This window comes from Sciurus carolinensis, chromosome 16 (genome assembly GCF_902686445.1).
Source record: "Sciurus carolinensis chromosome 16, mSciCar1.2, whole genome shotgun sequence".
NCBI classification, from domain to species: Eukaryota; Metazoa; Chordata; class Mammalia; order Rodentia; family Sciuridae; genus Sciurus; species Sciurus carolinensis.
This window is the reverse complement of record NC_062228.1, coordinates 5599515-5805872: the sequence shown is the minus strand read 5'-3', so window position 1 is coordinate 5805872 and position 206358 is coordinate 5599515. Positions and strand designations below refer to the sequence as shown.

Genomic DNA, 206358 nt, shown 5'->3' with positions numbered 1-206358 from the left:
CCTGCAGTCACAGGTGAACAAAATGCTAATTTTAGTTTGAGGGTGGAGCAAATAAAGATGTAATTTTGTTCCCCCTCCAAGTTGATGAGCCCCCTTCAGCCACTGTCCTGAAGCTAGGGGACAGGGCCATGTTGCTGGATAAGCTGCTTACCGTGGAAGAGTCAAGAGGCACGGTCAAGTAGCAGGTGCCATTGAACTACCTGCTCAGGTGGGGTGGACCTAGTTACCTGCAGTCAGGTCTGCCTGGGTGTTTACAACACAGTCTCCACTTAAAGGCCTCAGTGTGCTCGCCAACTCACTAGAGACCCCTGTGTGGAGGTGATGGAAAGATTCCTGGAACAATCCACATGGAGTGCTTGACATGTGAGATCTATCTGTCCCCCGCTTCCTTGAGGGAACCAGTTCTCATCTCAGGGTCTATGGATTGAGAGGCACTGACTCTCCCTGACCACCATGACTCTAGGGGGCTCACTCAGTCCCACCCAAGCTAGTCCCTGTCTTCCATCTCCACTCATAGAAACAGGCATCTCATTCACGCCGAGCTGAGAACTGGGTTCAGGGCTGTCCTTGGAACTTGGGGGTCAGGAGGGCCTCTCTCTTTGCGGATGTGAAGCTCGAGCTACTGAGGGAGAGGGCCTGCCTGAAGGTGAGGCTCACCAGAGGGAGACAGAGGCCTCAGGTGGGGAGAAATGAGGCCTGGGTCCAGCTGTAACTGAAGCCCAAGACTTGTAGTTACCTGAGTTGATAACTTCCCCTTTTGTTTAAAACAGTTTGAATTTTCCCTCACTTGCAACCAAAAATGTCTTTTGTCATTCTGCAAATATCAGTGATGAGGCCTGGGAGGTGGTGCAGGGTTAGAGCCCTTTCTTGGCATGAGCAAGGCCCTGAGTTCAATCTCAAGCACCACAGGAAAAATATGGTGGTGAGGAGGACGAGAAGGCAAGTTTGAGAAAAGGGCTAGGAAAGAACTGAATTCCTCTCAGCAAGAGCCAGAGAGGAATGTGATTGATTTATCTGTTTAGCATTGCTGGGAATTGAGCTCAGGGGCACTCCACCACTGAGCTACATCCCAGCCCTTTTTATTTTTTGATACAGGGTCTCCCTAAGTTACCCAGGTTGGCTTCCAACTTCGATCCTCCTGCCTCAGCCTACCAAGTCTCTGGTATTAAAAGCCACCAACAGGCTACTAATAGGCATTTTGAAAAGAATGCTGTAGAAGCTTTGCCCCATTGTTCCATAAACCTCAGCAAAGAATATCAGAATCATGAAATGCTTTTGTAAATGAATCCCAGCAACGACACTGGGTTTTGCATGTAGATTACAACAGGACTAACCTAGAAAAGGTGTTTGGGGTTCCTTTCCTCTTTGCAGAGTCCATGCCAGGGTGCCCAACCCCAGAGACTCAATCTTGATGGACTTCAGTGGCCTGGGAGGGGGCGGGGCGGGGCTCTCCTAGTCCTCTTCCCATTATTGGACAGGGTGGGCATGTGACTAGTGCTGACCAGTGAGAAGTAAGGAGGGTTGCCTGCTAGGATGACCTGGCCACCTGAAGCTCTTTTCAAGTTCCAATACTCTTTGGTGGTGTTGGGGAACATTTTGATGCAAGATCATTCTCAATTCCATCCATCCAGTGACTGTAACTCAGAGCTGTACTCAAAATACTTACCAACCATGGGCACTGACAACAGCCTACTGGCCGCAGACAATTGGCCATATGGTCAATATCAGTCCAGTTTTAATCCCAAGTGTATTCTCTACTGAGGGTGGCATGGGACATATATAAAAAATAGATTTTATATGCACATATGTATATATATTTGGGGGGGGGGGTACTGGGGATTTAACGCTGGGGTGCTCTACCACTGAGCTATATCCCCAGCCCTTTTTTACTTTTGAAACAGGGTCTCACTCAGTGGCTGAGGCTGGTCTCGAACTTGTGATCTTCCTTCCTCAGCTTTCCAAGTCACTGGGATTACAGTCCTGCGCCATCGTACCCGGCTAAATAAGACTATTTACTGCACTCCAGACAGGCAGGCAGGTAGATTCTAAAAGAAGTAGCTAAGTCTAGAATACAAATGTTATGCATTTCCCCACTAAATCTAAATTCTCAACTCGGCAGCACATCAGTCACGTGGGAGGGGGCGGGGCTGATTCAGCGGATCTGGGGTGACGTGGACTGTGGGTTTTAACAGAGCACAGCTGAGAACCTGTGCTTTCAGATGTTGATTCAGAAGCTGACCTCAGTGGCCACACTTTATTCCTGAGCTTCCTGCCTGCAATACGACTATTTAGTCATCTGCAGGAACAAGACCAGCCTATGGAACGGTGCTTCCTCCCTTTTCCTCTACTGCTTAGAAGGGAGTAGGTCTGAAGGAGGAAGGGCAGGGGTGCGCTCCTGGGGCAACACGAAGTCACTGAACACAGGACGCAACCGCACGGCGCCTAGAACATCCAACAACCAGCCGTCCACGAACCCCGAAGTCAGGGGAAAGGGTTAACCACGCTCGCAGGGCGGTGCGGCCGCAAACTGAGCCGATCTGCCGGCAACGGAGGGTAGAGAGTGGTTTCGGGTACCTAGTGTCTCAAACGCACCTACTTGTCCCCGTGGGGCCGCTACCTGGACTACCGAGGCGCCCCCAGACCTTGCGCAACCGCACCGGACAGGAGCGGAGACAGCAATTCCCAGAAACCATCTGGGCCGGAAGCGGAAGCAGGTGGCCGCTTGGTCGCTCTGCATTCTGGGAAGTGTAGTCCGCAGACGGGGCAGAAACCGGAAGCGCCCCGAGAGCGGTGCGTTCTGGGGAAGGTAGTTCGCGCCGTGTGGCTTTAGCGTTTCTGTGTAGGGTTTGGGTCTCCCACTCTCCACTCCCAGTGCCCGAGGAGTAGAGAAGAGCTACGCAGGCGCCCGAGATGGCAGGCATTTCCAGATCGGGTATATCTCTCCAGCTCGAGTAGCCTGTGCCCTCAACCTCCCGCGCCTCCATCTCCTTGTCTGTAAAATGGGCCTATTAGTAATTCCCACTTGGCAGGCTGGCTGCTAGCGACTAGCAAAGGGCCGGCAACCTTTGTTGCCTAAATCCTCTTGTGGAATCCACAGCCCACCAAGCAGGCCCGGGTGCGAGTCCTGACAAAGAGGGAGACTCTGCCTCAGGGGCTGCTTGGGCTGTCAGTCAGGCCTCTGGGCCGGGGCGACCCCGGGCCGGGAAGCAGGTTTACTTCTCGCTCCTGCTGTCTTGGATCTTTTGACTCTTTCATCTTGTGCGGGTGTAACCTATTCCGATTTTTAAAACGACTTCAATGAAGACTCTTTCTGGGAAGCACCGGGGTTAGAAAATCCCAAACCGGCTCCCCTGTTCCTCCAGCTGTAGACCTGAAGGCACACCCCAAACGGAAGGCAGGAGAGCCACATGCGTTTCACACCCAGTCCTGGTGAGGACCCTGTTAGTCGGGTAGGATTTGGTCAGCCCATTTCACAGACAGGAAAACTGAGGCTCCTGAGGTTTGGTGAGCCACTGGCAGAGCTGGAATTGAAACTGGGTCCTGTGTAGTGACTGGACCTGGCCCTTTCCCTCTTGCATGTGATCCTCCCAGAGAGAGCTGGGGTGGGGGGCTGTGGGGGGAGCAGAGGGTCCAGGGTGGAGGACAAGAGTGAGGTTTCCTTCCGTGCTCGGTGCTCACTGAAGCCCAGCCCAGGCGTCTTCCTGCTGCTGCTTCAGGAGGGTGTCCTGGCAGGAAACAAGTTGGTGCACCCAAAGCATGGGTTTGATTTACATGTTCATGGACAGCTGGTTTGGCAGTTTTTTGGGGGATAGGAGCTAACTCAGCCAAGGAGCCTCTCTCGAGCCCGTCTTTACCATCTCCATAATCCCCAGAGACGCACATCATCAAATTATGTATCTTAGACAAAGTAGTTTTTCAATTAAAACAATTTAAAGAAACCGACAGATGCTTTTGCCAATTCAAACAGTAAGTTATGTGGAAGGCAATTTGGCATTTCTACCCAAGTTTATATCACGGTTTGGTATGTGATTTGGCATTAGTTCCCCCTATGGATACGTATACAATGATGATGGCGTCGAGAGCGGACAGAGCTAGAGAGCTACAGGGAGCTGAGATGTACCTTAGTCGCAAGTGCTTGACTCCACTGTGCTCCACGTGCTGTTGGCTGGTAAAGAGGGAGGCTTGATGGATTGCTAGTCTAGAAGAAGGTCCACCGTGCACTGTTCACTTAAAAAGCAAGTTGTAAGTTGATATGATTCATTATGAAAAAAATAACTTAATACCCACACTAGGGAGAGATGTCTGGGCTGGGTGTGGTGGCGCACGCCTGTAATCCCAGCGACTCGGGAGGATGAGGCAGGAGGATTGCAAGCTGAAAGTCAACCCTTAGCAATTTAGCAAGACCCTATCCTAAAAGATAAAAAGGGCTGTGGATGTAGGTTAGTGGTACCATGGTAAAGCGCTTCTGGGTTCAATTCCCAGTATGAGAGGGGGAGAGAGAGAGAGAGAGAGAGAGAGAGAGAGAGAGAGATGATGTTTGGGTAAACAAAATACAAAATTAGAGAGCATGTTATTTAACTAGAATCTGAAAATGGTATTTTATCTTCATTTTTTGATGATTAGTGAAATTGCCCATCTTTTTTCTTTTTCTTTTTCTTTTTTACTGTGTTGAGAATTGAATCCAGGAACACACTACTACTGAACTATATATTCCAACCCTTTTAATTTTATTTTGAGACAGGGTCTTGACAAGTTGCTAAGGCTGACCTCAAACTTGTAATCCTCCTGCCTCAGCCTCCCAAGCTGCTGGGATTCGAGATGTGTGCCATTGTGCCTGACTGACCATTTTCTTTTTCCAACTGGCCAATTGTTTCCTCTTCTATAAATTGTTGTCATATTGTTACTCCTTGGACTTTTGTCACACAGAAATGGGGTAAAATTCTGGCATGGCGTCTTCTCCTAAGAGTTTCTGCTTGGGTCTCTAGTGCTTTTCTCAAGAGGACATTTTGGAAAAGGGATTTCTAGATTTGAGGCTGAGGATGCTTTCAGTCCTGAGGTGATGAACTCTTCTGTGCTCTGAAACATAAGGCTGTTTTTCCTGCCCAAATCGCTCCTCCCAGTTCTTTTCTTCTTTCAATTGCAGGACGTTCTTATGAAGCGTATTGTTTGGTTTGGTGAATACATAGGAGGTGGGAGCTGCTGGGATACTGGGAAGGGAGGAGGGCGGGGGGACTGGGGACTGACAGCCAGGGCTCGGGCAAGGGAGGCGAGGTGCCCGTGAACGGCCAGGGGGACACTGACGGAATTGCAGGGTGCAAGGAGGCACACCATCCTGGGGCCTCCGCCTCAGAGTGCTCTCAGCTGGCCCCGTCCCAGCAGAACCAAAGCACTGCGCTCCCTGTCACACGTATCGCTGCCGTGGTCACGAGGGTTCAAGGCCGTGGATTCGATTGGCTCCCGAGATGCTGCCTGGACCCCTTCTGCAAAGCCGCTTGGCACCTCCGTGAGATCTCCTCCTCTGGAGGCGCTTGAGGAGGAAGGGGTTCAGAGTGGACCTCTGCCAAGATGGGGAGCATCCATTGTGGTCCCTTCTCTCTGATGCTCCATTCATAACTGGTTTTCTCTGGAAATACCGGGCACTCAGCTTCCACCTGCCAACAGCCCTGGGGCCAGTCTCCTGGAGAGGGGGCCCAACCGTGAGCCCAGTCCTCGCGATTCCCTGACGTGACAGCAACTAAGGAGGAAGAAGCTCTTACTTCACACTGTTGACACCTGACCTCTAACACCTCTTTGAATTATACCTCAGCTGCCAGAGGCAAGGACTCCTCAGCTCCATTTTGCAGCTGAGGAAATGGGTCCAGAGAAGGAAAGCCACCTGCCACTGTCCACCCAGCTCACAAGCTGAGCCAGGCTGGAAGCCCCAGCCCCAGGGGCGCGTTGCCTGCCTCCATCGCCGGGCTGCTGGTGTGGGGCTCCCGCTGTTCCCTCCCCTGTGCCTCGGGGCTCCCCAGGGCTGCAGCACCGAGGCCCTTGAAAGTGTAGGGTGTCTTCAGGTGGCGCTGGGGGCAGTTCCCTGAAGCGCGGGGCACCCCAGCTGGAGTCCACTCTCCATGGGGGAAGGGGTGGCGGGTTGGGACATGTCCTCTGAGGTTCTCCCTGGCTGGCCTCTGACCACTTCCTCTTCTCCTGGGCGGAGGCAGCGTGGCTGCACTCGTGTAGCTGCCTCAGCAGAGGCAGAGGAGGCCGGGGCGCGCAAGAGGGCTCGCACGGCTGGGGCCACATCCCCTCGGCTTCCTGCTCCTCCCCAGAGTCTCTCTGAACCCCGAGAGGAGTGGGGGGCAAGGACTCCCGAGTCCTCCCTCAGGCAGGCCAGCAGCACGGGCCCTGAGGCCGATCCTCATTCGGCTGAGCCTGAGCTGCTTCTGCTTCGAGCAGTTTCCATGGAGAATGCAGCTCTGGGCCAGGCAGCCTGGCCCTATAGCCAGCTCCCTCTGGATTCCCTGAGAGGGGAGGCCCCGGCCCTGGTGGAGGACACAGCACCTCAGCAGCCACGCCTGATGGAGGCCAAGCCGAGGCTGGGAGGAGGTTGGGCTTGTTAAGATGTGGGTTCCCGGCCTGTCTCTGCTGCTCTCATTTGGGGGCCCCAGCAGGGTCTTTTCTCTTTTGTGCCTCGGTTTCCTCGTCTGTGCAGTGGAGATGAGTAGTAGCAGTACCTCGGAGGGCTGTAGAAGTAAATGACGTGACGGGTACAGTGTGCTGAGCAAGGCTGGTACACAGGAAGTGCTTAATAATGGCATTAGCCAGAGCCTGTGACTTTGCCTGAGCCTTCGGGATGTGCCCCCCACCAGCCTGACTGAGGAAGCAAGTCCAGGCGCCTCAGCCTGCCCCGGGTGGCCAGCCCAGGCAGCATGCATGAGCCTGTTGATTTGAGGCGTGATAGAATTTAGCCTTTGTTTTTTGAGTACCGGGGATTGAGCTCAGGGGTGCTAACCACTGAGTCACATCCCAGTCCTTTTTTATTTTTTATTTTGAGACAGGGTCTTGCAAAGGTGCATATGGCCTAAGTTGCTGAGGCTGGCCTCAAACTTGAGATCCTCCTGCTTCAGCCTCCTGAGCCACTGGGATCACAGGCGTGTGCCACTGCGGCTGACCACTTTAGCCTTTTTTAAGTGCACAGTTGAGTGACATTGTCCTGTGCTACCATCACCACCATTTGCCTCCAGAACTTCCTCATCTCTCCACACTGGAATTCTACCCCATGGAACGGAAACTCGACATTCCTCCCGACACTCGTTATTCTCCTCTCTGTCCCTAGGCATGTGTCCTCCTTATTCAAGTAGGACCTTACAGTGTTGGTCCCCATGTGGCTGGCTGTGTCCCTTGGCGTGGTGTCCTGGAGGTCCATCCACAGCGCAGTGTGTGGGATTTCCTTTCTGTGACTGCGTAGTATTCTGTGGGAACCCCATGGGTTGTTGATCTTTCCATTTTGTCAGTTGACTCTCAGGTCACTTCTGACTTTGGGCTGCCCTGAATTGTGGGGCACAAATGCCACTCGAGTCCCTGCTTTCAGTCCTTCTGGGCATGTGCCAAGAGCAGGGGAGTTGCTGGTCCTGCCGTGCCTGGTTTCTGAGGACCTGCTGGAAGTCCTGGGGCTTGAGCAAGGCTGCGCGGGACGGCAGTCCCTGGCTGTACCGGGGGCAGGGCCTCGTGCAATCAGGAGGCAGAGCGTGGGCTCAGAGCCAGGGCCGGCCACTCTCAGCGGTGTGATCCTGGGCTGGCTGTTCCCCACTGCTGTGCTGCTGGCGATGGCCTGAGATGCACAGAGTGGAACACCTGAGGCTCTGGCGACAGACGAATCTCTGGACACAAAGCGTTTGCAGTACTTGAGTGGGTGCTTGGCACAGTGACATCCTCTTGGGGTACCGGTGCCTCCCGTGCTCTTGCGGAGGCCCAGCCCTGCAGTCTAGGTCTTGCTGCTTAGGCGGCATCATGCCAGCCTGGCCCCCCAGGGGTTGTCTTATGGAGTTGGCCCTGGTCCCTCCCCAGGACCCAAGATTGCCTCTCGGTCTCTGGAGTCTCTCTTCATCTGGAGGATGTTCCTTTCTCTCCATCCTTAGCTTAAGCTTTTGAAGACAGAAGCCGGGAAGAGACCTGCAGAGCCAGTTCTGGGAGACCCTGAACCCAGGCCCTGCAGGGGGTTGAACTGGGACACTGACCTGGTGGAGCTTAGGCTCAGGGGACCTCCTTCTTCTTCCCTTTGACCTTGACCAACTGTTCTCCACGACCAGGCTGATCTGAGAGCTCTCTGACTTCCTCTGCTCCTCTCACCTCACACCAAGCTGGGCGATTGGTTCTGGCATTCACAAGGCCGTGGGCTTCACTCGACAGTGTCAACATCGAGGGCTGGAAAGGAGCAGCTGCTCAGTGCACCATGCAGAGCTCGCTGAGGGGACCCCGACTCCATCTGACACTTCGGGAGCCACGTCAAAACCAGCCCTGGGTTAGGTGTTTGGAGGGACCCCCAAGGGCACCGTACCTAGTCTGGGGTATTAAATAGAGTGTTATGAAGAGTAAATAGAATAATGTGTAGGACAATCCTGCTGTTTTGTACTCAAAAATAATTTTTTATTTAAAAAGGTAGGGCATTGTTTCAAAAGTAGATATTGAACACCTACGACTGTGTCCCAGGTACTGCAATATCAGAAGTCCATCCTTAGAGTCAGGCTAGCTTTCCAAGTCTGGATTATAAGCAGTGTCCTTAACAACGGTCACCACTGAGGGAATGGCACAAATGGAGGGACACTTTGGAAGAGGATGAACCAGCTGTGTGTCCTTAGGCAAATTGCCTTACCTCTCTGAACCTGCTTCCTAATCTGTCACATGGTTTTGGAACTCCCCTTCCTCTACTGTTGGGGGCGGTGGTCAGATGCAGCCACAGAGATCCTCAGTCTCAGCCAGCTGGGAAGAGCTGCGGGGGACACAGGCAGAGGGAGGGGGTGGGCCCCTCCCCTCCCCCTCCCCCTCCGGGTCCCTCCCCTCCCCCTCCCCCTCCCCCTCCCGCCCTCTAACTTCAGCCCCTGAAGCTGACTCTGCAGAGCCTGAGAACCCCCTCTGTGGACTGGTCCTTCTCAGGAGCTCCTGGCCCAAAGTCCACTTGCAGATCAGGCCTCGCCCAGCTGAGCCAGGTGAGGGTGTGGCCATGCCTCCAGTCCTTCTGCACCCAGGCCGGACTCCAGGTCCAGGCCTCCTCCATGGAGACCAAGAGGGTAACGGCATTTCTGGGAGGAAAGATGGGCATCCCGTTCAAGAGGGGACGCCCACAGAGGGCTTTGGAGGCTGGGGAGGGGCGCCGACGCAGGATGGAGGAGGCTGTCACGGCGTGGGGTTGAGGTTAGGGGCGGGGGTGCACGTCCCCTGGAGGGTCAGGAGGTGGCCCTCTCAGGGGTATCGGGGCTGCTTTGCCGCTTTCACAGAGCACTGTCCTGGGCCAGTCGCCATCCTCAGTAGTTGATGTAGTTCATCTCCTTGAACCCTCAGAACAAACCACAAGATAACTCCTACGATAACCCCACTTCACTGATGAGGGAAACAGCACAGAGAGGTTAAGGGTCCTGCTCAAGGTCACACAGTAGAGGAGGAGGAGGCATGAACTCAAATCTGAGTCATCAGAAACCAGAACCTTGCAGTGATCTACTGTCTCAGGCCAGGGGAGGACCAGCACAGAGCGCTGGGGTGGAAGGAAGGTGAGCGCCAGGCTCCGGGGCCTGCACTTCGCTGATGTCGGTGTTGAATGGCCACAGACTTCCTGTGGAGGGTGTCACAGGCAGGCACGACTTTGTAGGAGCTGGGATCCTGGAGGGATGGGGTTGCCCCACGCAAGAGTTAAGTCCGCGCCTCCAGGGTCCCCGGCTGTGTCCCGCTTCCTCTGCTGTGTGCTCCAGACTGAACTGTCTTGTGAGTCTGGGTCCCGAGCGGCCCGGGCCCCACACACAGCCTCTGGGGAGTGCTCCGAAGTTGAGCCCTTCCCAGTGTTGCCCTGCTGGTAAAGGAGAGGAGGTGCCCAGGGACGCCCTGATGCAGCGCCCAGAGCAGGCACGTCTGCCTGGCCCAGCCCCCGCGGCCTGCGTGGCGGGTGCCAGAGGAGCGTTGTTTTGTTTTGGTTTGGGTTGTTTTAGCAGAGAATGGTTTTGCAGTAGTCATGCGTCGTTGCTTTTGGGCGAGTCAAAGGGAAAGGAGAGCTGGAGGAGGGACCCAATAGAGCTTCCGTCCATCCCCTCTGCTCATCCACCCGCCACCCACCGACCCCCAGGCCCTGTCCAGCCGTGTGGGCCTGGATCCACCCGCCCACTCACCTGCTCACCGTCTGTCCATCCATCCGTCCTTCCGTCCTGCAGTAAACATGGCTGGGCTCCGGTTCTCGTTATGTTAACAACACACACACACACACACACACACACACACAACCCAAACACATAAAACTCCAAAAGTCAGCTTCCAGAAAGAGCCGTTGTCTGACACTTTCCTCGGGTACTTTCTTGTGCCCTTCTGGAGACAGAACCCAGGGCCCTGCGCAGGCCCGGTGAGCACTCCACGCTGAGGTGTACCCCGGGCCCCTGTTACATTCGAAAGCCAATTCACACCCCTGCCACTCACCACCAGTCTCAGTGGAGTGGGAGTGGTGTGACGCCAAGGCCACCATCCGCCCCGGGACCGAAGCCCCTTTCCCACGGCAGCCCCACCCCTTCAGTGGAGGCAGTTCTGCAGCTGGCGGCTCCGCTCTCCTGGACTGTCCTGTGTATGAAATCGCGTCCATGTGGTCTTTCGTGGCTTGCTTTTTTGGCTTAGCCCAAGGTTTTCAGGGTTCCCGTGCAGTGCCCTGTGTCAGGGCTGCATTTCTTTCGTTGCTGACTAATATTCCTCTGTATTTGTATATCCGTTCATCAGGCGATGGACATTGGGTTGGTCCACTTGGCTATTACGCACAATGCTGCTGGTCATGTCCCCCTTTCCCGTGGCCGTCTTTCCATTTCTCTCTGGTACCTGCCTGGGGTGCAGTCGCCGAGTCCTCCAGGAACTGCATTCAAGCCTCTGAGGCACCCTCGGCCTGACCCACAGAAGCCGGCCATTCCCATGGCCACTAGCAGCTGAAGGGGGATTCCTTATATATCATGCTATTTATTTATTTTGGTACTGGGGCTTGAACCCAGAGGTACTTTACCACTGAGCCAATCCCTAGCCCTTTTATTTTATTTTATTTTATTTGTGGTGCTGGGGATTGAACCCAGGGCCTTGTGCATGCGAGGCAAGCACTCTACCAACTGAGCTATATCCCCAGCCCCAATCCCCAGCCCGTTTTATCTTTAATTTTGAGACAGGGTCTCACAAAGTTGCTTAGTTGCTGAGGCTGGTCTTGAACTTGTGATCCTCCTATCTCAGCCTCCCAAGTCACTGGGATTATAGGTGTGGGCCCAGCTTTTTTGTTATTATTTTTTAATGACACTGGAAATTGAAGCCAGGTCTTGCACATACTAGGCAAGTAGTGCTCTGCTACTGAGCTACATTCCAGTGAGTTCTTTTTTTGTGTGTGCCAGGGATTGAACCCAGGGGCACACTGAGCCACATCCCCAGCCCTTTAAAAAAAAAATTTTTTTTTTTTTTTTTTTTTTCAATTTTGAGACAGGGTCCGGTCCACTAAGTTGCTTAGGGCTTCACTAAATTGCTGAGGCTAGCCTTAAAATTGTGATCCTCCTGCTTCAGCCTCCCGGGTTACTGGGAGTACAGGCATGTACCATGCCAGGCCCAGTGAGTTCTTTATATATTCCAAGTATTAATCCTCTGTAGGAGAGCAACTGGGGAATAGTTTCCCCCATTGTGTAGGTTTTCTTTTCACTGTTGATTTCCTTTGCTGTGCAGAGGTTTTTTAGTTTGACTTCATCTTATGATTAACTCTTGACTTTTTTTCCTGAGCTCTTGGAGTCCATATTGAGGCAGCCACTGCCTAAGCCTATGGAGTATTTCTACTATGTTATCTTCTTGTCTGTCTTTTATGATTTAGCTCTTCTAGCAGGTGTGAAGTGATTCCCATGTGCATTTCCTGGATGGCATCTTGCCACGTAATTATTAGCCATTAGTACATCTTCTATGGAGGAATGTCTGTTCAGAGGCTTCACCCATTTTTTTAAAATTTTTATTTTTATTTTATTTATTTATTTATTTTTGGCTTCACCCATTTTAGTTGGGTGTTTTCTATTATCGGGTTGTAAGAGTTCCTTATGTGTTCTAAATTTTTAACCAACACGACTTTCTAATATCTCCTCCCATTCTGTGGGCTCCAGTTCTTCATTGTATCTTTTGTGTGATTAGTATTTTGCGGGTTTTTTTGGTGCTGGGGATTTGAACCCAGGGCCTTGTGCTTGCAAGGCAAGCACTCTACCAACTGAGCTATATCCCCAGCCCTTGTGTGATTATTATTTATTATTTTTTTTGAATACTGGGCATTGAACCCAGCCAAGGCCTCATGCATAGAGATAAGCACTCTACCCCTGAGCCACATCCACAGCCCTTTTTATTTGATTATTAAAGTTCATTTTTCATATTTTAGAAATGTAGAAATCTATAAAGAGGCAAAAAAATAACCACCCTGAGAACATTATGGTTAATATTTAATCATGTTCCCTTTTGTCTTTTCAATACACTCAATTATCTTTTTATTTTCTACACAGATACAAAATTATAGAGATCTGAAATAATTCTTCTCCGCTGAGCCCCAGCCACTGAAACTCCGAGGCACGGCTACTGTGGTGTGACCTTCTTGGCTCCGGAGGTAGCGACTGGATGGACACATCGGCCCGTTTTCCCATAAACTCGTGGCAGGGTACTACCTTCCACTGAGCACCTACTGTAGCAGCTCCTTTCTGGTGTTGGTTCTGCAGAGTAAAAACACCCTGAAGACACAATGTATCTGTCTGCTGTGGGAAGTTCATTCTCATGTTCATGGAAACAAGGACTTGATTAGAGGGGATTAGGGGCTGTGACTGTAGCTCAGTGGGAGAGCTCTTGCCTGGCATGCGTGGGGCACTGGGTTCGATTCTCAGCATCACATATAAATGAATAAAAATAAAGGTCTATTGACAACCAAAAAATTTTTAAATACAAAAGGATCCTAGGAGCCTCATGGTCCCAGGCCTAGGGCTTACCAAAGCAACACCGCGGGTGCACCACAGCAGGTTCTGCAGGGCCCAGGCGGCTTCACCCTCTGCCCCTGCTGCCTCCAGACACCAGGCGGCTCTGCCACCGCCTGCCAGGTCTGTGCCCTCTTATAGCCAGTTTTTGAACACAATGGTGCTGGTGCATCTGATGACAGGCCGGGGTTGAGTGGCCGAGCCCTCGCTGCCAAGGGAGTGTCTGGGAAGCAGGCTTTGGCTTCTGCTCGGTGAGGAGCATTCTCCTCGTAAGCGGGGGAGCCAATACAGAGGCAGTTTCACTGGGCCGCCAAAGAGTGGCAGAAGCCCAGTGAGCAGAACCGCAGTGTAAGTGCATTTCAGGTGAAAGTGACAGTCGTCTGGGGAGGAGAGCAGGGCATGCGTGCAAGTGAAGTGCTGAGGTCCAGGGTGGCCGTCTGGGAGTGAGGGTCCCGCTTTGAGTCACTCTTCCCCTGACCATGCTCATGACCTTAGTCGTGGTTTGAACTTCTTTATGCCTCCGCGTCTTCCAGGGTAAATGGGGACTCATGGGTTGGGCAGACTTGAGGTTTAGAAGGGAACCTGGCCCATTGCATTTTGTACGTAGGTATTTGCTCTTACTGTTTCCCCAGTGTTGCATTATAAGCATTTTGCAACATACAGGAAAGTTGAAAGAGTTGTATGAGTGGCTCGCCACTGGCTGGGATTCCATATGAGCACGTGACTGTTTGCTTTGTTGCATCTTTATCCATCTCGCTATGCATCTTGATTTTTTGAGTGCACCTTAATTTTGCGTGTCATCCTTGCACAGGGGCCATGCTAATCTTCTCTGTATTGTTCCAATTTTAGTATATGTGCTGCCGAAGCGAGCACAAGTGCACCTTAATTTTAATGAATTTCAGAGTAATGGTAAATGCGTGCTCATGTGACTGCCACAGCTGCTGTTATTGTTGTTATTATTATTATTTTAAATTGTTGATGGACCTTTATTTATTTGAACCCAGTGCCTTGCATATGCTAGGCAAGCACTCTACCACTGAGCCACAATCCCAGCCCCTGTTACTATTTTTAAATTTTGTGGTAGTACTAGAGATTGAACCCAAGGGTGTTCTACCACTGAGCTACAGTCCAGCTCTTTTTATTTTTAATTTTGAGACAGTGTCTTACTAAGTTGCTGAGGCTGATTTTGACTTGCAATCCTCCTGCCTCAGCCTCCTGATTCACTGGGATGATAGGTGTGTGCCACTATGCCTGTTGTGATTATTTATTTTTTAAAACAACTCTCAAGTATTAATTTAAAATATATGTACGTCAAATTTGTACTCTTTCCCTTAACATAGGAACAGAGTGCTGCAGGATGAAACCAAATTCTTCAGCTAGGAGGAAGCGTGCAAAGGAGGCCAGGTCTCCCTGACCAAGGGAGGGCTGTCCTGAGGTGTGGCTTTCCAGGCAGGCTGACCACAGGGAACCCCTGCAAGCAGATGTTTTAAAGCACTTGTTGAGTTCAATTGAGAGGAGAGACAGAAGAGGAGGACTCAGAAGATGGAAAGAAGGACATTGCAGACTACAGAACCCAACCTGTCTTCCGCTGCGCTGGATGATTCTGCTTTGCCCCAGCCTTGCAAGCCCCACTCAGCAAAACATAGCCCTGTATCAGTCACCTGTTGCCGCATGACAAACCAGTCCAGAACTCAGGGGCTTGGAATGATAACACTTGCTGATCGTCTCTCCTGGTGCCTGGGGTGGAGAATCTGGGAGTGGGGGCACTGCCAACCTAAGGGCCTCATTCAGCGGCAGTCTTGGGCTCCTGCAACCTCAAAGGCCTCCTCTCTTGAGGTCTGGTGCCTGTACTGGGAGGACTTGAGCCGAGGGGGCTGCAGCCCCGGGGCCTCCTAGGCATCCCTCTGTCCCTGTGTGGTCTCCCGACATAGTGAGTTTAGAGGAGCTGGCTGTCCTAAGTCAGCTCCTAGGGGATGTGTCCCACGCTAGGAAGAAGCCACCACGCATCGTTCCTCTGCACTGTCTATTGAGGCAGTTGGAAAATGTTACCAGAATCTGCAAGGGAAGGGAACCTGGACCCCACCCCCCAGGAGGAAGGTCAGTATCACATCGTGGAAGAGTACGTGGCGTGTGACAGGTGTTGGGCAGGGATGCTTGGAAATATGGTCACCCATAGCTGGCTTCCCAGCAGACCCCTCCCTCAAAGGCAGGTCCGGCGGGTCCATTATTTTTTTATTTTTTATTTTTTTTGCAGTGCTGGGGATGGAACCCAGGGCCTTGTGCTTGCAAGGCAAGCACTCTACCGACTGAGCTATCTCCCCAGGGTCCATTATTTACCATGCCGCCCGGAGGCTCCCGCTCCCCGCCCTTGGTAGTCACAAGCTTCACAAACACCGGCCATCCTGGTCATCTCAGGGGCCGGGTGAGCCTATTTTTCTCCATCTTGTTCACTATTGGATTGAACAGTGACCCTAATATTGAAGTCCACCTGGACTTCAGGGTCCTGCAGGGCCCAAGGGGCCAGCTCTGTTGTCAGAGGACCCAGGGACAGTCATTCCCTCTGAGTCATGAGGCGCCGAATTGTGTTTGCTTGCTTGGATCTTTTATTACTTTCTGTTTTTTCAATTTGAAATCCAGGCTTGACCTTCCCAGGCGTCTCTGGAGCTGCTGTGATTTTGTCAACATGGGCACTGTTTGTAATGGCAACAGCTGTGACCTTCAGCGCCAGGAGGAAACCTGCCTGTCCTGACCGGGCCGGTTCTCCCAACACTCGGGACCAGGGCTGTTATTCACCCAGTGTGGAGGCTGCAGGTCAGGTCAGGGAAGGAGGCACAGCTGCTCCTAGGGTACGGCTCTGCTGCTGCTCCACCAGGCTGACACCCTAGGGAGGTCCTGGCTGTCCCCCGCCCTGCCCACAGGCTGCAAGGGAGCCTGGGTTCTGCACCCGCCGCCTGGGCCCCCTGCACCTGCTGTGTCTGCACCCAGGGGTTCTGCCCCTGTGCTCTGACTCCGCAGGCCCCTTTTCCTCCTGCTCAGGCATGCTCAAATGTCACCTCCTCCAAAGCCTCCGTGACCGTGTGTGCGTCCCTTTGCCCTGCTTCTCCCGTTCTCTTCAGCTGCTTTGTCTGAAATGGTCAGGCCCATCTGAAATGGTCTTGTTTGGGGGTTCCTTGCTTATGGTCTGTCTTCCTCAGTAGAATGGAAGTGCCCCAGAGACTTTTTGGTTTTTAAAATTTGTTTTCTTTGTTCATTTTAGTATCCTAGTTTCTAGATCAGTGCTCTGCACACAGCAAATGTTCTGTTTATGTTTGTCAAGTGACAAATGTCTCAGCTAAGAATGTGGATGCTCTTTCACCAGGAAGGAGCATCAGGATTAGTCTTCCTGCTTTCAGGCCTGGTTCCCTCCTCCCGCCCCCTGCTGTTTCAGAGTGATTTTTTTCAAAGCCTAGAGACTTGTCCATGTCACTCTCTTGCTCTAAGGTCTTCAGTAGCTCCCTATTGCTCCCAAATACCTTAGTAGGATGCTGTACTCCAGTGCCCAGAGTCCCTCCCAGGTGCACATCTTTCACACGGTTGCTGCTTTCTGGAATCCTGCCCTCCTCCCCCTCCCCCACATGGCTGACACACTCCACCTTTTCAGGGGACTCAGTGTGAGGACCCCACCTGCAGGAGGCCTTCCTGACTTCGTCCAGCCTGCACAGCCATTCCTTCTCCCTCCCCTTGGGGTCATCGCTGCACAGCTTTTTTTGGGGGGGCGAATACTGGGGATTGAACTCAGAGCACTCGACCGCTGAGCCACATCACCAGCCCTGTTTTGTGTTTTATTTAGAGCAGGGTCTCCTGAGTTGCTTAGCACCTTGCTAAGTTGCTGGGGCTGGCTTTGAACTCGTGATCCTCCTGCCTCAGCCTCCTGAGCCACTGGGATTACAGGCGTGCGCCATGGCGCCTGGTTACATCTTTTTAAGGACTCTATGGTTTACATTCAGCAGATTCACCCATTTTACTGTACAGTTCTATACGTTTTGACAAATTATGAAGTTGGGTAACTACCACAATGACAACACAAAAGCAAACAAATAAAGCAAACCAACCAACCCACCAGCCTGAACAATGGCGCCCTCCCTCCAACTCTCCTCAAACTCTTTCCCGCCAACCCCGGCCCCAGCCCCTGGAGAGCACTGCTGGGTTTTCTGTCCATACACTTTTGTCTCTTCCTGCGGGCCACCGAGGTGGAATCATGCTCTTTCCAGCCTTCTGATTGTGGCGTCTTTCACTTAGCATCAGGCACCTGAGATTCCTCCTCCAGTGGTACCAGTCATGACTTTTATGGCAAGTGCTGTTTCTTTGTGTGGATGTTTGTCTATCCATTCATGCGCTGGAAGACGTGTGGGTGTCTCCGGTTTTCAGGGATTATGAATGAAGCTACTGTAAACACTGCGGTACAGATTTTGCATGGACACATGTTGTCATTTCCCTTGGGTAAATACAGGTGAGCTGGCCGGGTCCTATGGGAAGTGTATGTTTAACTTTTTAAGAAACTGCCCGGCTGCTTTCCAAAGAGGCCGCACCCTCTCACATCCCCTGTTGCTCTATGTCTTTGCCTGCACTGGGCACCGTCTGTAGCCATTTCAGTGGGTGTGGAGTCTTCTGCTTCCTGCTGGCCTCTTCCACCACTCTGTGGCCTCCTGACCGAATGAATCTTTCTTCCTCTTATCCTCAGAACCTAAGGAGTGACGGACATGTAGTAGGTGCTCAGTAAAGGCTGTGGATGACTGAACTAATCTATTGAATGAGTGATCTGTGGAAAGGGTATTTCAGGTGACTTTGTCTCAGATTCCATGGCTGGAGGCCTTTGATGATTGCTGCTCCATGCCCTGGCGCTCAGCAGTGCCTGGCTCTTCACAGGCATTCAGCAAGTGCTTGTTGAATGAATTAACCCGCTTCGCCCCATCATCCTACATGTGGAACGCCTATAAAAACTAGTATATAATTATACATTAGTAATGTAATTACGGTTAACATAACATTAATTACTATGAGAATATATAAGCTCTGGATTATGATCCCCAATCTATTTTAATGCACCTGTGTCCACTTTGTTGGAATGTTTGCAGAGTTTGAAACACGGGAGTGAGTGGGCTAAAGGGCCCCAGCAGGATCCCAGCCTTAAGAAGCTCAGTGGAAGACCATGGACCCAGAGGCTCATCCATGCAGGCCTCAGCTTAAACAGCGGAGGAGTCTGCCCTGATGCAGAAGCTGGAGGTGAGGCCCAGTGTAACCCTCCTGAGGTCTGGCTAGTTCTGGGTGGTGCTTCCTCTCACAGAGCCTGCCAGCCAACAGCGGGGACTTGCCTTATCCCCAGGGGATGTGCACTTTTCTGAACAATGCCAGGAAAGGAAACCAGGCTCAGAAGCTCTCAGGGGTTTCTGGGGCTGAAGGGGTAAGGTTGGTGAGGTTCCCTGGGCCAGGGCAGTGACCTCAGCCTGGCCACTGCCTTCAGTGGTGGAAAGTGGAATCCAGGACTGGAAGAGTCCCCAGTAAAATAATGACCATGGTAATCAGCTGTTGTTGCTCACTGTCATCCTTACTCTGGGTCACCGGTTATTTTTAAGTCTTTAACTTATAAGGCAAGAGTCTGACAAACAACTTTATTGAGGTAGTCACATCCCAGTGACTTGGGAGGCTGAGGCAGGAGGATCACAAGTTTGAGGCCAGCCTCAGCAACTTAGCAAGGCCCGAAGCAACTTAGCGAGACCCTATCTCAAAAAATAAAACATAAAAAGGGCTGGGAATGTGCCTCAGTGGTGAAGTGCCCCTGGGTTCAAGCCCCTGTCCCCTCACCCTCATGAAGAGAGTGTAATTCATATACCATACAATTAACCCACTCAAAGTGTACACTCCAGTGGTTTTAGTTCAGAGAGGGTCACTGAGCAGGTCAAGGTCACACATCTAAGGAAGAGGCAGACCTGGGACTTGAACCTAAATGCCCTACTCTCCAAGTCCATGGTTCACATGGCTTTTTTTTTTTTTTTCTTGCAGCAATGATATTAAAAATAGCCAGCCCTGTGGCGGGCCTTTTACCTCCGTCATCTCATTCGATCTTTATGCTCACCCTTGGATGGGGGTAGTTGTGATACCCATTTTGGAGAGAAGAAACTGGGGCACAGAGAGGTTAATGGTCCAGTGTACCATGGCCTCTAGCAAATAGAAAAGGGTGATGGGGAAAAAGCGTGTGTGCACCTGAGGACAGGTGAGGGACGCAGAGTAAAAAGTCGAGTTAACGTGGACGGAAGGTATTTTTCTTTCAGGTTATTTTCCCTGCCCTCCCCCTTCTTTTTCTTTTTATGGGAAAAGGAAAAGAAAGTTCCCTCCGCCCTTTGAGGTCACTTCCTGACCCATTCATTAACTTGTGGAGTGGTTCCAGACTCATGACTCCCTGCCGGCACACCTCCTATTAATGCTGGGGACAGGCAAAGGGTCTGGTGCCCAAGGGCTCTGGTCAGACAGACTCCAGTTCAAGTCCTGCCTCCGCCACCCACTGACCTAACACCTGGGGCCCTAGGATGGTCACCTACCTGCCTGAATGTGCAGCATGCGCCCCACACATTATCCCTTGGAAAATAAAAGTCACTTTGAAACCTCCCAGAGCTGGGGTTGACATTTCAATTACTTTTATTTTAAACAACCAAATGGAAGTTTGGGGACGAGATCAGGAGCTCCATACACTCCCATTCCTTGCCCTGGATCCCTTTGGTTGTTCACCTTGGTGTGGGTAAAGAGTGAGGCAAAGAAGAGAAGAATTAAAAGGATGAAGGAAAAAGAGACGTATGCTGCCTTGTACCATTACCTCACGCCCAGTGGGCATTTGACGTCCAAGATCATGGGCGTTAATCAGGATGGAAACAGGGTTCTTGAAACTGAAGCTGTTTCACATGTTGTTTTCTTGCTTGGCTCCCAGGGAGGGGAGAAAATTCCAACCGGAATCGGCATCTGCCAGGATGGCTGTCGGGAGCCTGGGCTCCCTTCAGCCATCTCCAACTTCGGATGGCACTGGGTCACATTTTGTCAGCAAGAGGTTTAACCTGTTCCTCAAATGCACATGCAGATTTTGTATTAGTAAGTTATACACGTGTGACTTAGCTAATACTTTATACACATTGCACAACGTGGAGCAAAGGAGAAGTGGTGTTAAAAGGATTGATTGAAATAAATATAAGTTCAAGTTCTAATTTAAAAAAAAAAAGGCGAATTTCACTCAGATTTGGCCATATTCTTGGGGAACAGGCTCCATGGCCTCAAGTGGTTGATATGTAAAAAGCAGGGACCTGTGGGGACTAACACCGGTTCTCGCCCCAGTCGCAGTGTAACCTGAGTCCACAGAGCAGCAGACAGACCCATGGCTTCAGATGCAGCGTTTACAATGAGGACCGCAGTCCTAGATTCAGAGATGCTGTGACCTGAGCAGCTGAGAAGTGCAATCGGAGTGCGGTGACAGCTCTAGAGGTGACTGCAAAGCTGGCTGCAGCCACCCTGAAGATGTTTCCATCCAAGATGAGTAGGAAGGGTTCGAAACGGAGAAAAGCAATTTTCCCTAAAGAATATTTACATTCTCCTCGTTGGGAAAATGGGACATCAGTCATATCTGGTGTTCAGCAAACTTCTGGGACTGGCACTGTTTTGATCACGTTTGCAGAAAGGGAAACCGAAGCTGCCACGACTTAAGTGCCCTGCCTTGGGGTCGTGCCAGGTGGTCTGACCGCAGCGCGGCTTCTGCAAGGGCCGGCCGAGAATTCTCCAGGTGCCCGCCATACGTGCAGCGGGCGCTCCGTAAGTGCCACGCGCTTGGGGAATTCTCTCCCTCTGGCCAAGCGAGCGGGCAGCCAGGTAGCCCTGGCGCCGCCTCCGTTTCTCCTCTGCGGGCAGAGGCGGGGCTCCAGGCCGGCCGCGGTGCTCGGGAGCGCGGGGAGGCGGGCGGGTCTGGGCCCGCCTCGGGCCGGGGCGGCGCGGGGGGCGGCCCCGCGGAGTCACGTGGCGCGGGCCGTGGCCGAAGCAGAAGTGGGAGCGCAGCGGCGGCGGGTGCGCCGCAGGGAGTGCCGGAGCCGCAGGGGCGGCGCGCGGGACCCCGGAGCCCCGAGCCCCGACCCGCGGCGGGCGGGCGGCTGCGCCCCGGCGGCGCGGCCAGGTGAGCGCTGGGCCGGGCTGGAGCGCACGCGGGACGCCCGGGTACCTGCGCCCCGAGACCTGCGCCCCGGGGGCACCGGCGCGCGGTGGGCAGCGTCCCGCGGGGACCTGGTCCGAGCGCAGGCTGCGCGGGCAGGGGTGGGGCGCGCCGTCGGGGCTGCGGGCCAGCAGTACCCAGGCCCGGGTGGTGACGGCGTGGGTCCGGCCCGGCCGCCAGCCACTTCCTCACCCCGGCCGGCGCCACCTCGCGGGTCCGTGCCGGGCGGCCCGGGTTTGAATGGGGGTCGGGCACGCGGCGCGGCGCCGGGCCAGGGGGTCGCGCGAGCGCCGGTGCCCGGGGTTTCTGCACCGAGGGGTCCTGCGCGGGCGGCGCGCTCCCTCCGGATCGCCTCTGCCGAGCTCGCTGACCCTGGGGACCGCACTTCCCGTATTACACAGGTGGCGGGAGCGACACCGCGGAAGGCGCAGCCCTTCCCAGAGACCTTGGGGTTCTCAGGGAGTTCGCGTCTCCCTCCCGCGCCCGGCGACCGTGCGCAGGAGCGGGTGCAGCCCTTGCGATTCGCGTTTGGGAATCCCACGGAGGTCATTGCCCTCGTCGCGGGAGAATTCCAGGGAAGGATGGGCGGGTGTGCAAGGGCCGCTGATGCCCGGATAGGGGCAGGGGCAGGTCGGGCCTTTTGGAACCCCGCTTTGAATTCACTGGGAGGCTGGTGGAGCGAGGGGGTGACACGGCAAAAGGAAACAGGTGACCCCGGGTACCTTGAAGAACCCCCTCTGAGTCTTGGTTTCTCCCCTAAATGCTGCAGGTCCCCAAGCCTGCTTCCCAGGGCTGGGCTGAGACCTGGAGCCTCTTCCACGGGAAAGGTGCCTGGCAATTTTGACCCCCTGGCCAAAGACTTTTAGGTAGGGTCCTTATTGTCACGTCTGCCAGGAAACCTGGGGTCCACTTTGCCCAGATTGCGAAGTTGTGTGTGCCAGGGCTTCTCTTTACCAGCTTCACTGATGCTTAAATTGTCTAATACTGGGCTGCCTTCCCAGCCAGGCCAGGTGGAGGAGGTAAAGCAGGGCCCCATGAGTAGCCCCTCTGCACCCTCTGGATGGAGTCAGTGGAAAACTGCTGCTGAGAAAACTTTTGGAAACATTTCTTAATTTAGAAAACGGTAAAAACTCAAAAATGGAAAGTGTATCCTCAGGTCACCACTTCAAGGAATATAAAGTGGGGTCATCCCCTCTCCCAGCCTCCAGGGTGACCCCTCTCCTGGGTTTGTAAGCAGACAACCATTAAGGAAATGTAATTTACTATAAGCCAGGGGTTTACAACTCTCTGTCCAGTACTTCTTGAATCTTTTCCAGATCACATTGCTGGTAAGTCTCCCTCATTCCTTCAGTGGCTCCTGAATCCCTTAATGTGCATCTTCCATTCAGGGACCTCTCTCCCCATGCTGTGATGAGCAGTTGAATTGTTTACTGTTTTTTTTTTTCTTTTTCTAGTACAAGTAATACTTCTGTGAACATCTTCCTGTCTCTTTTTGCACACATGAGCTTGCTGGATCACAGCATAAGCATGTTTTATATTTTAAAAGATTCTCACATGTTGCCCTTAAAAAAAAAAAATGCTGAACCAACGTCTCCTTGGCCTGTAGTGGCCCACACACTCAGTTCCTTCTGTGAAAATCTCTCCGCTGCCGCAGTGGCCAGGAGCTCTAGGAGGGGCACGCGCTGCTCAGGGTTCAGCTGTGCCAGATTTTAACAGAATTGTTTCATGGGGTTTGGGATGAAATCCTGCACTGCCCTAAATGTGCAAAGGGCTTTGAAGAGCTTCTGTTTCCTGGGTATCAAGTTTATTTTAAAGCAAAGGACATGAAATGTAAAATTGACCAAACCTCTTATTATTATCTCAGCCATGTTTGTATTTACACTGTAAATCATATCACACAGTTACCCACTGAGGGTGAGAAACAAACAGAACAATAACAACAAATAAAAGGGATTTCAAGGCCATTTCATTTGGCGGTGAGGGGGTGGGTACCTGGGATTGAACTCAGGGGCACTTGACCACTGAGTCACATCCCCAGCTCTATTTTGTATTTTATTTAGAGACAAAATCTCACCAAATTGCTTAGCGCCTTGCTTTTGCTGAGGCTGGCTTTGAACTTGTGATCCTCCTGCCTCAGCCTCCCAAGCCACTTGGATGACAGGTGTGCGCCACTGCACCTGGCTGGCTATTTCATTTTTAAAATAGAAAAGCAGAAGCAAAACGGAGATTGCCATGATGGCTTGTGCTCATCACTGGGGTCAAGGTCTTAGGTGCTAAAACTCTGGAAGCCTGGGCTGAGAACTGGCTGGAGTTTGGAGGTTGACTCTAAAGATCTCTCTCCAGTTGGTGAGAGGCAACATCAGAGTTGGTGTTGATGGCTGAGACGATCCACTGGGCTTTGGGTGAGAAGTAACTGGATTCTGGGGAAGGTTAAGTCCGGGGTTGGAAAGACCTGAGGACGCTGGTGCTTCCTCCCGGTTTTTGTGTAGTTGGCGAGGTTGTGATGGGCTTGTTTCCTGCGTTAGTCCAGCTGGAATTGCCCTGGGGACCTGGCAGTGGGGAACTCCAGAGCTGTGTGGACTTGGACAAGTCCCGTAACCTCTGTTGAAAGGGGCAGGGCTGCCAGTTTAGTTACTATCTGGCCAGATTCTGCCACGGGTCTCTGGGAAGGCGGGTGCTGAGGGCTTGGGGCATGGCCCTCAGACCAGGTTCCCGTTCTGGCCCTGCCCCTGATCTACGTGACCTTGATCAAGTGATTTCCCCTCTCAGGACTTTCATTTTCCCATTGAGACAACAGAGATGAACGTGCGTGGCTCCCAGGGAGGGCCCAGTTCATAGGTGCTTCCCAAGGGCGTGCTGGGCATGGGGCACCCCTTTCTTCCCGTCTGCGTGGTGAGCAGGAGGTCACTTTCGGTCTTGGCCTCCCTCTCAGGCCTGCCCTCGGTCTTTGCTTGGGCGGCTCTTCTGGTTGCAATCCACAGTTTTAAAGATCAGATCCCAGAAGACCTCTCCCTGAAGCTTTCTCTGGACCTTCTGAGCTCCTAGTTCCACCCCAGACCAACTTGGGGGCCCTTCTCACTGCCCTGTGCCCCATGTATGTCCCTGTGGCTGCACTTGTCTGTCTTAGGGTTGTCAGGTGTTTGCCCTGCAGAGAGCGGGTGCAGTTAGTGACTTTATGCCTCTGCCAGCACACCTAGAAGGTGGCTTTGGTCAGGAGGAAGGGCAAAGGGCAAGGCCTGAGCCTCTCCCCACCCCCCTCATTTGCATCCTGTTGGCATGGAGTCCACACTTGGTTAATGTATGTACTGACTGGCGGGGTAACGTGAAGGAGGCCCGCTACGCGCTGCCAGTGGTACACTCGCTCTGGCTTCTCTTCCAGCCACTGCCCCAGGTGACAAGTGAGAGGACCCAGATTTTGAGCAGTTTAGCTGGAGGCTGAGCGTGCTGGAAGGCCAGACAGCCTGGTGGACCACTGCCTCTCATTTCCTGGTCTTTGGACTGGCAAAGTTCTTTCTAGTGCTACTTTGTAACCTTGGAGGTTACAGAGTAACAACTCTGGGGCCTAAAGGGATTTGGAGAAAAGGGAGGAGGTGCGCAAGGACACACAGAACAATTGATGGTGATAGTCAAAATAGCTAAATATAAGGAATGTCACTGTTTTAAGGGCCTGAGACTAGTGTCTTGTTTAATCCTTATAAGAAATTTTCAAGGTAGATAATGCTACTTTTTTTTTTTTTTTTTTTTTTTTAAATAGGAGTGGGAATGAGGTCCAGAGGGTTTAGAGGACTTCTTGTGGTGGTAGCCAGCCAGCAAGGTGGGTCCTGGTAGTCCAGCTCGAGATCCTGTGGAGCCCCTTCACTCTTAGCTGCCATCTCAGGGGGCAGTCACTGTGCCTTTGGACATTTGGGGCAGCACAGCAGGGAGGTGCAGAGTGAGGGCTCAGGGAACCACTGCAGGATTCGAGGAGAGGAGTGAGGTGATTTGATTCATTTTCTAAAATCATCCTCTGACTAGGGAACCGAGAACTGACGACCCCAGGGCCAGGGCCGCAGCAGGCAGACCAGGGAGCAAAGGTTAGCATGACCCTTGTCCAGGGCCCTAGGAGGAGCCAGGGAAGGTGTGACGGGTTGGAGTCTGGATTTGCTGATGGATTGCACATGGGTGTGAGAAAGCCCAGATGAGGATTCCTCCAGGATTTGAGGCCCGAACACCTTTTTGCCAAATACTGACCTCCCGTGGAGTTAGCAGCGATCGAGGACAGGCTGGGCGACCGGCCGGTGGCTCTGCAGGCACTTTATCATGGCTTCCCCTTTGGGCTCCCATTTTAGAAGGCGTGGAGAGGTCAAGTGTTCTCACGCACTTGGCAGGAACTACACCAGGATTTGAACTTGAAGCCGCTAGGTTCTGACATTTTCTGGCCTTTTTGCCTCATCTCCACCCAGAAGAATGAGTTGCTCAGGTTTCCACAGACACGTTTTGAAATTTGTTTTGTTTTGTTTTTATGTTCCTAATTGTGCTTGGGAGATAAAGGGGTGGTTAGAGATTCCCTGGCAGGATAGAAAAGGATGCTGGTGCGGGGTGGGGGTGGGGTGCACCCGTGACTGCTTTGGCTATTCAAATAATTCTACAGGGAGAGAAGGGATCACCACCACCCGGCTGTGGTGATTTGGTTATTCAAAGCCCACTTGACGGTTGGGTCATTGCGGTTGGCTGCTCCTCCCATACGTGGGCTTCATTTAAACCTCTGTATCCTGCCTGGACTGAATGGCTGGTGACTCTCCATCTCCAGAACCTTTTCTTAATGCTCATCTGTCTTCCGTGACCTGTTAACGGAGCCGCTCCTCAGTTATTAAAAACCTCTCACTCCTTTATTCTGCTCTTCCAGCCTCTTTATTTCTCCTGACTTCTTCCACCGGAGAGGCTGACAATGTCCACCATGTTCGATGTGGATGCTCTTCCGGAATATGAGAAGAGCCAGATCAAGAGAGCCCTGGAGCTGGGGACAGTGATGACTGTGTTCAGTTTCCGCAAGTCCACTCCTGAGCGGAGGACCGTCCAGGTGATCATGGAGACGCGGCAGGTGGCCTGGAGCAAGACTGCTGACAAAATCGAGGGCTTCTGTGAGTACCAGCCGCTGCAGGCAGTGTGGCCAGCTTGCCTGGCCCGTCACCTCTTCATCTTCCTGCCTTTGGCCACCACGATTGTTGCCACGAATGTTGGTTTAACCTCTTTAATAGAAACAAGGGCAGGGGTGTAGGTCAGGGGTGGAGCTCTTGCCTAGCATGTGGGGGCCTGGGTTCCATCCTGTCCCCACAGGAACAAAACATGGGAAGCCCAGTGTCGCCACTTCACGTGGGTCTTGAGGAGGGGGCGTTCTAGAGCAGGTGGGGGAGAGGAGCCAGGAAGGTCCTGTGCCACAGTTCCAGCAGTCCCAGCTGCCAGCTTGGAAATGACACTTAGGCAGTGTTGGGGTTGGTGTGGCTGCGGAGCCGAGCTCGCTGAGACTTGTAGCTTGGGGCCATTGCCCACTGTGCTTTGCTGCAGCCCAAGACCTTGGCTTCTGTGTCCAAGTGCGGAGAGTACGTCATTGACTATTCTGCCGCTTTCCAATAAAGTTCTGGTCCTGGTGGAGGTTCCTTCCCTTCCCCAGCCCTGGTAGATTGGGCGATTGGCTCCGTTTCTGAAGTTCCTAAGACTGTTTCTAACAAGTAAGAGTAAGGGCACTTAAGCCATTTGCAGTTGCAGAGTCTTGCTTCAAGATTTTGTTTTTATTAACTACTTTTTAAATGGTGAATTAAGCTGTACTCTTGGGAGTTGGGGAGTCAACTCATGAATGTTTTTTCTCCCCCAGGGCAAGCTCATTAGTTTCTTTTGTCTTCCAGAGATATCCTGTGCTTGTGTAATGGGAGATTTTTTTTTTTTTTTTTTTTTTTTAAACACAAATGGGAACTACAATGTAATACTTCTGCACCTTGATTTCTTTTTTTACTTGCTAATTATCTTGGGGTGGGTCCTTATCAGGACATATTGGTCTGCCTCCTTCTTTCCTGGCCACACAGCATTCCAGAGCACAGACACAGTGTAACAGCTCAGCCCACAGATGGATGGTTTGTGCTGTTTTAGCCGTTTATTGCTAGCTGCAGTAGCTATCCCTGCATTCTTCAAAGAAAAGAAAAGCGTTTTTACTGAGATAATTGGCATACCTCACATACAGTTTACCCATTTAAAATGGACAGTGCAGAACTCTTAGAATATTCCAAATATATGCAAGGACCTTAGCAGTCAGCTTTAGTACATTTTCATTTCCCCAAGAAGAGATCTCCTTGTCCAAATTGTTATGCTGCATATGTGTACAAATATGCAACAACACACCCCTCATTATGTACAATGATAATGCACCAATAAAAAACAGAACAAAAAAGGAGACCCCATACCCGCTAACCATGCCCCCAAGCCCCAGCCCTAACTTACTTTCCCTATCCTGGACATTTCATACAAATGGAATTCTATCATGGCCTTTGGTGACTGACTTAGCATGATGTTTTCAAGATTTAGCCACTTTGTAGCATGGACCAGAGTGTTATTCCTTTTTACAGCTAAATAATATTCCATCATAGGGATATTCTACACTTTGTCTATCCATTCATCTGTTGATGGACATTTGGATTATTTTTACCTTTTGGCTAATGGGAATAGTGCTGCTGTGAACATTTGTGTATGAGTGTTTGTGTAGGTGTATGTTTTTAGTTCTTTGGGATTTATCTAGGAGCGAAAACGCTGGGCCACATACTAACTTGGTTTGATCATTTTAGGAACTGTAAGATTCTTTTCCCGAGTGGCTGTACCATTTATGTTGCCACCAGCCTTGTGGTATCCTTGCATTGTTTTTTTATGTGCACATATGACTGTCCATGGGGCCAGCTTTCTAGGAGACTAATTTGAGAGTTCAAGGGTACAGTGTATTTTAATTTTAAAGGGCAGCTTGGCAATACCCCACAAAACGGGTTGCACTTTATACTTCAGCCATAGGTTCAGAGAGAAGCCGGGCTCTCACCCACACGCCAAGGGCTTCTGCACTTAGCTATCCCCGGGTAGATTCTGATAGCTTGGTGTAGTTCTTCATTTGATTCGTGCTATCGTGAGCGAGGCTGAAGAGCTTTCTGAAAGGATTCTTCTGGTGTCGGAGGCCGCAGGTCTTAGGTGGCAGCTGGAAGCCCTGCTTTGAACAGGCCGTTATGTTTAGGCCTTATGTTCTCCCCGCTGTGTCCCTGGCCTTGCCCCACCTCCCAGGTGGCCCAGAAACTTGCAGCTGGGGGGAGAGTGGAGGTGTGCTCCTGTCTCCTGGTGGCCTACAGGCCCCAAGCCTGGCTGGCCAGCAGAAACACCAGGCCGGGGTATTACAGGTTCAGGTTACCGGAACCTTCTCCAGAAGCGTATCCTAGCGTGCATGAGGCAGGCGTTGGCTTGGGATCCGCCTCTGTAGCTCTCCCCTTCCTCGCTTCCTTCTCTCGAGCCTCCTGGCTGCTTTTCTTCTTCCTTCTCCCTGGAGGGGCTGAGAGCATCGTTCGCTGCTTCCGCCAGGACTGGGCTGCTGGGGAGCAGAGTTCCACTCACCCAGATGTTTGAGAGCAAGCCCTGCCCGCCCTGCCCCGCAGCGTCACTAGCCTGGTTTCCCCCGGCCACTCTGGAGACCTTCCCTCCCCTTTCCTCCTCCTCCCTCCATCTTTGCCCCTTCCTCTCTCCTTTATCTTCCGCTTTTCTCTTCCCTTTCCTCCCTGTTCACCTCCCTTCTCCTCCCTCCTCCTTTCCCCTCTCCATTGCCACTCCTTCCTCCCAACCCTCCCACCCCCATTTGAGTGCCAGCTCTGCCACGCACCATTCCGGGCACTGGAGAGCCAGCGGTAGGTCAGAGCTTCCTGTCCTCCTGGAACCTGTGTCATCTATTTGGCTAAGCGGACAGGGCTGACTTTGAGTGGTATTTGATGCTCATTCGTGACCTCCTCTCCCTGAGCTGCCATTTCCTTATCTGCAAATGGGAGCGCCGTCTGTGTACCCCACAGGGTTAGGGGTGGGAATAAGCAAGCGAGGCGCGGGGTCCCAGTGCGCGGGAGCTGCCGCTGCTCCAGTGTTGGCTGCTGCCGCTGCTGGGGAGCAGAATTCCACTTACCCAGGTACTTGAGGCCTGGCTTGGGTGTCTGGATGATTTTGGTGGCAGCAGGGACCGTCACTGGGTTTTCAGGAGCGGCGTGATGAGGTCGGATGGTGCCTGTGAACACGCTGTAGAGTCGGCGGTGCTGTGGAGTGGCAGAAGCTGCCGGTCGGGATGAGGAGCTTAGCCCGTGCTCCCCCAGCCCCTGGAGAGAGCAGCCCCCAGGCCCCGGGAGGGCTTTCCAGTTTCCTGTTGTAAAGGGTGACGTCTCAGCTCCAGCATTCCTTCAGGGGTTTCTAGTTGAATAAGAATTTGCCAGGTGGTGGCTGGAAGGGGCAGGCAAACAGGGGCACAGGATGTGTGGTTTTGGGGGGTCCTTGGTAAGAGGTGTATGACTTTTAGACAGGTGTCAGGACCCCATCGCAGGCCTGGGTGACACCCACACCTGACTCATGCACCAAGTGACGTCTAAGGAAGTGAAGGGCTCACAGCCGTGGTGATTTTACCCGCCCCTCGCCCAGCGGGACATCTGGGGGAGTCTGGTGGTGTTCTGTGGTCACACTGGGCACCATGCTACCGGTGTCTATTGCACAGAGCCCAGGGATGCTGCCTGGTAACGCACAGTAATGACCTGGGATCACATACGGGTGGTGCTAAGGTGGGAAGCTGCTCAAAGTCACGTGCCTGCCTTGTATAGAGCTTTGGAATGTCGCTGGGTGAGAGGACTTTCTTGGAACCCCGCCTGATAGATGTCTTTGTTCAGCTCCATTGGCCATCCCCTTGGCCTGCACAGGAGGGAGGATGGAGTTCAACCTGCAAGAGGGGTGACCGATGCCAAGACCAGCCATAGCAAGACCGCATGATCGGTGGCACAGCTGGGCTGTGCACTGGATACGAAGCCAGCAGAGAGGGTTCTTACCTTTCTGGGGTGAGGACCCAGTGGGGAAAGGAGAGGCCTCTTCTGGAGCAGCTGCCCACATGGTGAGTTGAGGTAGAGACTGTCCAGGTGTCTGGTGGAGGTAGCATCTTGAAGAGGGACCAGTGGGTGCCATGTAATGCAAATGTGTCTGAGACCTGGACCAGGCCCAGCTGGGCCATTCTTCACTTTTCTGTGGCCTGGGCTAAGGTCATTTGGTGGTGTTCAGCTGGTATGTTGCCTGGTCTGGAAAGTTCCAGACTCTTCGCTCTCACCGGGGGTGCCTGGGTGTAGAAGGCTAGAAGGGCTCAGTGGGACTGTGGACCTACCGCATGGTGGGGTCGGGCAGAAGCTGCAGGGCATCTTATGACAGCCTCACAAGTCCCAGAAAATCACTTGCACGCGCTCAGGTCGCTAAGTTGGCTCAGGTTTGAGTCGGGGGGTGCTCCCCCCATAGAGGGAGTGGTGTGTCATCTAGGGTGGGCAGCACGTGATCACAGAACAGGCGGATTCTGCACCCGGAGTTTGTGGTCCACGTTTCTGCTGTGCCACCCACTGGAGGTATGGCTGGGAACACGTTTGCCACTTGGTCTTGTTTCGTGCCCGTCAAATGAGATAGCAGTCGTTTCTGTCCCATTGGATGGAATTAAACGGCTTTCATCTTCTGTGCTTTTCTACACGTGGGAAACATTGCATCGCCGCCACTTGATACAACGAGGGCCCAAAGTTAAAAGCCCCGGCGGGGAGTCCAAGGCCTGGCCTCAGAACTAGACCTTGAGGAGCTGCTTTCTTCTCACCTTTGGTTCCTTTTCCTTTCCAAACGTGCGCGTCAGTCAGCTTCCTGTCACTGCAACAAACACCTGAGGCCATCGACTTACAGAGAGGAAAGGTCTGCTTTGGCTCACGGTTTGGAGGTGTTGGTCCAGGTCAGTTGGCTCTGTGGCTTTGGGCCTGTGGTGGCACCTCATGGCGGGAGCGTGTGGTGGCGGATAAGGGCTTCCCTCACGGCCAGGGAGTGAAAGTCCTTGAGGGACAGACGCCACCCAGTGGCCTGAAGACTCCCCTCCAGCCCTGCCTCTCCATGCTCCCGCCCGCCTCCAGAGCCGCGTGGGCTGGCAATCAAGCCTTTGGCACATGGACCTTTGGGGACCCTGCAGACCCAGCTTGCTGCCCGAGGGGGTGGTGCCGCATCCCGCTGGCCCTCTGCATTGAGAGTTAAGGAGGGCTTTCCTTGCTCTTGAGCCGGTGCCTCGGAGGCGGAGCGAGCTGGTGGGACCGCTGGGGTGCGCAGTGTGGCAGCTCTTCCCTCCAGGGCCCCAGAGGGTCTGTCTCCCGGGGAAGGGGCTGGCTCAGGCCCTTTCTGGGTCGGGCCGTGGCTGTCATCTTTTTTATACATTTTTTTATATTTTTAGCTGTAGATGACATAATACTTTTATTTATGTGGTGCTGAGGGTCGAACCCAGGGCCTCACAGGTGCCAGGCAAGGGCACCACTGAGCCCCAGCCCAGTCCTTGGCTGTCATCTTGATCTCATGCATTTGGGAGGTCTGGAATGTGCTTTGGGAGCCTGCACGGTGTCCCCTGTTAGGGGGTCTTTATAGGACTGGCCAAGGCCGTGAGCCACCTCTGCGGGCTGGGACCCATCCATCTCGACGGAACAGGCTTCTCTCTTCAGGTGGCCACTTGGCTTAGGCATGTTTTCTCGGTCTGCTGCCCACGGATGAGGGGTCCAACAGAGGAGCGTGCCCTGGTGTCAGGTTTGTGCTCGCCTGGCCCGTGACAGTGACGGTAACGACGCTGATGACCTGAGGGTGCCGGAGTCGGGGCCAGGCCTGTGCTGTCTGCCGTCTCCGTGGCGATCCTGCCAAGCAGGGCTCATCCCCGCCTTACTCACGTGGGGACCGAGTTTCAGAGAGACTAGGTGACATGCCAAGGCCAGGAAAGGCAGAACTCCAACTGGAACTGGTTCTGCCTGCTGTCGGAAGCTGGGTCCCCTCCTGCTTGCTGTGATCAGGGATGCGAGACGCCACCTGGAGCCAGCACGGGGCCTGTTGGCACTTGGGTGCAGCAGGAGGGAAATGCGTCAGTGCCCGTGAGCCGGGACCCTGGGACGCTCGGCCAGACTCTGGAGCCGCTGAGGAAGGAGACCGGGTCCTCCTCCTCGTGGGCTGGCCCAGCGGGGAGTGAGAGGGTGCAGCCGGAGGAGACCTTGAACTAAGCGTGGGAAAGGGCTCGCGGGGCCAGGGGCGGGTACAGTGAGGCGGTCGCGTATCTTGGCTCATGCTGAAATCCATCCTTGGATTCCTGTTTATTAAAAAAAATATATAGTAGAATAGAAATTTCGTGAAACAATGAAAGAGTAGTTTTCTTACTGGGATCTTTTTTGTCTGTCTTTTTATTGGTGCATTATAATCCTACATAACAGCAGGGTTTGTTGTCACGTATGCCTGCAGACGCGTGGTTCAACAGTGTCACCTGCTCCCTAGTACTTCCCCCCTCCCTCCCCTGGTCCCTTTCCCCTACTGATCTCCCTTCTATTCTCCGGAGAGTCCCCACCATTCCCTGCCCCGCTTTCCCTCTCTGGCGTCCACACGTGAGAGAAAATGTACGACCCTCGACCGTCTGAGTTTGGCTTACTTTGCTGGACATAGTGCTTTCAGGTTCGCGTCTGCTTTCCCACAAGTGACCCAATTCCCTTCTTTATGGTTGGACGAGCCGCCAAGGTGTGGCCGTGCCCCGTCTTCTTTATCCGCTCATCTGGCCGGTCCCGGGCTTGGCTGTTGTGAATCGTGCTGCTGGAAACATGGCCTGCGTGAGCTGCTGAGGTCTGCGGACTTCAGCTCTTGAGCGCAGAGACCCAGAAGTGGCGCAGCCCTTTCATCTCCCGGCATTCTTGTCTGAGGGCGGTCCCTGCGCTGCCTCCATGAAGCACTGTCCCTAAGCCCGAGGCCCGTGGACTCTTACTTATCAGCACAGGTGTGCAGTGGCCGGTGGTATACAGGAGCACAGGCTCCAGAGCCCGAAGGCCTGAGTTCAAATCCTGGCCCTGGTGCTTACTAGGGGTGCAGCCGTGGCCTCTCGGGTCACCTCTTTGGGTCTCGTTGTAGAAGAAGGAAAATAAGGGAATGGTTTTCATCGGGTCCCGTGAGGACTTGGTGAAAGGCAGCCGTGAGGCGCCTCCGAGGGGCCTGGCCCAGGGGACGTGCTCAAGGGCCACCTGCTCTCGCTGCCATCGGTGTCGCTGTGGACGCAGAGATGAGATGGATGTGGGGACTAATGTGGACGCGAGGCCTTCCCCTCCTCTTCCAGGGCCAGCGCTGCTCCCCACTGGGGCGCATCCACATGGGAGCTGCTGGGGCGAAAGGCGGAGCTGACGGTTCCAGTCCTGGTGTGAGACGCGGTCCCGCGTTAGGCTGGGTGGTGGGATCACGGGCACCGAGTGGCTCTGGTTCAGCAAGTACTGCAGGAGGATCTGTGGGTGCCACCTGGCAGCTGTCGCTGGGGATAAGGTGGTGAACAGGACAGTAGAGATCCCTAGGGAGCTTACAGTCTCAAGAAACAGAAAAGCCAAAATAATGATTCGGTCACTTCGAATTGTGATGGATGTTAGGAGTGAAAGAGACAGCGTTGTGACAGAGTAGCAGCGAGGACAGGCTCAGGTAGCCTGTTGCTGGAGGTGGCACTTGAGGTAGGAGTTGAAGGCGAGAAGGCGGGAGCCATGGGAAGCTCTGGGGGCCGGCTTTCCAGCAGAGGACACAGCAATAAAGCTTCTGTATTAAGTGAGGCTGACAACAGTAACAAATTACTACAACAACTTCAACAACTTCTTCTTCTTCTTTTTTTTTTTTTTAAACAGGACTGAGGATGAAACCCAGAGGTACTTTACCACTGAGCTACATTCTCAGCCCTTTTTATTTTTATTCTGAGTCAGGGTCTCACTAAGTTGCTGAGGCTGGCCTCAAACTTGCAATCCTCCTATTTCAGCCTCCTGAGTCTCTGGGATTACAGGCGTGCGCCATCATACCCAGCTACAAATTACTTCTTGATGCAGGTTACTCCTGCTCAAGTCACGGTCCTGTGGAACTGGGGGTGGGACTGTGCAGTCTGCCGGCACCCCCAGCCCCTAAGGTGTCAGAGGCCACTGCAGGATCCTTGTGTGGTCAGCACATGGGGGAGGAGAAGGAGTGGAAGGTGGGTCAGTAGCTTTGTGCAGCTGAGGCCTGGAACCCAGGTGCCTTTCCTCCCTCCTCCTGGTGACTAGGACTTGGCATGTGACTAGCTGCAGAGGGTGCTGGGACAGGTGCTCTAGCCAAGGGCCCGAACGGGCAGTGGGTCTGGTGGGCGTCCTTCTGGACTCTTCCATGGCCCTAACAAGTGGGAAGATGGTGAGAATTGTGTCTGTGGGAATCCAGGAAGGCACGCAGCCTTGCTGCAGAGGGCGGGCAGGTGGCGGCCCTGGGCGCTGGGGACTTTCTCTCTGTGACAGACTGGTGGTGATGTTCCTCTGCAGGCAGCCTCACCTGCCTTCTTGGTCCTCCCCACACCACAACTGGACCGCCCAGCACAGCCCTCTGTCCCACCTTGGCGTTCTCTGTGCCCCATGAGCCGGGGCTTTGGTTCCGGGGGCTCGGGGGACTCCACGACAGGTGTCCAGTGGGTGTGGGCACGCGTCGGTGCTTCCCGAGACCAGCGTGCTCTGGCCTGGGCAGCTCTGGCCGGATGTGCAGGTGGGTCAGATGAGGTTTCCTCTGGTCCCAGGGCTGTGGGCAGGGTCCTGTTACATTGTGTCCCCCTGACGTCTGTGTGTCAGAGTCCTAACCCCTGGGCCTCAGAATGTGACCTTATTTGGGAGGAGGGTCTTTGCAAAGCTAAGGTGACATCATCCTGAGCTGGGGCCACCCCAATCCAGTGTGCCTGGGGTCCTCGTGGGAAGAGCAGAGACCACAGGGAGAGACGGCCACGTGGCCTCGGGGACAACCTAGTTCCATGCTGGGAGCATTGAGGCGCTGGCCATTCCCAAGCCCCCAGAGGGTTGGAGCCCCGTTCTTTCTCAGAGCAGACCAGACTTGCTCCATCTTGTGCTTCTGGCCCTCAGAGCCGAGAGTCAAGAACCTGTCATTTCGGTGCCCCGTGTGTGGCACTTCCAAGGTGGCCCTCGCAAACCAGCACAGCCTGCTAAAGGATGGGCAGGAGGAGAGACGGGGTTGGGCCTGTTGACTGAGTGGACATCACTGGCGAGTTGGAGTTGTCATCAGGGACTTCAGGGCCCTGCGTTACTCCCGGTGTCACGCCCGTGCTGGCCTAAGGAGCAGGGAGGTAGATGTGGGATGGTGAAGCCGGTCTGCCTGAGTTTCAGTCCTGACTCTATCACTTACTAGCTGTGTGATCTTAGGCAAGAAACGTAACCTCTCTGTGCCTCCTTTCCCTCTCTGTGGAATAAGCGGGATGACTGCACTCATTAGCAGGGCCATGAGTCTCCGCGTCTTAGAGGGCACTCTGAAGCCTTCGGTGATCATGGCTCTTGCTGCTTTCTCGTTTCTTGGAAACATGCCCCTTGCATTTTCTCATGACCGCAGTTCAGCTTGCTGGCTCCTGCGGTATGGGATGTCATGTGGGTCGTTTTTCAGACGTTAAGCGCCGTCTCTGGATTTCGGAGCTAGGTGGCCCAGCCCAGCACTCGGGCTGTCTGCAGGGAGAGGAGGGGAGGGGAGAAGGTGGCCTGAGAACACATCCCACTCTGAGAAGCCAGGCTGGGCTCCGGAGCAGCTGGAGCAGCTGTCCGTCGAGGCGGGCCTGGGGGCTCCTGCATTGTTGGTCCTCGGGGGTGGGGTGATCTGTTAAGAGGCGCCCCTCGGGGATCCTTTTGGAAAGAACACTTTCCCCACCTCCATCCCAGCCTGGCTCGGGAACAGGGATGACTGTGGAGCAGGCCAGCAGAGCGTCAGGCCTGGATTGGTTTTGGAAGAGATTTAGGCGCTGTGCAGTTTGGGGTTGAAACTGGAGATCCAGGGGTCAACTCTTCCTGCTTCTGGGCTGGATGAGGACCAGGACCAGGCCTGAGCGGTCCTCACCATGGCTGTGATGTCCGAGGCAGGGACCTGTGTGCCAGCGGGAGGTGCTGCCAGCCTGAGCCCTCGCCTGCCTGCGGCAGGTGCTCCTCAGGTGCTTGTCAACAGACCAATCAGGAAAGTGACCTGGGCACTCCCTGAGCCCCCACCCCATATCTGGGGTGAAGAGAGGGCTTCTCTGAGACCACCTCCTCTTGAACCATGGTTCTAGTCCCAGCCTGGCACTTACTCTGTGATCCCAGGTCGCCTGCTGGCCTGCCTCTTGGAGGCTGAGATTCCTCACTTGTAAGGCGGGAAAGTGGCAGATCCTACCCCATTAGATCAGTGGGAGGGTTAAGTTAGTTAATGTGCAGCTTGGCGGGCGGATGGCCGTGCCGCCCACTCACACTCTGAGGGTCTGGCTAGGCCGCAGGTGCCTGGAACACAAGGGGGCCCAGGTACAGCCTCCACGTGTGGAGGACCCTCTGCGAGGCTGTGGCCGCGGCCAGGGGTCCTCTGGAGTAGGTCCCTTGGTCTGAGGTTGTGTGAGGCAGGCAACCTGGCTCCTCACCTGCAGGGAGAGTGGGTGAAGTTCCCTGAGCAGCAGCCCTGTGCTGTTTAGGTCTCCGTCTCAGCACCGTGAGCTGCTGCTTTCATCTTGCACAGGCTGTGCTGGTGGCCACGGGTGGGCGTGAGTTGTGGGGGGCAGAGTGTCGTGTGAGGATTGTGTTCTGAGAAAAAAATGGGAACTTACTAATTTGTAGAATGGAAACCAGCAAAATTACAGTAGCAGGAAGAGACCCTGCAGAGCTGGGGAGCGGACCTCGGCTGCAGCCTCGCCGGGGTCCCCTGGGTCCCTCCCCTGTGTCCTGCTTGGGCTGGAGTCTACTCGCCAGGCCAGCCGTCCCCTCCCCAGCATGCCCAGCCACCCTGGTCTGTCCCTGACTTCTGCCTGTGGAAGGACCTCTGCAGGGCCTGGCTACAGAAGGCTGGGGTCCCTGGGATGGCAGGAGGGCTCAGGCCAGGGGGCCAAGGCAGATGACGTGCCAGCTTCCTGTTTAGGGCAGTTCTGACCTGGGCTCTCTGACTTAGCTTTGTTTCTTTCAATTAAAACAACTCTTATTCCCCCCTGATTATAGAAGCAATAGGAATTCATTAGAAATAAACCACACTGGGGTGAGGGAAAAACCCCTTCGCCCTCCCCCTGAGATGAGTGTTGACATGTGACACCGCCCCCCCTTTTTTTTTCTGCAAGAGGTGGATATATTTTCAGAGTGCAGTCTTGTGCCATTGCACACTTTAGTAACCTGCCCTTTTCATTTTGTTCTCTCTTGTGATCATCTTATTATAATGAACTAATTTAAATGTTGAGGTTGGTCTAGAGAATAATAAGATGGACACCCCAGGCTCAAGAGGGAGGGCTTTAGGGTCTGACTCCCTGCATTCAAATCCCAGCCCTGCCACTTACCAGATTTATGACCATGGACACATTGTACCCGTCTGTACAATGGGTTGTACAATGGTGTCTCCCTCTCTGGGTTTGGGGAGGTAACTATGTCTGGCATGTTGGTTGACATGGTGTTTTGCCACGTGACTGAAGGTTTACAATGAGAGTGACCTGCTATTGCTGTGAGTACTAGTAGTGGTACTAGTTCTGTACTCTCTGGTAGGTAGAATAAAGGCCTCCACTGCTGCCCACTGTTCTGAAGATGTCCATGTTTTAATCTCCAGAACCTGTGAATATCTTGCCCTATTTAGTAAAAAGTTCTCTGCGTATGTGATGATGTTCCAGACCTTGAGATGGGAGATCATCCTGGATTACGTTGGTGGGTCTGATGCAGTCACAGGGTCTTCATAAGAAGGAGGTGTGAGGGTCAGAGTCAGATGGGAAGATGGGACCCTGCTGACTTTATTTTTTTTATTTATTTATTTTTTTTCAATAAGAAATGATTTAATATAAAATGTACAAATTTCTCAGTATGAGGACTTCCACAGAACAGGAAGACAGGAACAACTAAAATGATTTTCTTAAAAAAACAACATTCCTCTTGCATTGTCCCTGATACTCAACACTCAAAAACAAATCTGTACAAAACTAAAAACAAAGAAAAGGACCAGAGAGGACATTATGTTGCAATGTCTTAGGACCTACTCTAAACTTCTGTCCTCACCAAAACCCTGCCCTAACAGTGCTGAGGGTTTCCAGGTCCATTGGAGATGAGTGGCCTCCCATCATCACCCTTGTTTTGCCAAGGGTAGCCCCAGGTCACTCACTGTCAAACTTGACAGAATTGACCTGGACAGAGATAGAGCCTCCCCGGTAGCTGCCCCGTTTCTTCTTGGTTTTCTCATGCCGGAAGGATTTGCCTTTGGTGAACTTCAGAACCTGATTGGCTCGCTCCCCACAGTCTCCAGCTGCTCCTCGCTTGGCATCAAAGGAGTTGTCTGCCACTCGTGAATCCACTTCAATTTCCTCCTCTCTGACCCTTCGGAATGGGGAAGATGCCCTTTTTTCTCCTTTCTTCCTTTTTGGAAATGTGTTAGGAGTTTGAAGCTTAATCTTCTTTGTTTGAGGAGTCGCTCCCTCATTCTGCTTCCGTTTCTTTCCTGAACCTTGCTTGGAAACTGCCACTGCACCCTTTTTCTTCTCTTCCTCCTCTTCTTCCTCACTGTCCTTGCCTGCTTTCCGTTCTGGGCAGTCAATGCCGAGGTGCCATTGGCCTTGAGGGCATGTGGTTTTGGAGTGCCCTTGCTCTTGGGTTTTTTTCCCTCCTCCTCCTCACGGGAATCATCAGAGGAGGAGCTGCTGCTACCCTCGGCCTTTACCTTCCTTACAGAGGCTGTTTTAGAAGGGGCTACGGCCCCTGCTGCTTTCTGGGACTTCTTCTTAACTGGGGATTTGGATGTCTTCTCCTCTTCCTCCTCACTGCTAGAACTGTCTGAATCAGAGCTGCTGTCCCCACCACTCTGAGGAGCCTGTTTGGCAAGGAGAGATGGTGCTGTTTTGGCAGTCACCTTGGACTTAGGGGTGGCCACAGTCTTCTTTTTCTTGTCCTCCTCACTGGAACTGCTTTCCTCCTCACTGGAGCTACTATCAGCCTTTCTAGTCAGAGGCTTCTGGCCACCGCATGCAGGTTGCTTAGTATTTATGGCTGACTTAGCCACAGGTGGCTTGGGAGTGGCAGCTGGCTTACTTATGGAATTCTTGGTGCAACTAGCTTGCTTGGCAGGAGCTTCATCCTCAGAGCTGTCAGAGCTGTCTGAAGAGCTCTCTTCTGCCTTCTTTGCTGGGTCTGGTTTTGTGGTAGCTTTGGAGATGACTGCCTTAGCTAGGGGTTTCTTCTCTTCTTCAGAACTTGAATCAGACTCATCGCTACTGTCTTCACTGCTTTCCACAGGCTGTACCATCTCCACAGCTTTCTTGGGAGGTTGGGTTCCCAGGGATTTCTTCAGTGGTGGAGCAGAAGGTGGAGGGACTGAACTGTAGGGACCTGGTTTTTTCTTCATGGGTTTTTTCTGCTCCTCTTCCTCCTCACTGGAGGAGTCTTCACTGCTAGAGCTCTTTTGTGTAGGGGTGACAGCTGCTTTCACTGGGACTTTTGCTACAACTTGCTTTTTAAGTACAGTCTTCTTGGTGATGGCTGCTGCCTTCTCCTCTTCTGAGTCATCACTGCTACTGCTGGCTGCTTTGCCATTGGTTACTTTAGGTGCTGCTCGAGCTGGTACACCTGGTTTGGCTGGGGCTTTTGCCTGAGCTTTCACTGCCATAGGTGTTGTCTTTGGCTTCTGGTTCTTCGGTGCCTCATCCTCTGAGCTTGAGTCAGAATCAGACTCAGAGCTGTTGGCCTTCTTAGGAGGAGCTCTGGCTGCCTTGGCTTGGGGTTTAACTCCCTTCTGGGAAGCCTTTTTCTTTTTATTCTCCTCTTCTTCCTCCTCCTCATCACTGGATTCTTTACTGCTGCTGCTCTCTGAAGCTTTGGCCACAGTCTTTCCAGGATGCTGAGGCAGACTGGCCCTCCTGCCAGGTACAGCAGCCCTCTTAGCTGGAGGCCCTTGAACTTTCTTCTCTTCCTCCTCACTCCTGTCCTCACTACTGTCACTGGATGAGCTCTTCTTCTTAGCCTTCTTAGTCACTGGTCCATTTGTCTGTAACTTCCGCTTTGGGGCCTTGGTTGACCTGTTCAGCCAGAAGCTATAGATGTCCAAGAGGGAAGAGGCATTGGCATCCTGCTGCGTCTGTAGAAAAGAGAGAGAGCGCCTGTAGCTTTGGCGAACTTATTTGCCACCTCCGAGAGTTGGTTATCACGCAAAAAGCCGAGCACTAAGGGATACAGATCGCTAGGAATCACGCGGCGCATGCCGGAGTCCGCCATTCTCCCGGCAATCCCTGCTGACTTTAAACATGGAGGAAGGGGCTGGGAGCCAAGGAATGTAGGTGGCTTCTAGAGGCTGGAAAAGTCAGGGGAACTAGTTCTCCTCAGAACCTCTGGAAGGACCAGCCCTGCTGACACCTTGATGTTAGCCCAGTGAGAACACTGTTGGATTTCTGATCTCTGGAACTGTAAGATAATAAGTTTGAGCTGTCTTCTGCTACCATGTTTTTGGTAATTTGTTATAGCAGCAACAGGAAACTAATACATTCTCCTGGTCACCTTGGACAAGTCATAATATTGGCTTTGGACCATTTTTGTTTGTAAGAAATAAAATATAAATACAGTTAAGTTCTTGAGTGTACACTAGCTCCCTAGAGTATTAGTAATTCTCATGACTTAGTAATTATCATTCTCATGCTTTCCCCTGCATTTTGAAAATTTTATCTACAATTTTTTTTTTTTTTTGCAGTACTGGGTATTGAACCCAGGGCCTTGTGCTTGCCTTGCAAGCACTCTACCAACTGAGCTATATCCCCAGCTCTATCTGTAATTAACGTGTCGTGTTTTGTCTGTGTTCACATAATGGACACTGTGTGGTATGTGCCCCTCCAACCACTTGCATTTGGGCTTGCCATGGTCTGCGTGGGTTGTCCACATTGACGTCAGTACCTTCATTTTAATTGCTGTGAACAGTTCTACTTGACAAGAATGTGTGCTAGGTCTGTCCTTTCAATGCTGGACATTTAGCTTGTTTTCAAATGTGAAAATCTCCATTCCAACAAATCTATGTCTTCCATATTGTTTTGACTGACTAGTTTTCCAGTTTATTTTTTAAAGCAATGTCCTGTTTTTGGGGTATTATGTAGTTTCATATTTTCCGATTAATCCTGGCAATGTTTTCATAGCTAAGTTTGGGCATGTCCTTGGCATGCATGTTCGATAGGATGCATTTCTACGGCACTTTGAGGAGGATAGGGAGGCTCTGTGGTGGGCTTGGCACAAAGAGCTCCTGTTGCCCAGGAAGGCCACACTGACTCGCTGGTCCCCCTCTACCCTTGCCAGTGTCGGGCCGCAGTTTTTGCAGACATGAAATGCATTGCTCATACCAGGTCTTGCGGGTGTGGTCCCTACTTCCTTCCCTCCTGTCGGGTGTTAGTTCTGGCCCAGGCTGGGAAACCTCAGGAGCGATCAGGCTCTTCTTGGCTGGAGGTTTGTGCACCCACCCCAGCATCCCCAGGACTGTGTTGGGTGGAGGAGGGTGGCCCAGCCGTTGCTGTGGCCTGGGCTGCTGATCTTCCTCTTCATCCTGGGATCAACCCCAGGGCTGCTGTTTTCCCAGCTTTCTCCACGAGAATTCTGATGGGGACAGAAGTGCAGTGACGGTCCAAGGTTGGCAACTGGGGTTTCATTCTGGTTGGTCTGGCTGCTGGGATGTGGACTGCCTGTTGTTTTCCTTTCTCAAGAGAAAGGCTTGGGGGACCTTCCCGTTTGGAGTTGGTTCCAAAAATGTATGGCCATGCAGATTTGCCAACGGAGTTCAGCCTGGAATGGAAAAGATGAGAAGCTACTTTCTGGAGGCCATGTCTTGTCTCTGTCCTTCTAGCTTCTGGAACCAGCTGCCCCCAGTAGGTACTCAAGAGCTGTTGCTGTTGAATGTATAACTACCACCTCGAGTTATTTTATCTTTTTTTTTGAGAAGGAACCTAAGATTTCATCATTTTCATTTTTGAAATAATAGCTTCATTGATTCATGATTCATAATTATGATACCATGTGATTCACCTATTAAAGTATACAACTCAGGAGTTTTATATGTTCACAGAGTTGTGCAGACATTATTATAGTTGTTTTTAGAATGTTTCCGTTGTTCCTTGCAAAATCCTGTTCCCATTCTTTTTTTTTTTTTTTTTTTGTTACTGGGAATCGAACCCAAGAGTCTCTGAGCCACATCTCCAGTCCACCCTTTTAAAAATTTTTTGTTTTGAGAAAGGATCTTACTAAGTTGCTCAGGGCCTCGCTAAATTGTAAAATCTGGCCTTGAACTTGGAATCTTCCTGCCTCCCGAACCACTGGGATCACAGGCATGTGCCCCCACACTCAGCTCCTGTGCCTAATATTGTCATCTCCACTTCTTTCCTACTCCTGACAATGACAACTCTCCTCTCCACATTTGCTTGTTCTGGACATTTCCTACGAAGGAATCACATACGTGTGACCTCTAGCATCTGCCTTCTTTTTTAGTTTTTTTAAATTTAAATTAAAAAAAGTTTTTGTTCTCAGTTGTACATGACAGTAGAATGTCTTTATACATTTTGATAACGCATACATAAGTAGAGTGTAGTCTCCCATTTTTCTGATTATACGTATTGCAGGATCCCATCGATCATGCAGTCGTATGTACATGAGGTCACAATGTCTGTTTCACTCTAGCATCTACCTTCTTTTGAAGTTCATCGACACAGTGGCTTGGACTGGGACTTCATTCCTTTCTGTGACTGAGTGATAGTTCACTCTGTGTAGAGACCACGTGGTATTTATCTCTTCATCAGTTGATGGCCATTGACATTGTTTCCGCTTTCTGGTCACTGTGAGTGATGCTGCTGCAAACATTTGTGTACAGGGTTAATGTGAATATATATTTTCGTTTCTCTTGGCTATGCACCCAAGAGTGGAATGTCCAGGTCATTTGTAATTCTGTTTAATCATTGAAGGAACCACAAAGACCATTTTCCAGTCCTGCATTTAATGCCCCACCAGCCACACATGAGGATTCCAACTGCTCCACATCCTTCCAACTCTTGTCATTATCTGTCATAACCATCCCAGTGGGGTGATGTGTGTCCCTTCTGGAGCTACCACCGCAGCCCTGGAAGACCCATTTTGCAGGAGGTAACCCGTCTTGGTTTGTTCAGTGGATGTTCAGGTGGCGGGTGAGGTAAGGCCGGCTTCCATCATTTCATGGTTTGCTGCCTCATCCCAGAATGTCCCCTTTAGTGACCCTTTCTTCAGAGTCCTGGAGCTGCCACTTCATGTCCTCGCTGCCCACTTGAGCACTTCTGCCTCCTGTTTGACCCCAGCTGTGCTCTGAAGGAGCTGGGAAAATGGCATCGGGAGCACCGTGGGCACTGGGACAGGCGGGTGTGTTTGAGGAATTGGGGGCACCTTGAAGGCGTGGGACTTACTGCACTGACGGAGCACCTGCCACTTCCGTTGGCCGTGACCAGCACGTGTGTAGCAAGGTGCTTGTGTGTGTGTGCGTGCGTGTGGATATTTGTGTATTGTGTGTGGTCACCACAGCCAACCTGTGAGTTTTTCCCTTTTACTAACAAAGTGAGCTTGAGTGGCTTGACAAGGTCACCAGGCCCTTGGCAGGTGCTGTACCAGACAGTCTGCCTCCAAATTATTGTGTGCTCAGAATCGTTAGGAGCTTGAAAAGACAGGCTGCAGACTGAGAATGTTTGCAAAACACATGGCTGATAAGGGATCTGTATCCAAAATAGACAAAGAGCCCCTAGCGTTCAACAGTGAGAAACCACCCAATTAAAGTGTGGGAAAAAGATCCCAGAGGCGCCTCGCTCTCCCTACCCACTCCCGCCACCTCTCCATCCTGTGGAAGCCGCAGCCGGCAGCTTCTGGGCCAGCCGTGTCCGGGGAAGTGTGGCGTGTGCCACGAGTGTCACTCGTGTGTAGTTTAAGAGAAATGGCTGGAACTAATTTTGATAGTGCATTTTATTTAATTCAATGTCTCCAAAGTTAGTTTTTAAACATATATACTATATAATTAAAGAGACATTTAATGTTCTCGGTTTTGGTCTGAACCTTCAAAATCCAGTTTGTATTTTGCAGCTACATCACATCTCAATTCAGACCGATGCACTTTGGAGTGCTCCTGGGCCCCGTGCGGCCAGCGGCTGCCACTGTGGACACAGCTCTGTTCTCCTTTCGCACCACCCCGCCTTCCGTGTGTGGCAGTGCTGAGGTGATGGCGCCATCACTGCCTGGTGAGGGCCCGCGGTTTCCATTTCCCAGGAGGCACATTCCCGCACACCTGCTGACTGTTCGTCTGCCTGGATGTCCGCCCTGGACTTGGGTTGCTGGGTCTGGGCAGCCAGTTGAGCTGTGCTTCTGAGAATTACTGGTGGTCATGGAGGGGCCTTCTCTTGGGCGTTGCCTGGGTTCTCTAGCGTGTATCTGGGGAGCTTCTGTGCCCATGAGGCTCAGCAGTCGCCGCCTCGCAAGGCACGTGGCTCAGGTTCACACCCGGGTGGGCGGATGCTGTTAATTCCACGTACGTGGGAGAAGAGAGCGCTGGCAGGGAGATGGGAGGCCCTGGGTGGAGACCTGGAAGAAATGGGAGCATGGGCTCTGTGGCAGGGAAGGCGCAGTGGACGGGGCGGAGTCGTGTTCTGGAATGGGAGGGGGCCGAGCAGGGCGCTGGGGCGAGGCCAGGCGTGTGTGGGCCTTGGGGCCACGTTGTGGCACCGGGGCTCCTCCTGTAGGGCAGGTGGGAGCCTTGGGAGTCTGCAGCTGAGGACCGTGCGGTCCTTGCAGTTACTGGGTCTCGGCCTCGCCACTCCTTGCCACCCAGGCTGCCTGGTTCGCATTTCAAGTCCGGATTTCCATTTGGAGTGCCGTCACATGCTGTCACAGGGCCTGCAGCAGAGTCTGTCGTGCCGAACATGGTGATCGACGTGGTGATGCAGTGTCTGGACACAGTCCTCCCCTCACACCTGCAAGAGGGAGGAGGCTCGGGCCCAGGCACGCAGGCTGTCCTGGGGAACCCTTGGCCGGCCACAGGCTGGGTGGTGCGGTCCGTGGGAGGAGGGCTGAGGTCCAGGCTCTAAAGGAAGAGCCACGTCCTGGCGAAAGGGCCACTCTCAGCTTCATATGAGGCAGGACACTCATCCAGCCCCCACCTGTTATCAGCCCTGTTGCCACCACCACCTGCACTGCCAGCGCTGGCGTTTGTAGAGCTCTTACTCTGCACTTGGCCCTGTTCTGAGAGCTCTCTGTATATTGTTACTTGCTTGATCCCACCATTCCAAGGTCATTATCATCCCCATTTTATAGATGAGGAAAGGGAGGCACGGAGAGGCACAGTCACCTGCCCTGGGTTGCCTGGCTAGGAAGTGGCCAGGCTGGATCTGAGGGCAGGTGTGCTGTGCTGGCCAGGTCATGCTCTGCTGCCTCTTCCACTGTGCCATCACACAGGGCACCCGGGTGGACGCTGCCCTTCCGTTCCATCACTTTACAGAGCTCTTTTGTGGGTGTGATTCTGGCCCTGTTCCTGAATCCTGGACAGGTGGAAAAAGAGAAGGTCCACACTGAGCAGCTGGGCTTGCTCTGGGAACCCGAAGGGAATGGACCAGCTGAGGCTGTATGTTCCAAAGGTGCGTCTCCTCTTTAGCTCAAGGCTGCCAACCCCAGGGTTGGTTGGTAGTGCAATGAGCAGCCCTCACTGGGCAGTGCTGTGCCCAGGGGGGTGCATGCCCACCTGGGGAGGGGTAGGTGCTGCCCAGGATTTTGACTCTTTCAAGGGCTGTTAGGATTGTGGCTTCCTGGGCGACTTCCCTCAATTCAAGATGTTGACCAGGGAAACATTCAGACAAGCGCGTTTGACCCATAGGCTCTGGGTTGCAGCCACTGCCTTAGAGTCCTCGAGGGGCAAAGGTCTTGGTCTCAACTCTTCCAGGAGTGGGAGGCTGAGACCCAGAGTGTCTGGACACCTCCTGCTGCCAGGCCGCTGAGCTCCTTTCCTGTGGCTCCCCTGACCACCCACTGCCATTAGCAGATAGGTGAGAGATCCTGGTATTTGTCCAGGTACAGCCAAAAGGTCTGTTCCTTGCGTCCCGGTCTCTCTGGAGTGCCCTGTCTAGGGTGTCCCTCCAGAGCTGGTGTGCGAGACGCGCAGGCAGCCTGTGTGTCCCTCCTAGGGCTGCTTTGTCTCTGTGGCAGGGAGGCTCATCCTCACTGGGGCTGTGACAGGGTAGCTGCCAGCCTGGTGAAACTTTACCAACTGCACTCCTCCTTGCTTTCAAAGAGTTAAGGTTGAATTTGTGTACCATAAAATTCTCCCTTTTCAGGTACGAATGTTCTCAAAGCTCTGCAGCCACTGCCGTAACTCCAAGGCACATTCATAGCCTCCAGGACCCTGTCCTGAAGCAGCTCCTCCTCGCATCTTCCCACCCCCAGCCCTGGCAACCTCTAGTCTACTTTCTGCTGTGGATTAACCTGTTCCAGACATTTCTTAGGGAGGGCAGCACATGCCGTGGCCTCTTGTGTCTGGTGTCTTCAGCATTGTGCTTTCGGGTTGCTCTGGGGGGTGGTGTGTGTGAGCACCTGGTTCCTTTTTAAAACTGAATGGCATTCCATCTTGTGTTTAGACCATTTTCGACGTGGCCATTCCTTAGTTGATGGACAAGGAACATCTTTCGGCTCAATGACTGGCACTGAGTCAATGTCCACCTGTATGTAGGCTTTTGTGTTTTCACTTTTCTGGATGTGGGCATGCTGGGTCACGTGGTCTCCTTTGGTTTAACCTCTTGAGGGGCCACCAGACTGGTTTGCAAAGGGGCTACATCATTTTGCATTCCAAGGCTCTTCCCACTATTTTGAGGTCAAACTCTGATGCTTCAAGGTCAGAATGTCCAGGATACCCTCATGGAGAAGTGGGAGGGATGAGAGTGTATTGTAGAGGTCCCTGTGGTCCCAAGACTACAGCACAGAGTCCCAGCTCTGCCACATACCATGGGTGACGTGGAGCAAACTTCTTAACCTCCACAAGCTTCTGCTTCCCCCTTGCAAAACAGGGTTCCTCAGGGTGCCACGAGGCTCCGTGAGATCAAGGGAGAAAGAGCCCTGCAGGCTTCGTGGCACATGGGCACTGCCTGGTGAAGATCAGGACCTGGGGGGTTGGTGACCGACTCCGGGCATTTTAGTCCATGCTTGGTTGGTTCCCGCAAAGTCTGTCTAAGGTGAACACTCACATGGGCGGGGCAGGGAGCTGGTGTGTTTGCTTGAGTGGCTGCGGGTCGCCAGTGCTGAGCTGGCCTGGGCTCCCTCCTGCACGACAGGGTGCTTGCTGCAAATGCCAGTGGCTGAGAGTGGGGCCAGCACGCAGCTGTGGTGCAGGTGGGCTGGAAGCCCAGGGCGGGGTTGCTGCAGGTGTGCCCGTGCTGGGCATGGAGTCGGCACATCCACACCCCAGACCCCTCCACCCCCGCCCTCAGGCTAGGCAGCTCTGCGTGTTCTGTGCTGGCTTGGAGTTCCCTGGAGGGGTGGTCGACCTGATAACACACCCTCTTTGGGCCATGTCCCCTCCCCTGTCTCACCTCCCCAGGCACCTTCCAGTGACGCCTGAGGTACCCTCCCAAATAAGCTGTAGCATGTTATCTGTCTGTTCCGGCGAGAGGGGAGCGCGGCCGAGGACAGGTCTACTTCCACCCTGCGTCGGGAAGCACGTGGGCCATACTTGGCCACACTGGGACTCGCTGTTTCAACATACCTTGGGGTGTGTGTGTGTGTGTGTGCGCGCGCGTGTACGTTTTTCTCTCAGCATCTCCACTCATGGTGGGTGAGTCAGCGGTTGTGAATTTGTCTATTCACCAAAAGTGAGCTGTGAGCACCCAGCTGGTACTCGCTTCCATGGCCATCCCTGCGCACGGTCCCCCCGCGTGGTGCAGTGAGGAATCCGTGTGCCCAGCCGAGGTCACACACGGCCCTCTGTCCTCTTGTTGGGGCCCCAGGCTGCACACAGGCGTCCTCTGCACTCTCTGCTGCCGTGTTTCTGGGCTTCCGGGTTTCTGTGCGCTTTGGCGTGGCTGCTGTTTCAAACAGCCCCGGGCCATGTGCTCCTCTGCTGGACTCTCTGATCCCTCCCGTCATTTGTGCTTTTATTCAGTAACTGTCCTCCATCTTCTGAGGACAAGGAGCTGACTGCAGGAGACGTGGTCTTCAGTGTCGCGGGCCCTGCCGTTCAGCGGTGACGAGTAGACCAGCCCTGGTCAGAGGCTGAGGTGACTGTTCACAGTGCATGTGAAGGTAGTTTCTGCTGCTTGACGAGGGGTGACCGGGGAAAGCTCTGCATCTGATGGTGGCCCAGGAAACAGCAGCCAGACTGGCTAATGGGGATCGTTCTGGTCCCAGCGGCTGTGCTTTGTGGCCCATAGCCACGTCTGACCTGCGACTGCAGAAGGGTGTGAGTGCACATTTCCTGGAAAGACCCTGATCTCCCTCTGCTGTGGGAGGTCATGTGGCATCACGTTTGGACAAGCCTGGTCTTGACCCCTGACTCTCCCACTGTGGGACTTCAGCCTCTGCACCAGTAAAATGGGCACAAGGTGCACCGACCTTGGGCTGCAGTGAGACTGGGGGCTGGTACGTCCAACCTTTGGCTGGCATTACCACTAAGAAGGGGTGACTTTTCTCCTCTGGGGTCTAGGGCTCCCCAAGGGTGAGGCCATCACCAGTGGCCATCACTGGAGAGGAAATTTTGCCCCCAGGCCTGGAGACCAGCTTCTGGCTGTTGTTTGACTTTTCTTTAGCTGTATAACAAACACCGTCAGCACCTAGGACCTTAAAACAGCCAGCACTCTGTGGGGCAGGGCTTGGGGTGGGGGCTCCATCTCACCTGGTATTGCCCAGAGTCCCTCACCCAGATGTGACTGGCCAGAGCAGAGGCCATGGCCGTCTTCAGGATCAAGCCTGAGACTGGCAGAGCGTTACTCCACTGTACTGTGTCGGTCGAAGTTAGTCACAAAGCCAGCCTGACTCCACCTGTTGATGGGAAGAGCAGCTGTCTGTAAACCACCAGAGATGGAGACCATGGTGGCCAGGGCATCTCGGATGTGTTGAGCTGTCATGGAAGGCAGCTCTGGTGCCCTTCATGAGGACAGTGGTGGGAGGTGGTGGCAGGGAAACCAGGCTGGCTGTTGATGGGGGCTCTGCTCTCCACATGGCCTCTCGTCCTGCCGTGGGCGAGCCCAGTTTCCTGACCCAAGAGTCTCTGAGACATTCTCAGAGGTGGCAGGCAGAAGCCTCAGAGGGTACCAAGGTCTGGGCTCAGGAACACAGCGATATCGCTTCTGTCTCTTCCTACTGGGAAGAGTCATGAGGCCCAGGCGGGGAACTAGACCTGTCTTCGTGGTGAAAGGAACTGTGGGATATCATGGCTTTGTGGTTCAGTGGCCCACAGTGTCCCCCTCATGTGCTGTCCTCTTGAGGGTGCTCGCTGTCTGCTCCCCTGGCACAGGGACCAGGGGCAGCTTTAGATGCCCTTTAGTGATCATGTTCGGTGTGGCTGCAGCTTCGGAAAACACAGTTGATAGCAGAAGTTCTCCCACTGCATCTGGCCTTCAAGGAGACCCCGGATGTGCAGGCTGACCTCAGAGTGCGGAGCTGCTCTTTGCTTCAGTGTTTGCTGAGTGGTGGACTGTATGGGCTGGCATCCCGAGCCCTTGGAGAACGAGTGAGCACCCATGGAGCCCGAAGGAGAAGTCCAGTCCTGGGAGGGAAGGCGCAAGACAGACCTGCTTGCCATCCCCTCTCTTCCTTCCTGTCACGTGGCCCAGCACAGACACTTCCTCCCTGTGGGCGCATGGCCCCCATCTGTGAAGTGAGGTTGCAACACCTACTTCGCCTGGTTGTCATGAGCACCTGGGGAGCTGGGTACTCAACTCTTAGCGCCCGAGGGCCACTTCTGTCCTCTGTGCCTCGCTGTCCTCGTAGACGAGGCCCTTTCTACCTGAGAGTCACAGCTCCGTTCATCCTCGCTTTCTGCCCCTCTTTCTGGAATATGGCCCATTGGCCTTTGATTCCGTCACGCCTTTCTCTTTTGGAGGTTTGTCATGCCAGAAGTTACGTTTATGTGGACATTGAATGTCCTTCTCCCTTAGGCCGTGAGCATCAGAGGGGCTGTGTTTGTTCCTCCCGGTGCTCCAGTGCTTTGCGTGATGGCCACAGGCCAGTTGGGGGAATGCTGCTTTCCCTGCCTGGGCGCCGGGGACGCCCATCTGCTGCAATAAAGCGAAGCTCTGGAGGCCTGAGCTTTGGGGACTGTCCCGCAAGGGCCGGCTTTCTCGAGACCTTGGTGGCCTGGACAGCGGCCAGGCCAGAGCCAACCAGCTGGGAACACCCTTCATCAGATGTGGCAGCCTGGTTGGCGCTGTGGGCAGAGGAAAATGGTTGGAATGACTCGCATGAGATGCGCCTTGTCGTGAATTTCCATGGAAACCGAGGGCTGCCTGACCCCCTCGCTCTGGCATGAGGGAGTCGTGGCTGGGAGGGAGCAGCATGGGAGCTGGTGTTTAGGTGGATCACGAATGGGAAGATTTGCTTCCTCTTCTGTAAATTAGTGGGGAGACACTGGGCTTTTTTGTTTCGTTTTGGTTCTGGTGGAGGGATCTTTGGATCACACACACCAGTTCAGCTCTTCAGTGAGAACTCGGGTGTTCTTTCCTGTTGCTGGGTGGCCCTCTGTTGTGCAAATACACCCTCTGCCCTGATGTTGGGCACACCAGCTCTCCCTCTCTAAAACGAGGGCAGACTTTGCTCACTTTATGGGATTGTTTTGAGGATTAAGTGAGTTAGCGTGGAGTGATTGCGAGAGGGCTGAGACTGAGGTGACGATGGCTTTTATTCATTGCTTGTAACCCCCTCCACCCCAATTTTAGTGGTGGATATTGGAACTGCTTCCAGTCTAGGGCTTTTTTGAACAGTGCAGATGAATTAAGCAATAAAAATGCAAATCTGTAGCTGGGCGGCTTCGGATCTGTCTTAGGAGAAGCTGCTGCCTCTTCCCAGATGGGTGACTTTTGTTTTGGGGTGGGTTTTGGGACTCTGATCTGCCCAGTGGGACCCTACTTGTCACCTTGTGCCCTGCCCTGAGCCTGGCATGAGCCTGGCGGAGGCTCGTCCACCAGCTTGCCTCCCTGGAGCCTCAGGAAGTGGCCTCTACAGCAGCGAGTGGTGAGCGCTTGGCCAAGCGAGCAGATCACTGGAGCGCAAAGCCCCAAAATAGATCTTTCTCTGCTAAGCTGCCGAGCCAGTGGGGGCAGTGGCGAATGCTTTGCATAATTTCCTACCCAAAAGGAAAGGTTTTACTGCAAACAACTTTTTGGGACCAAAAAAAAAAAAAAAAAAAAAATCTCAAAAAAAATCCAAGATTCCCCCCGCCCCCTGCCAAATAGCACAAAATGAGGCTCAAGTTCAAATCCAAATCCACCACTTAGAAGCTGTGGGGTTTGGGACAAGTTCCTTTCTGAGCCTTAGTATTTTCTGTGTTAACCAGTGACATCAACCTAGACTGTCAGGTGTGTGTGTGGAGCAGCTGGTACCACGTTTGTAGTAGTGGAGATGCTGTGGATGGGGACGTCTCCCCCTCGGTCTCTTTTTTCCTTTTTTCCTCTTTGCTTGTTCCAGCACGCGGGCTCAGTTCCGGTTAACTCAGAGACGTGGCAGGCAGGGAGGGGATGGAGGTTAAGCTTCCAAAGCCTCCCCTGCAGGTCACTGGTCTGGCAGGGAGCACTTGGGCACTCACTCTAGGCATGAAGAGTGGCCCCCAGAGGGAGCAAGGCCGAACCCCTGGGTCCTGTGGGTGTGTACCTGGCAAAGGGGCCTTTGAAGATGGGATTAAGCAGAGGAGTTGAGAGGGCGATGATTCCGATTGCTTCAGAGGATCCTTGTCGGAGGCAGGAGTAGATGACGTGGCAGGAAGACAGAGCGGGAGGTGGAAGAGGGTCATGAGTCAAGGAGGGGAGGTCGCTGCTGGAAAGGGGTTCTGGTGCTTCCAGAGGAGCCAGTCCTGCTGGGCTTCGATTGAGCCCAGCGACGCTGGTTTTGACCTGGAACTGAAAGAGTAAATTTGTGTCGCTTGAAGCCATGGCGTTGGTGGGAATTTGCTGCCGCACACCCAGGGTGCTGAGCTTGCTAGGTGTGTGCGCCATGGCTTCATGGGACAGCCACCCCTCTGAGGGTGGCCTTGGTTCACTTCGCACTTCTGTCTTCCTGCCTCAAAGGGTCTGACTTTGGGGGCTGGGATGTGCTGGCCGCCTGGGGCTGACCCCGCAGACCCAGCTCTGTGGTTGGGCGGCTGGTAACGGCTACAGAGAGGCCTCCTGTGCGGACTGATGCCACCCGCTTGCGGCAGAGTAGCTTCCTGTCGCCAGACCCCGAGGTGCTGCCCTGATCTCACACAGGCCCAGCTGGGGCCAGGGCGGGCCAGGGGCTCTTTGAGGTGTGAGGCTCCCTAGACAGTGTGGTGGTGACTGAGGATTTAAAGCTCTGGTTTTCTTTTGATTTGGCAGCAAATGGTCCCTAGGGATGTGAGTTGGAGGCCAGGTGCAGTGAGGCAGGCCCGTAATCCCAGTGACAGGAGGCTGAGGCAGGAGGATCACAAACTCAAAACCAGACTTGGACTTGGCAAGGGACTCCAGGTTGGTCCAGGGCTCTTTGCTGGGGCCTTGTTGGCGGTGTCCTGGATCCTCTTTCTGTGTTTCTCGTGTGAGGCAATAGGACACAGTGGGGGATTGGGCCTCCAAATACCCAACAGTTGCTCTAATGAAGGAGCAACACTGAGGCTGAGAAGACGTCCCCCTGGTCACCACTGGTGACCTTTGCCCCGTCCCTGCCGCGGCATCTCCTCTGGTTGGATGGTAGTTCCCTGTGTAGACAGAACGATGGCCCCAAGATACCCTAAGCTTATGCCGGGAACCTGTGCCTAACATGACTTCCTGTGGTAAGAGGGACTCTGCAGACACCATTGAAGTAGAGACCACGAGCCGGGAGATCATCCTGGATAGTCCAGGTGGGCTCAGCGTGATCCCAGGGTTCAATCCAAGAGGAAGATGGAAGGTCAAACTCAGAGATTTACAGATGCTGACTTTGAAGATGGAGGAAGAGGCCCTGAGCCAGGAAGTGCTGGTGACCTGCGGAGGCTGCAAAGACACTGCATATACTCTCCCTGGAGCCTCCAGAGAGGATCGTGGCCCTATTGACACCTTGGTTTTAGTTAATGACACTTCCTGGGGTCAAATCCAAACACCTCTCACCATCGCGACCTTGAAGTCCAGTTGCTCCGTCTTGGGATTCTGACCTGCGGAACTGTGAGATAATAAATCTGTGTTGCTTTAAGCCACTACGTTTGGCTGTTCGTTACCGCAGCCTTAGGAAACGTATGCACTCTCCCACAGGCGTCTCCTGAGCTGCCGGCTCTGCTGGACCACTCTGTAAGTGTCTGTGGAGTCCTGACTACTTGCCAGACACTGCTGGGAACAGAGGTTACTGGGCTGACCAAAGTGAGACCCTCAGGAGCTCAGGGCTTAAGGGAGAAAGAGACAAGAAGATGACAACGCTCAGACCGTCCCCTGGGGTGCTGTGGGATCGAAGAGCCGGGAGCTGGGAAGCAGGGAGGGCTTTTCAGGTGTCTTGAGAGAAACTTTGGACTTGAAGTAGGAACTCCGTGAATGTCCAGTCGCCACATGACGACTCCTTCACACCCAGCCTCCAAAGTGGAACTTGTCACCAAAACCCGAGGATCTTCCTCTGTAAAACCCATTCCTCCCACTGTCCCCATCCTGGTGAGAGGCGGGCCACCACACGCCAGCGCCCACACCACTCCCCGCAGACCTCCTTCCTCTCGCCTGGGTCGCCTACATCAGACCCTCCTCTGGCCGCTGCAGAGGGCTGGCCCTGTTGGAGGTACTTTCCCGCCTGCCACTGGTGGGGCTCTGAGATTCCGGGTTCAGAGGCGGGGCGTGGAGAAAAACATCCGGGATACTGTGTCCTTGTAGAGGGACAGCAGGCTGCAGCCAGGGGTCGTGTCAAGGGGACCTAGGCTGGGGCTGGGGCTCTGCAGAGGTTGCTTGCCCAGTGTGAATGCAGCCCTGGGTTCCTGGGTGGGAGGGGAGAGACAAACTTCCTGGGGTCAAACTCCAGTGCCACTTAAAAATGCTACCTTGAGATCCAGCTGCTCGCTCGTGTGCCTGTCTCCTCATTGATAAGGTGGAAGCAGTGATAGTACCTGTCTCATAGGGATTTAGAATCCCACATGCTAAAAAAGCGCTCGGAACGATGCATGTCCAGTGACGTTGGTGCTTGTGAGGGAACCTTCCATGCAGTGTTTAGGACTGAACATCATGGTCGCCGGGGTTGTTTATTGAGTGGTCCTATTAGTCTCTGCCCTGGTGCTTGGAAAGTCCTCCTAATGCTTCTTGATGAGTCTACCCGTTTTACAGATGGGGAAACAGAGTCTCAAAAGGTAGCAGAACTTGCTGAGGCCATTCTGTCAGAATGGCTCTGCTGTGGCTTTCTGGGACCACTCTCAAGCAGCCAGAGACAATTCTGAGCAACTCTGGTGTGTTTTTCAAAAGTTGTTCTTCCTGTTTCTGTTTGGAAGTCTCGGTTCTGGTAGAGGTCACAGACCCAGCCTCCTGCTTCCTCTGGACAGCCAGAGAGCTGGTGAGGGCACTGGGCCCCAACCTGTCTCCGGATTCCGCCTCCCAGGTGCTCCGAGGGGTTTCCTTGTGCCACATGGGTTCTCTGTGACCATGCTCCTGGTGGAGCCTCAGGTTACATCTCCCTGTTGACCTTGGGCCAGATGAGGCTCGCTGGCCTCTTTCATGGTTCACCCTCAGTGAGAAGGCCCACTTCAGTTGTGAAGGATCGCTGGCTCTTTTGTACAGCTACAATGGAGGTTTTAGACTCAACTGCAACACTTCGTATTTATTCCTTTAAAGTCTTGCCTCCTGTTTCAGATGAGGGACCAGAGACTCCGGTACCTGTGGGAGGTCAGGCAGGTGACCTAAATTAGAGAAGTGGGCCTAGGGGATGCATGACCCCAAACATGGGCTGCAGAGACATGGAGGCTGCACAGGGCAGTTGGAGAGCGGGCGGGTTGGCCTCACCCGGCAGCTCCAGGTCCACACCTCTGTGGGGGGAGTTGCAGGTCGTTATTGTGAAACCTCATTTTTAAAAAATGAGTGTTGACTCATCTAAACAAACCAACAACCAGCCAACGGCTCGCCCTTGGCCCGGCAGGCCCGTCTGCAGCCCCGCCGTCCTGGGCCTGCAGCTCTGTGGTCTGCTTCACCCAGCTCCTCAGCTCGCAGCTGCGGTGCCGCAGCGCCCCTGCCTTTGCTTTGATCAGCCCTGGGGTTGAGGTGTTGATCATTGGGGGTCGGCCTAGGATCCTGGGGAGACTTCACGACCTTTAGCAAGTTATGAAACTCCTCTGAGACTCAGGACCATCTTTCAGAGCGCCTGGCGCCCAGACGATTTCAGTCAACGTGATGCCTTTCCCCTTTGTGTGAGCAAGGGAACTTCAGAAAAATAGGAAAAGGAAGTGACCAAGGCCCGAGCCCAGGGGCTCATCCCCGGAGACCTCCTTCCAGGGCCACCCTGCACGTCACCCAGGCATCCTGCCACCTAGCCTACCATTTGAGTCCTTGTCTGTTGGATCATGTTGACCTTGTGCAACCCTGCTGTGGTCTGGAGATGCTCCGAGACAGTGTGGGGACCGGGAACAGAGCGCTACGAGAGGACCTGTTGGTCACAGTCCTGGCAGGTCCTTTCTTTAAAAAATTCTTTTAAATCAGGGTGGGGTGAGCAGTGGGGAGGAGTGGCTGGAAATGAGACCAAGAATCAGAGAGCACGTGGCCATCAAGAGACCGTGCCAGCAGGGCTCTGTGGTTGAGTGCCCCAGAGTTCAATCCCCAGTACCTCACCCCCCAACAAAAAAAGAGACGATGCTGCATTGATCTTGGTTTTTTTTTTTTTTTTTTTGGTAATGGGAGTTGAACCCAGGGGCCTTAACCACTGAGCCACATCCCCAACCCTTGTTCATATTTTATTTAGAGACAGGGTTTTGTTGGGTTGCTTGAGGCCTCACTAAGTTGCTGAGGCTGACTTTGAACTCCTGATCCTCCTGCCTTAGCCTCCCAAGCCACTGGGACTCTTTTTTTTTTTTTTTTTTTCTTTTTTTGGTGCAGGGGATTTGAACCCAGGGCCTTGTGTTTATGAGGCAAGCACTCTACCAACTGAGCTATATCCCCAGCCCGCCACTGGGACTCTAGGCGTGTGTCACCTTGCCTGGCTTGATCTTGTGTTCTTAACCCCTTTGTATTCCCTTTAAAATGTGAAGCAACACCCAAGTATCCAGTCTAAGGAGCCATCCTGAGATGAACTGCCACACACCGCCTCACCCAGATCTAGGCCTGGAACACTGCCCTCCCTACCAGGTCCCTGCTCTTCTTGGTGGCTTGCCATCCAAGCAGCAGCCTTGGCCCTTGCCTCCATGACACCTCAGGATATTTTTCCAACCAGCTGATACGGATCATCGAATCCGCCCCTTTTATGAGTTGCACGATCCCCCCGCCTGGTGCCACCGTTCATTCGGCTATTCCCCTGCCTCTAGGGTGTCGCGGTTTTTGTTTATTTAGCCACTGTAGATTCTAAGGCCTAGGGCCTCGTGCTTGCTCTATTATTATGAACACTGCTTATTATAACATATTCAAACAATATAAATGAGAATTAAAAAAAAAAAAAGTTCTTCCTTCCCCCAATCCTGGAGGTAAGAAATATTTACTCTTTAGTGGGTGTTTTTATTTTTTAAGCGTCTTTCCTTGATGTATTTCCACATCCACATACATATAGGTTTAAAAAAAATTTTTTTTTTCAGTTGTAGATGGGCATAATACTTTTATTTATTTTTGTGTGGTGCTGAGGGTCCAACCCAGAGCTTCACATGGGCTAGGCAAGTGCTCCACCACTGAGCTACAGCCCCAGGCCCATGTACGTATAGTTTCTAAACAAGGCTGAGCCGCTTTCCTTAGAATTCTGAATCTAGACATAATTATAAAGTACGTATACATACTTCATCTTTTAAAGCATAGAAAATGTAAAAACCTGACTCTGTCAATCAGGAGTTGGACAGAGTCACCTCCAATCAGCTGCTTTATGAATCTGCGCAATTTATTTGAGCCTTTCAGACCCTCAGTTTCTTCATCTATTGAACAGGAGGCATGCCTGTGGTCCACTGTCTGCCCCTGCTGTGTCCTGAATGGTCCTCTCTTCCTCATGGCTGTGTAGTGTTCCCACTGTGGCTGTTCATTTCATCAGTCCCTTGCTTGTGGACAAGAAGTGATTCTGATCATCCAGAATAGAAATTCCCTGTGCCGCACCTTTGCACGCGTGTGCGAGTACATCTGCGGGATGGATTCCAGAAGCAGGATTCCTGCGTACGCATATTTAACTTCGCATCGTGGCATGCTTTCCCCTCACCAACTGCATCCTGGTTTTGGGGGGATTGTTGAGTGGATTTCCTGCTACAGGCACTACCTTGGAGCCAGAAATCGTAGAAGCTGGGCTTTCACGATGACGAGGGGTGCTCCTCCGTGCCTGCCTGGCCTGGCCTGCCCTGTCTTTCTGTACCTGTGATTTTCATTCACTCATGGGGACGGTTATTTGTTTTAATGAACACGCACTTGAGTTTTGACTTTATGGTATTTTGCAGAGAGACGGCACAGGAATAAGGGCGCAGCACCGCCCCGTCCTGCAGCCTTACACTCAGATTCCTCAAGCTCTCTGCCGAGTGTTGTGGATGTGCTCATAAAGCTGTCCTTTCTCCTGCAAAGAACCATGTCCTGAGACCTGGACGTGCAGGTCAGAGCTGGTGCTACCAGAGTGTCCAGGCAGATGTGTAGGAGGGCAGGTGCAGCGTGTCCCAGCAGGTAACCTCCTTGCTGTTCCTGGGGCACACACGTTTCCACCGCAGGGCCTTTCACGTACTGTGTGCTCTGCCTGGAACGCTCTTAGACATCAACTTGGGTGTCACCTCCCCCAGGGAGGCCTCCCTGATCGCTTCCTATGGGAGCTCCTCCTCTGTCACCCTCCGTGCCTCGCTCTGCTTTGGTGTAGTTTTTGCGCTGATTTATCTGTCAGAATGCCATTCCTGGAGAGCAGGGCTTTGATCTGTTTGGTTTGCTGCTGGCTCCCCAGCTCCCAGACTGTGCCAGGCGCTTGGCCCTCAGAGGCTCTTTGTTGACTGCTGGAGTGGACATTGCATCAGCTGTGAGGGTTTGTGGGTCGCAGCAGCAAATGTTGGAGTGCCAGCTTTGTGCCTGCTGCCCTGCTGAGTGTTTTGGCCTGCTCTGTTGTTTCCTCGAACCCTCTTGCCGGGGGGCCAGTCCTGTCTGTCATGTCTGTTGGTGTCTCCCTCTTGCTGGTGGGGACATGGAAGCTGAAGGCAGCACACTGGACACGCTGGGCAGGCTTGTGATCCTGTGTCCCCAGCTGCTGGTAGGAAAGGAGGAGGCAAGTTGTGGATTCTGTCCCTGGCTGTACCGACAGACTGGCTTTGTACCCCCTCAGGAGGACTCAGATCTTTGCAGGGAAACTGGCTGAAACTGGGTGCTCGGGGACCCCAGAGGCCCAACCTCTTGCCCTAATCCCACCTTCTCTGAAAGGGAAGGAAGTGTCTCACCTCCTAGCTCTCTGTAACAGGAACTGCAGAGAGGCCACACTGGCCACCACAGCCTTGGTTTGCAAAACGCTGAGTCTGGTGGGGAAATGGAGGGCTGGCCTGCTAACCACAGGGAGGACTCATTGCAGAGGCGACATGGGGGGCCAGGCCCTTCTCTGCCCCCAGTAGAAGGTACCAGGTTCTGCAGTCTTGCCAGGACCAACTGAGCTTGGGAGCTTGGAGCTAGTTAGTTACCAGCAGTGAGTGGGCTTTAGCATCTGCCAGCCTTAGTCTTCTCCTCTGATAAATGGGGTAATGATGATATGTGAGGTTTGAATGAGGAAATGCTTGTAAACCTTTGCTCACTGTGAACACTCGGGGATATTTGTGATTGTGGTGGTGGTGGGGAATGTGACAAAAGCCCTCCCGCTGCCACTCCACGTTGGAGGCTTGTTTTAGAATCAGTCCTCAGGTGAAGCACTGAGGGGATAAGGGATTTCCTGCAGGCTCTTATTTTCCCATTTGAAGATAATTTGTCATCTTAATTAAACTTCCAGGAATGGCTGATATCCACTGAAGACCCTGTTCCTATAAGGCTAGGGATTGAGACACAGCCTGTGGTCTGGGAGGGTGACGAGTTAGCATAGGGCGCTGTAAGTGCAGGTCGGGCAGAGCTGGCAGCTCCCACTGGTAACGACCAGAGGCCCCTGTGCGCAGTCCTGTGCGCGGGCTCTGGGGGTAGCACCGGGACATGTGTGGTCTTCGAGACAGGCGGAGAAGCTGGAAAGGGGTGTCCGGGAGAGGAAGGGGAGCCTCACGGGGGGTTGTCAGAGTTGGACCTGCCTAAGGCCCTTGAGTGCCTGCTCCTTTGCTGATCTTGGCCTGCAGGGAAGGGCTCACAGCATGGGGACTCGGGGGGGCAGAGTCCAGGAAGCTGGTGGTTTAAAATGTAAACCAACCCTTTAAAGAATGAAGGCCCTGGTTCCCTGAGGCTGCCTTTCCAGGCCAAGGAGGCTGGGTAGGCCTTGGCCTGTGTGTGGTAGGATCCCTGGGGCTTGGAAGGGGCTCCTGAGACCAGGCTCCCTCTGCCATCTGCCCACACCCTCCTGGGTCTTTCCTCGGCATGGCTGGGTTAGCCGACCAAGGAGCCTGGGCCAGGGTCTGGCCAATGTCACCAGTCCCTGCAGAGAGGTGGAGGCACCTGGAACTCCCTATCCTGTCCTGCTCCCACTCACCAGGTGGGAAGACATCTGGCCTGTTCTTACCGAGTGGGTGGCTTTGGCAGTGGCAGCCCTGATCACCTTTGACATCTCTCTGCTGGGAGAGACCTAGCTGGCTTTCAAGGCAGGTCTCACCTTCGTCAGAATCCATCCTACTCACCCTGAGATTTTCCAAGAGGACATCGTGGGAGTAGCTCCCTGGAAAGTGCCAAGGGGCAGGGAGTGGTGGGGCTGGCCTTGTCCCCAGGCCTCTGGTGATGGGCTGCCCCCACTCACCGCCTGGTGCCTTTGGCATTAAAGCCCAACTGGGTGGCCCTGGATGAATGATGTCACTCCCCAGCCAGCTCTGGAAAAAGAGGCTTTCTTCTCAAAGTTGGCATGAGGATTAAGGAGCTGGTGACGTCAGCTCTGGCACCACTGGACCAGCAAGGAGGCTGATCAATTCAGGTGTTTCTGTCCCGACCTTGACCACCGCGGGGCTCTGTTTCCTATAGGTCGCCTTCTGTCTGCCTCAGCATCAGCCCGGGAGCCAGCCTGCGGGTGCTGGGGATGCAGGGGCGGGAGCTGGACCTTCAGGGCGCAGGTCCCGGCTTGCCTGACCTGCCTGAGCCCATTTCCTCGTCTACAAAGTGGAGGCCATGGCAACCATGGCTGCTGCCCAGGGCTGTGGACAGGACTGCTGAGCTGCTGGACAGGACGGACTTGGCTTGTGTCGATGGACTGAGAACCCTCAGAGCCGCTGCCATTGCCGTTTGGGGTTTCAGGGTTGTGGCTCCTTCCATGGCTGCCCCAGAGAGGAAGAGCGTGGCAGGGACGGGCTGGATTGGAGCAGGGCAGGATGGGAACCATGGGGACCGAGGCACGGCTCCCCTCTCCCAGGGCTGCCCCGATGGGGATGGTCTCCTTTCGCAGAACTTCCTGTCAGTCCTGGAGCTGCTTGGTTGGGAGCGGAAGGCGTGAGCTTGCTTTGGCTTCCGCTGCCAGCTCTGGATCCTCGCTGGTGCGTGGGGAGGGATCTCTGTCCACCACAGAAATGGATACCGTACAGGGACAAGTCTTTCTTGGCCTGGAGGCAGACCGCAGGGGCCAGGGCAAGGCACCCTGCTCCCCTGGTTCATGGGTGCTGTTTTTCTTAGTAAGAGGAGGAGGAAGACTCTGGGCTTCAGGGTGCCACTGGCTTGGTTTGGGTGTCCGCTCTGCCATTTTTGTCTGAGTGACCTTGGACAGACTCCTTGATTGCCGGGAGCCTTTTTATTTCCGCAAAATGGGACTTGTAATGAGGTCTCTGTTGTGGAGTTTGTGAGTGCATGAGATGAGATGAAATACTTCGGGTAACACAGTTGATAAAGTACCCCCTACAGAGTGAGCGCTAGATGATTAATAGCTGTTAATAACAAAACTCTGAAGAGAAGTCTGCTATTACCTGTGTTAGTGTCTTGGGACTCTCCCCACTTCACACGTACTCCTGGTGGCTTAGCACAACAGAAATTCATTCTCAGAGTTCTGGGGGTTAAAGTCTGAAATCAGGGTCTCCGCAGGACATGCTCCCTCTGCAGACCTGGGGAGGATCCGCTCTCCTCCACGCCTCCTCCTGGCCTCTGGTGGTTGCTGGGGTCACTGGCTTGTGGAAGCACGCTCCCATCTCTGTTGTCACCTTGTGGCCTTCTTCCCTCTGTGTAGGTCTGTCTGTTTTCCAAGTCTCCCTCTTCTAAGAACAGCAGTCACTGGATCAGGGCCTACGCTTGGATCCATGAGCATGACCCGATCCTCACTTGGCCATATCTGTAAAGACCCTATTTCCAAAGAAGGCCACATTCACAGGTGCCAGGGATAGGACTTCCACATCTCTTTTTAGGGAATACAGTTCAACCTTCAGTACTATCCATTTATACCTTGTCTCCAGGGCCACAAAGGATAAGACTAGAGTTTTCTTCAGCCTGAATCCATGTTTTTGGGTCTCAGAGACTTTTAAAATGCCAGGGCTGACATAACCCCTGAACTTCATGAGGAGGAAACTGAGGCCCAGAGAGGTACAGTGACTCCTTTAAGGCCACATAGGTCATGCAATAAGTTGGTGGCAGAGGTGGAACTGGGACCCAGGGGTCTGCTGGTCCTGAAGTTGCCTCCGTACTGAATCTCTCATCCTGTTCTGGTCCCTGTAGCAACAGGCCCTCATTTCCACTTCTGGCCCAAGAGGGTCTTGCTGTGACCAGCAGTGACCAGCTTCAGGGAGTGCACCTTTGGTCTTGACCCCAGATTCTGTCCTTTCGTGGCCAGTGGTTTAAAGTCCAGGCTTTGAGGCTGGGGTGTGGCCCAGAGGTAGAGTGCTTGCTTAGCGTGCGCGAGGCCCTGGGTTTCCTCCCTAGCACCAGGAAGAAAAGGGCCAGATTGCTCAGGGTCAAATCCCGGCTTCACCTGTGTGACCTTAGACAAGTCCTTGGGACTTTCTGCTCCACTTTCCCCATCTGTGGAGTGGAGACCATAGTCTCAGCCTCATGTGTGCATAGGTGCCAGGGGTTCCTGGGAAGGAGGACGAGGACCAGAGTTTTCCCTGGGAGGGTTCCATCACAGTCACACCTTCAGAATTTGAGATAATTGTCAGTATTCTTATAATCCTTCTTTTCCTCTAAAAAAGACAAAAAACACAGAAAAGACAAAACATAAACTCAAAGAATGAGATGTCAGTGCTCGGTGGTGCTGTTGGGCTGGGTCCTCGTTGAGGGGACCCTGGTTTGCACTTCTGCAGGCACCCGGGATATTGGGACTGACGTTCATGGAATGTGTTCCCAGCCATCTTTGGTAGCTGTATGACCTTTGCTCTTTCCAAAAGAGTCCCCGGTGCCAGGCTGGGCATTGGGCCCCTGCAGGCATTTCCTCTGGGTTTTCATGCCTGGCTTATCAGGAGGCTGCAAGAGCGTCTATTTCTGCCCTGGCTAGAAATAGTGTGGCCCCTGCAGGGGTGGAGCCTGGAGTCAGCGGGAGGATTGGAAGTGGCCCGCTGGGAGGAGGGTCCATCTCCCCAGCATCCTCTGGGGAGACCGCTGGTCAGGTGCCATAGCCCAGCACGATCTCTTGCTGTGCCTGGGAGCATGGCCAGTGCTGGGAGCATGGTGTCCCTTCAGTTCCCACCCCGTCTTTCTGATCAGGACAGGAACACCCGTTGGGTACTAACATGTATTTTTCCCCTTTCCTTCCTGATACTGAGCATCTGAGCATTTTTTTCTTTGGACTTTCAATTGAGACAATCGTAGATTCACATGAGGTTGTAAGAAATAGTACACGTCAGGTAGCTCCCCTCCACGGCGACGTCTCGCAGAACTATAGAGTACAAGGTCATGGCCAGGACCCCGACGCTGACACTGCCCTCTGCCAATCACGCTCAGATTTCCCGGGTTTTCCTTGTACATGTGTGTCCATTTGTGATGTATGATCTCATCACATGCGTGTCGCATGCTTAGGGCCCTGTGTGCCCTTCCACAGTAGATCAGGCCTTGTAGCTGTCCCTGACTCTTCCTCCGTTGCATAAACATCAGCATCTTTTGTCTTCAAAAACATGTTTCTTTGTCACATTTGGTAAAGTGCACAGATGGTGCATGCGTGGCCAGTTCTTACGCACCTGCACCTCGGTGACCATTCCATCAGCTCAGTCCTGGGGCTCCAACCAGCCCTCCCTCCTGGGTCCCCGCTCTGACTTCCACCTCTACCTGTGAGTCTCACATGGTGGCTTTGGCTCTGTTCTCCTCTCCACAGTTTTTTCCTCCCTTTATGACTCAAAATGAAGCTGAGGACAAGAGACCCATTTCTAGGTAGAATTTAGCAACATTGTCTTATTTCACTGACTTGACTATTTTATAATGCCTGTTACATATGGTGAGTGGTACTGGTTTTGTTTTTGCCAGAGACATAAAATCATTCTTATAATATGTCTATTAGAGTGAAAAAGGTGAATTAATTTAGAGAAAAATATTGATCAATTGTGCCAGCTGCCTGCAGTTCCAGTAAGCTATCGAGTTGATACATGAGACATCATGTCAGAGCATACGTGGCTTCACGGAAACCAGAAGTTCTAAAACCAAGACAATGATCAGTCCATTTCTGTGGGAGAAGGGATCTTCAAATATGGAGGGCTTTCCGTGGTAATTTTGATACACAGTGCTGGTTTAAAGCAGAATGAGCTTAAATTCTCATAGGCTGTATATAAGGCGGTGACTGCGTCCTCTCACCTTATCAATCTTTGTTCTGTCTGTACACTACCTGTGCTGTTTTATGCCTAATGCTTGTTTTAAAATTGACTCCCTTGTTTTTCTTTCGTGCTGCTGGGCATTGAACCCAGGGTCTTGTGCGTGCCCGGTGGGTGCTCTGCCCCAGGACCTAATTTTGTATAGGAGGGGATTTGATTTCACAGCTGGGAGATGCGAGGTGCTTGTTTTTCCCAGTGTGTATTACAGTGCATCGCAATGAGCCCCGGCAAGGTGGGCTCTGGTTAAAGCCGTCTGTCTCCTGCACATTGTGCACAGGGTTGCTCTCATTCAGCTCCCAGCCGGAGGAACAGCACCGTGTCTAAGTGATGCTCCAACAGGGAACGTGGGAGAAGGGCTTGGTGGTGCATGCGGGGGACTGGGCAGCCGGGACGTACAACTCTTCTCTCTCTTACCTCCTGAGTGTGGAAACAGCCGGAAAATGAAACACAGGCAGCTGCCAAGGGGTGGAGCAGGTGGGCTCTGTGCTTGGGGAGCTGCCCAGGGACCGTGGCTTAGATCTGAGCCCTGGCCCTGGCCCTGGATGTGCCCACCCTATAGGCCTCTTAGGGGCAGCCCCCCTCTAAGGCAGGGCAGGGCAGGTGGCACCTGGCGGGTAGATGGGGCCAGAACAGGCCAAGGAGGCTGAGCTGAGTGCCAGTTCTGGAGTCACCATCAGAGTCTCCTGCCCCTCCCTTGGTGGGAGAAGCCTCAGTTTCCTCACTGTCATGCCAAACTCTTGTCCCTGGAATAGCTCTGAGCAGAAAACACCAGAGTACCAGCCATCTAAAGACATGGGTGTCCTTAGATGGTCTCTTCTCGGGGAAGCAGGCTGTCAGCACCGTCCAGCAATTGTGTTGGTTTTTTTTTTTTAGCAAAGAAGGTAAGGGCAGCCCCACCCCCAGCTCCAGGCGTAAAGCAGTTTCTAACATCTGGAACTCTTAGGCCAGCTGACGTTTTTGCGGAGTATCTACCTATGGGAAGTGTGCCATTTCCCCATTTTACAGATGGAAAAGTGGAGGCTAATCCAGAATATGGGGACCCACCCACACTGCACATCCAGGAAGGAAGAGTTGGGCTTTAATCCAGGTCTGCTAGGTTCTCCAGAGCCAGGCTCTCTCTGCTGGTCCATCTCAGACCTTGGAAACGCCTTTGCAGCTCTGCATTCTGTGCGTCTTGCTCTGTACCCAGCTCCAGGGCCAACGCTGTGCTGTGAAAGAACCTAGCGCCCTTGGTTTTTGGAGCAGGCTGAGCTCAGTGCAGCCCTGGTCTTTCACTTAAAGTGAACCCACCACCGCACAGCAGTGAGCTGGTGCTGAGGGGGAGACAAGATCATCCTCAGAGTCACGTTAGCCTGGACAGACTGGGCGCCTCCAGGGCTTGGCTTTGTGGTCTTTCATTGGTTTGCACAAGAAAGGAGAGTAGGCGCTGGGCCATCCCCACCTGGTTCCACCTGCCAGGCTGGATCCAGGGTCTTGGGGCTCCAGGGTTCCCTCAGGGCTTTGTGCTCCCCCCAGGCCTTGGAGCACTCCCAGGGCAGGGACCTCTGTCTGCTTCACCCTGGCCCCCGTGCTCAGCAGCTCCAGGGCCTGGCTGATGGAATGCGGGCGTCTCAGGAGAGTGGGAGGACAAGTGGGTGCTCTGGTCACCTGCCTGTCTTTCCCCACTTGAGCTTCCATGGGATAGTTTCATTGGGCTTGTTGGCGGACGGTGTCACCTAGGTCAGGCATGGGAACTGGGGAGAGGGCCCAGTCCCTGGTGTCAGGGTGCGAGCGTGCCCCAGGGGTCTCGAGGAGCTGAGGGAGGCCAAGGCTGGGGGCCGGCAGGAGAAAGGAGGATGGAGTTTGAAGAGCGGGGTCACAGGGCCAGGCTGCCCCAGGGTTGCTGGGGCAAGGCAGCCAGTGAGAGGAAGAGGGGAGGTGACTGGCTGGAAACCCCTGAGGGTGTGTTTGGGGGTGATGGGCGGGAGGGCAGGAAGGGGTCTGGTAGCTCCAGGGGCTGTGGTGGGGAGGGTGGCCGGAGCAGGGAAGGCCCGAGGCCGTGCTGGGAAAGAGGTGGGGCGTGCAGGGACGAGGCCTGGTTAGTGGCTGAGCTATCTCACTTCTTCAAGCAGGAAATGCGGCGGCTGAGCCCCCACACAAGCACGCGTGGTCTGAGCTCCGCCAGCCAACCGTGGCTGATCTGAAATACTGTCAGGCGTTTTAATGACTGTGCGCTTGATGAGACGTTCAGTCAGTGCAGACCGAGTCCCCTCCGCTGTCCTTGACCGCCATCCTTCCAGCAGTGATGCCGGTTGGAGGGAATCTTCTGGTACCTTTCTCAAGCTTTCACACAGACAGGTGCAGTGGACACACAGGGGTGGCCCTCCTTAGCTGGGTCTCACGGGCCTGGAAGCGTGTTGGAGAGTGACTTCTTGGGGACAACCTCACATCCGGTGGAGACAGCTGCTGCTGGGAGCCCCGTCACCTCCGCGCCCAGCCCGTTTCCTCAGCTGCTTTGCCGGCTGCTCTAAGTACCAAGAGCAGCCCGCCCCAAAGATGCACAAGAACAAGAACCTCGGTGTTTGATTTTCAGTAAAACCATTACTGGGCATATGCACTCTTCAGGAATTGTTCTGAATTACCATCTTTTTCTACCTCAAACTACCTGGTATCGTAATGGAACTAGCAATGACATAATCTTAAAAATACTAACATTGTCATTGAGATGGGACCCTGGTTGGTACCAGGCATGTCAGAAGGACACACTGGGACTCAAGAAGGACCCAATAGAGTGGGTGGGACCCCAGGTTCGGTGCTCAGCGACTTCCAATATCTGGAGCAGGGGCCTTGCTCCTCTCCTTCTGCAGACTGGTGCCCACCTTCGCTGATGACCACCCTGGAACCTCCGTAGCAGCTCTGGGATCTGGAGGGTGCGTCTGGGGGAAGCGGTCCTTCTGAGTTCCCGGGCACGCTTAGCTAGCGAGAATGGTGTCGACACGCCATACGGAGCGTGCGTGTGGACTCTCAGATGTGTGCGTCCTGTTACAGACGTGTCGGGGTTTTTCCAACCCAGGATCTTCACCTCGGTTCCACCGCAGGTGAATTAGAGACGTGCTGCTCTATCTTAGCACTTACAGGTGTCCAGCTCAGTTCAGTTATCTTCGTAATTTTAGATGGAACGGGTAACAAGTGATAGAAGTGTCCGCATCTTCGTCAGTTGGCTGTCAGGTCTTACTTTGACTGGCCAACACATGCGCACACGTTCAGCCGCTCTCCTTAACCCTCACCGAGCTGTGAGTGTGAGCACTGTTGTTGCTCCCAGGTGCACGTGAGGAAACAGAGGCACTGAGGGGTGAGGCGACTGCGTGAAGCCCCAGGTGGGCTGGATGGACCCAGAGTCCTTCTGCCTAGTCACAGGTAACTCTAGGTCAGATCGGTGGCTTGGATTAACTTCTCCTCTCTGCTGTGTGCCTTGTGTCTGGGGGGATCATCGTCTTGCAGGGTGTGCCTGCCCTTGGGGGACTGGTACTGGGCATGTCAACAAAGAGGCCAGTGAGCCCCTGGGTCTTGCTGATGACCAGACAGCGCCCACATGACTGGCGAGGAGTTCCTGCCTGCCTCCCTGGGCTCCTGGATGGGGGCATGACTGGATGGGGCAACCATTTTTGCCTCTGGACCTTGCCTGCTGCTTACTCATGAGGCCCAGGAGTGGTAGTTCTGGCTGTGAAGGGTGCACAATGGCTCCATTTGCTGCCGCGGGCACAGTGCTCAGGCCTGGTAGGTGATGTCTCACCTGTGGGTGCCATCCCTGGCCTGGGCTGACAGCTTTCAGCTCTGTGGCACGAGGCGCTCATGCCATTGCAGATGCAGCCGCTGGCCATCCTGCATCCTGTGAGTGTGGCTGAAACACAGCTGGCTCCTATCCTGGGGCGCACCCCGGAGAGGTGAAGACAGGTGCTTAATGAGTGGGTTAACAGAGGTGGCGTGCACACACCACGGGGGATCATTCACAGCAGGGAGCGAAGCGCTGATTCACGAGTCAACGTCTGTACGTCTCAAAAACATTATACCAACTGAACCCGTCCAGACCCAAAGACCACGTATTTGACTTCGTTTGGATGAAGCGTTCAGAATGGTGAAGCTGTGGCGACTGTAAGTAGGTTAATGGTCATTTATGGCTGGTGTGGGGATGTGAGAGGTCAAAGGATGACAGCCAGAGGGCCCAGGTGTCCCTGGTGATGCCGCACATGTGCAGTGATGCACTAAGCCCCATAGAATTGTATGATATGTGTACTTTAAAGCGGGGTGTGTGTGTGTGTGTGTGTGTGAGTGTGCGTGGGGAGCTTGATGGGAACAGGGCTATATATTCTTGTGTTGCTTCTTAAAGTCACTTGCTTGGCCACGAGTCAAAGTTGAAATCCTGCCTCTTCCACTTCCTGGTGACCCTGGCCAACACATTTCACTTCTCTGTGTTGGAGTTTCCCGATTTGTAGGATAGAGAGTTATCGTTGAAGCTGCCTTGTATTGTGCTGCATGAGTCAGCACAGAGGATGCCGTCCGGCCCACCGAGATCCCGTTCCCACGCTTCCTCTCCCTGCTGCTGGGAGTGTTGGCTGCCATGTCTCACAGCTGCCCCTCTTTCTGAAGCAATGCTCTTAGCAGAAGGAAGCTGCCTCACCTGGGAGGTTGTACTTGTAAGTCAGTGACTGCCTGGCGGGGGGACAAGAGGCCGGCCTCCCTGCCTCCATGTGAACCACGTCTCTGGTATGATTAATGCTCCAGCACTCCCTGAGTCATCTCTTGAGCAGGGATCCCTTCCTCTGGCTCAGCTTCAAGGGAACCATCCTGCAACAATTTGCAAAGTGTTAGAAAGGTGTCCAGTGTGTAGGAAGTGCTCGGTCAGTTTTCCTCTAGCATCAGAACCTTGCTTTTATTCACAAGGGTGAGGCCAACGTGCCTGAGACCCTTGAGGGCCAGGTCAAGTACATCCAGCAAACTGTCTGGCTCAAGGTAGTGATTAAGTGTGCTATGAGTCGATAGCCCATGTTCATGGATGGGAAGACGGTGCTGTAAGGGACCAGTTCTTCCTGGCTTGGTCTGGAGATCCAGACAATCCCATCTGATAGAATATGGGAAAAACCAGAACAGTTTCTTTCCCATTCTCAGAACTCGATACAGCAGGAAATGCCTCACTTTGAGAAGGGAAGAGCCTGCATGTTTTTTCTTCTCTCTCTTCCCCTCTCAGTGCTCAACACTGAGCAGTCATGGAGAGTTTTCTCCCACGTCAAGCGTGCCATTCTCCAGTGGCTGCTGGCTGGGCGTTTCCTCATTCAGTTCAGTTCTGCCGCTGCTTACGTGGAGGTAGTGCCAGACCCCAGGGATTGAGGGCTCCGTCCCACAAGACCACCCCTACCTCTCAAGCCCCAGGCTGTGACCAGTGCCTCTGGCTGACAGCTGCACATCAGGTTTCCCTTGACCCTTCTTCAGGAGGCTACAGTGGCTCACAGAACCAGGGGGCACTTCTTTTTACTGACTTATTGTAGGGAACCTTACATATGAGCAGCCAGGTAGAAGAGGTGCATGGGGCAAGAGATGCAGGAAGGGGTGTGGGCACGCCACCTCCGGGAACTGCCTTGTGTTTAGGAAGCTCTTGGAGCTCTGTGCTGTTGGGGTTTCATGGAGGCTTCCTTATGTCAGCACGGTTGGTTAAATCATTGGCCATTGGTGACCAACTCAACCTTCAGGCCCTGTCTCCTCCCTGGAGGGTGGGGATGGGACTGGAAGTTCCAAGCCCATGGTCACGTGGTTGGTTCCTCCACAACCAGCCTCCTGAGGCTCTCCAGTAGCCCCCCACCATATGGAAACCACATGGCTTTGGAGATGCCAAGGGTGTTAGGAGTCGTGTGCCAGGGGATGGGAATGAATATCAATATACATCTCTTACTATCATTCACAGCATCAGAAAACCTCAGCAAGTTATTTTTGTGTGTGTGCGTGTGGATATCGAGAGACTGATTCTGAAGTTCATGTGGAATGGCCAAAGACCTAGGACAGCAAACACAGTTTTGAACGAAAGCCATGTTGGAGGCCTGAGTTACCGAAGCTCTAGTAGTGGAGACAGCTGGCAGTACGTCACGGCTCAGTGACGCAGGGAGCCCAGAGACGGGCTCACACCAGTTGCATCCCTGGTCTTTGACAGAGGCGCCAAGCAGCTCAGTGCAGAGAGCGGAGCCTTCTCAAGTGTGGGCGAGGAGCCCGTGTTTCCTGGGGGGGAAAAAGGGGGTGCTCAAGGACGTGTGGTGAAGAACGTCCATGCAGCTGTCCCTGTGGGACAGGCCTGGCTCCTGTGGGATGGACGTCACCCTGGGTGACATGGTGAGAGACCATGTCCGGGTGGCCGTCTGCATTTCCTTTTCTGTCTTTGTTATTTCTGTCTCTCCTCCTTCTCCGGGTAGCGAGCGCCTGTCTGTTTCCTTGCCCTGATGGCTTGGCCTTCTCTGTGCCCATCTGATCCCTCTGCCCCTCTTTGCCCGGTCACTGTCTCTCTCCTCTCTTCTTCCTTTCTGTCCTCTTCTCTCTTTTCTCTTTCAACAAATGTTATTGGGCCCAGTGTGCAGCCACTAGGCTGGGTGGGGTTGAGGATGGGGGCTACTGATGACAGAGTCCCTTGGATAAGCACTGGCTTGTGATGGGCTATAGGTGAGAGGGGAAGCAGTGCCTGGTATGTATCCCAGCAGGCAGTGGGAGGTTGTCTGAGTTCAGTGGCTACTGAGCTGGCACTGGAAGGGACAAATTAGAGTTAACCGGGCTAAGAACCGTCCCTGGGTGAGCCAGCAGCACATGCTAATGTCCTGTGGTAAGAGTGAGAATCACCCACTCGTAGCTGGAACATAGGGAATGGGCCAGGCTGAGGGGTCCAAAGACCTGTGGTCTTAGTCGTAACTGCAGTGGGACACCCCTGGTCTTGGTGCTGGCGCAGCGGGGTCCTTTCATAGAGATGGCTCTGGTGATGGGCTTTGCTGCAGGAGGTGTGTCAGGAGGCTCCTCAGAGGACAGAGCAGCTTGTTTGCCTACCGTGACAGCTTGGGTTGTGGGGTTGGTTGTGGAAATGGATAGAAGTTGACAGCTTCAGAGCAATTTTGGAAGTAGAATCAGACTTGGTGATTGTGGGAAGACAGTGCCGCATCGTCTGGTTGTTTTATGAACACGTGTCAAATTTTGTATTATTACCATGCGAGATGACAAGCTCAGATTCCCTTTAAGAGACATCTTGTGGGGAAAGAGAGCGGTTAGACTAGATAGGAACAAAAAGAGCCAGGAGCGATGGCGCACACCTGTAATCCCGCAGGAGGCTCTGAATTTGAGGCCAGCGTGGCGACTGAACAAGGCTCTCTCAAAATACAAAGGGCTGGGGGTATAGCTCAGTGGTAGAGCATCTCTGGGTTCAGTCCTCTGTACAAAATAGAAAGAGGTCGTTGCTTCAAGTCACTGGACCCTTGACTGGCCGTCAACTGGGTGGATGAGCAACTATTTTATAAACAAACCTTCACACCATTAAAGTTTTTAGATAATTGCAAAGGCGGGTGAGTCAGGAATGCTGACTTCTCCTAGAAGCTATGAATTCCAGTGCAAGGAGTGCATTTATTTTTGAGGAGCAGAGAAAGAGCAGAGATGGGAAACTGGGGTGCCATGCCGCTACCCACCACACAGGGCCAGCCGTAGTTGACAACTGGTTTTTAAAACTTTGTTTTGAAATTGTCTTAGACTCACGTGGATGTGACAAAAATAGTGGTGTTTCTGCACTGGTTCCTCCAGGATCCCCAGTGACAGCAGATTTCCTAACAGTGGTGATGAAAGCCAGGGTGTCATCGCTGGTACAGTACAGCTGTCTCGGCTGCGCACTCTCATTGGCTTTGGCCCCCTTTGTCTGGTGGTCCTTTCCATGGTGTTTTGTTTCTGTTTCGGTGTGTGTTCCTGTGGAGTTGTGTCACAGGAATATGTGTGACAGACACACCTAGGCCAGGGGTCCACAGCAAACCTGTGTCCTTGTCCTCTTTATATTCCATGACTCCGTTCCCTGAACCATGGTGGGTGGAACTGGACCCGGGGAGAGAAAGCAGAGGCTTTCGGCTCATCCTGTCTCTCTCCTGCGTTCTCTGCCCCCACCGTTACCTGAGAAGGGCCTTTCCTGCTGCTTCAGCTCTGAGTCCGAAAGGCCCTTTCTTGTTGCACAGCATGGTGGCTGCAGTCGATGACAACCCATTTCCTTTTGGAAATCACTGAGAGTAGATGTTAAGCGTTCTTACCACAGAAAGTAGGTCTGTGAGGCGATGTCTATACCAACCAGCTCTAGGAAGCCATTGCACTGTGGATACATGTTCAAACATCACCTTCTCTGTGACAAATGTATATGGTTCTTTTGTTAATTGACAATAACAAAACAGAAACGTGCTTCCCCTCCTGTCAGACCTAGCCCGACCTCCTCCTCCCCAGGTCCAGCCTCCCTTTGGTGCAGAGCTGAGTCTGCCTTTCTCACACCTGTGTCCAGGAGTCCCTGTCTTCCCTGTTTCCGTTCCATGTGCCTATGAAGGTGTAGGAAGCAGCTCTTTGGGTTCTAAGTGACGGAAATTTGTCTCAAACTAACCTGAGCAGACTTTTTTGGTTCTTGTAAGTAGCACCTCCCAGGGCGGAGCTGACTCAGAGCCTGACTGTTCCCAGCCAGGATTTAGGTGGTGTGTTGGGGCTTGAGGTCTCTTTCCATGTGGCAGGCAACATGCGCTTGCTACCCCAGACTTGGGGACAAGCCTGGCTGCAGTGGTGAGACACAGTTCATAAGTGGTCCTGGCCAGGTATGCCCCAGGAGAAGGCTTAAGGTCCAGCTGGGGCCATGTTACTGAGCCAGTCACCAGCCAACCTGGTGGTTCCCAGGACTCCTGTTCTTCCTTCACCTTGTGATAGGAGGTGATGGCGGAAGGATGAACTGGCTCTGTCTAAAGCACAGGGAACAGGTCTGACCCAGGAAAGGGGTTTGTTTTGTTTTGTTTGTGGACATAGCAAGGGAAGGAAGGGACTGGTCAGGCGTGCTTGTTTGGACCAGTCCCTCATTCAGTGGTCATCCTGTGAGGGCAGTGGAGTCTCCCTTGGGCCCAGTGACTGTCTTGGCCCTGTAGGTTTTGTCAGGGGTAGGTGGACTCAGATTGCAGGTAGGCTGCAGGGAGGACAGACTTCTTTGTTTCTGTTAAATATTGCTGTACAGTCAACTATCCCAATATTTATTGACTCAAAAAACATTTATTTACACAGGTCAGGCGGGGCTCAGGGGCTGGGATTGCTGGTCTCTGCTCCATGAGGAGCTTCGCTGGAGCCAGAGGAACCATTTCCAAGATGGCTGTTGGGCGGAGGTCTGGTTTTCCTTGTGCGAGCTCTCCAGATGGCTAGCTTGGGCTTCTTGCAGCACAGTGGTCTCGGGGTAGTCTGAGTTACTACATGGAAGCTGACTTCCCCTAGAATGCAAAAATGGAAGTTGCCTGACTTTCTTAAGGATTAGGCACAGACCTGGCACAGAATCACAGATGATATATTTTATAAGGCAGATCAGAAAGGCAGCCTAGATTGAGGGGCAGGTGGCTTCATGGAATATAAACACCAGAAACTGTAGTCCATCAGGGGCCACCAAAGTACCAATCCATGTCAATCTCTGTCCCTTCCCAGCAGGCTCATGGTCTCTGGAGTCCCTATGATCATCCCTCCTGCCCCCAACTCCTTGGCTCCTGTTTCTTTCTCTCCCTGTCTCTTTTAAAGAAGGCATTTGGTTTTACTTTTCTTTTAGTGCTGAGGATTGAACCCGGGGGCACTTTACTACTGAGCTACACCCCAGCCCTTTTTATCTTTTATTCTGAGACAAGGTCTCACTAAGTTGTTGAGGCTGGCCTCTAACTTTCTATCTTCCTCCCTCAACTTCCTGAGTTGTTGGGATTACAGGAGGTTGCCTGTAATCAGCATTATTATTGCTTCAAATACTGCTTATTATTTTATCCCCTCCCCCTTAATTAAGCCAGAGAGCACTTGTAGCTTTGGGGACTCCAGGGAAAAGAGCGTAAAGGTCAATAGGACCGCTGACAGTTCATGTTGCCTAGTGATCACCAATGAACTTAAGTTCTGCCTGTTGTTTCGGTAGAATATTCTATTTCTCTTCTCTCAACTCTGAGTTGCATCACCAAAGCTAATTGTCTTAGGTTAATATATTCATCTTGGGAAGGAAGCGAGAAGAAACCCCAACCCCCTCTTATTCCAGAGACTCGTGTGGTGGCAAATACCCGGGCCGACTGTCTGTCTTCCGTCCACTTCCAGGAGTGAGACCTAAGCTCAGATGGACGCTTGGGTACAGAGATGCTCTTACAGGTCCCTTTGTGCCTGGGCTGCAGGCGTGTGGCTGGATCCTCAGGTAGTGAGCTCTGGCTTCTAACTGGCCCCTGTGTATTTCCTCAGTGGATATCATGGAGATCAAGGAGATCCGCCCTGGGAAGAACTCCAAGGATTTTGAGCGTGCAAAAGCGGTCCGCCAGAAGGAGGACTGCTGCTTCACTGTCCTGTACGGCACACAGTTCGTCCTCAGCACACTCAGTTTGGCAGGTGGGTGCTCATTTTGTGTGCTTCTCCCTCCCCAGCTTCCGTTTCACTCTGAGGAAGTTCTCCGGTAGTGGCTGCTCATCTTTGCCCACCAGCAGGTTGTTTCAACTTGGCTCTTTTTGAGAGTTGGATCAATGGTGGTTGATGTGATCGCCACAGGCCAGGCAGCTTGCTTTCCACCAGCAGCCCCTGCACAGAAAACTTGATCGCTGAAGGAACTGAGATCTTACATGCATTGCATGCAAGCTCACTACCATGAGCTGGAAGTTAAAAATCTTTAATGAGACAAAACAGAACGTTAACACCCTGAGCCGGTGGCTCTCCACTGTGGGAGGCTGAGTGACAGCTTCTCAGATGTCCACGTCCTAATGCCTGGGACCTGTGCATACTTCATTTGACATGGACATGGGGACTTTGCAGGTGTGACTGAGTTAAGGGTCTTCATGGGGAGATGATCCCACATTAGCCAGGACCCAGTGTAATCCATCATACGGGAGGGAGGAGATTCAGCTGCAGAGTCAGAGTGGTCTGGACCACAAGCCAAGGAGTGCAGGCAGCCTCCAGAGGCTGGAAGAGGCAGGGAGATGGGTCCTTCCCAAGGGTTTCCAGCAGGAGTGCAACCCCGCCAGCCTGTTAGAGATGTGACCTTTATAATCGAAAGAGAATACATCTGCGTTACTTTGATCCACTTAATTTGTGGTAATTTGTTATAGTAATAGAGGCAACCGAGACCTCAGCCTGTGTTCCCACTAGCTCCGCCTGGGAGAGTTGCCCTGTCCTCCCTTCTGAAGTGGTGTCTCTGGGGTGGGACCTGGGCCCTGGGATTTCAGGAAGCCACCCAAGTGACCCTCTGAAGCTGGGTCTGAGAACCCCTGGCATGGAGTTCAGAATCCCCAGCTTGTTATCCACAGTGTGCCGTCAGGACGGCATCAGAGTGTGCTCCATCTCAGCCTGCCTTGGCTGCTACGGCAGAGTGCCACACACTGGGTGACTTTCACAGTGGACATTTATTCCTTACAGTGTAGAGGCTGGGAAGCCCACGGTTATATTGCTGGCATGGCGGGTTCTGGTGACAGTCACCTTCTCTGTGTGTGCGTGGCCTATCAGCGTGCTCTCCAGTAGGGAAGGAGCTTGGGTCTCTCTTTCCCTCTAATCCCTTTGTGGAGGACCCATCCTCACAGCCTCACCTCAGTCTAATCACCCCCCAATGCCCACTCCCGAGTCCATCACATTGGGGTTAGGACTTCAATGCAGGAATTCTGGGAGGACACACATTCAGTCCATAATGGGCACTTAGGACTCATCATCAAACCTTAGACTCAGTTTCTGCACACATGGGAGTAGTGACAGTACTTCCCCTGTGGGCTCATTGGTCAAGATAAGGTAAATACAGGACAGGCTCTCAGAGTGGTTCAGCGATAGCCACCGTGGTAGTTACTGCCACTCTGGCCACTCTTGGCCCAGTTGATTTGGTATGGGAAAGGCCCACCTGCTACCTGTGGTAGAAGGCTCATCTCCAGTGCATCACCTCAGTCAGGAGCAGGTCCCAGAACCACGATGGTGCGAAGGAGCTGATCCTGGTGTCCTGCAAATCTGGAAGCCAGCACAGGTCTCTCCCATGGTCTGGACCTCTGCTCGGGCGGGGCACTCTAGGCATTGGTCTTCCCAGTGATCAACGATGCTTCTGTCCCCATCCCTCTCCAGCTGACTCTAAGGAGGACGCGGTGAAGTGGCTCTCCGGCTTGAAGATCTTACATCAAGAAGCGATGAGTGCGTCCACCCCCACCATCATCGAGAGGTGCCTGGCTTACCTGTCTCTGTCCTCGCTCACCTGTTCCTTGGGCAACATAGGCTAAAGGGAAGGAAGTGGGGCCTTGCATCTTGGAGGTGTACTGGGAGCCTGTGGGCAGTGGGTGCGTGGTGGTTGTGGACTCTCCAGCGCTCCACATAGATCCTCTCGTGCTACTCTTTAGCCCTGGCCTTTGGGTGAAATGGAAGCTTCCATTGGTGGTGTGTGTCAGGAGGACTTCCTCCTGAAAGGACTCACTGAGGGAGAGGTGGCCCATCCCAAGGGCAGTCAGAGTCAGGCTGGAGTTTGTTCCCCGTCACTCCCTTGTGGTTGACAGGGGCTTTCTCAGGACTGTCTCTCAAGGAGATGGGCGTCCATGGGATCTGGGTACAAGCTACTTCCCCAGTTAAACCAGTGCTCTCCAATTCCACTGTTTTGTTTTAACTGTCTATTTGGGGATTAGTGACTGTCACTAGAGGGAACCGTCATTATGCAGAAACCCAGCCTCTCTCATGGGAGGGGACCTCTTGGCTCAGTGGGGGTCTTCAGTCACAGGAGACTCTTCCCCAGCTGCCCAAATTCTTTTTGTTTCAGTTTCTTTTGTCCCCAGCCCATAGAACTTGCTTAGACTTGCACTATTTTCTAATTTATTTTCTCTTTTTTCTCTCAATCTCCTTCCAGTTGGCTGAGGAAACAGATTTATTCTGTAGATCAAACCAGAAGAAATAGGTAAGAATCATGCACATTTTTGCTGTTTTATTTTAAAAATTTTTTTAAAAATTTGTGCTTTTTCTATGGACTCTAATTTTCATTCTTTCTTTAAATGTTCCACGGGACTTGGAGCATGCTTTGTGGTGGACATGGTCCTCAAGAGGTCTCACTTGGCCTATGGAGTGCCAGATACCAAGTTAGGTGCTAGGTAGAGATCAATGGTGGCAACATTTTCTTTTTTCTCCCCATTTTCTTTTTTCTTTTTTGTTGGTGCATTAGGGCTGTACATAATGATGGGAGTTGTTACTTAGTCATACATGCACACACTCCAACATTATAATTTGGCCCATATCACTCCCGAGCACTTCCCCACTCCCTCCCTGCCTTGGTCCCTTTCCTCTACTGATCTCCCTTGATGAAAATCCCCCATCTTTCTTTTCCTTTTTCTTCTCTAGCTTTCGCATGTGAGAGAAAACATATGACTCTTGACTTCGTGAGTTTGGCTTTTTTCATTTAACACGGTAGACTCTAGTTCCATCCATTTTCCTGCAAATACCCTTATTTCATTTTTCTTTATAGCTGATTAAAATTTCATTGTGTGTATATATATATACACACACACACACATATATTCTTTATCTGGTTATCTGTTGATAGACACCTAGGCTGGTTCCCTAGTTTGACTATTGTGATTTGTGATGCTATAAATATCTTTAGGGTAAATACCGAGGAGAAGTATAGCTGGGTCATATGGCGGTTCCATGCCTAGTCTTTTTATAAAAATTATTTTTAGTTGTAGATGGACACAATACATTTATTTTATTTATTTATTTTTATGTGATGCTGAGGATTGAGCCAGTGCCCCAGATATGCTAGGCAAGCACTCTGCCACTGAGCTACAACCCCAGTCCCCCAGGCCTACTCTTTTGAGGAACCTTCATGCTGATTTCCATAGTGGTTATACCAATTTACAGTCCCATCAACAGTATAGAAGTGTTTCTTTTTCTCCATATCCTCTCCAGCATTTATTATTTGTTTTCTTGATGACGGCCATTCTGACTGGTGTGAAATGAAATTTCAGTGCAGTTTTGATTTACATTTCCCTAATTGCTAATGATGTTGAGTGTTTTCATGTATTTGTTCCAGTTGTATTTCTTCTTTTGAGAAGTTGTCTGTTCAATTCCATTTGCCCATTTATTAATTGGGTTATTTGATTCTTTGGTGTAAAGTTTTTTGAGCTCTTTATATATTCTAGATATTAATCCTCTGTCTAAAGAGTATCTAGCAAAGATTTTCTCCCATTCTGTAGGCTCTCTGCACATTCCTAATTGTTTCCTTTGCTGTGGAGAAGCTTTTTAATTTGATGCTGTTCCATTTATTAGCTTTTGGCATCATTTCCTGAGCTTAGGAAGTCCTAGGGAGAAAGTCATTGCTTGTGCCTAAAAGCTGGAGTGCTGACCCTATATTTTCTTCTAAAAGTTGCTGGTCTAATTCCTAGGCCTGTGATCCACTTGGTATTGATTTTTGTTCAGGGTGAGAGAGAAGGGTCTAGCTCTATTCTTCTACAGGTGTTGTCCCACCACCATTTGTTAAAAAGACTGTCTTTTCTCCAGTGTAATTTTCTGGTGCTTTCGTCAAGGATTAGATGACTGTACCTGTGTGGGCTTGTCTCTCTATCTTCTATTCTGTACCCCTGATCTATTTGTCTGTTTTTATGCCAGTACTATGCGGATTTTGTTACTACAGCTCTGTAGTATAATTGAAGCCAGGTATTGGGATGCTTCCAGCACTGCTCTTTTGGCTTAGAATCACTTTGACTAGTATGGGTCTTTTCTGCTTCCAAATGAATTTTAGGACTATTTTTTCTAGTTCTGTGAAGAAGGCCATTGGTTTTTTGATGGGGACAGCACTGAATCTGTGCATTGCTTTTGGTAGTATGGCCATTTTAGCTATATTAATTCTGCATGTTCGTGAACATGGAAGGTCTTTCCATCTTCTGAGGTCTTCTTCAAATTTCTTTCTTCAGAGTTCTATAATTTTATTGTAGAGGTCTTTCACGTCCTTGGTTAGATTTATTCGTGTGTGTGTGTGTGTGTGTGTGTGTGTGTTGTAATGGCTGTTGTGAATGGAATTGCTTTCCTGGTTTATTTCTCAACGGATTCATTGTTGGTGCATAGAAAAGCTACTGATTTTTGTGTGTTGATTTTATAACCTACTACTTTGCCAGATTTGTATATTAGCTCTAGCAGTCCTTTGGTGGAGTTTTTTTTCTGGATCTTGTAGTTATAGGCTTATGTCATCTACAAGCAGTAGTAATTTGACTTCTTCCTTTCCTATTTTTTCCCTTTATTTCCTTTTCTTGTCTAATTGATCTGACTAGAATTTCTAGCACAATATTAAATGGGAGTGGTGAGAGTGGGCATCCTTGTCCAGGATTTTAAAGGAAGTGCTTTCAGTTTTTCCTGTTTACCATGAGGTTGGCTTTGGGTTTTTCATATGCAGCCTTTAGGATGTTGAGGCAGGTTCCTCTATCCCCAGTGTCGTCAGTGTTTTTATCATGAAGGGTCCTGAATTTAGTGGTGACAATACATTCTACGTGGGCTGAGCCTCCATTCCAGTGGAAGATTCCAGTCCAGCTTCAGAGAGGACGTGCCTGCCACGGGGTGCTTGGCCCTAGTCACATACCTATGAACACCTCTGTGTCCTGGGAGCAGCAGGAGGCGTGATCCCACACACCTATGGCTTGTGGTGTGAGCGAGGCTGACCGTGAAAGGGCAGGCTGAGTTAGTTGGCCACAGCTAGCGGGCTGGGCTGGGTAAGGCGCTGGGCGACCCCACCCAGTGCTCGGACAGGACCTCTTGGAGTTTCCCCGCAGCACACACATCTCTGTGCTAGGCCTTTTATTTTCTTTAACAAATATGTGGTTTTGGTTTTTCCTTAGCTGAATGTGGTGTAATTCCCCAAATCATTTCCTTATCAAGGTGCATGGAGTTGGTCCTGACCCTTGTGTTGTTACTCTCAACAGTGCTGCTCTGAAAATCCGGGTGTCCGTGTGAACTTGAAGGTATCCACGGGCAATGCGGCTGCTGAGCATTTGCTGGTGTGATGGTGTCCCCGGGAGGGGCAGTGTGTGCTTCTTCCCCAGCAGCATGAGGGTGTCCCAGCGTCCCTGTCCCTCTGAAGCGTGGAACGTGGCCCTTTGTTAATCTCATGGATAGAAGGCAGGGGTGTAGTTTTGCTTGAATTTGCATTTCGGTATTTGGGCAGGAGCGACTCCTGTCCTTTTCCTTGTTGTTGGGAGCCGGTCTTAATGATGGAATGATGGAAGCTGTTTATTGAGCACATGAGCGCTCAGCCAGCAGGGCTATGTGTTAAGCACTTTGCAGTTTCTGTCTTTTTTTTGCCTCACATTTGACCTTTAAATTTTTTTTCCCTTTGATTTATTCTTGGTCTAGAAATGTCTGTGTCATACGCGAGGCAGTAACTGAACTGCCAGCACTTCCTTCGCGTTCCCGAGAGCCTTTCCGACTGTAAGACAGGCGCCTGTCCAGCAGCGGAGTCCATCTCTGGTTGAGGTCGGGCTTTGGGGGCTCCGGGCTTCCCCTCTGCGGTGGCGGGAGGGTTTGGAACTGTGAACCACGAGGTGGTCAAGACCTGGGACGGTCAGCTCAGCCAGAAGCCCTGCCTCGTTTCTACCTCCCGGGCTGCCTCCCTCATCTTCCCCTCCGCGTTCCCCGTCCCGTGCCCAGCTGCCGTCCTCTGGGGACACTGAGCTGGAGCCCAGGGGCCCTGTGTTGTAGAGTTTGTGCACGCTGGTCTCCTTCAGCCTGGGAGGGGGTGCCTCCCACCTGTGTTTTCCTTCTTTGTGGTTCTTGTGATTCTAGAAGGAGCCACCCTGGCCACCCCTGTCCCCACCACGGTGGCATGGGGTTGTGGATGTGGCTTCGTAGTCTGCTTCTCCATCCTAGGTGGCCAAGAAGTGGAAACCTCCCGGTTGCCAGGGTGGGCTCTGTGGGCCTTGGGTGGACCCACCCTTTCAAGGCTGGTCCAGGCCCTCAGCAGAGAGGGCGTCCTGTCCTGGATGGGGCCCTGGTCAGGCGCTCTCCACTTCCTTCCCGGGGGCTGAGCCCTGCCGCTCAGTCAACACGCAGAGGACCCCACCTTTTCCGTGAGGCCTGGAGGGAGCTTTTCCAAAGAAGTTTGATCAAGGGGTCTGTGAAGAGCTGCTCCCTTGGGGTCTGCCAGCGTGCCGCCCGATCCTGGCGCCCACACCAATTGACTGGTTGTGAAAACCAAGCAGCCACAGGAGCAAGGAAAGCACTGGAAACCAGAGGGCAGGCGTGAGCTGGCCTGGTTTCGGTGCTGCCTGAATCACTTGACCCCAGCCTCCACCTGGCTTCTCAACTTCTGTAGAAGCAAGATGGACACAGCTGGCTCTCATGGAGCACTTGCTTAGCAGCAGCCTCTGTACTAAGCTCTTTGCATACTGACGAATGCTCTTAGCTCACTGCTGAGATAAGGACCTGTTTTATATGTGAGGTCCCCGAGACCCAGAGAAGTTAAGTCATTTGTCTAAAGCAGCTCAGCTTTTCAAGGATGGCACCAAGGTTTGTTGTCTTACTGTCACTGTTTGATTTTTTTTTTTTTTTTAATTTTGTTATTTAAAGTCAGGGAAATCTTTCCTTCTTCATCCTGACTAGTCTCTTTACAATTAAAAAAATGAAATTTTAATTTTGTTTTATTGTGGTAAAACATAACCCCCTTTAGCCCCCTTTAGGCATGGGGTTCTGTGGGATTGAGGCCTTCACAGTGGTGCGGCTGTCGCCCCGATCTGTTCTAGAAACTTTTCTTCTTCCAAGCTGAGACTCTGGACCTATTAAATGCCAGCTCCCCACTCCTCTTCCAGCTCCTGGAAGCCCCTGTCCTGTCTCTGAATTTGATTTCTTTAGGCCCCTCTTCTGGGTTTTGGATTGATAAAATATCCATCTTTCGGCTCAGTTCACCTGGTGCCGTGTCTTCAAGGTCTGTCCACTCTGTCACTTGTTGGAATCTCCTTCCTTTTCGAGGTGGGTGATAGTGCGTTGTGTGTCTGTCCTGCCACGTTTTGTCTGTCCGCTCTTCCTTTTCAGCTCTCCTGAGTGGCATTGCCACTAGCAGCGGTATATGGCTGCCCCGAACAGTGGAGTTGCGGTGTTCTCTGTGGCTCTGGACGAACTGCTGCCTGCTTTCCCCAGGGCACGGCCCAGGGCTGGCGTTCCTTCCCTCCCTTGCCTGCTTGGTGGATAATATTGAATTTGCATAGAATTGGTTTCCTTTCTCCTTCAGCCCTGTAGGGACAAAGGGGCCACTGAGCTGGGCCTTCAGAGAGTGGGAGGGGAGGGTGTCTTTTGCAGGTGGGAGACAGGTGTGGGTCCATTTATCTCCCTGAATGCAAATCAGTTTCTGTGGTTACTAGTTGAGGTTCCAGCACAGTAAACCCCCTGTGCAGATTTTGTTGTTCTGGGCACCGCCTTTGGCATGGGAGATTTTTAGAAGTTTTCCTGTGAAGTGGGGATTGAGAGCTAGAGAGGGATTTTTAAATTTGAGAAAGCGTCAGAATCCCCTGAAAGGTTAGATGCAGGTCTCAGCTCCATGTAAGTTTCTGATTCAGTGGATCTGGGCTGGGTGGGGTTGCAGAATTTGCATTCGAATGAATTTCTGGGTGAGGTGGATGCTGCAGGTCCAGGAACTGTTTGCAGAAGGACCCTTCAACCGGTGTGCAGATTGAGAGCTGTTGAACATGGGCAGCTGTTTAACTTAATGAAAATTAAAGAGAATAAAAAAGTCATAATCCCAGCTACAAGCTCTTCCTTTGGAGCTGGGAGGGTCCATCTGCTAAGGGCTACTGGTGGAGAGAACCTAGGACCTAGAGCTGGCGCACACCTGTAATCCTAGCCACCTGGGAACTGAGGTAGGGGATCAAGTTTAAGGCGAACCATGACAGTTTGGCGAGACCCTGTCTCAAAATGAAACACTAAAAGGGCTGGGTGCAGCTCAGCGGAAGCACAGCCTTGGGTCGATCCCTAGTACCCTAAGAGCAAAAGACAGACACAAAAGCAGCTCCTGGTTGCGGAAGCCGCACGCGGCTGGCGGCAGTGTGCCCGACAGCCGAGGTGAAGAACATCTCATGGTAGGAAGTTCTGACACTGGTTGTGTGAGTCAGGGTAAACGATCCGATTTTCCTGTGCCTCAGGTTCTTCATCTGTGCAAGAGAGATGAGTGCGGTCCCTGCCTCCCTCCGGGACTTGGTGCGAGGCTGCAGTGGATCGGCCTGGCGTTACGTGTCTGTTATCATTATTGGCAAGGTTGCCAAGGTGTGGGGTGCGTGGAGTGCGGTGTTGAGGGTTCAGGGACTTGGCCAGGCTGAGAAGGAAAAGCAGCATGGTTTTGTCCAGTCCTGCCAGCCCTGGAAGAGGAGGGACTCTGGTGGCTCTTTGAGGGGAATTTTTGCTATCCTTCCCCAGGGGATCTGCTGCTCCCCTGGGTACCTCAGGGATTGCCCTGCGGACCTGGAACAAAGGCCAGACAGTCAGGCTTTGTTCCCATGCATGGACCTGTCACTGGATGCCGCTGCCCCTGGAAGGGGCCATGATCTTGGGCGAGGCACTTCTTATCTGAAGAGCAGCCAGAGAGAGTGGAGCCGAGCTGCTGGGAATGTCTAGTGCTGGCTGGGGACCCCACACCCGGAAGTGGGAGGAGGCGGGGCTCCAGAGGGACTCCAGCTTCTGCTTCCGTGGTCCAAGGTGAGGCCTTCTGGAGAGCTGGGCTGAGGTGTGGCAGATGCTCTGATTCTCACGCTCCGGGTCCCAGGTCTGCTCCCCAGGTTTCCCAGCCGCTCTCTGCCCTCGCTCTGTTCCTGGATGTGGGAAGCTTCCTTTGCCCTGTCGCAATCTGGGCCCCTGAGGGACTCTGCTCTCTCCCAGAGTGAGTCCCACAGGGCCACCAACTGGGCCCAGACCCATTCCCTGCTGCTCCTTGTGGTGCTGGCACCCACGGCCCCTCCACCTGCAGGGGCTGGGTCGGGAGGGGTATCTCAGGTGCTGGGGTAACTTTTCGCTCCTCACCAGTGGCTCCTCTGCCCAGCCAGCCCCTCCCAGCGTGGGGGGCTTTCCTTTGCACCGAGCTTCTCCGTGGAAGCTGGACTGCGGCCCCTGCAGTGGGGGAGGGCGGGAGCCCCTCGCGGGTCAAGGACTTTGATGGCAGACAGGCGTCAGAACTGGAGTTGAAGGGGGCTGGAGGCGGGGACTCTGGGATGGCCAGAGTTATACTGGCTTTTCCTCAGGGGCAGGCGCTGGGTGGTCACCTGTGCTTCCTTCTGAAGGTGGCAGTGGGGACTGAGTGCGCCATGCTGGGGACACTGGGTGGTTATCTGCCCATACCTGGGGCGGGTTCCTTCGTCGATCCCTGCGCCCTCTCTAGCCTGCCAGACGCTGGACTCTGAGGAGGAAGGGTCTGGCTCTCCTGCCAGCAGGTCGGGGTACCCAGTCTCTCCTACCCTGGTGGTGTTTGCCAGTCCTGGCGGTTGTTGGACGTGGCTGCTGTAGCCATCTGGGCTGGAGGCTGCGTCTGGCGTGGGCCAGGTCCCAGTCTCCCTGAGATGGCGAGGGTGGTGCCCACCTGCCTCCTGGAGCTGTTGAAGCAGGGACACACAGAGCCCCTGCGCCAGGCGTGCATCTGTGAATTTCAGCTGTGGGCACTGCTGTGGTTGGGTGACCTCTTGGGTCCCCTTTCCTGGGTGGCACTGTCCTCTCCTCTTGCAGTGAGGCTGACGGCCAGTTCATGGTGAACAGTGCAGGGAGGTTTGGGACCAGCCCTTCTGGCCCCCTGGCTGTTCTGGTGGTTGACTCTGACTCTAGTTCTGCTGCCCCGTGACTCTGGCCTCTGATGTGTTCCCCAGCGACCCCCACTTGTACTGAACCCTGGGACCAATGACGCAGCTTCCTAAGGGAGGGTGTAGTGAGGGCCAGGTAGTGTTCTGGCCTGACCAATGCCCCAGCAGTGGGGATGGAGGGGCTCAGATGCTGCCTGCCCCTTGCCCTCCCCTCCCCCTGCCTTGGCAACCTCGATTTGCTTTGAGCCCATGTGTGTTTTCTCTCTGAGGCTCTGGGCCATCTCTGGAGGGTGGAGGCCAGCCCTCCTCTTGGGCATCATCCCCACACATGATCTACCATGACCCTGGCCATCCCTGAGGGGTGGGGGCCAGCCTCCATCACCGGGGTATCCCCTCCCTGAACCCGAGTGTTTGGTTCCTAGTGCTCAGGAGGGAGGGGCTGGAGGGGGAGCGTGGGGCTGGCCGAAGCCCGTGTGCTGAGCCCTCGAGGCTGAGGGAGCCGGGCCTTCCTTTCCTCTTTTGCAGCATCAGCCTCCGAGAGTTGAAGGCCATCTTACCCCTGGTCAACTTCAAAGTGAGCAGTGCCAAGTTCCTCAAAGATAAGCTTGCGGTAAGTTTTGCAGCTGCGCCTGGGAATCTTGGGAACTTAGGGCTACTTGGTGCTTCCCACCTGAGCCCAGGGTGGCCTGGGAGCTCTGTGGGTGGTGCCCGGAGAGTCCTGGCCTCCCAGTGCACCTGCCCTCCTCCAACCAGCCATGTTCCCGGTCCTCGCAGGGCACGTGAGTGACATGGGTCATCTATACTCTGTCTGGTCCTCCCTTCCTGAAGCCCTAGTCTTCTTGCTGTGTAGTTTCTTCCTAGTTGTGTGAACATGTGTATCTTTTGCAAAATAGCATGAAGGACGCCTTGTGTCGGGGGGCGTGCAGGGGTGGGTGTTTTGTGAGCAGGTCCTGGTCGTGCCTCTGGTGGGCTGGCTCCGTGCTCCACCCCCGTCCTTCCAGCTGTCTGTCCTTCCACTGTCCCTGAGTTTGCTTCCTTCTTATGTAATGAGCCGTTGGAGGAGCAGGACAGGGAGGTCCCTGAGTGGTGGGGTGTGGGGGTCAGGTGGGCTTTTCCAGGGAGGCAAGGGTGCACCAAGATATTGAATGATGGGCACCTTGTGGCTGGACAGGAAGTGTACACTCGCTCCCAGCAGCCCATGGGGCGGACTCCTGGCCATGCCAGCGTCAGCTGTCCTCCATGGAATTCCTCTGCTGAAAGAGCCCGTCATGCTGCACTAGCGAGCTTGGGGAGCTGACCCACTTCCCGGCCCGCCTCACCATGCTTTGCCCTCCCCCACGTTCCCACACGTTCTCACCAAAAACAGGAGGGTGGGATTTGAGAGGAGAAGGACAATGTGGCAAGCGTTTACCATTGGTCACAGTGCGATCGGAATCTTGCTCTTATCAGGCATTGAGGGAGCCAGGCACTTTGTGGCTATTATCTTGCTTGGTTTCAGGGAAGCCAACAGGGTGCTGGGCCGCCTGTTTAATAAATGAAGAAACTGAGGGTCTGAAAGGGTTGGGTAAATTGCTCAGAGCCATAAAGCAGCAGATTGGAGCTGAACCGTCTAACTCCTGATTGACAGCCAATTTTTTAAAACAATTTTTTATGCTTTAAAAAATGCATTATCTATGCATACATTATAAGTATGTCTGGACTCAGAATTCTAAAGAAAGTGGCCCCTGCCCACAGGAGGAAAGCTGGCCAAGGCTCTTCCCCTGGGAGCTCAAGGGAGGGCCATCCTTGGCAGGGTCCCTGTATGTTCCCTCAGGCAGGTGACTTGGGAAACTTGCGGACAGTTTGGTTCAGAGGAAGGGAGTTGGATTTGAGTGGTCGCCAAAGAAACGGCTTTGATTTCTGAGCAGGGTGGGGACATTCTCTTGGTGCACGGCCAACGTTACGTGGTCGCTTTTTTTTTATATTTACAGGAAATTGGTGCCCATAAAGACGAGCTCAGCTTTGAACAGTTCCACCTCTTCTATAAGAAACTTATGTTTGAGCAGCAGAAATCGGTAAGAGGACTCCCGGGCAGATGATCAAATGATGCTCTGTCTCGTGTTCTGAAGTCTGGTGTGGATCTGAAAACCCACGGGAAGCATCTAATCGCCCGTTTAGTCAAGGAAATACAAGCTGGGAATGACAGCGCCCTACCGTTTTCATTTATTAGGTTGTCAAAAAGATTTAACTGTGGAGGAGCTACAGGAAAGGGACAGGGTGGCAGGATGGTACCTGCGTCCCTTCCTGGTGGGGCGGGAGCGGCTCTGAGCTCAGTCAGAACTTAATCTGAGCCTATGAAAGTACAGAGTGCAACTAATACTGTCTTATCTCATTCTGGAAGGAAATTTAGCAAATTATTCATATCAGCCATCTCTGTATTGAGGGATCATGTATGTTTCTTATTTAACACTTCTATTCGTATGTATATATAGGAATACTATATGTATGTATTTATAATTTACCCCTTTTATTTTATTTATTTATTTTTTAAAGTCAGCATACTACAGTGACACAGCCATATCCATGTTTATAGCAGCTCAACTCACGATAGCTAATCTATTCATTTTTTTTTTTTTTTGTGGACTCATTTTTTTCATGAAAACAGTAGATTTTTAAAATTAAGATGCACATACATTTGGACCTGAAAGTGGCATTTTGGAGACCTTTGCAGGAATGAGGCACTGGGACTAAGGATGTATGACCAGATGTTTATTGTAGCCTTTCTTGTGCTGCCAAAATACCTGGGAGTCTTCTGAATGCCTCTCAGAAGAGGAGTAGCCCGGTGACTCAGGGCTCTTTCACAGTGTGACTCTATGCGACTGATGACAGAGTGAGAATCAGTTCTGTCTCTCTTGGCTGGAAGGTTGCTGGTGCTGTTTCGTGGGGAGGGCAGTAGCGGATTTGCGCAGGGAACTGGGGCTGTGTTAGGAGAGCGCGGACTACAGTAGCACTCCAGTATCCCGTCTCACACCTGTTTATGAAGCAGGAGGAAGTGGGGCGAACGCATACCTCACACGGAATGATTCCATCCGTGTGCGGGTGGGGTTGGGAAGGTGGGCAGGAGGAAGAAGTTGCTCTTCTTTGAACATCATTTCCTCCAACTTGTTCCAAGTAGCATATTACTTTGGTAATAAAAATGCCCCAGAAAGCATCAAGTTGAAAAGGTGGACTGTTCCAGGCAATGCCAGGCGCAGTACCTGGCGGGCGGCACACGTTCATTGGAGCTCTTGCTTTTAGGGCTGGGAAGGAGCTTTGCAGACTGCAGAGGGGTTTCTGGAGGGAGCCTCTAGGGAGCAGGGGGCATGTGGGACTCAGCCAGTGGGATCTGGTTTCTCCAGTCAACTGTGTGACCTTGGACAAGCCCCTGACAGCACTGAATCTCAGTCTTCTCATCTGTATAGTGGAGGTGATGAGTCCCATGCCCCTGGGCACTGAGAGGGATGGAATAGGAGATCAGGAGTTGAAAGTGCCTGTGTTTTTAAGTAATGAGTGTGACTTTTACTAGAAGATAATTATTGATTGTCTTTTGTATGCAGGGCAGGCTGGCTATGCAGTGCGTATCCATTAGCTATGGAACCTCACACGAGGTAGAGAAAGGGGAGAAACCTCCCTTCTCTGCCTACCTTGGGGAAGACTTACATTTTATGGAATAAAAAATTCAATTTCCATATGTTCACTTTTCACATATATAATAATTAATTACTGATTTGCTAAATGAGAGTAGAAAGATTATAGACTTGGGAGTTGGGGAAGTGGATTCTAGCCCCAGTCTGATCTCTTACTGACCCGAGTGATGCTGGGGAAGCCATCTTTTATTCCCTGACACAGCCTTCTCCATAAAAATGAAGATATTAAATCAGATCCAAGGTTACAAGCTTCTAAAATTGTATAAGTCCTCCTTTAAATGTGAGACCTTAACAACAACTCAAAACTGCATGCTTCATAAAAGCTGATCACAATACTCTTAGGTCCAAAGCTGTAACTTTTATCCATAGTCAGTCCTTGAGAATAGTGAAAGTGTTTTGATGGTGTGCATATGGCAATTGCTGTCTTATGCACTCAACCAGGATTGAGGAAAGCTTGATTTCACTTGAGATGAATATAACAGTGTCTATAATAATTTGCCTTGAAATTTCAGGATGCTGTTCCATTGGACAAATGGCAAAGCTTGAGAATAGGTCTGCACAGAAGCTGCTTCACCTGCCAACACAGGTGGGGCCTCCTTTGTGGGAAAATGGCACCTCAGTTGTGTTTCTTTTTCCATTTTTTGCAGTGCTGGGGATTGAACCCAGGACTTGGCACAAGCTAACTGTGCCCTCTACCACTGAGCTATATCCCCAGCCCAAGATGTATTTCTGCCTATAATATATGTTGTTTTTAAAGCACGTGTGTGAGAGAAGAAATTAGACTTTTGCGGATGCCTGAACCCCCAGGAATGTACCCTATGGGAACTTTGGGGAAAATTGGACTCTGCTCGAGGTTGCCCCCTGGTGGTCAGAATGCCACATTGAGCCTGCATCTGGTTGAACTTGACCTATCTACTGGTTTAAATATTTACAAAATTAAGCTTTTGTTTAAAGCTTGGGAGAATGTATATTAAAACCCAGATTTTGGGGCATAAAAATCAAGATCTATCTAAAAATGGGCCCACAGCTCTCTGGTGGCAGCAAAAGGGAGAAAGTGTATCATACTTTTGGGTCCCGCCCTGCCCAGCTCTCTATTCATTTCTGTTGCCTGCCAGGCCACACGGAAGCTCTGGGTTTCACACTGGAGGCTCTAAAGCTCCTTTGCTGCAGTTGCAAACTCAGCGGTTTAGAATTTGAATAACCAAGCCCCCAGCTGTGTAAACAGTGTCTTGGATGCTTGAGCTGCTCCTGGGGAGGTCCTTGCCCCTCCCCTAACCTGCTAGCAGACTGGCTTCTGAACTCCTGGCTGGAAGCAGAGGGCAAAGCAAGAGCTTTATGACAGAGTGGGTGTTAGTTGGATTTCTCAGGTGCCTTGGAGAGACAGAGCCGTCCCTGATGATTCATGAACCTCAGATTTGAATCTGGGGAGTTGGTTTATGCTTATCAGTAGCGAAAGGCTTTCCCACTTGAGGAAGCTGGTTCCTGCTTATGTCTGACCACCTGCCTGCCTACATCACAGCTGTCGAGCCTCAAGATTCTTGAAAGCTGGGCAGCAGCAGGAAGGTAATTTAATTTCAAGTGTGTCCCCCGTAAGAGGATCTGTGTCTAAGTCGATTATAGTAGTTATTAATGCAGATGATAGCTGATGTTTCTTTGGGTGGACTGTATGCTTGAAACTGTGCTAAGTGCTAAGGACAAACATTTAATTCTCAGCCCTGTGAAAGAGGTATTGTTATAGTCTCCATTTTATGGATGAAGAAGCCAAGGCTCCAGAGGTCCCTTGCTGGAGGTCACACGCCCCGTACGTAAGCTGCAGGACGAGGACTGAGTTTTCCTGCCCAACTTGGATGCTCAACCACTGCTGCTGCTTAAAACTTGTGTACTGTCACTTCAAACACGCGCACTAGCACAGTAGAGTCGGCCCCAGCCCTGCCACTTCAGCGCTCACCAGCTCACGCTCCTCTCGTTTCGGCTGTGCCCTCACCCCCTTTCTTCTCTCGTGATTTTGAAGCAAACGTTAGATGTTGTACAGCTTCATCCGTAAGCGTTTTAACCGAGTGCCCAGCTTTGTAACTGCTTCCCAGCCACCTCCTGGTCAAGCCTGTGAGGTCCCCCGTGGGTAGAGCACTCCTTACATAAAAGTAGAAAAGAGAATTATTCAGGCACGGTGGCCCACGCCTGTAATCCCTGAGCCTCGGGAGGCTGCAAGTGTGAGGCCAGCCCAGGAATTCAGCGAGACTTTGTCTCAAAAAAAAAAAAAAAAAAGAAAAAATTAAAAAACCTGCAAACCTGCCTATGGTTGTGCCTGCAATCGTACATTCGGTAAGAAGTTTAATGATTTGGGCACGAGTGATCTACATTCCTTAAGGGTGTCCGAGGTGCCCAGGGAATGGGGCGGAATATTCCAGTGGGTGGTGGCTGCGGAGGAGGAGAGTCTGCTGGGCAGCAGTTGGAGGCGACTCTTTGGTTGGCCTTTTTATGAAGTTGATTTTGCCCTTGGCCTCCTAGGACCAGAGGGTTCCTGCCTGCTAAGTGTAGCGCTCAGGTGTGATGAGTTACAGCTCCGGCCATGAGGGAAAACTCGGCTCCCTGGCCTGCATGCCTCTACGCCTGGGGCCTGCTCTCTCCTCCCTTTGGCGCTTCCCTTCCAGCTGGTGACCTCCTCTTTTCCTAGGGCCGATTCAAAGGCGAGGTTTCCTTGTCTTCTTTTAGCTCCAGGGAATGTGAACTTGTCTGTTGCTTCAGTTATCTGTTCAGTTCATCTGCAGATGCTTGCATGACCCCAGAGGGTGCACAGAGGTGAACAGAGCACACAGCTCCCGGGCCTCACGCGTCTCTCTCTGGGATGGCTGGATCTGGGCATTGCCCAAAGTTGTACAGGACCCAGCACACCAAACCCACCCTGCTCCTCTGGGTAGGTAGGACCCGACCACATATTCCTGCTTGGTAATGCTAGGCTAAGTTAATTGCTGCCTTCACTGTGCCTGGAGCATCTAGATTATTCTCTGATTGCTGGGATCTCATCTGTTTGACTCGTGTGGTGGCATCCGCATGTGTATTGTGGGGCTCTGGAGATTGACCAGGTGAGATTCTGGCCCTGGGACCTGTTAGGCATGTTCTTCTGGCACAAGGCTCTGTCCTCTCTGCCCTTTTCCTTTTTTCTGAGAAGGGGGCTTTTTATCACCTGTCTCCTAGGGTGGATGTGGGGAGGAGCTGGGACTGGACCACAGTGTTGGAAGAGCCCCTGAGGCATCATCCACTCCTGTCCTCCACTCCCCTGCCCGCCCCTGTGGTGTTCTTCCAGCGTTTGAATGTATTTCCAGGCAGCTTTGTCTCTAAGTTCAGAGAGACCCAGGTTTGCATCCCCTTGGGCTGCCCAAGTGGTGGGCATGGGATGGGGAGCAATGTTTTCCTCTCTGCTCCTTGCTGTTCCCAGAGGGCTCTGGTCCTTTCTGTACCCAGTGGTCAGCTCCTGCAAACACGTGCCCGGGCACCTTTGTGCATGGTCTTCCGGTTGGTCCAACAAGCAGGCTGTCCTGTGAGAGGCCGGGTGCTGCAGGGAGGAGAAGCCAGAGTCTTTCTGGGAACCTGTGACCACTGGCACCTCCCCTGCCATCCATCTCCCCCACTCGAAGAATATGGTGGGGCTCCTGAGCTTCACCAGCAGAACAGGAGGGTGGGCAGGCGTGGGACACACGTGGGGTGGTCACACTCCAGGCGCTCTCTCCAGGGGTCCTAGGTTTGCGGAGTCCTAGCCCCTCTAGGCCTTCAGCACCAGCTTGACCTGGTGACCTAAGTGCCAAGTGAGCCCAGAAAGCAGCGAGGTAAGGCACCCTTCCCTCTTGAAGGGCTAGCTGAGCTGTAAGTGACGCATGAGTGTAGGAGGGACTTCTGTTTGGTGTGAAAGAGTGGCCCTTGGCCTTTTTGGGTGAACTCCTCTGAGATGTCGAGTGAAGAGATGCATCATCTTTCCAGAAAAAAGAAAAACCACACCTGTTCAAACCGATGCGTCCCCTCCCCTGTGCCTCCCCGACGGTGCTGCCTCTCGACCGCCAGTGATATCCCTCGTCCTTACAATGCCAAGAGGATCCAGGCGGCCTGGTGGCTGTGTTATGTCATTAGCATTGGTCACGGGCCAGTGGCCGCATTTCCACTTCTGCCCAGAAGAATCACTCAAATACTCACACGCCTGAAGTGTCGTCGAAGATGCAGACCAGAAACAGAAGGGGTGTGTGTGCGCGCGCACGCGCACGTGTCCAGGTCTGTGTCCGCGTGCGTGTGTGCGTCTGCGTGTGTCCAGTGCTCAGCAGATGAGCTGGTGTGAGTAGAAGCCGGAGGAAGGTGCTGGTGTCAGCAGGCCGGGTGAGCAGAGCCAACCCTGTCTGGCCTGCCTCCTTCCCCTTGGATTTGAAGATGAGAAATGTCATCTTTGGAACACGGAGGATTTGAAATGTAGGAGGGGAGGGAAGGTGGTGTGGCCCAGTGGGGTGCCCAGCAAGTCCACTGTTTTGTGTTTTTTGGGGGGTACTGAGGATTGAACTTGGGGCACTCGACCATGGAGCCACATCCCCAACCTTATTTTATATTTTATTTAGATACAGGGCCTCACTGAGTTGCTTAGGGCCTCGCTGTTGCTGAGGCTGGCTTTGAACTTGCGATCCTCCTGCCTCAGCCTCCTGAGCCTCTGGGATCACAGGTGTGCACCACCATGCCCGGCGGGCCTGCTGTTTTGAGAGCGACTGGTCTTGAGTCTGGGAGCTCACATGCAAACCTCACGTCGGGATTTTGTTCTAGGAATATGCCCGGCGGGCACACTGGTGCATGGGCCAGGATGGACGTGTGTAGGAGCCCAGGGCGCTCTTTATAACACTGGATGTGAGAGTAGGTTGACTGACACATGTCGTGAAATAGAATGTGGCTTTTCAAACCAATGAAGCGGGGCTGCTTGAGGTTGCAGGATCATAGGCCGAGCAGGAGACACCAGCCCAAACTTGTGGGAGATGCAGCGGGTGTGCTGAAATGAGAGCTGGTGCGATGAACACCCCTCCACCAGCTCCAGGGGAAGCCTACCAGATCAGGAAGAGCGGCGGCTTCTCGGGAGGAGGACTGATGCGGCAGAAGACTTCTCCTGTTGGCTCCAGAAGTTTCTGTTCCACCTGAATGTTTACAGCCAACACGGATTGCCATGGTGATAGCTTAACAAGTCTTTTGCGTGGCTTGTCCAATGTTATTTGTGTGTGCTTCCTTTTCAGATTCTGGACGAATTCAAGAAGGACTCCTCAGTGTTCATCCTGGGGTGAGGCACCTCTGTGTGTTTTTGCTCTTTAGGGTGACTGGTCCTGGGGCGCAGCTGACCTTTGTGAGGGATACCACTGTGCCATGACTGATCTCCACAGGGACAGGGCCTTGTGTGGGGGACTGGCCAGCCTGAGCAGGTGGTATGGGAGAGGGGCCACAGCAAACGGTGTGGAGTGTTGGAAGGATGGTCCAGAAGGTTCTGTAGAGAAGCCTGTGTGTCTCGGGGCTCCTTCCCAGAGTGCGCTTCCTGGGACTAGAGGAGTTAGTGGGTTCTTCCAAAAGCTAAAGTGACGTTAAAGGACATCTGCATTGGGAGCATCCTGGCTAAGCAGGTTACACTGAATTAAAATGAGTGAAGCGTGTGCAGAGCCTCCCTGGTTCCTGGCGTGGTGAGGACTCTCTCCACAGTGGCAGCGTTATTCCAGAGTCAGTGCCACAGACGCGTCAGGATGGGGGGAGGGGCAGATTTGTCAGGTGTCTTGTGTTCCCCAAGCCTGTCTGACCAGCAGCGTTAGCCCTGGAGTTAACGGCACCTGGAATGTGGCCTGGGGGACCCTGACAGTCCTCAGTGATGAGTGACTTTCCCTCTGCACTCTAAACTGGAACTCCAAGACGCCAGCGGATGTCTCAACCAGAGTTCGGGCGGCAGGGTCAGTGCCAGGCCCCGCGGCTGCTCGGGAACGTACTGATAGTGAGAAGCTGGCTGTGGGCCCCGGGTGTTGGACAGGGAGCGGCTGTAGGCGCTGTGGTCTCCTAATGTAGTTTACCTTCTGCCCGTGCTCAGGGGTCCTTCTCTTCTTTGTGGAGAGCCCCGATCTGCAGAGCGTGTTTCCCTGGAAACCAGCAGAGGCGTGTGCCTGTCCAGTGAGGTCCTGGACTTTTGGTAGCTGCAGAGTCCTCTCCTGGAAGCGGCTGTCTGCAGCCTGCTGGGAGGAGGGTCCTGCCTGCGTTCAGAGTGAAGGATCCCTCTGTCCAGCGGGAGGGTCTCCCTAGCAGAGGCCTGCGAGCTGCAGCTGGCTCTCCTGTCTTCAGAGCCCTCTCGGGCTCAGCATCCTCTGGGCTGTGGCTCCTGAGGAGGCCCCGGCTCGGGTCCATTTGCTTCTCCAGCATCACTCCTGCTAACTGGGCCCTGCCCAGCATAGGCTGTGTGTGCTGTGGCCCTAAGGTCCCTGCCCTTCCTGCCTCCTGGCCCCCACCTTTCCCCTCTGGAATTCTCTTCCCCCTTGCTGTTCCTTTGGGCCCCCATCATCTCCGTCCAGCTTACCCTCCTCACTCTCTAGAACCCGAGGCTCCTCCTCCAGGAGGCCTCCCTGACCCTCCGGGTCTGAGGCAGGAAGGGCAGGGACCTCGGTGCAGCCCCTTCCTGCGCTCATCTCTCGCGCCGTGCTGGTCTCCACTGCGCGCCTCCTCGGTCTTCTCCAGGGCCACACTCCACAAAGTGCACCTGAGGCCTTGGATAGCACCAGGAGTGGCCATGCAGAGTCCAGGTCCCACCCTCTGAGATTCTGGTGTCAGGGCCCCCCTTTGAGTCCTCCTGGGTCGGGGACACTGTCTCATTCACCTGCATCATCTATGGGCCAGCCTGGCACCTGGCGTGGCGGGCGCTGGGCACTGTGGGTGGAGTGGATCCCTCTGTTGATGCTTCTCTCCCTAACGCGTGCTCTTTCCCTGAGGGCAGGAACACTGACCGGCCCGATGCCTCTGCCGTCTACCTGCAGGACTTCCAGAGGTTTCTCTTACACGAGCAGCAGGTGAGAGGGTGGCAAGGGTACTGGGACTGGGGGCACCGCAGGGGACACCACGTTCACCTGGCCTCTGACACTCAGAGAACCATCGTGGCCTCCCTGACGCCTGGTGCCTGGTGCTTCAGGCTGCTGTCCATACTCTGACGGCGTGGCGACCCTGGAGTCTGAGATCTCCTCACTAGCACGGCCTGGGGCAGGGCACACAGCCTCTCTGGACCCATTTCCTCCTTGGTAAATAGGGAAGAGAGCCCCCTGCCCCACACCAAATCATGGGGGGCAGAGAAGATGGCAGTATGGGTGTGTGTATGTGTGGGTGTGTCCATGTCCACACAAGGATGGTTATGTGTATTTAAAATTTCTCTTTATATTATTGGAGTCTCATTGACATTTTTCCTTATTTATTTAACTTCTTTTCTTTAAATAGACTTTATATTTAGAGCAGTTTAAGGTTCACGGCAAAATTAAGTTCATTTACTTAAAAAAATAACTGTGTTGCCAGATATTTCAGACATACACAGAAGTAGACAGGGCTCATGAACTGCATGTCCCCATTACTCAGATTTAAAATTAGGCATTTCCCTGCTGCCCCCTTCTTCATTCCTTGGCTGAACGCTGTGGCCTGGATTTCGTAGCCCTGGGCTTCAGAACATCTCTTGCACAGATAGGGGCTTGTTTTTATTTTTATTTATTTATTTATTTATTTATTTATTTATTTTTTTGCGGTACTGAGGATCAAACTCAGGGCCTTGTGCTTGTGAGGCAAGCACTCTACCAGCTGAGCTATCTCCCCAGCCCTGGGGGCTTGTTTTTAAAAGCCACCACCGGAATCCTCCCGTTTCAGATGACACGGGAGCCGTGTCTTGGTGTCATCCGGTTCCCAGCCCACATCTGGGTTTCACTGATGGTAGAGGCTAATGACAGGAGGGGGCACATTTTGCACGAGGGCTGGGCAGCGGCCGCAGGTCCCTGGTGCACTGGGCCATGGTGAAAGAGGACTTCGATGCATGTTGTGGGCAGCGCACCTTCCTGGTGTGGTGCCCAGGGAAGTGACCCGGGGCAGGTGCAGAATGAGGGGAGGTTAAGATGCAGGGGGGAGAATTCTTTTGGGCCCAGTCGCTTGCGAGATTCTGTGCTCTTCTTTGCTTGGATTGTTCAGTTCTGCAGGGAGCTATTGGAGTTAAATTGATAGTTGTTGGTAGCAGCAGCAGGATGATCCAGAACGCCCCAGGAGGCTGTCCTGAGTGTAGATTTAGCTCCACATAGTGGTGACTGACTGTATTGCACCCTGCGGGCTGGTGGCTGGGTGCCCTTAGAGCTCAGGGTCATGGGGCCAGGAGAAAAGGGCAGGGGCGCTCTCTGTGCCTGGGGATCTGTACAACCTTTGTTTGCAGTGACGGTGCTCATGTGGCGTGGCCACCGCAGCACTTTGTGCAAATCATTACTTTTCTAGAAAACATTTTGCTGCGTGCAGTTAAAATGAAAACATTAAGCAAGGGTGCATATACTTGGATGGAACAGTGGCCCTCCTAGGCTCATGTCCTGAGGAAACGGGGAGCTAATCCACGTTTCCGGCCAGGGACTGGCTAAGTATACCACATACAGCCCTGGGTGTGGGGGTGAGTCCATGGAAAGGGACTAGAGCTGACGTGCCTGGGTTTGGTTTCGGCTTCACCATTAGGTCCTGTTGTCTAACGACAGGCCTCTGCTTCCCCACTTATGTCGCGGGGAGAACATTGTGCACCTCTGGAGTTGGGTGCATCCTGGATGAGTCACTGCTGAAAGAACTTAGCGCAGCAGTGCCCGAGGTGACTGCCGGCACCGTTTATTTTTATTTTCGTCATCATTCTGTCGAAGGTGCTTAGTGCAGCCACCCACATCATGGAGATGCTTTTTTTACCCTCAGAACATTGGATTTTAGTCTCCCCTAGGCAGAAGGTCCCTTTCTGCACAACCAGTCCAGTGTCAGTCCCGTTTGCTAAGGACCGTGCCTTTTAATAAGGGGGGAAGGAAGCGGCAAGCTGTGTCCAGCCTCTTTACATCCGGGCTAGGCAGGGGGTTGCCATCAGCATCCTACCTCTGCAGCTTCCGGTTGCATATTCAGAGACTTAAGGGCCCCACACTGAGACAAACTCACCCCTCCCTGCCTCTCAGCTCTCTGCGGATCCAGGTGGACATGCATCTGCCGGCACACTTGCTTTTATTTTCCATAAGGATAGAGGTTTTAGGATGTTTGAAACCCACAGTCAAGGCTGGAGCTATGGGTTACATTTCATCCCTTTTGCCTGTGAGCGTTGGGGTCTAGGGGCATAGAGAGGAAAGCAAAGCTGCTGGGCATGATGTATTCTTTTTCTAAAGGGCTTCTGAATTCCAAGACTGCAGAAGCTGTTCTGGAACTGGTTGGGTAGATTTCAGGCATTATCAGTCTCTGAGCAGCCTTCCCTGGCTGACTCCTTGAAAAGCGGGCATTTGATTAGATTCTGTGTCCACTTTCCAAAGTTTAGTTACTTGGAACATGGACTCTGCCACTTTTGAGCCCTGTGGACTTGGGGTCATTTTTCAATGGTCCTGGGCTTCTGTGTTCTGTCTCTAAAATGACAGTAACATTATATGACTTGCAGCATTGTATGGACGGAACAAGGTGGCCTTCGGGGATGATAATTGTTTGCACAAACTGCCACGAATCGAGTGTGTGCCAGGTGCTGTTAAGCACATAACCTTATTCTACGTAGTCCCTTGCAGAAACAGGCATAGAATACTATTATTATTTCAGTTTCACGAATGTGGACTCACAAAGAGGGCACGCAACGTGACTAAGGTTTCCCTTGGTGGAAGGAGAGGTCAAACCAGGCAGGTAACCCTGGCAGGCTACCCTGGCAGGCTGACATGACCACTGTGCTCCCTGATTGTTTCATGCTAACAATGTAAGGGACTAGCCCAGGGCAGGCATGGGCAAACTAGCTTATGGGCTAGGTGTGGCCCTCCAGTTGGTTTTGCAAATAAAGTCTTATTGGAACATAGCCATGCCCACGTTCTTACATATTGTCTGTGGCCGTTTTGCACTGCAGTGGCAGCGTTGAGTGATTTCAACAGATATCGCCCTATGGCCTTACTCTTAGGTCCTTTGCAGAGACCATTTGCTGACCCCTGGCAAAGGTCACACCCAGGATGAGGCCTTGATATGTGGCTCTTAATGGCAAAGGAATTCAGAACCAGTCAATGGTTTGGTCTTGATAGATAGATAGATAGATCCTGAGTGGTGAGAAATTTTGTCCGTTCTCATTTTGGTGATTTCCCGTTCTCTTTGTCATTTTCAGGAGCTGTGGGCTCAGGATCTGAACAAGGTCCGGGAGCGGATGACCAAGTTTATTGACGACACAGTGAGGGAAACTGCTGAGCCCTTCTTGTTTGTGGATGAGGTGAGTCGGGGGCTCCTGTCTGTGTCCTCCAGGGCTTGTTTTCTGTGTCCCTTTGCTGGGAGGACGCTGCTGTCAGAGGCCCTGGGTCTCTCTGTCTCCAGTGGCTCCCAGGTTTGGGGTTGTCCCCACCTTTCCTTTCCTGTGCCAGTTCCCTGAGCGGCTGTTGATCTGCCCCTAGAGGGCGCTGTCACCAGGGGCGACCTGCCACTGTGAGCAAGAATGAAAGACTTCAGGTGCCGCTGCGGCAGAGATGGCCACTGTGACCTTGCACAGGGCTGCTGGGGAGCAGAGCCAGGCCTGGGTCACTCAGGCTTTTTTTTCTTTTCTTTTTTTTAATTTTAAGGAGTTAGGACATTTTAAGGAAATGCCCTGCCTTTTGGATGTTCTGATTCTGGTAACATTCTGGTTTTTCAGTTGGGTGGTGAATTCACAGGTGTTCGTTACTGTAATGACCAAAAACTTCTGTGTAGGAAGCAAATATTTTGGGACAAACATTAAAAAAGAAAACATTATTGGGCCCATGAAACCCAGTGTCGCGATGGCCCGATGCTGTCTGAGCACCTGGGAAGCCGGGTCTGGGGTCGCGTACCTGAGTTGCCCTCTCCCCGTGTGGGCGCGGATCAGATCAGCCAGACGGGGTCCTCAGCCTCCCTTCTGTCTCTGTGACTCTTTCAGTTCCTCACGTACCTCTTTTCACGAGAGAACAGCATCTGGGATGTGAAGTACGACGTGGTGGACATGCAGGACATGAATAACCCCTTGTCACATTACTGGATCTCCTCGTCCCACAACACGTGAGCTTCCTGCCAGCCTAGTGGGCCGGGAGGGCAAGGGGCCAGGCGGCCGGTGCCCCAGGGTGCTGCCCTGGCAAGGCCTGTCATGAAGGGAAGAGAGGGAGGGCCACGTTGCTCACACTGGAATGTGCAGAAGCTTCTGGAAGGGGTGGGGAACACAGCTTCCTTTCCAAGTTGGTATTGGAGTAATAATCCTTTGTTGATGGCCTCGAACCCTAAGTCGGCAAACCTGCCCTTTTGCAGGTTGGGCGTCTCACAGTGGACATAGCAAAGCTGTTCAACTAGCCACTGAACTGATATTTATGGAGCATGGGTACTGGATGTTCAGTCAGGAGCAGCCCTGTCCTTAGGCAACATGGTGGGGAAGGCCTTCACTGGATGGTAACCGTGAGCAGGTGGCAGCAGGAGAACAGGGACAAGGCAGGAAGGAGAGCTTCAGACAGAGCAGAATGTGCAAAGGTCCTGGGACTGAGCAGCTGAGAAGAATCTGTAGGACGGGAGTAGAGTCTACAGAGCTTCAGCAGGAGAGGAGGCTAGCAGGAAGTCTGTAAGTCAGAGTGAGGGCAGTGGGAAACACCTGGTGGCTTTTAAGTCAGAGAGTGACTCAAAGTGACCTCTTTGGATTATCCTGATTGAAAAAAAAAAAAAAAGAGGGGAAAAAGCAAGAAAGGTAGTTAGGACAGGAGAGAAGATGTCACGCTGGAGTCCTGGTAGTGTTTGCCCTTTTGGGTGGGGGTGCAGTGCTGGCTCCCAGGCGCCCAGAGAGCTGTGGGCTGGTGCTCTCCCAGTGTCACTGAGAAGAGATCCAGGGGTGTGTGGTCCCCGAGGCACTTGAGAGAGTGACGTGATTCGTGGTTCCGTCTTCCCTACTGTCCATTCCGGTCGGAGTGGGTCCTCCCAAACGTGGAAGGCAGTTAAGGGACACAGTCCTTGACACGTGGGGGGCCGTGGTGGGGAGGTGAGTGCTCAGGGCCCTGTGGCGGTTTTGGTGGGCGTGGGTCCCAGCAGCGCAGGCCACCAGCTGCTGCCAAGCTCCCACTCCGTGCCAGCCTGTGCCCTGCGAGCCCCAGGAGAGCCAGGCCTAGGGGGCAGCAGGGCTGGCCCCTTGATTTATCACCTGGCCTTCCACGCTCCCGACACCCTGACCAAGTTCTCCTGGAAAGAACACGCTGTCCCACCCTCTTGGCTTGCCAGGTGGTCACCATTCACTCTGGCAGGTGGCCCACGTCTAAGGCTAGTGACCTGTGCAGCCAGGGCACTGTGTGTCTGGCTGGGCCTTGGCCTGGGTGTTTCTGGACAGGAAGAACGCAGGACCCTGGGGACTCGGGCTCAGAGGTTCCCCAAGGATCCTGAGGGCCCCCCTCAAGTCCCTGCCCTCCCGCCTCAGGTACCTCACGGGTGACCAGCTGCGCAGCGAGTCCTCCCCGGAGGCGTACATCCGCTGCCTGCGCATGGGCTGCCGCTGCATTGAATGTGAGTAGCTCACGCTGGAGGGGGTGGTGTGGCCACCGGAGCCACTGCCTCTCTGGCTGCTCGGTGCTTTTTTGATTTAAAGACCTGAATAAGGGGTTGGGTAGGACTGGCCGAGGGAGGCCCGGTGCCAGGAGGCACCTGTGGTGTGGCAAGGACCTTTCCCTGGAAGACACCAGTCTCTCCCTGAGGCGAGCAGTGGCGGCCCCAGCCTGGCCTGGGATGCTCTGGGCACCCGGAGCGGGTCCTCATAGAGCGGGAGGTGGGCCGCCCTGTGTTTAAGAGGAGGTAAGTAAGTGCCCTCTTGATCTGTCGCCCATTCCCAGCGTGCTAGGTGCAGTGCCTCGCCTCTCCTGGGGCCTCTGTGGCAGCTGTGGAAAGGACAAGCAAGCCCTCTGTGGCTGGGCTGATAAGAGGCCTTATTTCTGTGCCGCCTTCTCGTCATCTTTGGCTCCCTCCCTTCCAGCCTCACTCCATCTCAAAGGCTCCTAGGCAGATGTATCAGTCAGCTTCTGATTACTATCACAAACAGTCTGTGATCATCAACTTACAAAGACAAGAGGTTTATTTTGGGGTCAGTGTCCCAAACCATAGTAGTGAATTTGTCTGGAAAAAGGCCAAACCAGGGGCTCAGACTCCAGTGCCATCAACCATACTCACCGTGGTGTAAAGTTTAGCAGCAAATATTCTTTAGACTCGCCCAAAAAGGAAATGTGGAAAAATAAGATTAGAAGCTCTCAGCTTCTGCTCTCTCTGGGGGTTGAAGATTCAGGGGTTGTTCACCTGCACGATCTGTTTGTTGAATATTTTACCATGAGCCTTAACGAACTTCTCATCGCCCTGTTACTTCCATGGGCAAGTCGGGGCTTCCCCAGGTGAAATGGGAAAGTCAGACCCACTGGGAAAAGCTTCTTTAAAAAGAGGCATTGGGATCAGTTACTCTTGAGAGAAGTCCTGGGTTATGTGGGCGGGCAGGTAACCACCGCTACGCTGGCCAACCCTGCGCTCCTGGTGTGGACCTAAGAGTCCTGGGGCCGGAGCCGGCGTGGGAGCAGCTGTGACCCTGCTGCGCTGAGCCCGCAGTGCTCTGAGGAGGATGTGCTGTTTCTCCCATAGTGGACTGCTGGGATGGGCCTGACGGGAAGCCCATCATCTACCACGGCTGGACACGGACCACCAAGATCAAGTTCGACGACGTCGTGCAGGCCATCAAAGACCATGCCTTCGTTACCTCCAGGTCAGTTGACCGGTGTCCACCTGGTTTGCCTTTAAGGGGAAAGCAGTTAGTGTTGGACAGACATACAGACAGACACACGCCTCAACTTCCTCCTGCCCCAAACACTGGAGGTCTGGGCCCCATCTTGACCAAAGTCTGCCAGGGGCTGGCCAGAGGCGTGCTGTGGCCTCGGCGGTGTGAGTCTACCATTCCTGGTGTGTGATAGCGCCACGAGAGTGGGTCTGGAGTCCCTCTCTTCGAGTGTGAATCCAGCTGTTAGTTAGCAACCGCCTGGGCTAGGCACTCACCATTCCATGTCCAGGTTCCCTGGTGTTAAGAGCAGGTAACAACTGCCCTCACAGGCTGTGCCTCACAGGCTATGGTGAAGACTAAATGAGATCATAGGTACCCAGTGCCCAGCACTGTGCTGGTGTGGAGGAAGTGTCCAGCAGATAAGATTGCTTGCTTTTTTTTTTTAATTGTACTTATGTTTTAAGTCCTGGAGCTGGGCGGAGGTGTCACACTGAGACAGTGAAGTTCTGAACGTGTTTTCCCACCCAGTGGGAAACCTTGGCACCAGTGCACACAGTCTCCATTTCAGCCTCCTCCCCAGGAGCCTCAGCCCTTTCTTTTGTGGACTTGCACCATCAGCGAAGCAATGAATGACCCTGTACTAGTAGAGATGGTGAAATCCATCAGACTTCATTAGCTTTTTGTCACTGTAACAAAAGACCCAGGATAATGAACTTATAAAGGGAAAAGGATTATTTTGGCTTAAAGTTTTGGAGGTTCCAGGCTGTGAGTGGCCCATTGTTTTGGGCCTGTAGTGGGGCAGCACCTCATGGTGGAGCAAAACCACTAAGGATGAGCGGGGAGCAAAGAGGAAGAAGAGGAGGCCAGGGTCCCACAGTCCCCTTTGAAGGCTCACCCTGTAACCTAAGGCCCTCCCACTAGGCCCCATTTCCTAAAGGTTCCCACCCCCAACTTACCCCCCAGGGACCAAGCCTTGGACACCCAGGCCTTTGGGGACATTCAGCATTCGTGCATAGCAGACGTGTTGGGAGTGTTTGTGGCTGGGAGCTGCTGTGCAGTCCCAGGGCATGTGTGCATAGCTCGAGGAGGCCTGTGGTCAGAATGGGTCTGGAGTCAACCGGGCCCTGCAAGTCTGGACCCAAGCGTCAAATGCATTATTTTTGCAGTAATATGGACAAGTGTTCATATTAAGAAGGATTTTTAAGAAAGATCATAAGCAGCATCCATTCAGTTCAGATCTGATTCCAACTGAATTTTGGCACCTAACTTTCTGGATCTCCTTTGTTCTGGAAGCTTTTTAGCTGTTGGGTTCTGCTTGGCTGTGTGGACCAGGATTGGGGCTTAAATCTGCCTCCCAGGATGTCTGTGGTCAGGACTGACTGGGGGCAAAACATCCCAAAATGATTTTATTTTACCCGCCCCCGCCCCCATATTCGCTCTGCTTTTCACCGAGTACTGTGGCTACCTATTTGTGGTGGTGACACAGCTGCCTGGAACTTAGTTTAACTTCATAATAAATGTACTGCACAAGCCTCAGATAGATTCTAGGTGGAAAAAAATAGCTGTATAGCATGTTTCTTTGATAGTGGGGGGCATTGGAGTATGAACTGTGTATTCATCGATATTGAATCACTGACAATTTCCTGAGGTTTGGTAATGGTGGGGTGGCAGGTGGAGGATGTCTGAACCTCCTTTCCAAGGGCGCAGGAAACAATGTGCATGTCTGTGTCAGTGTGCGTGCACACACAGGTGTGTACGTGCCTTGGGCCCGTTACAAATCCCGTGCAGGCATCTACGCCCTTGTTCACGTGACACACGCATGCACAGTCAGTTCTTATCGCTGCTTCTGTAGTCTGAAGTTTATTTCTAGCTCCAAATTGCAAAGCACTTTTGAGGTCATGTGTGGGCACCTGACAAGTGGTGGGAGGTCTGGGTCACCTGGTGTGCCCGTGCCCAGCGGAGGTCGCATGCAGAGACGCTTTGCCTTCTTGTTTGAGCCCTCAGGCGTCCCTTTTGTCATCTGTCTCATGCCATGGTTTCCTAGTTTTGAACTTTGGTGGGTGACTTCACCTTCTGAAGTGACCCCAAGCACCGGGCGAGAGTGCCATGTGGGGTTCCTGAGCACGAGAAGGCTGCCATGTGCCTGAAAGTCCGTGGCCTTCAAGCACGACTTCTAACTCTGTTGGCCACAGAGAATCAACGGCATATGCTGAAGAAGGTGTCTTTAAACAGAAGCTCATAAGGAAAGTCTTCTGCTTAGCACTTGATGAAAATGTGACCAAAGTCTCGAAAGATCCTAAGCCCATCTTTCCCCAGAGGAGCAGATGGCTCAGGTGTCTGCTGGTGGGGACTGGATGGACCGTGGCCCCCACAGATAATGAGATGCAGCTGTACACGCACTCACACAAAAGTACATGGTGTCCCACTACACAAATAATACCTCAATGTATACACGTGCATATAATGCACATACGTGTAAGTGGTATGAACATAGGAAACAAGTACACTATAAAGATAGGAAAAAATACATAGGATAAGCTGATGCACCCAGGAAAATGCTAACTCTGGTTGACACATGGGTACTCGCCGTACTGCCTTTTCACCTTTTTTGTAGGGTTAGAAGTTAAAAATTTAGGGGCTGCTTCTTTTTTATATTTAATTTAAATGTGCGTGGGTTAAAAGAAAAGTACTGCTGGGAGCAATGACGCATACCTGTAATCCCAGGGCTCGGGAGGCTGAGGCAGGAGGTTCAGGAGTTCAAAGCCAGCCTCAGCAAAAGCAAGGTACTAAGCAACTCAGTGAGACCCTGTCTCTAAATAAAATACAAAATAGGGCTGCGGCTGTGGCTCAGTGGTCGAGTGGCCCTGAGTTCAATGCCCGGTATTCCCACCCCCACAAAAAAGAAAAGTACTGGGCAGAGTTGCTGTAGTTTGTACCTGGACACTTGAGCATGGGAATGTGGCCGAGTGCCCTGGCTCAGCAGGACCTGTCCGAGTCCGCGGCGTGGTGTCCATCCTCCCGGGAGCCGTGGCGGATGGCGTGGGCGGCGTGGGGGGTGCCTGCCCTGCTCCCAAGCTGCCCGGTCCTGCCGCCGCAGCTTCCCCGTGATCCTCTCCATCGAGGAGCACTGCAGTGTGGAGCAGCAGCGCCACATGGCCAAGGTCTTCAAGGAGGTGTTTGGCGACCTGCTGCTGACAAAGCCCACCGAGGCCAGTGCCGACCAGCTGCCGTCGCCCAGCCAGCTGCGGGAGAAGATCATCATCAAGGTAGGCCGCCCGGGTGCCCAGGGCCAGCGCCTGGCTCCAGGTCCTGCGCTCCTCACCAACGTCATGACCTTGGGACGGTCGCTGAACCTCGTGCCTCTGTGTCCCCTCTGGTCTCAGGGGATAAAGTAGACCCCGCCTCCTTAGCTTTGTGCAAAGGGGAGCGCTGCCAGCCCCAGGTGCTCTCAAGTGCTGACTGGTGAGCGGTGGTGAGTAGCTATGTGGTTGCTCATTGACTCTGGCGCGGCTTCACCATGGCTTCACCACACCTCTCTCCGGGTCAGCCCTGTGCCCATCCTCAAGAGCCCCCAGGCAGTGTGGGAGTGGATGCAGTGGGGTGCCCGGGCTGGTGTTCTCCCAGCTGTGGGGGAGATGCAGATTGGATCTGGGCCCAGGGATGCCATTTGTATTATTAGGATGGAGACCAAATGCAGTGGCTTAGGGTAGGTGAGACTGTTTCTTCCTCACATGGAGGAGAATGTTCTGGGAGCTTTGAGCTCCAGCCTGCAAGGTGGTCCAAGGACCCAGGATCCTCACATCCTACTCTCCCATCTCCCACGGGGTTTAGCTAGGGTTCCACAGAGCCCACAGAGCCCCTGGCCAGGATGGGGGTGGGAAACGTTGCATCTTCTTTTTGATAACCTTTCTGTGCTTGTGGCTTCCTTCCATTGCCTGGGCTTTGTCACCAGCAGAAGGCACAGATACTTTCATATCACATTCAGTTATTGCAGATATCTCAGAATAACACCACGCGGGAATTATGAAGGTGATTAGATCTGCCTCTGCATCTTATTTAAGATGTTAATGAGGAAGCTCGTCTCTTCCTATATTGAATTATTTTTATTTAATATCTTAATAATTGTATTTCAGTATAATTGGCTTCCCTTGTAATTGTATGCATTGTTAATGTTCTGAGAACAGGGTCTGTAGTTTTCTCCAGATTTCACAGGGTCACAGCACAAAAATGAGGACGGTCTGCCCGGGAGCGTGGTCCTTGTTTGTGGGGGAGCTGGGGTGCGGTGTGTCTGAGTCCAGCTCACACACAGCAGCATGCCGGGCCTCCAGGGCAGAGCGTTTCCTGCGAGCAACAGATGTCTGCTGTCCGTGGCCCTTCCTCTCCTGGTCCGTGTGTGTGCACTCTGTCCCCTGACTCTCCAAGGACGCTGAATCTGAAGGCTCCAGCAGGCAGCTCTTGGGAGAAGGAGGGAGATGGATCTTATATACAACTAGCAAGGCCATAGGGAAGGACAGACAGGTCTTTACCAGGCGCCTTGGTCCACCTCAGCCCCGCTGGGGCTGCCGTCACCAGTACCATATGCCAAATGACCCATCAGCAACAAATTAACTTCCCACCATTCTGGAGCTGGGATATTTGAGGTCAGGGTAGCAGTTCAGGGGTCCCCTTCTGGGTGTAGACTGCCACCTTCTTGCTGTGTCCTCATGTGGCAGGGGCAGGGCAGCTCTCTGAGGCCTCCTAGGAGGGCACTAATTCCTTTCCTGCCATCTTTACCCCGTGACCTCATCCCTCCCCAAGACCCCACCCCCTGATACCACCACACTGGTGGTTAGGCTTCAACGTGTAATTTGGGGGACCCAAACATTCAGACTACAGCACTAAACAGGAAGGGGGTACACCCCTCCAGGTTGGGGAAATAACAAACATGAGGGTGTGGCCATGCCAACACATGGCACATTCCCTAAGTTGTCATTGTCTACCAGCAATCACTGGGCACAGTTCCTGTGTTCCAGGAGGTCTGGTCTCGTGGGGAGACAGATCTCCCAACAGAGACACACCGGACAGTGAGAGAGGGCTTTTGTCAAGCCCACCAGAGGAGGGGATCTGTTGTCCCCATGGGTAAGAGTGTCAGCGTGCTGGGAGTGTTGGGTCAAGGCCACAGGCTCCTAGGGCAATTGTCACTGAGACACCAAAGGAGCTCCCTGCAGGGTGAAGGCAGGACCAGGGGCACGGGAGCTCGGCTGGTGTGGCTCTGGGGCTCCTCTGGCATCTGGCTGGGGGCTTCAGGCAGCCTGGCTGCATTTGCTCCCCGCTGTTCCTGGCTCTCCTGAGCTTCCTGTGTTGGCACAGTCCTCTGTGTGCTCCCCGGATTTTCCAGTTTGTTCCAGGTGTGAAGTCATGAGGTCCCTGTAGAGCACCTGTCGTCCTGCTCCTGGTTCTGTGGCTCTTGTCTTTCCCCTCCAGAAAGGGGTGGAAATAGCATGTGTCACACAGCCACCAGGGGCCTCATGGTGGGCAAGGTGTAGGCCTAAATGCTATTGGGTCTCATGGTGACCCTGTGAGAGGCAGATCCCAGCCCACTTTGCAGGTGTGGACACTGAGGGTCAGAGGTTAAGAGGCTCTGCTGAGGCCATGCAGTTAGTTCCTGCAAGGAAGAACTACCCAGCCAAGAGCATGTACCTTGGAGGACTGTGCTCCCTCCTGTACCAGGCTCCTGTCCCACACAGGACATGCAGGGCATGTTGGGCTTGGCACACATACTTTCCCCACCCACTGGCTTATGGGAACCAGTAGGGGCTGTCTTATCCCCATGGTGCAAGGGAGGTTACTGAGACTTAGGTTGTCACTGGGCCAAGGTCCCAGGGGTCCTGAACTCAAGACTGGGTCTGACTCCCAACCCTGAGCTCCTTCACCAGGGCGCTGCAGCTCTTGACAATAAGCGCTTGCTGAAGCGGGTGGTCGCTTCTCATCCAGGCGGATGGTTTGTTGTCATTGCCTAAGTTTGCAGATGAGTGTGAGGCTCCTGCCCAGGGTCACGTAGCGCTGACACAGAGCAGCACTGCCTGCATCCCCAGCGTGTCCTCAGCCGCCCTGCCCGGTCTGTCCCCCCTGGACTGGCTGAGGAGCCTGCCTTTCCCTCCACTGGAGGCTGCTGGGTGCACACGGTAGTGATTGTTCTCTGCATTTGTTGAGCACTTACTGTCTGCTGAATGCTGTTCTAGCATACAACGCAACCAGGAGCAGAACGCAATCCCAGCCTCACGGGGCTTAGAGTCTAGTGAAAAACAGACTAAAGACAAACAGATGCCCTTGGGGCCAAGAATATGAGGAAGACAGAGCAGGACCAGGGGGAGAGAGTGGCAGGGATGCGAAGGTTGTCTGGGCTGTTTTGGGGCCTCTGAGGAGGTGGCCCTGAGGACAGAGCCGAATGCAGAGGCAGGTGAGCCAGGTAGCAGGAACAGACAGTGCAAAAACTGCAAGGTAGGAAGACGCAGGGGGGCGCTGGCGGGCTGGCTGGCTGCTGGGGAGGAATTCTCGCTGGTTCCAAGATCTTCAGCCTGGCTTTCCAGAGGGACAGCTGTGTGAATTTCTTTTCCCTCAGCATAAGAAGCTGGGCCCTCGAGGTGACGTTGATGTCAATGTGGAGGACAAGAAAGACGAGCGCAAGCAGCAGGGTGAACTGTACATGTGGGATTCCATTGACCAGGTGGGCTGGGTCCCTTCCCGGGTGTGCTTACCCCTTCTTGGAGCCCTACTGGGGAGTGCAGAAAATGTCTGTCTCATTCTCATTTTAAGCCAAGTGAATTGGTCTTCATAATTAAACCTTTTCATTTGCATTTTTGTTCTATTTTGAATTAATTTTATATTCAATATATTTACACAGTAGTGCAAAATTCCCATATATCCTTCACCCAGTTTCTCCAGACGTGAACATCCTACATAACCCTATACAGTAGGATTATGAGCGTCAGGAAATTAACAATGACATGATACTATTAACTAGTTCACAGACCTTATTTCAGTTTTACCAGTTTGTCTGCTGATGTCCTTTCTCTGGTTCCCCATAGCACATAGATCTAGTTGTCCTAAAACTGGAATAATTCCCCTAGAAATTGTATTTATTATGTGAGTAAGGCATTTAAAACTCTCAATGCCTCCTTTAACCTAACATGCAAATCCATTTGGGTGTATTTTTATGTATCTGTTCTTACATCCTAGAAATAAACATAAAGGTGGTTAAAATTTAGGATAAATGTGGGCTGAGGTTGTGGCTCAGGGCCTGAGTGCTCATTTAGCACACGTGAGGGCCAGGGTTCTATCCTCATCACCACATAAAAATAAATTAATAAAATAAAGCTTAAAAAAAAGAATTATAATATTACAAAAAAATAGGGTAAATAAAAAGTCACAATTAAATGTTGCAGAAAATATCTTTACACCCACTGGCTGAAAAATCCAGAAAATCTTTAAAAAGCTGACAAGACAGGAAAAGATAGTCATGTGTCACATCAAACAATCCCATCCATCATGAAAGGCTGCAAATTAAATATGCAGGAGAAATTTGATTTTAAGTCATATCTACTTTTAAAAGTTCTGAGAATAACAAAAGAAGCAAAAAATAGATGTCTTAAAAAAGCAGTGTCTCAAAGGGGAACGCGTTCACGGAGAGCACCATAATTGTCTGAAACTGGGAGAGGGGACTCCCCAGTGAATACTGGTGGGGTGGTGCCCTGCTGGAGGGGCCTGGGCCCCAGAATGGATGGGGAGGAGACCTTGGGGGGACTGATGCCAGCTTTGCCCTCTAGAAATGGACTCGGCACTACTGCGCCATTGCTGATGCCAAACTGTCCTTCAGTGACGACATTGAACAGTCTGTGGAGGATGAACTGCCCCAGGTAGGTGGAGACCTAGCTGGACTGCCTTCTTGCTGGGCCCTGGTGCCACAGGGCCTCTTATCCTGAGGCTGGCTGGCCTGGCATCCTCAGCCCTCAGGAGCTTCCTCTTTGGGTACCAGAACCTCACTGGCTCTTCTCTGATTGGTTGACTGGCCCTGGTGCTTAACCAATAAGATTCAAGACTTCTTTCCTGCTGTCTGCAGGACCCATGGGCCTTAGATGGTGGCTGAGCTGGCCAGGGAGGACAGGGACGTTGGATCCTCTTTCTAGCTCTGCCCCCTGGCTTTTCCATCCCTGTCCAGCTGTTGGCCATATTCCACAGTCCCCAGAGTGTGGCTCTCAGACTTCCCGTAGAGCAGAGTGGAGCCTTTACTGGGGACCCTTGGCCCCATGTCTCAGGACTCCGGGAGGCCACCAAGAGGTAGCTGCGAGGAGAAGTGGCGGCAGGGGAGGGCCGTGGGAGCCACCTGAGCCCCCTTCCTCTTTGCGGGGCAGGACACGCCCCCCACGGAGCTGCATTTTGGGGAGAAATGGTTCCACAAGAAGGTGGAGAGAAGGACGAGCGCCGAGAAGCTGCTGCAGGAGTACTGCGCCGAGAGCGGCGGCAAGGACGGCACCTTCCTGGTGCGCGAGAGCGAGACCTTCCCCAACGACTACACGCTGTCCTTCTGGTACGGTGGGTGCCCCACGGGGCCTGGCGGGTCGGGCGCGACTGCTGCCCGGCCGGCACTGACGCCCTGTCCCGCAGGCGCTCGGGCCGCGTGCAGCACTGCCGGATCCGCTCCACCACGGAGGGCGGCGTCCTCAAGTACTACCTGACCGACAACCTGACCTTCGGCAGCATCTACGCGCTCGTCCAGCACTACCGCGAGTCGCACCTGCGCTGCGCCGAGTTCGAGCTGCGCCTCACCGACCCGGTGCCCAACCCCAACCCGCACGAGTCCAAGCCGTAGGTCCCGGGGCTCCGTGGGAGGCGCCCATGCGGCAGGGCATCCGAGGGGCCAGCTGGGGCGCTGTGTAGCCCTGAGGGCTTGGGTGTTGTTCTAGAAGTGATGTCCTTGGCCTGTCAAGGTCGTTCTGACAGTGAACAGGAAAGACAATGGTAGTAGGGTGTTGCCCCCATTTCTTTACTCAGCAAAGTGAGTCTCGAGTGATGTCTTGCAAAAGGCCACCAAAGCCTGTAAATGAGTTTTAGCAGAAGAAGGCTAAAATTCCTATTTCAGAAGAAGCAGATAACTTTACAGAACTTCGGTTTTTTACATTTCCCGTCTATTTTCATATGGATTGCCTTTTAAAACTTACTGTTTCACTTATGAAGAAATAAGCAAGACCCTCCAGAACTCCGTTGCTCCCTGCTCAGATTTCCTGAGACCTGTTGCGGTTTCTGCCCCACTGTGGAGGCTGGCCTTTCCGCAGGGCGGATGGGTGGGTGAAGACAAGTGGGTTTGTTCTGTCCTCTGGGCCGACGCATCAGTCTTCCAGTGTTCTTTTTAAAAATTACTGTCCTCAGGGCTGCGGAGGGCCAGGGAAGTCCCAGTGTGACTTCCACGGCTGCTTCCAGGGACAGGTTCCAGGTGTTCTTGGAGCCCAGTTTCCTTCCCCGTGGGTGGCCAGCTTGGCACCCAGAGGGCCCTCACCTGGCTCTTTCCTATGTCCCTGGCACAGCTGGTACTATGACAGGCTGAGCCGTGGAGAAGCGGAGGACATGCTGATGCGGATTCCCCGTGACGGAGCCTTCCTCATCCGGAGGCGGCGGGAGGGGAACGACTCGTACGCCATCACCTTCAGGTAGGTGTGGCGGGGGGGGCGTGGGCCCCCAGAGACAGTAAGGAAGGGCAGGCGTGGGGCCCAAGCGGGGAGCTTCCGGTGGAGGCCTGTGCGGCAGGGCTCTCTCCCCGGCCTCAGCAGCAGCGATGACTAGGGTGATGGCAAGCGCCACCTCGCTGGTGGGTCCCAGACACTACCTGTATCCCATGCCAGCTCTCTGTGACATTGGCATTTCCCTGTCTTTCCAAGGTGGACACCGAGGCAGGGGAGGGTGAGTATTTGTAGAAGCCTGTGGCAGGGGCCTGGGGTTTGAACCCAGACAGCCAGGCCTGTGACGTCACGGCGGAGGCTGCACCCCTCGGCATCTGCCCCCAGCCGTCTCTAGGACTGCGATTCTCTTGTTGCACCCCCAGTTCCCCTCCCACCAGTGACAGGAGGAGAGGGTTGGTATTCAGACCCCAGGTGTCATGCCGGCCTGCTTCCTCTGCAGCCCCGTTTCCTAGAGCAGTGTGCTCATGGTGATGTCGCAGCCTACACTGTGTTCCTGACTGTTCTTGAACGGGGCTGCCTCCAAGGTCCCGTCTGATCGAGCACTTCACCACAGCCTATGATGGGCAGGTGCAGTTATCAAGTGAGGAGACCCAGGTCCAGAGAGGTTAGGTGACCTACCGAGAGGTTCACAGCCCCTTGTGGTTGGCTGAGTCAGAATTTCAGCTGACTTCAGCTCTTAACTCCAGTAAGAGGCCTTTGGGCCAATTAGGCCCGTAGATGTCTTTTGCTTGGGCTGCATGGGGATGTGAAATACTGAGAAATTTTACTGAAAAATTCATATTGCTGCTGGTGGAAAGGAGGCAGTGGAAGCTCCGGGCCTGGGTGCCATGGGAGTGGCTGCCAGCGCCTGGTTGCTCCCCGCCCTGTGCCCCATTCCCGTTGCCCTGACCTTCCCTCTTGGTTGCCCTGCTAGCTTGTACCTCTGGCATGGGGTCCACCTCCCTTCTCCCCGGCACCACCCGCCTCAGCCACGCCCCTACTGATGATCATTATCACTGTGGTTTACTGAAGACCTACTGTGTGCCATGTCTAGCCAGAGAGGGTGCTCCTTCCGATGTGGCCCTTCTGTGCTTTATGCTGCCCCAGAGAGGTCCTAGGCCTCTGGTCTTGGTGCCTTTGCCCTTTGCCAGAGCACTGCGGGGGCCCTGGATGGGAGTCGGGCATGCTCTGTGCATGTCGGCTGTGGGCCAGGGCCTGGGCTGGGGGCTGGGGACCCCATCGTGCTGCATCACTGCCCGTCGGATGCACTTGTGTGCAAGTGACAAAACCCAGACTCCCTGGTTGAAATGGAAAGGGCGGAGGGTGGTTGGCCATGAGCAGCTGCTGGGGAGCAGAGCTGGCCCCGCAGGTCTGGCCCCTCCCCCTGCGAACCCTGGGGCCACTGCCCGCTGCAGGGCTTCGCCTCTGGCCCCAGGGCGGCGTCCAGCCTGCACTTCTCTCTCATCGTTTTTGGTGATAGCTTTTCTAAGCTAAGATCTTGTGAGCTAAGATCTTGTGGTTTTAATTTACATTTTTAGTGATGTCACACGTTTTCATATATACCTGTTGGCCGTTTCTGTCTTTTGAGAAATGTTTGTTCAGCTACTTTGCCTGTTTTTAAATCAGGTTGTCATTTTTGAGTCGAGTTTCTTACATATGTAGGATATTAACACTTGATCAGATGTTCAGGTTGCAAATATTTCTTCCTTTGGTTTTTGCCTTTGTGTGGTTGCTTTTGGGGTTGTATCTGAAAATCAGTGTCCAAACTAATGCCAGGGCTTTTCCCTGTGTTTTCTTCTGGTAGTTGTACAGCTTCAGGTCTGACATTTAAGTCTTAATCTCTTTGGGGTTGAGTTTTCTACGAGATGTGAGATAATCTCATTCTTCTGCATGTTGGGTAGCCAGTTTTCTCAGCACCATTTAGTGAAGAGGCTATTCCTTTGCATTGTGTGTGCTTAACCTCTTTTCTGAAAATCATTTGCTCATAAATGCCCGGTCTAACTTTTAAGCTGTTTTGTCCTCTCGGTCTAGGACTCTGTTTCCTTGCCAGCTCATGCTGTTTTTATTACAAGAGCTGAAGTGTATTTTGAAGTCAAATAATGTGAAGCCCAGCTTTGTTATTTATGCTCCAAATTGCTTTGTCTATTTAGGGTAGACCTTAAAAAATTGAACAGCTCTTTTTATTGGCACATAATATTTGTACTATATCTGAGGTGGTGATGTTTAGGTTCATGTACACCTCGAGTAGCAATGGACTCAGAGTAATTCCACATCTATCACCTTGAACTTTTCTCACCTCCTTGGTGAGCACATCAGAGTAAGCTTTTTTTTTTTTTTTTTTTTTTGACATTTGTTTTTATAAGGCCTTTGTGGCTATAAATTTAAGATCAAAATTTATTTTTCAAAATGTTTCTATTCTTACAAGAGCTAGTAAGACTGAAGAGTCTATTCCGTTTGGATTTTTTCTGTCTCATTCCAAATGCATGATAAAATGGAAGACTCACTTCCTTTTTGAAAAACAATTTCATGGTTACCTGGTTGGGCACATGTGGATTTCCTCTAGTCTCTGAGGTCTAGAGTGGGCATCTGCAAATGTTCTTGAAGTTTTGCAGGTCAGGTGGTCTCTGCTGCAGCCGTTTACCTCTGCTATCCTAGGGAGAACATGGCTGTCTGCAGTAGATAAACTAATGAATGGAGTATGTTTCAATAAAACTTAATTTGCAAAAATACACAGTCAGACTTGGCCCTTGGGTGGTAGGTGGCCAACCCCTGATCCAGACACCTTGGGTGTTTCCAAAGTCAAGCCTTTAGTTGGTGAGGGGCCAGCAAAGGAGCCAGAGGAGCAAGGGAGTCAAGGACAGAGTCTTCCAGATCTGATTCGGAAAGACCCAGTCGTTGTGTCTAACGCTGCCTTGTGTTCTGTGGGAGGGTGGCCTCTGTTTATCACCCAGTCCCTCAGGACGGATGACAAGGTGTTTCTAGTTGGCGGAGCTTATACAGGGATTGTGTGGCCATCAGAATCTTGGTGTGTCAACTCCAAGTGGTCCCCGCTTCCCTTAGGGCCAGGGGCAAGGTGAAGCACTGTCGCATCAACCGGGACGGCCGGCACTTTGTGCTGGGGACCTCTGCCTACTTCGAGAGCCTCGTGGAACTTGTCAATTACTACGAGAAGCACGCACTGTACCGAAAGATGCGCCTGCGCTACCCTGTGACCCCTGAGCTCCTGGAGCGCTACAACATGGTAGGTGGTCAGCTCGCGATTTGGTTCATTCATTTGGCACACCTTTATTGAGCACTTACTGTGTGCCTGCAGCTGCTCCAGGTCCTGGGGATTCAAAACTGAACACAAAGATCCCACCCTCCTGCTGCTTACAGTCTAGCTTGGAGGAGGCAGACAATAGATAAGAAAATATACATAGCAAGTGTCACACAGTGATGAATGCTAAGGAGTAAGATGGGAAGGTAGGTAAGGGCGTACAGAGTGCTGAGGGAAGGGTTTTAGTTTTCAAGGGTCTGGCATGAGCTATGCAGTATCTGGAGGGAGAAAGGACAGCAGGTGCAGAGGTCCTGAGGCAGGAGGCTGCCTAGAGGCACAGAGGGCATGGCTAGACTCAAGTGTGCCCAGGTAGGGGTAGAATTTAATAAGAATGGTTCCCTGTGGGGCTGGATCATGTAGGGCCTGGTAGGCCATTGCAAGTCACTGGTTTGTATTCCGGCCATTGGAGGGTTTTGAGCAGAGGGGAGACCTGGTGTGATTAGTGTACCTCGGGTCCTATCAGAAGGGTTCATTAATTTGATGAAAAGAGGGTGAGGGTCCTGACTGTGCCAGGCACTGTTGTAGACACTGGGTGTTCTATGGAGCAAAGTCTGCCCTGGGAACTTAGGTTCTGGAGAGGAGAGAGTTAGCAAAGTGACATCAGGGGCATGTGATTTTCAGGTATGTGAGCTGCGGTGAGGCAAGTGACGCTGGACGGCCCGGGCGGGGTGGGTGCTGTGATAGGCGGGTGTCAGAGGAGGAAGACAGGTGGCTGAGGTGGGCGAGACCCAGTGGGTCAGCCTGGGCGGTGTGAAGGAAGACGGGGCACCAGGTGGAGGGAACGACCGGCCATGGTGCTGGTGGACAGAGGCTGGCGGCCCACTGGAGTGGGTGGGAGAGGGGAGCAGAGGTGGGGAAGAAGGCCTGGCTCTGCAGCGCTTGCCAGCTCCCAGTGTGTGAATCCGTCCATGGCCGTCCAATTCCAGCTACTGTGTGCTGTCTTTAAACGTGGGGACAGGAGAAGACAGGCAGGTGGCTCTGTGAGCCAAGAGCTCACTCCACTGTTGGATCTTCAGGTTGTGTTTTTACAGGGAAACACCGTGTCTGGCACATAGTAGGCCAGGATGGGGGCCCCTGTGATTTAGGGGAGGTTCCCAAATTTGGGGGAACTTCTTTGTAGCTTCTTATCATCTCTACCCATGAACCACAATAAGTTCTGTGTGTTTTCAACCCTCCTATCACGTAACTGCCAGAAATTCTGCAGCCCTTGCTGCGAACAAGGGCTGTCCCAGGGACAGAGCTGTTCCACTTACTTCTCTCTGTCTCTCTCTTTTTTTTTTTTTTTCAGGAAAGAGACATAAACTCTCTCTATGATGTCAGCAGGATGTATGTGGATCCGAGTGAAATCAATCCTTCTATGGTATGTTCCTACTCACCAAGCTGCCCTGCCCCTTCCCCCATGGCAGTTATAACAGGACCAGAGATCATTCTGGAAAACCTGGCCAAGAACAAATATATACATATACTATATGTATATATATGTATAAGTATACGTTTTATAAAATAGACTATATATATATATATATATTATGGGAAGGATGATTGGTTTCTGGGAAAAGGTTAATAGAATTCCATCCAGATGCACCTGTGCCTTGCTAAAACCCTGAGGTTGGATGAACCACCTTTGGGCCAAACGTCTTCTAATTAAAAGTCCTTCACGTGTGTTTTGCTCGCTGACTGAGCCCGTGATGGTTGTAAGCTCTGTCTGGCTCGCTGACCTCCTTGCGGGGCAAATGCTATCTTGCCTTCCCACCTGACTTGCATGCCTTCAGTCGGGTGGGGGTGGATTTTGCTTTATGTCCCCCATTCCTCCTTGCTCTGGTTTCGTCTCAGATGCAGTTTAAGCAGGTGGAGGAAGAACGGTAGCGAACTTCCTGTCTGGGAGACTGGCACCCGGTTAGTGTACAGCCCTTGCTTAGGAAGCTGCCTTGCTGGTGGGCCCTGTTAAGTGCAGATGGACTTCTTTCTTCCCTCCTCTCTCCCTTCTCTTCCCTTTTCTTTAAATTTCTCATCCTTGGTCAATGTAGATCTTCAGCAAGAAGAGAAGTCTTCAGGGTCTGGGCATGCAGTGCTCTAGCTGGTCTCAAAGACCTTCATCAGAACGGAAGAACATTCTGGTAATGGGCATGGTCGGCCCTCGGCCTGTGCACAGGCTCTGGACATTTCGCTGGGGGCTGTACGTATGCCTTTGCTCTTGGTGGAGTGTACTTTGGAGTTAATTTTGAAGGGCTTGAGTCTCTCTTTTTCTCTTCAAATGTGATTTCATGAAGCAGGGGCCGCCAGCTCACATGCCCACGAAGGTCAGGCAGGGGACACGGGTGAGTGGAGCTGTCCAGGCCTAAGAAATCTCTCAGCCTTTTCATTTTCCGTGACAGTGACAAAATAGTGCACGCCTGGTGATGAATGGCAGCTGGCATTTGGCCTTCTGTCAGCCGGGTGGCAGGGTGATGGAGCCTGTGGTCCTCTGAGGGACGCTGGTCACCTCAAGGGCACTGTGTCACAGCATCCGCTGGCCTTGCCCCGGGGGAGGGCAGGCTGGCTCTTCGGATGGCTCAGACGAGCCAGGAGTCGGGGTGTTTCACATGAGATCTCCCAGTTTTAAAACTCTGGCAACTAAGCTGAGGTGTAGAGGCCACCTTCCTCTGTCCACCGTGTGAGCCCCTGGACCTCAGGCGACCCCCGGTGATCAGCACCTCTGGGTGAGATCACTACCATCCTGTTGAAAATTGGAGGAGGGATGCGAGGAAGCACAGGAGGAGAGGAGAGCCGGGCCTCGGGTTGCCGCCCCACCCAACCTCTGCTGCTCCCAGTCCTCCGAGGCCATCCTGCTTGCCGATCCTCCGTCTCCGTAGGTTTCCTGTTGCTCTCTCCTTAGTGACCGTTCGTCAAGCCTCGTAGGCTGAGCATTTGAGCGCGCTCCGTAGGCTGGAGTCCTAACTTGGAAACGTGTTAACGCCGGGCACTGTCCTGGTGATCCTGCCCGCTTAGCTGTTTCCCTGTCAGCCGCGGCTTGAGTCGCTTCGAGCTTTTGTCGTCCCAGTTAGACCACAGGGAGCTGCTTCATTCACAAGGCCTTGGGCATCGTCTGCATTCTTTTCCTTCAGTGAGTTCCTAAAACTCGGGAACAGATCAATAGTAATAGGTGGCCACATATCGGGCACTGGCAGACCACTGGCCCTCATGGCAGCCCCGTGAAGCAGGTTTGGTTTTGGTGCCCATTTTAGAGGAGGGAACTTAGGTACATCGAGGTTGATAACTGCCCAGGAGAGCGGTGGTGTGACTGGACTCGGTCCCGGGCAGGCTGGCTCTCAACCATTTGGCCTGCCATGTGCCTGCTTGGCCTCTGGGGAGGGGCTGGCTTCTCTGTAGCTTATCAGGACCTCTCCTGCCACCCGGCAGGCTGGAGATTTCCTCCTCAGGGAGCCCCGTGTGGCACTCCCCTCTGTCACAGGCTTCTCCTCCTTGAGGCCTTGGGTCCAGCTCTGGTCCTTCCACCTGCCTGGAAGCACAGGTGGCGCCTGCTCCATTTGCAGGTGAGGAGAGAAGGGCAGGAGGTCTGGGTGGCCTCCAGGCAGAGGCCCTGTGACAGAGCTTCTAGAACCCCATTGCTTTTTATGGAACATCATGGACTATGGCACAACCCACGCTAGTTGATCCAGTTCTGGGCTCAGCTGCTTCCCTGCTGTTGACCTGGAGTGGATTTCCCAAGATCATCCCTCTGTACCTCAGTTTCCTCACGTGTAAAATGGGCACACTCCCACTTCTCTTTCCCCGTTGGAGACATTGTGAGGGTTAAAGGAGACGCGGCAGGTAAAAAGGGCTTAGCACCGGGCTTGGCTGTGGTAGGCCGTTGTTACTTCTGCCCTTACGTGTGTTACCTCATGTAATAGTCTCAGCAAACCTAGGAAATGTGTAAAATTTAAATTCCATCTTCACGCGTGGGAAGACAGAGGCGTGGCAAGCCTCAGACTTATAAAGCTAGGAAGGGGCGGAGTGATGATTGGCACCTGCATGTCTGACTCCACTGCCCACCTCTGAGGAGCGGGTTTCCTGATCCCTGTTCCCATTTCCCTTGGGCAAGAGGAAGGGAAGCCCTAGATCTAAGCAGTGTGACAGTTCCAGAGTTCTGCCCGTGAAGATTTTCTTGCCATTAGGCTGTCGTTTTTGTCATGGGTTTCTGTCACCAAGCAGCAGGCATCAAGCAAATTCTTTGGAGAGAGATTTTATCCTACGTCCGGTCTTTCCTCCCCGTCACCAAGAGCTGACCTTCTGATGAGCTTCATGGAGCAGCACCTCAGCTGTTCTTGCCGAAGGTCAGGGCTCGCAGGAGGCCAGTCAGAGGACTGCAGGCCTAAGTGGCAACAGTGGTGCGGCCTCTGGCCAGCCAGGGGAGGGTGCTGTCTGAACTCCTGGGGGCACCCAGAGCACAGCGACCCCTGAGGACTTCAGAGGTGGTGACTGTGGAATCTGAAAGGCATGTCCATTCTTCGTTGTGGAAACCGAGCAATGTTGGTCATGCCCAGCCCAGTGTCCAAGCCTCCCTGGCCAGTGTCCATGCCTTGGCTCCTCTGCAGTGCTGGCTTCTGGCCAGCAGATGGCACCGTCACCCCGGCCTCTGAAACCTGCTCCCAGTGAGGCGCCTCAGGGCTGCGGGTGAGACTCCCTCTTCCTCTGCTGCTGTCACCAGGCCTGACCTTTTCCTTCCTGTCTCCCTGAAAGCCTCAGAGAACCGTGAAAGCTCTGTACGACTACAAAGCCAAGCGAAGCGACGAGCTCAGCTTCTGCCGTGGGGCCCTCATCCACAATGTCTCCAAGGAGCCAGGGGGCTGGTAAGGCTGAGGGAGGCTGCTAAGGCTGAGGGGGCTGCTAAGGCTGAGGGAGGCTGCTAAGGCTGAGGGGGCTGCTAAGGCTGAGGGGACTGGCAAGGCTGAGGGAGGCTGCTAAGGCTGAGGGGGCTGCTAAGGCTGCGGGGGCTGCTAAGGCTGAGGGAGGCTGCTAAGGCTGAGGGAGGCTGCTAAGGCTGAGGGAGGCTGCTAAGGCTGAGGGAGGCTGCTAAGGCTGAGGGAGGCCGGCAAGGCTGAGGGAGGCTGCTAAGGCTGAGGGGTCTGGCAAGGTTGAGGCGGGCCGGCATGCCTGGCAGGTGGGTGCCACTCTCATGGTGGCGCTCTGCTGGCTGACCTCCATCCCCTTCGTCTGATGTCCTGGGCTGGCTTTGGCCTGCCACGCCGAGTCCCTGGGAAGGTGGCTGTGTGCGCGCTCCATTTGGGACAGTAGGTGAACAGCAGTGCCGATGGTCGCGCTTCCCCATGGTCACCGCAACTGCAGCAGCACTCTGCTGACTGCTTTCGTACATCGTCCGAATCCTCGTTACGGTCCTGCGAGCTGGGACGGGTACTGTCCACGCTTCACAGATGTGGCCACCCAGTCTTCCTGAGGCCACAGACGCTCTCCACTACACAAGCCCGTGTTATGTTAAGTTGAGATTGCTGTGCGGTAGCTTAGGCTCTGCGCTCGACGACTGCACCATCCTAAACCTCTCCTAAAGAGAGGAGATTTTTAGGGCAGAAATAGCTGGGTTTGCTGGGGTTTAGTACCTCTTTTTTCACCTCAGAAGAAAGAGGTTTTGCCCATTGATAGATCCCAGGCAAGTGGATTTGTACCTGAGAGTAGTAAGAACTCACTTATAACCGTGAGCCCTGGCGGAGATTTAAGCACTAAATTAGATGGCGTTTCTTCCCCCCACGTAGCTGGACCTGACTTGGAGTCCCAGCAGCAGCTCATGTTGAGCGCCGTCCTGTGTTAAACACCGTGCCAAGCACTTCCTTTGAAAGCTTATTTATCCACGTGATGGTACCTGTTTTTTATGGATGAGGAAACTGAGAGGCAGAGAAGGGCAGTAAGCTGACCAGGGTCACACCGTAGGCTGATTGCAGAGGTCCCACTCTTAACCTCGTTGGTATGTGAGGCCCCTCTCAGTGCTTCAACAAGGGACCTCTGTCCAGGGATTTTCACACTTGTTTTTCAGTCAGGAGAACCCTCTCATTCCACGCCAATTGTTACCTGGATCCCCCACGTGACAAGCAGGTGACAGTAGAGCTCTGCTGGAGTGAGGCCTTGGAGCTGCCCGCTAGGCCTGCCACAGTGCCCGCTGCTCCCGCTTGCCCACAGTGTTGTCTGCCTGCCTCTCCCAGTGCCAGAGTCGCTCCCCTCTGAGAGGCACAGCCAGGATTTGGTCTCTTGGGGCTGCGGGTGCTGCCATGGTGCTCCTGAGCCACCGCTGAGGGAGTCCCAGTTCTCCCTGGTGGGCGGATCATGGGCTTCTGTGCTCAGGTAATGACCCCAAGTCACAGTGTGGAGGGTGGACTCCTGCCTTTCCGTGCCTCCGACGTGAGTTCCATGGATTCTGAGGCTTTGGGATGAATGGAGAGATTGGCGTGAGTTGCTTCGGCAAGGGCCGTGGCGGGCTGCGCCAAGGCGGTATTCTGACTCTCCCATGGTCACAGCGCCACCTAGGGGGCTGCCCGTGTCCAGCCAGCTTTTCTTCATCCTCCCGGACCACTTCCTGCAGAGCAGGGGACCAAATGATTTACGTTCCAACCCCGGGAGTGCTGCTGCTAACAGTCACACCTGGCAGCAGGTGTCCGCTGCTCAGGCCTAGGAAGCGGCGCGTGTGGTCACTCTCGGCCGGCAGCCTGTACCCGAGATGGGTGTGGAGAGATGGGGGAGGAAGGCGGGACAAGGGCCGAGAGGGGCAGTCCCTAGGCCGTCAGCACCATCGGCACCATCGGCCTTCACTCTGCTTGTCCAGGCCAAAAAACCAAAGCGCTTCCTGTCACCGCAGAGCAGATTCCATCATTGAGACGTCGCAAAGAGCAGGCAAGGCAGACCGCAGGTTCCGCTGCTGACGGCTGGGTGCTGCGGAACTGAGTCCGAGCAGCTTGTAGGAGAGGGCTGGACATGCAGGGCCTGGCAGAGGCCGGGGCAGACGGGCTGTCTGGAGACAGCAGGCTTGAGTCCCAGAGTCCCGGGGTCCCAGGGTCACACGCTGCCCAGCTGTGATTGCCAGACCGGAGGCTGGGTCCCCGAGGCCTGAGGAGCTGCCTTGTGGCATGGTCAGAGGTCCATTTTGGAAAGAGCCCCCTGGCTGTAAGATGGCCAAGCTGGAAGGAGGGGGCCTGCCCGCCTGGGAGAGACAGCCGAGGCCTGCTGGGTCACTGGACCCCGCGTCCCAGGTGACATGGTTGTGGGAGCCGTGCCTTGCTGAGGGTCAGCTGGACCCCGCGTCCCAGGTGTCATGCAGGGGGGAACCGTGCCTTGCTGAGGGTCAGCTGGACCCCGCGTCCCAGGTGTCATGCAGGGGGGAACCGTGCCTTGCTGAGGGTCAGCTGGACCCCGCGTCCCAGGTGTCATGCAGGGGGGAACCGTGCCTTGCTGAGGGTCAGCTGGACCCCACATCCCAGGTGTCATGCAGGTGGGGAGCTGTGCCTTGCTGAGGGTCAGCTGGACCCCACGTCCCAGGTGTCATGCAGCAGGGAAACCATGCCTTGCTGAGGGTCAGCTGGACCCCGCATCCCAGGTGTCATGCGGGTGGGGAGCCGTGCCTTGCTGAGGGTCAGCTGGGCCCCACGTCCCAGGTGTCATGCGGGTGGGGTGCCCTGCCTTGCTGAGGGACGGGGACCTCCTCCTCCCTTCCACAGGGTTGTGGTGCAGCTGGCATTTGATTCTGGGCTGTCTGGCTCCAGAACATTCTTTGTATGGCTTTTATGTCTGAATTTGCAGCCCTCCCTGAAATGGGGTGGGCGCCTGCCTGAGAGTGTTGTCTGCATCCTCTATTGAAACAGGGAGACGTGTGACTTCCCACGTCTTTGACCAAACATGAGCATCACGCAACGAGGAGGATAGTGAGCTCCTAGCGACCCTGGTGATTAAAACCAGAGGCAGAAGCTGCCTTTGAAATCCTCTGTCGTCACATAACGACAACCTCCTCTGGCCACGTGGCCAGTTGCCGCCTTTTCCCATCACAGTGGAGCCGCAGCCAGGGGTCTAATGAGCAGCAATGGATCGTTAATACCCGCGGGCGAAGGCTCTGACGCCCTCTGCTTTTATCCAGGTGGAAGGGAGACTATGGCACCAGAATCCAGCAGTACTTCCCGTCCAACTATGTCGAGGACATTTCAACAGTTGACGTTGAGGAAATGGAAAAGCAGGTGAGTCTCCGTCCTGCGAGGCTATTTTGTGGGGGGTCCCCGGAGCCATCTCAGGGGGTGAATTTTGACATGCACTGGTTGTGGTCTCTGAGCTTTGTAACAGGGAAGAAAGGGCAACGTGGAAATTGGGATTGGACCCAAGTCGCTATGGGCGGACTGGCCGTGACAAGCCCGTCCTCTTTAATCAGGCCGTGCTGGGCGGGAGGCTTTGAATCTGCAGAGAATTCCCCTGGGAGCCGAGGTAGCCGAGCGGGGGATTTGCCCTTGGCTTCAAGTGGTTTGCAAATGCAGCCGTAGACTTTGGACAGCCAGACGGGCAGAGCGTACCTGGTGTGAGTGACGGAGTGGGCCGGGCTGGACCGGGAGAGGTCCTCCTGTGACCCTGCCAGCTGGGTTTCTGCTCCCCAGCCTCTGCCTTTTGACCAGAGGCTCAGGGAGCAGCCACTTTCTCGGTGACAGCCCCATGCCAGGGTGACATCTTTGTGATGAGGACTTTGGGGTCTCTTTAGAGCCCAAAGCATTTATTTCCTAAGGGAGGTGGGACAATCTGGAAGGGCTTCCTGGAGGAGGGGACGTGTGAGCCTGAAAAGTCAAAATGGAGTTCGCCGCCAGGAACGGGCGGAGGGAGGGGTCAGCAGGATGCTGCTGTGTTGTGTGTTCCCGCTGAGGCAGAGGTTCATGTGTGTGTCCTGGTCACTCCTGCCAACAGTGGGTGTTAGCCTGGTGGGGCAGGGTGGGGCGGTGTAACCCGGAGGTGGACGCACAGTTCCACCCCTGTCCTGGCACAGGATGGTCTCCATCTCAGCTGGACCCTGGGATAGTTTAGGTGTGCGATGGCGGGAGAGCTGGTGGGAATGGGGGCGACCAGGGCTGGGGAAGATCATGGAGCAGAGCAGTTGCCTCCATGGGCCCTGGGGAGCTGCAGTGGGTTCTTGAGCTGGGGCATCGTAGGCCAAGAGTTCCATTTCATAGTAATGTCAGATAACGGGTCTCGGGTGTGTTTTGAAATCTGTCCCAGGATTCACCAGGCTTGTTTTTATGGAGGGGAAATGAGATACTGAACCTGTGGCATCTGCTGACCACTAGGTCCGCTTCATCTCCGAGCTTTGTTATTTAGCCCTCCTGGTGGACGGATCCTGTAGTGAAAGTGCATTTTAAACAATTCCACGGGCAGTGTCTCTGCTAAACCGTGTGCTTTGGAAACGGGTTGTCTTTTTATTATTCCTGTTACGACTACCATGAGTTATGTCTTGTTTCTTCACAGATTATTGAAGACAATCCCCTAGGGTCTCTTTGCAGAGGAATATTGGACCTCAATACCTACAATGTCGGTATGTGCACACATTGTTTTAGCAGCTCCCAGAGCCTGACCCCAGACCCACCCCAAGCAGAGGGGCAGCAGACATGGTCCTGTCTGGTGGGCGCTGATGTTGGCTCCTTCCCTGCCTGAGCTGAGCGTGTCTGGGCCGGGCTGGTCCGTGGTGCTGATGGTACCAGCTGGGAAGTGGGTGCTGAAGCAGAGTCAGTACCTGATGGGTTCTCGATGACTGTCAGCTCTTGTCCCCAGTGTCATCTGTCCAGGTTTCTCGTGGCTTCTGAGGTTGGCAGCCAGCTGAGCTGGAGCATGGGGCCGGGAGTCTCGACTTGTAAGACCAGCTCTGCCACGTAGTCACTATGAGGTGGCATGCCTGTCCCTTCTCTCTGTTCACGCAGGGACCAGGAAACCAAGACTACCCACACTGGGGTCTGGGGCCAGTGGGAAGCGAGGCGTGACCCAAGCGTGGCCTGGGGCAGTGGTGGCAGGCTTGGGTTTGCAGGGGCCCCCCGGGTCTGGGGCTGGCCTGTGTTTAAGTGGAGGGCTCAGGCCGTGAGACGCGTTCGGCCTCCACGCTGCTGCAGCACGCTGATTGGTTAGCCTGGGCTCGCTCCCCACGAGCCCCTCCCTGGGGAGTTCTGGTGGTCCCCGGGGGCTCAGAGGACAGCTGTCCCAGGTGCTTCCTGCCTCCACACCAGCCCTTCGATTTCTGCCTTGATCACTTGTTCTGTTTTCTCTCTGGCAACAACCCAGTGGGGTGGCTGGGTGGAGGGATTCTATGCCACCATTGCCAGATGTGAAAACCGAGCTCCGCAGTGACCATGGCACCTGCCTGAGTCCTGGGGGCTCCCCTTCCCCCGCCATGCATGTCCCTCCCTCCTGCAGAGCAGAGGCACCGGGTAGGGAGTCACTGCCAGGTTCGATTCTGCCACTACCGCCTGTGTGACCTCACGTGTTACTGTCTCTCAGAGCCTCAGTTTTCTCCTGTAGAATGGACACAACAGGTAGTCGTACCCACAAGGCTGTGATGAGGACTGGATGAGACACAGTGCCTGTCACCACTTAGGGTATCGTCTGGCATCGGGAGCTCAGGAATCTTAGAGCTAATCTTTCTAGGTGGATGATTTCCCCTCATAGTTGTGATTGTTTTCTATCTAAATACTTTTTCCATGTGAGTGAACCCCAGGCCTCGGCTCGCCTGGCCGACGCTGGCGGTCCCTGGTGCTCTCTGCCGTGGCTGCCTGCTCTGGGTCTGCCCCGTCTCCTGTGCTCTGCTCTCCTGTATCTGTGTCCAGGTCTCTCCCTCCTTTCTCTTATGAGGAAACCAGTCCTTGGATTTAGGGTTTATCCTGAACCCTGGATGTCTCAGGATCGTTCACTGAGCACATCTATTTCTGCATAAGGTCACCTTCACAGGGACTGGGGACTTGATGTTTGTTGGAGGCCACTACTGAACCCTCAGGGCACTTAGGGCAGGGCCGTGTGTGGCGTCCACACGCTCCAGTCAGGGCCAGGGTGACTTGCAGTGGCGGCTTGGGTTGGCTCCTGGGAGAGGTGGCCTGGCGGGGTGCAGTTTGGTCTTCAGGATATGTAACAGGACCTTCTTTTCCTCCTGCCCAAGTGAAAGCCCCGCAGGGGAAAAACCAGAAACCTTTCGTCTTCATCCTGGAGCCCAAGAAGCAGGGTGACCCCCCGGTGGAGTTCGCCACGGACAGGGTGGAGGAGCTTTTTGAGTGGTTTCAGAGCATCCGGGAAATCACCTGGAAGATCGACACCAAGGTAGGCCTCTGCTCACCTGGGCACAGGTGAACCTGGCATTCCCGGTTCCTGGCACTCTGCTGAGGCCGCGGGTGCGTCCTGGCAGCAGGAGAGCGGGCCCAGGGGCCACACGGTTCAGGGCGCAGGCGAGGCTGTTTCCAGGGCAGCCCTGTCCTTGGGCGGTGGGGAGGGACACTGGAGGTCCCTGGGAAGCTGGGCCCAGTCTGAGCCTTCAGGAGACTTGGCGTGTGCAGTGACCCCCCTGCCAACGCATCCTACCCAGGAAGTACCGCCTTCCTCTTCTGAACGTTTTCTTGTCCTGTGCATCTTACAAAGCAGCCTGGATCCTTCCATGGCCAGCGGTCACTGAGCTTGCCTCCCTGGTTCTGGAAAGAGCCCTGGGAACAGGGGTGAATGAGATCTGTCCCTGTGGTGCACCCCCTCTAGGTGGGGACAGGCGGTTGGGGTTCTTCAGTTGAGCATCAGCACCTGGCTGGAGTGTTTTGAGGTTGGGGTAAGGCAGAGGTTTGGTGTCGGGCAGGTTGGGCCTCCATCCTGGCAGGTTGGGACGTGGGGCCTCAGCTTCCTGGTCTGCAGAACGAGGACCAGAGGCTTGACTGAAAGGTGAGGGCACCGGAGGGTGTGTGGTGAGGCTGGGCGCGTGCCTTGTGCACAGCCTTGGTCCTCACGTTGTCACTGTGCCAGGAGGATGTGGGGAGCTGCCGCGTCGTGAGGGATGGCGGGGGGTGCCCTCCTCTTTCCTGTGGAAAGAAATTTAGAGTTTCCCGCACTCGCCTGCTCCTGGGGTAGAGCTCCCTTGCTCCGGCCCCCGGATCTCAGGGTGCAGTCCAGTCTCTCTCCTCTAGAGACTGGGAGGGTCACCTGCAGCAGCCTGGTTGCCCCTTCCCTGGTCCTTGTCACCAAGGCCTGCTGACTCACCCTGTCAACCTCTCTGCAGGGCAGTTACCATCTTCAGAAGGCTTTCTGTAGAAGGACTGTCACTGGATACCCTCCCTGGCAGGGTCTGCCATCTTTCCCTTGTTCCAGAAAGCCAGGGACCTTGTCACACCATCACCAGTCACTCGCGATGACCTGTGAGCTTGTGGCCAGCAAAGCTGCTGTTCCCACATTCCCTGACAGGGACACCGCGCCTTCCTGCTAGTTCTTCTGATGTGGTCCAGATCTGAGGCACCAGGGGGCGCCACCGCCCTGAGGTTCGTTTGAAAGTCATCCCTCACCTAGGTGTGTCCTCATTGCTAACTGTGTGTTGTCACGGTGATCCGTGTGGTACCACCTGATGGCATGTGACCCTCCGGAGCGTGTTCCAGTGGTTGGTTCTGGTCCTCCTAGCTGAGGATGGAGAAAGCCAGCGGTGACGGCCCTGCGTGTCTGTTCCCAGGCACCCAGCCTCCTGGGGGACGCTGCCGTGTGGGCTTGGGCACAGGGCGGAGACCGGCCCCTCTGCCTGGTGCATCCTGGAGAACAGTGTGGCCTCACATGAGGCGCCTTGGCCCCCTCCTGCCTCTCTCTCGCCTCTCCTGCCAGGGAGGTTTTCTGAAATTAAACCTTGCTCTTCAAGGCTGCTTTTTGCTGCCTTTGATCTATATTCCTGTTTAATTGGTTTTTACATTTGCTAAAATTTCATGAGAACAACTTTTAGTCTTCTTATTACATTTGAGGGTTAAAGAAAACAGGATTCGGCGGAGTTGGCCGAGTTCCGGCTCTGGGCGCGGCGTCCCGTGTGAGGGGCTGGTCGGGCCGAGGAGCGAGGCCGTCCTGCCCGGGCTGGAAGCCTCGCTCCTCACCAGACCTCACCGCCTGCCCGGGCGCCGGCTCAGGCACGTCTGTACACAGTGCCCGATCACTGCCTCCAGTCGATGGCCAAGGCCAGCCACTGCCGTCCCCCTAGCGAGCGAGTTTCCAGAGCTCTGTGTTGGACGCTCTAAGGTGGCCCAGGGGGTGGCACCTTCAGTGCAGAGAGGGAGTGTTAAGCCACTTCGAAGAAGCAACTGGCATTTCCTCTTGAGCTGGTGTCGTCGTCTGTGGAGTTGAAAATCAGCTGCAGCCCCCACTTGTCATTGCTGTGCCTGGTGAGCAGGGACAATATTCCGTAATTCCAGCTGTGCCTGGTGTCCTGCCCACCCTTGTTCTAAGCGACTCTGTCGTCAGTGGAGGTGAACAGTGTCCTTGCTGGGGTTTCCTGTACCCGCCGGAACCCTAGGTGAAACTTGTGCACAGGAGTGCAGAGCTGGGTTGATACCAGGGCAGGAGCAAACGCCGTGGTTTGGAGAGATGCTGGCCTGGTCTGCCTGGCGGTGTTGGGTTGGCTGAGGCCTTTGGAAGTCACGGCGCGCCCCACGCCCACCACAGCCTTGCACACTCCTGCTTTGGTTGCTTTGTACCCAGGGACTCCTGGGAATCACGGAAAGGGTTGGACTGGGTCAGGTGTGGGCAGAGGAGCTGGGGTGTGTCGTGGGGGCTCAGCTGCAGGCAGTGCCGTCCTGACATTGCCAGAGTCTGCTTTGGTGGCAGGAATTAATGTCAGCACCCTGGCAAAGGTGTTCCCATGGGAGAGCCCGGCTGCGTGCCTTTGCTTGCTCTCCAGTGTGACTTTCTAGTCCTCTACCTAGGGAGGCGCCTCCCAGGGCAACCTGAGCGGCCACCATTGCTGATCCACTGAGGCTTCCTGTTTGGCCCGGAGGGAGGAGTCCTGTTAGCTTCATATTTCAGTTCAGGAAACTGAGGCTCCGGGAGGCTGCATGGCTTTCCCAGTTGACCCAGTATTTCTCAGAGCCTGGTTTCCAGTTTCCACGTCATAACCCTGGTGTTCTGCCACCCTCTCACCAAGTGCACTCATTGCCTGACCACTTGCCACCTGCAGGGCCCTCCTGCCAAGGGACGCGGCTAGGGGCCACTGTCTGAGCATTAGCATTAGAGAGCATTAAGTTAGGACAGTGGAACAGGGAAGGTCAAGGCTGGGCCTGGCAGAGCCGGCTGGGGCAGCAAGAGGCATGGACGCCTTCAGGAGGGCCAGGGCCCTTCCCCGTCTCCATGCAGGCTTCCCAGAGAAGGGAGAATTTGGGTGCGTCCAGAAGAGGGCTCTGCTGGACAGGCCCAGGAGCGGACGAGGGGCTAGGAGCCTGAGGGTGCTGCTGTGGTTTGGAGACCGACTGTGAACCATGGTGCTGTTGGCTATAGGGGCGGTTTAGTGACATCTTCTCCAGGAACTTTGGGTCCCTGATCCTCAGCGTTTGGTCTTGACATCAGCTAGTTGTGTTGTCTCCAGTAAGCTGCTCAACCTCTCTGTGTACATGGAGATAATTTCTGCTTCTTGGGATGTGTGGGCCAAATAATATCCATCAAACACTTAGTGTGTGGTGCCTGAAGCTAAGCACCTCCCCCGTGGTGACTTTATTAAATATTCTCTTGCGCTCCTCGCTGGGCCAGGGAAAGACTGATGGACTCTGGAGGCCTGCTGTGGGTGAAGTGAGCAGCTCGTCCTTACCTGCTAGAGTTAGATTGGGCAGTGAACCTTATGGGAAAATGCCTCTGGGGTCCATGCACGTGGCCTGGGCCCTGGGGAGAGAGGAGAGCCCTTTGGGTGGAGCCACACTGGGCAGAGTTGGAGGTTGCGCATGTTCGGGGCACATGTGCTAAGGTGGCCTGCAGGGTTTGGAGAACTGGAATTTGATGAGCTGCCACTGGGCTTAGGGAGGGGCGGGTGGAAGGCAGGAGAAGAGGGGTCCTGTCAAAGAGGTCTCCTCCCCTGCCAGCCAGGCCCCCACCTACTTGAGAGAGCTGTGGCCAGGACTGGACTGGACACCAAATCGGGGTGGAAGCTGCTCGGTGGAGGGGCAGGGGCATCTTCAGGGCAGGAGAACAGTGAACCCCACAGAAGTTCTGAGTGTGCAGGAGGGGAGGGGGACGAGGGGCCAGAGGAGCTGGTGGCCTGGGGTTGCAACTAAAGATGGTGGCATTTCAACAGGAGAACAACATGAAGTACTGGGAGAAGAACCAGTCCATCGCCATTGAGCTCTCGGACCTGGTGGTCTACTGCAAGCCCACCAGCAAAACCAAGGATAACTTGGGTAACCCCCTCCCCGTGACCGCCCTGGGCTCTGAGCAGCGCTTCCTGTTGAGTCTGATGCTTCGGGGCAGTGTTTTCCTGCTGGCTCTTTACTCCTGGCAGAAGTCACAGCTCCTTTGTCCCCGGCCCCTTAGGTGTCTCAGTAGCCAAACCTGCTCAGAGGGCGGCTGCTGTAAAAATGGCCATGAACTTGGTGACTGAAAACAGCACACATCTGTGCTGGAGGCCACAGTCCTGGAGGCCAGACATCTGAGGCCACTGTCACCAGGTCAAAACAAAGGTGCCAGGGGCTGTACTCCTTCCAGAGCCCCAGGGGAGCTTCCAGTCCCTGCTTCTCCCAGCTTCTGGTGGCTTCTGGTCCTTTGACCTTCTTTTCCTTGTGAACGCAGCAGGCCCACCTGGAAATCCAGGATGGTCACGCAGTCCCACACTCCTCAATCACATCTGCACTGTCCCTTTTCCCATTTAACAGCAGATTCATAGGCTCTAGAGCTGAGGTCCTGGATGTGCTGGTGACCAGGGTTCAGTCTACCCTGGCGGAATTAAAAAGTGGGTCTTCCACCAAATTCTGCGTAGTAGGCAGGTCCCAGGGCTCTCCAGGTCCAGGGAGAGATGCGGAAGCTCTGGGTGGGCCCGGCTCAGCGTAGCCAGTTTACTGCTGGCTGTCCCTCCCCAGCTGGGTGGTGGGACATGTCACAGCGAGGTGACCCATGTCCACATCCCTCCTGCCCCTCCTTTGCCATTTACCCATCTGGGCGCCCCTTCTTGTCACATCCCTGCCCACAGGCAGTAGCATTTGGTTCTCACTCCTCCATGATTCGGGGTTCATTCAGCTTGTCTCTGGCATCCTGAGGAGGGAGCCGATCTCTCTCTGCATCTTCACCCTAAGATCCATACCTTCCTGTTTCCGCACGACACCCGCTCCTCCCCTCTCTGTAACTGTACTTTAGTGCTTTAGGCTTCAGGGATGCTAATAGTTCTAATCAAAAATTGTGACATATCTGGACGGAAAGACTGGAGAGACTGGGTCCCTTTGTATTGTGTGCGGCCCCTGCGGCCCCCGAGGGAGGTGGGCAGAAGCACATCATCACTACTGGAGCGTCCTGTCGAGGGACGTTCCTGGCTGCCCTTCACCACCTGAGCACCCACGCTCGGCACCAGGTATCCAGAAAACGCGTGGGCGAGACCCGTGAGAGTGAAGTGCGACCTGCCTCTGTCTGCAGAAAACCCCGACTTCCGGGAAATCCGCTCTTTCGTGGAGACGAAGGCGGACAGCATCGTCAGGCAGAAGCCCATCGATCTCCTGAGGTATAATCAGAAGGGCCTGACCCGCGTCTACCCCAAGGGACAGAGAGTCGACTCCTCCAACTACGACCCCTTCCGCCTGTGGCTGTGTGGCTCCCAGATGGTGGCGCTCAACTTCCAGACCGCAGGTGAGGGAGGACCTAAGGCAGCCGGGCCAGAGGGGGCCACATCGTTCCAGGCAGCCAGCTGGGGGCCAGTGATTTGTCGGAGGAACTGCAGGGCTCAGCCAGAACGCCAGTTAGTGCAGAGCCCAGCGGCTGAACTGAATGAAGGGGACCCATGGCCCTGTGTGATCACTGGTCTGGCTGAAGAGAAGGAGCTCTATTAGCCTGTGTAATGAAAGTCTAGGAGTTGATTTGTAGCTTCAGGCTCAGCGGGATCCAGGCTCAGCAGCTGTCTTGGGGGCTTACTCCTTTCGGCCACCCCTCTTCGGGGACCTCATGCTCACTCTATCTCACCCAGAGATATTCACATGCTGGGGAAAACCAACATGCACAGCTTTGGGACATAAATCACGGTGCTTTGCACTGTTGTTACATTCTTTTTATAGCCACTGAGTGGAACTGTCATTTATTTAACAAGCCTCCTGTGGAGGCACAGCTAGGCCATTGCCCATCCTTGGCTCTCAGAGGCAGCACTGCCTTCTGGACCCTCCCGTGAGCATCCTTCGGATGCAGGCCCACATCTGAAGGGCACAGGTCTCAGAAGAACTAGGTGGGTCACGGGGCACTTGTGTTTGCCTTTGATACGCTTTGCCTGCAGAAAACCACCGAGCATCTGTATGGAGTTGTGCCTGAGCCGAGACCCTTTGCCAGACGGCGCCCCCTAGAGACAGTGGATGGGAACACAATTGCGTGGAAGTTTGAATTCACATTTTTGGCATAACTTCACCAGTATAGGGTTGTTGTTTTGTTTTGTTTTTTGTTTTTTGGTACTGGGGATTGAACCCAGGGATGCCACGTACCCAGCACTTTTTATCTTTTATTTTGAGATAGGATGTTATTAAGTTGCTTAGGGCCTCACTAAATTGCTGAAGCTGGCCCTGAACTTGCAATCCTCTCGCCTCAGCCTCCTGAGTCACTGGGATTACAGGCACGTGTCACTGTATCCAGCTAAAATGATTTCATTTGGATGCATTTTTTTTTCTTTGTAGATATTTTTAGCTTTCAGTAGTTCCTCCCCACCCCCGCCCCTGTTGTTGTTTTGCGGTGCTGGGGATGGAACCCATGGCTTTGCATAGGCTAGACAGGTGCAGTAATCCTGAGCTGCACCCCAGCCCTGTTTTAGCAGGTTTTAGTCTTTTGTGGTCCTACTGGCCTACTTGGAAAGGTGTTCCTACACCTGACATTGTCCTCGAAGTCAGATACTCACTTGCACGACTGTCCCAAGTTGTCTGGGAGAGCGGTACCCGGCATCCCTGCCCGGGGGCCCATGTCCCGGGCTGCCTGACAGCGGCGCTCGGCTGTCCTTGCAGACAAGTACATGCAGATGAACCACGCGTTGTTTTCGCTCAATGGTCGGACGGGCTATGTCCTACAGCCGGAGAGCATGCGGACAGAGAAGTACGACCCGATGCCGCCAGAGTCGCAGAGGAAGATCCTGCTGACTCTCACTGTCAAGGTAGAGCCCTCCGGGGTGGGGCCTCGCTGCCTTAGAGGCCCAGAGAGCTTCTGGGGCTAGTGGTGCCTGTCGTCCTGTCTAAACCGTCAACGTCTGCAGTCCCCTCCAGAGTGCTGTCCTGGGGGAGGGGAGCGCCTTAAACCCATTCGGGTGACCTCTCCTGGTCCTCTGTGGGAGAGGCATGATCTCTCCCTGGGTCCCTGTGAGGTCTGCCTCTGGCTAGGAAGAGAGAGAGAGGCAATATGGACGTGACATCGGGTCTCAACGGAGGAGAGCTTGCCCCCCTGTTGGCCAGTTTTAGGGGTCAAAGCTTTCTTAAGTTAATCCTATTTTCAGAGAATGTGTTGGTTTTTCTAAGTTAAGTGGATTCCATTTCCCACGAGCTTAAGGATGGAGAAGTGAAGCGCGTGCCACCTAAGGTCTTTGTTTAATACAGACCTGTTACCGAATGAGTGCCCTGCTCTCCTCCGCCCTGTCCTGTCTGGGAAATCCAGCACAAGGCACCCAGCCTTGGTGGGTGCTCACCTGGACCCACCTGTTGGGTCAGATGACAAGGGGCTTGGTCCAGGCTTCTCCTCCCACCTGGGAACCCACCTCAACCCTCCACCCCATTTCCTCATCTTCCAAGGGGAAGCAGCGATGGTGGACACTCAGGAGCCACACCCTAGAGGGTTGCTATAATTCTGTGGATGAGGCTGGCTTTGAACTTGTGCAGCCGGACCGTAGACGCAAACAGAGCCCATGCCTTGCTGCTTTGTGGGACAAGCTCAGCCCCTCCTTATGGACCTGGGGGAACAGCACACTTACCTCCCGTGTCCTAGGTTCTTGGCGCTCGCCATCTCCCCAAGCTTGGCCGCTCCATTGCTTGTCCCTTCGTGGAGGTGGAGGTCTGTGGAGCCGAGTACGACAACAGCAAGTTTAAGACGACGGTTGTGAGTGAGTAGCCTGGGCCTTTCCTTGAAATGCCACCCAGTTGGCTCACGCGCAGATGCTGTCCCCAGGGGACTCTGAGTGCGCTTTGTGGTCCAGCCCTTTTCCTGTGCCCCTCTGTGCCCATGGTTCAGGGAGGGGACAGGAAGGGTGGCTCTCCTACTGCACTGGACCTGTTCCGGTGCTGTGCCTCCGCCTGCCGGGCCCGGCTCGAGGGCAGGGCTTCTGCGCTGCCCTGGGATACCAGGTGGGTTTCCTTTGCGACAACCCAGACCTGACACGTGTGTGAACTGAAGGCTAAGAAGCAGAGTGGGGCCTGGGGAGTTGGGGCACACATGGCTGACCTGGCGTCATTCAGTCCACCCAGGGTGACCTCGGCCGGTAGAGGGCAGGAAGGACCGGTGAGCTGTGGCCTTTTAAGATGCAGAATCACGGTCCCTGACCAAGGGCAGCCTATTGCACGACTTGGCTGCTGACCAAGTGGCCATTCTGGAGGCTGGGTCCCCCCTGTCCACTCCAGAGATGACCTTCAGGGACCCTCAGCCTGCTGCCCTGACTGGGCAGTGGCACGGCTCTCACCTGTCCTTCCAGCCCCACACTGGCAGCCCCAGCTCCTGCCCCCTCACAGGAGGCGAGATGGGAGACGTGCCCTCTTTCTCTGTCCCCGAGGGCCAGCCCACACTGCAGCTCGCCCAGGAGTGCTCACTCGGAAAGAAAACAAAACCCCAAAACCCAAAGACCAGGGCTCAGCCCTTCCTGGGTCTTGGTGTAGATAGGGCGTATTTGTGTGGTTGCCAGGGATGAAGAAACTGGCTTTCCGGGAGGGCAGGGCGAATGCAGCCTCTGACGAGCTTCCGTCTCCTTGCAGATGACAATGGCCTCAGCCCTGTCTGGGCTGCAACGCAGGAGAAGGTGACGTTTGAAATTTATGACCCAAACCTCGCATTTCTGCGCTTTGTGGTTTACGAGGAAGACATGTTCAGCGACCCCAACTTCCTGGCTCATGCCACTTACCCCATTAAAGGCATCAAATCAGGCAAGAAGCATTCTAATCAAGACACTTAATTTGGGCCAGAATTGTTCTTTGATCTGTGCTGCTTTAAAAAGAATGAAAAAATACTTTTCCCGGTTTTGATCAAATCAGTGCAAAAGTGATTGGGTGGCTTGGAGCTGGGCCCCCTCTGAATATTTAGCCCTCAGGTGGGAGGAAGAGGGTGAAAGGGGTGCCGTGGTGCTGTGCCCTTTAAGACTTGTGTGCCAACTGCAGCGTTTGTGCACTGTTGGCCTGGCGCTGCTGTGGCGCTCCCTGGATGGCGTGGAGCCAGGGTCCCCAGGGGAGGCTCAGTCTTGGGTTCAGCTCCCCCAGACCTTCAGAACTCACCTTCCTCTTTTATAAAATTGGGGGTGTTGATTTCTTTGCATTACTATAATTTTATTCCATGCTGAATAAAACACAAAACCCCTTCATGGATAGACAAGGGTCATTTTGTGTTTGCCTTGAACCTGGCTGGGTCCTATGACCAGCTTATAAGAACCTGACTCCTTGTTGCTCTGCCCATTGAGTCCTGGAGGCTCGAGCCCCTCAGTGCAGCTTCCAGAGCCATGGTGGGCAGGGACCGTGGCCCAGGAGCTCAGGGCTGCTTCCTGGGCCATCCCCTCCCGAGGTCCTGCTCTGTAAGGCAGCTGTCCTCATGTGGAGGGCAGTTTCTCTAATCTCCTTTCCCATGGGATTTTGTGTATGAGGTTGACAACCAGGTGCCCCCTGGATGTTGAATTTCCTCCCTGCCTTTCTGGGTGTTTCTGATGCATGAGAGGTAAGATTGGAGACCTTCTGGAAGTCACGTTTCCCTGTTCTCTAAGAAAGATTTTTCAAGAGAAAGATGTTACTCTCATTTTAGTCATTTATATTAAAAAAATAGTCTTTTGATGTTGTTGGGAAACTCAGGCTACCTGCAGAACTGTACTGGATCCTTTCTTTTTCAAACGTGGATCATGTTAAGTGTTCTTGAACTTCTGCCGGTCTTAGTATCATAAATCCGACCGTTTCTTCCACTGGACACTAGCCCAGCTTCTGAGTAGCAGGCATGTTGGGGGCTCCAATCAGCCCAGGAATCTACATGTTTGGCCAGCTCCTCAGGTGGCCCTTGGATGGTACTTTGAGAAAATTGGGTGGGGCCAAGGCTGCCCATCTACCATTGAGGAAACCAATCCCAAGTGAATAGGTTGAACAAGCATTTCAGAGAATGTTTAAACCCTCTGCTTTCTTTTTCTCACTTTAGAAATACCCATTTCATAATTTAATGACTATTCATTTGTAAGTCCCGGAGGCCTGATATTTGGCAGCCCTTACTTGGTAACTTGCCGATTCTTTAAACTATTTTAAACCCAGCAATTAAGCTGCGATGCTCTAATTTTCCATGTGCTTTGTTTGGATTAGCCTCATCAGGAAGGCTTGGGGGATGATGCAGGAGGTGTAGATGTTGGGAAATCTTTACAGGCCTAATGCCATAATGGATTTCTTTTTATGCCAACTGTGCCGGCCATTCCTGACCATACTGCTACCCCTCGTTGCTCTGATGTCCTCCTGAGGGATGGGGGGCAGGAACCTTGTACCCTCTCCCAGTCCCTTGGAGAGAGGTCAGGATTGATGGAGCTTCCTCAGTGTATGGCTGAAGTATCAGTCCACCCAGATGATAACTTGGAGATATAAAGAACAGAATCTCGGGACTGGGGAGATAGCTCAGTCGGTAGAGTGCTTGCCTTGTAAGCACAAGGCCCTGGGTTCGATCCCCAGCACCCAAAAAAAAAAAAAGAACAGAATCTCAAGGATGATTACGGATGTGACCCTCCCCTACCCGCGAGATACAGCAGGGACCTCCTCACTCCCCTTTCCAGCTCCCAGCAGTGCCCGATGCCTCCATGTTTGTGGGAGGAGTGAAACAGAATGAACCGTACCTCTGTGCACGAGGCGTCAAGGGCCTTCTGAGCACGAAAATGAACCTGGCTCACTGTTGTGAGGGATGCATTTAAGCCCTCACACTAGCTGGGACTCAGGCAGGAAGGAAACACCATTTATTGCATTAGGTACTTTAACATCTTTCTCTTTTAATCCTCACAGTAATCCTGCGAAAGAGATTTTATCATCTTTGCCTCTAAAATCTGAGCACTGTATGAATTAACCAGTTCAAGGTTGCTAGACCAGAGCTGGGACTTCCCCCTATTCTTCCTCTTGAGATCTCTTATTGCCACCAGGTGCTAAAAGCCCCAAATACTGATCTTATTTTAAAAATTTCTCTGTGAAATAACCAAAAGAAGAGTAAAAATTCTATTTTTGGTGAAATTGCAAAACACCTTTCATCATCCCTAACTCCAGTATATGAGAAGAGTGCATAACAGTGGGAACTGGGTAGTGAGAAGAGCTGTATGGAGCTGGAGACAGCTGGCCACAGGGCAGAGTTCATGCGCTGGATTCTGAGGCACAGGGTGTCAGAGAGGCTTCTCCTGCTCGGAACCATGCTATTGGAGTGTACAGGGTACCTGAGAGCCTCCCAGAGCACCCAAGAGCACATCAACACTAAACTGATTTCTTCCCTGTCATCTGTAGATTGTAGCTCATGAGAGATGCAGAATCCTAGGCCCCAAGGCAGAATCTGCCTTTGAACAAGATTCCCAGGGACTCACATCCATTACCAGGTGGAGCATTGCGGGCCGTGCTGTAGGAATTCTGCAATCATTCATCCAGGCAGAAAACCCACAAGCGACATCACCCATAAGGTGAAAATAGAACCTCTCTACAGCAGAACCCAATGAGAGCAACATCCTCAAAATGCTACAGGGAAGGGTGTGACCTGAGACTTTTATACCCACTCAGACTGTCTGTCACTCAACTGTAAAATTGAAGGCTGCTTTAGAAAATGTACAATTAAGAATGTAACGTCCACAGTGAGCATTGAACAATTTAAGTGCATGCATTTAATTATGTGTAAACTTTACATGAGAAGAACTATGTAAACTAACATTAGGCTCTGGTTAATGAGATGCTAACATTCAGGGGACGGTGCTCCGGTAAGTAGTGAAAGGTTAGTGGTAGAGTCTAGGTGGGGGTATACAAGTGTTCCTTGTAATATTATTTTAACTTTCCTGCATATTTAAAAACATTTATAATGAAGTGTTAGAGAAATAGAACTAAGTCTCCTTTCCTGGGAGAATTATGGTTACAAAATGGAATACAAATATCATAAACGATGTCGAGGGGAGAAACAATATATCTTTACCCAACTTAGGAGAAGAGAAAGAAAGGTTGGATGGGTGTCTCTTTCCTCTTCATGAGTGGTGGAGAGTGAGAGACGCAGTCGATATTGGTTAAAGGTGATAAATTGATTGATAGAGGACATTTTGCACTAAGAGAAATGAATCAAAATTGGAGGGAAGAAGGCACACAGGAAATAGTGGGGTTCCCTAGTGGGGAATTGCTTACCCTGGAGCATCAGTGACTACAAAATAAATAAAAAGCTTTCAGGTCAAGTCGGGGCCACAGAGTGGATCCCTAAGTTACAATATTAAATGGAAACTGAAAGGTCCTATTCAGTTGTGATTTAAAAAATATATATATATATATTTAGTTGTATATGGACAGAATGCCTTTATTTTATTTAGTTTTATGTGGTGCTGAGAATCGAACCCAGTGCCCCACACGTGCTAGGCAAGCGCTCTACCACTGAGCCACAGCCCAGCCCTCAGCTGTGATTTAAAAGAAACCCAAACCTGTGCATAGAATGTCTTGGGAAAGTTAGCAATGGTTCCTTTTAGGACGTGGAGCCTGACTAGCTGGGAGCGAGAGTTCTATTTTACTGCGCACCCTTTCATACTATTTAATTAAAACAAGCAAACCAACCCTCCAAATGAGTTGACTTGAACATTACTTAATGAGGTGAGAGGAGATTCACCCAACCCTAAGTAAAAGGAAACATTAAAAGGATTGTCAAACACAGGTCCTAATGGTAAACAGGGAATGGCTGCTGGAGGAGGAGGATCAATACTTCCATGAGCTACCAAGGGACAGGAAGATTGGAAATCTTTAAAGATAAAACACAATCCCCATCCTGTGCCTTGTAAAAGCCTACATGGAGGACAGGGCTGAGGATTCATTGCTTCCTGAGTCTTTTGGCCTCAGGTGTATTTAAGGAATTGAACCACAGCTGCAGTCTAGAGTCAACATGGAATGTTCTATGGACTTTAGTGCCTTCTGAATGAATCCTTTTCATTTCTAGATGGCAGATTTTTAACTTTGCCTCCTGTGTGGACCTGTCTATCAAGACCACTAGCCTCTATACCCAGCCCTCATGAGGGAACTGCTGGCTTCCAGATAGTCACCCCTGATGTGGTGCTCTGACCTCCCTGCTCTTTGGGTATATGATTGCTGGGTACCCCAGAAGGCCGAGATCTGACATTAATTCCTGCCTTTGCACTTACCCCCTCCTGTTTTAGGGTTTAGATCTGTTCCTCTGAAGAATGGACACAGCGAGGACATCGAGCTGGCTTCCCTCCTGGTTTTCTGTGAGATGCGGCCAGTCCTGGTGAGTGGAAAAGCACTGGCGAGTCATGTGGGGTAGAAGTGGGTCGAGATCGTCATTGGCTGACGAACTGAAATCCATGGAGAATCCACTGGCCCAAGCAGGAGATGTCATAAAAGACAGCTTATAATTCTGCAGAGATTCAGGGTCTTTCCTTCTACCATTCTTATTTCTCAGAGAATGCTGCACAGTTCTGTGAGTTGGCTGTGTAAGTTGGAAAAGAGCAATAGTCCTTGGAAGTGCCTCAGCTTCCCTTCACCAAGAACCTGGCTCTCCTACATAAGCTCATCTTTCTAGATGCTTTTTTCTGTTGGTCTTGGGTCATCCCTTCAAAGGTCTGAGAACATCCAACAAGGACCCTTCTTGGCTAGTCCTGCGGAGGAAGCTGCATGGATTCCAACTCCTGTAGGGAGTGGCACTCCTCTTGACCCTTCTATTACTGGAGGTGACTTCCTTTTGGTCCCTGGGTTTGCCAAACCTTTGGAGATTCTTAGTCTCTCCTTTGATGAGCCAGTTTGGGTGGGCTTCTGGGCCTCATTGAATTGCATGAAAGGATGTGAGAGGGTTTCTCAGGACAAAAGATTCAGAGCAGAACACCAAACTCTGGGTAGATGGGGCTTGGGTTTGATGGTAGAGGATCTGGAAATTTACTGTAATTCTGGAGCTTCAGAATCTCTGTGGTGACCTCTTGCATAGATACAAACCCATGTATGGCAAGTGTTTTTTACAACACCTGATTTGTAGTCGGTCTGTTCCTCTAAGGTCGTCCCTTTCCTCTATCACAAAGCCACAAACCTCCACCAAGGGCCAGGTGAGTTCACTGGTCACTCAGGTTCTCTGTGGCTAACCTAAAAAAAAACTCAACCAACCAAACAAAAAACTGTGGACCTGGACCTTGGTGGGTTGAAGTGGGCTGGTCCTGCCCCCAGATCCTCCTCTTACTTGCTCCACCTGGATGTTTTCTGGGTAGAGAGTCCATAGCCCGGGCTGTTGTTCTTCAGCTGTAAGAACTAGACAGTAATTTGGTAATTTGCTTGTTTGGCAACTTCCAGAATACAGCTGGAAACCTTTAAATGGGGAAGGAGGTGGTGGGGAGTGGGTGAAGGATGTTTTTTTTTTTAACAGCTATGGTGATAGTCCATGCAGTAAAAATTCATGAACTTGACTCAGAGGAGAACATCAGGCTGCTTTGCATAGCTGTTGCCCTGTGCTCAATTTCGCAACCTTGGTAGTTTTCCACTCCAAAGCATTTTAGAAGCATCAAGATGAAAGAGAATGCAGACAGACAGGAGCAGAGACATAAAAGGCACAGTATTTGGGGGCCAGAGAACCTCAGACAGCCAAGGGCACCACTTTTTGTTGATATAAAATAGTCTCATGATGGTGAAATTCTGTCTTAAGAGGATAAGGGGATTTATAATAGAAACTCTTCTATTTTGAAACAAAATATAAGTGTTGAATTGTAATATTTATATGGAAATTAGTTTTTACTTGAATCTTAAATTATGGGCCAAAAAAATCCATGATTCTTTCTGTGATAGAAATGCTTGGTCAGGAAAACTTATATAAATTCCTCCCTGTACTAGGGCTAGTGAATTAGCTGATAGAGCCTGGTTAAGAATTTCTAGTTCTTCAATTTCTCCTTTTTGGAATGAATTATGCATTTCTTAGTACCTATTAAGTCTACTGAAAGACTAACACCAGAATTCTTATTTTGTATAAATGGCTTAAAAGAATTGCCACAAAACCCTAGCCCAGACTGTGGGAAGCGTGGAGTGTCGTTTTATAATTGGAGGGAGAGGGGAACAAGGAAAGGGATAGGGGTCTGTTTGCTTCCTTCACTTCTTAGGCATGTGCATTCTTTATTTAATTGCAATACAAAAATTCATGTTTACACGTATAATTTTTTCTTAAAGCAGCTTTTAAAAAACTTCGGCACTGTTTACCTTTGGGGAGGGCATTCCTTGTTGGGGGGACTGTCCTGTGTGTTGTAGGATGGTCAGCAGCGTCCCTACCCTGTTCCCACTCCCACATCGGGCTTTGGGCTCAGTCTGCTTCAAACAAGGCAACCAGGCAGTCTGTATGTGGGTTCCCTTTTCTTTCTAGTGTGAATTATTTGCTTAGGATCAACTAATGTAGCAGGATGGTAGAACTGGGGCCCTCAGCCGCGACCTGGAGCAGGCAAGTGAAGGCCCGTGGCCTCATTGTATGGCCTCTCCCAGCCCCGTCCAGGATCTGGGGCTTGTCGCTCTGAGGCCTGGGAAGGGAATAGCGCTGCCCCTCTCTGTACACCGAGCCCATCTGCAGACGATTTGCAGAAAGGCCAAGTGATGGAAACAGGTTCAGGTGGTGGTAGGACAGCGTTTGCTGCGACGCTTGCCGCTCTGCAAAGCCTGCGTAAACAAGCTGGAACCATATTATAAATAATTTAAGTGATTAGGTATCACCAGCGGCAGAGAAAATTAGTATATTTAAAAGAAACTTGTGTTTATCCAGATTTGCATTCCTTGATGAGGGAAGCGTCCCGCGCGGGCGGCTGCTGGGGCCTTGGGTGGGGATCCCAGTGGAAACTGCCTCCAATCTGCTCTCTGAACGCGTTCTAGTGGGAGGGGTGGCTGAGCGTGTGTGGCTTTCACTCAGCTGCTGGCTGTCGAGGTTTACTTAATTCGACATCTGTCACCTGGTTCTGTGCCACTCACAGGTGCCACTTGGCATTTCCGTCCACACTAGGATGAAGGCCTTTCTTGGAAGTTGGGCTGGGCTGCACCGGGTAGGCCCGGGGTTGCTCCTTCACAGCCAGGGCCGAGCATTGTTTTATTTAGCATCATGTCCTCTGGATGCCAGGGAGAGACTTGGGTAAACAGCCTCTGGCAAGATTTGTCTGAGCAAGTGATTGATCCAGCGAGGGCTGAGATGGAGTTTACTCGTAAAACATTTGCTGAGACAGAGTTTAAAGCCCCAGAAAACTGTCAATAAGCACTTTAAGCCCCTTCCAAGGAAGCCATTTACATGTTGCAATTACTTTATCAATTCTCAGTCCTTTACTTTGTTAGCTGTGTAGATGACTTTTAAAGAGTATTTTAAGTACCATTTTATTACCTACTACATTTTAATTTGAGAACTCGAGTGAAAAGCATGGGGCTGGAAAAAAGTCCCATCACTGGCCGTCACATGACTGCTGCCAGCCTCCTGGTGTATTTCCCATGCCTTGTGATTTTCTGTGTGTATCGTTTCTGCAGTTGGAGTCTCGCCTGTGCCCTCTCTCCACTTCACAGATGACTGTAAGCACTTTTCTGTTAGGATCTTCAAAGCCATCCAGGCCCGTTTCATCAGCTGAAGATCCCTAATTCACTTAGCCACTCTCCCGCTGACGGACAGTTCAGTTGTTGGCAGTTTATAAATAATAAAGGTCTTCATGGACCATTTTTTAAATTAAAAGTTATTCCCCAAGGCTAGATATTTAGTAATGGCATAATAGATCAAAGCAAAAGAAGGACCATTTTCTCTGATATGTGTTGAATTGTTCTCTGAAAGTCGTCTCCTTTAGGTTGATGTTTTGTATTCATTCTTGCCTTAATTGGAAGGGGCCTCTACTCAACTGATCTAAACTGGTCAGATTCAGAAAAATAGGAGAAGGCAAAGCAGGGAAGCCTGACTATTCACCCTGATCCCCACCAGTAGATACACCGCAGTGCTGGGGTGCTGTTGAGGACACTCGCTTCCCCAGGGTTTCTCAGGTCCTGATCCTGCCGGAATGTGGTTTGCCTTGTGCTGGTTGGAAGCCTGAGGAGGCACGGTGCAGAGACCCACTGACTGGGGTGCCAGGCCAAGTGGATGTGCACATCCCTGGGGAGATGGCCACAGCACACTCCAGAACCCCAGAGGACCAGAGGCCGTGCTCTCGAGCTGAGCTGGTCCTCGTGTTTGAGGTTGTAAAGATTTTCTTCCACGTGGGGAGAGCTGGAGGTGCAGAGGAAGACCCTCCTTGTGCCTCACCAGCTGAAACCTGCCAGTGCAGAAGCCACTGTGCCTGCCTTCCAAGGCCCAGCAGTATGGCTACTGGACACACAAAGCCACAAGCCTGCAGGGAAAGGCACTGGCACATGGTGACCTGAGGGAGAAAGACCCACAAGTGAACATGGAGCAGCCATCCAGCAGTTGAAGCTAAGCCCTAAAATGCAAGTCACGGCACCTTCCAAAGCCAGGAGCAGAGCACTAGAAAAGGCCTTTGGGGAATTTGAAACATGCTAATGGTTTTCTAATAAACCCTGGTTTCTCAAATTTAAAATTTATTATATAAGAGAAGATATTTGCATTAGTGAATGAAAAGATAAAGTAGAACTATCTATAAACCAGAGCAGCACCCTGTGAGATGGAAACCAGAGAGGAAAAGGGAGGCTGGAAGCAATTCCTGAGACAGAGGGGACTCTTCTCTGGTTGGCTGCTTGGACCCAGGTGGATAAATAGAAAACACAGCCACAGCCCTGGGCTTGTTTTAGTAAAATATTTAAATTCCAAGGATAAATCAAAAACCTTAGACTTCCCAACACACTAGGCTGTCCATAAAGAAAAGTCAGACCTGTTCTCACCAGCACTGAAAACCACAGGACAGTGGAATGTCCCTTCCCACCAGGAAGACAAGGGGATGCAGTGACCAGCCGCCCCACGTTAAGGAGGAAGGCATGTGTCTTACATCGGGAAGCTTCCAGGCTGCCCTGAGTCCATGGCATTTATTCAGAAGAGGGACTTGGAGACCAGCAGGGGAAGAGAGGGAAGCCAGGGAGCATGCAGTTCTGCAGAAGTCCATCTTACAGGATGATGATGGTCTCAAATAAGGATTCCTGAAACAGCACACTATGGTGCCACATTCCATAATCGGAAGCGCGGAGAATCCTGAGAAAAGCCCAGGGGCTGAGAGGGAAGATGGAGGCGTCCTGAGGCTTCAGCCCTGGCGCCTGGGTTTCCAGGCACACACAGACCTGTGGAGGGCAAGCGCCTTCTGCTGTGAAGGGCACCTGGAATTTTAATCGGGATTGTTGAAAAACTGAGGAGCGCCACCGTAAAAATCGAGAAGCAGCGGCGCAGTGAGAAGAGGAGAGAAACAGAAACTTAGCCAGAAGTAAAAACAAGGAAAAGGATCAAAGAAGGAATTAAAGCAAAACAAAGTGTAATCAGAATGACATGGAGAGAGCGTGTATTTAATTTGGTAAGGGGGCTGAATTCTGTTCCTAGGAAAGAGCTCCAGCTTTGCTGTGTTTACAGAAGTAAGCCCAAGAGCAGCCAGAAGGAAAGCAAGGAGCCGGCCCGATGGAGGGGTTACTGGGGAAACCGGGAAGGAACTGTCAATATGGAAAGCACTAGGGAGCTTAAGAGAATGATATGTAAGGACAAAAAATGCCGGGTTTACAAAGAAACAGCATGGAGCCAAAATATGTCAAATAAAATCTACAAATACAACAAACAAAGAAAAGGCTTTCAGAATTTGAAAGATATTGTAGTATTCCAAAAAAAAAATTAATAAGGATCAAAGAGCAGAATAATTTGACTTCAGAGAGGTACAGCTTTGTATCCTACACGTGGGTAGTATGCTCTGTATGCTTCCTTATCTCAGAAATTTTATAAATTTTCTTGTATATTTGATCAGAAGGAGAACCCTAATACAGTTTTAAAACTAATGATTTTATAAGTCATTATTTGGCAGATAAAAAGATGTTGAAAATGCAAAGTCCTTGAAAACAAGAATTTCCTAAATAACCCGCCTAAACAAATTACTGGGAATGCAATAATACATTGATGCTGTAACTGTACAGGCATACCTGTTTTCCTGTACTTTGCAGATGGTGTGATGTTTACAATCTGAAGCTACGTGGGGCTTTTCCCAACATACTCACATTGGGTCACTGTCACATTTTGGTAATTCTCAATTTCAGACATTTCCATTATTCTCATGCCTGTTATGGTGATCTTTGATGCTACTGTTGTAATGGTTTGGGGCACCACAGCTGCACCCACTTAGCCAGCTTGATTGATGTTGTGTGTGTTCTGACTGACTATTCTCCCTGCTCCTTGGGCCTCCATATTCCCTGAGGCACAGTGATAACCCTATGATGGCCTCCCCATGTCCAAGTGAGAGGAAGAGTCACAGGTCACTCCCTTTAAATCAAAAGCTGGGAATGATCAAACTCTGTGAGGAAGGCGTAGGGAAAGCTGAGGAGGGTCGGAAGCCAGGCCTCTTGTGCCAACAGTTAAGTTGTGATGCAGATACGGTTAGAAGTGCCACGTGACTGATAAGAAAGCAGAATGGCCTACTGCTGAGCTGGAGAAAGGTTCAGTGGCCTGGACAGGGTTTCTCACTAGCCACCGTGCTCCCTTAAGCCAGAGCCAGGCCCAGCTCTCTGCAATTCCAGGAGGGCGGAGGGAGGTGAAGGAGCTGCAGAAAAGGCTGGAGCTCGCAGGGGTTGGCTCCTGAGGTTTAAGGGAAGAAGCCATCTCCAAAGTCATTTTTCTGTTTTTGCAGTGCTGGGATTGAACCCAGGGCTTCACACATGTCAGGCAACAAGGCTTCTGCTGAGCTGCACACCCAGCGGCCATCTCTATAACCTAAAAGTGAGAAGTTAAGCAGCAAGATCTGATGTAGGAGCCGCGGCAGAGCTAGCTCAGTTCATGCATGAAGGTAGCTGCACCCAACAACAGCTTTTGATACAGATGAAATAGCCTTCTATTGGAAGAGGATGGCATTCAGGACTTCCCTAGTTAGAGAAGTCAGTGCCTGGCTTCAAGAGACAGGCTGACTCGTTAGGGCTGATACAGCTGGTGACTAAGTTGAAGCCTCTGCTCATTTACCATTCTGAAACTCCTGGGCCCTCAAGGATCGTACTGAACCGACCCTGCCTGTGCTCTGTGAAGGGAACAACAAAGCCTGGATGACAGCATGTGTATTTACAACATGGTTTTCTGAAAAACCGAAGCCCGCTGTTGAGATCTACTGCTCGGGGAAAAAAGGGTTCGTTTCAAACATCTCCACTGTTGACCGTGCACCTGGCCACTCAGGAGCTGCAGTGGGCTTGAACAAAGAGATCAGTGTTGGTTTCCTGCTGGAGGATGGAGCATCCATTCTGCGGCTCATGGATCAGGGAGTGATCCTGATGCTCAGGCCTTATTATCTGAGAAATAACTTTTGTAAGGCTGTGGCTCCCTTGGATAGTGACTCTTCAGGTGGATGTGGATAAAGAAAAAGGAAAACCTGTTGGAAAGGACTCACCATGTGGGTGACATCAAGAACATTTATGATTCATGGGGAGGAGGTCAAAGGAGCAACATGAACAGACGTGTGGAAGGAGTTGGTCCCAACCCTCGTGAATGACTTAAAGGGGTTCAGAACTTTAAGAACCCTGGAACCCCAGAGGTGGTGGGAATAGCAAGAGAACTAGAATTAGGGTGGGACTTTTATAAATGGGTGAGCAAAGAAAGTGGTTTCTTGACATGTTATCTACTGCTGGTGAAGGTGCTGTGAGCATTGTTGAAGTGACAGGTGAGGAAGCTGGGGGAGGGTTGGAAAGGATGGGCTTCCAGTTGAGGGAAGTTCTCCTGTGGGGCTTTCAGACAGCATTGTGCTGAACCAGCCAGCCAGGTGCAAACTTTATTATTTTTTCCCCAAGAAACTGCCCCAGCCACTCTAACCTTTTGCAGCCACCACCTTGATCTGTGGGCAGCCATGAAGGTCATGGCAAAACCCTTCAGGAAGATTCTGACTTGCTGAAGATTCAGGTGACTGGTAGCAGATTTTAGCAATGAGGTATTTTTAAATTAAGGTACACACGTTGATTTTTGGCCATGGTGCTGTGGCACACTTGACAGACTGCAGGAGGGTGTAAACGTAACTTTAATATGCATTGGGAAACCCAAACTTCACGTGACCGGCTGTGTTGTAGTGGTCTAGAGTCAAACCCACAATCTCTTAGATTTACCTCTATTTAGAAGGGAGAAGTGCTTGCCTTAAAATCTCATAGGATAGATACTAAGTATGCATGCCTAAGTATTCATCTTAAACTTTTAAAACACCAGTAGGAAACAAAAATGAAAGCCAATTAAGTGAAACACAGAAAAAAAGAGAACAGAAAAAATGATTCATCAGAAAGATCATTTAAACATTCCTGTACCTATTTTATAAGGAACAAAGTAAGAGCACAAAAATATTGGAGTAGATATTGGAAAGGAGATGGAACCCCAAACTAGAGCACATGGGCAGTTGTCTTAAAGGGTTGCATGGGCTAAAATGGTTCTGAGGAGCAGTAGCCTGGTTAGAGACGAAGTCCTGCAGAAGTCCCTTGAAGGGCATTAAAATACCTATTGGGTAAAACAGATTTCAGATCTAGGTGGCTTTTTAGCTGAGTTCTGAAATCCAAGACTATAATTCCAATATGGCTCCATAGAAGCCAATAGCGAAATGGGAATGCTGCAGGTGTCTTGAGCTCCACAAGTTGCAAATCAAAAACCAGGGGTGGACGGGACTCCAGTGCTCCGCCCACCCGCCCCAGCCCAGGCCAGTGTCACTTTTGACTACAAACGTTAAGCTTCTAAAAAAAAGTAGCAAATCACTTTCAGCAACTTACAGAAGCTCAGTATATTAAATCTAAGTGGGATTTAGTCCAGGAATTCAAAGATAGTTTGCCACTGGCACAGTTGGCAACAAATTGAGAAAAAAAAGTGTAAGCCACAAATATGTCCAGCCAAATAATCAGCGTAAATTGTGGAAAGAAAGATAAAATGGAGACTGATGCATATTTGTCTTGCATTTATTGAATCATCACTTCTCTATTCTAGAACTAACATGGAAATGTAGGGCAGCAGACAAGGACATATGGGAAATTCCATTCATGACACTGACAAAAACAATTCCTCATTTAGCAGTAATTGAAATAAGAAAGGTATTACATTTATATAACATCAAGTATAAAATCTTATTGAAAGATAAAGCAACCCCTGAACAAGTAGAAATTCATACCAGTCCTTCCAAAATTTGATTGGAACCAGTCCTTAATGTAAGCTCACAATTATATGTTTATTAAGAGAGTTGGGGGTAGATCCAGAAATGTGTGTCTGTATAAGTTACTATAAGTGCTTATTCTTGCTCTTTCTGCTGAGGGAGCCCAGAACCACCGACATCCTACTAGCAATGAGCACACCTGCGCACCAAAGAAACCAGGATTCCTTAGACACGTTACAGAGCTGGGATAAAATGAACACGGGACATCCTAAAACTTAAATAAATAAATGCTGAAAAAAGAGTGGGGGCACTTGAAGTGGGCAGAGGAGCCACCTGGAAAGGGCTCCAGTTACCAAAGCTGGAGCACTGAGCAACTGAGGAATGATTGTATTGGACCATAGCTCATGGGCTAAAATATCCAACCGTCCTTGAGTCAGTGGAAGAGAAGAGAGCTGTTTCTTACAGAAGAACTTGAATTAATACATGTAGAAGGAAGGAGGGAACCAGGGAACCCCGAGCACTAGCTGCTGCAGGTGGATCCGCCGTGGGTGCTAAGATCAGAGAGTGAAGGTGCACAGAGAAAGGGGATATTTGCATTATCCCCAAAGCAGTTTCCTCCAAGAAATGTATGACCTGGGAAGACAGAAGCTTTACATCTGACAGACCTGGCAGACGACATCTGAACCAAAAGATCCTCATTAACACCCCTCGTGATGACGTGTCCATGCTTACCAAGACCAAAGAGCCTCAAACAGATCACGAGGACACACCAGGCACCTGCGTCATGGGACACTACCCAGCACCACCATAAAACATCAGAGAGGACTGAGGAAACCTCTCCGGCCAGGGGGACCAAGACCACGCATGGGTTAGCGTGACAGCGGGGCTCAGAACAGCCACAGGGCGTTCGTGTGAAGTCTGTGGCTCAGCAGCGACCCGCCGGGTCAGTTTATCAATGGTGACCCTCCAGCTGTGGTCCTACAGGATGCTGACTCCGCCGGATCTGAGAACTCTATGATTGCTGCAGCCTTTCTGGAAGATGTAAAATCTCAACATGAAACAAGAGAAGATAGCATCGGTGGGGGAAATCCGTGTTTTTCCTCCTACTAAAAACACACAAAAAAAGATAGACAGAAAATGCCATAAAGACTGCATCAAAGGCTAGGTAAAACTTAGTACCAAAGTATTTTCTAACTAGGGACTTGGAAATGCAAAAAACTGAAAAATAGGTGAAAACAGACTCAAAAGAAAACTAGGGAATGCTGATCAAAAAAATCCTATGGAGTGGAGAGGGAGATGGTTGGGAGGGGGCAGCACTCTGGAGCGGGTGGCTGCGTCTCCCCCTCGCAGTTCCCTTAGGGGACGTCTGAGGGTGGTTTGTACTCGTGCGTTGTGGCTATACGAACAGTGGACGGACCTGGCTTGGTTCGTCCTGACGTTCACAATCGCATGTAGCACAATGCGTTCTATTTCCATCCCCAGCACTTGACCTTTCCCACCCCCTCCTCTACCCTGTTGGTCTTCCTTCTGCTTATTATTGTTTTTGTTGGCCCATCATAGTTATGTATACAAGTGGGGATTCACGGGGGTATACTGGTGCTCGCACTAGCATAATGGGTCGACTTCCTCCTCTGGTTCTCTTCCTTCCTCTTCCCTGCTCCCTTCCCCTGGTCCCCCGCCTCGCCTCTGCTCATCTCCTTTCTAGTTTCACAGATCCCCCGTTTTTATTCCTTCTTTCTCTCTTGTTTCTGCATATGAGAGAAAACATTTGCTCCTTGACCGCGTCTGGCTTATTCCTGTAGTGTGATTTCTCCAGTGCCATCCATTTACCAGCAAATGACATAATTTCATTCTTCCTTGTGACTGAGTAGGATTCCATTGTGTGTATTTCCTGTGGTTTTTTTTTTTTTTTTTTTTTTTTTGGGTGCTGGGGATCGAACCCAGGGCCTTGTGCTTACGAGGCAAGCACTCTACCGACTGAGCTATCTCCCCAGCCCCTGTGATTTTTTTTTTTTAGGTCATTGAAATGGAAAGAAATCTGCAGAGCCAGGTATGCTCAGAGTCCATATTTTTTTGTAAAAACAAATGACAAAAGCAGCCCGTGGTGATACTGATGTGAGTTCCTGTAGGCCTGGAGTCTCTTGAAGTGGTCCATCAGTGGGGGAGTGGTCCCTGGACTGACCTGAGTAGCCAGCCTGCACATACGGGTCAGGGGCCTTCTGAAATCACATGTGGGGCAGCATCTCCTGCCCCCACCCCACAGGCACATTGGCGGGAATGTGTGGGAATACATGGGCTCCCCCGGTGGCAAGGCCAGGGTAGGTCTTGGGACAGTCGTGGCTGCACCCTGGTGCCCCGGTCCTCACCCAGCAGTGCTGCTTGCCCCTCTCCTGGCCTCATTTTCAACTTTCTCTACGTTGTAGCAAAGGGACTGAATGGGACAACTAGGAACCGGGTACAGCTACCATTCTTTCAACCAGTCCCCAGAAGACTTTATACTAAGAGCACCGACAAAAATCCTGGGGGTGCTTTAAATTGGCGTGGCTGGGGTCACTGCTGGAGGTGGTGATGGTGGGGAATGAGACATCGTTAATGGCTAGAACCAAGTCATGGCCCGTCCCTGGCGTGTGGTCTACGATGCCTTGGCTTTTCCAGGGGTGGGAGGGAGATGGCGGCTCTGTGGAGAGATGGTTCATTTATGGGACCTCACCCGTGTTAAGCTCACATCGGCGTTCAGCAGGCCAGAGCTGCACAGCCACCACCACCATCGATTTTAGAGCCTCTTCATCACCCACAAAAGAAACCTTGTGCTAATTAGCGGTTACCACTTACCCCTCCCCTGGTTACCATTTATCTACTTTCTGCCCTGAGGATTTACCTGTTCTGAACGTGCCACATAAATGGCATCTGATAGTACATCATCTCTTAGGATGGATTCCTTTACTTGGCATAAAATTTTCCAGCTCTGTCTGTGGTGGGACCTGTTACTTTGCCCTTTAAGACCCTTGTACAATCTCAGATGACCTGCTTCCTGCCTACCTGCTCCTGGTGTTGTGGTGCTCTGTCCTCGTGTAAGCAGGTTACTGCTTACACACCTTTGCCCTTGGATAAAAGCCAGGAGGTAAGACAGACCAAGGAAAAACTATCTCAGATTAAGACACAGGGTCCATGCAGTGCTTCCCAACAAAGCAACACTGTAGCGGCCAAGGACTTTCCCAAAGTCCTAGCGTCCACCTGACATACACCAAATAATCGTGAGCGTCATCTCTGATACTCCCGTTCGCAAAGCCTGTGCTCCTCGCCTGCCTGGGGATGTGCGTGAGACTCCGTGTCCCGTGTGTTGGTTTGGAAGACGTGGTCACCACAAGGTGGTTCTCTCCCCCGCCCTCCAGGAGAGCGAAGAGGAACTTTACTCCTCCTGTCGCCAGCTGCGGAGGCGGCAAGAAGAGCTGAACAACCAGCTCTTCCTGTACGACACGCACCAGAACCTGCGCAATGCCAACCGCGATGCCCTCATCAAGGAGTTCAGCGTCAACGAGAACCAGCTCCAACTGTACCAGGAGAAGTGCAACCGGAGGTAGGCCAGCCCATCCGGGGCCTCTGGGGTGGCGTGGGTGTCCGGGCAGGCTTCTGGAAAGCCCCCAGGTGGCTTCTCTAGGAATTCGTTGGTACCTCGGCTCTGGTTCTCTTGCTCTGTAAGTGAACTTACAGGAAAACCTCAAGCAGCGGCCCTTCCCTATGTAGAACTGTGTTTTCCAGACATTTCATGTAATAGTGGAAATAAATGACGACCATTAACTTTTTATTTTTTATGGTGCTGGGGATTGACTTCAGGGCCTTGTGCCTGTTACTACACACAGGCGAGGGCTGAACCAGTGACCTGGGTCCCTGGCCCCGTCGCTACAAACGTCTAAGGAGTCCCATTGGGTTCCCGCGGATGGGCTAGTCCAGTGGTTCAAGATCAGGGCAGAATCTTCCCAGGGGAGGCTCTGGTTGTGCTCCAGGCATGTGATGGCCGAGGGCCAGCCAGACCTGACTCGTTGGCTCACAGTGTGCCAGACAGTGACCAAGCAACCAAGAATGATTCCGGCAACTTCCGGTGAGGGCAACACCGTGCTGAGCCCCTCGGCCAGCCTAGAGTGCGGCTCGGACCCCATTTTACCGAGGAGGAGGGTGGAACTGAGTCTCAGGGTCTTGCCAGGAGCCCGGAGCCCCCTCTGGGGCTGAACTATCCAGCCAGGAACGACCCACAAATGTGTGACAGAGAAGTGCCTTGGGGTTCAGCACAGAGACTGTATCTTGTACTGCTGCTGATAGCCTAACCTGTTTTCTTTCAGGTTAAGAGAGAAGAGAGTCAGTAACAGCAAGTTTTACTCATAGAAGTGGGCGTATGTGTGGGGTGTCGTGTGTGTGCACGTAGGAGAATGTGCTCTGGCCTCTGGGAAGAGGCTAATCTGAGACATCGTCCTCTAAACCTGCCTTCAAGATGACATTTCTGAAGAAGCCCCAGCTTGCACGAGTTGGGGTGATTTCCTGCTAATTTTTCTCACTTGGACAACTTTTTTAACTTATATTCTCTATAGAGAATCCCCAAAATGTGCTCCTTTTTGGTCTCTCATGTTCCAAACCTCATTGAATAAAAGCAACAAAAAAAATCTTGATCAGTTAAGCTTCTATGCATGACCTATACCATGAACAGGGTTTCTTTTCTGGTGGACAAGATTCTACTAATGACCCAGGTAATTGACTTCCACAGAGGATGAACCAGAAATGTAAGGAATGAATTAATTAGATTCTGAAAAGAATTTTAACTAAAAAGCAGATGATTCCACAGTTAAGGCCTCTGAATTCCACAAGGGCCCAAAGAGAAGCCGACCTGTGAGCAGACCCAGCCGAGTGCACATCCCCTACCGTGGGCTGCTGCCTTGCTAGACAGACCTCCTGCATGGACCACTGCAGGCCACAGGAAGGAGTTGGTGATGGAATTGGTTCATTAGGACAATATCTAATTCATGGCAGAGGAGAGGATTGCTTTGTGAATAGAGTTACTGAGGGTAGGAACCTTAGGGCCTCTCTCTTAAGAAGCCTTTCTAAGCCTAAGTTCTGGGAGGCTCAACCTGCCCGTTCTGCCTGCTGCCAAGACTTTGTGGCCACTCATGCCCAGGCCCTGTCGAGCTGCCTGGCAGCTGCTGGGAAGGCCCTGGCTCCACAGGCAAGAGGTCAATTGCTGGTTTAGAGGAGATGAAAGTTGAATTTGTGGGGAAATTTCTCTGGGTGGTTCAGTTTTCTGGCACAGTGAGCTAAGCTTTCAGGGATTGAGTGTTAGGGTGTTACAGAAAACCTCAGATGCAGCTTCTCCCAGCAGGGCGAATGCACCTCCGTCATGATTATACATGTGGCTGGCTAGGGTTTGACACCTCTGCATCCTGAGATCAATTTCAATGACTTAATAAGCTTTTTAAAGGACAGGATCATGTTGGGTCACTGGAGTCACAACTTAGAGTGAATTGAAACTTGAGGAAACAGGCGTACATGTGAAAAACGTGCAGTGTGGAGGACTAGCTAGCAGTAAGCTAGTGCTTTGGTCGGGCAGAACTGGGTCTAGAAACCTGTTCAGTCACCCTGCCATTGTCCAAAATGCTGGGCTTAGCATGCATGTGTTGTTGGCAAGCAGGTTAATACAAGCCAGGCCCTGTCTGACCTAAGGCCCTGTCCCTGGAGTCCACAAAACCTTCCTGAGCACCTCCATAGGCCAAGCACGGTGCCAGCTTTTGACCTTGAGAAATGTCTGAGGTTACTGGTTCTATGGACCACATCCATCCATGATCTCCTGGAAAGGCAATTATGTCCCCAAAGCCAGGACTAAGGCAGCAGCAGCCTGTCAGAGGGGGGGCTCTTGCCTTGGGACGTTATTGCTGACTGTTGGTTGCTGCCTTGTTTGGCAGTCAGCATCAAAAGTCCTCCCAAGAGTCAACGTTTAAAGCGGCTTTCAAGAAAGGTTGGAGGGAAAGGCAGGGAGCTGAAGGCCGGGGAAGGAGTTCCACACCGCACAGCCAGAGCCCCGCGGCTGGTGGTCAGGCAGCAACCTGAGGCACCCACTTACAGGTGGCAAGCCCCCCAGTCCCTTTTGGCTCTCTCGTCACCCTACCTAGCAGCTCCGCTTCACTCCATGCCTACATCTCCTTTCACTTAAAATGGACTTTTGGCTACTGTATCTAAGATATCGCTGGAGAAGTAGAGAGAGAAGGAAGAAGCGAGGCCTCTCTTCACCTGCCGCTATGTGGAGGCCTGACCAGCCAAGCCCTGGGGGAGGCAGGCGGGGCTGCTACAGCTGGCGCTGGGGAGACCCTGTCTCTCCTCTGGTGCTGCAGTGAGCGCCCACCACTAGACAGTACTTGCTCTGGCTCTTCTGTCCCGCCCTTACTAGGGTCACATGTTCATTGGGTTCTCAGTAGTGTCAGGGCCAAGCGGATTCTCAGGAAGGGAACAGATGATATCATGATTCCTCCCAACATCTGTCTGGACGCCACGTGGCCCAGTTGTCTAGTTGAGATGGCTTACCATGTGACTTATACCACAGGCAACACGGGTCACGTGACTTGTTTGCAGCTTCCCTATATATACTATTTGGAATATTGATGACTACATGGACAAATAAATGGAGAAGGCTGGTTAGGTCGTTGAATTTGGGAAACTCAGGTTGCACAAAGCTAAATTTCTCCATGGTGAGACTTCGATGTGCAAGAGGTAAGGGGGTGTCCAGGATCATGTTCCCCAATTTGATCTCAGAATCCTTTGGCCAAGCAGTGGCTCGGGCATCAGTGTACGACAGGAAACATTTGAGGACCTGATAGTCTATTAAGGGGGAGCCAGACAACAAAATCCAGTTATGACCTGGTTAAAATCTAACCTCAAGCCACCAAGGCCAATGGCCTGTAAGCCATCAATGCCGTGGTGGTCCAGCCTTGTCCCTGGGGCGAAGAGCTTCCAGGTGTCTGTTTTTGGATCCTCATCTCCCTATCATACTTGCTCCTAAGACTCATCTTCCTGAGAAAACGCCCTTTTCTATCTTCCCAAAGAAAACAAGTGTCCTTCATTTCCTGTCTATTGCAGACCAAGACCCAAGGTGGAGAATTCAAAATATGGATGTTTGGAAAGTGAACTCTAAACAGGGTGAAAACCTTGTATAAATGGGGCAGTTCCTAAATCTTTGCGTTCACAAAATGGATGGAACACTCAGTAAATTCCTGTCTCCTGTCGGGTACCTGTGAGAGGAGATGGAGGAACGTGGATACCCGTATCTCAAAACTTCCTCCGCTCCAGGTCCTTACCTGTGTGGGAAGGGTCCCCACCACCTCCACGTGTCACAGGGAGAGTAGCTGGACCTCAGCTCATTCTGAAAACATTAATCCATAGGTAGATAAAATAATCAGAGGGGAAAGCCCTCTTCATTTCCAATTAATAATTAATCTCCATTAATACATTTCCAATGAAGTTTCACTATGTTTAATAATTCATGTATTTAAATTTGTTCTCCATGTTTATTGATCAAGCTCAGTCCAGAAGACATTTTTTAAAAGCCTGGGGCCTTATGATTATATGATATTATGTAATTTTGTTAGAAATAAAATTAAACAATATAAAAGCCCTCAGAAATTAGGCTAAAATTTTGAGGGGGAAGAGGTATAAAACTACACATTCAGGGCGTAAAAGGGAAACGTGGATTTCCTATTAAAAATTGCCTGTTCATGTAATTTTTGAAAGAAGGACAGTGTCTGTCAAATAACTTTTATATTTAGAGCCTCTTGGCTACATTTAAAAAGGGATTTCTTGGTTTTATTTGAACACACTGTATCTACAATATGCTAGCACTTACATCCTTGCAACTGTTGGTGATGAAAAATTTTAAATGTCAGTTTAAGAGATATCTGAGCATAACCTTTTAAGATCTCTAATCTAGGGCCACTAAATGATGAATTGTTTTGGGAGTAAGGATGACTACAAGGGCTGGATCCTTTTCAGGTTAAAAAGAATGTCACTCAGTCTTTAACTTTTATGACATTTAACTTTCTGGGAGCAACCCTAAAAGCTGTATTCTAGCCAACAGAAAGTTAGTTAGATTCAGAAATAGACAGAATTTAAAAATCAACATTTAAGATTACTCAATGATTTGTTCTAGGTTTTTTAAAATTTACTATACCATGGTTTTTGTTTTCTTAATTATTATTTGATTCATTGTGCACAAATGGGGTACAACTTTCATTTCTCTGGTTGTACACAAAGTAGAGTCACACCGTTTGTGTAATCATACATGTGCATAGGGTAATGATGTTTGTCTCATTCCATTATCTTTCCTTCCCCCTGTCCCCTCTCCACCCCTCATTTTCCTCTACACAATCCATCCTTCCTCCATTCTTCCCTCCCCATACCCCACTATGTATCATCATTATCCACTTATCAGAGAAAACATTTGGTCTTTGGTTTTTTTGGGTTGGCTTATCTCACTTAGCATGATATTCTCCAATTTCATCTATTTGCCTGCAAATGCCATAATTTTATTATTCTTTATAGCTGAGTAATATTCCATTGTATATATATACCACAGTTTCTTTATCCATTCATCAATTGAAGGACATCTAGGTTGGTTCCACAGTCTGACTATTGTGAATTGAGCAGCTATGAACATTGATGTGGCTGTATCTCTGTAGTACGCTGATTTTAAGTCCTTTGGGGTATAGGCTGAGGAGTGGGATAACTGGGTCAAATGGTGGGTCCATTCCAAGTTTTCTGAGAAATCTCCATACTGCTTTCCAGAGTGGCTGCACCCCACCAGCAATGTATGAGTGTACCTTTTCCCCCACATCTGTTCTAGGATTTTAATTGACCAAAATATTTCATTGAGGAGCCAGATTACACAGTAATACCATTTTTCTCAGAAATTTCCACATTTCTTACTTTTTGCTATGCTTTACAAAGCTGCATTTGTAAACTTGTTTCCTTATTAAAGCTTAATTTATTTTTTATATGTGCTTGTGTGTACAAAAAGAATTATGTGAATGAGTCACCCAGATGTTGGCTGTTGTTGATGTGAAAATTAAATGGCTGTATCACATTTTAAAAAATAAAATTTGGACTGAATGAATGCAGTAATCTGTCCAGACTGTTTTGTTTTTTAAACTGCTGTTTGCTTTTTATGCTCCCTAATGAAACCATGAAATAATTCAGATATGAGATAGGTACCATTCATTTCCTATTCCATTTATCACACTTTTTTCTTGGTTACAGGTTTCTCTTTTGGCAAAAATCACTCTATGTAGAAACCCATATTTAGAAAAGGGATATGTGCCTCTTTATCTATTTTGGGAGACTGTTTAGGGCTAGAAGGAGCATTGAGGTTGGTGTAAGTGCATTTCTCAGAACAGTGATGGTGTGGCTGGGGCTGTTGGCCACAGCCACAGTCCCCGGTACACGGAAGCCTTGCTGTGTGTCCTACAACTGTTCTACCTTGGCCCAGCCACCAGCAACCCATCAGCCCACCCCAAGACTTCAGAGAGGCCTGTCACAAACCTGCATTGGAAGATGGAGCAGCAACAAGCACAGAAGAAACCAGAGCTGTGACACGATCATTTGAAAAGAACGGAAGCAGCCAGAGCTCCAAAGATATAAAAGGAGCATGTGTCAAAAATTCTGTCTAACTGGCTGATCTTCAAGGGGACCCATAACACATTCCAGCTGGAACAAAGGAGAATTGAAGGAACAAGGCACACAAGGCATACACAGGCAAAGGGCAGCCAGTTGCCTGGTTCCATAGGGTCTCTACCCCTCTCATTGTCCAAGTAACTCAACTGACTCCTGTCCTCAGAAATGCAAATTGTGCCTGCGGGGGTTCAGTTGAGCATTGCCTTGTGGACACTGACCACCGATCTTGCCTGTGTTGTGTCCATTGAGCAGATTTATTTTAGTATCACTCATGACTTGAAATCTAATCCCTACCTCACACCACACGTACAGATCCAGCCCTGAGGATTATAAGCCAAAAAGGAAAGAAAGGCAAAGTTTCGAGGTCAACAAACCTTGGAGCAGGGGAAGGCTGCTCAAGCAGAACAGCAAAACCTAACCCTGGGGGAGACTGCTGAGTTTGACTCCATCGAAAGTCGTGATCGGCAGGCGCACTGTAGCGTGGAAGGAGGCATTTGTGGTGACATATAAGAAGTGAAGAGATTCAGTCAAGGCTTGACGCCATCTTTCCAAGTCAGCAAGACAGACCATCCAGTGGGAAGAAGTGGCCTTGCTTCATGAACAAGCCCTGTGAGAGCCCGTCCTGACGGCTGGGAGGCAGAGAAGGTGCCACTCGTTCACAAGGGCCAGAGGACAAGGCCTCCAGGGGCTACTGTGTGCTTACTGGAGTGGGGAAGACCTAAAAGCCTGACAGCAAATGGGGGCAAGACTGTGCAACACCTGGCACGCTGACTGTGGGGTAAATTGGCATAAATCCACAGACCCGCTACCAAGTTAAACATGCACACTTTTAAGACCCAGCTCCTAAATATATGCCTGATACAAAAGCACACATATGTGCACAGAAAGACGTGTACCAGAGTGTTGGTAGTACTGTTGTCCAAAACAGGCAAAACCCCCAAAGAACCCTAATCTAGACTTTAGAATTTCACCCTGTATTCCACTGCACATGCACAAAGTAAAATTCTTCCTCAAAGCCTGTTTACAATAACTTCTAACACACATATTATAGAAAAAGATGTTTAATTCTTTGTTTTGTACCATCATCCATACAGAGTGACCGTATAATTTATCATACAAAAATGGGACCCACTTGAGAATGAAAAGGGGACACTAAGAAAAATGAGGCTCGAACTGTAGGCATGAAACTGGAGCTGTCCTGGGAACATTGGGACCCAGGGTCACACCTCCTGCATCAGCAAAGAGGAGCATCATGCTAACATCCGCAGGGCAGCACGACCTACGACTGAATGGGGGAGGGAAGTGGCAGAAGGAAATGTGGAGTGGGGGCAGCGACGTGGAGAGACGGGCACGGGGCCCTGCTTTCCACACGAACGTGCACAACAAACAGCTGCGGGATGTGGCAGCAGGGGTCTCTGGACTCACCTGCAGGGCTTTAGCCTTCTACAAGGAGAGGCACACATCTTACTGAGTGACTTTAAAATCTAAAGGAATTAAAAAGAGGTGTTCTCCAGGTGTCCATGGAGAATGGAGAAAGAACGCAGTGTGCGATACAGAATGGATGGTGTTCAGCCGTAACCAGTGGAATCCTGACAGGTGTGGCCACGTGGTAGCACTGGAGGACATTGTGTTAACAAATGCAAGGCGGATACAAAGCAAACACTACATGTTGATCTCAGACAGAGCGAGTAGACTAGTGGCTACTGGAAGCTGCAGTGGTGGCTCATGCCTGTCATCCTGGCTACCTGGGAGGCTGAAGCAGGAGGATCTCAAGTTCAAGGCCAGCCTGGGCAACTAGCCAGACCCTGTCTCAAGTAAAAAAGCAAAAGGGGTGCTGGTGGGGATACGACTCAGTGGTAGAGCACTTGCCTAGCATGCACGAGGGCCTGGGTTCTATCCCCGGTGCTGCAGGCAGACCATCCAAAGTAAACTAAACCAAACACACACTCTCACCAGTGGGTACAGAGGCTGGGAAGGTGGGGAGAAGGGATGCAGGGAGGGGAGCCAACAGGTTCAGGAAGAGTGTTGGACAGGAGAAACCGCTTCTGCCATTCTATGGCACAGGCCAGTGACCAGGGTTGTCAATATTTACCTGTGTATTTCAAAATAGCTAAGGGGGAGTATCTAAAATGCTCCCAGCACAAAGAAATGATTAATGTTTGAGGTGATGGATCTGCCAGTTACCCTGATCTGATCTTATACATTGTACATGTGTTAAAATATCACTTTGTGCTCTATAAATGTGGGCAGTTACTGACTGTAATTAAATCTTAAAACAATTAAAGAAGCATTCCAAGTGTATAGAAGTAAGAGTCTGACCAACAGGTCATTTTAGGGTTGACTTTAAAACAAAGACACACCCTTGTGAACAGGAAGACACAGATGCCCATTTTTCTAATATGATCTCTGCTGCATCAAAAAATAGAGAAGAAAGTAAGTTCCCACTTTTAGTTTACAGCTCAAAACCTGTTTGCCTTGGGGTATTTGAGGCCACAGTAAACACCCCGGTACCTGCTACATAGCAGTGAATCAACGAGAGCTTTCCTTGGAACCCTTGCTCCCTGCCCAGCCCAGGATGATGCCTTCTCATTACACTGCAGTCCTCGGCCACCAGCTGCTCACTGAACAGTCCAGGTACCGGCCTCAACCTCCGCTAGCAGGCCTTGCTCCCCCCGTACCCTGCCACCTCTCCCAGAGGAGCTATTTGTAATTAAGGACCCGTGTGCACGGTGCCTTGCAGGTCACAGAGGGCCTCGGTGCCATTTTGTCCACACAAGTCCCCCAGGAGACGAGTAGGGAATGCATTACCTCCACTCTCAGATGAAGAGCACTGTGGCTCAGAGTCACGTGCAAATAAGAGATGGCTCCCAGAGGGCCCTAAGGAGCTGCCCGCGCACATGACCATCCCCTGCCAATGGATGCGGGGGTGAAAGCCCAGGGTGCTCCCAGGGCCGAGACACTGGCTACGCTTGTGTCGGGAAAACCGCACCTTTCAGGGGGAGAATTTAAGCATCTTGGGGCAGCTCTGGGAGTTGGACTTGGCAATTCCTTTCCTTGGGCAGGTTTTTCTGTAGGTCTGTGCTCCACATCTAGAACAGTGTGAGAGACTGCAGAGGAGGCACTACCTGCCCCAAGTCACACCTGGGCTCTGTGCCCAAGAACCTGATTCAGGAAGGAGATTAGAACACGTGCAATACTGCCAATGTCAGGATGTGATTGGGCATAAAACCAAGTCAAGTGTCCTTGGGGAGGTCTTCCGGGCTGCTCCCCAGGGCTCCAACACACCAGAACATCCACAGAATAAATGGATTTCAGTAGACTGATTCCCCCCGAATACACTGTAAAACAATGCTTTGTTGATATAACTTAGGATGAGTTTGTGGAGCAAAAGTTACTGTTGATAGTTATTCATCTTTTACAACAGCTTATTTTAATTGCCAATGCAGCCTGTGAGACATTTGGCTTTGAATGGTGTTTGGCTAAAACAATAAAGCCACCTCCTACACCATAGTTAACTGAGTTTGGCCTTTGCAGTCAATTGGACCTGGCCCAGATCTAAGCTTTGGTCACTTGCTAGCTGGGTAACTTTGGATGACCTTGGGCAAGGTACCTCCCCAAGCCTCAGTTTCCTCCCGTGTGAACGAGCGATGATAATGTACCTATCTCTTAAAATATGGAGAAAACTAAATGGGCCTAAGAAATTTAGAGAAGGTCATAAAGAGCAAGCTCTCAAAAACAGCAGCAATTAACTATTAAGAATAATCTGAGTCACCTGAGTAATTTAGCTGACTGGGGTGACAGGTTATCTATTGCTACCCTCATGCTGAGCATGTAGAGAAAATTCCCGTGCCTAGAACTTGGTGTCCCAGCAACAGTAAGACTTCTTGAAAACTGGCCAATATTTCAGAATGGCCCATGTTAGCTATTTAAGACACTAACTTCTAGGGACTGTTAGGAGAACATAAAGATGCATTCGTACGTTAAAAAATTTTTTTTGTGTGTATGTATGTGTACATATACACGTGTGTGAACATTTACTTTTAGATCTGTAACCAGTCTCCACTAGAAGAAAAAAGGCTCCAATGGGGAAAAAAGATACCTAAAAATGTTTGCTAGGATTAAAAACTCATATATTAGTAATGTAGAGTTCTTTAATTACTGGCATGCTTTAACCAGCCTTGTTAAAAATAAACATTGTAAATTACTGCAGGCAAATTCCTTGTGGGTTTTCAGACACTTGTCCCAATCACTTTGCTACTTATAATTTCTTTCTAGATGTGGTCTGGGTCCATAATGACTTGATGACTTGAGTTCAGTGACAAAGGTATTTTCCCTGGTATACGTGGGTCCTAAATTACAGGAGGATAACCCATTTCTGGTTAGATTTTCCTTAGCCAATGACTGAATGTGCTGAAATATCAGGTAACCAGGTTGGACCACATGGGTTTGCAAAAGCAAACAAACAAACAAAACCTTTGGTCAAAGGACGAAGGCTCTGGGATGGCTGGAAAAGTCAGTGCAGGGACGAGGCTTGCTTCTCGGGCCACAGAGAATCAGGCCCTTCGAAAAATGCTGGCTTGAGGGAGGTCACTTGACTCTAAGGTCCTTCCTCCCCTTCATATACGTGGCACCTGCTAAGCCACACACTCAAAGGGAAGAGCCACACAGACTCAGGAGGCTTGTACTTAGCATTCTGCAGGGAGCACGTGTGTGGTATCCAGCAGCACTTCCCGCGGTTGGAAGAGGAAAAGCACCTGCATGGGATTCCCGGCCGACGCAGGCTTTTTGAATCAGGACAGCCAGGGGAGCAGTTTGGAGTCGGAGTACAGATCTTTTTTGGTAGTAAGACATAGCATAAGGAGTTCTGAAATCCTGGTTTGGTTATGGTCCTCCTCCTGGTGTTACAGTGAAGGACCAACCCCAGAGTCTCCTTCTCTGCCTTTTAGGGTGGATGTCAGCTCTCTGGAGTCTGTATTTTTAACTTGCACCTTAAGTGTGTTTATTAGGTAGAACCACAGGTTTAAAGGAAAAGGATAATTACGAAGTCAACTGTACCTCGGGTAAGAGCCCTGGTGGTTAGACTCATCCACCCAGTCAGCAGCAGGTACTGGGCAGAAGGAGGATCTTCTGTGTTCTCTGGATACAAGAGCAGACAAGACAGCCTTCCCGATGAGGCGTCTGCGCTGCTTGGTTAACTTCCTCATGGAATTAGAGTTTGAGAGACTGCCTAAAGATGTGTTGAGCCCAAATGTACATGATTGGAATATATAAGATTCAAATAAACATGATTAGAAGAAAGGAAATTAACCTGATTCTGGAAGCACTCAAGCAAATGTTCAGTTAACCAGAGGTCAAAAGAAGGTCCCTTTTGTAAGGAAGGAATCAGAGACCAGCGGAGAGTGACCGGGTTAGGGTACCAGGGTTAGGGTGTGCTCCCTTGTGCCCAGGTGCTTATGGACCGTGGAGACCCTAAGCTGGGACTTTACCAATTCCTGGAGATAAACCCAACTCAAAGCACCTCAACCAGAACGGAAAATGTTCTGCCACTCACATGGCAGGATGACTGTGGATGAAGCAGCTGCGGTGGGCAGGGTCGTGGGACTGCAGGGATGTCAGCCAGGACCTTCTCCTGCCAACACTTCTGCACTCTCTTAACACGGAGGCCCGTCCTCTGTCAGGGTAGGAGGACTGCAGCAGCCGCGAACGCCCATCCTCCCAACAAAGCCACCCAGCAGCAAGAACTTCTCTAGGTGACTGGGGAGAACGCTTGGAGGATGCCGACTGGCCCCTCTGGGCCCGATGACTGAGGTCAGGATGGTGGGTGTCTTCTGACTGGCTAGGCCTGGAGGATACCGTTTCTTTCCTGGGGAAAGAAGGGCTGGATATGGGCTTTGTCATCAAAAGGTGTGCAGGGTGTCACCTCCAAAGCAAGGGATGCTAGCAAACAGGGTTTTAATAAGATGCACAGTGTGGTGTTGGCTTCCAGGGACAACCAAAAGGGGCCCCATTGTCCCCATGGCCCTGGGTGCACAGGGCACTGAGGCCACAAGCAAAATCTGCAGGCTGTCGTCCCCACGTCTGTGAGGCTGGGTGGACAGGGGGTCTGGAAAGGCATGTAAGGCAGGAGATGCCCGTTTGGTTGTTAGTAATGCAAGTAAGCCTCTGACTACGCAACACCGGCAGCCTCACAAATACTGTGTGTGGTGACTCTTCTGGAACACAACCTGGTCTAGACCACGGGCTTGAGAATCGTCCTCGCCTAGGTGAACCGGTGCTGGAATCGGTTCCTGGGGCTTCCCGTAACTGCTAGTGTTCACAGTGCAGCGCCTTTTGCCCCTGTGACTAGAAAGAGCACCGAGGGAATCCAACAAGGTTTTCTGACAGCCCTCCAGCCCGCTCCCTTCTCGCATTGCCCTGTGCAGGTTTGGGTGAGCTAGTCCAAGCCGAGGAACCGGATGGCAGCTGAAGCCCTGGGCCAATGGAATTCCTTAAGTGCACATCTCCTGAGCTGTGGAGGAAACAGAGTGGGTCCTGTGAAGCCATCAGCTTTCATCTGAGCTCACATCCCTCCCCGTCCCTGAACACCCCGTAGCACTTGGTGTTCCCACTGTACCATGCAGAATGATCTCAGTTACTGACTAGACCTCCTCTAGTCTTAGCGTGGGTTGGCTGTTTTCCCCAGTCTTCAAGGTTAGCGGTAGTAAATGGCCTCTGTGCCAGAGGGGCATTCGCCCTCAGAGGAAGGAAGCAAGCTCAGGGAGGGGGGCAGGCAGGTGCCACCCTGGCCTCCAGTGGCCCCGCTCCTGGTGTCCATGTCCTTGTTTAGTCCCCTCTCAAACCCATCAAGCCTGCATAAAGCATGGCACTGTGGAAGTGACAGTGCATGGCTGAGTCTGTGGCTATGACATCTTCTGAGACCTCAGAAGTGGTGGTCTCAGGTGGTTCCTGAGAGGCCCACGCAGACTAGAAGGCTCCATAAGACTTTTCAGAAGCATAAGGGCACTGTCCCTCAGCTGTCCCAACAGAAGCTCCAAGAGGTCTGAGAGAAGCCTTCGTGTGATGGCGTGAACTGCAGTAGGGCTCGCAGGACACAAAGTGCTCAAAGTAATCACACTTGCAGCGACACTGCCAGCTTGGACTGAAAGAGCTACGGCACAAAATCGTGACGTGGTCTTCGGGCCTCTAAAATTCCAGTGGCAGAAAGCAGGCTGAGGAAACCAGGTAGCTGTCGAGGTGGGCTACCTTTCCTGGGAACAGGAGAAGGGCTCAGTGGGGCCAAGAGTCCGGCCTCCATGGGGATCCCAGCAGCCCCCACCTTGTGGCAAATGCACACCTTTGTGTATGTCCCTCCCACACAGCACAGGACTGATCCATGTAACCAATACACTGCAGAGTGATGGCGTGTGACATCTGAGGCCAGGAATGAAAGTGTGGCTTCCACCTGGCCCTCTTGGATCACTGTGGAGGGAGACCAGACACCATGTTGTTAGGATGAGAAGGGGGCCTCCTGCCAACAGTCACGGGATGCCCCATTCTGGAGTGGGTCCCCCAGCTTTGGTCAAACTTTCAGGCAATCTCATGAGATGACCCTCATGGGAGACCCTAAGGAAGAGCTACCCAGGTAAGTGGCATCTGAATTCCTGTCCTACAGAGGCTGAAGGTAAAGGGTAATTTGTTATATAATAATAGAAAACTAATAGGAGGAGAGAGTGTGAGTTTTAAAATGTAAATAAACTGTGCTTCGAGGAGGGAGTAGACAGTGGTGTCCAGTGTTTGGGGTGCCCAGGCACGTCACATACCAGGCGTTATGGTTTAGATCTGAGGTGTCCCCCAGAAGCGTGTGTGAGTCATGCAAGAAAGTTTAAAGGTGAAATCACTGGTCGATGAGGCCCTTCATCCAATCACTGTGTTAATCCCCCTGATTCAGATTAACTGGGTGGCAGCTGTAGGTGGGCAGGGTGTGGCTTTGGGATTTATGCTTTGTCCTTGGTGAGTGCAGCTCTCCCGGCTTCCTGATTGCCATGTCCTGAGCTGCTTCCTCTGTCATGCCCAGAGCAATGAGGTTGGCCGTCTGTGAACTAAGACCTCTGAAACCATGAACCCGCAATAAACTTCTCCTGCTTTAATTGTTCCTGTCAGGTCTCTTGGTCCCAGCAATGAAAAAAGCTGAGTAAAACACCAGGCTGACAATAAAGCCCACACACTGATCATGAATTTCACTTAAATAATGAACGGGAGAAACTCCCACAGCCAACCAACGAAGACTCACTCTGCTTGGTGTGCTTGGTCTGAGAAAACTGAGACACCCATGGCTCTTCTGAAGGGTGTCACTGAAACCGGTTTTCAAGGTCAGTCTGCCTCTCAAAGACAATGGGTATGCTGTCCTGGGCTTGCCTGTGAATCGGCACCCGTCACCTCACGTGGACACGCTGTTCACCGGAGCCTGAGAGTGTGCAGAAGGCAGAGAAACCTGCCCCAGGGCACCCTGAGCATTAGACAAGCTGCGGGTGCTCACAGGTGTCACTCGAGACTAAAGCCAGCACTTCCTCAGGATACACGAGGTGCGAGCACCATCATCCAGGAAATGAGTAAGACATCGCCTCACGTCTGTGTCACAGTTTGTGTATTAAACATTCACCACAGGTTGTCTCATGCTCACACAAACCCGCGAGGCCTCTGGCCGGGAGGAGTTTGCAGAAGGGGCACGTGTGTTGCCTCAGCTCCAAGTTCTGAAGTGCTCGGGTGCTTGGTGAGGGTCACACAGAACATTCCCAGTGCAAGTCTTCTGAGACCACATGCAGGGTTTTCTCCAAATCACTCGGGCGGCACGTGTCAGGGCCGTGCATGTTTGTATTCTTAACCACTCCCAGAGAGGCCTAGCGTAGCTGCGCTCAGTGATGGAGACGTCCGTGCTCCAGTACTGTCCTTCGGGGAAGAGAGCCCGGCACAGGGAGACTCTGTCCTCTTCCTACCCTGGTTCCTAGGCCACTGTGTGACTTGAACATCTTCCACGGTGGTCCTTGTGGGTGGGCAGAGAATGCTGCCATTGTCCCTCTGAGGAGGTGGCCTTCAGAGAGCCAATGTTCTCCCCAGTAAGAAAGCCACTGAAGCAGAGTCATGCTACATTTTAAAATTAAAATAACACCGTCAGCTTGATCACCTTCCTTAATCATCAGATCTGAGCTGTTTGCTAAACTTCAGTCTATCCTGGGACGCCAGCCCTTTATGAACACTGAGCACCTATTGATGTGGGCTCTGAAGGCACACCCAAAGACATTCCAGAAAGTTCACTAACAACAGAGTGTTGCCCCTCTAGAGACAACACTCTGAGAAAGAAAACCCTCATAAAGAATGTTCACCATCAATGCTATAAATAGCTTATGTGTGTTCAGCAGTATTTTGTATGCTTTGTCTAATTCAATCTTCAAAAGAATCCTGCGAGGCAGGACAAAGGTCTCCTTACTTAAGCATCAACACGACCACGTGGGCACACAGGGGTAATGTCCTTATCTCAGGAAGGGCAAAAGTTCCTATGACTCAAGCTGCGCTTGGCTGCTGCCTCCCGCAACAGTGGCCTCCCGAGGCTCGGTCTGTCAGGATTCTCGCCTAACTTGGTGTTCTTCACTTTTTCAAGTCTGTTAGTGTTTGGCCATTCCCGTACCAGTCAGAAATGCAGTCCATTTTAGGTACCTGCAGACTGTACGAAACAGAAATCAGTGCACCCTGGCCTCTGAGATTCTCGGGTGCCACGTTCCCAGCCATGAAGCCTCCCTGTGGCTCCAGGACTGGCACTGGATAAGGGACCCCAGAAGCCACACTCCTAGTTTACCTCCGCTGCTTCTCTTCTCCCAGCAGCATCACTGCAAAGAAGTTAGAAATATGTAGTGCAAGAACCTATTCTCAATAGTAACCCAAGGGCCGCAGGGTGGCACCAGAGAACTCTGCATGTCCTGAAGCCCCACTTCTGAACTCCATCCCCCAGGTGCGCCCTGCTCCTGTGTCCAGTTCTTCCCTCATGCCGACAGAATCAGAGAGGGCAGCCAGGTGAGCATGGACATGACCAAGAGGAGGGCCAGCAGTCCACCCCAAACAAGGCACTCGGAGTCTTGGTCTCCAGGACTTCTGCCGTGACCCCGGGCCTTAAACCACTCCACCACTTCCCGTAGGTCGAATGGCTGGGGCTCATACCCCAGCTCTCGCCTGGCTTTCTCTAAGCTGAAGTAATGTGTGACACCAGTTTTATAAACTTCAGTGCGGGTGAGGAAGGGCTGGAAGTCGTAGAGTCGACCCAAGATGAAGTGGATCAGCTCCGTCAGGAAAGCAAAGCAGTAGACGAGGGTCAGCGGCAGGCGGGTGGAGGGGAAGGTGTAGCCCAGGCCCTCCACCAAGGGCCGGAAGAACTCGAAGTTGTTCACGGGCCGGCCATCTGAGATGAAGTAGGGCTGTCCAGAGGCGATGTGGTCCTTGTCAGCCGTCAGTGCCTCTGAGGCCAGAACATGGGCCTGCACCAAGTTATCCACGTGGACGAACTCCACCAGGCTGCTGGGGTCCCCGTACACGAACCTGAACAGGCCCCTCTCAATGTAGCTCACTATCCGGGGAAGGTGCCTTTGCTCTCCAGGCCCATAAATGCCCGCTGGCCTCAAAGCACAGGTTCTTAAGACGCCATCGGCTCTTTCCAGGACGGAACCGTTTGCCTCCAGCACCTTCTTCTCTGCGATAGATTTGGTCCGAGAGTAGTGATCAGGGTGCAGGTGAAGAGGCAGGTATGGCAGAGACTCATCCCCATTCCTGATGACTTGACCTCCGAAGACGACATTGAAGGTGCTGGTGTAAACTAATCAGGGCACCCCTCTCCTCCGGCAGGCTCGGAGGATGTTGTCGGTACCACCCACGTTGATCTCCTCGATCAGGGGCTGGTTCAGCTGTTCCCGCCCTGACATACCATAAGAACACACATGGAACACACACGCCACAGCCGCACCCCGGAAGGCCCTCTCCACCTCGGAGAGGCGGCGGATGTCTCCGCATATGAACTTGACTCCTTCTGGAATGGCCTGAGCAGGCCTGTGGACGTCAAACAGAATCACACGGACTCCCTTCTGGTTCAGAACACAGCCGAGGCTGAAATGAGCAAAATGAAGAGTTAGATCAAGTCACCCTGTGCTGGACCAACCAAGGTGGCCAATCCAAGTTTTCTCGACTCACCCCGAGTCCCTGGCTTTCACATGTCCTTTGGTATGTCTTATTTATTTAAAACTTAAAAAGTGAGAATCCTCTACTCAAATTACAATGACACAGCTGTGAAAGAAGGGCTATTACTTAAAAATAATTTTTGGTGATGTCACTGCTCCCCAATTTACTGGCTTTATAAAGAATTTTTCCTGAAGTGGGACATGCCTGTGGTTCTCATATTCAACATCAGGCAATAAGCAATATAGTTCATTTCTGGTTCAACACATATGAACAGTCAAAAGTCTACACTGTGTTGATGTCAGAATCAAAAGTCATTCTGTTTCCAATGACTATCAGTAAAGTAATTCAACAGGCGTGTTTTGTACATGAACTGACCGGAAGCCAAAATAGCCGCCCCCTCCTGTAATGAGGACGGTTTCCTTTGGAGATCTCTGGGAGTCCATATGTGGCAGTCAAAAGGTAACTGGACCTAAAAGAATAAGTATGACAATTATTATGACCCAGATGCAAGCATGGTTCACCCTAATTTAGAGTTACAAGAACAAAAAGGGGGCTGGGGCTGTAGCTCAGTGGTAGAGTGCTCTGCCTTGTATGCACTAGGCTCTGGATTTGATCCCCAGCACTGAAACAGATAAACAAAACCAGAACAACCCCTAAAAGGCAGTATGATCTAGTAGTGTGAGACACTCAGACCTGGGTGCTAGTCCCAGCTGTGTGACATTAGCCACCCCTCTCTTTACTTCTTTGGCTTCAAATTTCTTTACTTAAAACATGGGGACAGTAATTTCTGCCCTGCTTACCTGACAAGGCCAAAAGGAAGGTGAAATAGGATAACACACCTGGGGGTGCTTTGAGAACCACAGAGCACTTTTCAGATGTAAGACATGACTGTTAATTCTTGGAATTAGAGCCTTTTGGAAAAGAAGTCATTCAGATTTGGTAGGGAGAAGCACTTCTCCCCCATGTACCATAAAAATCAAAGACAGAACTCTAAAGAAAGCTTCCAGACATCTTTTGTTGAAAATGGCATACTGCTGCAGGGTTTGCTTAATACGGTTTTAGTCCTACACTTATTTTAAAAATGAGGAAAAAACTCCTTTATGTAGCAAAGTATGTTCCCACCCCAGAAATCCTGCAGGTACTCCAGTGCTAGTGTTGAACAACTTTGGGTCCTGCTTTTCTTTCCCTCCTCATCTATGTCCCCTGCAAAATCCTCTCCAGGCTCCAAGACCCCCTTTTTGCAAAAACAAAAAAGGGGTTACCCAACTCCTTCCACATAGGGACCCAGAACTGGAGGCACAGAGTCCTCAAGGCTCTGGGAACAAGCACGTGAACACAAGGGCGCACTCCAAGTCAACACTGGTGCTCAGAGGCATGGTTGGGAGACTGCAAGCAACCAAGAGCCAATCACTGCCCAGTTCCAGTTGGGTGTCCATAACTGTGGCCACTGTACCTGGAAGTGGCCTTGAACAATGAAGTTAAACAAATTTCTCAAGAGGACATGGAGTCAATAGAGGGCTGTGCCGGGAGTCCATGTCCTTACCCTGAAAACGTGGACTTTGAATGAGGAAGGAATGTTCTTTGGGGTCCTTTCTAGTTGTGTGACTTTGGACCAGTTAGTCACTCTGAGCCTGCTGCTTTATCCAGATGTAGAGCTGATGACAAGCTCACAGGTTTATGAGCTCTGAATGAGATGACGGACAAAACATGCCCCCTTGAAACGCCCGGGCCATCTGACTTAGCTTGGGTGTCCTACAGACACCATTTCTCAGATTTCCTTTTCTTCAGGATCTACATTTTGGGGATACGCCATGAGCGGCTCTCAACAGCACAGCGCTATCAAGTTTCACAAGTTCTTCTGGAGGCCTGCGCAGTGTCTCAGATTGCCCATGAGGCTAGTCAGATCGTTCATGCAATCAGCTGGTGAGACACCGAAGACAGGGTTCACCAAGAGGCAGTTTAGGTAGATTGAGGGGATGCAGAAGAGGAGAGAGACATGTTAGGGACACGGAGCAAAATGGTGTGGAGGATGGGGGTCGGGCCCCCAAGTTCCCACTAAGCATTTGCCAATTGTACTTGGAAAAAGTCCATGGAGATCAACGCACCAGCCCATCATTAACACCTCCAGTCGACTGCCCGCCTGCCTGCTCCTCTTCTGTGCTGATGCAGTGCCGCACCTCAGATCCAGGGCCTCACAAGCTAGGAATCCCCTCTGCCACTGAGTTACACCACTTCCCACTTCTGAGTGCAGAATGCTCCCATTTGGATTCTGAGTACCAATAAACTCAAATGCAGTCAATTGTGTTATTTAACATAACCACAAGACTTCATTACACACACTATTCACAAACACAGTAGATCTTACTGTGTCACTGATTTCAATCCAGACTTCGCTTCCAGGTCTGGTCTCGGCCGCCCCTCCTCCACATGGTACTCTACGCTCCAATCCCACGGACTTGCTTTCCTTTCCTTAAGATTCCAAGTTCAGTAGTGCTTCCTGTTCTCAGCTCAGTGTGATACACAGCTCTTCCAGGTCCTTGCCTGGCTGTAGCTTTCTCAATATTAAGGTCTGCTCAGACGTCACCTCCTCAAAGAGGCTGCTAGTCACCCCTTCTAACAGAGCTCCCCCTTGCCGTAAATGCTGCTGTTTCCTTCTCAGCACATCTCCCTATAGAAAACTACTTACTTCTACATTATTGCTCTCCTTCCCATGGAACATAAGTTCCACAAGATCTGAGGCCTGTCTTTATCACTGGGGTGTTCCTATCACATCCCAGAGCACAGAAGATGCTCAACAAATATTTGCTGAATTTATGGATGATTCTGAACACCATCAAATACATCCAGTTGAGTAAAATCCTACCAATTATGGGCACAAATTATGCAGGGCCCTGCAGTGTCCAGCAGTCAGTGTTAGGTGTATCATTTGATGTTGCCATTTTAATTTAACCTCCTAAAAAGTACAGTTATGGAGTGAGAACGACACAAGGCTCAATAAGACAGCACTCCTGCATTCTGAACTTAATGGAAAGGGGCTTTTGTAAACATCGGAAAGACGAGGTGTTAGGGAGAGAAGAGCCACAGGAAAGGCTGTATTGGGCCACCAGCGACTGGGGTGCAAAATGAAGCTGGTGCCAAGCTGTATCCTGGGGCAGAAGGACAGCCTTGGGTCAGTCCCTTCTGGGGATCTGAACTCCATTCTGAAGACAATGGGAAGCCTCTGTAGGTTGACAGCAGGGAACCAGCAGGATCACCTTGATCCTTGCTGAGGAGAGAGCCTTCCCTACAGGAGGGGGAGGCTGGGAACAGGCCCTGAGGACCTAACTTAGAGGGTTTGCAGAGGTGAGAGTGGGAGGCCGGCAAAGCTGGAGGAAGGTGATGGTGTCAGCTGGCACAGAGGGCTTTGGGAAAGCTGCATCTGGCTAACAGGATGCCAGTTAAGTTACAGATACTCACACTACCTCTACCAGAAGTCCACCAAAAAGGATCCAGAAATGGATAAGGCCTCTAAGAGCCTGGTTTAAAAATCCCACCAGAAATACTTCTAATCACTTGTTATTTTAAAAATGACTCATCCCAGCCACAGATCAATCATGGCTCATGTGTATGTTAGTCAGGAACGTGCAATTACAGATTATTAATGCTTCAGAAACTTGCCAAGTCTATTGATGCTTCTCCTCATTATCTTCCAACTAGTTCCAGAGTGATCTGAAGCAAGAACTTGCATAACTGACCTGATTAGGAGGGTCAGAAGAGAAAGGTGAGGAAAAGTGCAGGCATTTAGCAAGACAAGCAGCAAGAAAAACAGCTTCTCCTCCAGGTCAGTGAAACCTTCCGTGGTACATTAAGGAACTGCCTCCTCCTTCCTGGTCCCCACATCGACAAGCGCAAAACGACCTCAGCAAACATGTTTTTCAAACACCGCCCACTCCTCAAAGTTTCATGAATGACAAGCCAGAAGTGAGAAAAAGAGTGTCCATAGTTTTTATTCAGTCAGTTTTATTAATTAGTTTCCATCTGATTCATTCTAGGGTCATGCACTCAGACCTGCCTTTTAATGGCAACTGCTTGAAGGCTCTTCCAAAATGTGGCTTTGTTCAGTAATTGCTTTCCTGTTGGGTGGGAGAGGGTCACTTTTGACCTGAGCTGTCATTTTAGCTGAAACAGATTAAAGTTAAGCACATGATCAAGAAAAAAAGATTCCTAATTACAAACAAGGAAAAAATGAAATTTAAAATTTGCCTGACCTCTTGATAATGCCAAGGCAAAGTGAGGGTAATAAAGTTGACACCTCACAGGGAAGTTAGGAGAAGAAGTTAATAAAAGATGACTGTGAGTACTTTAGATTTACAAAGACCTAATTAAATGCTAAGGATCAGTAGTAAGAACCTTGGATTATGAGCACTGATCTTCCATCCTTGTGCATCTCTGTGCATTCAAGATCACAACGCTCTCACTTCCAGCTTAGAGCAATGTGGAAACTGAGGTGCCATTAGCACTGTAGCAGCAGGGTAGGTAGATCAGAGGGAATTTCAGACCCTTTCATAAAAAACAAAAAAGTATTGCATTCATGGTGAGGAAGACAAAAACACTTCCAGGTAGTGTGACCCTGTGATCAGGTGTCTCAAATTTTTGCACAGGTAGTGACCAAAGGTAAAATAACTGTGTTCTTATGTGTTGAGACCTGAAAAACATGTTGAAGCTACAAGGCTTAAGAGATGCAGCTGTTCAGACTCCATGCAGGAGGTGAAATTTATCTACTTAAGATAATGCCACCAAAGCAACAAAAACAAGGTAGACTGAGATACAGAGAGAAACCCAATACAGATGAAAGGGATGTGAAGTATAAAACCGAAAAGGCCAAACACATTTGGGAGGAAACTGAACAGAGGGCACAGCATTAAGAGAAAGGTCGGTATGCTCATGACACATGGTATTTGCACACACTGCTCTGAATGTCCCAGAGGGTGGCTGGGCAGCTCTCTTTAATTCAGGGTTATCACCTTAGGTGTATCAAATCTTCTTGTCCAGTTAGCTATGGGAACCCTCTTTATTTGGATATCTGTTGCACAAAAGGTCCTTGTGATTCTTCACGAAACTGATGAGAAAAGGAGGTACATCATTTTATAGATGTTTCCAAACTTCCATTTAACTCCACTCAAGCACAGAACACTTTTGCTGGAGTATCTGTGGGGACAGGGAGCATCTAGCAGACTGTAGGCCCAGGACTGTAAATGGGATGAACAAGTGGGCTTTCCACATGTCCCCATCTGCCACATCTGCCAGGAAGAGTATTACACTTCCAAGTGCAGAGAACTCCCCTCCCAAGGTCATCGTGCCTACTACCTGAACACATCTAAGCAGTATCAGCTGCCATTTCCTCAGCACTTACTGTGCTAGGGTCCACAAATGATTTCACCTGCTGCCCATAACAGCTCTCTGAGATGAGTACTAATTTGTGGATCCCTTTTTACAGATTAGAAAAGGCCCAGAGACACAGTCACTCCAAGTCTCCCTAAGTCCCCCCCTAGTAAATGGTAGCACAGGACTCCACATACCACTGGTACCCAGGTGCACCTGGCTGCCCTGCTCATGTCAAAACCAAAGCAGCACCTGGGGGCTGGGCAGAGCCCTGACCTGAAGTACTGGGGACTGAGTTGCTGCTGACCTGAGTCCTGTGTGTGCTTTCGCAGGCAGGACATTCTACAACACCACAGGAGCCCCTGCAGTTCCTGGAGGGGAAAGAAGGAGCTGCCTCATCTCCCATGAGGAAGAGACTAGTGATGCAGGGTTGAGATCCTAGGCTGGCAACCAGGAAATCCTGGCTCTTCCACAAGCTCCCTGTGTGACCCTGGGCAACTCATTAAACCTCTCTGATCTTGCCTCCTCCTTCCTAAAATGGAAACAACAGCAACCATGGCTACATTTATTATTTATGGCGAGCTAGGGGCTTCCAAGACTCACAATTTATGCTTGAAGACAATCTGGAGCTAGTTCAGTTTTTCAGTGATAAGGGAGCAGCTCAGAGTGGAGGAACTTGTCCACACACCACACAGGTCCTAAGAGGTGAAGCTGGATCCAGGGCTTGAAGCCGGGTCTGCCCCACTCTTAAGATTCAAGGCCCTGCCTTAGGGTTGGGCGGAGGCCCTGCTCAGCTGGGTCATTACCTCACCTCCACCCGGCTGCAGCCCTGACCTGGGGACTGTGGCTCGCCCACCAGGTTCTACTTGACTCTAACGCTTATTTTTTTAACTCATGTTAAATGGGAACCTCACACTGCCACCTTGAATGGGGACTCCGGGCGTTTGGCACAGAGAACGCACGCTTTCCCAAAGTGCGATGAAAAGGGGCGACAGGGGCGAGGCGCGGGGACAAGCTTGGGCGTGTCGCCGCGGAGGCCTTGGCGACACCCAAGGCCCAGCCAGCCGCGCCTGGAGTCAGACCCAGAGGGCGCCCCCGCCCCTCGGGCTGGGCCCACCCGCCCGGGCCGGGTCCCCACGGGCCGCCCTCCCGACCCCGGCCCACTCACGGTGGCGGCGACAGCGGTGCGGACCGAGGACGGCGCGAGGATGGGCGGCCCGCACCGCCGGCGCCGGAGCCGTCGGACCGGCCTCCGGAAGCCACTTCCGGGCCTCTCTAGGAAGCCGGGAGGTGTCGGCCTCTCTATGATGCTCAGGTGGCTGGTCCACCTTCACCTATGCTGGGGCCGCGGGTTCTGGCCTTGCATCTCCCCGACCTTCCCAGCCCCTACGTGCCCGCGTCGCAAGAGGCCTTTCGGGGTCACCTCTACTCCTCTCCCACCGGCACTTTCCTCATTTGGACTTCCATCTGTCTTTGTGTACCCCCAGGGCTGATGGAAGGTGCTCAGCTCAGGCAGTGTTGCTCTGGGGGTGATGGGGAATGGATGATGGCTGCTGGCTGACTGGATGGGTGGAGGAGTGAGCCCCAGTGATGACTGATACGTCTCTGTGGGTTCTTAGTCTTCCCATGTCCCTGGTTCCCCTGTTTCTCCAGCTCCACCTGTTCTGGTCTCTGAGCCGGCAGTGATGCCAAGACTTTGTTGCTGAAGGGACCCAGGACTTAAAAGGAAAGGAAGGTGGACATTCTCACGCAAAGCTCTCCCTGCTAGGCCCATCTCTGTCCCCTGACCAGGAGTGTGGAACTCTGGAGAGCTGCTCTGTGGACCCTCCCCACACACAGACCCCTGGCTGGGAGGATTTCATTTTGGTGGTTCAGAGAGGTTGGAGGTTTTGACTCCCTGGGCTGCTTTTGCACTGGTACCACATATAGATACAAAGAGGATCATATGAATCATGCCATTTACTGCTGAGTTTTCACTAGGAACAAAATGGAGTCACAAAGGCTAACGAGCCCTGAGATACAAAAATTAATGAGGACCAGGTGAAGAAAACCAAGAGAGTGACCTCTCTGATAAGTCCTTGGCTTTCCTGCCTGTCTGGTCCTCAGTTGTGATCCAGCTGGTAAGTGTTGAGAGACTGAGTAAAGATTGTTCCATGTGGTCTGAAGGCCAACCATGTGGCTTTGCTGTGGCTTCTCAGGAAGCATGAAGATTAGAAGAGGAAGGTCACTCTGGGGGTGAGAGACTAGCTGGATGCTCTTGAGACCAGCAGTCAAAGAAGAAAGACCCCTGAGGATGCAGCACAGAGAAGAGATTCCCCCAGGATCCTCCAAGGAGTGTGTGATTGATCGTGTGCTGATAAACATGAGAAGTGGTGAAGTTAAGCGCTAATAGTCCTGTGACGCCCAGGACTCTTTCAAATTTAAACACTTATTTTTAAAGGAAAATTATAAACTTTATAATTGCTTTCTTAGTTTCCATTGCAATTCAGTGGGTTGATGCTGTAAGAGTCTAAGAAGAAATCTAAGCTAGAAATGACTAGACGAAGAACTTGACTTCAGCATGAGCTTATGTCAGGCTTATGTGATTTTGTTTCCTGCCCAATAAAAATTCCAGACAGTGGGTGTGCTTCAGGAAGACAAGTATGCTGCCAGATTTCCGTATAGGAATACAACATTTTATATGTTACAAAGTACATTCACGCTTATATTTTCATCAAATTCTCTCAGATAGTGATGCTAAGGGTCTAAAGTTTCAACTAGTAGAGAGTAACTCCAGTTAATGTAATTTTAAAAAGTGCAATTTTTAGAGTCTCAGAAAGGGTGGAACAACTGTATATGTTTATGGTAAGCATGGTTGGCCTCTGTAACAGGAAACCCTGCGATCCCAGTGGTTTTGTGCAGGAAGTGTGTTTCTGACTCTCACTGTAGTCTAACTGTGCCTGCAGGGAAGAAGCGAGGGCTCCACTCCACACGGTCACTCAAGGACCCAGGTCCCCTTCGCCTGCCGTGCCCATCATCATCTTCAACACGTGAACTCCAGGCTTGCTGCATAAGGGCATGTACAAGCTTGGATTTGAAACCCCCCTTTTGAAGTTTGGAAATTCTTCAGTCCCTTTGTAGCACTTAGTCCATCTGCAATTATCTTGCACATTTCGAGAGTAAAAGCTCCCAGGGGGCAGAGACTGCTTTGTCAATGGGGCATCTCCACTGCCTATAAAAGTGTCTGGACACAGACAATTTTTTTCAAACTGCTGAATGAATGAGCAGGTGAATGCATGTCATGTCTCTGGTTGTTCCTGTTCAAAACTTCAGGTCTGCAGGTGAGCCTTCTTTTGGCCCAGCTTGGGTCAGAATCATCTCTATTCTAGTTAGCTGTGACAGGGCATATACAAACAACTATTAGTGGCTTGCCACTATAAGCTGAGGTGGTTTCTCAAGAAAGGTAATTGTTACGAGCTTGGCAGACACCCCAAAACCTTGTTACCTAAGAGTGTGCACCACTAACATCACCATCACCTGGGGATTTGTTAGAAATGTTGACCAACTCTAGACTTTGCATTTTAGTAGAATCCTTGGGTCATTCCTATGCACAAGAAAGTCTGAGAAGCACTGCCTTAGAGGTGCTGTGGCCTGGTAGTAGTGCCACTGTGGCTCTCTGGGGTGGGTGGATCCCAGTGACCCCTGGAAGTCCAGGGAGGTTAAGTGACTTGGCCAAGGTCACAGAACTAATTAATGACAGGGCTGTTATTACACCTCAAGGCATCTGACTCCAAGTTCCTCCACATTCCACACTCTTTCTACTCCTCTGCTCTATCTCCTGGATCAATCTATTTTCTCCAAATAATAAGAAATAATTAAAAGGGGAATAAATAGAAAAAATTCAAGCTACATTTAAATGGTGGTTAATGATATCAATAATTGATTTGTTTTGGAATAGGCAACAGGCATTTATTACTTACAGTGCCTTTGATGAAATGTTTTCCCCCATTACATATTAAGGAACTATCCAAGTAATATAATGAATGTTTATATTTCATTTATTTGGCAATTAAGCATCTTAACATTCTTTTATAAGCATTTATAGCACTGATTAAGAATTATCAAGCATCCTATTTGGGTCAATGGTTTCTTTTTCCTTTCAAAAGCTTTTGAAATATCTTTTTGTTAGTATGCACGCCTTTCTCAGTACTGATGAAACTAGTGTTTCAATAGTGCTCATTAAAACTGGGCAAGGGTTATCTGTTCCGGGCTTAAGCTTTTGGATCATCCCTAGAGGGGACATAGTGAAGCCCCTGATATGCTGAGGCTTATGCCTGCCACTTCAGTGATTTCAGGAATTTAGGAGCATTGATCCCAACAGGATTAATTTGGTATATTTGAACTGCAAATCATAGAAATTCACACTGATATAGATAAGTCAAAGGTAGGAATGACGGGCTCCTGTAACTGGAAGCTCAAAAGATGGCTCTAGTTGCAAGACCTCAAACATCATCGAGCTTTCTGTCTCTCCGCCTCTCAGCTCAACTTGCTGCTGTTTGTCTCTCCCTGTGGCTGTCAAGTCAACAACTTCCTATTCTCTTGATCCTTCAGAAAGACTTTATCTCCTGTTCCAGTAAAAGTCCCAGGGAAGACTGTGACCAGTCCTGGGTCACGTGACCACCTCTTAACTGATCACTGTAGCTGGGAGATGATACATTTTGACTGATTGAAACTGAATTATTACCCACCCTGGGTTGGTGTATCAGTTTCCTATTGTAGCTATAACAAATTAGTACAAATTGGTGACTTGAAACCCCACACATTTATTCTCTTACAGTTTTGGAGGCCAGAAATTTCAAAGCACCTTCACTGGGCTACTGTCAAGGTTTTGGTTTGATTCTCTACAGAAGAACAAGAGATTTTTTCCTTTTTCAGCTTCTGAAGCTGCAGTCTTTGCATCCCTTGGCTCATGGTCCCTTCCTTTTCCAAGTCAGCAGCAGAGCAGTTTGAAACCCTTTGCCTCCATTGTTGTCACATGGACTTTTATCTCTTCTGAACTTAATCTTCCTATGCCTCTTTTTAATAAAGATATTTGTGAGTACAGTAGGGCCCAAGGAAATAATCTAGGATAATTTCCTATCTCAAGGTCCTTAACTCAATCACATCTTCAAAATCTCCTTTGCTGTGTAAGCTTGCATCCATAGGTTCCAGGGACTAGGATAGGAATATCTTTGGGTCTATTATTCAGCCAAATTAAAATTATTGGATTCAGTCCCACTCAACTACTGGGCAGAGAAAGATTATTCTAGGACATGTTAGATGTGGTTTCCCCAAAGAAGGGATTTTGGGTTCACACCAAAGAACATGCTTACCACATTAACCAAAAAAAAAAAAAAAAAAAAAAAAAAAAAAAAAAAATACAGTTTGCATTTTGTGGAAGGTTGATGGTTGCTAACCCAAAACATGTCTTTCCCTTCTTCCTCAATAATAGTGTTTTACTAGAACACAGCTGTCCAAAACAAAACTTGCTTATTGGCTTCCCCTCTAACTGGATGTGCCCATGTGGCTAAGATCTTGCCAGTACCTGTTTTTGACAGCAATGTGTGAAATATCTGCATCCCATGCTTGAAAGTAATCTATTTCCCTCTTTTCTTCCTTCTCATGGACTGAAATTCAGGCGGTCACTGACTTGACTTGTACCCTAGGGGATGCTGGTCACAGGATAGAAGGAACCTAGATTCCTGAATGCCCTTATGGAGTAGAGCTGTCTCACTAGGCTCACAAATCTAGATTACCTGTACTGTTATTTATGGTCCTGTGTATTTTTAATTGAAAATTTGAAATACGTAGATCCTCATGCCATTTTGAAGAAATAATGCAGAGAGCTCCTGCATACACTTCACTTGATAACAGTTAATGATAACAGTTTGAAAAAAAATCATGACCAAGATATTGACATTGGTACAACCCCAGAGCTTATTCCGATTTTGTTTTACTTGTACCCACTTGTGTGTGTGTGTAGTCTTGACAATTTTATCATCTGTAGGTTTGTGCATTAAGCCACTATATTTTGAGGATTTTTTTCAGTAGTTTAGCCTTTATGGGAATGCAACATAGTAAAATATATGCCAAGAAAGAATGATGCATCCAAAGGCAAAAGATCCTGAAATGTGTTCACTGGTCTGCAGAGCTTGTCTTTTTTATTTATTTATTTTTTTGGACGTTAGGAAGCAGGGTTTTATTCTGCAACATGCAGGAAACATGCTTTGCCCGCCTACTCCAGACATAAATTGTTACGACTCAGGTACTGGCCAGCAATGCTGTGGACCCCATGCAGGGTTCTAAAGAAAAACCAGAGCCCCCAAATTCCGAACTTTCTTCCCATAAATACACCCATATTGTTACTGAAGATGGTCAGCATGTATTAGGCACCTGTTGTATGTCAAGCATCTTGTTCAGTGCTGGGAGAAGGCAGCAGGAGGTAAGATAGTCCCAGGAACAATGGCTGCAGGGATTGTTTCCATCCAGCACAGATTCTACTGCCTGTTCCTGTTGCTGTGCAGCAACCCAAATATAAAATACACTGATCCCATAAGGTCTGCATCCCCAGGAAGCAGGCACTCCTGCCCTGTCTTCTGAACCTTCTTAGGCCATGAGGCACAGAGCCATTGAGCCATTGGTGCTTCTCTCTGATATGAGAAGCCCCTCAGGAAGGCGTGAGTGTCTCCGGAGTCACTGCAAGAAGTTCTGGTGTGACTGGATTGCAAGAGATCACCACTGTGACAGTGTGAGTGCCCTCAGAGACAGACCTTGACACAGGAATTCAAGTGCAGTGATTTATTTGGGAGGTGATCCTAGGAAATACCAGGAGGAGCAGAGAAGTGAGACAGGGGAGGGGAAAGCTGCCAGGATTAGTAAGGATAAGAGTGTCGTCCTCCCGGGAAGCTCTGGAGTGCAGTGTCCACACCTTTCTGGGGAGTTATCCTACCTGCAGGATGAGACTGTTCACTCCATTCATGAATCTTGGTGTGGTCAGTGCTGACTTCTTATTGTTGAGGGTGTATGTGTGGGAGGTGAATTCATTCACCATCATTACCAGTCACCCCATGAGAAAGCAACACACAAGAATACGGGTGCTGGCACTGAAGCTGTGCGGGCAGGCGGGGGAGAGTTGAGGGGAAGGCCTTGGGTCCTGTAGTACCTGTAGTTGCGGGAATCCCAGTGCTGTGCACCCGAGGGTCCCCTACCAGTCCCTCTCCATCGCCTCCCATCCTGGTGGCTTCGTGGGGCACGGCCCCTCAATGTCTACTGAGGAAGTGGCGTGCAAGATTAATCCTGAAGCACCAGTAGGAGTTTGCCCGAGGAAAAGAGAAGCAAGGGAAATTTTGGTGGAAGTAATGGGAGAAAGCCCTGGAGTCGAGACAGGGCTTCGGGAATGGAGAGGGGCTGGGCATCCTGTCACGGGGGTGTCATGACTAACCTGAAGGGGAACACCTTGCCACCTGCTGGGACTGTCCAACAGGCCCGGGGAAGGTGGAGGAAGCCGAGAGGTAGGGGGACGGCCTGGATCCTCAGATGCCACCCTCTCGCTGTCCTAGCCTCCTGCTTTACAGATGCTGGCTTCTTGCTGGGTCTCACGTGGAGGAAGGAGCAGGAACTTGCTCTCTGGCCTTTTCTTCCGTGAGCATGACTTCTGCTCATGAGGCTCTGCTGATCAATCCCAGAGCTCCCAATGCCCAATACCACCCCCTGGGGGCAAGTGTTTCAACATGAATTTGCGGGGAGCATAAACATTCAGACCTCCACACCCTCTTTCTGAGAATAAGCCTCCTGGCAGCTTCCAGAGCACCAGCAGCTGGCAACACTATCTTGACACACTCCGAGGGGCTCCTCCCAGCCCTCCGAGTGATTTCTCCAGGGAGCCACGTGTGAGGGGTGGTGGCTTTCCACAGGATGGTTGTGATCAGCTCCGAGTTACGGTAACCCGCGTCTTACTCACAGTCCAGTCCTTCGCCTGGAGTCATGGAAAGCAGGCCCTTTTGAATCTCTTAACTTGGAGGAAGTGAAGCAAGACCAGAAGCCTGGACTTTGGAGTGAGGGCAGGGAGATGCGGATCTGTCCCTGTGCACTGAAGTCTTGTGCTGAAGGACAGGGTGCCCGCGTTCCACACAGGCACGGCGGCCGGGGAGCTGCACAGATCAGGGTCAAGGTTATGGGTGTGAAACTTGCATAGGAATATTCATACCGGCATTACCATAAGGGCTCCAAAGTGGAAAGAACCCAACTGTTTATTAAGTGATGAACAAATTGATCACATCTGCTACATCCATAGAGTGGAATGATCGGCATGAGAAGCAGTGAGATACTGGTGCATGCTACTCTGTGGCTGAGGCCTGAAAACACCATGCTCTGTTTTTAATTGATTTTTAAAAATTTGTTCTAATTGGTTATAAATGACAATAGAATGCATTTTGACACATCGTACACAAACGGAGCCTAACTTCTCATTCCTCATAATGGATATGGAGGAAATTCCCAAAATAATGAGGCCTGAGAAAAAAGAAAAGGGAGTAAAGATGAAGGTCGTGCATTGACAGCTTTCTTCTCCCAGGACGACTGGCTGCAGGCAGAGGGGAGGTTTTATCATCCTCAAAAGGAAACCGTCTCTAGGAAGCACTATCTCCCCCAGAGCAAAATCCTTGTTAGGCCCCGTCCACGGACCTTGATCGAAAGGCCCTCATTCCTGACTAAGCAAAACTGACATGTGCTCCCTAGACCACCCCTCAAAATAACCTATATAAACCCGGTCCCTTTCTTTGTTCAGAGGCTCATTTTCCACCAGGAGAGTGGGTCCACAGCACTATTTCATCTCCCTGAATAAAGAGCTGAGATGACGCGTGAGGTTTGCATCCTGCCGGGTTTTTTGAGCTAACACCTCTGACTATGCATGGTGCTGAGTCATACCCGTAGTGTAATCATAAATGTATATAGGTAATAATGTCTGTCTCAATCCGTCCTTCCCATCCCCACCACTCTGCCCCTCCCCTCACTCCCTTCTGCATAATCCAAAGTTCCTCCACTCTTCCCTACCCCCGACGCTGTGGATCAGCATCCACTTATCCGAGAAAACACGTGGCCTTTGGTTTTTTTGGGATTCGCTTATTTTAATTAGTATGATATTCCCTAGTTCCATCCATTTAACCAGTGCCATAATTTCATTCTTCTTTAAAGCTGAGCGATATTCCGTTGTGTACATGTACCACATTTTCTTTATCCATCCGTCTGTTGAAGGGCACCTAGGTTGGTTCCATAGCATGGTTATTGTGAGTTGAGCTGCTATAAACATTGATGTGACTGTGTCACTACAGTATGCCGATTTTAAGTCCTTTGGGTATAAACCAAGGAGTGGGATACATGCTTATATTCATTGGCCATTTTCAGAGGCCAGACCTAAAGGCCATGTAATACATGATTTCACTTAGAGGAAGTGTCCGCCATAGGCAAATCCATAGAGACAGCATACTGGTGGCTGCTGGCAGTTGGGGGTGAAACGGGAGTGGCTGCAAACAGGCACGGGGTTTCTTTCTGGAGTGATGACTCGTAATGACGGCGGCACAGTCTGCATGCGGAGGGCCCTGCTCTGTACACGGGCGCATGGTTGTGTAACACGGGCATTGTGTCACAATGAGGCTGTCGGGACAGCGATCACACCTACAGTGGTGTCCATGTCGTTCCAGTCTTACTGTTTGAACAGGAGAGGACAGGATGCCTCTCTCCTTGGCCCTGCACTCAGAAGTGTGTGACGAATGACTCAATTAGGCTGGGTGCCAATGTAGGAGCCACCACCTAAGAAAAATCAGCCTGATTCTCTTGCTCCCTTATCTCAGTATCCTGGCTTTGACCCTGGGGCCCTCCCTCTCACCTTCTCCTTCCTTGAGCAAGGAGAAGAAAAGTACCAAGCAGGAGGCAAAAGCCAAGTTTGAATAATAAGTGGTTTCCAATTAGCTGCACTGGAAATGGAGAGTCAACTCATATTAATTTTCACCACCAAATTACTTCATTTCGTCTCTCCTCTGACTGCGAGGATAATTTTATGCCAGGTTTATTTTAGTCATTCTAATTACGCCTGCATCAATATTTAGAGGGTGTTTGGCGCAGCCACTGGCGTACCCACATGTTTTTGCTCCCCCAGGGACCACGGCGCGCAGTCTGTCATTAGTAGGTGGCGCACGGTTCAGTCCCGCGGCCTGCGTGTGAGAGGCATTCAGGTGGCTTTTCCTGGAGATCCAGGCAGAAGCCGTTCAGGTGCACCTGCAGAACTAGGGCGGTGCTGAGGTGCCACGGTGCTGTGTGACGCTCCCTGTCACCGATGGTACCGGTCAGCGCTTTCTCCTGCACGGTCCTTTCTCCTTCAGGAACACGCCTGTCCTGACCCTGCTCTGTCGCCTGCCCCACCCCGCCCCTCCTTGCGTCCTCTCCTCTCTCTCCTCCGTTTCCTTTCTTTGGCTCCTTTTCTGGCTGGTCACTGTGGAAAACCCCAGAATCGACCTGTGGCCTTTCCCGCTTCTGCATCTCCGTCCTCTCCCTACAGAACCTTTCCACCCCCTTGGTTTCTTTCAACTCTGAACCCTAGGCTGATGGCTCCGGAGTGTGGGAACGTGCCACCCGTCAGTGCTCATGGCGATGGTCGGTTTTATTTGATCTGATGTCAGGGTGGATTCCGTACCTCCTGGAACACCTGGCATTGGCGGGACTGCTTTGGCGTTCTCTTCGCCTTCACTTTCAGATTAGTTTAATCTTACTCTGCAAAGCCTCTTGGGCTCTTTGTCACTTTCCGTTCCCTCTGCCTGACTTCCTGATGGATTCCGAGCTAGAGTCACACCCGAGTGTCAGCAAGTTAATCTGCAGGGTTTGAGAATCTCTTGGACGATCCATCCTGGGGTGAAACACTCTGTTGCCATCTATGCCCTTCCTCCACTCCCAGGGTCCAGGGACGCCTTCCCTGCACCACTGGCTCCAGTCCTGTGGAAGGAGCTGAAGTGGAGACAGAGCCCTGGGTAAGAGAAGGATGATGGGCTAGGGCAGGGGAGGGGTGGGGAACACAGGGACGACAGGCCCACAGAGCGGAATGCAGAAGGAGAAATACCAACGGAAACATAGCTCGACTGTCAGTGGGTGGGTGTCCCCCCTGAAGGGTCACCAGGACACCAGAGCTAGTGGAGAGGTGGTGGGGGTCAGGGGGGAAGTAGGGAGGGAAGTCTTCCAGAATCTCCTTCTCTGCAGATGCCCAGGCATGGTGCATGGCTCCAACCTGGATTCTGTAAGTTCTGGTGGATTCCACACAATTGTCCAGCCAGTTTGCCACACGGCTGGCACATTGCTCCTTTTGGCATTGAATTGAGGGCGGTGGTTACATAAGCCATGGCGCATAAACAGAGTTTATAGGTTGTGGCAGGCTGTGTGGGCAAGAGTTCTCAACCTTTTATTGCAAACTAGGGATCCTGGACTCTGAAAGCTGGTGTCAACTAAAAAAAAGTCATGGATAAAAGTTATGGTGGTTTGAATTCTGTACTATCAGAGATGCACATAGCTTCTGATCAGTACGGGTAACCTCACTAACCTAACCTCACTGTAGGCAGCGCGAATCCAACCAAAGAACACAATAGTTCAGCTGACGTGGTTTTATGTAAGCCTGGATAGGAGAGAGAGTTAAAACGGGATCACTGGGCAGTTAATTAATTCACTTTTTCATATATTCAACAAGCATTTATTGAGTGCCTACTGTGTGCCAGCAGTGTTCTAACATTAGAGAAAGAGATGATAATAAACAAGATACTCTGTCTTAAAAGAGTTCAGAGGCTAGCATGGGCTCAGACAAATAAGCAATTGCATAACAGTAGAATTTCTCAAGAGCTGTTCATTGACCCACTTGCGACAGATGACCCGGGGTGTGTCTTCAACGTGCACTTCCTGAACCCCACCTTTGCACAGGCCAGGAGTTGGCATTCCTAGCAAACATACCATGTAAGCATTTTCTCATTGCATTTTTGAAATGCTGTACCAGAAGTATTGAGTGTTATAATGCAGAGAACCTGGGTGATGGGTTTTGGGAACCGAAGAAGGGTCCCTCACCCTGGGGACTATGGAGGGTTGAGAGATGGCTTCCTTTTGGAGGTGGGGGTCTAAGTTGAGTCTGGGAGGGGAAAGGGACCAGGAAGGAGCAGCAGGGGCATAAAACATGATGGAGCCAGTATGCTGGGGTCTCACAAGTACTTCCACGAGGCTGGGTCACAGAGGAGAGGAGAGGGTGGGCAAACCGAGAGCCATCCAGGCAGCTTCATCCGTCCTGTGTTGAAGAACATCCGAGTCTCCACCGGTCACGGTTGCTGGCCCCACGTGAGTCAGGGCGCGTCTGGTTGGTACATTGGAAGAGTTCGTTATCTCTGTGGAAGAGACCTTGAATGACAAGTCAGGGCACAGACAGCTAGAATGACCATTTGCTTACTTACAAAAATATTGTCTTGGATGTTTTTGCTAAAAAGTGGGTGCTATGGTCTGATTCTGGGCAGAACCTCCCAAGGTCCATGTATTAAGGGCTTGATCCCCATAGGGACACCTATTGAGCCATGGTGAACTTCAGGAGGGGCGGCCTAGTGGGAGGTCCTTGCCAGGACCCCACCAGTCTTCAGTCACTCTGCTTCCTGGTTCATGAGGTGAGCAGTTTTCTTTACCACAGACTCCCCATGAGCCCTAATGTACTGCCCTTGACAGAGACCCAAAGCAATGGGTTCCTTGAACTTGAACTGCAAGCTCCAGAATTGTAGGCCAAAATAAAACTTTTCTCTTTATAAGTTAGTTGCTTGAGGTATTTCATTATAGTGACAGAAAACAGACTAAACCCTTTACACCATGTACAGACAGAGAAACAACATGTATCCCATTTGTTTACAATAAAAAAAAAAAAAGAAGAAAAAAAAAAAGAAAACAGACTAAACAATGGAAAACTTGCTTTTGGATATTTTAAATCAAACATTTTTGTTCATTATCCCTAAATATTAAAAATATTATATTCTTCCTGGCACATTTTAAAGCCAATGTCTAAAATTTTTGGCTAATGTCTAAATAGTTGTAAAGAATGTGATAACTAGCATATTATAAATGATGACATTTTAAGATAAACTATTTTATCAAAATTTTAATTATATTCAGAAGAATCTAAATAGTTTGACAGTTTAATATTTTCAGCATCTTACAACATTTTTCTTAATTGTAAACAAATGGGGTACAACTTGTTTCTCTGGTTGTACATGAAGTAGAGGCGTACCATTTGTGTAATCATACATTTACATAGGGTAATGGTGTTTGATTATCTTACAACATTTTAAGGACATGTAAACTTGTTCTCTTTTTAGTAGTTGAAAATTTTACATATATCTTCTTATACCCACATTTCTGTTCTACTCTTTTCATGGACTTTTATGCAATATATTTTCTAACTTATTTCTTATTAGCTCTCTTTCTATTTTTCTGTAATAAATATATACATATACACATACGTGTATGTGTATATGTATGTATATTTAGTTTTTATGCCCTGTGACCATAGGTATTCAGTCTCAAATTTCTGTTAACTCAAATGCAACAAACAAAATAATATTACAATATCATTAAATATATAGGATAAAATTGTATTAATTACATTGTAGGACTCCCTCCTCCCCAATTTGTTCATGTGTTCCTGACTGAATATTGTTTACTAATAGACTCAGACAGGGTCATCATGAGTGTTATTGCTATTTATTTTTATAGATGTAGAATATGTAAGTTCAGCACGAATTCTATTACTATATTTTAATTTTTATAGATGTATCTCTGAAAAATTCTCATTTTCAGAGTTTGGTAGGTGGGAACGGAACCAGATATAAATAGCAAAGTTACCTAATATTTCTAAAACCCATCAATATATTTCACAATGTTCATAGATGAAGGAAGAGAAACTGCATGATCACATTCATAGGTGGAGAACAAACATTTGACAAAATTCAACATCCTTTTATGGTAAGTTAGGAATAGGTGGGATACTCAATTTTAAAAATTTCTTTTGAGTTATATACCCAAAATTAAATTTAATGATCAATTGACCACTACATCAGGTTCTTCTTCAATTTTTCTGAAAGCTGAGAATGGGAAACAATATTATCAGAAAAGAATTTATAACTCAATCTGTCTCAGTTTCTGGAAAGTAGACCAGAGTGCATTGAAACCCAAATCAAATGACTGTTAGTTATACCTGCCATTCTTTTACTTAACAGCATCTTGTTTAATTATACGTTCTCAGAGTTGGGGAAATTAAAATCATGTTAATTTCTGTACAAATACCATGTTGTGAATGCAGTAGTGTTGGCAAAATGCTTTCGTTTTATGTGTCTTAAATTTATTTTCAAACAACTTCACAACTGAAGCTTTAACTCATTCGGCTTATGGAAAAGTCAACAGACAATTAGCAAAGCCATCCTACGTTGCCAAATCAAAGTATCTGCATTCTGTTTGAGTTATGAGGTCCAGTCATATTTAAGAGTCAGCTCTTGGGGAAAACATGGCTGTATATTTCAGTTCAAACAGACACGTGAACAGGACTCTTGTGACAACCATTTATTTTTGATAGCGAGTCGAGGTCTTAGTTTGGGCTTCCATAACTGAGCACCACTGACTGGGTGGCTCCTAAGCCACAGGATTTTATTTTTCACAGTTCTGGAGGCTGGGCGTCTGAGGCCAGAGTGCCAGTGGGTTCTGTGGCGAACCCTCATCTGCCAGCCCTCTGGGGACTCTTCATAGGGTCCTCCTGCCATTCTCGAGGGTTCTACACACACGACTATCGCCTCCACCTCCAAATGCCCTCCCATTGGGGTTTCAGACTTCAACACGTGAATTTTTGCGGGGGGGGGGGGGCACAAACTTTTAATCCATTGCACACAGACAGACAGAGCATGAAGCTTGTTGTTGCCTTGAGTTCATAATCTAAATCATCTGCACGAGAAGAGTGAGGACATGTTAAGTGGGGCAGGGTGCCCCGAGCTGGGTTCCCTGAACAAGGAGTTACCGGCCATGAGGGAACCCGGCAAGTGGACCAGAGTGTCCCAGGGAGGGGGTGCCGCTGCAGGGAAGCTCCAAGGCTGGAGGGCGTCTGTGGGGTTGAGAAGTGGCAGAGTCCCTCGTGACTAGAACGGAGTAGATGAGGGGGCAGAAGTCATAGATGTGGTCCGAGAGCTAGAGGAGCCCAGTCATTTAAGGATTTTGACTTCGCTCGGGGTGAAATGAGAGCCTTTGCTGGGATTTCAGCAGATGAGTGATCAGAGAGGACCAAGTCTTTCTCTAGTGCTGAACTGAGAAGGGACGGCAGGGAGAGGGTGGTGGGTCGGAGGAACCTAGTGGAGGCGACCGCTGTGCTGCGGGCCGCAGGCCACTGAGACTTGGCTTGACGTCAAGAGCAGGCACGGGGAGTCTAAGGCCTGCACTGGGTGCTGAGAGGGGAGGCTGTGGGTGAAGTAAGTTAGGAACATGGCATTTGAGGAGAAGGAGCCAGAGACAGGGAGGAAGGTGTCCCCGGGACAGCCTGGGCAGGGAGAAGAAGAGGGAGACGAGCCGTCGGGGGAGCCCGCAGGCCCTCGAGAGGCACCCGTGAGGCAAGTGGATCTCCACAGCCACCAGAAGGTGAAAGACCTCGTTAGGAGGCAGGGCGGTCTTCACGGTTGGTGGTGACGGCGTTGCACTCTGGGACGATGTTGGTTTCTCAGGGCTGCCATGATAAATTACCACACACTGAGGGACTCAAGCAGCCGAAACGTGTTCTCTCACAGTTCTGGAGGCCAGGGACTGAAGTCTGCATGGCGGGAGGGCCATGTGCTCTCTGAGGCTCTGGAGGAGGCTCCTTTCTTGCCTCTTTCAGCTGATGGTGGCTTTAGGTGTCCTTGGACTGTGGCGTGCTACCTAATCTCTCCCTCTGTCTTCGCATGGCCTTGGCCCTGCATCTCATTCTGTCTTCTCTCTGGTCATCACAGGTTGAGTCCACTCTCCTCTGGACATCCTTCCCTTAATTACACCTGCAAAGATCCCTTTTTTCCAAATAGGGCCATATTCACAGGGTCACAGGGAGTTAGGACACGGATGTATCTTTGCGGGGGGCCGTCACTGTCCATGCCTCTACAGAGCTGTAAACTCTTTCCCCACTCCATTTATCTCACTCCAACTCTCAAGCCCCAAAGGTGGGAGGAAGGTCAGCTCGTCTGACCTTCTGGCTGTGACTTCTGTTCTGCTCACGGGGGGAGAAAGGTCGAGTTGCACACCGAAGTCAAAATGGTGCAGGAAGTGATGGCTGCCAAGGCAGAAGGAAGGGTGAGAAGGCGGGTCTCTAAGAACTTGAAAAATCTGAGCAAGACTTTCCAAGGGCCTAGGATGGGGAATTGGAGCCAGTCTTGTCTGGATCTCAGATTTTAGGAGCTTCTGGTTGATATCTGGGTTATAATGATGTAAAATACCATCATACCGTATATTCTGCTTTGTAACCTGCTCTTCTTGCTTTAAAAATATTGCAAACATTTTCTCCAAGTCATTAAATATTCTTCAACAACACAACTTTTTAACGGCCATAGAGCCGTCCATCAAATGAAAGTATTATAATTTGTATAACAAATCCTTTATAGTAAGCCATGTGGGATGTTGCTGCATTGTACATGTGATAAACACCACTGAAACGAACAACTCTCTTTATAAATCATTGTGCACATCTTTGATTATTTTCAAATGGGCTCATTTTAAATAACCATGAACCATGAATTGCTATTTTGTGAGAGCGATTTCTGCTCATTGTTTTCTTTATGAACTAAAACTTTTCCTTGGGGCGGAAAAAAAATGGAAAAGAAGTTCTTGGAACATCTGGCTTATGGTGTCATTTACTTTGGTATTCAGCTGTGCGCTCAAATTTTGAAACGTCTTCTCTCTAATAGAGTCGTCCCAGGTTTAATACGCCTTCTGGAGGTACAGATGCCAGCGCGTTTCCTTTGGCAGCTGTTGGCCTGGAGCCCTGACCCTGGGAGAAAAGCAGTGCTGAAGTTCTGTGTTGGTTGCACAAAATCATTTCTCGATTTGAAAAGCCAAGAAGGTGGGGCAGATGACAGAAAGAAGTCCAGTCCAGGAGTTTTTGTTGGCACTAAAAAGACTCCTGTGACAGCGGCTGCGGCCGAAGACTGTGGCGTGCCAGGTGACTTGCCTTGCTCACCGTCATAGCCAAGATAAGGTCCATGTCGTCCTCTCTGGTATTGGGGTGCAGGCTGGGACTCGGCAGAGGGTGTCCGTCTCACTGCCCATTAGTAACAAAGCTGGAATTCTATCCCAGATTTGCTTGACTCAAACCCACAGTGTTGTGCTAATGGGGTGCCTGCATCTTTGCATTTTTTTAAATTAGAAATCTTTCTTATTTTTAGAGTGCATTTTGATTCATTGTACACAAATGGGGTACAACTTTTCATTTCTATGGTTGTACACCATGTAGATCCACGCTATTCATGTAAATCATACATGAACATAGGGTAATACTGCCTGTCTCAGTCTACCATCTTTCTGTCCCCCACCCCCTCCCACCCCTTTTTCCTCTACACCATCCAAATTTCCTTCATTCTTCTCTCCCCCACCCACCCTCATTATATATTGTCAGGCACTTATCGGAGAAAACATTTGGCCTTTGGTTTTTTGGGTTTGGCCTATTTCACTTAGCATGATATTTTCCAGCTTCATCCATTTACCAACAAATGCCATAATTTTATTCTTCTTTATGACTGAGTAGTATTTCATTGTGTATATATACCACAGTTTCTTTATCCATTCGTCAGTTGAAGGGCATCTAGGTTGGTTCCACAATCTAGCTATTGTGAATTGAGCTGCTATGAACATTGATGTGGCTGCATCACTGTAGTATGCTGATTTTAAGTCCTTTGGGTATAAACCAAAGAGTGGGATAGCTGGGTCAAATGGTGGGTCCATTCCTAGTTTTCTGAGAAATCTCCATACTGCTTTCCAGAGTGGCTGCACCAATTTGCAACTCCAGCTTAAACTAGAACAACTAGATTTCTCCCTGGCTCTTCATTGCATTTCGCTGAATGATTTTATTTGCAGGAAAGGGTCCCTGCCTTTAAAAGTTGGGAAACATGTGAAGGTGGAGGTGCAGGAGAGAGGGCTTACTCTTGTAGACACGGCCCCGGGGTGTCAGTGAGCAGCAGCGATGGAGGGGGCAGCGTGCTCAGGCCTCGCTTGCCCAGGGCTCTGTACAGCCCCACCTCCTGCCCCTCACCCGCTTCAGCAAACATCTGTCACATCTCGCTGGTGCTGTGGAAACTGCTGAGCCCGGCAATTTCATTATTTAGTTGAGGTCCGATTATTTAGTTAAAGCCCCAGGAAATTATTAGTCAGAATCACATCAAAGATTTCTAAGAAGAATTTGTAGGCAGGGTTTTATACCCTAGAAACTGAAAATTCAAAATGTTGCTGCCACGTCCCCAGCGCCATTGTGCCGGGGCAGTGAGGTCCATTGCCCAAAGCCCGGAGACGGGGCCGGAGACAGTGGGCAAGACACCAAATTTACTGGGAAAGCTTACAAGGGATCAGAGCCTGCTCCCAGTGGGGTGCGGGGTGACACTGACAGGCAGCACCCGTCCCTCACGGCGCCTCTGATACCGCCGTTGACCGGTGACGAGTTCTGCTCCTTCTAATATTTGAAGTTTGAACCCTAGCGAGGCACACCAAGGCAAGCATATTAAGCAGGTCTTATTTAAAAGTAATACTAATACAGACTTCTCCCAGGAGGGCAAAGGGGGCCGTGGCTAATGTCTAGAATCCCCAGAAGTGAGCGCACCCTACATCTTTTATAGGTTAGGGTCTCTTTTGTTCTCCAGGTCTCTCCCCGCTTATCTCTCCTTCCTGACTATGTGACTAGGCCTGGTTTTGCAGGTGAGATGTAAAAAGTGAGGAGCAGATGGGGCAGGGGGAGGGCCAGTGATTCAGCCAGGCAAGGGCCCAGGGGGTGTTCATTAGCAGCTTCCTGCCTGCAGTCCTTGATAAGGGCAGGTAAATTTGGTCATCAATGGGCTCTGGAGATCCTTGACATTCTATTCTCCCAGGGGCAGTCTCCATCTTCCAGAGGCAGATGTCTTTCATGGCCTCCGTTTTCTCGAACCCCTATTTCTACACTAACTGCCTGTCCCCAATTCTGGTTTCACCTCCATTCCTTTACGGTGTTCTGTCCAGGGGTGGCTGGTGGGACAAGTGCCTCGGGTCCTTTCCCCAGTGTCGTCAGTTCTCTGCCAAGGGTTTTATAGGTCAGTGCAGGAGCAGGGACGCCATAGTGATCAGCCCACGTAGTTTCCTTGTCTGAGCAGCATCCCAGGAGCAGCTGTCCTGGTGCCCCTATAAGAAAGTGGCTCCTACAGATGACACTGACCTGCCCCAGTTCCCTGTGTGCATAAAAGAAAGCCAGTGTCCTCTAAGACCATCTGCACCTGGACGTTCCTGCCCAGGTTTGCTCTCATTGTCCCCTTAGCTTGGCTAGCTTTTTGGGAACAGAAAGGAGGCATTCAGGGACACAGAGTTTTACTGCCCTCCTTTCCTCTAAGCACAACTCACTTGCTTAACTTGAAGTTAGGATATCTTCCTCTCTGAGGCCCAACTACGGGTTTGGATTTAATCTACGAAGGCTCTTGATGTCACGGACACACTCCTGGGCTGATTATTCTGAGAAATGCTTCTGACCTCTGAAAGCCCAACTCAACTTTTGTCTTTCTTTAAAAAAGGAGAGAAAATATCTTCTAAACGCTTTGGACCAGAAGTGAATCTGATTCCTACTGCGGGGCCTTATAAAAACAGGTGTGATGATCTTAGAAAAGGGAGTGGCAGTCATTAGGAATTAAAAAAGCCAATAAAAAAAATAATCAGGTTGACCTGCTTCTGCATTTTGATTAGAGTGACCGATACTGATAAGCAGAATGTGTAAGAAGAGTGACTTTGTACTTCAACCGGAGTTTCGACAAGGTCACTTAGATATCAGTTTTTTGGAAAGATTAAAAAAAAGTCAGTGATTAATTCAACTTGGAAAAAGGGGCCCGGGGTCTGTCTCCCATAGCTATAATGGCCAATTTATTGGTCTGTCTCTCTGACTATAATTTAAGCTCTGTGAGTGTAGGAACCATGTCTATTTTATTCATCACCTATATTCTCAGTACTAGAGTAGTTCCTGGCACATATTAGGAACTCTAATAAGTATTCAGTGAATGGATGTTTTTATTAAATATCTTACTTAAATACACAGAAAATGCTATGGAAGATAAGCTTAAGAGTTCCTGTGACCTGGGGCTGAAAGGGTAGAACAACGAACCTAGTCTTAATAGCATGAAATCTAAAAGGTTTCCACTTTGAGTCAAATAAAATGTCTTAAGAATAGGGGGATTTGAGTCTTACCATAAGATATTTAAAAAAGACTTAAGACTTTACTTCTGGTAGCAGCAGACAAGGTAATTAGGATCAACATTCTTGCTGAAAGTTTATCGAACAGAACCAGATAAAATATTTTTAAAAAAGATCTCCTCAAAGGCATCAAAATGCTGAAAGAAAACAACTACCAGAGAATTAATATAGTTAAAATGACCATACTACCAAGGGCAATATACAGATTCAATGTAATCCCCATCAAAATCCTAATGACATTCTTCACAAAACCAGAAAAACAATTCTTAAATTCATTTGGAAGAATAAGATATACAGAATAGCCAAAGCAATACTAACCAAGAAAAGTGAAGCAGGAGGCATTGCAATAACTGATCTGAAATATACTACAGAAGTGTAGTAACAAAAACAGCCTAGTTTTGGCACCAAATAGAACAGAATGGAAGACATAGAGAAAAATCCACATACCTATGCCCAACTGATACTTTACAAAGTGGAACAGAATGGAAGACATAGAGAAAAATCCACATACCTATGCCCACCTGATACTTTACAAAGGTGCCCAAAATATATTTTGGAGAAAAGACTGCCTTTTTAACAAATGGTGCTGGGAAAACTGGATAACTGTTAAGTAGAAAAATGAAATTGGATCCTTGTCTCTCACCCTGCACAAAACTCAAACTGAAATGGATCAAAGGCTTAGGAATTAGTCCAGAAATCTTGCAACTGCTAGAAGAAAACAGGGTCAACACTCCATCACACTGGTGCTGGCACCAATTTTCTTAACAAGACCCCCAAAGTGCAAACCAACAATCAATAAGTGGGATGCCATTAAACTAAAAAGCTTCTGCACAGCAAAGGAAATGATTAAGAGTGTGAAGAGAGAGCTTACAAAATGGGAGGAAATCTTGGTCAGCTACTCCTCAATAGGGCATTAATATCCAGAATATATAAATAACTCAAAAAATTTAATATGTGCACACACACCCAACATACACACACACAAACACAACCAACCAACAAAACAAATAACCCAATCAATAAATGGGCAAAAGAACTAAACGGAAACTTCTTTTTTTTTTTTTTTTTTTTTTTTTAGTCACATCATTTATTTATTTATTTATTTAATTTTTTTTTTTTTTTTGGTAACTAGGAAGAGAATCTTTATTAACAAAATGAGAAACATTTACTAGAAATCTATAACAAACATCATGCTCATTGATGAAGTGTTAAAATTATTTTCATTATAACCAATAAAGAAAACAAGGATAACAACCCTCTGATACAATTAGAAAATGTGCTGGAGCCCTAACCAAGACAAAGAAGTAGAAAATAGAGTCACTGGGATTAGGAAGAAAAATAAATGCTTTTATTTGCTATGATATGATCTTTACATAGAAAATTTAAGAGAATCTATAACTGTATTGGAACCAACAAAAGATCTTAGCAAGATTGTTGGAAATTCAAGTTCAGTATGCAAAAATCCAGAGTCCCTGTGACTAGCCAGTTCTAATTTTTTTTTTTTTTTTTTTAAATGAATGATTTTTATTTCTATCAATGCTTATGTACCACCTGGCACATATTTGGTGCTCAATAAATGTTTTATTTTATTTTATTTTATTTTATTTATTTATTTATTTTTTTTTTACGTTTACATAGGGTAATGATGTTTATTATATTTTTCCCCTCCCCCCCCACCCCTCCCACCCCTCCCACCCCTCCCACCCCTCTTTTCCCTCCACACAGTCCTTCTTTCCTTCATTCTTACTGCTCTCCTTAGCCTAACTCTAAACCTAACCCTAAACCTAATGCTAGCCCGTCCCACCCCCCATTATATGTCCTCATCCGCTTATCAGCGAGATCATTCGTCCTTTAGTTTTTTGAGATTGGCTTATCTCACTTAGCATGATATTCTCCAATTTCGACCATTTGCCTACAAATGCCATAATTTTATCATTCTTCATTGCGGAGTAATATTCCATTGTATAAATATGCCACAGTTTCTTTATCCATTCATCAACCGAAGGACATCTAGGTTGGTTCCACAATCTGGCTATGGTGAATTGAGCAGCAATGAACATTGATGTGGCTGTATCTCTGTAGTATGCTGCTTTTAAGTCCTTTGGGTATAGGCCAAGGAGTGGGATAGCTGGGTCAAATGGTGTTTCCATTCCAAGCTTTCTGAGGAATCTCCACACTGCTTTCCAGAGTGGTTGCACTAATTTGCAACCCCACCAGCAATGTATGAGTGTTCCTTTTTCACCACATCCTCGCCAACACCTATTGTTGCTTGTATTCTTGATAATCGCCATTCTAATTGGGGTGAGATGAAATCTTAGGGTAGTTTTGATTTGCATTTCCCTTATTACTAGGGATGTTGAACATTTTTTCATATATCTGGTGATTACTTGTACATCTTCTTCTGTGAAGTGTCTGTTCATTTCCTTAGCCCATTTGTTGATTGGATTATTTGTATTCTTGGTGTAGAGTTTTTTGAGTTCTTTATAGATTCTGGAAATTAGCGCTCTATCTGAGGTATGGTTGGCAAAGATATTCTCCCACTCTGTAGGCTCTCTCTTCACATTTCTGATAGTTTCCTTTGCTGACAGAAAGCTTTTTAGTTTGAATCTATCCCAGTTGTTTATTCTTGCTTTTATTTCTTGTGCTATGGGAGTCCTGTTAAGGAAATCTGATCCTGAGCCAACAAGTTGAAGATTTGGACCTACTTTTTCTTCTATAAGATGCAGGGTCTCTGGTCTGATTCCGAGGTCCTTGATCCATTTTGAGTTGAGTTTTGTGTAGGGTGAGAGATAGGGGTTTAGTTTCATTCTATTGCATATAGTTTTCCAGTTTTCCCAGCACCATTTGTTGAAGAGGCTATCTTTTCTCCATTGCATATTGTTGGAACCTTTGTCTAGTATGAGAGAATTGTATTTATTTGGGTTTGTGTCCATGTCCTCTATTCTGTACCATTGATCTACCTGTCTATTTTGGTACCAATACCATGCCGTTTTTGTTACTATTGCTTTGTAGTAGAGTTGAAGATCTGGTATTGCAATACTCCCTGCTTCGCTCTTGCTACTGAGGATTGCTTTAGCTATTCTAGGTTTTTTATTCTTCCAGATGAATTTCATAATTGCTTGCTCTATTTCTGCGAGGTACATCATTGGGATTTTAATTGGAATTGCATTGAATCTGTATAGAACTTTAGGTAGTATAGCCATTTTGACGATATTAATTCTGCCTATCCAGGAACATGGGAGATCTTTCCATCTTCTAAGGTTTTCTTGAATTTCTTTCTTTAGTGTTCTGTAGTTCTCATTGTAGAGGTCTTTCACCTCTTTTGTGAGATTGATTCCCAAGTATTTTATTTTCTTCGATGCTATTGTGAATGGGGTAGTTTTCCTAATTTCTCTTTCTGAAGATTCATCACTTATGTATAAAAATGCATTGGATTTATGAGCATTGATCTTGTAACCTGCTACTTTACTGAATTCACTTATGAGTTCTAAAAGTTTTCTGGTGGAATTTCCAGGTTCCTCTAAATATATAATCATGTCATCAGCGAACAGGGATAGTTTGAGTTCTTCTTTTCCTATTCGTATCCCTTTAATTTCTTTGGTTTGTCTGATTGCTCTGGCTAGAGTCTCAAGGACGATGTTGAATAGAAGCGGTGAAAGAGGGCATCCCTGCCTTGTTCCAGTTTTTAGGGGGAACGCTTTCAGTTTTTCACCATTTAGAATGATATTAGCCATGGGCTTAGCGTAGATGGCCTTTATAATGTTTAGGAATGTTCCCATTACCCCAATTTTTTCTAGTGTTTTGAGCATGAAGGGATGCTGTATTTTATCAAATGCTTTTTCTGCATCTATTGAAATAATCATGTGATTTTTAACTTTAAGTCTGTTGATATGGTGAATGACATTTATTGATTTCCGAATGTTGAACCAACCTTGCATCCCTGGGATAAAACCCACTTGATCGTGGTGCACTATCTTTTTAATATATATTTGTATGCGATTTGCTAAAATTTTGTTGAGAATTTTTGCATCGATGTTCATTAAGGATATTGGTCTGAAATTTTCTTTCCTTGATGTGTCTCTGTCTGGTTTAGGTATCAGGGTGATATTGGCTTCATAGAACGAGTTTGGTAGGGTTCCCTCCTCTTCTATTTCATGGAATAGTTTGAGGAGTATTGGAATGAGCTCTTCTTTAAAGGTTTTGTAGAACTCGGCTGAGAACCCATCTGGTCCTGGACTTTTCTTTGTTGGTAGGCTTTTGATGACCTCTTCTATTTCATTGCTTGAAATTGGTTTATTTAAGTTGTGTATGTCCTCCTCATTCAGTTTAGGTAGTTCATATGTCTCTAGAAATTTGTTGATGTCTTCAAGGTTTTCTGTTTTGTTGGAGTATAGATTTTCAAAATAGCTTCTAATTATGTTTTGTATTTCACTCGTGTCTGTTGTGATGTTTCCTTGTTCATTCCGAATTTTAGTAATTTGAGTTTTCTCCCTCTTTCTCTTTGTTAGTGTGGCTAAGGGTTTATCAATTTTATTTATTTTTTCAAAGAACCAACTATTTATTTTATTAATTTTTCCGATTGTTTCTTTTGTTTCGATTTCGTTGATTTCGGCTCTGATTTTAACTATTTCCTGTCTTCTACTACTTTTGGTATTGGTCTGCTCTTCTTTTTCTAGTGCTTTGAGCTGTAGTGTTAACTCGCTAAACGGAAACTTCTGAAAAGAAGAATCATAAATGGCCCATAAATGTATGAAAAGATGTTCAACATCTTTAGCAATCAGGTAAATTCAAATCAAAACTAAAGGTTTCACCTTTCTCCAATCAGAATGACAATGATCAAGAATCCAAACATAATAAATGCTGGTGAGGTTGTGGGAGAGAAGGTCTACTTGTATGTTTTTGATGGGACTGAAAACTAGTACAATTATTCTGGAAAGGAGTATGGAGAGTTCTCAAAAAACTAGGGATGGAACTACCATATGACCTAGTTATTACCTTCCTTGGTATTTTCCCCAAAGATCTAAAATCAGCATACTATAGTGACACAACCACCTCCATGTTTATAGCAGCACAATTCACAATTGCTAAAATCAACCCATTTGCCTATCAATAGATGAATGGATTAAGAAATTGTGGTATATGTATTTACAGTGGAGTTCTACTCAGCCATAAAAAGAATGAAATTATGTCATTTGCCAGTAAACTGATGGGAACGGAGAATATCAAGCTAAGTGAAACAAGCCAACCTCAGAAACTCAAAGGTGGAATGTTTTCCCCATATGGGGAAACTAGAATAAAGGAAAGGAAAGGGGGAGGGAATGATTGGACAACATAAAGGGAAGATCAGTGATGTTGAACTAAGGGGATGCAACACGGGATGAATATTTAAAAATCAAGTTATGTGCATATATAAATATACCACAAAGAATTTCACCTTTATGCATAAGTAAAAAGAACTAATCAAATATAAGTAAATAGATGACCAAAAGGAAATCTAGTAGAGGAAGGAGAATGAGAGAGGGGAGGGAAGATGACAGGAGAAAGGGGGGATGGAGAAGGGGAGATCATGAATGGAAATAAAATTCCATACATGTGTGAGCTGGTTGTAAAACTCCAATTAAAAAAATAAAAATAATAAACCCCTGCCAACTTGGAATTTGACACCCAGTGAAAATATCCTTTGAATAGAGAAACAACATGTATCCCATTTGTTTACAATAATAAAAAAAATACATATTTTATTAAATGGAAAAAAAATCCTTTGAAAACAAAGATGAATTGAAGACATTTTTAGAAAAACAAAAATGGAGTTTACCACCAGTACCCTCAAGGAAATATGAAGGGGAAATAACTTCAGTGGCAACCTGGGAGATGGAGGAGGGAATGAAAAACAACAGAAGGGAAAGCTAAACGGTCATTGACTCTATCTATCAAATTTAACAGTGATTGGTGGGCTTGACAGCTGGATAAGTAAACGTCACGATGATAAGAGCACGTAAGTCAGGAAGGAGGAAAATGGCTTAAAAGTGTTCAAAGGTTCTGGCATGGAGCAAAACAGTGGGGTTTGATGAGACCCCCAGTTCATCATTAAAAGAATCATAAAAAATGCATCCATGTCAAGGTAATGAGGGGAGTGAGTGAAATACATAATCATAAAAATTAATTTAAAAAGGCAAGAAAGATGAAGATAGTACATGAGAGATGAACAGTAAGATGACAGATTTAAATGAAATACATCAATATTTACATTGAATGTAAATGAACCAATCTGGTTGAGAAGAAGATTGTCATGGTGGAGTTCTGAAATGTTGTTTTTTTTCTCTCTCTCTCTCTCTTAATGTTGGGGCGCCCTGAGCCATCCTGACCTGGAAAGGCAGCTTGCAGGGGCAGTGAAGTGCTTGTTCTCAGGGGTTTCAGGCAGTAGTCAAGATGACCACTTGGTGGGGATGTTATAGAGAGAACCCCCTCTCTAGATGGGAAGTTACTTCTTCAAATCCCTGTCTAAATGTGAGTCACTGATTCTAAGAAAGTATACATTTGAAGATTCTCAGCAGATTGAGAAATGCTCGCCTTTGGTAGAATATCTCCTTTGCAAAGAGGCCTTTCCTCTGGCAGAAGGACCCAGCACACCAACACACCGATGTCAATAGCCACAGAGTTGACCTTTTCCTTGTCTTCTTTCCTGGAAAGCTGCACTCAGACTTGCCAGGCCGAGGGCACCAACCAAGCAAGATGTCCTTGAGGATCTAGTTCCAGGACAAAACAATGGGGACAAAAGAAGACAGGCTTCCACAGCTGGATGGAGGAAGTACTCATCCAGACGAAGAGCAACTCTCAGATGGACAAGGACCCTGATGTCCTCCATCAGAGGAATCCAGGGCTCAGAAGGAGTTGGGTTAGTTCTTAACCTGGAAACGCCGCAATTCCATGTGTCGCTCAGTTGGTAAAGAGCCTTCCTTCTCACTCCACCGCGCAGCCTCCTGAGAGCTCTGGGTCATCCGCTCTGCAGGTCAGGAGCGGAGTACCTGTTGTTCCTCCTGAATTCCACCATGGCTGGTGCAGAGCCAGACACCGAGAAGGTGCCCAGTAGAGACGGCTCCTCTGAGTCCCCTCGACAACTATGAATTTAGTACACAAACATACCAGGCTCCAGGAGAGGCAGTTGGTGAAGAGCCAAGGGGAGACAACAAGGAGGACGATAAATGGACAAGGTCCCCACCCTCAGGAAGTCCTCGGTCCAGTAGAAGAGACAGGGAACTTTCTTCCAGGGAACAGATTGAGTCTGTAACTGTACTCTGGGATAATCTCATGGAGGGGCTGCATGAGGTGTGGGGACAGAAGATGCTCAGGTTGAGTGGCAGGGAGGTGACATCTAAGTGGAAGTCTGAAGACAGCGGCGAGGGGAAGAGCTGGGGACGGATGGAATGGAGAACTAGTGACTAGGGAAAAGATGGCAAGGGTGTACCTCCTTCTCAACTCCTAATGTCTAAGCTCTGCTAACAAGGAGGAAAGCAGCATCTCTTCATGAGTGCCTCTCTGTGCCTGGCACTGGGCAGGAATTGTGTTGTTTGCTTTGTCAGCCACCACAGGGAGCAGGACTTGTTCCCACCCGCTTTTGACGGACAGGGAAACTGAGGCTCAGGAAGGGCAGTCAGCTTGCCCAATGCCTCACAGCTAGTAAGTGGTGGAGCTGGGCTTCTAACTCAGCGGGGTCAGGGAATACCCTCACCTAGGCTTCCATGTAGGGAGAGCTGCTGCAGGCAGGGCTTCCAGTGGGAGAGCCACCTGGTCGCCTCTAAAAGAAGAGTCAGCTGGTCTCAGGTGGGTGGGCACCTGTCAGGAAACCTACAGGTATGTGTGGCTCAGCTCAGATGGGGGGGGGGGTGTCACTGACAAAGTGCCGAAGACCTGGGTGAAGAGCTGCGACTTGTCCCGCATGCTCACGAGGGAAGGCATTCATCCACTGAGCTGACAGCTGAATCCTCCTGGCTCGTGAGGCTACAAGGCCTGTGAGAGGTGCCCTGACCCTCGGAGGGCTGTGCGTACAGCCAACAGCAGAGGAGGGGTCCGTGGAGGGAGAGGGAGAGTCCAGGGCTAGCCAGATTCTCAGGCCTAAGCTTTCTGGCTTGTAGTTAGTGAAACCTTCCTACTATAGTGTCCACAATGCTGGGAGGGCAGATGTGAGTCTGCCCAGTTCTAGAAACGCAGTTCTAGAAAGATCCCACAGTTCTCAGCACAGAGTAGCTCATGCCACTGCTTCCCACCCGCTCCCTGGGGTCTTGAGATAGCCTAGGCCAGGTAGACCGGCCTCACCCGTCTCTACAGCTAGCCGTTTTCTTACATGCTGTGCCGATGGGCTCCACCCTGCGCCAGCCCTGCCTCCCCGTGGTTCCGCTCCTGCCTCTTGGCAGGAGCCAACTCTGGCACACGGCTCAGGGCAAGTCTGTCTTCCACTGGACACTGTTCTAATGACCTCCTCTTGATTTGGGGGATCTTTTTCTTGTTTATAAAAAGCAAGCCATCAGCATTTCTGAGGCTTTTTCTGGTATTCCAGGTACAGTGAGGCCACAGGGATGAAGTGACCCACCCAAGAGCACCCGGTCCATCAGCGGGGAGCTAGTCTTTATTGGAATTCTACCTCCCTCCTAGGTAGGTGTGGCAGGGTCAAGGCCCACCAAGCCCAGGGCAGCGGTACCCCTGGGGCCATCAGCCTTGCGCTGTGGGCTGCGTGGAGTGGCAGCCCCAGGATGGCTTTTGAGCTGCCGAAGCGTGGGTGTGGGTCTGGAGTCACCAGTCTTGGCTAAGTGTGGCTTAGCCTCCCCAGCCTAGATTTTCCTTTTAAAAAAAAAACAAAAAAAACAAAACAGTACGTTAATTTCTACCTTAAAGGATTTCCTAAGGTGGAAATGAGGCAGAAGCAGGGAAGGGCAAGCTGAGGAACCTGCTAATTGTGTTCCACCTCCAACCTGAAGCAGGCAGTGGAAGAGTTAAGGCTGTAAAGCTCTAAGGTAGGGCTGGTTGACTCCACAGCTATGTGATCTTGGGTAGGATTCTTAATCTCTCTGTGCTTCAATTTCCTCTAAAACTGCTGCAGTAACAGAATCTGTTACAAGGCTATTGTGTTCAAAGAGACTGAGCCTGTTTACTCCTGAGTCCCTCTACCCAGAACAGAGTGTGGCATAGAAACCTCTCAGTAAAGAGAATGAATGAGTAAGTAGCCGAGCACAGCCCTGTCACAACGACGTACCAATACTGACGGCGCTCAGCTCTGTTGGCATTTTTCTCGTTTCTCCCTGGCATGTCTCCCCTCTGGCAAGACCGAGGACTCTTCCTCTTGAGGCCCATTCCTCCTCCATTCAGCCCTGAAGCCTCTTCAGTTAGCAGAGGCAGGTGTGGACACGGGCCAGATCAGGG

General features: G+C 51.0%; 3 protein-coding genes and 1 non-coding gene across 4 annotated transcripts; 1 reads left to right on the top strand and 3 right to left on the bottom strand.

The window, feature by feature from the left end:
• Positions 1-13947: 13947 nt before the first annotated feature.
• On the bottom strand, positions 13948-14054 carry LOC124967651 (U6 spliceosomal RNA). The gene has a single exon (XR_007105573.1). It is a non-coding gene; the product is annotated as a U6 spliceosomal RNA (small nuclear RNA).
• A 7165-nt stretch (positions 14055-21219) lies between these two features.
• On the top strand, positions 21220-158468 carry Plcg2 (phospholipase C gamma 2). Its single transcript, XM_047528056.1, has 33 exons — positions 21220-21363; positions 26285-26519; positions 75265-75408; positions 77110-77203; positions 77876-77923; positions 86301-86385; positions 87746-87829; positions 94693-94736; positions 96417-96489; positions 99798-99899; positions 100575-100693; positions 102081-102166; positions 103280-103400; positions 106510-106678; positions 110014-110118; positions 111218-111307; positions 111803-111978; positions 112056-112256; positions 112973-113095; positions 116165-116345; positions 117709-117780; positions 121140-121249; positions 124531-124627; positions 125892-125958; positions 127564-127721; positions 131686-131788; positions 133011-133220; positions 134567-134712; positions 135534-135648; positions 136511-136678; positions 141130-141218; positions 153594-153778; positions 154539-158468. The coding sequence occupies exons 2-33, from the start codon at positions 26327-26329 to the stop codon at positions 154579-154581; spliced, it is 3801 nt and encodes a 1266-aa protein (XP_047384012.1). The 5' UTR covers positions 21220-21363; positions 26285-26326; the 3' UTR covers positions 154582-158468.
• LOC124966615 (nucleolar and coiled-body phosphoprotein 1-like) lies at positions 38520-40883 on the bottom strand. Its single transcript, XM_047528057.1, is given in 3 exon segments — positions 38520-39181; positions 39184-40761; positions 40764-40883. Coding segments are annotated over 3 exon segments (2103 nt in total). The 3' UTR covers positions 38520-38776.
• Positions 158469-167953: 9485 nt separating the features above from the next.
• On the bottom strand, positions 167954-177702 carry Sdr42e1 (short chain dehydrogenase/reductase family 42E, member 1). The gene is given in 3 exon segments (XM_047529460.1): positions 167954-171024; positions 171472-171565; positions 177626-177702. Coding segments are annotated over 2 exon segments (1179 nt in total). The 5' UTR covers positions 171540-171565; positions 177626-177702; the 3' UTR covers positions 167954-169913.
• Positions 177703-206358: the final 28656 nt, after the last annotated feature.

Excerpts from the sequence above, each read along its gene's own strand:
- Plcg2 (XM_047528056.1), top strand. The coding sequence starts at position 26,327 with ATGTCCACCATGTTCGATGTGGATGCTCTTCCGGAATATGAGAAGAGC. Across the intron at positions 117,781-121,139 it reads GTGAAATCAATCCTTCTATG|CCTCAGAGAACCGTGAAAGC; the intron begins GTATGTTCCTAC and ends TCTCCCTGAAAG. Across the intron at positions 127,722-131,685 it reads CCTGGAAGATCGACACCAAG|GAGAACAACATGAAGTACTG; the intron begins GTAGGCCTCTGC and ends GCATTTCAACAG.